Genomic DNA, 210948 nt, shown 5'->3' with positions numbered 1-210948 from the left:
AAATGTCAACAAAAAGTATACGGTACAACATTTCTAGGAAAAATGTTGTGACTTCGATTGTTTACCATATCCTAAGACTCCCAACAACTACGAGCAAGCAAGGAAGTGGAAGACCAGCCAAACTTATGGACGCAAAAGGACTTCGTTCTCTTTCTGTTGCTATCAGCTTCAAGGATTCACTGAGCCAACGGAGTGCTGGAAAAAAGTTCAGCTATAGTCACCAATACATCTCCAAAACATTGAAAAGAGTCAGAATAAAGTGCCGAAAGAAGGAAAGTAATGCTATACATTGCCATTTCCTAGAGGGGTATTTTTAAGACTTGGTTCAAGCCCTCTGGTTTGGCTATCATGTTTGAAGAAAACGTTGTTCTCGTTCCAAAAAAGCATCATGCAGATGGACAATACGTGTTTCGTCCGGATATAGCGACATCGCATTACGCCAAAAACACAGTCCAAAACTACGCAAAAAACTTACGCCAAAAACAGTACTCCAAAACCGCAACCCGGCGGTCAACGATTCGATAACACTGAAGAAATTCGTGACGCAGTTACATCGTACTTCAGAAAGTTGGACGCTACGCAATTCGCGCTCGGAATAGAAAAACTCGTGCCACGCTATAAAAAATGCCTCGAACGTTACAGCGATTATGTAGAAAAATAGAAAATAATACGTAGATTACGAAAATCACCTTGTTATTTGTACTAACTATATTTTTCCGCGATTTCTGAGGCACTGGAACTTATTTTTTGAACGACCCTCGTACATAAGAGAATGAGATCGGTTTTCACTTCCGATTTCCTCTCTCTGCAATGTGCTCATGTTAAGAAGCATTATTCATTTTCCTTTCTCTCATTGCTATTCATAGAGAGTTCTATATCCACGATTCCTTAAACTCAGGTTCTTCAAGTATCGTATCAAAGATACAGAACAGACGAATCACTAACCATTTAAATTCCTAGTGATTCCTGAATCGATAAACTTAACTAGTATTGCTTATTCATATCGCATCTCCCACAATCGTGAATCCTAATTTATCTCCCCACATCAATACACGGTTAATTGCCTTTCGCTATCTTCTCCAACCACTTTAATTTGACCTGCGGATACCAAAAATATATCACTCGCATAAAGGATTACTTTGACTCTATCAGAGGTGAAATAGAAGTACGAATTTATCGCTACCAGGAACAGAGTGACCGATGGGATATAATATCGGATAATACAATTTTTGAAGTTTTCTCACTAGAGAAGTAATTCCCTACTGCTACTTTAAAGGTTATGTCAGGCAGAAAATTTTCAAAAGGAAATACATAATTTTTGTAGTAAATTATGTAGTAGAAATGAGGTACACACTGCATCATTAGACGGAAAATAGAATTCTAACCCAGTATTTCCTGTATTTAGAATCCTCTGATGGTATTTTTTGCAATCAATGTACCATATTTATGATTTACTTAGATCTTCAAATGTTTAGAAGGGCAAAAGGATTGTGGATTCAACAAAAAATATACATGTATTACTTTTAATTACATTTCAATTAGTTCACAGTGAGTGCAGCATTTTCTTTTCATAGTAAAGAGGTAGTTCAAATGCATACTCTAACATTATGGCAGGATAAAAATATTTAAGTACAATCATCTATACTCTGTAATTATTACTATATATAATTCCAGCTACAATAATCGAGTAGATAAAACTACTCGTAAAAGCACGAATTGAGGTTCTAGATTTGAAATATGTACACTTAGTTCTACAGTAACTCAATAAGTACCGTGTTAGATTCATGTTTACAACTAAATTACATTATAACTTTAATCAAGATAATGTCGGCGCAGAGTCATCATATGAGATAGCCTTCGTCCCAACATCGAATAATTACGTTGCACGTTTCTTCAGATGCTTTGTACTCCATTCGTATTGTATCCTAACCGTCTAGGTTCTCTTTGGTTTCCTGCTCGGGTCCCTGCGAGTGTAACAGCTCACTCTCGTCGGTGGTCCGATCCACGCTGATTCCTCGCTGCAGCAGTGGCACTCCATCGCCGCCGTCTAGCCGAATTGGTTCAGCTTGAGCTGCTTGAGGGCCCACTCCGTTGGCTGTGGTGGCAGTGGTGCCATCATTCCGCTCCGGTCCACACTCGCCCGGGTCACCAGCGGTTTGTCCGACCTTGAGCCGCTGAATGAGGACGTTATTACCGATGCCGTCGTACGCGTGCTGGAGGTTGATAGCGATTGCTCCTGCTCGACGAGTCGGATCCCGAACCTGGAATCAGTGCAAACAGTGTACCGTTAGTAGTTGTACCCGGCAGAAAACTAGTAGTAATAGTTCGGAGGCGAAAATAATCTTTTCATGGAACACATGCTATTAGTTAAAATTCACCAACCGGTAGGATTAGCACAGTAGAGATGAAGAAAGAACGTTTTTGTAACAGTAGTAGTTTTTAGATAGACCAAACAATCGTTAATAATCTTGCAAAGCTCTGAACACATGCCGTGAATATTAGTTTGAAATTAGATGTATTAGTTCGATGTGAGAGAAATAACCCCATAATATGATAAAATTTTGAAACATGCACCAACTGGGGTCAGATTGTAGATAATGGTTGAACGAACTTACCAACATAAATTCTTATAACATAACACAACCTTCGTGCATTTGTTTTAGTAATTATACAGACCAATCGTATAACTGAACTGAACCAAATAAAATTCTGGATTTTTCATCATTCCAATGAAAGGTACATTTTTAATTTTGACACCAACACATGCCATAGCACATATTACTTATTATTTTCGTGAGAATTTGATTGTATCACAAGGTTAGAATTTAAAAAACAGAAATTAGCTGAAACATTCCAAAATAGTTTGAAGTAGCCTGAATAGAAAAGAAAATCCTACCCCGGAAGCCCCTGTTTTGAACTATTGTCGCATCCAACACAAAGTTTTATAATTGTTTCTAACGGGTATTCAATAAAAAAATGAGAATGATTTCAATACCTTTCTTTGAAAAAAAGAAAAACCGTAATTATTTTTTCTCACCGAGAGAATTGCTCTCTGAGCTCCATAGAAACGAGTTGCTCGTTTCTTTTCGCTCGGCTGCTGTCAGTTCGATCAAAGATGGCGTCGAAACAACAAGCACTCCGCGAGAGCGTTTTACGGTTCTTCGAAACGCGTGAAAATCAAGGAAAAGAGTTTACAGCACTGTTTACCGGATCCTGGTATCCAGGAGCGTCGAGCGGAAGACCGGTAGTGCCCGTACGGCGAAGATCATTACGAAAAAGAAGAAGGAATCTCTGAAAAAGATGTTCGACAACAAGGACGGTACGAATTTGCGTGACGCCAGCTAAAAATTCCGCTGCCCCCGTTCCTACATCCACAGAACTCTCTAGCAGGAGAGCATCGCTTGTCGGAAGAAGACTAGGTCCCCAGAGTACCCGGGCGAGCAGATAGCGACCGTGAAATCTCAGTGCCAGTAGATGACGAAGAATTATCACGGGACGTCGTTCGTGCTCGACGACGAGAGTTATTTTCCGCTGTCAAAGTCCCACTTTCAGCGACATCCCCCCCGGATGAAGTACAAATGCAAGCATAAGTTTGAGAATAAAGTTATGCTGTATATTGCAAAGGGATTTCTAAGTCTTGGTTTAACAAGCCGAGCGGACTTGTCATTAACTGGAAGGTGTACCAGGAGGAGTGCCTGGAGAAGGTCCTGGTTCCGTTCTAAGGTTCCGCTAGCTAAGGTGGGCGCTTCAGAAGGCACACTTTTTGAAAGGCAAATTGCCTATAATGAATTTTTTCACATTCCTCGTCAGGACACACTCGTTAGTTGGCAGCGCATGTGGAGTGAAGATGAGTTCGGTCGTTGGTTACACACGATTATCCCTAAGGTTTCGACGAGTGCTTGGTTTAAGGGATTGAATGTAGGTCGTGATTTCATTCGCGTGATATCTCGGCTCATGTCCAATCACTACAACCTAAACGCGCATCTCTATCGCATTGGGCTCGCTGTTTGCTGCGATCTTTGTGATTGTGGCGATGGCTACCACGACATCGAGCATGTTGTCTGGTCGTGTATCCGGTTCCATGCTGCTCGCTCTCAGCTCTCTAGAGCACTGAGAGCACAAGGCAGACAATCGGATATCCCCGTCCGGGATATCTTAGGTAGCCGTAATCCTGATCTTCTGCTTCATCTATACCTGTTCCTCAGAAACGCCGATGTCAACGTTTAATGATGTTTCCTTCGTTGTGTCCCCGTTTCATATCCCTCCTATCCAAACGATAAACTTTTACTTAGTCGCGGCAATACATACACACACTCTTTACAGATACACGGGCCAAAGGTTGTGCAGTCCACTGATCATTCAACAAGAGCCAAAGGTTGTACCGCTCATGACAACTCTACACGAGCTGATGATTGCGCCGGCTAGTAACCATTCTATCCTGGATTTCTCTCGGAACTAGTTTTTTTCTAACTGGCGTACACGATATCTCAAGTTCTACTGAACCGATTTATGTCAAATTTATATGAAAATAATCTGCATACATCTCTCTATCGCATGAACCAATAAAAAATTATAACTTTTTAATTTTACTATTTTTAAAAAATCGGTAAACGCAAAAAAAACGTTTTAAACAGCATTTTTGTTTTCAAACGGCCGCCATTTTGTTAAAACCCATGTTTTTGACTTGTCCGAGGTTCATGCCATAGCGACATCTTTACTGATTCAGAATCTGTTCGATTTTTTTTGTTTCAGATAACCAGAAGGACTGGAATCGTGTACGCCATGGCACAACTTTTTTTTGAACACCCTCACTTCACCAGCATGTAACTATTCTAATTATGAATAATTTTTTTCCGTCCTATTTTTGTTTTATTGTTGAAAGATAGATAAACGAATAATGATATAATGGATAATAAAAATATTCTTTGTTTTATTTTTACGGAGTTCGAAAAAACGTCCGAAATTCGTGTCTCTACACTAGAATACCCCCTTAATAAAAATATGTATTTTGGATAAAAAAAAAAATGATTTTATAACTTTAACTATATCACTGGAGAAATTTTAATTTGTCATTGAACACCCGTTACAATAAAAAATCAATGTAAAAAGAATGAAAGGTTGGCATTGTCCATTGCTGTAAGTGTCCAGTAACCACTCTTGATCCGTAGTCCTTGTTGAATCCGACGACGAAAGGCTTCAGCAGATTAGTTGAAATCGAAGAAAACTTTTCGGCCGGAGTACTCTCTCAGGTGCATGAATAATAATTTCCGCGAGAATACCGGACAATCTGTTTCTCCCAATAGTACTTTAGCTGTAAACATCGACTGACCGACCTTTCTTCTAGAATCAAGTGTTGCTTGTCCTTGTAACTGACATCGAGCTTCGTAGGGTAGAAGATTGATTGAATAATTCCATGAAAGATGACGCAGGGCATAATGGGCGATTTTTTTTTTAATTGATTCAATCCGTAATGTATGATAAGGACACCAGAATTCGTCACGCCGAATTCCAGAACCGATCGAACAATCGTGCAGAGTGCAACGCTTTCAAACAGGTTGTACGGCGAAAATCATCGGAGATTTTGAATATCGAGTTGCTTATCAGCCCTGGTAATTATGTCCGAGAAATGCGACTTACACATTAAGGCAGAGTCAAGTGTAATTCCGAGATCATGTAATTTTTCCACACGTAACAAAGGTTGAAAATCGATTATGTATATAAACTTGAGTTGGCTTGAGTTTTCGGTGAAATGTAATAACGTTACATTTTTGAACACTTAGAGCGCCCGCAGACTGCAAACATGTGTTGGCCGATTGTTTGGTTGGCCGACTTAATCCGTACGGAGCGATATGCGTATGCGCACATTACGCCGATTTAGTATCGGCCGATAAAAAAGTTTGATGGGCATCCCATTCAAACATTGCATTGCATTCAAACTATTTTGTCGACCAATTATCGGTTATCCGTTTAATCAGTAGGGGAGATGTGGGTAAGACGGTAAGAACGTTAAGAATGTTAAGGAAAACTTCAATTGTATCTTTGGAAATTCATGTTTTCCAAAACTTAAAAACTTACAGTTCAATGTACTGGTTAAAAACTGGCCAAATGTTTTATAAAAATGTGTTTTTTAAGTTTTTTACTGAAATTAAAACAAGCCGAAAGGTAGAACATTTTTATCGAGGTATAATGAACATGTAGTGGGGGGGAATATGGACAGGTCAATAATATACGAAGCGTAGAAGTTTATCACTCGCGAGAGGAATAATTTCTCTCTCTCTCTCAGTTTTTGTGCTTCCAGTAACTGAAATAGAACAAAAAGAGAAAGCAATATAAAGAAAAGTTTAATATTCTGTCTTTTACTTTCCATCATGCATTGGATGTGATTATGGATGTGACTGTCCATTTCACACCGCCCCCCCTCCCCCCGCACAATTATTAAAAATATTATATAATTTCAATTTACCACTTACGTATGAATTTACTTTTCCGTACATACCTAATATCGCTCCTCTGTCAACTCACAAATCGAAATATAACCATCAGCGAATTCAATTTTGCAATTAAACCACTCAAAATGCTTAATATCGAAGCCTCAAAAATTACATCCACACGCGGAATCATGTTTGATTTTCGGTTTTTGTTTCCTCTTTCAGTATTGTTTTGATCAGTATTTAATGTCATAGGATGGTTTAAATATTATAGAATAGCGTGTAAAAGGGTTTCCCATCAACAGAAATTTGAAATTCATAATGCAACTATACAAATCAACCACCTGTTCATCATACCCCCACTGTCCGTCTTACCCGCGGTTCCGCTACTGGCTAGCTTTGACCTACACACACACGACGAATGTTTATCGGCCGATATTTCAATTCGCTCTCAATTTTGCTCTGTCAATGCTCATGAAATATCTTTTTGATTTTACTTCTCCTTTGTATGAGAGCAATAACATTTTTGGACAATATTTTCATTGTGCGACCGCTTACTCCTACAGTCAAACACAAATTCAATACAGTCGTTCGAACATAGTCAGTCGACAGTTGACTAATGTCCGCACTCTAGATGAACCCGACAGTTTGGTTGGCTCGGTGTGCGCTCTTGCAACCCAACCCGACCAAACTATCGACTGAAACAAAGTTTGCAGTGTGCGGGGGCTCTTAGGTGGCTCGCACACCAGAACATCAAGCAACTAACAATTAGCAACATGAAATAAGCAATATTATCGCCAATGGGGTTTTCCATTGCATTTTTGTTGATCTCGCACACCGATGCAATACGATATCGCTGTCTCCTTTGTAGAGCAACATTTATCGCTAGCAACATGACGTGTTGATTGAAAAACAATTTAGGCCTCGTGCATAAATTACGTAACACGCGAAGGGGAGGAGAAGGGTGGTCGAGGTTGCGTTACTTACTGTGTATTAGATGGTGACCGGAATAAATCGCCACAGTAAACAACTGCAACAGAAACAACCGCTTAGAAAAAGTGTAGTAGGCTAGAAATATTTGGCGCGGGAAAAACATCATGTGCCTCACATTTCTATTATAAATTTATTCTCTTGTTCTCGTTTTTCGAAATTTATTCTGAGGACAATGTAATGGGGACGAAGTCCCCATTTGGCGAGGATAAGGAATCGAGGCGGCCCATGCCGCCAAGATGACGCAATCCGAGTCCACCGCCGACCCGCCGTCGGAAGCGGCGGTGTCTCGCACGCAAACCTGGGATCCACTGATTGCCCGGTTAGTTTGAAACATAGGATACGATCCTTTAGCAATGTCCGACCGAGCTCTAGCGAGCGTCGGACGGTATACGTCTGCCCGGGGCGTTACGTTTGCCTGGGGCGATACGTTTGCCCGGTTAATTCTTGTTTTGAAATACAATACCGCGCCACAATATTTATAGCCTACTACACATTTTATAAGCGGTGGTTTCTGTTGCAGTCGTTTTCTGTGGCGATTTATTCCGGGAACCGTATTAGATATAGAATTGTGTTACGTAAGGGAAGAGAGGGTCTAAAATCCGGATTTTTAGCGTTACGTAATTTGTGCACGATGCATTATCGCCCATAATTTGGCAAGTTTCTTCCATCAAGTTGATTATCTGATTTGTCGTTTTTATTGCTTTGGTATACGAAGCACAACATAATATGTTGCCTGTTGCATATTGCGTATTGCTGCTTGCTAATTGTTCATCGCTCCGGTGTGCGAGCCGCCTTTGTGTGAGAAAATTTCTTGAGCACCACTCTAAAAAAGTGTTTCTCCGATGCTGTAGGCGTAAGCAATCAGTTGAATTTCGAACTGTCATGTACATTTCAACATAATCTGCATAGAACGATCGTCTACCAACTGGAAGGGTCAAACCGATTTCGTTCATGAAGATAGAAAAAAGCAACGGTACAAGGTTGCTGCATTGATGTACTCCTGAGCTGTTGATAAAATTCTCCGAAATATAAGATCTAATTCGTGCACATATTTTTCGGTTGGTTACGCAAGACTTGAACCAACGAAAGATTCTGAGAGATACACCAAGCTTCTCAAGTTTAGCAAACAGTATGGTGTAATCAAACCGGTCAAAATCAACCTTGGGGTCTTTGTACACAACATCCACCTGCCCTCCAGCTACTCCTAAGGCAAAATGAAAGGGGGTCTTCGTAGCCACTTGGTTGCGCATTCGCTCACCAAGCGGTCGATCATGAGTTCAAACTCAGGGCCCTCAATTGACCATCTTTGTGTTGTTATAGAATAACTACGCCCACGCAACAATCATCAGCGATGGAGATCGATCCATCCATACAACTGCTCTGCTCTGCAAGAAACATCAGGCTGCTGTGCTATAAATAACACAACAATGATCATATCAACTGTCTCCGCTGAAAGAATACACTTACGCCTAAATCACTACTACTGTGTAATTTACCATATTTAGATAGAACAGGAAAAATACTCTTACGCCTAAATGGCAACTACTACTGTCTAATTTAAAATTTATAGAACCATAAACCTGTACATTAGGGTGGCAGCGGAACTGGTCATGTCAAATTCCAAAAACCGACTATGTACATTTTGTTTATTGGCCCAAAAAATGACCTGTGCAAAGTTTCGGTTCAATCGGATATGATTTGGGGGTGCCTCAAAGCGCTCAAAGACTTAAAAATGCATAAAATGTCGAGATGTCCAATCCGGGTCCCGACTGGTGTTAGACAAGGTTTTCTACTTTCACCACTACTGTTTCTCAGACCGTCATCAACGAGATCATGGTGGGCACCATCGACCGTGAACCAAACCGTGGCCTCCTTTGGAATCCTATTGCGATGGAACACCTCAACGACTTTGCTTTTGCTGATGACATTACACTTTTATCGACGCGGCGCTCTGGTATGCATAGTAAGCTTGATGACCTAGCCGCATGCTCTTCCGCGTCTGGCCTGAAAATTAATGTCAGCAAGACGATATCTTCAGATGTCAACACGGTCACGGTTCACAGTAGCTGGGCAAGAATCCGAAGGCTATCATTGCGAGCCTGAGGAAGACATGGAGGTCAAATCAGATCAGAATCACCAAAATCCGGATTCCAAAAACGGAAACGTAAAATCTGCACTGCTTTACGCATGTGAGAGGTGGGACGTATCAGCAGAGAACGCGCGGAAGCTTCAGATCTTCGTCACCTACTGCTCAAGCGAGAGTCGATAAATATGAAACAATACTATCAATGAACACCAGTGGAATTAATATCAGCATCAGCTTGCCAAGAAGTTCATTTTTCATTTGCATCTTCATCTTCGTCATGACATTCGTAACGTAGAAATTGAAGATCATTGCGTCTTAGTGAAAATCAAAGCATAACCCTCAACGTCAACCAATTGAGAATGCAATCGATTAATGGTAAAGAATGGTCATTCATCACTCAAAATACTTGTTTTTGGCGACTCCGGCAATAGAATTGCTATGTTTTATGAATTTACTCTCGATTGGCCGGAAATGGCTGAAACTAATGTTGACTTTTCCGGATTCCTGGTCCTTTCTTTTGTTCTAAATACGGAAATCAAACACGTTTTCAATTAAAATTCACTGCAAGCGATGAAGATCGACTTAACTTTCGTGATAATCACATGAAATTATTGACAGTAATGAAAGTGCCTGAATGCAGGCTTTCCGAAATTCGTTCATGCTGTTTTCGTTCAATATACCAGACAAAGTTCACGCAATTCGACTCATGTGTTATACTCATTATAGCAGATATGGTGTTGAGTATCAACAGAAGATAATTCATGCGACACTGGGAAAAGATATTTTTTTCATTCGTGAATAAATTTTGATAATTTGTGGCACTGACTCCTACTGCACGCGTGATTTCCCAAATCTTATTAATGTGGAATGTAGCTTTCGAGATGCTTAACTTACTGCAATCCTTTTGTAAAGGAAACGGTGGTACGTTCGATATTCTTTTCTGGCTACTAAAAGCAAACGTTTGGCGATTGAATTACTGGTGCGACAGTAACTCCGGAGCGCCAATCAGGTATTACTCGACGCACGACCTCCTTGGAGTAGTTAACGGCTTCATCTATCGACAATCAAGAATCCAGGAACTGCCAATCCCCCTGGACGAGTAAATAGCTCAATGCAACGAAATCGGTCCTTCGGAAGTCGAGCTCATGCACATCAGAGCGGTATTGTAGAAGCGAACGGACATCGATGAAATAATAGGGATTTCCAATGCAGGTAATTAGCAACACCGATCAAGGGTTCCGAAGTTTCAATAACAGTTCGGAATTGTTCGGGAGTTCCGAGAGTTAATGTTCATAGTTTTGTTGTTCTGCGTTAGGTTACACAGACTGAAACCATCCAGATGTGTACTACAGGAAGCCGGAAGGTTCGAATGCTGGACATCGATGATGGGATGATCATTTGCAGTGACGTTCCAAGTCAACCCAGACTGATTGTAACCGCCAAGAACCAGAGCCAAGTCTGTATGTTCTAGTCGTGACAGTACATTACCAATCGAACTGATGTGACTGTCGATGCTGATGGAATCCAATTTCCGGTCAGGAGTTTCGGTGAGGACTATAACATTGAAGTTGGAAATAACAGCTGTCCAAAACAAGTCGTATATCTTAATCCTCAGGCCACGGACGTTCTGATAGTACATCATCTTAAAATCTGATGAATCAGATTTTAAGATGATGTACTATGGGGTAGAATGGAGTTGTGCCTGTATGGGAGACTCGAAAGACCACGACACCATCCTCGACCACAGGACCAGAACGACTATGAGGGCATGCACGAACTGCAAGCGCGACTGTTTCGGGAGCAACTTTTTTTGTGCAACAGGCATCAAATTCTGGGACGATAAGCGGAACATAAAATGACGTTATTTGGCGCTAGTGGGAGTTTGATCCGTAGGAATCCTGATGGTTCGATGGTTTTGCAGAAAATACACGAATCCGCGAAAAGACACGTCAAGTGCCTTTAGACAAGGCAACGTTTCTGATGGATTTGTTCACGTCAACTTTGAAGATTATAAAGCTCAAGATAGCAGGAACTTTGTCCTTGGGAACCTACCGAATCACTTTTGGTTTTACACCAGTGCACAAATTCATGCATTGTCTACTTAACTTAGCGATGCCGCTTTAAGAAGTACTCGGGTCGAATGCGGGCCGAAATAAATCCACAGCAGCTCAGCCGGCGGAGAAGCAGTTTTAATAAATGCGGATGCGGATGGCTTATTCACCAACCTATCATCTACACGTTTTCTTTTCGGTGAGTCACGGACAAGGTCCGATCCAGGCGTTGGCGTCCACAATGCACTAAGAGTTGGAGTAGGCGACTTCGAGTTCATTTTGGCTGATAAGACGCCGACTGCATCCTTCAATCCAGCAATATTATCGTTAAGCGACTTGATGGACGGTGTATCTGGCATAATTTCATCAGTGCAATGGGACGTCATCTTCCGAAAATGTTCGTTGGAAAAAAGGTCCGCGCAGCCATCGCACATCGATCGGTGCTACCCAAAATCTCACGAAGGCCATAATCTACTTTGACGCAAATCATTCGAAATAAGTTTTCGCAGTATCCACGACAGGTGATACGATACGAATCGTTGATAACTTTTTTTTGTACTTAGTGCATGTCATCCTAACTTTTATTGGATCGTTCGCAGATTCTTATGGAACTTCGTGCGAAATGTTTATTTACACGATAAAATACCATATGCAAAATATCAACTCAATCGGACTTCATTTACTAGTTTCGTTGAGTATTTTAGAAAAAAAATCACCCAAGGGGGAGGGAAATCGGGATTTTCATTTTTTTTTTGTTTGATGCCAAATGTCTTATAATAGCACGAAACGTCTAGATTTACTGTTATCTCGATTTTTTAAAATCAAAAATTGACTTTTTGGCACTCGTCGATTTTTGACAAATTTTGACGATTTGTTTGTTCATTTGATTGTAAAAGTTATTTTTAAAAAACGTATACATTACATTTCGAGGGTTTTACTGTTAGTAACATTAATTTATGATACCTACGGTCCACGGTGTTTGGTGGGTTCCGCAAGGTTCCCTTCCCGATGAGAAAGTAACACCCACCGGAACCAACAGCGGGGCAGCGATAGCTATTTACAGTGTTGATCGGAAATGTGCGAATGAAACATCTACAGCCGTTCTTCTATTACACCACTGACTATAACCGCATGTTAGTAGCGTTGGACGAAATGTTATGTTCGAATGAAGAGACACTTTGTTATGGGAGAACTGTTTACCTAAGCGACGCGGTGTGGAATTGTTCAAAGTACATGACACAGATGACCCGCACGAAACAGTATCGAGTCCATTAATCACAACCGTTCCCCGCTTGATTGCAGGGATCGGTCATAAATCACATACACGGATTTTTTAATGCTTTCCTTGCTCGATAAACTCGAAGTTATGCGAATAATTATCAACGATGTATCAGTCTCATTTGTTACCATGTCTGCTCCAGACATTGCCCTTCCTCTTCCGGGAAAGAGTCCTAGGTTTCGTTCAGTGGACTCACTGAACTTCTGGAAGGTTGTATGAAAAGAAATAAAAACATGAAAACACTGCGTAGAGGAAAAACTAGGCGCAAAAATCGGCCACCACGAATGACCAGCCGTGAAAAAAAAAAAAACATAGAACAACTGCCCATGATGATGAAAAGACGAATACAGAGACCAGCAGCGTCCACGCAGCGGAAATCTCGATAGCAGGAAAAAATCTTTGGATTTTGTTTTTTTTTCTTATTAATGCATTCCAGCTAAGAAGCATGCTAAAGAGTAAAATAAGTCTACATACATACTTTTTGTAGATCAATCGCTTGACTTTCTGCTTCCACACGAACAGCATGAAGATGAGGAATCCCTGGATACAGTTGCATACGTCCGAGATGTAAAACACCCAAGCGATGTTGCCTTCCACTGCCCATGAGATTACCTCCAGCGACCAGGTTACCCCCATCACGATGAACAGTCGGAGATAGAGACTGAACCTAAAAAAAGAAAAAGAAAAAAAACCCATTGAAAAAGCTTGGCGTTGGAGTGCAAATAAAACACACTGTGGTTACCATTTACCCAACAAATGGATATCTATTTACCTTGGAAAAGCAGCACCGATAAAATCATTTTAACGCACTTTGATAATCAATCCGCATGGTGGCGTTTTATCGCCGCCCACGTGTTGGACGACGGTTATTAGACGGAATTGGCAATAACAATAATACTAAATGACGACGACTGTCGTGATGAACGTCGGCATCTGTCGACTCGCGATTAATCCAACACCGGGCTTGTGCGTTATCAAATTAGGTTATATTAATATCGAACACAGCGGTAGTTTCGATTTGATATTTAGCGGTGATGATTGGATATGAATTACTATTGTACCGATATTTAGCCCCAAAGATGTAAAGCCATAAAGTTAGCATAAAATCAGCGAGGTTAGCGTGGGGCATTTTAAACAAGCTCCAATGCATAATGCAAAGAACCACCTTTTCTCTTCTTCAGAAGAACTGGTGTTCCATAGAGAAACATGAAACTATGAACAATGAAAAAGCGTGTTGGAACTTTGAATTTGGTACCGTTTTGTCTCATATTCCGAACAGTCTCAAATTCCGAACACTTCATTTCGACATAGGACTATGTCTTTGATTTCTATATAGCGGGGTCACTCTACGAAAAATGTAACAATTTATTAAGAGTTTTCAAACGCATTTTACTCAAAATGGTTCTTGCGACATATGTTGTGTTATATTAGGCTGTCAAAAAAGTCCTGCGGTATTTCCGCGAGGTGTCGTTGTAAGCGCGTAGTTCTAGTTGTATTCATTGTATCGAGTCATACTATAGCTTGTTGGAAAGGTATTTTTGCGCGCTATAATATAGTCCTTGACAGTGTTTTGTTTGGTTAAGTCGTTCGTGAGTTATAGTGTCGCAAATATGGAGCAAAATAAAGAGAAAATCCGACATATTTTACAGTACTACTATGACAAAGGCAAAAATGCATCTCAAGCTGCCAATAAAATTTGTGCAGTTTATGGACCCGATACAGTTTCCATTTCCACCGCACAACGATGGTTTCAACGTTTTCGTTCTGGTGTAGAGGTCGTCGAAGATGCGCCACGCTCCGGAAGGCCTGTCGTCGAAAATTGCGACAAAATCACTGAATTAGCCGAGAAAGACCGGCATAGTAGCAGCCATAGCATCGGCCAAGAGCTGGGGATAAGTCATCAAACCGTTATTAACCATTTGAAGAAGCTTGGATTCACAAAGAAGCTCGATGTATGGGTGCCACACACGTTGACGCAAAAAAACATCTTTGACCGTATCGACGCATGTGAATCGCAACAAAATCGACCCGTTTCTGAAGCGGATGGTGACTGGCGATGAAAAGTGGGTCACTTATGACAACGTGAAGCGCAAACGGTCGTGGTCGAAGCCCGCTGAAGCGGCTCAGACGGTGGCCAAGCCCTCATTAACGGAAGGTTCTGCTGTGTGTTTGGTGGGATTGTCAAGGAATAATCTATTATGAGCTGCTTCCCTATGGCCAAACGCTCAATTCGGACCTGTACTGCCAACAATTGGACCGCTTGAAGGTAGCACTCATGAAGAAGAGGCCATCTTTGATAAACAGAGGCCGCATTGTCTTCCATTAGGACAACGCCAGGCCACACACTTCTTTGGTGACGCGCCAGAAGCTCCGGGAGCTCGGATGAGAGGTTCTTTTGCATCCGCCGTATAGTCCGGACCTTGCACCAAGTGACTACCATCTGTTTTAGTCCATGGCAAACGAGCTAAGTAATCAGAAGTTAGCCACAAAAGAGGCCTGTGAAAATTGGCTATCCGAGTTTTTTGCCAATAAGGAAGCGAGCTTCTATTCGGGGCCGTCGAGATCTGGTGTCATCTCGAAAAAAAATTTCCCTCCCTCCCTTGGAAGATTTTCGAGGATCAGAAAATCAAAACTTTGAGGGCTTTGAGGCACCCCTAAATCTGTTCCGATTGAGCTGAAATTTTGCGCAGATCATTTTTTTGGGGGCCAATAAACAAAATGTACATGGTCGGATTTGGAATTCGACGATGAAATTTTTCCCATACATCCATTGCAACCCTAGGGTGCATATATGAGCAATTTGGTTTTCATCGATGGTGTATTGGATCAGAATATTTACTTGAACATCCTGAAGGAAAATATGAAGCAAAGTGTCAACAAAATGGGATGGAATCGATGATTCAAGTTTTGGCAAGACAATAACCCAGAGCTCAAGACATATAAAGCTCGTACATGGTTACATTAAAACAAAATGTACATGGTCGGTTTTTGAAATTTGACATGACCATTTTCGCTGCCACCCTAATGCACCCTCATACCATGCCTTCACCACCACTATGTTTAAGCGCTGCTTTCAAGTTTTTTCACATTTAATTCATCGATAACATTCGGAGCCAAAAATATCAAATTAGGACCCATCTACGGAAATAACATCTTACCAGTAAGACATTGATGTTTTTCATGCTGTATGGAATGATCAAATTGGAGTTACTATTTTTGTTTTGTTGAGAAAAGGTTTGTCCCTCTGTGCCTGAGCATTCAAGTTGCCCTTCCTAGGCACATTACAATTTTTTTGTTTACTCAACTTGTTGTTTTTTCGATGGTGTAATGGATCAGAATGTTCACTTGAACATCCTGAAGGAAAATATATAGCAAAGCGTCAACGAAATGTAATGTAATCGAGAATTCAAGTTTTGCCAGGACAATGACCCAGAGCTTTGACAGCCATATTAACTATTCAATATGGAATTATTATACAAATTATTCAAAATTTCCGAAAGTCAAAAATAAAATACTCCGGATAATCGAATCCCGGATAATCGAGTCCGACCTGTATTTCATGTTTCAGTTTACTTCCACTTCTGGCACTGAAGCTTCATCCTATGTCATTGTGAAGTTAGTCTTCAACGAAATAAATCAATTTGTCGTGTTCTAACTGGCTATTCGAATATTAAAAAAAACAATTGAAGTCGTTTCATTACTGACAGTTTCCAAACAGATTGCCGTAATCGAGGAAGCGCAGGATATTCGAATGCAAAAAAAGAATCTTTTGACTGCTTATTATTCTACTATTTTGTATTTATAATACTGAAAAAAGACATCATTTGAACCAATTCAGATAACGAATAATAATTTATACTATATCAAAAATTTGCAATTTGACGAAGAAGGTATATATTTAGGTTTTCAATATATTGCGAGATGAATAATTTATAGAACCAGGCAAATGCACAATTAACTTAATTAATCCCAAGAAAGATGCGATATACTAAACTCTACGTATATTTTTCGGTCTCAAAAGAAAAAAATTAAAGTCAAAAGGAAAAATGTTTGAAATCATGCAAGTACTCAATGTAACAATCCTTCCAATCTGCATATGAAAACAGTTAATGACCAATTCAAATAACATCAGTTATGGATTTACCGATATGTCTGGATTCCACAGAAAAATTACTCAAATCCCCCCACGAACAATCAATTACAACCCGTCAAAGAGAAAAAAAAGTCGCCCACTTTCGGTTGTAGAAGCATATTAATGTAAAACAACTACTTCTCCTCCCCGAAAACCCCCCTCAACCCGTTAACAACAGCTTGCACGTCGTGTGTCACATATCATGTACTCGGAAAACGCTAAAATTAATTAATCTAGGTGTAAGCAGGTGTGACTTACCTATCGCGGTCGTTGTCTAGCTTGGAATGTCGCTTCGAGTCTCCACGCCTAACCATTGAGGTTTCCCGTTGGATTTTTATAATCCGCACTGCGGTTATTACGAAGAACAGCACGTTGGCGAACACCAGCAGCAGCATTGGGAGGTACAGATACAGAAACTCTACGAGTTTACTACCTGGGGAAATTTAAAGAAAGGGTGCAAATTATCGGGAATTATCGGACAGAAGGTAGGTAGGTGTATTTTTACTCTGTAAAAGGCAGCGCTTGACACCAATCATGGGTCGATATGCGACAGGAATCAAATCGGTGTAGTCCATACACAGAGCCAGCGTCACCAGCAGTACGGGAGATCCCCAGGCATAGAGGGAGTACAGCGCATACTTTTTCCGTTCAGTACTTTTCGCGCCCCGAACGCCACTGAAAGTAGGAAAAAGACACAATATTGATTTATATCCATTAGATCCATATGGACAAAACTCCAAAAGCCAACACAGTATTACCAAATACTGCTCGACCTTGGGAATGATATCCCACCCAAATCAAACAGACTCACCTAAACGTCCAATAAATATCAAATGACATAACATTCAGCCAGAAGAAGCTAGCCATGAACGAGAAGTACACCATATATCCGGTCACCTTGCAGGGAATCGAGTCTCCATCGAATATTTGCATCTGTACCAGCGACAGCACGGTATAACCCACCGCCAAACCCAAAACATAGCACATCAGTGACTTTCCGTGCATATTCCGGAGCTCCGGTATACAGGCGTAGACAAAAAATGTGATAAGCAGAAACGGAACCGACAGTAGCATTCCTGTGGGGTAAAGAACAGAAGGAAAAAAACAATACAGCAATAAATAACGCAATTAGATTATTTTAATAGTGATAAGAAACGGGTGGCGGTCGTAACGCGTTTCGTTTTCGGCGCTTTCCGAATTTCATGCCAATTTTTTGGCAACGCCCAATTGGCGCCATATTCCACAACTGTGTGCGGAGGCCCATTCCGGATAATTGCCTTATCGGTGGCGGCGGCGGAAACCGATATTCGAACACCCACGTTTGGTCGCGCCAATATGTACACACAACCAACCCTCCCGGGGAGGACACCCCATAAACGGCGACAATCCATTGTGTTGCCCTGCTGAGGAAGTTGGTCGGTGATTGCCCGATTTTGACGATTCCGCCGATCAGCGGGGATGGTTAATTAATCAAAAGATGGCACAATCGTTCCATGGATGGACGAATAATAATATGGTCGAGGTAGAACGACTGGAGAGTCATATTGTTACTAATTGGCAAACAAAATAATGCACGATATCAAAACCCTTTCTTCGAGATTCACTCCGTCACATAGGTTACCGGTGCAGTTCAGTTGAAATCGGATAAGTAAATTTTCACGCCATCTTGTCTATGGGGCTGATAGCACACTCTCAGAATCCATTCAAAGTTTGTGGAGGTTAACTAATTAAGTATCTTTGTAATTAAATTTCTCCAGGATTAGTCTATACTGCCTCCGAAAGGGCGAAAGTTTTTCATACTCGAATGGCTGAAATATGGAAAGCATTCTACTAGACTATGAATCTTCAATACATCACAGAACGGATGACATGAGAAAAAGTTTTTCTGGCAACAATTTTTTTACATTTTTTTTCATATAATATAAAATAAGTAATTCATATAAAATGACTTTTGGAAAATTGTCTCACTTATTGTTTCAAAATCAAGAAACAAATCTGATTTGAGCGTTTCACTGAAAAAAACGGATTTTAAAAACCGAAGTTTGATTTCCTCGAAACGTTCATTTCACAGGCTACAAACCGGCCATACATCAAAAAATAGCCCCGCGTCTGGCCTGGGGACTGGCACAGTAGGGTTGGTCGCGAGTCTTGCGAGCCGCACCATAAAAAAAACTGAGCAACGAACAATACATGTTATGAATCAGGCGATGCAATACGTTGCGCTTCGCAATGGTTTTCTACAGGAACATCGATTTTGAAGTCTGTGTTGGGGAAACCGTAAATCGGGCCAATCAAAACTTGGCAGTTAGGGCGTTTAAATAACGCTTGACATTTTACAGTTATTCAATTGTTGATCTCATAAAAAATAATATGTTATTAATTGTGATAGGCGCGTAGAAATATTCCTAATCAATTGATGCAAACATCCTTTCGATCTGTTAAGAAATGTTCAAGTTATAAGCATTCGAGATGTGTGTAGGGTTAGCACACAAATCGGCAGAACAAATGTATAGGAAAAAAGAAGTTCTTCCAGTTTTCATGAATTTAAACCGTTTATAGATTAGCGAATTGTAATGTATAGCATATCAAACAAATAGAGATTTAGAGATTTTCCGATTCGATTGGTATACAAATTATGAGAATTCGTTCACAGTGAAAAAAGTTATTAACGTTAACTTTATTTCATAAAAACGTGACCTGTTTTCTGATTTGGCACCCTTCCTGAAAGACGTAGTTTTACGTCAAAACGAAAATATTATTTTAGGACATTTTCGATGTGACCACCCCTTTTCGATAACGCGTTTTTAACGGTGAACACAATTCTTCATGCACAACTCTAACATTACGACTTCGATGTTGTTGAAAACCCGAGTTATTTCTTCTTCAAGTTCCTCCAAATTTTGTGGCTTATTAACACAGCAACGGTCCTTCACGTATCCCCAGAGTAAGTAATCGACGACGAGAAATGTTGAAAATCTCACCACAAGAGAAAAATGTTTCATTAAGGCTTCGGTAGCTCGAGTAATACAATTTCACTAAAAATACACGTTCTTGTAAATTGTACATCTTGACACTAAAAACCTTCCGATCAGACTGAACGAGTAACCGAATATTATTGTCTCGAAGTGGGGAATGCATCAACGGCGCGAAAAAAAATCTATAAGGAGCTATTCGATTTTTTGGCGTGAGCGTTAAAACTGAAAGACCATGTATAAAATATCAAATAAATCTCAGAAGAATTCCAACTCGGTTTTTATACAAATCATCAAAATCCATTTACACCAAAACTAATTTATTTATTTATTTACAATGATGCTACATCCCGTGAAAAGATTAGACCTTATTCACTACATTGTTCCTGCTGGAATTTTGGAAACATTATCTTCATGTCTTATAAAAAATCTTTACCTAATATGGTTGTTCGATGGTCCAATTAGTTCGGTCTGGCCAATTCTATTTTCTATTTTGCTACCGTGCTGAACGGTCGAGCAAAATTGTTCACTCATGCAGAATATGCACAAAGGAAGCTCTTTGTTTGCACATGCTTGGACTTCTCAGATATCGTTCAAATTATTCATTCATTGATAATTGATTCAGATACAACTTCAAACAAATGATTACTAAGCCAACGGTAGTCCTACGTCAACCTTGTGATGGAACAACCCACCCCTAGTTTTTTTCTCCGCAACTGTTTGGAAATAGGTTCACTGTTTACCGTAACGATTGTAACCCACGCAACAGCTTCAAACCACGCGGCTAAAGAGATTTGACGTAGGACTACGCGTTTTAGTAAGGACGCAAATCAGAAAGCCAATTATTTTTCACAATAAAGTTAATAACTTTTTTTGAGTGATTTGAATCCAATCGAATCAAAAATTTTCTAAGACATTACAATTTTCTAATTCTCGAACGGTTTAAATAAGCTAAAATTGAACAATAAAATTTTCCCATACATTTGTTCTTTTCGTTTGTGTGTTTTCCTACCCACGTAGTCAATAGCGGATAAGTAATGCAACAACGAGGCCCCATATTTATGAAATCGCTGATACGTTTAACCGCCTTTTGGAAGACATCGGAGCAACCGCCACACACACACATACACGCGCGGAACTCTTCGTTTGGATGCCAATCAGCATCGAGAAAATTCCGGAAAGATCTAATCGTTGCTGAAAAATAATCTGCCAGTTCCCCTGGGAATTGAAAAGTACATTCATGCGAAAGAGTTTATTTTAATGTTTTCTACCCATGTAACACTGTGACCAAATATTTTTCAATCTAGTGCTATTAACAGGTGGTTATCGAGTAAGCATTAACCACTGGTGAGCTTCGAGTATCGAGGAAAATCTGGAAAAATTTAATCGTTGCCGAAAAATAATCTGCCAACTCCCCTGGGAATTGAACAATACATTCATGTGAAAGAGTTTATTTTGATGTTCTCTAACCATATCACACAGCGACCAAATACATTTGATTTTGTAATTTTTCAATCAAGTGTAAGGAAACTCAGAAAAATGAGTGGTTCTATAGTTGTGGAACGCAGTGCAGTGGGCTGCACGAATACGCGCGAAATCATGTTCTTTTGCTTGGCTACGACTTCATTACGGGACACAATGTTTGTACAAATGTATGCCAAATCATATTCTTTCGCTCAGGTGCATTCGCAAGCAAACGATTCTGTTTCTCAAGAAGCTGTATTTCTAGTGATTTCAATTGTTTGCTTTCGAAGCAGTTTTTGAGCTATTGAAACTTTTGTTTTGAAATAAATAAGTAACAAACATCACTCGTAGACCCTTATATTTGAAATGAAGTGATTTTCATATTATCTCGTTTAGCCAGCAAGGAGGTTTTAACGCTCAAAACCTTGTGCCCCAAATGTAACGCTCTCGTTTTCGAAACTTCCAGTACAGAAATGAAAGACATAGTCCTACGTCAAAAAATATACACTCGACAAAACTAAAGGGTGTGTCACATCAAATTGCATCACGGAAAAAACGCTGTAGAAATTCGCCCAGTTGAAAATTTCGCCCTTTCGCCCATTCGTCCTTTTTAAAATTTTAGACAGTAAAATAAAAACTATTAAACAACTTTTGGCATTTTCTTTTTATTCATACTTCGAGCCCAAGCCCGTATGCTCGCACCTTCCTCTTTACCCCGTCCATAAGGTTCTGTACAACGTCAGGTTGTAGTTTTTATTGAACAGAAATCCATTTTCTCTTGAAGTCCGCCTCCGATTTGACAACTTTTGGGTTCTTCCGGAGGGCCTGCTTCATAATCGCCCAATATTTCTCTATTGGGCGAAGCTCCGGCGCGTTGGGCGGGTTCATTTCCTTTGGCACGAAGGTGACCGCGTTGGCTTCGTACCACTCCAACATTCCTTTGAATAGTGGCACGAAGCGAGATCCGGCCAGAAGATGGTCGGGCCCTCGTGCTGCTTCAATAGTGCTAGTAAGCGCTTCTGTAGGCACTCCTTAAGGTAAACCTGCCCGTTTACCGTGCCGGTCATCACGAAGGGGGCGTTCCGCTTTCCGCAAGAGCAGATCGCTTGCCACACCATGTACTTTTTGGCAAACTTGGATAGTTTCTGCTTGCGAATCTCCTCCGGAACGCTGAATTTGTCCTCTGCGGAGAAGAACAACAGGCCCGGCAGCTGACGAAAGTCCACTTTGACGTAGGTTTCGTCGTCCATTACCAGACAATGCTGCTTCGTCAGCATTTCGGTGTACAGCTTCCGGGCTCGCGTCTTCCCCACCATGTTTTGCCTTTCGTCGCGGTTAGGAGCCTTCTGAACCTTGTATGTACGCAGGACCTCCCGCTGCTTGGTCCGCTGGACGAATGAACTTGACAAATTCAGCTTATTGGCGACATCCCGGACCGAACTTCTCGGATCACGTCTAAACTGCTTAACTACGCGCTTGTGATCTTTTTCACTGACGGAGCATCCATTTTTGCCGTTCTTCACCTTCCGGGCGATGGTTAGGTTCTCGAAGTATCGTTTTAGTACTCTGCTGACCGTGGATTGGACGATTCCCAGCATCTTACCGATGTCCCGATGTGACAACTCCGGATTCTCGAAATGAGTGCACAGGATTAATTCACGACGCTCTTTTTCGTTCGACGACATTTTTCCAAATTTACGAAAAATTGACAGTGAAGCATAGCCAACGTGATCTATACACTCTTATCTAATTATAAGCGAAAGCTGAAGAAATAATTCCTAAAAATTAAATTTCTACAGCGTTTTTTTCCGTGATGTAATTTGATGTGACACACCCTTTATTAGAGGTACAGGATGCAATGTCGAAATTTTGAGCTGATTTTTGAAATGTTGTAACTTCTTTCAAGTTAAATTGTCAAGTTTTGGAATATTTTTCGAATAAATTTATAATAATTTATATATTTATAATTTTGGTTTGTGTATGTATAGTGAACAAAAATATCGGAAAGATATAAAAAATCGATTTATTTTCGTTTTATCAAATATCTTGTGGACTAACACAATTTTTTGCCAGCTAATTCTATAGCAAACCTAATTAACCTCATTAGCCAGCACATTTGAACATACAACGTTCCTGTAGGATCATCCAATTCAGAGATATTTCTGTTTCAATGAAAAATTTCCTCTCGTATATAATGATGAATAGTTCACTAAACAATGATTGCACCACAAATCCAAAGGCAGTTTTGAAAACTCCAGTGATTTCTGAACAATGATAATGACCAAAGTATTTGTTTTTGCAAAACAGGTTTTTTAGTAATTAAGTAAAGTAAACAAAGAACGGCAAATTTAAATTTGCTAATATCTGATTTTTTTAACTATTTTGTCCTAAACCTTTTCGCCAGCCCACCTTAATAATCAGTATCAATATTGATTTATTTTCATTTTCTTGGACAGCTTGGACAGCAAAGAGATTCTGAAAAGTAGTATGATTATTCATTTCATCCAATCGCCACCAACACTGGCATTCTTAGAACACGATATTTTTACAACAACAACAAAATTTATAAAATGACATCGAAAAGTATCGGTACTTCTAATTCAAATACAAAATAATGAACAAACCCTAAACTTACACCACAAAATTAAACCAATAAATTGTTGTTTATTTGGAACCAAACGAGGACGCGAAAATAAACACATTTGACGATTTGGCAAACAGATCGGCTGGGTAGATAATCCGGATAAACGGATTGGGGAAAATCTGTGGAAAAAAAAGACACAGAGGCTTGCCAGAAGTGAAAGTTAATACGTCTCCGGCGTCGTGATTTTCACTTTCCCGAGATTCGCAACTTTACGAGCGAATCTTAATTGCTAGCGGCTATCCGCATGTACGGGTGTGGGCGTAGACAGAGCGTCTGTCCGCTGAGCTCTGAGATATTCATCTATGCTGGATGCGAACGTCGTAATCCAAATTGTAAAATATACCATGCCACTTCGAAGGCCAATTAAATGAACTAGCAAACAAATAAACCGGGGTGTGGATGGGTTTGTGACAGTCGGACTGTTTATATTTAATTTAGTAGAAATTAAATGTTCGTGATCGTGTTGATCCTACTCGCACATTCGATTTAGATTGAAAATTATTGCAAGCTATAAAATGTTGAAATCATACAACAATTGAGGAAAATATTGTTGAATAAGTTTGAACAATCGGCGGCAGCATGTGTCAGTCATCAATGCAGCCCCTTGATAGAACTCAATTGCATTGCAATGAAGCATTTGGCTGGTGTGGAACACGTAAATTAGAAATCTCGACAAAACTCTCCAGAAATATAAATCAATGTACATCTTCGCTATTTCGATATACATAATTCATAACTTATGCGCATGTAAAATATCGTGTCCCTTATGTCAATTATGTTTGGATACGCTCCCCCTTTTTGTGTAGGATCTGATTACGTTATGACTACCCTAAACTGCTACTTTTCACACGCAACTATACAGTGTAATGCGATGACTCATCTTTACAGCTCTACATTACAAATGAAGGGTTTCAAGATTTTGTAACAACTTCAACGCACTTTTGCAGAAATCACAAGATGACAAGATAAATGGGTAGGGTAATTCAATTGTTGAAAAAGAAACAGTGTGAATAATATGTTTTGGCATAGAGCTTGCATAGCTATAGAGCATTATATCATGTTTCAGAAAAACCATTTTTGGCATGGAGAAAATATCATAGTTTATTATAATTTTTTTGTTTATTATAAATTTTTTGTTTGAACGCGAACCCGAAAAGTATTGTAAAAGAACTTTCCTGTGAATTCATCTTACAAGACAAACATTTGTATGTCAACTTGTCTGCTTGTTTTTTATTTACCAAACGAACAGACTGCTTTGCCAAAAACGTTTATTATGGTGTTGTTTTAGAACCGTTTTATGCTCTGTTTGTTGGTGCCCAACAGTGCCAACAAACATTTATGCTTAGTCTTCGTTGCGAGACGCACACGAGAGGCACGGCAGCGATACAAGCAGATAAACAACGCGGAGATCTTGGCTTCATTAGCGTGTCGAAGTCGGCGCGAAATGCAAACATTCCACATGTTCCACAAAATGCGCAATACGCGGGTGCGTCACTAAATTCGGAACCGTCGCTTACCGATCGGATAGAGCGCGTATTTGAATTCCTCCTGGGACTCGAAGCACACGAATGGAGCCACCGGAGCTGATTCATTGGTCTGCATGAAGCAAAACTGATTCCTCGTCAAAAGTCTGCTGTCATGGATGATGCTGCCATTCTGAAACGATACCAAAGAAAAAAACAATCATGGAATTAGATAAGAAGTCGTTGGATTAATGTTTAATGTTGGTGGTCATTTGATTTATGAGGGGCTTAGACTTAGTTTTGATTAAACACACTCCAATCACTCACTTCTGTAACAGTCATCAATATCAAATTTGTCGTTTCTGTGAATCGAAAGGTTCTAGGATGAAGAGCAAAGCGCATAACACATCAAGAGATGAAGATTTGAAATAAAAATTCTAGAATGTGTGTGGAGTTCAAGGATTAGCCAAAAACTACTATAAAATCGAGCTGCGGAAGCAAATTCCCAACACAAAACTAATTAATAGAAATAATAAAAAAGCGAAAGACTACAAAATTAAACTTTAGGTCAAATGCCAAAAACCATCTTGGTAACGCTAATCCCAATTCACTTCATCCCTCATCCTTTTGACACATACATAGTATCAACTGGTGACTGGCGATATCAGATTTTTCTACACTATATATAACATAAAACTAGTGACCTTGCGTATCAATCAGCAACGTAAAAACAAATTGCCGTGGTTGAAGGAGCAAAGCTGGAAGAAACAACTATCAGCATGCCGACGGACAACTTGTCCAAATAACTTCCTTCTTCACATCCATCATCGAGAAGACAATTAGTTTTATAGACTCCCTGGGTGTTCCACGGTCAACTGAGAGATGTCTGGGTTATTTCTGACATCTCATGGACATTAATTTGACTTAAAATTTTGTACTATCTATCATCGTTCCTGGATTGGGAGCGATGAGAATTTGCTATGACCTCACACAAAATGAACGAATTATTGCATACTCTAATATGTGTTCCAGAAACAGCTGTATGTAACAACATGAATTCATTTGTGCTTAACATACCTTTCTAATAGCGATCATACTCTAGAAATTTTTAAGACGTTTCCCAAACCAACACACGCAATAAAAATTCGATGGATTATGCGGAAACATGTCCGCATAATTGACGTAGGACGTAATCTGACGATAGATCGATGGCTGGCTTGCTGACCACCTCAATATTACACCTTGTTGACGGGTTGGTCAATTGCGGGAGGCTCGATTTTTTTTTCTATCCAAAATATATATTTTTGTTAAGGCTCATATGGCGACAGCCTAACGGGGCCTTCAATATTTCGACAATGTTTGCCTACAACTATGTTAGTAATATGTAACCGATTACTCGCGGTTGGCTCGAGGTTAGTATTACAAGTGTTCTCATAATTGGGATATTGCAGTCTTCAATGTTCTGTACGTGTGCCCGACACTGGATACTCCCTATTGGGATGCAGCTGACCGTTAATCAGCAACGCGGGAGGCTCGATGTTGCGATAGATAAGCTTGGGAGAGTTGGTGTTTGTTTTCATGATGCGTCTATCAAAACACGATCCCGGATGATAACAAAGCTAAAAAAGTAGTGATTGCGCGTCCTACGTCAAGGCAGATTTCAATCAGATTCCTGGGAAATAATTTTATACGACAACTGGAAGGGGGAAGTACAAAACGTTTCTAAGCACACAAAACGTTCTCCACACTCAAAAAGTTCCTCAACTGAAGAAACATGTGGATCATACTCGTAACAGGTACGTTGATAGGAGAGATCTGCTTGGTGCACGCAGATTCAAGCGCGAGAGTAGATAAAAGGAGTCTATTTCATTGGCAAAAATCTTTGCCACGAAAGTTGCTTGTAGAATTTTCCGCGGCGTTCCAATATATCCATACAACATACCGAGACAAACTTAAAAGATATTTCCAAGGAAGTTGCCTCATGGCCCGACGACTGAAAGTTCTTTGGAAACATTAAATTCTGATGCTATATGGCGGTTGGTACGGAATCCAAACGATAGACGCTGTTTCGACAATTGATCGCCTCTAAGTAGAACGGGTCAGAAAAAAACCCCGAAATCCTAGATATAAATCCTAGTTGCCGATTCGCCTCAGTGACTACCATTGATCGATGCAAATCAAACGAAAGCTTTGGGTCCAACATTATCCCCAAATCACCTACGTGTTCAACTCACTTCAGTACAACTTCATCAATCGAGTAGTCGAATGTGATCGGAGTCCTTGTTCGATGAAAAGTCGTTACTACGTATTTAGATGTACTGAATGAGAGTTTGTTCAAGCGACGCCAGTTAAGGACGAGATTCAACATTTCTTGAAGCCGAAGACAATTTTCGAAGTTCTTGACGACGATGTAGATTTTTAGTTCATCGGCATATAAAGGGCCACAACTACTCAGATGGATAAGCATCACCTCGTTGAAGAAGTTTATGGACAGCAATGGTCCGAAATTGCTGCCCTGAGGAACGCCCGACGTTGCAATGAATGGCGCAGAGGTACAGGATCCCAGATTTACGCGGAGAGTTCGGTTGAGCAGGTTTGATTTTAGCCAATTCACTAGACCACCAGAAACTCCCGATCGAGACATTTTCCGTAGAAGAATACCATAATCGATGCAATCGAAGGCTGCTTTCAAGTCTGTATAAACTGTTTTCCAAATGTTCAATACAAGTTGACGTAAATTCTAACAAATTCGATGACACAGAGCACCCCACAGTGGTCCCTGAGAAAATTTAGGCGTTTATTAAATTAAGTTGCATAAAAAATCCTTTGGTCCATCCTATATTCTATAATGTTCAAGGCATCTAGGATCACGTGTTTCACCCCATTCCGCGCGCGCATCATTGCTCTGGCTACGCGATAAGATACCAGTTTCGCATGCTCGCCGGTGCCACTATTTCGCGTGCGTTTTTCTAACATGCGTTTTAGTGAAATTTTTGAACGATTTTTTTGGCTCATTATGTTTCTTGAAGCATTTTTAACGGAGAATTCGCATTTGTTGTCAGTTTCAAAATTCGGTTGGTTGTAGTATGTGTCAACTCCACACAAAGTAAGTACTATTTTGTAAGTTTAATTTTGCTTCGGATGGACTTATAAAACATGCCTCGCATTTCCCCGCAAAACTTTTTTAATGAAAGTGTTCCTCACAGTGTCTTTTATCACTCAATGCTTGAGTTTTTCACCCGAAATTCCTCCTTTTGGATTTTTTTCTCAATATATACCCGAAATCAGCCATTCCATGCCAAACCGATATACTGGCTCTCAGATTTTCGTGAAAAATTGTAATTTTGTTCTTTATCGCAAAATTCGGAAATTCGGAAATTCGGAATTCTATTCGTATTCCGAACTAATAATAAATAAGGAATGAATTAAACCTAAATACACACATAAGAACGCATCCAAACAAAATAACTGGTTCCGATCCAGAATCTGGAATCCACGCTTATCGTCCAAATTGTAGAAATTGTAGTAGCCAAAATTTTATCAGATCGGTGCAGGACCACCCTTTCATAAATAATACACATATTTTAAAGCTACTCACGCATAAACACATGCCAAGCATTCAGCTTTCAGCCGGCCAAAAGATTCTACTACACCGATTATAAAGCGAGAAAAAAAATAGACACCACTAGATGTCATCATTATCAAGTACAGTAGAACCCCGATTATCCGCAGAATAGTCTGGCAAGATCGCCGCGAATAACAAAAATCGCATATAACGCAATGTAGTACTTAAATGAGGTGAAAACGCGAAAAAAGGTATTTCAACATGAAAACAGTGTTTAATAAATACAAAAATTTTTTATCCATCTATAAGTTCGTGTAAACCAGTGGTCAGATAATGTGAAGGCCATGACCAAAATGAAAGAGCATGAGCTTACCACTCACTGACCAATCCTGGTAAGGTTTATAAATTTAGTATGGAACTCTCCATCGCGAATAATCCGCGGATCATCAATTCGAGAATAATTTGGCTTCTACTGTATTCACATGCACATAAATATTGAATAAAAAAAAATGCAATTCATTGAGTGCAACATGGCAAGCTAAAGGTGCTCATACACTGTCTGACCGAAGCCAAACACTTGACTCCCCTTGACCGATAAAATTTTATCAACGTGTACTGATCAGATATATTCGACACAAAACACGACAAGCAAATACTCAGTTATTGTATGTCTAAAATATTTTTCGGTATGTTCTTCGATCCTGTCGGTACATGGTTAGTTTACTTTAAATATTTCAGAAGAATTTTTTCCATGTTCGATGATTTGCATTGTTTGCAAATGTTGATAATTAAAGAGTGGCAAACAAAATAGTTTTTGTACAAATTCAAACCAAACTTCAAAAGGTATCAAATACCTGACCTCCGGACAAACAGTGTACGGCCACCTTAAAAGAGGGGGAAAGAGAGAGAAAAAAAACATCAAATTCCTTAGCTTCATTGTGCTGCTGCTGGCGGTCCTGCGACGTTCTAGTAGTGGTGATATCATCACTGCTCATTTTGTGAACAGCTTGCAAGTATCGCGGAGAATAGCTCGTTATTTTTCCTGCTTATGCCGCTTCGTTTCACGTAGCGTTTCACTCATACTTATACACTTTCCGTCACATGTGTACACGATTGAACATGATTGTCCGAACCCGTCGTAATTTGAGACACTTTAAATTTTAAAAAATACCAGGAATCAAACAATAATGAACCCGAACCGATAATGGATGCGGATATTATAATAAATAACTGTTTCGAAATGATTCAGAAACAGAACTTTTCCATCACACTTGGTCGACTCGCCACAACCCTTAGGCAAAATAACACGATACGAAACCAAACGCGGAGCGAACGAAAAGTACGTCTACTCTCAACGACTACCCGCGCGAGCCTCCCGACTCGATCACGGAAGTTAAAGCAGAATAAGTAGGTAGAGTAGAATAGTAGGTAGAATTCCTACGTCACAATCAATAGAAGCAGCGTGAGGAAAAATACATTCACTTGCGAGACGCTATCAGGAACAACGCCGACACAGTCTTTGCTGTCATGTGATTTCAGCTCGTGTGTTCAAGCACAAAATAAAGTCTTTAATGAACCTCATTACAACATCACACGTATTCGGTCCCACACGTTGCTGAATATACACTTCTGCTCACCCGTATTCTGAAATCCGATCGAGTCAGAATTACCCGAACGGATTACAATTTTGCTCTCCGTAATTCGTTCGACTCATACCCAATCGAGTTTATGCAAATGCAATCTTCCTACGCCATTCGACCCAGATGACATTGATCTTTGTGTTCCATTTCAGTGAAGCGAAAATGGTAATGGACTTTCGGAATAAACGGAAACATAATCAGCACTCTTTTAACACAAAATGTATGATATGAATGAAAATTAGCTCTACCGTATCAAATATTTGCTCTATGTAACAGAATAACACATATTCTAGAAGTGGGGAAAAATCTCGAACAAAAATTTTGCCTAATAATAGTTCTATATTTTGTAAAAAGTTTTGGTGGAAAAACTAGAAAAAAATTGTAGAAAATAGTTGAGTTAGTGAGGATTATGTCTTCAAGTATTCAGATAAGATACATCGGATTGTGAATTCCGATCGGGTTTTAAACCTATCGGATTCTGGAACATGGGTGACAGTTCGAGATTGTTAACACAAACATGACGCATGGTCCATGCGGTAATCTAAAGTTTTGAATCTTAGCATGGCAGATGGACACTTTGTACATTGTTTTCCTAAAGATTTTCACCACCGACACGATCATAAACGCAAATATATCAACGAAGAAATACTCAGAATGACGGACAATCATTTTCAAATATCAACAACGAGGACATTGACATTGACAATTGTAGTTGGTACCATATTTGCCTCAGCTTAGCAAAACATTCAATGCTCATATTGATGTTGAGTTCTGAAGTTCGGTGAAGAGCAATAAATACATTTGCAAGTCCGTGAATGAAAGAAAACATATGATTGTGTTTCAAATTCAGTCCAGCTCAGTGTTCTTCCTCGGCGCATTACAAGCCTTTTGTTTGGTTCAATTTGGTTTCCATCGATGGTAATGGATCAGAATGTTTACTTGAACATCCTGCAGGAAAATATGAAGCAAAGTGGTAATGAAATGGGGTTGGATCAAAGATTCAAGTTTTACCAAAACAACAACCCAAAACAGAAGCCATATAAAGTTCACACATGGTACCATTACAATTGCTCAAAAAATATTGGTACTTCTCCACAATCTCCCGACATCAATCACAGAAACGATCAGATTTCTAGAAATAACATGCAACAACTGATATTCATCTATAACTCTACTGACAATAAACCCATAAAATCCAACCGTGCTATACGTCTGGCATTTGGTTGAAATCTTGGTAGTGGTCTCTGTTCTAGAAAAGAATGCTTCTGCTGGACTTGATGTCACCATCCAATTTTCACAGTCATCAAGGTGAATGATGTAAATATAAATTGTATCAACTTATTTTGTAATGACCAAACATACAAAACTGCTCACAAACTGCTGCTTGTCAGGCGGTTAATGATGAGATCAATCGATAGAATGTGAGAAAATGCCAAAAATGTGGTTGAGTTTGAGTATATTTAAAAAAGCTTTAGCTAAAAGGGACGCTTGAAACTATTTCTTAAATCCATTGAGAAATGGATGAGCATTCAGTGATAGTATCTAGATTTTTCAATTTGTATCACCAATATATTCCCGAAAGACGAAATCGTTTCTCAGAAGGTGATTCCTACAGGAGCGCTATTCTCCGCATTCGAACGGTCAAAATCAATGTTCACTGAAAAACAAATTTATAAAATGATTTCTACGATCAAAAATATCGAAAAGATCGAAAAGAAAAGATCGATTTTCACGACATTTTGGAGTGCAAAGAATTGATCCAAAAAATCGGAAATCGGAGAGGAAATGATCGATGCAATATCCCCCAATCCTAGTTCAAACTTCGTTTTATTGTCTAGTACTAGATTAATTTTCTAATGATTTTTTAATACAATCAACGTTGGTAGACCGCAGCTTAACATTTGAACAATCAGTCGCCCGTTGTGCCCAAAAGTTTGGCCACCACTGCTATATGCCATACAGAACATAGTACCTACACCATGAAACGATTCCTAAAAAAAGTAAGAAATAAAAAATTAAAAAAAAAATGTTCAATGATTTCGTTGTAGAGAAATATGGTAATAATACAAATAATGTACTAAAAGTTGAGAAAAAAAATAGAAACTAGTTGCCTAATTATTTTTATGCTTCGTGAACATTATCTGTATTATGTATTATTAAGTTTAATCACAATGAAGCCGTTTGACTTAATTTATTTTTACTTATTTTTTTAATTCTTCGACTTCACAATGGGTATCGTTGATTAGCTGGTTGTGGAACATTTATCCGAATTCACCCGAAACATGTGTATTTGAACCACATTTGCCCGAATATAACAACTACCCGAATGCAGCATTTACTCGAATGTAACGTTTACCCGAATGAAGAAGGAAACATTTCGACAAATCAGGTTCTACGTTTTGTCGAATCAACTGATAATAAATAAGATTATAATTATATAAGAATCAACACAACATGACAGAGCAACAAAAATGCCCAGTAAAATAAAAAATTATAGGAGGTTGTGTCCTAGATACGACTGCATTTTTGACGTAGAACTACGCTGTTATTTTATATAAGTCGCTTGTTTATATCTTCGGATATTATTCTATAATGCTGTGAAATTTTAGAAACAACTGCTTAGTAGAATAATCTCTGAAATTATTTTTTCATTGTAGAATCAGTTGACGATAATTGAATGATGATTCATTCTTGCCCTCGCAAAACAATACACTAGCTGATCGTATGTCGCAATTTATTTCATGTCAATGCATTGAAAATTTACCTCGAACGCTATTCCGTTGGCCTTTTTCGTAAATGACATAGACTCAGCTACAGTCGATTATATACATGTTGCACCAGCACCATTATTCCATATCTCATAACTACATCAATATATCTTTGGCACCGCATGGAAACAACAACAATGACAACTCTTGCTACTGGCAAGCGAAACCTTATCACATACAAAATTCCAGAACGACATTTACTTTTTTGGTGACTAAACAAGCGAAATAAACTCATTTTGTTAATAAAAACAACCTCGAAAACAGTAGCAATGCTTCATTATGATCAATATTAGCGCAAATGGAATCCTTGTGGAAGGCAGTTTTGCAACTAGCACGCGAACCCAAATAACTTATAACATTCCAGTACGACATTCAAGATGCCTGGTATTCCCCAAATAATTTTTGGCGCACAACCTTAACGCATGCTTCGCCATAACGTCAGTTTAATGGATTGATGCATTCTCAAAGGCACCAACGAAGCCCTTATAATGACGGAAAACAAACAATGTTAACTGCTTGGAAAAAGACTGAATTATGCCACACAGCTTGTACTTTGCTGTAACACCCATCGATGCGAATTCGCTGATGAGTTTGTCAAGAGCGACCGCCTTCGCCACCAGGGTGGTTGATTTTTGTTGCTACCTGGGTAACGGCGTTTATATTTTCGACCGACGCCTATCGCCTAATTCGCTGTTGTTCGATGCGGTGTCACACTCGCGAAGGCTCGGTTCAGTGCGAGCGCTTTTCACTGCACCAACATCGCGTGCAGCAGTAGATGACGCTTGCCTCGAAATTTTATTGCCCCTGGCAATGCGTTCGTTTTTTGCAGGGCTCGAGCCTGCCTTCCTCTCCTTCTTGCTTATCACACACTACGCGAAGCGTCTAATTTATGACGCGGAAAGAAAAACACATGATACGAATAACGCGAAAAACGAAAACCAAACGACGATATCCAAGTTGGATTACCACTGGTGGGGTCCAATCTTAGATCGAAGCGCAGCGAAAGCAAAGTGAACTGGATTGCTCAACAGTGATGCCGAATGAAAGTTTGCCTCAGCGAGATCCACTGTTTATACTCTAGGCAAGTATTCCCCTTCATTCTTCTACTTTTCTTTGTTCACGGAGACTTTAAATCCTACGATTTCGCCTCCGTTGGTCGTCGATAAGTTGCTCGTTATTGATAGCTCTGTTCGTGAAAGCACACAGATGGACAGAACAAATGTATGGGAAAATGGAAACGTTTGAATTTTTCATGAAATTTAACCATTTACAAACCAGGGGATTCTAATGTATAGCATATTAAACAAATCTTAGGAAATTTTCGCTTCGTTTGGTATGTAAATCGCCAAAATCCGTTCGTGGCAAAAATAGTTATTAATGTTAACTTTATTTCATAAAATTGTGACCTGTTTTCTGATCTGGCACCCTTAATGAAAGACGTAGTTCTACGTCAAAAAAATGTAATGAGAAAATTTTAAAAAATGATGCCCGACATCAATCACAGAAACGATCAGATTTCTAGAAATAACTACTTTTAAAAACCAATTAACACTTTTTGTGTATTCTCCGAAAAAAAATTTGCAACTTGCTTCTTCTTTTAGCTTTTTACCAAGCGCAAAGAACAATGAAAACGAATCACGCGAAAAGTCGGAGTTGCCGAATCTGATATAGTTTGTGATGATTATTTTCCCACAAAAGTGACATATGTTCTTGGTATGATATATTCACAGAATCTTCCCAATCGATTGAACATTATATTCTATATACTACAATAAAAATGCAATTATTCATCGTCATCGAATATAGTATAAAGAGCAAGTACGTTCGGTTAAATTTCATTTTTTATTATCATTGGCAACACTGTACAATTAATTGGATGAAAAATGATTTTTATAAGTTTTCCAATCATCAGTCAGTTGAATTCATTATTATTCAACAGAAAAATAGTCATGAATATAACCCGAATTCATTATTATTGTTGCCCGCTTATTTCTCTAGCGCACCGAGAGTTGAATTTGGGCCCCGCAAGAAACTCGACCAAATCGCTCTGGGCGACGAATGTGCTAATGAATGAATGGCTGAATATAGTGCGCTACACATACCTCGTCCCGTCACCGTGAAGTCAACGTAAAGGAATGAAATGTCAAATATTCTCCCATAGTAATCGTATGGTTGCATTCACATACACCATCACCGGCAACTTTGACATCGGCAAAATAAGTCCAAGAGAATAGTCGACGGGACGGTGACGGGACGTTGTATGTGTAGCGCACTTATTCCTTTTGAATACACCATTCATCTAATAGAATGCATAACTAGATGAGTCATACACAATAACGCCGGAAAAAATAGAGAAATAAATTTGAAAAAAAAATGAAATATATCATAACGAGTCAACCCAAACAGAAAAGCTATCTAAAACGGATTAGTGAATTAGTTCTAATCAGCGCAAGATCAGTGACAGATAACACAAACTCAGTCGAGCGAAATCGCGAAAACCGGCCACCGTATGGAGTGACCACCAGACGCAGACGCCACCGCCATTGCCGGCTAGGATGCCAAGCGGTCTATTAGCGCATGGCGATTGCAGGTGTGCGGTTCCACTTGACTGGGTCCCAGCACCCGAACGGTGTTAACACATTATTAACAACTTTATCTTCATGTCAGTACATATCGCCCAAACGATTGACATGCCGATTGATTGGTCAAATTTCGAAAGAAAAAAATCATTTCACCATCGAAATTTAACAAAAAAAAGCCGGCTCCAACCGGCGTCTGTCGAACTGTTATTGTTTTTGAATCACGTCAGACAGAACTTACACGCTGCAATTGGGGAAAATATACGAATGGTAATGTTGAGTCGGACGGGTTAGGACTGATTGATTTGTTGAGGAGGGCACGAAGGATTCAAACGATATGGTTTGGGGTAAAAATGGTTACGCATTCTATGGAGTATAAATAACGAAACTCCCAAGAGAAAGGTATGCTAGTTCAATTCTGCAGTTCGCTCGATAAACTACATTTGAAGAAACAGTGAGGTGCAATGTTGAAACTATCGGTTGCAATTTTGGCCCTATGTGGGATGTGTTTAGGCCTTGATCAGTACAGTTATGTCACAAAAGTGCAATACATTCCCTACAAATTCCACAGTGGTTTTGGAAATGGACTAGAACGAGGCTTCGATGCAAGTCGACGAGTTGTGAAGATTGATGCGAAAGATCTGGACGGAGAATTGGGGGCCGGCGAGATTATGATGGACAATAACCTAAAAGCTGAGCAAGCGGAAGCGGGCGTTGATAAAAAATCCGAAGCGAAGATGAAGCCTAACTGGGAGCAAATGGGTTCGCAAGAATCGGAAAAGGGTAGCAACGAACAGCAACAGGAGGGGTCGCCCGAAGAGCAGGATGACGAAGCTGACAAATACTACTTTACATATCCAAAATACAAATACGAGTATGGAGTTAAGGATGATCGCACCGGTGACCACAAGAGTTTCTGGGAGATTCGGGATGGTGATACGGTGAAAGGTGAATACACTCTAACTGAGCCGGACGGCACCCAGAGAATCGTCGAATACCAAGCGGATTCTAAGAATGGATTTGTCGCCAAAGTCAAGAAGATTGGCAAAAGCTCGGAGCAGGAGAAGAGCTCGGAAGAGAAGGGCGGAGAAGCAAAAGCGCGTGAACAACGGAAGATTAATGGCAAGAATAAAAACATTTACAGCAAGTCAAAGAAGTACGGTCGGAGTTAGTGTAAAAAAATATGTAATATGTAATTAGGATCTAATCATGTTATTAAATGTTTTTTGTTTGATAATGCATCGGAAATTAATTTGATGACTGCCAGAGGTTTCAGAATGGAAAATATAAAACAAAAGGTGATAACAGACAGAACGAAGCAAAAAAGTGATGATGAATGAATGAATGGTTATAAGTGTTCTACAAAATGCTAACATCTGCCTATATTAGGGTGCCAATGAATGTATGGGAAAAAATCGACCCTAAAATTTCAAAAAGTTACCCACCTCCGAAAAAAAAGCAAGTTCCAGAATGCCGATTTTTGACAAAAATTTTTTTTCGGGATTACACTAGATCTCGACATTTCATGCAATTTTAAGACATTTGGCATCAAAATTTTTTTTTCGAAAACCCCGATTTCTTCACCTCCCCCCTTGGGTGATTTTTCGATTTTCAAAAAACTCAAATTTTGAGCGCTTTGCGCCACTCTCTCTTAAGTCCGATTGAAGTGATATTTGGCATAGGATGTTTTTTCGAGGTAGTGAACATGTTTATGGGGTAACATTTTGAAATTCGAGATGACCATTTATATTGGCACCCTAGCCTACATACTGTCAAGATGTAACGGAAAATGATCATTTGAAAAGCTTTTCACTAGGTTTGCATAGTACTGTACTTAGGCGAAACTCGGGGTCCAGATTCGGTGAAAGATTTTCTTCGCTTTGGTCGATTATTAACGTCTTCATCTGAATTTAACATCGATCAAGTGAAAGGAATGGTAACTGAAAATCGTCATGTTCAAAAAATTTTTTTTTTATTTTGGTTTGCTTGTTGTAAACCTCTAGAGAATTAGTTTGTTTTGGTTTGTATCCCTGATATTTTCCTTTGAAATCTTTAAGAAACGCTTCAAAATATGCAATTTGAAACAAATGAATTTTGAGCAAGAACTCGACACGATGAGATTTTTCTCGATTTACAAAATACGATGGGATTGTAATAGTGATAGTCATTTCAATTTACTTAATAGGGCCCTTTATTTTAAAAGAATGGAAACGCATTCGTACTTTGAGAGCGATACAATCAATTTTAACTAAAGAAAAAGATTGGATTTTATTCCTGGTATTTTTTTGAATATGTGTATATTCAACAGTTACAATGTGATTGAAAAAACCATAGAGAGTATTGTGTAGGGCACGATCTCATTTTTGATTGATTTATTCGCACGGTGTGCCTCAGAATACGAAAGAAACAAATTTTATGAAGGTCCGAAGCTCAAAAACTTTTATTTCCCTTTTGGGGTGATCTTCAAAAATTCAGCTGGAAAAATAACTATGTTTTGCATGTGAAACGTTTTATAACGAATTGATTGTCATGAGAATCATCTAAATTCATTCGCTACAAATTGAATTATCAACGTAGGAATTAGTTCATGAGAGCGTTACATTTTTTTATATCCTCATTATCTTCATCATCGGCCATTTGAAAGTTTTTTGAATCAAAGAAAAAGAATCATTCTACACGCACACACTTACAAAATGAGGGATGTACAGGTGTTTTAAAATACACACTCAGAAGAAATACGTCAAATTTAAGCTGGCGTTCACACCCTTTACGAAGGATACAACGGATGTAAAGTGCGACAACACCGTCTTCACATTCCAGTACCCATAACACGGAGGGTATAACCCCTAGAAGGTAGACTTTCAGAATCTCTTACCCGAACTAACCCCTCCACAACCCAGTACATCTAACACGAGGGTTATTGCCCTGTTTAATGAAATAATTACCGGAACTGGTACAATCAGTGGGAATGAAAATGTGTGAGTTAATAGTGAAAAAACATCATCGCCAACGTATCCTTGCAGACCATTTTTATACCATTTCAGGCATCCCTGATGGAATGACTCACTAGCAACGTGACAAAAAATAAATTACGTTATCCACTATTTTTTTCTGCGGAACTGATTTTCATGATTTAAATACCAATTGAACCGGACATTCTTTTGTTTGATATGCTATACATCACGATCCCCTAGTTTGTAAATTGTTCGAATTGAAGAAAACTGGAAGCATTCCCATTTACTCTCACATTTTTTTCAGTTTATTTGTGTGCTTATCTACCCGTACTGTCAATAACGAGCAACTTATGCACCGATTGGGCACAATACATTTCGGAGACGAATTTTTTAATAGTGAATCCCACTGAGAATCGTTCACGCGTGAATCAGTCACTCGAAATGCTTATGCCGAGAGCAACCACTGTTCGTGCCAGATTCGACCGCTTCGGAAAGATGTCATCGGTGCATGCATTGAGAGGATGTACATCAAATTCTCTCGCAAACGACTCAAAAGAGAAAGATCCAAATATTTGCAGTTAGCTCCTCCCTTTCACATAAGGTAAATGATTTTGGTTTGTCCAGTCGAAAATACGATCATGGTTTGTCCACTGTTTTGAATGCTCTAATTCAGCACACCCGTTTGTTTCGAAACATATAAATGAAATAGTCTTTTCCATGATTTACAGTAGTATTATAGTATATTTTTACGGAATCACATGTTTTAAAGAATGATAAAATACACTTTCTATTGATGTCAATGCGCCCCTCAATTGAACTAACTTTCAATCAATCACCAGATGATTATTTCGCACGTATTCAGACCTTTTCTGGATTATAACACTCACAAATATTGTAAACATCATTCTTGCACACCATTTGTATCAGATTTACATCGCTAAACCATAAATTAACGCATTTTGATGAACTCAATTCTGATCACGAGTTGTCCAATTAATCAATGTTGTTTTGTCCACATGATTTCTATGGCAACCGCTTGGCACGCTGCAGTTTGTTTATTGTGTCCTTCGCACATAGCAGAAATAAAGTTTCTTTATGTTGAGTGTCTTGAGGTGAACACTTTTAAAATGCCCAAGAAAGTGCAATATTCTGAAGAAAGCCTAAATTATGAATGGATCAATATGATGACAGTAAACTCAAGCAATGATAAATGCAACATCTACTTGAAAATTCGATTTTTTTCATTCAAAAGTAGTGATTTCTAAACCGGACAAACCATGATAATTTTTTGGACAATCTATGATCTGAAGAGAACACTCACTGGCAAGAAATTTAAGACCGATGATGAAGTGATTACCGAAACTGAGTCCTATTTTGGAAAAAAACGAAAGAGTACTATAAAAATTGTATCGAAAAGTTGCAAGATCACTATAATCGCTGTATCGCCCTACAAGGCAATTATTTTTAGTAAAATCGTTAAAAAACATAAACATTTGAATAATTTCAACGTCTTATGGTAGTATTAGCAACTAGAGACTTGAGGCTTTTCAACAAACCCAAACTCGTATCGATTATATATGATTTTCATGAAGAAAAATCGATTTGCATTTACTAGTTGCGTAAAAACACCCCAAATCGGAAAAACCAAGAGCATTTACCCTAATATAAAGGGTGTGTCACATCAAATTGCATCACGGAAAAAACGCTGTAGAAATTTAATTTTTAGGAATTATATCTTCAGATTTCGCTTATAATCAGATTAGAGTGTATAGATCACGTTGGCCATGCTTCACTGTAAATTTTTCGTAAATTTGGAAAAATGTCGTCGAACGAAAAAGAGCGTCGTGAATTAATCCTGTGCACTCATTTCGAGAATCCGGAGTTGTCACATCGGGACATCGGTAAGATGCTGGGAATCGTCCAATCCACGGTCAGCAGAGTACTAAAACGATACTTCGAGAACCTAACCATCGACTGGAAGGTGAAGAACGGCAAAAATGGATGCTCCGTCAGTGAAAAAGATTACAAGCGCGTAGTTAAGCAGTTTAAGTTCGGGATGTCGCCAATAAGCTGAATTTGTCAAGTTCCTTCGTCCAGCGAACCAAGCAGCGGGAGGGCCTGCGTACATACAAGGTTCAGTTTTTTCCGTGATGCAATTTGATGTGACACACCCTTTAAATAGAAGAAAACATTCGCGTTGCATACTTAGTGCAGTGCTGACATTGACGTGAGGAAACAAAGTCTTATGCATGGCCAGCTCGTGTATTGTTCTCGCGAGGGCAAAAGTAAATCATGATGCAACCATCTTCTACTGATTCAACGAAAATACGCAAACTGTCGACTCATTTCAAAGCCACCAAAACATTCTACTAAAGAGTTCATCCTAAAATTTCAACACCACCTCTGTTGCACGATATTGCGCAAATGCATAGAACACGAACACTAATGAAACGTTTCTGATCGTGTATGGAGACCATATTATGGGTCCGACTACAGCATCCAGCAACTTTGTTGAAGCTACGGGAATGCGAGCGGATGTTGACGATGCCATGTTCTATCGCTACTAGTACGCAATATCCCAATACAGGTCGGACTCGATTATCCAGAATATGTTATTTTTGATTTCTTTTTATTTTTAGATCAGAAATTTTGAATAATTTGTTAATATGTTTTATAAATTAGATCATTTGAACGAAATTGAACGTAGCTAAGTAGAGGAGGGGGCTGAAATAGAGGTTGTTCCATACAATTAGTTTAGATTATCAGCAATAGATTTATATACATAGAAATTTCTAAGTTGAAATGAATACTTTGAATTAATATTTAAACATATCTAATATGATAATTTAATGAAACATAGGAGTAGCTAGGATGAGCAGGGTCCGTTTAATATGTTTAAATCTGGTTATCGACAGCGTACGTTTTGCCTCCAAAATCATAAATTCAAATGAAAATATTAATTCAATAATTACAAATAATATGATCTTTCAAAAAATCATGGACGTAATAAGGAAAAGGAAAAGTTGGGGTCGGAGTGTCGAAATTGTTCCAAAAAATACAAAATCACTAATTATGAGTCCGCTTGGATAGTCCAAGATGTTTTTTTGGATTCTCAAAAGATGTCTCATTAACATCTTCATATGTTACGATATTATCGCGGAGCAAAATTGATAAAACTTGTTTTGCAAATAATAAAATTATAATTTAATTTATAATTATTTATTATTTATTATTTATATTTTAAATTTACGAAAGGGACTAGTCCAAATTGGCGAGCTTTTCGTTTGACGCCTGCCATCAGATTTTGTACAGTCACCTTATCCACTTTCTTCGCCGCAGAACGCCAGTTTGCTTTGAACTGCTTCTCGCTGCTAACAGTTTTTTGGGTATTCTTAAGGTTCTGCTTAACTATCGCCCACTATTTTTCGATTGGGCGAAGTTCTGGTGTGTTGGGAGGGTTCTTATCCTTGAGCACAACCTGCATCTTGTTAGCGGCATACCACTCCATGGCCTTTTTTCCATAATGGCAGGATGCCAAATCCGACCAAAACAGCACAGACAAGTCATGTTTCTTCAGGAAAGGCAGCAAACGCTTTTGAAGACACTCTTTCACGTAAATTTCCTGGTTGACGGTTGCAACGAAAATGTCGCTTTTCAAGCCACAGGTACAGATAGCTTGCCAAACGAGATATTTCTTGGCAAACTTTGATAGTTTAATATGCTTGAAAATATCTGCCACCTTTCCCCTTCCGGTTGCTGTATAATACTCTTGTCCAGGAAGCTGTCTGAAGTCTGCCTTGACGTAGGTTTCGTCGTCCATTACCACGCAATCAAACTTTGTCAACAACGTCGTGTACAGCTTCCGAGATCTTGTTTTTGCCGTAAGGTTTTGCTTAGCGTTGCGATTTGGAGTCACTACCTTCTTTTAAATCGATAGTCCGGATCATTTTTTAGCTTCATGCACGGTTGTAGACGATATTCCCAACTTATTTGCGACATCTCGAACGGAGAGGTTGGGGTTGCGCTTGAAAGCGCTAGCCACTCTTCTGTTCGTCACTGCGGCTTCCGGCTTTCGATTTCCCCCAGATCCAGGCTTTCTAGTTGTCGACAAACGTTCCCCGAACACTTTTATTACTTTGGTGACAGTTGATTTGGCCACATTCAACGATTTTGCTATTTCTGCGTGCGTGTAGTTTGGATTTTCACTACGCATGTACAAAATTTTGATTCGTCGCTCCTCTTGCTTTGACGCCATTTTGATAACTAAAGATCTAATGTCAAAATCCAAATAGACGCATCATTCTACACACACACACACCTACAAAATGAGGGGCTATTAGGTTTTTTATATGAATGATTAGAAAAAATACGGCGAATTTAAGTTAACCACTTTTCCGAACACCCTTTATAAAAAAAATTCAGCTCAATCGAACTTTATTTACTAGTGTCACAAATACGTCAAAGTTTGAGTTTTTCTAAAACCGTAAAATCGCCTTATGTACATGAGTTTGGGAGTAAAATGTACATTTTATGATGAAGTACATGTTTTCGGAGTTTTGGAAAAATATTGTTTGATGCCAAATGACTTCAAATTGCATGAAACGTCGAGATCTACTGTCATCTAGAAATTTTTTTTGTCATCTATGTCCCAGAGAGTCGATTTTTCTCAAACTTTGACGACCTGGCGACACTAGTAAATAAAGTCCGATTGAACTGAAATTTTGCATAGGGTATTTTTCGCGGAAATCAGCATTTTACAGAGAGTCCTTTCCGAAAATTCTAAAGTAAATTTTTCCATACATTGGCACTCTAATGTACATTTCCTCAGCCCAAGTGATAACTTTATCGATTCCACATAAGGATGTTTTATTTGAAATACAATTTTCGGACTCTTCATCTTCATACACCTGATGTGGCTCCAAAACTGATGAAGCATTCGCTCCCTCGGAAGTCTAAATCGATTTTTCATCATCGTAGAAAGATGTATTTGGATGTAAAACAATGTTGACTATGTCATCGTCGTTCAGAGCCTCAAACTTCACTTCCTCGTCATGCATGGTTTTGTCTAGGTCCATCAATTTTCGCTGAATCGAAAGTATGCGTTCTCTTACAACCGACAACGGGATATCGGCATTTTCCATGACTTGACAATGGAATCAGCCGGTACCTAGTCCCAAGTATCGGCCATCCAAAACATAGCAACCTTAATGTTGATCCTCTTAACCATGTCATCTAACTCTCCTTGGCATCCTGCTTTTGCTTGTAGCTTTTGTTTGTAGCTGGACTTTGATGATAAGAAAAGTCTTTTTGAATTATATTTTGGTCCATGGATTGTTACAAGTCGATGAATTTTTTTTTCGATTTTCAAAACATTACTCCCCCCAGGGGACGCTAGTCGATTTCTGGCTACGACACTGCGATATATACAAATAAATCAATGCAAATCATATTTTTTTTTCCTTTTTTTATTTTTTTTAAATTTTATTTTTATGTGATTCGTTTATCCGGAGGATTCGATTATCCGGACAGAAAAAAAAAATACTCCGGATAATCGAGTCCGACCTGTACTAATTTCATCAAGTAGGAACTATTCGCTACGTGTTATAGGTACCGGAATTTAAAGAGGATATGTGGGTATATGATGTATTCATTCCGAGCTCAGTATTGGCCACGCTCCGTTCGCTGGTATCATGTGGTACATGGTCACAATTATGGCCGAGTATTGTGTGGTTTTTAACTTGAATTTGGAATTTCTTCGGCACCCAAGCGGTACATGTTCACGATTGCATGTTGCTTCGTGCTTTGCTTTGTATTCAAGTAAACTGATATTCATATTTGATTGATTTTAAACAATATAAAATAATTCAAAGCCTTCAACAGTTATAAATCAAACGATAAACCTGAAATCAGAACAACTTCTCTCTACCAAAAAAACCCAAATCATTTATTTATTTATTTATTTAATTGTTATCAACAGGCTGTATTTTGCCCTAATGATTTAATGGAAATTTCTAATTTGTCCAATAAAATGTTGCCGGACCACATTTCTCGAATAATGGAAGTCGAAACCAGATGCTACTCTGTTGAACAGACGTTGAAGGCCTAACTGTGCTGAATTGTATCCATGGTTGGTACGACGGAATGGCACTCAGAGGAATGCGTGGTCCCGTAGTGCTCGAGGTTGAATCGAAAGGTTGATGTTCTCCAATATCACTGGGCATTCTGTCCTAGCTAATAAAACATCATACATAAATAGTGCGCGGTTCACATCCCTTCGCACGTGTAGCGTATCAAGACCCATTAGTTGGCACCGACTTTCATAGCTAGGTAACTGATGTGGATTACTCCAGGGCAATCATCTTAGGGCGAATCGAACGAATCGTTTTTGTACGGCTTCAATCCTGTTGACTCCGTTGAGATAGTGCGGATTCCAAATTACTGCACAGTATTCCAGGCTTGAGCGAACTAAAGCACTAAACATAGATCTAAGGCAGTATACATCGGTGAAATCCCTCGCGGTGCGCATGATGAATCCAAGACTACGCGAAGCTTTCCCAACTACGTAGTTCACATATATTTTGAAGTTGAGTTTGCAGTCTAAATACACTCCTAGATCCTTCACGCAGTCGAGTTTAGTTAGCGGAGCATCATCAAGAGAATAATTGTAACGAAAAGGATCTTTTCTTCTTGTAAAAGTAATCGTGGAACATTTGCTTGGATTTAGCGTCATACGATTATCCCCGCACCATTTTTGGAAAGTTTCTAATTTTCGCTGGAGAAATAAAGCGTCAGCTTCCGACTTAACGTGGAGAAATAGCTTCATATCGTCAGCGAATGAAAGATGAGGGCACTCCAGCACTAAATTTACGTCATTGAAGTAAATAAGAAATATCAGAGGGCCGAGATGACAGATTTCAGCATTTCGTTATTCACGGTAATTCGGAACAGCGAACTGTTCAGTATTGGAACACTTCTCGTGGCTCTCGAGAGCTGCTCTTGAGACAGACTCTCGTTCGAGAAAGTACCAGAAAACTTCGCTGAAAAGAGATTGCAAATTCCCTGTGTGTCAGACGCTTCATGTCCATCGTGAAACATAGATGATGGTAATCCAGACTCCTTGCGTTGTTCATCGACGTATTTCCAGAATAGTTTAGGATTGCTCTTGAATTTCCGCTGAATACTGCGTAGGTAGATTACATGGCATCGTTTGCTTGTTCTTTGATATTGACAGTTAAGTTGTACATATTGTTGCTTCAAAGGTGGGAGACGGTATTTAGAGTATTTTCTAAGTGCAGCCCTCTTAGCCGTTTTGAGTCGGCGAAGCTCAATGGTTTGCCACGGTTGGTGACCGGATGAACGTATCAGGGGCTACCGATAATATCGGAGCTTGGTCTGGTTTGCAAATCTTGGTCGAAGCAAAGATCAAGCATGCGGTCATTTTCATTCGTAATAGAACTGATTTGTTGAAGCAGATTATAGCTGTACCCGTCTAGTAAGGCGTTCGTCCCAGCATGGAAGGTTGACTGGGTCGCATCAGCGTACAAAAATCTTCCAGATCCAATTTGCCACTTTAAATTTGGGAGATTGAAATCACCAAGTACAACAATTTCGTCAGCTGGAAGCGCACGTGAAGCTATTACCGACACCGATTGTACTTGGGCATCGATCAATGCAACGTCTCGAGTACGATCGGGAGGAATATAAACTACGCAGAGATATAGCTTTCTACCTTCCAGTTTTACCGATTCCCCTCATCTAAATTGAAGCACAAATCCAACCATTGTTTCATGACCAATCAATTATTTCGACCTCAAACAAACGTGAATAAGCAAAAACGAACTTACCCTAGCAAAAAACCACTCATCAGCTTCGACCGCTTCCGGGTCCAAGCGATACACGAACTGACATGGTTTCCCGTACAGGAATCCGTACATCGGGTTCTGCGCCAAATCCACCAGCTCATAGTTCCTCTGCGAGTTGTACAGCGTGGTGTTCACCACTACCTCCAGCGGTTCATCGCTGGGCACGCACTGCTTCCCGTAGAACACGTGCTTGTGGGGACAGCACATCCGCACACACAACCGAACCGCACAAGGACACCCCCGGATGTACTCCCCCACGAACTTTTTCTGCGAAAAGTCCTCGTAGTAATAATCGATGACTCGGTAATATTTGGGTTTGTACAGGATATTGTTGTGCACTATATTCCCCATGGCATCGCGAACTCCGGAGGTGATGTTCACAGAATCGAGAAAATCACACGGCAAACTATCGCACACGATGTACTTCACACTGAACACCGCTAGCAACGAGCAGACATACTTCGGATTCATCTTCATTTCGCACGCAACGCAAGAAAACGCTCCGAGCGGACCACGCCTTTGATAAATTCGCGAGTCTTTTGTGTCTATCACCACTCGGGTTCAGCGGACCTATTGAAACATGATTATCCAATCACATGCTTATTGACGCCGTTTGCAGCATCCTACGCACTCTCTTTGATGATGCAGGTTATTGTTGTTTTGTGCGAGTGCGTAACAAACAAGTCAACGGTTGTCGTGTTTTTGAAGACTGTGTTTATTTTTGTTTCGGTGACCTTTTTTCTGTGGAGTGAGAGGAAAGTAAAATATGAATGAGACTGAGTCTGATTTTTTTTCAGAAAGATGTTCGCCGAATGGCGATGTGTGTCCGGAATGAAGCGCTATAAAACATCTGTTGAAGAATTTCATCAACCATGACACTGACACCTATGAAGTGTGATAGCTGTGTAACAAAAAAGAACTTTTAACAACTTATTTCTCGTGACTCAATTCACCAGAATGTGGATTCCCCTCATCAGATGGTGCTTGATCCAGTTCTCGGAAAATTAGGCAAATTTTATTTGACGATCTTCACCATATGTTGTCCAACTATTTGTTTCCTTTCGTCTTCCCGCCAATATTTTTCACCGTGACACACTTAAAGTATACATCATCTGGTTCCTCATGATTTAGGTCAGCGGCTCCTTTTTGGAATTAAGATTTTTGTTGCTTGTAATAGGATAGAAGTTTGTTTCTTGTTTTCTTTTTTTTAGATAATTCGCATGACTTCATAATAAATGTTCTGAAACGTAAAAACTAAATCATTCACTCATCGTGTAGAACAACACGGAAATGTTTATACTCGTAGTCATAAACTAGTAAGCAGTTTGACTGAATATAGCACCTATCTGATATATACCGATATAAATACATATCGGCTGAGTGTTATTTCACGAAGCATAAAGTTTGGATATGGAAGAGTTTACCATCACAGGCATTTATTTATTTCAGGATAATATGGATAGCAATGAGAATGCAATGAAGCCGCGTTAATACAACATGGTTTTAAGATTGCCTGAATAATTCATAAGCAAAATTGTTAATTAAACATATCATTGATAACAACAATGGTAGTTTCAAATTACTACAAAAAATTTAACGGTTCCCACGGAAGTGAAAAAAACTTGCACGGTTCGGTTGTTAGGGAAAGGGCGATAAAGACGGGCATCTATATATAGGGGAAGTGGGGCACAGTGGTCACCCTAAGGAATATGTCCATTTCCAGCGTCCACATACCGCTACAATTCCCGTTTTTCTAAGATTATTATAGTTCAACTCATTGTTGTTCAAGATAGCATACGACTTTTACTATAAAAATTCAAAATAGTACATCTTCCATCATTAGAAAAAAAGGTGAAAAATCGATTTTTTTTTTTGCTTGAAGGTAAAGTGGTCACCTAGTGGGGGCAAAGTGGTCACTCTTACATATCAAGCTAAATGGGATAGATTTATGAGTTTTTTTCGTTCAAATTTGTTCAAATCATATTCAATCTAGTAGGTAAAGGTATGAAATAAGCTTGGTCTATTCACCAAGAGTCTTAATTCAAATTTTTTCATGCATACAAAAACGTTGTAAGAAACACATAACGTACCGCATAATGAGGCATGGTTTAATTGGAGAGGCATATTTTTCCAGGGTCGAAGCCACAAAAGGAACCTCTTCAAGAGCAGAATGTGATGAGTTATATTAGCTTTAGTAAACAGAACATTGTAAGTCGTTATGCGCCTATAACCACTTTGCCCCCAAACATCAAAGTAATTTCTATGCTAATTAATCGCTGAGATTCAACAAAATATCTGTTCACCTCTCCTAGAATATCTGAACAGTCGTCCAAACTGATGATGTGTCCAACATATCAGATTGAATAAACTAAATTTCACGAGTAATTACTTAGATACCACGCGCTCAGAACTACGGCCGAATGGCTATCGAGAGAGCAAATTCTGTTTTTATTTATATTTCGACATGCGACAGCTCTACTGAAGTACAGGGTGACTCAAAATTCATTAAATTCTTCAAACATAAGGTGCCTATCAATACGGTGTCAATAGTCAATAGTTATACTACCAAACAAGCAGGTGACCACTTTGCCCCCACTACCCCTATATATATATACGTTACGACGGGATCCCGCCCCCGCAGCATAGCAGCATAATCAAGAAATGCAACCCGAAACCAGCGAGACGCGCATGCAGCATAATTGAAGATGAACCGCACGCGCAAGAGGTGCAATCCGAATCCCGCGAGCCACCACACACGGATGCTGACGCTGTAGTTCGTTCCAATAAAATAGGTTACTCTGGCTTGCCTGAGTTAGTCCCTAATTGAAATCCAAAGTGTTGACATATAAGAAGACGTGTCGTGTATTAAATGAGAGAATAAAGTTTTTTTTTATTCCTTTCGATACCACGATCTTATTTATCTTATATATAAAAATGGAATGTTGTCAGTCTGTCTATTTGTCTTTCTGTCTGTCAGATTCTTATGAACTCGAAAACTACGGCTTGACTCATGTTGCTAAATAATGTCAAACTTGTCTTTGTTGAATTCTGATGATTACGCAGAAACAAAATAATGATATTTCTTTTCCGCCACTTTACATTTGCTGCCGATCACGACTGGTAATTTTCAAGCAACTGCAGAGCCATTTTATTCATCCTTTAGGTATCTATACAATCCAATGAAGTGACTCTTCATAGATACCTAACAACAACTCTTCGATACCAGACCGACCGATCAAGAGATTTTAGATGGCTTTTTTTTTAGAGCTGTCGTTGCTCTCTGAATTGAAACATATTGTATTTGACTACAAAAATAAGCTGAAAATTGTACTTTAGCATCCAAGAGTCACCATAAATCCATCTCTACCTGTTATTGATTTTTTTCTATAACTGCACACAAAAAAAAATAGAAAATTTTCGAGAAAAAATGTTTTTGTTAGAAAGACTTTTTTGCCTTAAATATGCATAAGTTGCGATATATGGAAGAGTTGTAGGGCACATATTCATCCACCTTTTATGTACCATTGCATCAAAATCTAAGATGACCATTTTGAGAAAATTGACTTTTAGTTTTTAAAATCGTTTTTTTTTCAGTGTGGGATTTAAAAAAAATATTTTTTTAGGTTTTTTCCGAAAATTCAATTATTTTCCTAAAACTCTTCCATAGATCACTTTTTTGTAGGACTTACCATTTCCGAGTAAAAATATTAAAAAAAAAATGATCACAATATTTAACCCTTTCCATATGTTAGCCTAGATACATTTTTGGAAAACTAAGTATGCCAAGTTGTTTAATTAGGTAAGGTCTTCACGCCCAGAAAGTTTCATTCAGTTCTGAGAGGGTCATGCCAATCCCATAGACGAGTTGGCGCGAAATCCGTCTATGGTGGTTTGACACTCCTCCACCTCTCTAAAGAGGGGGGTGGGGCTGAATAACTCCAGAACTAATCAAGCAAATGGAATCAAACTTGACATATAGAGGTTTTAAGAATCTATAAACGTTTCTGTGGTGGTTCGACACTCCTCCCCCTCTCTAAGGGGAGGCTACCATACAAATAAAACACAAAATTCTGCATAATTCGAGAACCAATCAAGCAAATCGAGCCAAATTTGGCATGAGGAGGTTTTAGGAGGCACAAAACGATAGTGTGCCCCATGTGTGATATTCCTCCCCCCCTATCTAGAGGGAGGCTGCCATACAAATGAAACCCAAATTCCTGTATAACTCAAAAACTAATCAAGCAAATGGAACCGAATTTGACATGTGGAGCTTTTAAGGTGCAATAAATGTTTCTATGTTGGTTACATACCCATTCCCTCCTCTCTATATAGAGGTATGTCATACAAATGAAAAAAAATCTGCATAACTAATCCAGCAAACGGAAACAAATTTGACATATGGAGAATTTAGGGGGCAATAATTGTCTATATGGTGGTTTGACAATCCTTCCCCCCCTCTAAAGGCAAGGGTACTGCCATACAAATGAAACACAAACTTCTACATAACTCGAGAACTAATCAAGCAAATGGAGCCATATTTGGGATGTGAGGGTTTTTAGATACGAGAAATGTTTCTATGATAGTATGATACCCCTCCCTCCTCTGAAATGGAGAGGGGGTCCCGTAAAAATAATACCCATATTTCAACCAAACATGGCAATTGACAATTTTCGGAAAATTCTGAAGGAAAATGGGAAGATTCGTGAAAAAAATAAATATAATTCGCATATGTTCTACAATTACATAGTGATAAGCGTTGTTAGTCCATTTGATATTTGCGCTAACGAGATTTTTGTTCGAAAGTGGAAATGGATTTGAATGTGATAAAACGCACTCCTATATCTTCTTCTATCTTCTAACCTAGTAATGGATCACCGAATGTGTTGATAAGAGCAAAACTCGAGAAAGTAATTGTTCGATTTTGGTCTGTCTTTATTCCATCAGATTTTCGGTATCAAACATTTATTCCATAGAACGGAGAAACTTGTTATTTGCAAGTGGATGAAAAATCGACGAGTTTTTGTAGAAGAACTAGGAATTTTATAGTAAAAGGTAACTTCAAAGGAAAGATTAGGAGATCAGTCAATGAACAGTTATGCGATTGGAACCATGAACGTGCGCTTAGTAAGAAAACGTGAATGTGATAACGAAAAGTAAATTTTGGGCAGGACGAATTTTGCCGCGTCAGCTAGTTTGCTCTAAAAAGACAATAAATTAGAAAAAAAAAATATCTCGAGAATGGCTGCATTTAGAAGGAGATTATTAATAACTTTTTTGTTTTGACGTAGGATTACGTCTTTCGGGAACATATTGGGGTACAAATTGAAAATCAAAAAACGAGCGCATCGTAAAAATTGTCCAATTTAAAGCGCTTATTGCTCAGTCATTCCATGATGGATTGATGAAATTTTTGCTTCAATCGATTTCGGCACTCCATAGCAATTTTTTATATTGAAGATAATAATATATGTCATGAAACTAACTATCGAACAATTGAAAAATGTCAACCGCTATCCTAACGGAAATACCCACTTCTGATTGGTCGAAATTGACGACACATGCGGCGGGTCCCTAACAGAGACATCAAAACCAAACTGCCTGGGGGAATTCGGCATTACAAATACATAAAAGTAGGGGGAGCTTTTGCTCCCACCGGAATGTGTTCCCTAACAGAGACATCAAAACCAAGCTGCGTGGGGGAAATCGTCATTGCAAATATATGAAAATTGGGGGCATTTTTATATTGCAAGTAGGGTGAGTGATACGATTAATTCTTGCAAATAAAATATAAATTTGGAACTTTGATGTTGGTTGCTTCGTGAAATTTAATATCAATGACCGATCGTGTATTGTGAAAATTTTAGCACAAGTGTAAGTGTAAAATTGTATATGGTAGCAGTTGTGTTAAAAATGACTTGATATATGAAACGATTTATTTCAATTTTCATAAATGAGCATAGCAAGGTGCGTTCCCGCTCTAGAACGGGTTATTTGGTTTAAGCTGTCTGTTTTGTTTTGTTCATTTTCACCCAAGGAAAGTTTGTACGGCGAGAAAAATTGGAAAAGTTAAGAAATATTAGAAAAAGTGATATCCCATATAATCTACATATAGTATTAGGTGTTGTTAGTCCAATTAAAATTTGCATTGGGTTGATTAAACACTCAGAAAATTACCTTTTCCATTTAAAATATGTTTTCTGTATATTAAAGTAACATGTTTTTACTGACGAGAAAAATTGATAATTTTGTTCGGTATTGGTAATTATCTTAATTATCTTCACATTGATGAGTTTTTTTTTTCTTGTTTTTATCCATACATAACACAGGAGGTATCTCGTCCAGGATCACGGAGGGCGGTTTTCATCATATCTCGTTCCACTTTGGTGTCTTTTATCTGATACGCACCATCAAAGGACTGTTTACCATCCTTCTGTCGTCATCACTCGGTAAACACCAAAAACCAAACGAAACGGGCCGTTTTCAGGAGGCCACCAAATCATTATCAATGAGTTTAACAATGTAATTCTTCAAAAATGTTCAAAATCAACAGATAGCCTAACGGAATCCTACGGTAACTATGCGGTCGTGTCTCGGACACAGCTCTCCTGTGACTTTTTCATAAAAAAAATCGAATTTTCGAAAATTCATAAAAATTTGATGTTCCAAAAAGTTCATCGAACATAGTTTTACCATATTGGAGTAATTTTTTGAATTTAAAAAAAAATACATATTTTAGATACTGCAAAATAATGTTTTTTGTAAATAAAAATGAATACTAATTTTTTTCTCATTGTATATTTTTTTCACGTTTAAATATCAATACTCTATAACTCTTTGTAAGACACTATTTCGGTACGACTCATAGTTTTTGAGATATGAATTATCAAAGATTTCTCTTACTAAAATCGATACGCCCATTTCAAAAGTTACACTTGAGTCGAAAAATTCCCAATTGACGTGGAAAACTCATATTTCCTTCAACCCAAACGGAATACAAACTTTCACTCGAATCAAAAATACTCATGTTTTGTCATTTGTCGATTTCATTTGGAATTGCTCTATATGGAAATACGTAGTGTTTTATCTTGGCCAAACAGTGTTCAAGACAAGACCGATTATAACAGTTAGTAATGATGGATTTCGACGTGGACAAAATGAATGATACACTTTGATATATTTTTTTAAATCGTTTATTTTTACAGGCCCAGTTACATAGTTTTAAAGGAGCCAAACTCCTCACTGTATTGTTACAATTATATATAAACATTTTTCCTTAATTCTAATATTAGTGATATAGAAAACCAATTTACTCGCTATAGAATTATCAATTTACTCGCGGTCTACTCGAGTTCGCTTTGATATTAATGATTGGGGCAATATTAGTCTTGTATGTTTTAATATTTGGCAGCACTGTAACGTTGTCTGGTTGAAAACGTTACCGCAGCACTTCATGAAGGTTTCATCTTTTTAGAATTTGTATTTGAACCGAAAAAATGTCGCGCAATAGAAATTTCACTTGAAATCAGAAATTTCGTGATTAACATAACAAGATGTTTTCTGTCAGAATATTTCTACAAAGTACACTATATGCTATGCATTGCTGTGTATATGGGAAAAGTACGTAACGCAAGGAATCGGTGTAAATTTATCCGAAAAAGAACCCAATTGGTTTACAAGTGATGATGCCCGGATTATTCGACCATTTTATTTTTTAGGCTAGAGGCGAATAAATTGTGTAGTCTAAAGACTAAAGATTGATTTTATATGAAATCCATAAAATGAAATGAAAATTTGCGTAATCCGAATTATCAATTTGTTTTTGTTCTATCTTTATGAACAGTGGAATAAATAATTCAATTGTTCATCGATCATCCAAGATCTATTTCTAACGGCCCTAAAATATTACGCTTAAAAATGGAAAAAAAAGTTACTTTGAACATTTTTTTTCTAAAGTCTGGCGTCAGATATAATTGGAATTTTCAGTCATACAATTTTGGAAAAGTTCAGACTACCTGATACAAAAACAAAAGCCCCACTCCTTGGTCTACAGCTATTATTCTATAATGAGATCTATTCAAATACCGCAAGTCATCTTCGAAGAATTACTACAGGTGACGAAATGTGACGGTAACTACAGAAAACCCAACAACTATCGACAACTTATTGTCTCGTCACTAGTTATCGAATTTTGCAAATCAACACACAACTCAAACAAGCCACATCGAATACAGCGATACGCAACCATGATGCAGTTATGGGAGTGGTGAGATCGAACGATGACAAAAACCTGAACCAACATTTTATACATCCTCACTACAGTCATACGAACGATATGCGGCTCGGAAGAGGAAATTCTTAAACGTCAAAATAACACGTTGGTCAACATTGGTGCAACATACAATGCATGAGACGATTAGCGCATCAGGGAAAACTCTCAATTACACCTTCTTATATCTTGTTTCTGTACTTAACTCAGTTTCTTATGAATGCAGAGTTGATCCATTTTGACACTGACTACCCCATATTGAAAATGAAAATGCAATCACCTAAGAGCACTAATTGATGTTTGCTAGAACCACGATATTTTCAGTAATAACGTCAATCTAGAACGTAATGAAATTCCAAAACGTCAGCTGATTATACGGTTGTTACCCCTACAGAAGATCCGGTTCAAAACTGGTAATATATCACGATAACCAATGATTGATATTTATACGGTCGTCCGTCATGGCTGTGTTTAAGAACCACTCATTAGTAGTTCAAATTATGAATACAATTTGTGCATTTGATTTCTTCCTATGGTTTCTGAAAACTTGAATTTTAACTGGGGTACAATTGAATTCAATAGATTGATCAATCTACCATAAAACTTTTAACACAATTCCGTTATAAAGCAGACTCTAGAGACGCCAAAATAGCCTGAACCCTCTCGTGACGACATTCACCGATATTAAAGTGTCACAAAACAAACAGAAATATTCTAATCGAACTCGCGCCAGAAATACACACTCGTTCGATTACCACTTATCAATGTCTCCAAGTCCGGAATCATAAAGGTTCTATTCACCTTTTCTCGGCGGCAAGGTAAACTGCACTACATATCTTATCGTGTCCCCGGTACCGATTCCTTTCACAGAACACATCGTAACGTATCACAGCGATAAGACTGCCTCGTACGCCAAACCTTGCGTATTGATTCACCCCGTCCAGCCGTTCGGTTCCGCCTGTCCGATGGTCGTTAAATACGAAGGAAGATGCACCCCTTTCTAACCCACATCACACTTTGCAGCGGATTGTGTCGTTTGAACCCCGCTCAAAAACAAGTTTCTCGCGTAAACATCTTTTCGGGGGTTTCTGTGGAAAATCTCGAAATTCCGGTTGGTTATTCACTAGTGCGCGAAATACTAAAACTGTTGCCGTGATAAAAATAAGTATCGAGGATCCAGACGAGTGTTGGCCATCAGCAGATTTTAAATGCCTCGATGAAGAAATGACATATTAAAGAATTCGCGTAGCTCCAATCTAAACAAGACTATGGAGTTCCATCGCTTGACATAGAAACCGGTGCTCATGTTGAAAGTTCGTCGGGGATATAATTCGTACAACACGTAATCGTGCAAATTCGATCAAGAACGCCCACGAAAGTTGCATATACCACAATTTACTGTTCAAGACAGGTTTTTTTAATTGAAGAAACGTCAACATTTCAATGCAGGAAAATACTTTCACCTCTCTTTTGAAAGCCGTTAGAAGTTAGATTGCTAGCATTGAATGTCAGTAGTTGCTTTTTGACGAAAATGTCTTTAGGGCAATTCCAGTTATAATAATAATAACTGGAAAAATTGTCTGTGCCTCCTAAAATCTAAAGTTCACAAACATGGTGAGTTACGAATAATTCCTTTCATAAACGGCGTTGGACAGTCACCGACCGATTATCGAGAGATCGTTAAGTACGGCCTAAAACGGTCATTTTTATAAGGATTTTTCAGAGTAAAATATTGGAAAATGGGATTATAATGGTAAAAAATTGTCCGTATAAACCTCGCATGTTAGCCTTTCTAACGATTAAGGTAAACGCAGAAGATTCTATAAACATCATCGACTGAATCGAAACAAGAATAATTTGCCCACAGACAAGTTAATTACACGAAATGATAAATAATTGTGTCCGCTGTTATTATAAAACTTCTCACAGCTCAGAACTTTTATTTCCAGCCTAGCGGAGCGCATTGTTTGAATACCTATGACTTAAGATAAGTTCCCACTGAACGACCGATTGGATTTCACACTCGCAACGATTGTGGCAATATAGACGACCTGCAAACAAAAGTATGCACTCATTACCATCTCAGTTCATGGAGTACGCATAGTCGTCCGGTTTGGATTGCTCACGGCAATGAAAGTCCAGGTTGAAGGTCGCCACACATCTTTGACCAAACGGTGAATGATTATCTCTTCGCAAAGCGCGATAAGACAAACCAATCGTCAGAACGAACAAATTAAAACATCGCAACGGACTGATATGCATCCGCGTTCCTGTGAATCACGCTCGTGACCAGTTCTACTGCTTGTCGGGGGCTAACTGTAGCTCAGGAGATGTATAATTAATATGCATATCGTGTAGCGTTGCAGAGAAGCTGGTATTTCCAGGGTTAAGTAACATTTCGTTGAAGATCTAAATTGCTGCCAGTCGATAAGTCGGACTGTCTGTCACGCTGAATAGAAAACTCGGTAGAAAATATCAATTCGATCCAATCGGATGTTCTCAGATTTAATCTTGTTTGACAGAACGCAATTTGAACGAAAAATTTGACTTACAAGTATATTTTTCCTTAGGAAATAAGCGAAATAAGCAGAATTGGTCATCCAAAAACAATCCGCTTTTTCAACAGAATACGAGAAAAATGTTGATATACTACATGGGCTCGGGATTTTTAATGAAAACAATCGTTTTTTGGGCAAAACTGTGTTTATTCCTCAACATAGTTTCCTTCGAGGGCAATACACTTGGTATAGCGAGTATCCAACCTTTCGATTCCCTTTCTTTAGTACGAAACGTCTAAATCTTCGAAATATGACTCAGTTTCTGCGATGACTTCCTCATTCGATGTAAATCTTTTTTCCTGGAGTCACCGCTTGAGGTTTGGGAACATATAGTAGTCGCTGGGGGCCAAGTCTGGAAAATATGGTGGGTGAGCAATCAATTGGAATCGTAATTGGTCCAACTTTGCCATCACTTTTGAGAACGTATGCGACGATGCATTGTCGTGAGCTTGAGCTTGAGCTTGAGCTTGGGTAGACTGTACACTTCGTAGTTGCTCTCCGTGATTGACCAGAACCAACCAAATTGCACAAAGAACACACAGAATGACGCTTGGGACTAGCAAATCATTCTCGTTGTGCAATTTTCGGTGATTCGAGCTTTAAATGGTCAATAACGACGCCAGCCACGTCCTTACAGTCACCGGGGGAAGGGAAGGAATGTTAGTATGATATTCGCCGCCCGAAGGCCAGAAGGGTCGCCTTTATAGCGTGGTTCCCTAGCGTTTATCATGGGAGGGATAGTTGTTAGTGGGGAGAGGTAAAAATCAGGATTCACTGAGGTAAGTGATGTGATTATGTAAACGCGAACTATCGACCACTCGACGAAACATAAATCCGAAAACAGCATGTTTTACAATACACATCAAAGATTATGGTATCCTGAGAAGGAAAACCTGTCAGATAGATTGGTCCGGCTTTTATTCTAGTATTCATCGCACTTACTTTTTTTTTCGAAATTCAATCACTCCGGCGGAGATTTAACTGTGGGGAACCTAAGAAGGTAGGTAACCGAGAGAATTCCTGTAAAGCCAATCGAGTCGGCAATATGTTCCATTAATAGTCACGCCTGTTCTGTATCGAACTTCAATCGCGACGACGGAGTGTTAGTTTTGGGAAACCTGACAAGATCACCGAGAAAATACCTTCCGTTAAATTGAACCATATTGTGGGAGAGAGCATCAATCGTACATTTTTGGAAGAATATAAACGAAATTGGGAATTCTAGTGTTTCGAATTAATTGCAGCTTCGTTGAATCGGATTATATGTTACATAGCTTTGACTCAACTGCTGAAAATCTTTGTATTCTCTTTTCACGATAAAAAGGAAAACCGGGGGAGACTGACGTAGAGAAATGTAAAATGTAATTGGAGGTTGTGGTAAAATGAAAGTCATGAACGAGAGTATATTTTTCATGTTTAATACGTGAGCCACAAACTCAATTCATTCTCTGGATTATTGTTGGTTCGAGTGGTCGATTTTCTAAAGGAAAAAAAACAACATGATTACTACACATATGATTTATGATTTTAAATAGTAATTTCGAATTTTATCATAAGTACTTATCTTGCTATGTATGACACACACTAACAAATGTTAGGCCAGCGATGTATTTAATTACACATCGCGAATAACAAATGAATAAAAAATCACGGATAACAAACGAAATAAAAAAAAAGTGCACAAAAACACCAAATATAATCACAGACAAATCTGCACCTGCGCAACTCTTCCCTGCCTGTAAAGAAGTCCCGTTAGTAACAGTGCATCCACGCCAAAGGAACGAGCAAACAAACGCTTGCGTAAACACGCCAGAATGACACATCATTGCTTTTAATAGTATTAATGATGATTCACTCGCGCATACGATGAATATTAGCCTTCTGTTATTTACGAATTTACAACAAACTCGCAGTATAAACTGAAATTAGAAATAGTCCGATCGGGTATTTGATTTCCGCAAATTCGGCTGCACCAATGCAGAGTTCTCTGAATATCAAACCACTATTTCCAACGACCAACACATGCACGCCGAGATTGTATATAGATTGCACACTCATTCGCGAGATACTGTAGACATTATGGTCGTAGACAACGTAACGCAAACGCACACACACCAGCATGCTCTACCTAATACAGAGGTTTATAACACGCACACTGAGCCAAACACTGGTGTCGCTTGAAGCGTGAAAAAAAAGAGGTTTAAACCTCCTCGACACCTGACTTTGCAATAATTTTCACTGAAATTTTCTCCCGTGAAATTCAACTTTCATTGCACTTCAACGCGCATCGATCACCAATCACTTTGGAAAACCCGCCCGATTTTGAAAAAAAAAAATCTCTCGTTTCGCTTCCATTCACTATTCCACGTAACGCAGCTTCGTTTTTCTCATAATCGTTTTTATTTCCTCTCGATGAAGCCGTAAAATCACGTTAAAACAGGTATAAATGGCATTGCAACGAAGGAACGCACTTCTAGAAGCTTGAGAAAGGTGCTCAAAGCCGTAATTACAAACAAAAGATCACTTTTTACACTTCTTAAAAGAAACAAACGACGCGATAACATGTTTGTGCATGTCGACCGAAATTATGAACAGAGTAACAGAAACGCGTCCGCTCTCTATGACTGGATGCATTGTCGTGATGGTACAAAACTTTTTTCTTCTGCATATGGGGCCGTTTTTCTAATCGAAATGAATCATGTAACAAATCTACGAAACTCTTTTAGTATCTTTGTTCACTAACATCACCGAGGATTCTCTCAAAAAAGACATTTAATAAAAACAAGAAAACACAAAAAATACAAAATAGATTAAAGTCATCAAAATTTGCAGGAGTATCAGAATATCTATTTCTTTAATTATATTTCACAAGAATTCAAACTGACAATTAAAATCGTATACGGAATGTATACCGTAATCGTAATCGTAATCGTGAAACGTGATCGGAAGTTAAATCATGGACAAAAAAAAATACATAAAATTCAAGCAATAATTTTCCTCCGCGAATTCTTGTCGTTCTTCTTTCTTCTTTCTTCTTTCTTCTTTCTTCTTTCTTCTTTCTTCTTTCTTCTTTCTTCTTTCTTCTTTCTTCTTCTTACTTCTTTCTTCTTTCTTCTTTCTTCTTTCTTCTTTCTTCTTTCTTCTTTCTTCTTTCTTCTTTCTTCTTTCTTCTTTCTTCTTTCTTCTTTCTTCTTTCTTCTTTCTTCTTTCTTCTTTCTTCTTTCTTCTTTCTTCTTTCTTCTTTCTTCTTTCTTCTTTCTTCTTTCTTCTTTCTTCTTTCTTCTTTCTTCTTTCTTCTTTCTTCTTTCTTCTTTCTTCTTTCTTCTTTCTTCTTTCTTCTTTCTTCTTTCTTCTTTCTTCTTTCTTCTTTCTTCTTTCTTCTTTCTTCTTTCTTCTTTCTTCTTTCTTCTTTCTTCTTTCTTTCTTCTTTCTTCTTTCTTCTTTCTTCTTTCTTCTTTCTTCTTTCTTCTTTCTTCTTTCTTCTTTCTTCTTTCTTCTTTCTTCATTCTTCTCATTCTTAGTTATTCTATAACAACACAAAGATGGCTCTGGATTCACGATCGATCGCTTGGTAAGCGAACGCGCATGCTAGTTTGGGTCAGAGGATGAAATGTATAAATTATTCAAGTTTCCATTTAAAAATATCAAACACATTTCTAAGAGAATTTATTCTGGAAAAAATTAAAATTCATTCTTCGCAAAAAAAAATCTTTTTGAAATTCTGAAAAAAAATACAATTGTTTTCTTTAAAAAATTACCATGTACCTTCTTAAAAATTTCAAAACAAAAATTTAAATGTTTTTCAGTGTTAATTTTTTTTATTATATTTTTCTATGAAACATTAAATAATTTCCTTCTATGAGCGGATTTTTGTTTTGAAGTTTCATAAATGACCAATGTCCTTACAACCTACAACGTTTCACTGCAATCTGAGATTATGCTACTTACTACTATGATGAGTTGACATGAAATTCTTAAATATTTTTTTCTTTTTTCGGACAACACGACATAATTATATACTACCAAAATGTCGGCGAACTGAATACTTCGACCGACGAATACTATCTAGAATGTTCTGATGCGTCATGTATACACAGTATAACGTTGAGATCGATCCGTTGAAAATAGTACAAAGACCACTGGTGTCGGAGTTTTACTAGCCATAAATTTGAATTTCACTGTTGAGCAATTTTTGGTTGTCGTGACGTTCTACAGTCACTACTTATACGAATACTGTAAACATATTATCTTTGAAAAATCATAACTCTAAAACTATAAAAATCACATCTCTGATATTGTTGTTGTAAAAACACCTTTCAAGTGAAATATTTTAAAATACAGAACCCTTGGTCCCGAGACCATGTAAATTATAAAAAACAAGTACAATCAATAATTACGGAAACAAAATATTGTTTTTGCAGATGTAACATTTTTTCAGAAAAGACTAGCTAATTGGGTTTATATATCGATATATCGATCATCTGAATCGGTCTAGTTGTTAAAAAGTAATGATTTTTTGAAAAAAAGGCCTTTTCGGAAAAAAATATTTTTCGACCCACCTAATGAAAAAAACAAAAAAAAATATATTTTGCGATAAAGAAAAAAATTACCAATTTTCATGAAAATCTGAGAACTATAACATCGGTTTGGAATGGAATGGTTGAAGCATAGAGAACAGAGAATATTTGGCTGATCTATGGTTTTGTGTACAACATGGTACAACATGCGTGTAGTAAATATGCTGCAACTTATTAAATCTAATGATTGTAAGAGATCGTTATAACGTACTACAATATTATTACCAGACAAATTCACAGGGGCATTCACATCGTTTTCTGAAGACCAAGGACAAAATGCCGAACGAAGTCGTGCGTGTGGCTTATGATAATTTCTAATAGCCTTTGTAGGCCATAATCAAATACAAAGGCCTTTAAAGGGTTTAAACTGAACTAATTCCACTTTTCACTTTTATCAAATAAATAAAGTGTGTCACTTTCACGGTGATAGCCTGTACAATGTAATTTATTCATTTCCAGTGATTTGTGGGAACCGAAGATTATTCTAGCATTTACACCACCAATACGAGTTTCTACTCATCGAGCATCGGGCAGAATTTTGACAGACTTTATTACCGAAAAATGACAATGTTTCGCAAGCATCGATGACGGAAGTGCATTATTTCTGAGAGGGAATACTTCGCTGTAGGTCTTCCTGTGAAATTAGAATTAGACCGGTATTGATCCGTTGGCGAAACCAACGGATATAATTCGAGCAACAAAAGAAATGAAGCCATAAATCAATCTGTCTGATTGACAACAATTTCGGGGAAACCTTTTGCATGACCGACAAAAACGCCGAAATTCCAGTACTTCTTGGTGGGTAAAACAAACACTCACTAGGTAGAAGTGAGTATTATTCAGGATTTTTGCGAAAGATAAAATTAGAAAAATGATTCTGGTGCTAACGCGTCTCCCTGGTGGGCCAATGTAATCAATGTTTGCTCATTTGGAATTCACCCAGTTCATTATACCGAGCGTGTTATATTATCTTTCTAAAAATATCCACTGAGTGTGAATCGAGTAGATTCCTATGTTCCGTGATGAAGTTGAATGTTATTTAAAAAGTGACCACGACCACATACATCATATTACATCGATCGGTAATTAGCGAGAACTGATTTGTAACGCGTTGAGCATATTAATGAACTCGTATTCGATTGAAACGCGTACTTTGTGTGATAAGTATTTGGTCTAGTATATAGATATCTTCGTTAATATCGCAATCGAAGGTTTGCATCGATGAAGGTTCGGTATTTCCATAACCGCTTATGTGATGAGAAGGTCTCCAAAGCAGTTTTCAAAATGATGATAGCTACCGAAAGACTGCAGAGAATATCGCAAAGAGGTCATCGACCGCCAATTTTATTCCAAAACTCATATTAAAAATATATTCTTGTTGAGGAAAACTCAGAAGTTGCTGTATAACAAAGCCTATCAATTTAAGATGTGTTTATGCTCGAAACGATATAACCAATCATTTTGAAGTGTTCATGATGTTATGACATCACTCCAACGATAAATATAAATTAATTTGAAGAGAAAATAAAAACTAGTTTTTATTGGAAAAGGGCAAAATAGACATAAAAAATAAATATTCAATTCAAACGCATACTAATACACCTGTTGGAACGGGAGTTTTGAATTCTGACATATGCATATGAATATGAACGAACATATTCACGAACCAATACGACATGCGCCGTTTTCAATAGCAAAGTTATTTTCCTTCTTTTCCTTCATTTACGGTTATAGGCCAAGAGCGACTAGTCGCTATCTGCTTTCATTTGGGAACTAAACTCTACCTGCAAAATTTGAAGCGCCAGTGATCCATCGAAACGAAAGGTCAAAGGTCGCAGCGGAAGAACTAACTGGTAAAGCCGGAATTTATAGCATAGAATGATAAGTAAATGATGAGTTCAGATTTTTTTTTCAAAAATGGGCAAAAATTCAGTATTGTAGAAGAAAAAAATAAAAAAACGCGAAAAATTGAAGTTGTCACATCGATAATGATCTCACCATAATGGTAAAATATTTGAACAACAATATATAGCTGTCATCAAAAATTAAAATGCCTTTGGCGATAGGGTAGCTAGAAAAAATGGGAATAAGACGGACAGGTTGACTCGAATTATGATTATATATTTGGAGAAATATGTTTTCCCTAATTATTTTTTTTTGGACCAAAGTTTAAACTTTTTTGTAGTTCAATATACTGTTTTACGTGAAAATCGACAAAAGATTTAACAAGGAGCGTTTCCCAATGAAATAAAAGGCATCGAAAAGCTTTTTTGGTGATGCGAATGAAACGGACATATGGTGAGATAGGACTAACTGGTAATGTCACACGTGAGGCCTAGGAGTTTATCGCTCGCGAGAAAGGTATATGTTTGGATATTGTTAGTATATCCATCCTTATATCCTTCAATGCTATAGGCGAGTTTAAATATTCTAAAATAACTTGTAAGAGGATATCCATCAACATAAATTAGAAAACCAACAGTTGATTAATTGAATCAACTTCATATTCATTTCGATTAAATGACGGCCTATGCTAGATGTTCTGCTTAATCCCATTGTTCATGAATTTGTATGCGGTGATCATAATTCTTCAGTACGCAATATTAATGCGGTGGTTCCCTTATTTTTCGATAGGGGCCAACTCGACTTAGGAATTGGCAGCACCATCACAGAATGCAGTGAAACTTTGTGGGTGTAAAAAGACTGAAAAGTTAGGCAAATTTTCCAAAAAAAAAATCCTAATTAAAAAAATATAAGACCGATAAACTTTTGGTCGAAGAGTGAAATGTAGAAAATAGTTTAAATTTTCATTGAAAAATGGCATGAAGTTCATCTGTTATTATAAATTAGGGCCACCATATGTAAAAATAATTGATCCTAATGAAATATCGCTTACTAAAGATTAAAAACGCAATAACATTGTATTCAAAAATTTGGAAAAAGTTGAGGGCAGCTTTTGAAACCTCTCGACAAAGATCCCTATAGACCATATGTTCCGCCTCGTATTGCAAAAAACCAATAAGACTCAGTCCCACACAACACATAAAACCATTAATGCAGTTTGCAATTCATGTGAAATGGAGGTGCAGAGCGTCAGCTAATAACACACCCAATACGATAATCTATCGGATTGAACGAACGCATGTACCAAACAAAGACGGATATATTACAGTCTTAGCGCCTTTTCCGCTTGCCACAGTAGGCAAAAACAAAATAATTCCACCTTCGGTAACGCATGTTAACAACAAAAAAAGGGGACATGTGATACAAACATGCAGGAGCCCGCATCACCAGATGGCGTGAAAATCAACATGAAGCTTCCATTCTTTCATTGATCTGTGCGATCAGCATTAGGAAAGAATATTGTCTGCTCGCTAGCTGGATTGAGACAGTGATTTGAAATCGCGGATTGTTTATGTATATTCAAACTGGACGGCGGGCGGAACGAATTCATTTAGTGCCCGTCATTGACGGTAAAGTAGTGCGCGGGAAAAGTAAAGTAGTGAAAGTGGCAAAAAGTTATGAGGTAACAAGAGTTTTGCGTTATTTTGATCTAATTTTCTCAATTTGGGGGATGACGATTTAGTTACCCAAAATAACTGTAAAGTTCGAAACTACATTGTCAAGGAAACCTTCATCCTATACTAGATATTAGTGCGTATTCATTTTTGTGAAAGAGCCCGAGAGCTTTTTTTAGAAATTCGATTAGCTGAAAAATCGAAAGGGCCCAACAGAGGCTTCGGGAGGGAGTCTAGAAGCGCCGGATTGCGGCATACCTCGGTATTTCTGAATCAGCTCTGAGGAAGAGGCTCATAGCAGTAAGTGGTTTATGATTTGAATCTTTTTTTATTGACATTTCTACTTCTGCTTGGATGTGCCAACGAGCACCTTAGGACAGTTCAGACCAGTATTTACGAGTGAGCAGTCTGAGGATCTGACGAACCATTGCAGAGCACTGGACAAAGGTTTCTATGGTATGACTCTCAAAATTTACGACGCCTGGCTTTTGATTTTGCGGAAGCCAACAACCTAAGGCACGAAATCAACCAGGTTGCAAAACTGACAGGAAGAGATTGGACTTCTACCTTCATAAGGAACCACCGTCTGTCTCTTCGAACTTCACAACAGGGCTCCAAGCGTCAGAATCCAAGATGAGAGCGAAAAATAAACAAAATAATTCAAAATGAATTTCAAATGAAAAATGTTTTTATTTTCACCATGCATTCAATTCAATAAAGGTTATGTTTCGTTTATGTTTATGTTTTCACAATAAACATCAAATAAATATTGTTTTTTTTTCAACAATGAGTTTCAAAAAAAATCAAGTGAAGGTTACTATGTGTTTATAAACTTGATCTATTAAAAAAAGGATTCTGTTTAAAATGTTGGACATTTTCAGCAATCTCATATTGTCAGTCTCCTCCCTTCCAAAAATTTCCACGTGGTGTGTGGATGGCCCGTTATCATATTGTATTTCTAGGTGCTAAGAACCAATCAGCATATAACAAAATCATGACATCACATAACACCCCCCTCCACCCCACTTGATGGTGCCTATACACTCTAGTAATGATGCTTCTTCCGCTGGTAATGGTAGAGCATTTATTTTTGTTACAAGTTATCTCAGAAGCTCAATTTAATAACTGCGCACTTTTACCCTCACTATGGGGCAAAAGATCGCATTTGTCAATTTGTATTAAAATAAGTATTTGTCTAACTACTAACAAAACTCGACAAATTCTTGTACTATGTTTCGAAGGTAACATTTAAAGTTACAGTTTGCTAAGAAAACTGAACTTTATATGCCTTTATTTCAAGAGTTATTGAGTGACAACAGTTAGGTGCGCTCCTTTGCCTTGCACTACTCTACGGTTTGGTAAGAACACCGAATAAATATTATAGAAAATCCGATTCGATTGCTATGAAAATACGAATATCTGTGGAAGATGTTCCTCATTTATATACACGATTTGACGATAGGCGTCATGAATTTATTTCACATAATCCAGCTTCTTATTATACGGATTATCAGATGTGCAATTAAAATCCGACGTTTTTGTCAAAAGTTGAGATTTTCTTTTAAATTCCCATTCCTCAAAGTATTTTCTGTCGCTAGCCTCAACCTTTTTATACCTTTCTGGCAGCCTCTTTTGAGCCTTTTGAACGCTTTTTGAGTTTATCTCCTCATTTCACCTTTTTGTTCACGATTGTTCACCTTTTTTTCTAATAATGAAAAATGTACTACAGTCAACTCTCCTTAACTCGATGTTCTGTATCTCGATTATTTCCCTAACTCGATGGATTTCATGTGACCTTCGATTTTACAAGCATTCTTCTCTCCATAATTTCAGACCTTCCTAAACCGATGCCTCCCTTACTCGATGTGTTTTAATTTATTTTTCCATGGATTTTCACCTCCCTAACTCGATTGATTTTCGCATACATGTTTTTGTGCGTTATTACCTCTGATTTCAGTTGCTCTTGAAAGTGAAGACGGAGTGTTCACGTCATCAAAAAAATTATTTTCAAGTATGGAAAACCACGAGAAACCTTTCAAGCGAATGATTAAACCGCTAACCATTGCGCAACGTTTGAGGATCATCGAGCAGGTCGAAAAGTATGGACGGAAGGGGTCTGAAGCTGCAAATAATTTCAGTATTGCACAAAGTACGGTATCAACACTATTCAAACTAAAGTAAAAATGGAATCGGAATGGAACATTGAATCTAGACCAAAAGCATATAAGGTTGGTCGGAATCGAAAAGCCGGTCAATGGATTTTTGTCTTATCAAGCCAGAGAGAATAATTTATTCCTCTCAGGTTCTATTCTTCGGGATATGGCTTGCAAATTTGTCCAGAAATTGGAAATTCCCAACTTTGAAGCACAACCAACATGGACGGGAACGATAAACTACCGTTGATGATCAATGGAAAGAGTAAAAACCCACGATGTTTCAATAAGAAGAAGTGATATACGAGAGCAACACCAAGGTCTGGATGGCCTTAATGCTTTTTGAGGAATGGAGCATGCAATTTGACGAAAAATTTTCCAATGGGAATAGAAAGGTATTATTTCTGGAATTATGTGTTATGGTAATGTATCATACTTATATCTATTTCTTCTCAAAGGTGGTCATGTTCGTTGATAACTATACAGCGCACCCAAAATCTCTCCGACCAAAGCTCAAATCGACAAGTTTACAATTTTTCCACAAATCTTTACTTCCGTAGCTCAGCAGTTGGACTTCGACATAATCATGAATCTGAATCAGTACTTTCGCCATCTTCGATTAATTAGTTCGATTAGTTAAACGAAGATTGCAAGAAATGGAGGATATTTGTCATTTCAACCTTCATGTTATTCAGTATTCTTACTGTATTTCAATGCACTCTAGGACCCTTCAGATATATCGGAATTGGATGCAATTGAAATACATTCACCCCCTAAAATCAATGAGGTTAAATCTGAGACTATTCAAAATGGCTTCCGGAAGCCGAATTCCTTCAGTGATGATGGTGATATTCCGCTGGCGTAATTAATGCGTCATGAGCTTGCTGATGTCGACAGTACAATACCGTTCGATTGCTCAATGTCTTTTAATGATTAGTGATAAAAGGACCAAAACGTGATTTGCTGTGATCAGATGCCAGCTACCGATATACTGGAAAGTTATAAAAAGGCTGAGAAAAAGCTGAAGATAGTAGTTCTATTGAGATGGAGAACATTCAGGAAGGTTCAGATGATTGTGTCGAAATTATATCTTCGAACGTTAAATCAAACCTGAAGAATATGTCCGGAATATTGAAATCAACTGAAAATGTTCCTGTGAAACTATTCGAACATTTCTTTGTGATTGAACAGTTCCTGCGTAATCGTTACAATTTAGTTTGAATAACATACTTAATCAATATTTTCTTTGTTAACCTAGTTGCTCATGCAGGTCGGACTCGATTATATACAAGCTCGATTATATATGATTCGATTATGTAAAATTTACGACTCAATTGTATACAGTTTGACAAAAAAAAAGTTTTTTTTATAATTTATAAATTATAATAATTTCGACAAAAAAAAATTAACCTTTAATTTAAGTGGCTTTTATAAGTACAGTGGGTTAAAAATCGCGATTTTTGATGTTACTGATTGAATTTTTATTTGGAATTGTTTATATCGATATTGCAGCGAAATTAAGATAGATGAAGTTGAGCGTCAAAGAACAAATTGTAGAGTGGTTAGAGAACTTTAATTTAATTGATAGAAATAATCAAGTTTAGTAAGAATTTTTGAAATAAGATTTTTTTAAATTTTCCACTTCCTAAATGTTTTTTTAATCCACTAATTTAGATGTTCCATTAGTATATCCTGTACTAAATTTTCTCATCTTTCAGATGAAAGCAACAGAATCGGATTACGTAGCGTACTTTTCAATGTAGAGTCAGTGTGAGCCAACAGAGTCCGAAACAAAGAAAAAGTTCCATAACTCTGTCATCATTGAAATTCTAACATATGCGTAGAAATTTTTTTTCGTATTATATAACCGTCTATCACATCCTGAGAAATTCTGGGAAAAATATTTTTTCATATTAGAAAGGTGTTTTTTCACTTTGAGGGAATGATTTCAATTTCATACCATAAATGTTCTGTATCTCGATACCTCCCTAACTCTATGGTTCCTTTGGATATCGAGTTGGGGAGAGTTGACTGTATTTTCAATTTTTATAATAAAAGTCGCTTGCAATCTTGAACAACAATAAGTTCAGCTACAATATTCTTCCATAAACGGAAATTGTAGTGGTTTGTGAACACAGGAAATGGACATGTTCCTCAGGGTGATCACATTCCCCCCACTTCTCGTACTCTGTAACCCCCCCGATATTTGTTTCGCTCCAGTTGCCCACTAAAAATCCGATGCAAGAATCGCACGCAAAGAAACGCTTTTTTAACGTGTCTTCGCATGCTATTTTGTTTTAATTCGTATGGAACTCAGTTCCCTTGCTTTTGGATTAGGATTGGGCGACCATGGACCGATATTTAGAAAATCGACGATATGACCGCTCGCTAGCATGAGCAAGACTGGTTCATTGGAAATGAAAATGCTCTGTTTTCACGCTCTGGTCGTATAAACAAATCGACATCGGGTGGATCTTAAATTGCAACATTTTCTCTCTCCGCATTGTCCGTTCACACGCGGCAGTGTTTTTTTTTTTTTTTTTTATCTGTATTATAGTGATTTTCAACTCATTTGGTTGGTTCGTCACTTTTACTTCCATTTTTGGAAGAATGTCGGGAGTGAGAATTGAACTCGTGACCTTTAGCGTGAGAGGCATGGATGTTATCACTACGCCAGATCGCCTCCACGATGCGCGGCAGTGTCTTTTCTCTGCGTTTGCGTTTGCGTCTACGACCGAGTTGCTCCTTATGAACGGTACGAGTAGAGATGTGTAAATTTATCGTTTACTCGATTATGGATTATGGATCGTTGGGAGATTTTACAATAATCGATTCATTCGAATAATTATCTTTAAGTATTCGATTAATCGAGCGAATATTTGTTGCACAGGCATCGATAATGAGAAGAGTTATGATGTCATAATTTAAAAAGTTACATCAAATATAGTTTTGAAAATCAACATCGAAGTGCCCAATAATAGTTTTTGAGTGAAATTTTTAGTTTTTCAGTGTTTGAAAAAAAAATCTGTGTGGTACTTACAACTAATACTCCAAAAGGAGTATGTTTATAAAAGCATTGATCAATGGTACGGTAGATTTGCCTCGCGATTCTGTAGATTTAATGGCGAAATTCCCAATAATATCAAACTTATTCCTGCTGAGAGTCGTGCAAAGAGCTGATTCAAAATTCCGGGCGGCATATCATAACGTGTTATCGATGAAAGATGGTCGCTGTTGGATAGAAAAAATGATAAAAATATAACCTTACTCTTAACTTAAGGGGGTAGTACTCTATAAACATTATAAAAAATATGTGATTTTCGCGATTTTTTTCAACAAGAAAATAAATTACAATGATTTATCTGATACTACAGTTTTATTAGGCATATATAACTTAACAAACAAAAAATATATTGGTGTCAATTGGACTGTCCCCTGAACAGCCGCAACCCGGTTTGTTGAACCCTTGCTGTCAAAACCTTGTAAACTGGTGGGAGTTTTACTAGTTTGGACCGATTTCAACCAACGATTTTTAACGTAATCTTGGATATATTTTCTGTCATCGTACGTAGAATTTTTTCAAAATATTGATTTTCGACGATATGGCGATATTTTTTGTAAAAAAATCGAGACAAAAACATTCACCGAAATTTTATTTTTCAAAATATCAAAAAAAAAAACTCCCACCAGTTTGCAAAAAATTGTTTTGAGAAAAACGCGTTTTAAATTTTGGATCCGCGCACCTTACGCAAAGACTTAGGTCCACTTTTTGGCTTGTAACTTTGGGACGGAGCATCTGACAAACCTGGGACAAAAACTACAGTACTGTCTACTTATCCCATAGAACATCTTAAGTCAGAAATATTTGTTTAATTTTTTTTAAGTTTCCATAGTGTCGTGTTTCCTTCGCAGTTATCGTGCCAAATTATTCGATGCATTCATATTTTGACTTTGCATTATTCGATACAAAATAACTCGATTATAATTGCAGATATTCGAATTGATCGAATAATTAACCGACATCTCTAGGTACGGTTAGCTAGGGACCAGGGATGCCAGGATTGAAGACATGTCTTTATTTTAAGACATTTTTTAATTTTGTGAAGACATTTTGAAACATTGTGAAATATGTGGAGACATTTCAGTATGATAGCGTATCCGAATTTTTGAGAGATATTATTTCCATAAAATGTTTACTATTGGCCGAAAATATCGTCAAAACAAGTAGGACTTTTATCTCAGCTTGCTTTTTTTAAAAATTTTCCAAGCCATAAATCCAAATTTAGTTCGCAGTTGCGGAATATATCCTTAGTTCACATTTATTGAAATAAACTTCGAAACTCCAAAGTAAGTTGAAATGAAATGCGCTGTATAACAATGTCAATTAGAATAAACATTAGATAAGCTGTCAAACTTTGCTCAAAAGTAAGTTATAAATTTTAGTTTCCTTCGATATGATTATGAAGACATTTAAAGACATTTTTTCGTACCATGTGAAGACATTTAAGAAAATCACCGGGCATCCCTGCTAGGCACACAAATGGGGATATCGAAGCTGAGTTTGAAAGCCAATTTACATAAAGTAAATATAAACAAAACGGAAAGCAAAAGTGGTAGCAAAAGTTTAATGTTCTGCAATGCTTATTGGTTTGAAAAATATATATCAACAATGTTAGAAATATCTTTTTTTACTGTTTGAAATGACTCTTTCTTTGCGGCGAGAAAAATGAACACATCTTAAACACAACTTTTACATATTCTCTGTCGAGTTTTCTGCAAGTGCCTAAAAAATCGTGAGCAAAAATAATGTCTAGTAAATTTTTTTTTTGTCTAAAATTTTCCCGCCCAGAACGAGATTCGGAACCGAAGCTTATTATTTTATTTTTATCAAATTTATTAATTTGGCTGTCTTTCTACTACTATATCGAATTTCGGTTGTTCAACATATTGTTGTTTTTTATTCATTATCGGCACAGGTAATAATTCTAATCATAAGTTGATTTAAAAATTTTGACAAAACATGTGTTCTATCATTGAGAACTCGACTGATAAGAGCAATGTCAGCACGAGAAATAGGCGAACTTGGTATCAGCTAAATATAGAGAAAACTTATCCAAACCACGATGTCGAAGCAACAGTTGTTTGCATTGAGCCGCATCGGAATTGGTGTCATCTCACTGATTATTCGGAAACCCTTTTTTTGTGGAAGACTTTTTTGAATAAGTCATGGGTGCAGGAAGGAAGTGTTTGGCCTTTATATATTAGTGTTTATTATTCATAATGCATTAATGCCTGTATAAATTTATAACAGAACGTTACCAATAAAATTAATTTGCTTGACAACGATTTCGTGCTATTGGGCGAGTATTCAAAGGAAGCTGCGATAAAATTAAATGAAGATTTGCGTTCTTTGGCTTTGAAGTCTCAAAGCAAAATATTAGTATGCATTCAGCTTGCATACTGCATAATTTTGAATCCAATGGAGTGAAAAGAGAACCCATTAGTTGGGGTGAATATCTAGATGATGTTTGACAGGTTGACTTTGATTCACACACAATATCTATCCTTTCGCGCGATAACACATTTACATATTTATGTGTTCAATTCCAATAGCAATTTGTATCAAAGGACATGTAGATCAAACATTTAGATGATTTAGCACCATCGTATGAGGTCGTTTGTTAGGCCGCGAGTTTCGTTATGATAGCAAAAGTGTTTTAGATATTGAACGCATTGGGAAGTAGAAGAAGTGACAATACCAGAAATGTTAGGAAAAATTATGATATTATGCCGAACGATCGGAAAGTAAGGTTAAGTGAAATTGCTGACCTCACAAATATCTCAAAATATCTGCTAGGAAGTATATTCCATGAACATACTTCTTGTATTTTTATCTTTAGGATGAATCATTCTGCTCAAACCTTTGAATTACATTTTATGCGAATCGGATGCGGTTTTTTCTAGTTTATAGCAAAACAATCAGTTTACACGTACACGCAGATCGTAGTTCGTGCTTTCAAACGGAAGCTCAAAAGACTGGCAATGTGACAAGATATGCTACAGAGAAGAAGAAATGTTCGAAATAAATTTAAATAATATAATATTTTGATACTTTTTCTGAAAACACAATCAGAAAAACTATTTTTTTTTATCCCATTTATTTATTTTAAGGCTCATTAGCATTTTAGCTGTAACAGAGCCGAATTTTAATCGTGTACATGTCACATGGTTATCATATATCTATAATTAGCACATTACACAGTTGCCATTCGCCAGTATTCCTTCTATACAATTACATATGGTACATTCACACAGTAGCCATTTAGGCGTAAGAGTATACTTTCTGTTCTTCCATTATCCAGTTGGACCACCGGACAGCGGAGACAGTTGAATGATCATTGTTGAGTTATTTATAGAACAGCAGCCCGATGTGTCTTGCAGAGCAGAGCAGTTGTATGGATGAATCGATCTTATTTCGACCGTGGATCGATCTCCATCGCTGATGATTGTTGCGTGGACGTAGTTATTCTGTAACAACACAAAGATGGTCAATGAGGGTCCTGAGTTTTGAACTCATGATCGATCGCTTACTCAGCGAACGCGCAACCAATGTGGCTACGGAGACCCCCTAGAAAAACTATTGAGAACAAACCATTTTTATTCCATCCAACATATCTCGAAATTTAGCAAAAATTTTCACGTATCGCATCTCACTGAAAACCTAATCCGCATTCATAAATAGACCTTCTGGGAATAAGGGTGCACAGCTCAACACGTTCTGGCCAAGAAGAGAATTTATCTGTCAATTTATAAGAAAACCCTTTTTTCAGATTACATTCCACTTTTATAGTCTCCCTCATGCATCATCCCCATACATTGTTTTGAATTTCATGAGCTTCCTTCGGTCAATTACATGTTCGATACAATTGCTTTATTAAAAGTCCATTAATTTTATTTATTTACAAATTTTTAGTTTTAGTTCAAGGCATAATTTGGGTATATACACGAGAGCAATGTGATGTAACTAGTATAAAAAACCAACAATCTTACTCACTTATTTGCAATAAAAAAGTTATATAAAACACAAGGTTCAAGTTTAAAAATAAGAATAAAAACAGTGAAGTCAAAGTGAATTAATAATTACAAAGCAGGAATCGGCTCCAGCGGTACCAAATGAACGGATTTTAAAAATTGCATTCACTCCCTCTTACAGGCGCCATATAAGATCGGTAGCATTCACCACTCATTGATAGTATAATTTTATTCGTCAACCTTATAGTAACAATACAATGTTGAAATTTTACGACTAACTTTATCAGACACAAGACAATAACCGCCCGATAACCATCGTAATTACCTGTTTTGTTTTGTGCTGCGGATTCTCTCGACGGGAAAATGGTCAAACACACTCAACCAAATAGCGAAACCGGAAATGAGTTGCAAACAGCAAACGCACTGACAGAGCAAGTTCTAACTCGTTTGGCCGAACGTTATATGGGTAAGTATTTCGACAAATTGCCAAAATTGAACCAACAAATTGCCCGCCGGCAAATTAACTACAGCTCAACAGGCTTTCACTGCCCAAATCTTCCAGGCTCTTGCGCCAACCAAACTGGGGTCGAGTGACTCACAAAGACTCAAAGTCAACACTTATTGGTTTTATTTACACACGGGAAGTGGATTGATGTCTCACACTGTCATCATCGGCGAAGCCTTTCGTCACGCGAATATATTTTTTTTCACTTATTAACTTATTGAACACGACACTGGTTCATTCACAAAACGCGCCTAACAGGCACGGTAAGCATTACTTCACACTTTCGGCCAATCAAATAAACACTAGCAATTTCTGCTACTCTAAACTGTTACACTAAATCTTCGGGTTTATCTTTTTTTTTCTCCAAACAGCAACACTCTTCTCGTGGGGTCCCGAAAATCCGCGCGTGATATGCGAATCCCAAACGCAAGAGAGTTAGCGACGGAAGCAAGTTCACGCGCCAAGCAACCAGAGACAACTGAACGGGTCGGACCTTGCTGTTATTTGAACGACCAGTTATTGCTGCCATATCGAACTCAAACTCAAACTCAAACTCGAACACGATCGGGATCGGCGTGTTTGTGTATCAACAAATACACGGCATTTTTTTGGGATTTCCTCGCCTTGCCGGTTGTTACGTCGTGTGGTTGATATCATAGCCGCTGTCAAATCTCTAACCTCTCCTCTCCATATGCTCCCCCACTCTTCGATGGGGTGGATGGTTGGCTGAAAACGAAACACCGTCAAATCATCGTCTGATAGATTGCAGACCGCCGGTGGTTGTTTACACACTTGCAGAATTATTACAAACAATGGCTTGAGGCTCTGGAAATTAGAACGAGAGCGTTAAGCTATTTTTAAGCGTGCGCGCTGGCGAGTAATTAGGGAGCTTCAAGAAGAAGTTGGGCCAGGTTTGTGTATTCCTCTTCATATCATTCTTAGCATGCGATATAGTTCAACCCTTTCATTACGGCAGAGGGGCTCCGCCGAAGTGCTACCCCTGTACGGAGCACTGCGCCGTGAAGTATGCACATCGCGCTGGTGTGATCGAAGAGCAGTATGAATTTCATGTCGTCTAAAGACGACACTCGTACACACAGGACGTCGCGCGGATGTCGTCTATAGACGACGCTCGTAACGAAAAAGTTAATAAAAAGGTAAGATCATCGCATTTTCCTCAAATATATACAGCCATTCCATGCCAAACCGATATAGTGGTTCTCAGGTTTTCGTGAAAAGTGATAGTGTTGTTCTTTATCGCAAAACATTAGACCCGTATTTTTTTATTTTTTCATTAAGGTCACCATTTCCATTTTAGGGTTGTCTAAAAAATCAACTTTTTAATTTTTTTTCCAAAACTGACTTTTTTTTTAAATTCATGACTTTTGAAGTGCTGGAAGTACTGTAGTACTGTACTCGTTATTATTGATTGTATTTGTTTTTTGTTGTTTTCATAGTCTCGGGACCAAGGGCGCTATATTTTTTTATATTTTTTCTGGAAAGCTGAGGATTTTTCACATAACATATGTCGGAACCAGAGAGGCGTTTCATTTCGTTTTTGAGTCATGATTTTTAAAAGTTAACCGATGGCCCAAAAAATCATTTTTTTCTTTTTTTCTAAAAATGGCATTCTTAAAAAAATATTACTTTTCAGCTACTGGACCGATTCAGATGATCGATATACAGGGCCTTCAGATTAAACGCTCACGCGAAAAAAACGAATAGCTGCTTATATTTTTTTTTCGCTCCGTCGATGCACTCCCCACTTCGGGTCAATAATATTCGGCTACTCTTTCGGTCCGATCGGATGGTTTTTAGTGTCAAGATGTACAATTTACAAGAACGTGTATTCTTAGTGAAATCGTATTACTAGCGCAGCCGAAGCCTTAATGAAAGTTTGTCCTCTTATGGTAAGAATTTCAACATTTCTCGTCGTCGATTACTTCCTCTGGGGGTACGTGAACGACCGTTGCTATGTTAATAAGCCACAAAATTTGGAGGAACTTAAAAAAGAAATAACTTGGATTTCAACACCATCGAAGTCGTAATGTTAGAGTTGTGAATGAAGAATTTTGTTCACCGTTTAAAACACATTATCGAAAAAGGGCTGGTCACATCGAAAATGTCCTAAAATAAGCTTTATTTCCGTTTTTTTAAAATTAAAATCGGTTCATTTTTGTAGAAGTTATTGAAATTTGTTGCGTGAGCGTTTAATCTGAAAGACCCTGTATCAAATTAAAGCCAATTAGCTAATCTTTTCGCAAAAATAACACATTTAATTTAATAACACATTTAAGAAAAAATAACACATTTCAAAAACGAAAAAATAACATAAGACAGAAGACAGAAAACATGTTAACTTTGAAAAATCATAACTTTAAAACGAAAAATAACACATCTCTGATTTTGGATATGACATGTAAAATAACCTCAGCATTCAAGAAAAAATATAGAAAAATATAGCATCCTTGGTCCCGAAACCATGTAAACTATAAAAAACTAATACAATCAATAATTACGAAATCTCAGTCCATTTTTCTTTTCGCAAGTCCAATATTTTTTCAAAAAAGTCTATCCAATTGGCTCTAATTTTTTGTGTCGATCATCTGAATCGGTCCAGTAGATCAAAAGTTATCAATTTTTGTGTTGGAAAAAAGAGGAAAAAATTGATTTTTGGACCATCGGTTAACTTTGAAAAATCATTACCCAAAAATGACAGATGTTATGTGAAAAATCCTCAGCTTTCCTGAAAAAATATAAAAAATATAATGCAATAAAACAAAAAAAAACAAATACAATCAAAAATGACGAAGACGGAACTCAAATTTTCTGCGAGTGTAGTATGTTTTTCAAAAAGACCAGCTGATTGGCTTTAATGTGTTATGTCGATCATCTGAATCGGTCCAGTATGAATTTTTGAAAAAAGTCATTTTTGGAAAAAAAAGAAAAACGTTGATTTTTCGGACAACCCTAAAATGGAAATAATAAAAAATGCGGGTCTAATGTTTTGCGATAAAGAACAAAACTACCACTTTTCAGGAAAATCTGAGAACCACTATTTTTTTTGTTTGGCATGGAATAGCTGTATATATACAGGGTGGGCCATTTAAAGTGGAAGGATTTGTTTTTGCAATAGCAAAGTAAAGAAGTGGAATTTTAAATTTGTTTTTTTTTTGAAATTCATTTATTTTGGTCCACGGAGATTTGTTCTAACTACTTTTTGATTATGATATCTCGTAAATGACCGCCTCTGGCCTTGACCGCAAAATGTGCCCTTTTTCCGGCATTTTCCATCACTTTGCCCAATGTTTCGGCCGATATGGCAGCAATTTCTTGTCGGATATTGTCTTTCAGCGCAGCCAGGGTCCTTGGTTTACCAGTGTATACCTTGGATTTTAAATATCCCCATAAAAAAAAGTCAGGAGGCGTCAAATCAGGTGATCTCGGTGGCCAGTCATAATCACCGTTTTCCGATAGTAATCTTCCGGGGAACATTTCGCGCAATAATTTGGTCGTGGCAGCCGCTGTATGGCATGTAGCGCCGTCCTGTTGGAACCAGTAAATGTCCAATTCATTTTCACGAACAAATGGCAATAAAAAGATGCCTAACTCTTGCGAACGATGGCGACCTGATGTCGATGGAGTCTCTGCAACACTGGCTCGAACGGCATCAATATTCTCGTCGAAACGTCTTGGTCGTTGTCTGGACAGATTACTGGCATTACCAACACTACCAGACGATATAAATTTGGCATATAATCGACGTATAGTGTTGTCTCCAGGCGATGTTTTAACTTTATTTTTATTTTTCCCCGCACGTTTAGTTAACACAATTGAGAAGTTATTTTGAATGTACAGCTGAACAATTTCAACGCGTTGTTTAGGTGTGTATTGTTCCATGGTTAAAATTGTACTGAAATGACGCTTCCAACGCGGTATGACATTTCCGGCATGGTCCGGCATGTAAAACCTCAAATAAAATCGAGGGGAACTTCAATGAATTATTTGATTCCCGTTGATCATGAAATTAGATAAACAAAACGATTGCAATGGAAGTTTCGCAATGAGTGCGACAATAGGTATGAAATATAAATTATTTTTCTGCAATTTAATCAATGTTTTTGTCAACCAAAAATAATGTCAATTTTTATAACATTTCAAACTTCATTCGAATTCATTCGAATTTGAATATGGAGTCGATTGTTTACGAAATTCTGCTTTTTAACTGGTCCATGGACCAGAGATTCGAGATAACAGTATATCTCGACGAGTAATGCAATTTTAAGACATTTGGCACTAACTCATTTTTTCTGAGTTTCCAGAGATATGTAAGAAGTCGGTTAAATTGAAGTATATAGTGTAGGATATAACATCTATCTTCATTTAAATACTGGCCATTTGAACTTTATTGTTGTGTTCAAGCGCGAAACATTCCAAAAACTAAAATTCAAGTGTTTCATAACTATAGAACCAAAAGGAAAAACTCCCACTTCTTCACAAAATAAACGTCAATTTCTCATGAATTACAATAAGTTTCTATTTCGTAGGTCATCTTTAGTTCTCAATCAGTTCAAATAACCCATTCAGGGTAGTTTCGACCAAGGTGCGTCATGCTGTAGTGTGTATCTCGTTCTACGCAAAGGATACTGCTCGTTTAATCTCTCCAAATCACTCATACTGCTTGTAAGCTGCATCTTCTATTCATACGATCACTCCTCATAAGTTCTTGACATGGTTTTGATCAGGTAAACAATCTAACAAGTCCAGAACCTGAAACCCCTATTCATAAAACCATGCCATGACTTCCCGAATGTTATAAATTGGTGCCAAATTACCCGATTATCACATTGTTTTTTATGTAAATCAGCAGTAAATGATTCGTTGTACTTCGTTGCACTTCGTTCATCCGTGTTGATGGTAAGCTACCTAAACCAGGCTTTTTTGAGAAAATTCTCCCCAAACCATAAAAATCCGATCTCAAAGGCTGCGGGTCCAGAAACTAATGTGGAAGCTAATACCATGGGTTTAACTATTTCCGGAGAACTTCTCTGATAAAAAGAAATCCAACTTGAATAGAATTTAGACAGGAAATTGAGATTCAACGAGCACATATCGATGACAGTCACTAAAGCAAACTCCATGCTTGGCTTCCTGAGAAGAAATACAGCGCAATTTGACGACGTACATGCCATGAAGTCATTGTACTGTTCTCTGGTTCGCAGCGTATTAGAGTATGGAGTGCAGATCTGGGCCCCGTATCACAGTGTGCACGTAACACGTATCGAAAAAATCCAGAAACGTTTTATAAGAAGTGCATTACGGCGGCTCCCATGGACAAATCCCGACAATCTACCGCCTTACGAACATCGATGCGCGCTCATCGGACTCCAAACTCTGTCGAGCCGGCGTAGTTTTCTGCAAAGGCTGTTCATCTACGACGTACTAAGCAACAACATCGACTGCGGCAGCATACTGCAAAATATTAATATTCACGTTCCGAACCGCCAACTCCGAAGCACTTCCTTTCTCAGAGTTCAAGGGCACCGTACTACATACGGATATAACAATCCGCTAGATAGATGCTGTAGGCTTTTTAACGATGTGCACGATATTTTTGATTTCAACATAAGTAGACTAGTTTTTAAAGATAGAATTAAGAATGTCTAAATAGTCTGTGTGGTCTGTGACCAAAGATGGTAAATAAATAAAAAAAAACTTGAATAGAATTTCTTCATACTGGAAAAACTTACGGAATGTGTCATGTGATTTTTCAACTCGTAACTTTGCAGGCAGCAGTTTGATGGTTTGAGGAAAATACTTTCAAAAAGGCCTGGTCCAGATAGCTTTTCATCAACACGAATGCACAGTCAGATATGCAATGAAGTACTCCAGAATCATTTTTACCTGTTTTTGCATAAAAAAATGGAAGGTATGGTTTATTGAATAGGGGCTTCAGATTCTGGACTGGTCTGCTTGTTTACCAGATCAAACCCCTATCAAGAACTTATGAAGAGTGATCGTATATCTATTTATTCATTTTCTTCAAACAAATGTAGACTACATATTTTTATATTAATGTTACAATGGTTTCTCAAGTAAAATATTTTTTATTCATTGTTGTGTCAATTAATTCGCAGTGCTGATCATATATACGCATCATGCGGTTGATAGGAGCGTTATTTGCATTATTTGTTCTGGATATTTTGATTAGAAACAAATTGCGTGTTCTTAGTTAATGCCCAGGTACATAGAAATTTAATTTTTTTTTGACGTAGGACTACGTCTAACCGGAAGATATAGGGGGTGAAATGGAAATCTAGGCACTGAACAAGTAGGAAAAAATGCAAGATTTGGAACGCTTATAACTCGAGCATTTCTCAATAGATCGCAAAGGTTTTTGCATCAAGTGATAGGAAATATATCTACGCATCTATCATAACGAATAAGATTTCATTTTTCTTGAGATAAATAATTGAATAATTGTGAAATATCAAGCATTGTCAAAATGCACTATATGCCCATTTTTGATTGGTCCATTTTGTGCTCCTCAAATCGTACCGACCAAAACGGGCAACCAGAAATATAATGAAGCACGATTGGAAAGGAAAAAGAAAAAAATTAACGAAACATTGGTCGCAGTCTCACACATGCGTAATTCTCGAGCCAGCCAGTCAGCTTAAAAATCCCCGCTCCGCTGCCGTAACGATCATTCTTTGTGTGGACACCGACTGGACAACATCGTTGCTGGACGGGCTGGACGGCGAGGGATCGAGTGCCTTTCTCAAGGCAAGAGGGCGGAGGTGGTAGCGCTGGAGTAGAGTAGAGTAGAGTTTTCAAAGGGCCTTTCTCAAGGCTAGAGACGAATGAACTGCAAAAGTTTAAAGTCTCTGTAATACAATACCTTCCTTCCTTCCGTAACGATCATTCTCATTCAAACCGTACACCATATCGGTTCGCATCACAACACATCAACAAACCAACCCAAGCAGCCATGTCTGGACATGGTAAAGGAGGAAAAGTGAAGGGAAAGGCAAAATCCCGCTCGAACCGTGTTGATCTGGAGTTCCCCGCAAGGGTAGCTAGGCCGAGCGCGTTAGTATCAGTGCACCAGTCCACCTAGCCGGCGTTATATAGTTTCGGCCGCCGAAGTGATCGAGTTAAGGTAATATTATATTATCAGGCACGTAGCGTAACCGGCACGGCACGTTTCATGCAAGACAAATATTATTGCGTGTGTTTCAAATGTGTATGCGTATATATAGCGGAACGGCTCCTGGCATACACAGCACGCTTCAGACAAATGCATGAAGGAATTCTCGAAAAGAATATTTTGCCGGTGCCGGGCACGAACTACATGGGCGAGTAGCACCATACATACAAACCCAACGTCGAAGTTCGTGGTGTGGGTACGTTCGTCGCTCTTCGGTACGACATCGGTTCAATTTGTCTGCCGGTGTCGGTACGTGCCGTTTACGCTACGTGCCTGATAATATAAAACGGCCTTTAGCTGGCAAAGCTGCTCGCGACGATAAGAAAACCCGCATTCGGAACAGAACACATTCGGTTCAGTGGACATCAAGACAACAGGCAGCTGCAGCGAGTGGCGAATGGCAAACGCAATCGCAAAACGGCAGCAGGTAGCAGAAGAAAAAAGTTTGTTCTTTATACAATCTGCTTTGGTGGCAAATCCAGAACAAGGCGGCATCGAGTGCGTTCGAAATGGTTTTTTTCAAAACCACGAGTACTAAGTTTTCTAAATTGGAACCATTCCATAAAACAAGGCGCTTTTTAGGGCCATTAAACCTTCCAAAAAAGAGTCTAGGAAATACAGTTTAATGCTTTCTAGAACAATATCCAAAATAACAATAAAACACAAATTGATTTTTTCATGTTTGCCAGGATATGATGAGTATGTGAATTTGGCAGTTGTTCTGAGCTTAATGATTTTCACCAATTCTTAAATTGCTTCTAGATTGAAAGTACAGTAATTTACACTTATCTCGACATTTAGCTAATTGGACGGACCTGTAATGCGACATATTTAGTTGGACATTTTTGTAAACATAGAGTTCGGGGTCCAAATTATGACCCCATATTGAAAGTCGACACTGTACCACTGTCATCGCAAATGTTCAATTACAGGTTAAAATTACCTCCAATCCGACACTGAGTGGTGGTAATGCGACGTGCCATTGAATGTAATTTACTGTAAAATATGTCACAAGCTGGATGGGAAGAAATTTTCCAACTGTTAAAGCTGTGGCGAGTGGCAAATGCAATCGCTAAACAGAAAGGTTTAGCCGAACAAGATGGGGATATCGAGTGATAACAAAACAATAAACTCTTTAGATTGAAGATAATTTTGTGATCCTGAAAAGGACCCTTTTTAGCCTGCATGTGAATCCAACGAGCGAACAAATCGTAATGAATGTATTTTTTTGTCATCACTCTCTTTTAACGCTCATTCGTTCGTCTCGTTGGACTCGCCCCTCTGGCTGAGTCGGCCGATTTGTCCCTATCCTGTGAGTGTGTACCGCTAGAGTATAAAACACGCGGACCCCAAAAAAATATCTTATTTTCTTTCAAACCGTAAACCCGTGTGGTTGTACGGCATCGGCATCGTGGACGTAACAAAGGAGGACAAGTTAAGGGAAAGGCAAAGTCTCACTCGAACCGTGCAGGTCTCCAGTTCCCTGTTGGTCGCATTCACTGATTGCTCCGCAAGGGTAACTAGGCCGAACGGATTGGTGCCGAAGCACCAGTATACCTAACAGCGATTATAGAGTTTCGGCCGTCGGAGTGCTCGAGTTGGCTTGCAAAGCTGCTCACGACAATCAGAAAACCCGCATCAAGAACAGAGCAGCTTCGGCAACAATTAGTTTCAGCGAGTGGCTAAGTGTTTCTCCGGCACGTCGCATTAAATGTAATTTACTGAACAACCACCCCTATTCTGCATTTCGATCGAGTCGAAATATTTCGAACGACTTGATAAAATTCCATTCTGTATTTCGTTCGAGTTGTTTTTGCATTTCGTTCGATCTGTTTCTCTTCAAACATTGAATGGGCAAAACGTTCGAAATAGGGAATGCGAAATTAAAACTCGAACGAAATAACGGTTTCGAACGAAATGTAAATCCGTCGGAATACAGAATAGGGCTGAACATGTTCAAGCTGGATGGGAAGAAATTTTCCAACTGTGAAAGCTGTGGCGAGTGGCAAACGCAATAGCTAAACAGGAAGGTTTAACCGAACAAGATGGGAATATCGAGTGATAACAAAAACACAACGCCAAAGGTTCTTTTCAGAACCACCAACATGTTCATAAAGAGTAAACAGTAAACTAATCCATTTTTCAGGTAGATAGGTAGGTATTCATGTAGGAGACGAAAATAAAACAATATACTTAAAATATATATTTAACAAAAGCTGTCCCCTTTGTATAGTCCTACGTCACTCCGGTTATGTCCCCGACATTACCCACCCGTCTTTTTATAATTCAGCTGATTGTACTCGTTGCGAAATTAGATCATTAACAAAAGAAAGCATTGCAAATTTATGGCGTTCCTTTAGTGCTTGGATGTTTATGAGCGTGCAGCGTGCTTCATATGAAGGAAGTGAAGAAAGTGGAAGTGGAAGTATGAAGCACGATGAAGGAAGTGGAAATGAGGTCCAGTTCAACTTACGGAGTGCAAATGAGAGAAACTGTTTCTGAACTGACTCAATGCGTTCTTCATGTATGACCATATACGGGTTCCAAACGATGTTACAGTATTCCAGAATGGGCCTTACGTATATGATATACAAAAGCTTGATTGTGTATGGGTCCTGGAAGTTATGTGAGAAGCGTTTGACAAAGCTCAACACACTATTTGCCTTATTGATTACAGAGTTGTAGTGTTCCATGAATGTGAGTTTACTGTCAAGGACGACGCCTAAATCTCTAACTATTTTACATTTCTCTACATTTTGATTTCCAAGACGTATTACAATATATGGTACATGATTTTTTCTGCTAAATGTAATGGAGTTGCATTTTTTACATTCAGTTCTAGTAGATTTTTATTACACCAAGTATGGAATACATGAATTTCGTTTTGGAATGCTTCGATGTATAAATAGTAGATGCAGCTTACAAACAGTATTAGTGATTTGAAGAGGTTGAACGAGCAGTATCCTCTGCGTAGAACGAGATACACACTTCAACATGTCGCAGCTTGGTCGAAACCAATCCAAATGGGTTATTTGAACTGATTGAGAACTAAAGATGACCTACGAATTAGAAACTTTTTGTAATTCATGTGAAATTGACGTTAATTTTGTAAAGGAGTGAGAGTTTTGGCACATTCGAACAAAGAGGCAATTTTCAAAATTTAGAATAAACCATTCGTAATCGCATCAACGCACACTTCTAACATATATGATACTCATACTCTCATATGATACTTCGAAGTACAAATAACAACCAGGATGAATTCAGGATTATTTTTGAAGTTTAAAAAAATATTAAAAATCAAGTAAAAAAGTGTCCGAATGTACTCCCTCTCCCCTACTATAAAACATTCATTTGTTTGAAAAAAGAAAAAGTTCATCCAACGTTCTGTCCCCATAGACTTTCCGTGCTCCACACAAGGTCGATGTAATTAACATGATATCAACAAAATCATCACTGCAACCGGCAAACACGACGTTTTACTGTCTGAATAGCCACTCTACAGATTAATCTCGATGGATATCATCTCACAGCGTATTATTAGGCATCGCTTGATTAATTATCTCTATGCGCAACCTGAAGGGGCACTTGTTATTAATAAAAAAATTAACTAATAACGCCAGTCTACGAACTTCATAAGAAAAATTATTTAAAAAAATACCCCTATTCAGTTATTTCCACTTACACCGATGAAATCTACAAATTATGTGATTCCCCACCGTTGCCACCCAATGAGGCAGCATCTCTACGGCATTTGTGTATTTGTTCAATTTCTGATGAATAATTTGAGTTCATTCATTTGAACACACCTCTCATTACGTTAAAAAGTACGTAAATTTTAAAAGGTCGAGAACGATAACTTGTGTAACAATATTTTCCAAAGTTCGCTTTCTCGTACGTGGCATTTCGTCCTTTAGCAGTGTTGTTTCCAAATCTTTCATACATAATGAACATCATATTTCTGTGTCCCACCACTATCTATTTATTTACACGGGCTCATTTCAATCGCCAAGCACAACGAATATCTTGTAAAGTCGTAGGCTGTTTTTATATCTTCCAGCAAACTAAATCATGCGACAATCATAGACTTTAAATCTTTCCCTTTGAATGTTGCACTTTTCGTTAACATTTCCGGTGGCGTCAATAATCACAGTAGAAAGTTTAGTTGACATTCAAATTTAACAACGTGGAAAATTTCCAAAACAAAAAGAGATAATATCCGCGCTGGAAGTATTGCGTATTTGCATATTAATGCCCACAGACTGTCATTGCGTATTGCTCAGATAAAATGAATGAAAGCCGATAGCTTAGCATTGAGAAATGTAAATTACTGGTCATTGCGTATTGCTCAGATAAAATGAATGAAAGCCGATAGCTTAGCATTGAGAAATGTAAATTACTGGGCATGGAATCACACCGCACGAAACACAATTTCGAGACTATATTAGAGAGCACATACCTCCCAGAATAACCGTCAATATTTATTGTTATTTAATTATTGAAATGTGCATTACGTGCAATGTTTGTCAATCTTCTGTATTACCAAGAATTGAACAGGGAACGCAAACAGAACGGGTGCACCGGAAATTGTCCAATCAAAAGTGCAATTGCAACACCCTTCAATTGCAAAGCCATAGCCGATAAAACTCGAAATCAATAAACGGAACCGAAATTCGGTCTGGATTTTCCCAAACGAGCAATAACGATCAGTTCAAGTCACCTAAGCTGCTTCGTCTTAATACATGAGTGCTGAATGTTCTGACAGACGTCGCAGTTTTTGAATAAATGTGTTGATGTGGGTAAATAATCCAATGTATTTATTAAATACTAGCTGACCCGGCAAACTTCGTCCCGCCCAAAATTTGTTTTTTTTATCAATACCTTCAAACATTCACGTTTTCTTACTAAGCGCAAGTTCATGAGTCCAATCGCAGAACTGTTCATTGATTGATGTTCCAATCGATCCCGTTGAATTTACCTTGTACTAAAACATTCCTAGTACTTCTACCAAAACTCATCATTATAATATCAGATTATTTTCAGACACAATTCTCGTTCAAGATTTTTCAACCACTTGCAAATGACATGTTTCTCCGTTACATGGAATAAATGTTTGATACAGAGCATATGATAGAATAAAGACAGACCCCTCCCCTCTTCTCCCCTTAGAGAGGGCGGTGAGTGTCTATTCACCATAGAAACGATTCGTGCCCCCTAAAATCTTCACATGCCAAATTTGGCTCCATTTACTTGATTAGTTCTCGAGTTATGCAGAAATTTGTTTTTCATTTGTATGACAGCCCACCCTTAGAGAGGGGTGTGGAGTGTCTTACCACCATAGAATCATTGATTGCACCCTAAAACCTCCACATGCCAAATTTCGTTTTATTTGCTTGATTAATTCTCGAGTAATGCAAAAATTTGTGTTTCATTTGTATGGCAGCACCACACCGCCCACACCCCCCCCCCTCCCAGCTTAAGGAGCGGGAGAGAGTGGATGTTGTAAATACCAGATTGGCTATACCAGGCGGACACAAAGTGCCTCAGGATGTCCAACTCCTTCTCTCTAAACTATGGTTCTTGTTCACATAACGTATATACATAACGCTTTGTTTTTTGTGTCCCGCGTTAGACCTCTGACTATCTGGTTACTTTATACATATACCTACTTTCTCAATAATGATTCACACAAATTTGGACATGAAACAACGTATAAAACTAACCCATTTAGCATAATATGTACAGGTGTTCATTTTACCACCACCAAGTGATCATTTGAACCGCACACTAAAAAAAATTATAGGAGGTTGTGTCCAAGATACGACCGCATTGTTGACGTAGAACTACGGTGTTATTTTATATAAGTCGCTTGTTTATACCTTAGGATATTATTCTATAATGCTGTGAAATTTTCGAAACAACTGCTTAGTAGAATAAAGGGTGTGTCACATCAAATTGCATCACGGAAAAAACGCTGTAGAAATTCGCCCGGTCTACTGGGATCCTTTTGAAAATTTTAGACAGTAAAATAAAAACTATTAAACAACTTTTGGCATTTTCTTTTTATTCATACTTCGAGCCCAAGCCCGTATGCTCGCACCTTCCTCTTTACCCCGTCCATAAGGTTCTGTACAACGTCAGGTTGTTGTTTTTTTTTGAACAGAAATCCATTTTCTCTTGAAGTCCGCCTCCGATTTGACAACTTTTGGGTTCTTCCGGAGGGCTTGCTTCATAATCGCCCAATATTTCTCTATTGGGCGAAGCTCCGGCGCGTTGAGCGGGTTCTTTTCCTTTGGCACGAAGGTGACCCCGTTGGCTTCGTACCACTCCAACACGTCCTTTGAATAGTGGCACGAAGCGAGATCCGACCAGAAGATGGTCGGGCCCTCGTGCTGCTTCAATAGTGGTAGTAAGCGCTTCTGTAGGCACTCCTTAAGGTAAACCTGCCCGTTTACCGTGCCGGTCATCACGAAGGGGGCGCTCCGCTTTCCGCAAGAGCAGATCGCTTGCCACACCATGTACTTTTTGGCAAACTTGGATAGTTTCTGCTTGCGAATCTCCTCCGGAACGCTGAATTTGTCCTCTGCAGAGAAGAACAACAGGCCCGGCAGCTGACGAAAGTCCGCTTTGACGTAGGTTTCGTCGTCCATTACCAGGCAATGCGGCTTCGTCAGCATTTCGGTGTACAGCTTCCGGGCTCGCGTCTTCCCCACCATGTTTTGCCTTTCGTCGCGGTTAGGAGCCTTCTGAACCTTGTATGTACGCAGGCCCTCCCGCTGCTTGGTCCGCTGGACGAATGAACTTGACAAATTCAGCTTATTGGCGACATCCCGGACCGAACTTCTCGGATCACGTCTAAACTGCTTAACTGCGCGCTTGTGATCTTTTTCACTGACGGAGCATCCGTTTTTGCCGTTCTTCACCTTCCGGTCGATGGTTAGGTTCTCGAAGTATCGTTTTAGTACTCTGCTGACCGTGGATTGAACGATTCCTAGCATCTTACCGATGTCCCGATGTGACAACTCCGGATTCTCGAAATGAATGCGCAGGATTAATTCACGACGCTCTTTTTCGTTCGACGACATTTTTCCAAATTTACGAAAAATTGACAGTCAACGTGATCTATACACTCTTATCTGATTATAAGCGAAAGCTGAAGATATAATTCCTAAAAATTAAATTTCTACAGCGTTTTTTCCGTGATGCAATTTGATGTGACACACCCTTTAATCTCTGAAATGATATTTTCATTGTAGAATCAGTTGACGATAATTGATTGATGTTTCATTCTTGCCCTCGCAAAACAATACACTAGCTGATCGTATGTCGCAATCTATTTCATGTCAATGCATTGAAAATTTACCACGAACGCTATTCCGGTGGCCTTTTTCGCAGCTGACATAGACTCGGCTACAGTCGATTATATACATGTTACACCAGCACCATTATTCCACATCTCATAACTACATCAATATATCTTTGGCACCGCATGGAAACAACAACAATGGCAGCACTTGCAAGTATCAAATATCATGCTACATGTTATTTAGTATTGCCTCAAAGGCATCGCACCTCTAGGCATCGTTCGTACAACGTAAACGAAGCGCCAAACAAGCGTTCGCCATAGCATGCATACAGAGCCATACTTTGGTGGCTTGAAACTACTAGGAATATAAACACTTCTCATCATTTTGCGCTAATCTCAAAAGAAACGCTTCTGTTAATATTACTGGCCTCAAGAAAAGTTGCATTACTTTCTCATGCTCGAGAGAAGCGCAGCTGTCACCCTTAGTGGAGGAATTGTTGCTACTAGTAAGCGAAACCTAATCACATACAAAATTCCAGAACGACATTTTCTTTCTTGATGACTAAACAAGCGAAATAAACTCTTCTTGTTAATATCAACAACGTCGAAAACAGTAGCAATGCTTCATTATAATCAATATTAGCGCAAATGCAATCCTAGTTGAAGGCAGTTTTGCGACTGGCACGCGAACCTAAATAACTTATAACATTCCAGTGAGACATTCAAGATGCTTGGTATTCCCCAAATATTTTTTGGAGCACAACCTTAACGCTTGCTTCGCCATAACGTCAGTTTAATGCATTGATGCATTCTCAAAGGCACCAAAGAAGCCCTTATGATGACGGAAAACAAACAATGTTAACTGCTTGGAAAAAGACTGAATTATGCCACACAGCTTGTACCTGCTGTAACACCCATCGATGCGAATTCGCTGATGAGTTTGTCAAGAGCGACCGCCTCTTCACCACCAGCGGGGGAAAATTGTTTTTGGTTGCTGCCTGGGTAACGGCGTTCACATTTTCGACCGACGCGCCGAAATCGCCTACTTCGCTGTTGTTCGATGTGGTGTCATACTGGCGAAGGCTCGGTTCAGTGCGAGCGCTTCGTACTGCACCAACATAGCGTGCATCATTGGATGACGCTTCGTTTTTTGCAGGTCTCGAGCCAGCCTTCCTCTTCTTGCTCATCACACACTACGCGAAGCGTCCAATTTATAACGCGGAAAGAAAAACACACGATACGAATAAAGGCCGTTTTATATTATCCAGCACGTAGCGTAAACGACACGTACCGACACCGGCAGACAAATACATGATGTATTCATATCATCAGACATAGCAACTTCTCTGTACGGACCGGCAGCGCAGACGGAGCGGAGAAATGCTACTGGTGATTGAACCGATGTCGTACCGAAGAGCGACGAACGCACCCATACCACGAACTTCGACATTTGATTTGTATGTATGGTGCTACTCGCCCGTGTAGTTCGTGCCCGGCACCGGCAAAATATTCTTTTCGAGAAATCCTTCATGCATTTGTCTGAAACGTGCTGTGTATGTTCGGAGCCGTTCCGCTATGTATACGCATACACATTTGAAACACATGCAATAATATTTGTCTTGCATGAAACGTGCCGTGCCGGTTACGCTACGTGCCTGATAATATAATATTACCTTAACGCCAAAACCGAACTGAAAAAACCACACGACGATATCCAAGTTGGATTACCATTGGGGGGTCCAATCTTAGATCGAAGCGCAGCGAAAGCAAAGTGAACTGGATTGCTCAACAGTCCGATGCCGAATGAGAGTTTGCCTCAGCGAGATCCACTGTTTATACTCTAGGCAAGTATTCCCCTTCATTCTTCTACTTTTCCTTTGTACACGGAGACTTCAAATCCTACGATTTCCCCTTCGTTGGTCGTCGATAAGTTGCTCGTTATTCACAGCTCTGTTCGGGAAAGCACACAAATGGACAGAACAAATGTATGGGAAAATGGAAACGCTTAGAGTTTTCATGAATTTAAACCATTTACAAACCAGGGGATTCTAATATATAGCATATTAAACAAATCTTAGGGAATTTCCGATCCGTTTAGTATGTAAATCGCCAAAATCCGTTCGCGGCAAAAATAGTTATTAACGTTAACTTTATTTCATAAAAACGTGACCTGTTTTCTGATTTGGCACCCTTAATGAAAGACGTAGTTCTACGTCAAAAAAGTTTAATTTTACAACTATTTTTCTTTTGAAGAAATATGTATTATTTTTATTTTTTATAATAAAAACCGTTTGATATCTTAAACGACAATTGAGGGGCTCAGAATGCAAGGGGTGTAAGTGACTTGATCGTTTTCTTTTCATCAACTTTTTATTTAGTTAATAACTCAATTGCAAAAACTTTCCAATTTAAGTTTGCTATAGAATCCGATAGATGGTAAATACAGGCTGGAACGTTGGTAAATACAGCTGGGAATATATTTGCAGCTAAGTTATGACCCAAAGAGAGAGTCGATATAGAGAAATCGATCAAATCACTTACACCCCTTTCATTCTAAGCCCCTCAATTAGTTAAGCTATAATATTCTTCGAAGAACGGATATTGTAGCGGTATGTGAACGCAGTGAATGAGCATATTCCTTAGGGTGTTCATTTTATACAAATACTGCCATACAAATTAAACTTAAATTTCTACATTACTCGTAACTTAATCAAGCAAATATAACCAAATTTGGCATGTGGAGGTTTTAGGATGCAATAAATGTTTTTACGGTGGTTAGATACTCCTCCCACCTCTCTTAGGGGGGCTGCCATACAAATTAAACACAAATTTCTACATTACTCGGGGATTAATCAAGCAAATTAAACCAAATTGAGCACATTGAGGTTTTAGGGTGCAACAAATGAGACAAAGGAGACTCTTCACCTCCCTCTCTGAGGGGGGCTGCCATACAAATGAAACACAAATTTCTGCATTACTCGGGAATTAATCAAGCAAATGAAGACAAATTGGGCATGTGGATGTTTTAAGGTGCAATAAATGTTTTTACGGTGGTTAGACACTCCACCCCCTCTCTTAGGGGAAACTGCCATACAAATGAAAGACAAATTTCTGCATAATCCGAAAACTGATCAAGCAAATGGAGCCAATTTTGTCATGCGGATGTTTTAGGGGACACGAAATGTTTCCATGGTGAATAGACACTCCTCCCCTCTCTCTCTGGGGGGCTGCCATACAAATGAAACATACATTTCTGCATAATTCAAGAACTAATCAAGCAAACTGAACCAATTTTGGCATGTGGGGGTTTTAGGGGGCAAGAAACATTTCTAAAGTGGTTCAACACTCCTCCCACCTTTCTGAGGGGGGGAGGGGAGGAGGGTATGTTTCTAAGATGGTATGACACTCCTCCCTCTGGAATGGAGAAGGGGTCCCATAAAAATATTACACATATTTCAACCAAAAATATTCCAACCAAACATGACAATTGAAAATTTTCGGAAAACTCTGAAGGAAAAAGGGAAAAATCGGGAAATTAAATTCCCATATGTTCTACAATTACATAGTGGCAAGTGCTGTTAATCCATTTGATGTTCGCGCTAGCGAAATTGATCTTGTTCGAAACTGGAAATGGATTTTAATGTGATGAAACGCACTCCTATATCTTCTTCTGTATATACCAATCAAAAAGAATCGTCGAATGTTTGTGATAAAAACAGAACTCGAGGGAGGAATTGTCCGATTTAGGGCTGTCTTTATTCTATCATATTTTCAGTATAAAACATTTATTCCATGTAGAACATTTTACTACAGAGATGCATTGTTTTATGGCAGAGTTACAGTGTTACTCAAAATTTTAAATGAAATATTCTTTGCCCACTCTGGAATATGATCGATCACTGCTAATGGCGATTCATCTTCACTCTGGATTTCCGATTCACCTTTAAGTGCGATTCACCATGCATTGAAAGGAATAATTGACGAAGACGGACGGCTCGTTTGGTTTTTGTCTGGGCTTTGTGTCTCGGCTTTTGTTTTGATTTCGGTTGTATTTTTTATGCCAACATATCTCTTGATTCCATACTTCGGAGTCAAAATCATTCGCGACTAGCCGAGAAAAATAGTCTATATATTATTATTGTTGAATAAGGGTCGGGACTACGGGGTTTAAGCATTCAAATAACATAATTCAATGATTTTCATTGATTTTCTCCATATTTAGAACTGATTCTAGGTATGCTGATTCGAAAGAGGTCATTGCAAGTTAAAACTGTTGTAGGTGGCGACACCATGAATAACATTTAATAAATCATTCATTTGACATTTGACGTGACGGTGCTGGTGTGAGCATTGACTGCATGTGTGAATTGGTGAAGACGTTGACGGAACGTGGACGTTCTTTTCCGTAACGTTCTATGTGAATCGCACATTAGTCGGTAGCGCAATTCAAAACCTTTTTCGCCATAGTATTTTTTCACTTCTAAAAGGTACTTCAATCAATCAATTCAAATGTTTTACAACTGCAATCTATGCGAATTTTTCTGAAAAAAAAAAATAGAATACTGGGTCAATTGATTCAAATAAAGGGTGTGTCACATCACGGAAAAAACGCTGTAGAAATTGAATTTTTAGGAATTATATCTTCAGCTTTCGCTTATAATCAGATAAGAGTGTATAGATCACGTTGGCCATGCTTCACTGTCAATTTTTCGTAAATTTTGAAAAATGTCGTCGAACGAAAAAGAGCGTCGTGAATTAATCCTGCGCACTCATTTCGAGAATCCGGAGTTGTCACATCGGGACATCGGTAAGATGCTGGGAATCGTCCAATCCACGGTCAGCAGAGTATTAAAACGATACTTCGAGAACCTAACCATCGACCGGAAGGTGAAGAACGGCAAAAATCGATGCTCCGTCAGTGAAAAAGATCACAAGCGCGTTGTTAAGCAGTTTAGACGTGATCCGAGAAGTTCGGTCCGGGATGTCGCCAATAAGCTGAATTTGTCAAGTTCATTCGTCCAGCGGACCAAGCAGTGGGAGGGCCTGCGTACATACAAGGTTCAGAAGGCTCCTAACCGCGACGAAAGGCAAAACATGGTGGGGAAGACGCGAGCCCGAAAGCTGTACACCGAAATGCTGACGAAGCCGCATTGCCTGGTAATGGACGACGAAACCTACGTCAAAGCGGACTTTCGTCAGCTGCCGGGCCTGTTGTTCTTCTCCGCAGAGGACAAATTCAGCGTTCCAGAGGAGATTCGCAAGCAGAAACTATCCAAGTTTGCCAAAAAGTACATGGTGTGGCAAGCGATCTGCTCCGCGGAAAGCGGAGCGCCCCCTTCGTGATGACCGGCACGGTAAACGGGCAGATTTACCTTAAGGAGTGCCTACAAAAGCGCTTACTACCACTATTGAAGCAGCACGAGGGCCCGACCATCTTCTGGCCGGATCTCGCTTCGTGCCACTATTCAAAGGACGTGTTGGAGTGGTACGAAGCCAACGGGGTCACCTTCGTGCCAAAGGAAATGAACCCGCCCACCGCGCCGGAGCTTCGCCCAATAGAGAAATATTGGGCGATTATGAAGCAGGCCCTCCGGAAGAACCCAAAAGTTATCAAATCGGAGGCGGACTTCAAGAGAAAATGGATTTCTGTTCAAAAAAAACTACAACCTGACGTTGTACAGAACCTTATGGACGGGGTAAAGAGGAAGGTGCGAGCATACGGGCTTGGGCTCGAAGTATGAATAAGAAGAAAATGCCAAAAGTTGTTTAATAGTTTTTATTTTACTGTCTAAAATTTTCAAAAAGATCGGTCTACTGGGCGAATTTCTACAGCGTTTTTTTCCGTGATGCAATTTGATGTGACACACCCTTTATGACCACTAGTCGTCATATTTCATTTCATTTCACGCAAATTAATTCCTAGAAATTGACGGGATTCCAATACTTTGAAAAATTCTAACTTTTCGAGAAAAGTAATGCGGAAAATGATTTTACACGAAATTCTGCATGAAAAACTAATCCTAAGACTAATTGTTCTCGAGAGTTCTATACAAGCTCTATAGAAAAGTGTATTTGATGAAAAAACCATATGTGTAATATCATAAACATAACCATTATGGAATCGCTTATTTTTTATAGGTTAGAGCTAGGAACGTTTATGCATAGCACGCAACTATAAAAGTTATAGGAACATTCAAAATATTTCGGTCGCTCACAGTTTACGTGAGTTATTTTTAGAATATGGATTTCAGTGAAGAAGTTCAATGATATTTGTAAAAATATATTAAGCAAATATATCAGGCAGCTCAATTTGTTTATTGATAAATACGGAATACTCAAGTTGGGCGGAAAATTTCAAAATTCTTGAATATAGAACAGTTTTTATTTAATTTAGAATGTATCGGTGATTATATTTGAAAAAATATTCATTTTTCGTGTCCACGTGGACATAGTATATACCCCCTGCCCCCTCTCCGTGGACAAGCGTGGACATTTTCATACCCCCTACCTCCCTAAAATTGTCCACGTGGTATGTGGACAACCCCTATCCAATTTTAAATACTCTAATGCAGTGGTTTTCAACCTTTTTGACTTCATTCCCCCCTTTACGAAAATTATTCCCAGTGCTTCCCCCCTATCAGTATTTTGTAAGCAAGTCTGTAGCATATCAGTAAAATAATAGAATACAAACGGTTTTCAAGTTATGTTCGCAGCAAATTTTTATTTTATACTTATATCTGATTACAAAAAAGGTATATAAATCAGTAAGGCATCTGCGTCTGAACGATTTCCGCCAAAACCGTAATTCTTGAGAACGTTGTCTTCGATATCCACTCTGTTACGGTGTTTTGCTTCCATCAGCAGCTTTGTTGGAAATCCATATTCACATAATACTATGGAAAAGACAACAACGCTCGTAACGCTTATTTCGCATATCATGATAAAAATCGATCATTTATAGGTCGATGAGTTTGTTCTGAAATTGATCCGAAACTTTCGTCAATGCCAGCAGGAAGATATTTCGAACCATGTCCAAATATTGTTCTTTGATATAAGGGAAAAAATATGTTTCAAGTTTAACTTGTTGTGAAAAGTATTGACGAATGCTTTTCAATTTCCTTGTTAATGATCTTCTGTACTGTTTCTTCGTCTGTTCCATCATCACATTACACTGAATCACATCACATCACATCATTGTGAAGTTGTTCATTTCAACATTACATTTCAGATTGGAAATGTTTGCCGAGGATCGCAAATATACACTAGCGTATTCAAAAAGGTTTCGTGGCAGTTTTTGCTAATCATTGTCATCTTTAAAGCGAAGTAAATATGCAATCTTCCCTTGCACAATTCCCCCCTTTTGATGACCAAATTCCCCACTAGGAGGGAATTCCCCACCGGTTGAAAATCACTGCTCTAATGAGAAAAATATGCAACAATGTGCTAAACGCACCCGATAGCCACAGTATACCAGAGACCACAGTTGAACCAAAAACTTCGTAACGTCAGTTTCGGATCGTGTATCTCCCTTCCTCTGCTGTGCATTCACTTCATTCTGCTCTTTCCGTTGCGTACGATGCCCATTCAATACACAGCAAACAACGGGACTCTCCCATTCATTTTCCGTCCCGATGAGTCGATTGTCAATTCTCGTCGTGTACACTGGTCCTTTAAGCCGTCGGGCCGATAAACAAAAGCACCCATTGAAATAGTGTTTTCGGCAGTGAAAAAAAAACACATTTCGTTGTGAAAATGGTTCCCTTGAGATATATACCGTGTACTTTAAGTGCTAGTTGGTGTGAAAAGTGTTAAATCCCTGCAGAAGCGGGGGTTTTCAGCTCGCTGTAAATTTTACAATTTTCATTCCTAGGAAAAAGAGGAACGACCCGCTGCGGTAGTGTTGGTTGGCTTGTAGCGTGTAAACATACGAGCCGCACCGTTTCGTGCGAGAGAGTGTATGTGTGTGTGTGAGTGAGTGTACATGCGACATGCTGTCGACACTGGTGCTGGCGGGCGGGGGCGGCAGCACGCTAAAACAATGGCTAAAGTCCCCTTATCCCTTCCGCTATACAGATTGACCGCGCGCGGTCCTTATGCATCGATGGGGAACATCCTTTATGGGGATTTCATAGTAAAAGTTGCCGTTCATTCTCAGCAATACATTTGTTTTAGCTTTTGTTTACGTTTTCTAGTGTCCTTTGGAATTTATTCAAATTTGGTTGTAATACAGCTACAGAAGCTAGAGTCTATTTCACAACAACTTTTTTAGTTTTCATTGAAAACTTGGGTTGTATTTAACATTCTCTATGTACAATAGCAACAGCTTTTAATCGATCGCATAATTCGTGAGAGCTCCGATTTCAGTTCCCATTCGGGTCACTAAACCTAACTGAAAAAAAGGCATGTCAACAAATCAATGCGATGCATAAGGGCTAAGCGCGGAATGTACACAACCTTCGGCTGAGATACTCATGTTTCTCGTTTCTCGCGTGGATTTGTTTAGGATCGACAACGCGGCGACGGTCGGAACGACGGCATCTGCCACCACACCATCCATCGGAAGGAGGAAGGAGTAGTGTGAGGGAAAATGCGCGCGTTTGTGTAGTTGTTTGTGGTAATAAAAATTAGAAGCGCACAGTTTGAAGAAAAAAAGCACACCAGAAACGAGAGCAGCTCCGGGAAGAAAGTTCTTGTTTTATGGCAGCAAAAGAGTAATAAAAACAACACAACAATTCTCGGCGTGAACGAATCGTACGCCGGGTGCGTGCGTGAGCAAGGGAGAAGTGGCGGCAGCTTCTGTGGAAAAGAGAAACAGAAAAGTTCTGGCTGCAGTTGCTCCATGCTAGAATTATGCTAACAATTATTTATATTGTGTCAGCAGTGTTTTGTTTACATCGCCAAGTGACGTACGGAGAGCCAACAAATGTGCTGGAGGATGTGACGAACAATGGGTAAATAAATTTTAATGTTTCCCTAGAAAAAGTTTTCGTGCATTTCATTTCCGGGGCAAGCGTGAGCGTGTGACTATCGACGAGAAAGTTGTGCAATAAATGCAATTGCATAATCGAACCGTCCCAATTATTGGAATTTACATGCCCCACGAAAATAAATTCGATATGTTCTTTTTTCCCTCAGTATTAAAACAATAAGGCAGTGTTATAATGTCTGGGGGAGAACCCCATGATGTAAAAATAATACACACAGAGGAAGTGTAAGTGAATGAATTGATTGTTGTTTATAAAAGTTAATCAAGAGCAGATGTTCAGACTTTGGTACATATGCGTTAGATTATGCAAACTAAGGGGAGAGCAGTTGCGGTAGACTTTTTATCTGTAAACTTCGTAATGAGACAAAGTTTACAGATATTCGGAGAGCATGGAGTCTTCGTGAACGTGTGCTGGCTTTAATTTTATCTAAACGAATAATAACGTATTAGCGAATAGTGTGAGAGCTGCATGAAAAGTACGTGATCCAGATCAGATTATGGGTATTACGAAGATTATTCAGAATCTTTAAGGGAGTAAACGAGGATCCCTTCCTGGACACCAACTCGATCCAACTGAAAAGATACACACTTCTTATATTACGCTACGATTCTAATACTTCAATTCGAAGATTGGGGAAATTTCCTACTCTACACTGTCCTCAAATTATCAATTTGGTAAAACTAAATCTAGGGACTGTCCACATATCACGTGGACAACTTTAGGGGGGTAGGGTTTACGAAAATATCCACGCTTGTCCACGAACGAACGTGATGAAATAAAGAGGTTTTAAACTTTTCAGTTCATTCACCTCTAGCTTGTCCACGGTGTGGAGGAAGGGGATATAGATAATGTCCACGTGAACACGTTAAATACATAACTAAAAACAAAATCAGATCTTTTTTTTTTTTTTTTATCCAAAATATATATTTTATTAAGGCTCATATGGCGTCAGCCTAACGGGGCCGGGAGTTCAATATTTTGACAATGTTTGCTTAGACTATGTTAGTAATATGTAACCGATTACTCGCGGTTGACTCGAGGTTAGTATTACAAGTGTTTTCGTAATTGTGATGTTGCTGTCTCCAATGCTCTGTACCTGTGCCCGACACGGGATACTTCCTATTGGGATGCAGCTGACCATTAATCAGCAACGCCCCCTAGTCTGTACCCCATATCTAGCGTGGTGCGTCTTCAAAAAAATCAGATCTATCTTTAATAATAAATGAAATTTGTTCTGCACTTCCAAGAAATTTATTGGTATTTCCCGGTCGAAAATTCATATTTGTTTCATATCGTAGAACATTTTTTCTTGAATGTGTTTTCTGAAAGTAACGCACATCAACCGAGGACGATAGATTTATTTTCAGAGCAATTCCAAATGAAATCGACAAATGACAAAACATGAGTATTTTTGATTTGAATGAAAGTTTGTATTCCGTTGAAGGTTGAAGGAAATATGAGTTTTCCACAGCAATTGAGATTTTTTTGACTCAAGCGTAACTTTTGAAAAGGGCGTATCGATTTTAGTAGGAGAAATCGTTGATAATTTATATATCAAAAACTATGAGTCGTACCGAAATAGTGTCTTAGAAAGAGTTATAGAGTATTGATGTCTAAACATGAAAAAAAATATACACTGAGAAAAAAAATTAGTACTCTTTTTTTTTATTTACATATTATAAATACATATTTTTTATTTTTTTTCAATTTTTTCATATGAAATAGAAGTCATGTAAAAAATTGAAAAAATGGGTCCAAGATGGTAAAACTATTTTTGACGAACTTTGTGGAACATCGAATTTTTATGGATTTTCGAAACTTCGAATTTTCGTATGTTAACAATAATTTTTTATGATTCCTGATGTGATTTAAAACAAAAAAGCTCATTATAAATCTCCTTCTAAATGCAGCCATTCTCGAGATATTTTGAAACATATTTCTAATTTATTGTCTCTTTTATAGTAAATAGTTCCTTTTAATATGTTTGTCGTGTTATACCGTCATGTTCATGAAATTTTATGAATTTGCTTATAATTTCCAACAACTTTTCCAAATACATCATCATGGTAAAGATATATATGTTTAGGAGTTACGTTGAAAATTATTTGAACACATGTGGGTTAATATAAAACGTAGCGTAATTATTTTTTTTTTTTTATCTTAATACAAACTTTTAACATGTTATACATGTTGCGCCAACAGAACACAACATTTATAAAAGGAAAAAATATAATTCTCTACAGTTTGGTCAAATAATTCCTATATTTATCGGAGTTTAAGAGATACTAATAATAATACTAGAATTTTTAGCATTTATTTTTTACTAGCTGACCCGGCAAACTTCGTCCCGCCCAAAATTTGTTTTTTTGTTATCAATACCTTCAAACATTCACGTTTTTTACTAATCGCAAGTTCATGGGTCAAATCGCAGAACTGTTCATTGATTGATCTTTTAATCGACCCTGTCGAATTTACCTTTTACTATAAAATTCCTAGTACTTGCAGATTATTTTCTGACACAATTCTCGTTCAAGATTTTTCAACCACTTGCAAATAACATGTTCCTCCGTTACATGGAATAGATGTTTGATACAGAAAATATGATAGAATAAAGACAGCCCTAAATCAGACAATTCCTTCCTCGAGTTTTGCTCTTATCAACATATTCGGTGATCCATTTTTATTGGTATAGATAGAAGAAGATGTCAAATTTGGCTCCATTTTCTTGATTAATTAAAAAATTCATCAAGTTAGGCAGAAATTTGTGTTTCATTTGTATGGCAGCCTTCCCTTAGAGAGGGGGAGGAGGGTCTAACCACCATAGAAACATTTATTGCACCCTAAAACCTCCATATGCCTAATTTGGTTTCATTTGCTTGATTAATTCTCGAGCAGTGCAGAAATTTGTGTTTCATTTGTATGGCAGCCTCTCATCTGAGAGGGGGGAGGGGTCTCAAACTGTCACGAAAACCTTCCCCAGCCCCAAAAACCCCTACATACCAATTTTCATGTCGATGGGTTCAGCAAAAATACGATACAAATTCTTCCACCGGTTCTACAAGAGTTTCTATGTCGCATCGATCAGTAGAAATCCATTGTGCATAAATGATTTCAATTAAATTGCGTTCCTGAAGCTCATCTAGAAACCAGTTTCCATACTCGTCCATTGTTGGGCATTCTTTACATTCACGAAGGTAACAGTATTTTGATCTATTTGATATGTTACATAGTATTTTTTCCATATATTCTTTGCATTCAATGTTAGAGGAATACTTTTTGAGACTATGAAGCATTTACATTTTCATGGAATGTACAAACACAAACGTTATGATTTCCTGAACTACTCAGCAATTTGCAATGCTTCGGACGCATTGATTCAAAAGAGCTAAATCCAATTTTGCAATTTGGATTAAGTTTCTTAAATCTGTTGAAAGTTTCCTGTAATTATGTTATTAATAACCTTTTTTGGATGTGTTGACGCTTCCCATCTTTGGCTACAGAAACATAGTCTCTTTCTCCAGGTAATGATCGACCGATATCGTCGTCATTTTAAAATTCCGAAACATGATTTTTAACATCTTCACTTAAACTTGGTCCACATTTGCTATGTGGTGTCGACAATACACCTTTTTCATTTGCCAGTTTTTTGGCTTGAATTGCCATATATTTATTAACGCCAAATTCTTCTTCCATTTTTTGCACGGACCAAGACTTAGGCAAAACTGTTAAAATTCTAACTTTTTCTGATCTTGTTGTCTCTGTGTGGTCAAATTTCTCTTTGAGCTGATTGATAATCTCATCAAACTATTTTGCCTTTTGTTTAAAGTTCGACTCTTCGTCTTGTTCATGTGAAAAGGAAAATAGATTTCTTTTAGTACCTTTAGAAATTTCTTTGAATTTTTTTTTACTGATCTGCTCCTCAATATTACACTGCTTTGGTTTGGAAGAGTATACAGATAAACGGCATGTTCCGCAAATTTTTAAAGATGTATCTAAAAGGATATTGCATCCCATTGACTTAAGTTTTTCAATCATTGACACGGTTAAGAAACGTTTTTCAGATGAACATTTCTTACCGTTTTTCGGAAACGGTCTACAACACGAAAAAAAAATTTTGCAGTCCATTGTGGTATACTGTTATTCAATCTATAAGGAAGATTGTTCAACTGATGAACGATGTTTGAATATGAGTAATTTTATATACCTTATAGAGGTACCTTAAAGGTACCTGACTTTATATACCTGTACAGAGATAGCTTGAAGATGCCTGACTTTATATACCTAAACAGAAGTAGCTTAGAGATACCTGACTTCAGGTATAATCTAGGCATAACGTAAACAAGTTAATTATATTTGTACCCATAACGTCCGGTTGAATCAACAAGGTGTATTTGTTGTTGGGATTTCAATTCTACTGTTCGTGTTTTTATTGTGTAACACGAATAATATGTTAAAAGTTTGTATTAAGATAAAAAAAACATTTTTTAATATCGCTACGTTTTATATTAAGCCACACGTGTTCAAATGATTTTCAACGTAACTCCTAAACATATATTTTTACCATGATGATGTATTTGGAAAAGCAAATTCATAAAATTGCATAAACATGACGGTATAACACGACAAACATATTAAAAGGGAATATTTACTATAAAAAAGACAATAAATTAGAAATATGTTTCAAAATATCTCGAGAATGGCTACAATTAAATTTTTTTTTTGTAGATAAAAAAAGTTTTTTTCTCAGTGTATATTTTTTTCATGGTTAGACATCAATACTCTATAACTCTTTCTAAGACACTATTTCGGTACGACTCATAGTTTTTGAGATATAAATTATCAACGATTTCTCCTACTCAAATCGATACGCCCTTTTCAAAAGTTTCGCTTGAGACAAAAAATTACCAATTGCTGTGGAAAACTCATATTTCCTCCAACCCAAACGGAATACAAACTTTCATTCGAATCAAAAATATATGTTTTTGAAATCTGCATTTTTCGGACGATTTCATTTGGAATTGCACTTCATTAATTTAGGAGGACAATGCCGAGATGAAAGGATGAAGACACCTTCAACGCATGTTAGTATGTTGTAATATTCAAAATACACGACATTGTATTTCTAGATGGGTGTTGAAATTAATTCAATGGGTTTCCGGAATTATAATTCTCTAATACGGAAGTTAATAATAAGAATAACACTGATCCGTAATTTATTTCGTTAATAAGAGAGAGAATATAATTTTCCACCAAGCGCTTGTGAGTCCTCTTCAAGCATCGTCCATGCTCCGTGCCCATAGGGAACAATCGGTCGAACCCGAGTCCAATCAGCCCTGCTTCGTGTTTCAGTCGGGTATACCAGTCCGCTACCGTCGCATGTATTCTTCCGATAACGTCCACGTCGACGGCGAAGCAGATAAACTGACTAGACTTGTTGAAAATCGTGCCACACATGTTGAAGCCCGCTCTCCGCATAACACCTTCCAGCGCCACGTTGAAGAGGAGACAGGAGAGTCCATCGCCAGCTCACTTGAGATTCCCACACTGCACCGTGCACCGTTCATCGTTGCCTGAATCAGTCTTGTTAGCTTTCGGGGAAAGCCGTGTTCGTCCATGATCTTCCATAGCTGTCGTCGGTCGATTGTATCATATGCGGCCTTGAAGTCAACGAAGATGTGGTGCGTAGTGACCTGATACTCGCGGTACTTTTGGAGGATCTGCCGCAATGTAAAAATCTGGTCCGTCGTCGAGCAACCGGGCATGAATCCGGCCTGATAACTTCCCACGAATATACTTACTATTGGCGATAGACGGTGGAAGAGGATCTGAGACAGAATTTAGTAGGCACCATTCAGGATTGTGATGGCACGATAGTTACCACAATCCAGCTTGTCACCTTTTTAATATATGAGGACTCTACAAGTTTTCCCGGACCTCCCTTGAAGAGCTCCGCTACGAGGCCATCCTTACCAGATGCTTTGTGACTCTTAAGCCGATTGATGGCCTCCTTAACTCCATCCATCGTCGGGGGTGGTACGTGGCACGGTGTTCACTACACCGGTGTAGTCCTCCTCAACACCGTCTTGGTCTCCTGTCTGCGCGCTGTTCAGGTGTTCATCGTAGTGCTGCCTCCACCTTTCGATCACCTCGCGTTCGTTCGTCAAGATACCTCCTTCCTTGTTCCTGCACATTTCGGCACGCGGCACAAAGCCTTTGTGAGAGGCGTTCAGTTCCTTGAAGAACTTCCGCGATTGTCGAGAACGATAAAGCAGCTCCATATCATCACACTCTTTCTCTTGCAGGTGGCACTTTTTTCCACGAAAGAGATGTGTTTGCTGCCTTCGCTTCAGTCTGTATCGTTCCACGTTTTGTCGTGTGGCTCGTTGCAGCATGGCTGCGCGTGCTGCATCCTTTTCGTTCAGTAGCGCTCGGCACCATTCGTTCCGTTGTTCTCGTTGTTCATACCCGATGCCGGTCTCTACTGTGCTGCTAATTGCTGCTTTGAAGGTGTTCCAGCATTCGTTGAGGGCAGCGATCGTATTCACGCTCTAGCTGCGCGTAGAAATCTTCCTTGTCGTCATCGGTGCTAGCTAGATGAGGGCTATGGACATTGATAATGCTGATATTGAAGAAGTGGTCTCGCATCCTCAATTTGCACATTCTTTCTTTGATCGGCCACCAGCCTATCAGCCGTTTTTGCATCTCCCCCATCACGATGAAAGCTGTACCCAGCTCGTGTGTGTTGCCGCAGCGGGCTCTAAATATTTCCGAAAGAATTCCGGTATTCGCAAGGAAGTTGAGAGACTTGCAGTTCCATGTTCCGAGTTTCCAATCTCTAGTCCGTGCTCTTTGCGTGGGTCTAGTCCGATTGTCCTGTCTCAAATTTCTTTGTGAATTTTCCTGTGCGTTTCATTTTTACGGATGACTTGCAGGGCCCGCACCAACCCCCTGTCTCGCCGGAGGACCGGCGTGCACTGCTCTTTTTAGAGTCCCCGCTGGCACGAAGACAGTGATCAGTCGACGCTGACATGGGGATCAGACGCTGTTTTGAGCCGCACCTCCATGGTGAACAGACGCTCGGATAGGCCCCCTTCCCTGTCAGCATACAACCAAGATCCCACCGGGGTTGGTTACCCGATCTTCACTATGATTACTCGTACCCCAGCCAGCACCACGGAGAGGTAGGGATAGAAATTACTGGACAGGAAGCTAAGGACCACGAATGGGGTCTATTTTATGCCTGCAGGTACCCGAAGTACCGATGGTACGCTTAGTCCAGTCATTTACCAACCTACACCCAAAGTTAATTTTTAGCACAAGTTATGGCATCCCGATTCATTACATTAAATGAGCTGAAAAATAACAGTAAATGTTCTACTCCCCAATAAATGTATATCATTTGTATAATATATATGCTAGAGCCAATATGAGCGAGCGAAACAGGAGAAACATTTAAATGAAAGCATATGAATGCTTTTCGTATAGTTTGCCAACTACACGGCTCAGACAGAGGCATAATGTGGACGCGCATCTAGATTCCATCTATCTTCAGATAACAATCGCCAAATATCTATATTTTGGCTTCAGCGGCTCCTTTCTGTGTAAGAGCCATATCGTGTATTTCTGCGAGCAGTTTGAATAAATTACCTAGACTGTAGAGCTTTGCATCTTTGCTACACCCAAACTAGCGTTGACTGAAAACATTTCATCTTTGGCAGAAATGATGCCATTTCGTTTGTTGGAGGGTCAAATGCGCAAATAATGAGCTGCTTAAAAAGCTTAAAAAAGCTTAAAAGCTTAAAAAGCTTTTGGCTTAGAAATGGTTTGTATGTTTGCGAGCAGACATCTCTTTCTGTTTTCTTTTCTCGTTTCATTTGGGATTGTGCCAAAAAAAGTTCATACGACGTCAATGGGGATCGAACCTAGGCCGGCTGGAATGCAAAGATATTTCACACGACCACGCTATCCATATAGCTGCCAGTGCTGTTATAAGAAAGCGTGATAATATTACACCTCATCATAACATGAAGTTTGAAATTGTTCTCTAAGAGGATAAAGAAGAACATGAACGAGAATATATCTTCCTCTATTTGGAAAACTATACGAAAAGCTATCATATGCCTTCATATATGTGTCTCCTGTTTCGCTCGCTCATATTGGCTCTAGTATATATATATATATATATATTGGGTTTTCCATTTCGGGCTTCCGAAAGTATACAGCCCTGTGCTGACAACCGTTTGACATAGCTGTCAACCAAAGCGTCATATCGTTAGTTGAATCTCTGCCATTTTACAATATGGATCGTTTTAGCATCGCACAACGTGTTAATTTTATTATACTATAAAAATGATGAAAAACCGGCAAATGTTTTTCGAGCATTACGGACGGATTTTGGTCGTCATGGACGGCCTACAGAGCACACAATCGCTAATGTAGTGTGTAAATTCGAACAAACTGGATCCGTAGCGGATATTGTGAAATCTGTGCATCATCGTAATGTGCGTTCGGCCGAAAATATTGCTGCTGTTGCTGCCAGTGTGGAGGATGACCCGAATGTGTCGATTCCACGGCGTGCTCAGCAATTGGGCTTGTCAAACACATCATTGTGGCGAATTTTGCATTTGGACTTGCACCTACATCCATATAAAGTCCAACTGGTACAAAAATTAGAGCGTGGTGACCATGGAATGCGTCGGGCATACGTCGATTGGGTAAACGAACAACAGCAGCAAAATGCTGAATTTTCGCATCAAATTTTCTTCAGCGATGAGGCACATTTCGAGCTCGGTGGCTATGTGAACACCCAAAATTTCCGTATATGGGGCTCAGAAAATCCACACGTGATTGTTGAGAGGCCATTGAATCCGCCAAAAGTCACTGGTGCGCATTATGATCTGGTGGAGTCATCGGGCCGTATTTCTTTGAAAATGAGGACGGCGAGACGGTAACTGTGAATGGTGAGCGCTATGGCCGCATGTTAACCAATTTTTTTTGCCACAAATTGAAGATATGGATACGGTTGACATGTGGTTTCAGCAGGACGGCGCCACGTGTCACACAACTCGACCGAACATGGCCATATTGCGAACGAAATTTGAGGGACGCATAATTTCGCGTTTTGGTGATGCCAATTGGCCGTCCAGATCATGCGATTTGAACCCGCTAGACTTTTTTTGTGGGGATATGCGAAAGACCGTGTCTATGCCTATTCTCCGCAAACTCTTGAACATTTGAAAGACAACATTCGTGAAGTTATGACCGAGATACCGCCCCATAAGTGCCGAAAAGTCATCGAAAATTACCTGTTCCGGATCAAGGTGTGCGAGGAAGCCCTAGGTGGACATTTGAATGATGTTGTATTTCACACATAATGGCATAAACCAAACTTTAATTTGAAATAAAAGTTTCATCGAAATTCGAATTCTAAGTGTGTTTTATTTCAATTTACTTTCGGAATTTAAAGTTGGAAAACCCTGTATAATACAAATGATATACACTGAAGTCGCTTTTTACGCGGTTACGCCAAGATGATATAACACGTGTTGTAATGGGCAGTAAGCAGGCATCGCTTAAGAGGGTATTCTAGTGTAGAGGCACGAATTTCGGACGTTCTTTCGAACTCCAAAAAAAAAACAAGAATATTTTTACTATCTTTTATATCATTATTTGTTCATCTATCTTTTAACAATAAAATAAAAATTGAACGGAATAAATATTCATAATCAGAATAGTTAAAAGCTGATGAAGTGAGAGAATTCAAAAAAGTTGTGCCACGGCGTACACGATTCCAGCCCTTTTGGTTATCTGAATCAAAAAAAAATCGAACAGATTCTGAATCAGTAAAGATGCCGCTATCGCATGAACCTCGGACAAGTCCAAAATATGTTTTTTGACAAAATGGCGGCCATTCGTCTTCCTAAGCTCGAAGCCGCCGGACGGTTTTATATCGTTATCGTCCATCGTTGAAGTGATACCGTTATTTTCGTGGCTGGTGAAGTGAGTGTTGGACACTAACGGGATTCCCTGTGAATTCATTGAAGCAGACACAACAAGCGAGAGGAAGAAACGCTGCACGCGAGCGCTGAGTGTTGGTGTGTTATCGCCGTAGCACCGTCTTCGACATCATCACCGCGTGGTGCGATACACGGGTTCAGCTGTACCGAACGATCAACACGCAGCACCGTTATAAATAATCCGCACTGGTGTGCATAATAAGTATACTCAAATTAATAGGTTAAGGTTATTAGGTTAAGGAATTATAAAAAAAAATTGCAAAAATTATAAGAAAGTGTACATCTGCCATTTTAAATGGCAGAAGGGGAAGAAAGCGTTGACATGGATATCGAATCCACTGTCTCCCCCTCCCCAGCTACGGGTGCTGGGAAGTCGCTTAAACGCGTTCCCCCCTCAGAAGATGTCTCTTTACAGGAAGAGTTAACTCACCTCAACAAGCCCCCCTCAAGAAAATTTGCAAACCTTTCCTCTTCACCCCCTCATTCTCCCGCTCCCGTTTCCGCTCAACTCCCGAACTTGCCTCCCAGCCCTACTGATCCCGCTCCCGCTCAACAATCGACCTCGACCTCCCCCTCAGTTGCTTCCTCTCCTCGTGTCAAGGTCTATCCAGAAGATTCACCTGGAGCTGGCCCATGGGTTGTTTTTTTCCGGCCCAAACCGAACGGAAAATCCATCAATGTCATTCAGGTTTCGAAAGATCTGGCAAGATATTATTCCTCCGTGGTCGAAATCTCTAAGGTTAGACCGAACAAACTGCGTGTTGTCGTGAGTGATCGGAAACACGCAAATGCAGTTGTGATCGACGAGAGATTCTCCCTAGAGTATCGTGTCTACGTGCCTTCCCATGACGTAGAAATCTCGGGGGTGATAACTGAAACGGGTCTGACGTGTGAAATGATAAAGGAAGGAGTTGGTAAATTTAAAAGACTCCCGTTGGTGGGCGTTAAAATTTTGGACAGCCGCCAACTAGGGAAAGTATCCCAAGAAAAGGGAAAAACTAAATTCACGCCGTCAGACTCGTTTCGAGTAACTTTTGCTGGTTCCGCTCTCCCTGACTACGTCATGGTGGGCAAATTAAGACTGCCTGTGCGACTCTTCGTGCCAAAGCCCATGACTTGCCAAAAATGCAAGTCAGTTGGTCACACTTCAGATTATTGTGCCAACAAGGAGCGCTGTGCCACTTGCGGAGAGCAACATGAGGGGAAATCCTGCAGTGCGACTGAGCATAAATGTCCATATTGCGGGGGATCCCCACACGAGCTCTCAGTTTGTGAAACTTACAAGAGTCGCTGGGAGAAACAGAAGCGCTCTTTGAAGGAACGCTCGAAACGCACTTTTGCGGATATTTTAAAGGGCGCTTCTCCACTGGCCCAACAACAACAACCAATCATCACACAAAATGTCTTCGCCACGTTACCCGTTGACGAAATGGAAGCGGACACAGCTAACGGGGGCACACCGTTCATTTTCCAAGGGAATCCCCGGCGCAAAAATGTGACCACTCCCAAAGTTCAAGGACAAGCCCCTCCGGTTATACCTCCTGTTAGCATGCCTAAAAAATCGAGTGCAGCGGACAAGCAAAATCAGGTTCCTCCTGGCTTCCGTGGGAATAGTTCACCTTCGAACGACCCAGCACTCGAGGGGACATCAAAAACCCCAAATGTCCCTATTTTTCCGTCCAGCTCAACTCCCCAATCGGGATTTATAAAGTTGTCTGACCTTTTGGACCAAATCTTCAAGTGTTTTAATGTTTCCGACTCCATCAGAACCATTGTCATTTCAATGCTTCCAGTATTAAAGACAATTTTGCAACAATTGATGCAAACATGGCCCCTCCTTGCAATGATTATCTCTCTTGATGTCTAATTCAAATAGAGAGGTCGGAGATATCACTGTTTTACAGTGGAATTGTCGTAGTCTTATCCCTAAATTGGATACATTCAAATTTTTAATTCATAACTTCAATTGTGACGTTTTTGCTCTGTCCGAAACTTGGCTTTCTTCGCGAGATGATATCTCTTTCCACGATTTTAATATTATACGCTTGGACCGTGTTGACAGATACGGAGGGGTGCTATTGGGGATCAATAAGTGCCACTCATTTTTTAGAATTGACCTTCCACCTATTGGGGGGATCGAAGCTGTTGCTTGTCATGCAAACATCAGAGGCAAAGACCTTTGTATTGTCAGCTTGTATTGGCCTCCGAGAGCTGCGGTTAGCCGCAAGCAACTTGTTGACATGTGCTCACTCCTTCCTGAGCCACGATTGATCTTGGGAGACTTCAACTCTCACGGAACTGCCTGGGGGGAACAGTACGACGACAATCGTTCATCGATGATATATGACCTTTGTAACAGCTTCAATATGACCGTTTTGAATACTGGGGAAACAACACGTGTTCCTAAACCTCCTGCTAACCCAAGTGCTCTTGACCTCTCGCTTTGCTCGAATTCACTATCGTTAGATTGCAAGTGGAATGTAATCCAGGACCCCAACGGTAGTGATCACTTGCCAATCAAAATTTCCATCACCATTGGTTCGAATTCTTCTGAATCTATAAACATGGCATATGACCTCACAAGACACATTGACTGGAAAAAATATGCGGACGCGATTGCTCTAGCCATCAATTCCAGAGATGGTTTGCCTCCATTGGAGGAGTATAACTTCCTTTCTCGTTTGATATATGACAGCGCGGTTCGCGCTCAAACGAAACCCATCCCAGGCTCCACTTTTCGTCAAAGGCCTCCCAATCCATGGTGGGATAGCCAATGTTCCAAGCTTTATCAGGATAAATCGAACGCATTTAAAGCTTTTCGGAAACGTGGAACCATTGAGAATTTTCAAACGTATTTGGACCTTGAAAATCAATTTAAAAACTTGATCAAAGGGAAAAAACGTGCTTATTGGCGAAATTTCGTGGGAGGTTTGTCACGAGAAACGTCAATGAAAAAATTATGGAAAGTGGCTCGAAACATGAGAAATCGCTCTTCATCGAATGAAAGCGAAGAATATTCACATCGATGGATTTTTAATTTTGCACGGAAGGTTTGTCCCGATTCCGTTCCTGTGCAAAAAATTGTTCGAGATATACCACAAGATAGGTGCGATCTTGATTCCGAGTTTTCGATGGTAGAATTCTCTCTTGCTCTCCTTTCTTGTAACAATTCGGCTCCAGGAACGGATAGAATTAAGTTCAACTTGTTAAAAAACCTCCCTGATGTGGCGAAACATCGCTTGTTGAATTTATTCAATCGGTTTCTGGAGCATAATATTGTTCCAGATGATTGGAGACAAGTGCGAATTATAGCTATTCAAAAACCCGGAAAACCCGCATCCGACTTCAATTCGTACCGTCCAATAGCAATGCTGTCTTGTATACGGAAATTGTTGGAGAAAATGATCTTGTTTCGCCTTGATCGATGGGTTGAAACGAATGGCCTACTCTCAGATACACAATATGGGTTCCGCAGGGGCAAGGGGACGAATGATTGTCTTGCGTTGCTTTCTTCAGAAATTCAAATGGCTTACGCCGAAAAAAAACAAATGGCTTCAGTATTCTTGGACATAAAGGGGGCCTTTGATTCTGTTTCAATAGAGGTTTTGTCAGACAAATTACACTCTCGGGGTCTGCCGCCTCTGTTGAATAATATGTTATATAACTTGCTTTGTGAGAAACAGTTGAACTTTTCTCACGGGGATTCGACAGTAAATCGGGTCTCCTACATGGGCCTCCCCCAGGGCTCATGTTTAAGCCCCCTTTTGTACAACTTCTATGTAAGCGACATCGACAATTGTCTTACACAAAATTGCAGCCTAAGACAACTTGCAGATGACGGAGTGGTGTCTGTCGTAGGATCAAACGAATCCAACCTGCAAGGACCCTTACAAGATACTTTGAACAATTTTTCAACCTGGGCCATTGGGCTAGGGATCGAATTCTCCACGGAGAAAACAGAGATGGTGGTTTTTTCTAGGAAGCATAGACCAGCAAAACCAAAGCTTCAACTTTTGGGTAAACCGATCACTCATGCTATGTCATTCAAGTATCTTGGGGTCTGGTTCGACTCCAAATGTACTTGGGGGGCCCATATTAGGTATCTGAGTAAAAAATGCCAACAAAGAATAAACTTTCTCCGTACAATTACCGGCACCTGGTGGGGAGCCCATCCCGAAGATCTTATAATGTTGTATCGAACAACTATTCTCTCAGTGATGGAGTATGGCAGTTTCTGTTTTCAATCAGCTGCCAAAACACATCTCATTAAACTCGAGCGAATTCAGTATCTTTGTCTCCGTATTGCGTTGGGATGTATGCCCTCAACGCATACCATGAGTCTCGAGGTTTTGGCAGGCCTACTCCCACTAAAAGATCGCTTCAATTTATTATCGCTTCGGTTCCTCATCCGGTGTAAGGTTATGAACCCATTGGTGATCGGAAATTTTGAGCAGCTTATCGAGCTAAATTTTCATTCAGGATTCATGAGCTCATATCATGAATTCATCTCCATGCAGGTTGATCCTTCTTCGTATACTCCCAACCGTGTTTGTTTTCCTGACTACATCAATTCCTCTGTACATTTTGATCTGTTCATGAAGGAGAAAATCCATGGAATTCCAGATTATCATCGATCGGGGATCGTTCCTACGATCTTCAATGCAAAGTATGGGCGTGTCAATTGTGATAATATGTACTTTACTGATGGGTCCTCTATGAATGAGTCCACAGGATTTGGAGTGTTCAACGAAATTTTTAGCACCTCCCACAGTCTTCAGAATCCTTGCTCTGTGTATATTGCTGAATTGGCAGCAATACATTGGGCGCTGGACAGCGTCGCCTCACGACCTGTTGAACACTATTACATTGTAACGGATAGTCTTAGCTCTGTCGAAGCTATCCGTTCAGTGAGGCCGGAAAAGCACTCGCCGTACTTCCTTGAGAGAATACGAGAAATTTTGAGTGCTTTAACCAGACGCTGTTATGTCATTACCTTTGTCTGGGTCCCTTCACATTGCTCAATTCCGGGTAACGAGAGGGCTGACTCATTGGCAAAGGTAGGTGCAATTGAAGGCGATATTTATCAGCGTCAAATCGCCTTCAATGAATTTTATTCTTTAGTCCGTAAAAATACCGTCGTTAACTGGCAACGTAAGTGGAACGAAGATGAATTGGGTCGGTGGCTTCACTCGATTATCCCTAAGGTTAGCCTCAAACCATGGTTCAAAAGTCTGGACTTAAGTCGGGACTTTATTCGCACCTTCTCTCGACTCATGTCCAATCACTGTTCGTTAGACGCGCTACTCTTTCGTTTTAATCTTGCCGATGGCAATATCTGTGCTTGTGGCCAAGGTTACCACGACATCGAACACGTTGTTTGGTCGTGCGAGGAGTATCTTGTTGCCAGATCGAATTTAGAAAACTCTCTTCGGGCTAGAGGAAGGCAGCCCAATGTGCCGGTGAGAGATGTGTTGGCTCGGTTAGACCTTGATTACATGTCCCAAATATATGTCTTCCTAAAAGCTATCGATCTTCGTGTGTGATTGTCCTTATATCCTTATATTCTCCTTTTCCTTTTCCTTCGCGAGAAATCAAATCCCTTCTTACTAACAATAGAATAAGGTGAAATGTAAATACATGTTAGATATAAGATAGGCTTAAGAATTGAGTATGATGAATGTGAGTGCGAATGTGAGTGTGAACATTGTCAACATATCCTTATATCCCATCCTTTTCCTGAAACAAAATGTCACCCTTCTAAACTCGAGCAAGCCGCGAGTAATCGGTTCTCTACCTCATTAACATTAGAATTAATAAAAAATGTTTATGTATACTTGTAACTATACAGATAGGAGTTTGGCTCCTTTAAACTTATGTAACTGAGCCTGTAAAAACAAACGATTTAATAAAAAAAAAAAAAAAAAATGGCGGCCGTTCGAAGAAAAACTGCCGTTTTTAAAGTTTTTCCTCCTGTTTCCAGATTTTTCAAAAATAGTGAAATTTAAAAAATATTATTTCTTATTACTTCATGCCATAGAGAAACGCATACATGTTGTGTTCATAAAAATACGACATAAATCGGATCAGTAGAACTTAGAGATATCGTTTACGCCAGTTTGAAAAAGCTAGTTTCGAGAAAAACTCGTTTGAAGTCAATTGTTATGGCCGTACCAGGTTAGAAACTGCATCGCTAAAATGGCTAAAACTCGGTGAATAAGTGAGAGTTATGAGATTTTCGAAAAAGTTATTTCTAGGATATATTCTTGAATGCCTAAACATCAGAAATATGAAGAAAAAAAATTGATTGTTTTCAATATTCTTGACCAGAATACTCCCTTAATGCATCTCGAATATCGCGTTAATCTACCGAATCGTGATTTTGTCATGGCTGAAAAACATAAGCCTGAAAAACATCGTCTGTTATCGCAGAATGCAAATAAAGCTAGGGCACCTCGATCATGCTAAAGTAGTCTTATGCAGTGTTCCAATATACGTTGCAGTTTGTTCAGGAAGCCACTGTTCTTAAACGCATTTTCTCATGGGCTCGATTTTCAAAGTTTGTGCGAGTTGCCTGAATTCGAGATTATACGGTACCAAAGAATCATCAAGCCAGTAGCCATAATCAATGTGGATGGAGGACCAGACGAGAACCCTCGTTTTAAAAAGGTCATAGATATTTTCGATCTATCATTTTAATCAATTGAATCTTGATGCAATATCAGTTGCTACAAATTCTCCAGCACGCAGTGCATTCAACTGAGTTGAAAGTCGGATAGTCTCTCTTTCCTGATAGGTTAAATACTTCTTCGTGATCATAACGGATCTCACTTGGATGAAAAACTCTAAACAAGGGACCAGAAATTGGAAACAAAACATTTTTAGTATGCAGGGGAATCGTTAGCTGATTTGTGGAATAACCTAGCGATCGATGGATATCCCGTCAAAGCAGAATATATTAAGTCCGCAAACTGCCAAATCGACGAAGCGGAATAAGTACGATATTAAGCCGAGTGGTTTGCTTGTCACGTAAGGACATCCCAAGACCTTTTGCAAGTAGTGAAATGTAACGACAGGAACTGATAAATTGAACGAAGGAGTAGTTACTTTTGTGTAAATCAACATCAATTTATACCAGTACATGTTATTGGTTTGATGGTTTGAAAGCACCAATCCCAACAGATGTGAGCATTAATTTCCCGTCTCGGTTTATTCGAAATTCTATGAACTTGACGAAAGTTCTTCCGAAGTCACTACTTGCATATAAAGAACTTCCGTCAGAACATTTGATTCCAACTTGTGCAGATAGCTGATTTTCTTACGTTGATATTCATCCCTTAAAATAAAACCTAAACAGTTTTCAAACGACTTTGAATTTGTGTACAGATTAGCGTTATGTAACATAAGGGGGAGGGGGGTTCGTCTTGCGTTACTTTTTGTTACATAGGAGGAAGGAAGGGGTCCAAAAACCTCATTTTTAACGTTACGTAATTTGTGCACGACGCCCAACATCTAAAACATAAATCGGACAATTACAACTTACACACCTAACACATTACGTACAGTAGATTTACTACTACAATTGTCTGCGTAAATTGATGCACTGTGTTGGTTGCGATATTTTGTGAATCAATCCCGGCTTCGGGAGGATGACCGTTCACTTCATTCGACAGTTGACACGAAAGCCCAATGATGACTCTTTTCTTAACGGGAAGGTAAATCCTTCAGCTAACAAAGGTTTCGATGATAATAGCTCAAGTTTTAAACTATTTTCTTGAGAAAGACCATGTGGATGGAGAATTGGAAAAAAATGTTTTTTTTCTTATTAACCCTTAGAATACGGAGTCTATTTTATAACATCAAGAAAATTGAGCCAAATTTGGCAAGTGGAGGTAAGAAATGTTTCTATAGTGATTTGACATTCCTCCTCCCTCTCTAAAACGGGGCTGCCATACAATCGAAGCACAAATTTGTGCATAACGTGAGAAATTATTGAAGAAAAACTAATCTCGGGGGACCTAAAGTCCCTCACTCCGTACTCTAAGGGTTAAACACTTTTGGTTTATTCTCATAATTCAAACTTATTTTGTGTATTATAAAAATATTGATAGAAACATTTTCACTTCCAGCTTAACTCAGCCCTTGCCGGCGGCGGAGAAGTTCATCCGCCAGAAGAAAACCGAGAAGCTATCGTTTCGCGATGACGAGGAAAAAATCCAACTGGGTGTGTGCCAGGTTTACACCGGCACAACCTGCGAGGAATATCTCCGCAATCAGACCGTATTCATCACGCCAGACATCACGATGGACATCTTGGAGGAACGACTCAAGGCCGCCTACGGAGTTATCAAAGACTCCAAGGATATGAATGCCAACTGTAGGGTTTATGCGTTACCGAGCTTGTGCTACAGTATTTTACCAATATGCCAAACGCCGGAGAAAACCAATCATCAGTACTTTGCGAACAAAGCAGCGGCAGAGAAAGCCCGACGCGGTAACGGATCCGGACGGACGATGTACAAATCGCACGAGAAAAAGAACAATCGCAAGGCATCGTTGAAAACGGGCACAACGGCGACCGTGACGACCACAACGGAAAGATTGAAGGTGTACTTCAGTGGTGGTGTCACTCCTGACACCAACGGAAGTGATTTCAACGGGGAGATTGTTACGAGTAATTCGTTGGATGAGGGTACTAGGAGACGAAGGTCGAGTGGCAATTTCTATGAGAAAAAGCAAAACTTTCTTCAACAGAACACCTACGGAACAGACGGAGTGTATCACTCATCCTACACGGCCAATGTCAACAGCAAGAAAAATTACCCTCCCACGAGAAACACCGAAAATTTGAAAAGAATCTGCCGTAACGATTGCGAACTGTTGGAGAACGAACTGTGCCAGAACGAGTACGCGATTGCCAAACGCCATCCGACGATTGGACAGAAGTTGCCGCTTGAAGAGTGCGATGATCTTCCTCTTCAGAACTCCGTCGATGACACCATTTTGAATGGTATCGGTGGCATTGGCAGTTCCGGTGATGTGGAGTGCATGCGATTGGGGATCAAGGTGGATATCACCCCGGAGGATGACTGCTATTGGGAGAATGGCGTGAGCTACAGAGGTATCCTAGACACATCCGTGTCCGGCAAACGCTGCATGCGATGGTCCAGATTGATGAGGGAAATTTCCAATTACCCTGAGCTTGCTGGTCACAACTACTGCCGGTATGAACAGGAAACAATGTTTATTTCAGGACAATCATTTATCTTCTCCCTTTATTTCACAGAAATCCGGGAGGAGAGCTTCAATCACCTTGGTGCTACACAGATCTCAAAAAGACGATGGAATTCTGTGACATTGCAAAATGCTCCGAGCGTATGTGGCTCTACGTAATAGTTTGTTTCGTTACTTTCGCTGGGTCGATAGTAATCGCCATCACAGTCGTTTGTTGTCGAAAGTACAGAAAACATGGTGTGTCAAACATTCAAAATGTAAGCTATGTCATTCATGTTGATAGATATAGCATTGATATTGATCTTATTTTTCCAGATCAACCTGCCCAACGCGGATAAGAACATTTACGGAAACTCGCGTCACAACTCGCCAATAGAGATGACTTCGCTGATAGCGAACCAGAATTCGACGGGAGCCATCAGCAGAAACACGGAGAATGGTGGTATCCAAGGTTTAACCAGTGGCCAACCGGGAAATCAGCGTCAAACGTCGCAATCCCGCAACAATGGAATCGCACGGGTTCCACAGTACAACTTGCAGGATGTTCGTTTCGTTGAGGAACTGGGAGAGGGCGCCTTCGGGAAAGTCTACAAAGGTGAACTGACTCAGAAAGATGGCGAGAAGATTTTCGTTGCGGTTAAGGCGCTCAAAGAGAATGCCAGCGCTAAAACGCAGGCCGATTTCAAGCGGGAAATCGAGCTGATCTCCGATCTCAAACATGATAACATTGTGTGCATTTTGGGAGTGGTGCTGAAGGAGGAGCCTCTGTGCATGCTGTTCGAATACATGGCACAAGGAGATTTACACGAGTTTCTTATCGCGAATTCTCCCAACGAAAGCAAGCAGTTGACGCAGCTGCAATTCCTGCTGATTGCACAACAGATTTGCGATGGAATGGAATATCTGGCCAGTCATCACTATGTACATCGGGACTTGGCTGCAAGAAACTGTTTGGTGGGCGATAATCTGACCGTGAAAATATCCGATTTCGGACTGTCACGGGATATTTACAGTTCTGATTACTATCGGTGAGTTGTACAGTTATTTTATGAGTTTGTAGAACCCACTTCGGAACAGACTTGAATATTTGACGTAGGTCTACGTCTTACATTAATGGTGCCAAATCAGAAAACAGGTCACGTTTATATGAAATAAAGTTTTCGTTAATAACTATATTTGCTGCGAACGGATTTTAACGAAATGCATGCCAACCGAATCGGAAATTTTCTAAGATTTGGTTGATATGCTATACATTACAATCCCATAGCTTGTATATGGTTGAAATTGCTGAAAATTGGAAGCATTCCCCATACATTTATTATGTCCATTTGTGTGTTTTCCCGAGCTGTCAATAATGGGAAACTTATGCAGCCGCTAGAATAGAAACAACGAAGAGGAATAGCGAAAAGATAATCACCCCTATTCTGCATTTCGATCGAGTCGAAATATTTCGAACGACTTGATAAAATTCCATTCTGTATTTCGTTCGAGTTGTTTTTGCATTTCGTTCGATCTGTTTCTCTTCAAACATTGAATGGGCAAAACGTTCGAAATAGGGAATGCGAAATTAAAACTCGAACGAAATAACGGTTTCGAACGAAATGTAAATCCGTCGGAATACAGAATAGGGCTGAATATCTGCGAAGTAAACTCCACCCTTGCATAGTAGGTAAACTGTCACTAGTGCTTGCATCTCCTCTGAGGAAAATTCTCAGAATCCTTCTGTGCCGGAAGATGCATCTCGTTAAATACTCAATGCAATGCGTGCATTTATATAAAGAAACGAATTGCGACATTTGACCAATTAGTTTATTGTTCTCGCAAAGGCAAGAAAGAATCGTTGCTTCTCGGAGGCAAACCTTTTTCGGATGATAGAGGACCCAAACGCTTCGAATGTATGTCTTTACAGTGATACTTTATTGATACTTCGTTTGATACTAGTTAGATACTAGTTTGATACTGTTTATTTACATAGTTTGCTGTTCCTTACTTCCCAGGGTGAAAGAAGTCACAATTTCATTCAATAATTTATTGCCACCCGGGAAGCAATGGGCGATCAAATTCGGTATTCCTTTCGAAGCGGGAATATGCGTCTCTTTATGTGTTAAGTTTCTTCCAGTCGCTGATTGGGTTGAACCGCGACGAAATCTAATTGGTGATCCTAGCACAACTGACCTACACTGCGTTCCACAACTATAGAACAACTATTTTTTTCTGAGTTTCCAGAGATATGTAAGAAGTCGTTTGAATTGAAGTATATAATGTAGGATATAACAACTATCTTCATTTGTAAGACTGGCCATTTGAACTTATTTGAACTTATACAATCAACAGTCAGAAGTGCAACGAAGTGCTTCAAAATCATTTACTTCTGTTTTTGCATCAAAATTCAATGTGATGATTGGGTAATTTGGTATCCATTCATAAAATCCGGAAGGCTTGTTTACCAGATCAAAACTCTATCAAGAACTTATGAGGAGTGATCGAACGAATAGTAGATGCAGCTTATAAGCAATATGAGTGTTTTGAAGAGCTCAAACGGTCAGTATTCTCTATGTAAAACGAGATACACACTACAACGTGGCGTAGCTTAGTCGAAACCACTCCGAATGGGTTATTTGAACTGATTGTGAACTAAAGATGACCTTCGAATTAGAAACTTATTGTAGTTCATGTGAAATCGACGTTAACGGGAAAATCGGAATGCTTCCAGTTTTCATTTATTCAAGCTGTTTATGAATCAGGGAATTGTAATGTATAGCATATCAGACAAATCTTAGAAAATTTCCGATTCGATTGGTATGCAAATCATCAGAATCCGCTCGTTGTGAGAAGAGTTATTAACGTTAACTTTATTTCGTATAACGTGACCTGTTTTCTGATTCGGCACCCTTCCTGAAAGACGTAGTTCTACGTCAAAAATCTGTAGGAATACAGAGTATTATGTAGATATGGTAATCCTGTTCAAGATGCGTCTATCGGTGCTTGCTTACTGGCTGCTGTTAAACCCATTAAAATACTTGCTTTATCATCTTGGTTCAGGAAACACACCTCATTCAGTTTCAAAATTGAAGCTAGCTGCTCAAACATATAGGGGCCCATGAATTAATTAAGGAATAAAAGTGGAATTTTGTAACGATAAAACCCTATGTCACATTAAGTAACGCAACCTCGTCACCCCTCCACCCCTTTGCGTTACTTAATTTGTGCGCGACGTCTTAAGCACTCGTACGCTCAGCCCTCGAAACGGGGCTGTAGTTTGGAATTCTTGCGTTGATAATTGGTCTGTGCGGAGAAGATTCTTTAGGTTTGCGAAACGAAAACCTAAAGAACCCTTCCTGACCGTTGGTATTTCCACTTCCCATAGAAATATCGTAAAAGATCAGGGAAATTTGCGTGCGCGGCTTTTTGGATATTATCTTGACGCCAAGTTACGTGTACTCGAGAACTCTTTGATCTACAAACCTCATCCACATTCTTTTTCATCGAGCAATTTATGGACAAAGCGAAGCGCACAAATATGTGTTGTATTTTGAACACTGTTTAACATGTTAGCTGTAAAATTTTTAAGGCCATAGTTATAAGTTCAATCGCATAAAGAGAGTAGTCGGAAGGTTTCAACAAATAAATAACTAAATAAATGTGATTTCTTTACAGCGTACAATCTAAATCATTGCTACCCGTCCGTTGGATGCCGTCCGAATCCATTTTGTACGGTAAGTTCACAACCGAAAGCGATGTTTGGTCTTTTGGAGTGGTGTTGTGGGAAATATATAGCTACGGATTGCAACCGTATTATGGGTACAGTAATCAGGAAGTCATCAATATGGTCCGGGCCAGACAGCTATTGCCGTGCCCAGAGGCTTGTCCAAGCGCCGTTTACTCCTTGATGGTGGAGTGCTGGCATGAGCAAGCCGTACGTCGTCCAACGTTCCCGGAAATCGGACACCGACTAAAGATTTGGTACCAAGCACAAAAAAGAAGTACACTGCTAGATTATCTATCGCATGATCCTGTTTCTAATTGAATACCAATACTTACAGGTGAACAAAACGAACAAGGTTTTAACCGAAAAGGATCCGTCTTAAGTGTAAACAATCAACGAATATCCTCACAGGGAAACCTCAACGCAGTAATACCTTCATCCAGTCACCACTCCTTGAATAAAAATGCTCCAACCGATGCTCAACAACAATCCTCCCATCAACCTCGCAAGCATCATCATTCCCTAGAGCGGGAGAAAATCCTTCGAACGAGTCAACAACAATCTCTCCAGCAAACACCACATAATCATCATCACCATCATCACACTCGCTCCCATCATCAGCATCACAGCTCACTTGACCGTTCCAACAGTGGAAAGTCGGAGGAAAGCGAACAATTTGAAACCCAAAGTAACCGCAGTTTTTACCACAATACCGGCACCAGTCGTAGTAGTAAAAGTATACACTCTATGCAAGAAAATCCCCACCCTCAGTCACATCTGCAGCAGCAACACCATCCGACACCTCAGTCATACAAGAATTTCAGTTTACCCCGGAAAAGCATAGACAGCAACTTGGAATTTGGTGATGGGGACACAACGGCCGCCAGCAGTCCAGGTGCCGGTTTTTCTGGCGGTCGCGAGTCCAAGCGTCCTCCCAAAGATCCTCACCGCCATCATCATCACCACCATCACCACGGTTCGGGACGAAGTCGACGAATCGATAACTCAGTATCCTCCCTGACCAGTGAGGCTGATTTGAATCAGCCGAATCAAAACATACCAAAGAATAGCACCCAGTCCTTAGCGCAGCCGGCAATGAACCGGAAGCCGAGCAGCAGCGGAAGCATTTTTAGCGTAGCCAGTGAATCCAACAGTTCCTTTGCTAACTCCCACCTAGTGGCGACCTCTTCGGGAGATAGCGCGAACGGAGGGTCCACCGGACCGGCAGCAGCATTGATGCAGAGCTCGTATCACGAGTGATGCAGCAAAATGTGAGTTTTAGATTAATTTTTATTTATCAAATTACTACATTTATCATAGTGTATGTATGCTAGGGACGAGAAAACGACACACGAGCGAATAGATATTTAAGGAAGCGTAACAAAAGTGTGGGTATCAGGTGGTGTGGATTCCTTTCTCTAGGAATGGGACAAATGGTTCTCACTATCGTAAAGCTCTAGTTAGAAGATAGCGAGATGGGCTGATGATTTTTAATTCAATGTGTAACAGTGATCTCTTTGCTTAGAATTCCTGCTGCGGTATTATTGTCCCTGTGACAGCATTTAGAAGAAACAAATAGTTTGAAATAGGTTTCGAAAATTCATTTCGCACAAATTTAGTTCTTTAGTTCAGTATTCTAGGCTGATTGTACTACTTTATTATTTATACTTGCCAGAGATTAAATATCAAACCGATGGTCGGATCTTTTCCATTTATTTGTTTCATTTTTATTGTCATGTTCCAATTCCGACTGTATGAAGTCATCCATCTCAAACATATTCTCATCTTTTATGGATTAATCTAAATGAAAAAGGCATAGCTAAATGTCTGGTGAAATAAATTTAGGTATTACAGGATGACATGATGTACGTTGTCTCTAATCCGAAATCCCTTTGCCAATCACATACTAATGGGCACCTTACACGATCAACCGGATTGACAATAAGTGTCTTCAATATCGTGACAGCTAGGCTTTCAACATCTGATCTAACCTCAATCAATATTTTTCCACCTTACACGGTCAATATCGCCCTCAACCCGAGACAACGAAAATATCCGCGATGGCTAGTGGCGACATTTGAGTTTGGGATCCAAACTATTCTCTATCAGATTAGAAGGCTAAAAGGCAATTTTCAATTGGTAAAATTTGAATGAAAATATCTACTTGGTATTATTCAATTAGTTGAAGCGCGTAGTCCTAACCTTAACTTAACCTATTTCCCCTGAATTTTCAGATATTCCTACTAAAATGTATTATTATAATATAACGTAAATTTCAGACATGATTTTTGTATGAGATTTTCTCACCACTTGCAGGAAAAAAGTGTTTTGCATTCACATAGAATACTAATTTAATTCGTAAAAGTTAATTTTCATTCATAATTTACACTTTAGAATTCGGTTTTTCTTCCCAAAAATACATCATAATACTCGTTTCACAAATACAGACTGTTCCTTTCAGTTTCAGAGATGCCAGATTATTTTAGTTTGCGAAAATATATGCAGGTTATTTTATCTGCAAGCAAATGTTTTTATTCCATAAATGAGACTATGACAGTAGAACCCCGATTATCCGCGAGCGGGTGATCCGCCCTGCGGATTATTCGTGACTGCGAGTTCCATAGTAAATCAATAGGCCTTTCCGGAATTTGTTAGTGAGTGGTAGGCCCATGCTCTTTTGTTATGGTCATGGCTTTTACATTATTTAGCCACTGGTGTACAAGACCTTATAGATGGATAGTTGATTGATTTCTGTATTGATAGAACATAGTTTTTATGTTGAAACATCTCTTTTCGTGTTTGCATTTTTTTATCCTTTAATGGGTCATCCGCGATTTTCTTTAATCGCGGTGAGTTTGCCCTACTATTCCGCGGATAATCGGGATTCTACTGTAGCTTGAATTAACACATGATGTTTTTTCGTCTGTGATTTTCCCAGATCTTCTCATTCTCCAAATTTTATAGCGGAGTTCGAAGAAACACACAACCCGCTCACTAGCGCAAAGAATGATCGAGTTCAACGTTAAAAAATTCCTAAAACGTTGTTAAGTTTCATCCACTCTCTCACCATCACATTGTCAGTTTACTTTGAAGTTTTGATTTGTATCGTGAAAAGTACCGTATTTTGCTAGTCAAAGTACCGGTTTTCCAAACCAAAAGCTTCCATTTATGATTCCTACAATTTCAGTAGTTTATAAATTTTAATTGCAATCGCAAAAAAGACTAACAAAAATTAAATGTGCGCTTGCATATCTGGCAACTCAGTCTGGAAGTCCGTGAGGTAAAACGTCAACATCATGCATCCATATGAAATGTCACGATATTGATGCTCGAAAATCAGAAAATCCGGATTTCTGCGTCGTCGGCCATGTTCAGCTGTCATTATGCTCCCAAATGTCATCATATTGTCAATAAAGTTGACCGTGTAAGGTCCGCTTAAGAGCATAACGAAGTTTCCGGCTTTCTGTGAAGAAGCAAGCGAATAACGTTTTCGACACTATCAATTTCGATGAGGAACTAAAAGAGTAGGGATACCATCTGGTCGGAGTTAAAATCAGGACATCATTTACGATTATAACCAAAGCGTTATCATTATTTCGATATATGAATGAATAAAAAACGTTGTATATGATTTTACACTTCAAAAAACCAAAACACTCAAATCTATTTATTCAACATATTTATCGGACGATCCATGCGGTTAAAACACTCCGGAGGTTATTCTGTTATGTACGAGTACAAGAGATTTTTGGGGGATTTCCGAGTCACCAAACAGTCATTTCGTTGAACAGTTGCTTAACCTCGTCTTCTTCTTCTTATATGGCACTAACGTTCCTAAAGGAACTCCGCCGTCTCAACGTAGTATTACTTGTGTCATTTTCATTAGTACTTGGTTGAGATTTCTATGCCAAATAACACGTCATGAATGCATTCTGAGTGGCAAGCTCTAGAATACGCGTGACCACAGTGCAAGTCAGAGGAAATTTCTTTGAAGAAAAATTTCCCCGACCAGAACGGGAATCGAACCCGAACCCCCGGCATGTTAGGTTTGACGCTAACCACTCGGCCACGGGAGCACAACCTCGCTTCCAAATATCGTGTTCCAAATATTATGCGTATGTTTATTTTGCTGACTCCGATGTTGCTGGGCCTCGAGTTAATAACGGAATGATGCGCAAGAGTGGGCCGAGAACAATCCATGGATTTGAAGCTTTTATAATGTATGAAACGCAAGAGCTCCTTCTGAAGCCCAAATTTTCTGAGCAACTTGATTTCTACACCACATAATTCAGTATGGATTTGAAAGTGGATTCCAATTGAATATTTTTGCAATGTTTCGGTGTTATACACTCTGTCCAACTTCTATAAGACCACTCTGATTCTATTTCGTTGCAACACAAACAGTTAAAATTTCAACAAGATACAGGGTTTTCCAACTTTAAATTCCGAAAGTAAATTATATATAACACACTTAGAATTCGAATTTCGATGAAACTTTTATTTCAAATTAAAGTTTGGTTTATGCCATTATGTGTGAAATACAACATCATTCAAATGTCCACCTAGGGCTTCCTCGCACACCTTGATCCGGAACAGGTAATTTTCGATGACTTTTCGGCACATATGGGGCGGTATCTCGGTCATAACTTCACGAATGTTGTCTTTCAAATGTTCAAGAGTTTGGGGAGAGTTGGCATAGACACGGTCTTTCGCATAACCCCACAAAAAAAAGTCTAGCGGGTTCAAATCGCATGATCTGGACGGCCAATTGGCATCACCAAAACGCGGAATTGTGCGTCCCTCAAATTTCGTTCGCAATATGGCCATGTTCGGTCGTGTTGTGTGGCACGTGGCGCCGTCCTGCTGAAACCACATGTCATCCGTATCCATATCTTCAATTTGTGGCAAAAAAAAATCGGTTAACATGCGGCCATAGCGCTCACCATTCACAGTTACCGTCTCGCCGTCCTCATTTTCAAAGAAATACGGCCCGATGACTCCACCAGACCATAATGCGCACCAAACAGTGACTTTTGGCGGATGCAATGGCCTCTCAACAATCACGTGTGGATTTTCTGAGCCTCATATATGGAAATTTTGGGTGTTCACATAGCCACCGAGCTCGAAATGTGCCTCATCGCTGAAGAAAATTTGATGCGAAAATTCAGCATTTTGCTGCTGTTGTTCGTTCACCCAATCGACGTATGCCCGACGCATTCCATGGTCACCACGTTCTAATTTTTGTACCAGTTGGACTTTATATGGATGTAGGAAGTCCAAATGCAAAATTCGCCACAATGATGTGTTTGACAAGCCCAATTGCTGAGCACGCCGTGGAATCGAAACATTCGGGTCATCCTCCACACTGGCAGCAACAGCAGAAATATTTTCGGCCGAACGCACATTACGATGATGCCTACGATGATGCACAGGTTTCACAATATCCGCTACGGATCCAGTTTGTTCGAATTTACGCACTAAATTAGTGATTGTGTGCTCTGTAGGCCGTGCACGAAACTCAGACGTCTTCCGATGTGAGATGGTGTAAGATGAGGAGTTTAAACATTTAAAGCCCTCTTTATGTGAGGATTTTTACCAAAATTTGTCGAATTGTCACCCGAGCAGTTGAGTGGTTGAAATTTTGCTTTATTTGCACATGCGATTTTGAGGTATTCGAACCTGTTCTAGCTGTTTCCCGTTTATCCTGGTCAGAGAGCTTCGATTTACGTGGAGCTCTCTCTTTCTTACCGTATCCTTGACGATTCGCCAAATAATTGAGCACTACTTGATGGGATCGTCCAATCCGACGAGAAATTTCTCTGATATCAACATTTTCTTGGTGAAATGCATCGATTTGTCTATCTTCTCTCTCCGTGAGGACTTTTCCCTTCGGCATTTTCCAGATTTAATTGATCAGAACAACTACAACAACGAAAAATGTAACTGGTCTTATAGAAACTTAACAGATGAAAATACGAAAATATTTGTTTACGCTCAGCGCTTGCACACACACATATGTGAATCATGCAGTGTATGGTAGTCACCAATACCTACACACTAGAATATAAATTGAAGCATTGTTTGCTTACAATAACACAAAGCAGCAAGACTTATAGAAGTTGGACAGAGTGTACTTTTCCAAATCAGATTTAACTACAATGGTTCATTGTGGATTCCTAACTTCTGTTTCAACAAAATGATAAAATTCGCTATTGGCTACCAACACTTATGAATCACATATGCGTCAATTGAATTTCTAATGAAAATCAGGACAAACATTTAATATAAGAGGTCAACCTGTCTGAATACTACACCACCTGGAACATTCGGGTGAATGCGGCGAAACCCCAGACTATTATTTTTCCCTATTCAAAATCCCCGCGACTTGTTCCGTCTGATGACCTCAGGACCAGTTTTGGAAATACTTCCTTAGGCTGGTCCAAGGAGGTAACATATCTCGGTGTTACACTAGACAGTAAGCTGTTATTCAGACAACATATCGATAAAATTGTGACTAAGTGCGGTATAATGATCAGATCATTATATCCATTCTTGAACAGAAAGTCTGATCTGTGTCTGAATAACAAGCTTGCAAGCTTATCTGGAATCCAAACCGATTTGGAGTAGCTGTGCTCAGACGCATCGGCTCAAGCTCCAGCGAATCCAGAATAAAATCCTTAAAATGACCCTCAATGTTCCCCCCCGGTCAAGAACATCTGAGACCCATGACCTGGCTGGAATCGGTACACTGGAAGACTGGTTCGCCGTAAAATTAAATAAATTTCGAGAGGGCTGCTTACACTCGGAACATCAAGAGATAAATGACCTGTATAGGTAGACTAATGTTAAGTAGTATTTGGAATTTTAGGTTAGATAGGTTATCAAATTTAAAACAAAAAAAAACTATGTAATTAGTGCTTTGTAAAACATATATTCGGCAAATCTTAAACCTCATACAAATATGTAAATACCAATGTTTAACAAAGATGAAAAGTGAAAAATCACTGTATCACTTGCCATGTAAATAATAGGAAAGCCTTAGTGTACTGTTAAATACATTTGAATTTAATGCAAAAAAATAAGATGTAATACAGTAATAATGACTTCTCGTTTACGAAAAAAGAACCGGGAAAGCAATCAAACACGTTCCTGCATCGGAAAATAGCTCTTCCTGGAACGAATCAGCACCCTCGAAAAAAAATGGCATGCCTTCCCCTTCTGATGTTACCGTCCCAACCAAACCCTTGTCCTCTCCTTTCCCCCCCTGTTGTCTCCGCTTCCCATGTCAAGGTTTATCCGGACGATGCACCTGACACTGGTTCTTGGGTTGTTCGAACTTTGCTTTTGCACTTTTACTGGTTCCGCCATCCCTACTGCGTTATGGTGGACAAACTGAGGCTACCTGTGCGACTCTTAATGCCAAAACCCATGACCTGTCAAAAATGCAAGTCAGTTGATCACACAACAGCTTACTGTGCCAACAAGGAGCGCTATACAACTTGCGGAGAGCAAACATGTGGGCGAACCTTGCAGTGCGATTAAGCAAAAGTATCCGTATTGTGCTCCCGTGGCCGAGTGGCTAGCGTCCCACATTATCATGCCGGGGGGTCGAGTTCGATTCCCGTTCTGGCCGGAATTTCTTCCGACGCGTATTCTAGCCACTCCAGAATACATTCAAGGAGTGTTATCCGGAATAGAAATCTCAACTAAGTACTACCAATAAAATTACGCAAGTAATACCTACGTGGAGAAAGCAAAAGTTCCACTGGGAACGTTAGTGCCATCCGAGAAGATCCATATTGTAGGGGCTCTAGGCATGTGAAACTAACAAGAGACAAAATGGAAGCGGACACTGCTAACGATAACGCGAGGGCTCACCGTTCATTTTCCAAGGGAAACTCCGGCACAAAAATGTGACCACTTCCAAGTTCAAGGAACAGCCCCTTCGGTAATAACCAACTATACAAATCAATCACCTGTCCATTATACAGCCACTGTCCGTCTTACCCGCGGTACCCCTATAATATAAAACTATTTTCAGACACAATGGAATACATGTTTGATACAGAATAGCCCAAATCGGACTATTCCTTTCTCAAGTTTTGCGCTTACCAACACATTTTGCGAATCATTTTCATTTATATAGTTGGAAGATAAAGGAGTGCGTTTTTAGTTGAAGATCCATTTCAATTTTCGAACAAAAATCAATTTTGTTAGTGCAAACATCAAATGGACTAAAAAAGCTTATAACGATGTAATTGTAAAACGTTTGGGAATCCAATTTTCCGAATTTCACCTATTTTTCTTCAAAGTTTTCCGAAAACATTTCAATTGTCATGTTTAATTGTTAATATGGTTGGTTGAAATATTTGTAATATTTTGACGTAGGACTACGTCTTTCATTTCTATACCGGGGTGTAAAATCAAAGTTTCGAAAACGAAAGCGTTACGCCGGAGACCGAGATTTTGAGCGTTAATAGCTCCTGAACAACTGAACGAAATGGTATGATAAACACTTCATTCGAAAGATAAAATGTCTACGCGTTATATACTTGATACTTTTTGATCCAAAAACTTGTTTCAATAGTCTTAAAATTGCTTTCAAAACAGGCTATTGAAATCACCAATCGGTATATAAGCGAGCGGCGCTCGGAAATCCACTCAGTTCTAATTGAACAGCGATTGGAGCATGTGGTCGCTGTTGCGGTGAAGCTCTTTATTTATCATGAAAGCGCGGATGAACGGTGTCACCAAGAGCCTGTTTGTGCACCCTAGGCCAGAAGGGAATCTATCAGGAGGAGAGTTGTGGCATAAACGGTTCCCTGGGAAGACATTGCTACACACACATACACGCGCGGCTATTAACAGGTGGTTATCGAGTTGGCATTAACCACTGGTGGGCTTCCAGTATCGAGGAAAATGTGGAAATATCTAATCGGAAAATGGAAAATGTGGAAATATCGTAATCAGTTCCTTTGGGAATTTTCAAAATATATTCATGTGAAAGAGTTTAATTGAATGTTTTCTATCCATGTAACACTGTGACCAAATACATTTGGTTTTGTGGTTTTTCAATCAATCGCAATTAACAGGATAGCTTCAGAAGATTATTCTTCCCCATCAGTAGGATATTTCCGTATCCAATATTGTATGCGCCCGCAATCGATTATTGCTCAGTCGCCGAAAGTTCCGAGCTCAGAGAGTTCATTCCCCTCCAGTTTGCCTTCCAAATTGCCATCGTAAACCACACCTTCTCTCGATTCAATCACACACAAAAAGCATACTTAAGCGATATTCTGGTGGTGAGACACATTCATTTTTCGTGAGGACATCGACAAGACAACATCGTTGCCTAACGTGCTGGAGGAGGTGGACGGCGAAGGATCGACACATACACGCGCAGAACTCTTTCCGTTAGGATGCCATTCAGCATCGAGAAAGTTCCGGAAAGATCTAATCATTGCTGGAAAATAATCTGCCAGTTCCTTTGGGAATTTTCAAAATATATTCATGTGAAAGAGTTTAATTGAATGTTTTCTATCCATGTAACACTGTGACCAAATATGTTTCAATCAAGTGCTATTAACAGGTGGTTATCGAGTTGGCATTAACCACTGGTGGGCTTCCAGTATCGAGGAAAATGTGGAAATAACTAATCGTTACTGAAAATAATCTGCCAGTTCCTCTGGGAATTTTCAAAATATATTCATGTGAAAGAGTTTAATTGAATGTTTTCTATCCATGTAACACTGTGACCAAATACATTTGGTTTTGTGGTTTTTCAATCAATCGCAATTAACAGGATAGCTTCAGAAGATTATTCTTCCCCATCAGTAGGATATTTCCGTATCCAATATTGTATGCGCCCGCAATCGATTATTGCTCAGTCGCCGAAAGTTCCGAGCTCAGAGAGTTCATTCCCCTCCAGTTTGCCTTCCAAATTGCCATCGTAAACCACACCTTCTCTCGATTCAATCACACACAAAAAGCATACTTAAGCGATATTCTGGTGGTGAGACACATTCATTTTTCGTGAGGACATCGACAAGACAACATCGTTGCCTAACGTGCTGGAGGAGGTGGACGGCGAAGGATCGACACATACACGCGCAGAACTCTTTCCGTTAGGATGCCATTCAGCATCGAGAAAGTTCCGGAAAGATCTAATCATTGCTGGAAAATAATCTGCCAGTTCCTTTGGGAATTTTCAAAATATATTCATGTGAAAGAGTTTAATTGAATGTTTTCTATCCATGTAACACTGTGACCAAATATGTTTCAATCAAGTGCTATTAACAGGTGGTTATCGAGTTGGCATTAACCACTGGTGGGCTTCCAGTATCGAGGAAAATGTGGAAATATCTAATCGTTACTGAAAATAATCTGCCAGTTCCTTTGGGAATTTTCAAAATATATTCATGTGAAAGAGTTTAATTGAATGTTTTCTATCCATGTAACACTGTGACCAAATACATTTGGTTTTGTTGTTTTTCAATCAATCGCAATTAACAGGATAGCTTCAGGAGATTATTCTTCCCCATCAGTAGGATATTTTCGTATCCAATATTGTATGCGCCCGCAATCGATTATTGCTCAGTCGCCGAAAGTTCCGAGCTCAGAGAGTTCATTCCCCTCTAGTTTGCCTTCCAAATTGCCATCGTAAACCACACCTTCTCTCGATTCAATCACACACAAAAAGCATACTTAAGCGATATTCTGGTGGTGAGACACATTCATTTTTCGTGAGGACATCGACAAGACAACATCGTTGCCTAACGTGCTGGAGGAGGTGGACGGCGAAGGATCGACACATACACGCGCAGAACTCTTTCCGTTAGGATGCCATTCAGCATCGAGAAAGTTCCGGAAAGATCTAATCATTGCTGAAAAATAATCTGCCAGTTCCTTTGGGAATTTTCAAAATATATTCATGTGAAAGAGTTTATTTGAATGTTTTCTATCCATGTAACACTGTGACCAAATATTTTTCAATCAAGTACTATTAAAAGGTGGTTATCGAGTTAGTATTAACCACTGGTGGGCTTCCAGTATCGAGGAAAATGTGGAAATATCTAATCGTTGCTGGAAAATAATCTGCCAGTTCCCCTTGGAATTGAAAATTACATTCAAGCGAAAGAGTTTATTTTAATGTTTTCTATCCATAAAATATCCATATATTACATTTGGGTTTGTGATTTGTCAATCAAGTACAGTTAGCAGGTTAGCTTCTGAAGATTATTCTTCAGAACAAGGTTTTACGTATCCTATATTGGATGCATAAAACCTTGTGCCTCCAACGTAACGCTCTCGTTTTCGAAGTCCCCCAAATATTCATTTATTCATTCATTCAGAATGGATTTAGATTCAACTTCGAACAAATGATCTCTAAATCAACGATAGTCCTACGTCACCCTTGCGGTTATACCATAGATATAACCCACTTCCTGTTTTTATGGGACCCTCCCTGTCTCTTCCAGATGAGGGAGGGGTGTCGAACGATCATAGAAACATTTCTCGTGCCAAAAACCCTCACGTGTCAAGTTTGGCTTCATTTGCTTGATTAGTTCTCGCTTAAAAGAAGCATTTATTGTCCCCTAAAACTTTCACTTGCCAAAGTTGGCTCCATTTGTTCTCAAGTTATGCAGAAATCTATGTTTCATTTTTTATGATAGCTCCCCCTTAGAGAGGGGGAGGGGTCTCGAACCATCATAAGAACCTTTTTTTCCTTTTCAAAAAAAAACTTTTGAACTACCGAATCGATTCAGATGATCAATATATCAAATTAAAGCCAATTGACTGGTCTTTTTTAGAAAAATACTATGGTTGCAGAAAATTTGAATTATGTTTCCGTTATTATTTTCCGTAATTGTTTTTTCTAGTATTCATGGTCTCGGGACCAAGGACGCTATTTTTTATATTTTTTCTTGAAAGCTGAGGATTTTTTCATAACATATCTCGAAATCAGAATGGCTTTTTCTTCGTTTTTGAGTTTTTATTTTTCAAAGTTAATGGTCCAAAATCATTATCATTATCATTATAAAATTTGTTAGGTGGTCTTCGGTGAAATCAATGTATATTGAAAAACAAATCTACAAAAAGATTTTCGAAGATCGAAAAAATCAAAAGCAAAAAAAAGTCGATTTTCTCAATTTTCTCAAGTACAAAAGATCGATCCAAAAAATCCAAAATCGAAATGAAAAGATCGATCTTCTTAAAATCGATCCAAGATCGCTCAATCCTAATTCAGAGAGGGAAATTCCACAACTAATAGGCATGAAAAAAAATCGTGCTCACCAACCGATAAAATTATACATCCCCACTATGCTATACATAGTTAATTTGCAAACTGATGAGAATGCGTGTGCCGGAAACCATGACAAATGCATACATGCATGATGCAACCCTACTCTTCTGGTCTTACTCGTGTGACTTCCAACTTGTTTTTTACTGAAGTTAAAACTTATTCAACTTGTTGCGATCAACAGACCTAAAGCTCACCGAAGTGTTCATGTTATTAAGATAATGACAAAGCCGATACCTGCTAAAAGCAGTAATGATGCTAATTCGCATAGTGTTCAGATTACTAGCATCAGCAGCTCCAGAATAGTCAAATCACTGTTGGCTCTACAAAATCAGCAACGGTGGGGTTTTCTCTCCCCTAATTTCAGGTATTTGGCATTGCACACCACATGCAAGCAGAACACGATAGATTAAGGGGCGACCCCTGTCTGGAAGGTCGGAAAATAATAAATTTTCGTGACATTTTTCGGAAGTTCGGAATGAAGTGAAGCGTTCTGGTATTTTGGTTATTGTTTAAGGTACAGGGTGGGCCATTTAAAGTGGGAGCATCTGGCAACCCCATAACTTTTGACAGAGATGTCAGTTTAACAAATGTCATACCGCGTTGGAAGCGTCATTTCAGTACAATTTTAACCATGGAATAATACACACCTAAACAACGCGCTGAAATTGTTCAGCTGTACATTCAAAATAACTTCTCAATTGTGTTAACTAAACGTGCGTAGAAAAATAAAAATAAAGTTAAAACATCGCCTGGAGACAACACTATACGTCGATTATATGCCAAATTTATATCGTCTGGTAGTGTTGGTAATGCCAGTCATCTGTCCAGACAACGACCAAGACGTTTCGACGAGAATATTGATGCCGTTCGATCCAGTGTTGCAGAGACTCCATCGACATCAGGTCGCCATCGTTCGCAAGAGTTAGGCATCGCTCGAACCACTCTCCGACGCATAATTCGTGTTGATTTGAGCATTTTTCCGTATAAAATTCAAATGGCTCAACAACTTAACCCATCTGACTTACCACGTTGACTTGATTTTGCGAAATGGACCATCGAAATGGCCAAAAATGAACGTGGCTTTTGGCAAAAAATCATAATGTCTGATGAGGCGCATTTCAACTTGAATGGAGGAGTGAATAAACAAAATTGTCGGTTTTATGCTACTGAAAACCCTCAATTCATCGAAACGCAACCTCTTTACGACCAAAAAGTTACTGTGTGGTGTGGCATTTATGCCGATAAAGTCATCGGCCCGTACTTCTTTGAAAACGAAAATGGAGCAACGGTAACCGTGAATGGGGAGCGTTATCGGACAATGATAACCGATTTTTTATTGCCATTTGTTCGTGAAAATGAATTGGACAATTACTGGTTCCAACAGGACGGCGCTACATGCCATACAGTGGCTGCCACGACCAAATTATTGCGCGAAATGTTCCCCGGAAGATTAATATCGAAAAACGGCGATTATGACTGGCCACCGAGATCACCTGATTTGACGCCTCCTGACTTTTTTTTATGGGGATATTTAAAATCCAAGGTATACACTGGTAAACCAAGGACCCTGGCTGCGCTGAAAGACAATATCCGACAAGAAATTGCTGCCATATCGGCCGAAACATTGGGCAAAGTGATGGAAAATGCCGAAAAAAGGGCACATTTTGCGGTCAAGGCCAGAGGCGGTCATTTACGAGATATCATAATCAAAAAGTAGTTAGAACAAATCTCCTTGGACCAAAATAAATGAATTTCAAAAAAAAAATTAAAATTCCACTTCTTTACTTTGCTATTGCAAAAACAAATCCTTCCACTTTAAATGGCCCACCCTGTATATTTGAAGATATATATTCCATTTTTCGAGTGTACAAATTATGATTATTACGCTGTTGACAGTTGGATGCGTAGATTCTGTCTGGAAATCTGTACCTTGCTGGTGGTATCGGTTCTAAAGCAACGGGGAGTCGCAGAACGAATTTCAACACAGGGGTTTTTGAAAATTCGAAAAATCGTCAAAATGACGTTCATTTCTACTAAAAATTAGTTATTTTTTTATGAAAAATCACTGTTTAGAAGCTCATTAAAAAAAATCGAAAAAATGAGATATTAAAAAACGGCTATGTAACGCTTTAGATAATTCATTTTTACATGCTGATAAAAAATTTCAGCCAAATCGGTACCGAGAAAAATGCATTCAAAAATTCCTACAGCAACACTGTATCCCTAAAGGTAAAGTAACCAGATGGTCGGAGGTCTAACGCGGGACACAAAAAAACAAAACGTAATGTATAAGTATACGTTATGTGAACATAAACCATAGTTTAGCGAGCCTAAACTGATCAGTATTATTTCTTTCTGAGTATCGGTACTCAGTTGTAATTTTTCGGTGGTTTAGATTTTGTTTATGCGTTTGACTCACGTTGGTCCCTGCGGATCAATAGGGGACTTTTATGAAAATCATTTTCCAATTTTGTTGTTGTCGCTTCCAGTTGACACTGTCTAAACAAAAAACCCAATGTCGGTGCGATGAAACCAGCTCAACGTATTAATCTTTAGATGCATTAGATGCGCTCTTGAACAGTCTGCCAAATAAAAGTTTATTTTGAGGTTCATCCATTTAAGAAAATCAACATGATCAAATTGTGATATTGAGATATATTTACATCGCGGAACATTTTCGTTTCTTTTGCCAAATGCGGGACGTTTCGCGGGACGGAATCATACGCGGGACATTTTGTTGAAATGCGGGACTGTCCCACGTAACGCGGGACGTCTGGTCAGTTTACCTTAAGGTGACTTCATACTTTTGACTATAATTTTCCAACAAAATCAAATATCGAAAAATACTTTTAGGAAACATTTCTGAGGGCATAAGCTTCCCAAAAATTGCAAAAAACAAAAATTCGATTTTTTCGATTTTCCAGACCAGGGTCCCCTTGAGTATGTTTCAAAAAAAAAAATTCCAATGTTTTACTGGGATAAAGACAGACCGACAATGTTATAAGATGGTTGATATGTTTTAGCATGATACGTAGGTACTCGTCAACCTAAATATGAAGTTTAAAAGATAACAATTTAAATCGCCCACATGCCCAATTTTTCCTAGCTTGTTCCCCTACATCGACAGTAAACGACCATCGTTGTGGTAGATTATCCGTTTATGATTGATGTATTCACAACATGTTTGCCCGAATTTGGCCGATAGATTTGATTGAACCGGCGAATTATTAACACACCTAAGATAATCGTTCGGGGAACAGCTGTCATCGAATCTTATCAACGAAATTGTCTCTTTATATCAGCAGCCAAAGCAAAGGCTTCGTCATTATATCCGCCCATAATCAGTCGCACACGAACTATCGCGCTCCTCTCGCCGTATGGTATCATAATATGCAATCTCCCACAGTCGCTTGCTCAAACTGCGGCCGGCTCTGCAAACGTTCAATTTGGTGGCTCATTTGTGGGCTACAGTTCTTACGAGCGGAAAGTATTTCGATTTTGCAAAAATGAATTTGAAAAAGTTTATTTCCTACAATTATAGAAAACTTCAAGCTTTATTATTTTGTGAAAAGTTAAAAAAAAATATTTACAGAATGAGATTATATAGGGTTGGAGAAAAAAAATGTCGTATTTCTGATCGAAATTTGACGCTTTATTTAACATACTTAAAATTATCCAATTTAAGTCAAATATGCGCCGTTTTGTTCGCAAATTTGTTGCCAGTTAGAAGGCAACTTAATTATCCCTCCCTTATAACTCCTCCCCCTCCTAATTTGCAAAAAAAACTCAGACAGCCAGTTTTCGTAAGCCTCTTTTGAGGCCAACTTAGTATCACCAAGAACATTTTGATGATTGATGAAGAGATGATAATCACTTGGAACCAGGTCCGGACTATACGGTGGGTGCAATAGGACATCCCATCCGAGTTCCCATAGCTTCTGGCGGGCCATCATAGATGTGTGAGGCCGAGCGTTGTCCTGGAGGGAAACAATACCATTCCTATTGATCATTTCTGGCCGCTTCTGGTCAATCGCCTGTTTCAAACGGTCAAGCTGCTCACAGTAGAGAACCGAGTTGAGGGTCTGGCCATAGTTAAGCAGCTCATAGTGGATGATTCCCTTCCAATCCCACCAAACACACAGCAAAACCTTCCGGACCGTCAATCCGGGCTTAGCGATGGTTTGGGCCGGCTCACCGCCCTTCTACCACGACTTTTTTTGCTTTAGATTATCGTACGTGATCCACTTCCCATCACCAGCTACCATCTTCTTCAAAAATGGGTCGAGTTCGTTCCGTTTCAGCCGTGCATCGCAGGCGTTGATTCGATCTAAAAGATTTTTTGCGTCAACTCATGTGGCACCCATACATCTAACTTTTTTTGGAATCCAATCTTCTGCAAATGGTTCCAAATGGTTTTATGGTCTATACCCAGTTCCTGGCCAATCGAGCGAGTGCTCACCTGCCGGTCTACTTGGATGATTTCAACGATTTTATCGGTTTCCACGACGATTGGCCTACCAGTACGGGGTGTATCTTCGACAGCCACTACACTAGAACGAAATCGATCAAACCAACACTGTGCTGTGCGAATCGTTACAGTATCGGGTCTATAAACTACACGATTTTTTTCGGCCGCCTTCGTTGCAATTTAACCTCGCAGGTAGTAAAAACGTAAAATATGGCGAATTTCTTGCTTGGTGGACTCCATCTTTGACGCGCTATAACTTGAGACTGAAAAGGACAATCACAACACTGTCAAAACGACACTTGTAATAGGGGAGAGGGGGGCACATTCGGACACTTTTTTTTCCTTGATTTTTAATACTTTTTGTAAACTTTAAAAAAATCCTGAGTTCATCCATTAAGGTATCATATGAGCGTGTTAGATGTGTGCGTTGATGCGATTACGAATGGTTTATTCGAATTTTTGAAAATTGCCTTTTTGTCCGAATGTGCCCCATGTGTGGGGCAGTCTCGGACAGTCCTGGGGCACTTTCGGACAACGATTTTTTTTTAATTTTATGTATATCAACAATTCTTCTTCTGTAGGAGCATTGAACCACTGCGACCATTAGTTTGATCTATTGTGGTGCACTCCAGTTTACTATATATGCGCTATATCAACAATTACTTCCGTTTCCTCTTATTTCCAGCATATTCTGAATTTTTCTGTTTATCAGTATTTGTCTGAAAGGAAACTGCTTGCTATGAGAGTAAGTAAAAATTCGTGATTTTACTTACTTCCGTTTTCTAGTGGTGGTTTTCCGCGGTGAAGTTTTTGGAAAAGGTTTAACATTATCCGGGGACAAAGTTGCCAAAGTAAAATCTATCTGTGCTGTAGACGCAATGTTTTGCAGCGTTTTTCTATTACCCGATGAGTCAGTTGCTACCTCCGCTTCAGTAGGTGAAATCATTTGAGCATTCAAAATCCTTGTCCGAAAAAATCTTTCTTGAGAATGAAGAGCAACCTGTCATTTTGAATCCAGCTAGGATATTACTCAGATTGAAAGAAGCATTATAAGCCGGTACATATCTCTGAAAGGTCGTGCATAAAAATAGTTTTTCCATGATGGTTGAATAGCCAATCGTTCTGGGAAACTGAGAGCTTTTGATTGAAAGGGTCCATAACTGAAACATCCAGCGGTTGTAAGCGATTTGTGACATAAGGTGGAAGAGATACATGAATTGTGCAATTTTCTCGATAATATTTAATTGTTTCCAAAGTGCAATGACTTTTTGATTGATTTAAGATTTTTTGAAATTGATTCGTTTACGTTGTTTTGCTACCTTTGTCAAATATTCCAGAACATTGAGAAACAGTTTTCCAGTTATGCAATTTTATGAAGTATTAAACAGTGTCCGAATGTGCCCCGTGAACAATGTCCGAATGTGCCCCACCATTATCCGAAGACAAATAATAATTTTATCTAATGAATAGACCTTTATTTCCCAGTTGTATGCACTTTTTTTTCATTTCATATTAGTTACTAACTGAGGTGGTGTACTTAAATTTCTAAATCGTTCACAGAGGAATTAGGGAAATACTTACAACTTCGAGCTCAAAAGTTTCGAAACGTGTATGAAAAAGGGCACTGCGGTGTTTTCGTAAGTAATAAACGACCAGGAGATGTCAAACCATATGACATCTGTTGGTTGAAGAGCTGTTGACTTACTTATATTTTTAATTTGATTGAAAATTATACCACTTAATTTTTACAAGCGTTGTCCAAAACTGCCCTCGTCCGAAAGTGCCCCCCTTTCCCCTACAGATTGTCGTCTTTAAATAGCCGTATAGTATGACCCGATGCGATAAGTACAACACAAGATATGTTTAAGTGTTGCCATATATTGACAATATACGACATTTCTTTTTCCTCAATACACTGCACACTACAACATGACGTAGCTTAGTCAAAACCACCCCGAATGGTTCATTTGACCTGATTTATAACTAAAGATGACCTACGAATTAGAAACTTATTGTAAGTCATGTGAAATCGACGATAATTTTGTAAAGGAGCGAGAGTTTTTCCATCTGGTTCTATAGTTATGAAACACTGGAATTTTTGTTTTTTGAATGTTTCGCGGCTGAACAAAACAATAATGTTTCAATGGCCAGTCTTTTAAATGAAGGTAGTTGTTAAATCCTACACTATATACTTCAATTCAACCGACTTCTTACATATATCTGGAAACTCAGAAAAAATATTGGTTCTATAGTTGTGAAACCAAGTGTTTTATAAGAAAATAGGTGTTCAGTTATGAAGCTTGGATCTTGACAAAGGATTTGTGTATAATATGTTCTAAAAAATCGACCTACATCAAGATCTGCGCAATGTTAAGGGTTCAACAAGTAAAAGTCCGGACACGAAAATCTGGTTGGGGTTTAAAGAAGCGTTTTCTTTTCCATAGTTCAATGTAGCAGGCATGCATTAGTAAATATTCTGATTGTCGTCAGACCATGGCTTTTATTCTTCCCTCTAGCCATAGGCCGGCGCTTGAACTTTTCCTCGTACACGGTCCATCATCTTTTGCCCGAGCCCTGTTCCCACTTGTTTGGTTGGTTTGGCGGAACTACGGCCTCCAAATATTTCAGAGTAATTCAATGAATTTCGATTGCTGAAGAATTGATAAGTATGATGGCAAGACCATCAGATTTCAATTCTTACTCTATCCTGCGCAATTGGCGAGCCTTGAAATGACGTTCTTGGGATCCTGATTTGAGAACAACTTGTAAAAAACACTGGCAATGTGGCTTATTTTAAATCCAGAAATTATTTTGTTCCACATGAATGCTCGAACAGGACCGTTTTCCAGTTTTGTCCCGTCACTGACAGTTTCCAAAACAAGAATCTTCGCTCACTTCCAATTTTATCGTAGCAAATTGCTTTGCATCGACGGTTCTTCAAAATTACAGAAATTTTCTTCCAAATTCGTTTCCTTCCTGCAATCTCTAGGATTATCAAACTATGGAGAAAATCTTAAGTTTTTATCCTTATCAAGTGAATGAGGTAAGAACGCCAACATAGTAGCCAAGTTTTACGTCAAGATTGCGAATAAACGTTCAACCAACACATTGTTCGCATAAACTTGCGTAATCTTTTTTACAATACAATTAAAATAACAAAAGCTTATAAAACTCATCCGGCTCATTTTTCACCGTTAATGTTATTGAAATGAACAGATTATTTTATATAAATTGATCATATTCATGGTTATTCTACTCAAAACAAGAAAAACGCGTTTCCCAACACTGAGAGGTGGTTACGTCAACCATGCATACACTGCGTTTCACAACAACAGAACCACTCATTTTTTCTGAGTTTTCAGTGATATGTAAGAAGTCGGTTAAATTGGAGTATATAGTGCAGGATATAATAACTATCTTCAATTGAATGATTGGCCATTTGAACTTTATTGTTGTGTTCAGGCGCGAAACAATCAAAAAACAAAAAATCCAGTGTTTCATAACCATAGAACCAGATGGATAAACTCTCACTTCTTTACAAAATGAACGTCAATTTCACATGAATTACAATAAGTTGCTAACTCGTAAGTCATCCTTAGTTCTCAACCAGAACAAATAACCCATTCGGGGTGGTTTTCGACCAAGTTGCACCATGTTGTAGTGTGTATCTCGTTCTACGCAGAGGATGCTGCTCTTTTAAGCTCTTCAAATCACTCATACTGCTTGTAAGCGGCATCTACTATTCTTACGATCACTCCTCATAACTTCTTGATAGGGTTTTGATTTGGTACACAAGCTGACCAGTCTAGAATCTGAAGCCCCTATTCAATAAACCATGCCTTGACTTTCCGGATGTCATGAATTGATGCCAAATTACCCAATTACCACGGTGTTTTTGATGCAAAAACAGAAGTAAATGATTCTGAAGTACTTCATTGCGCTTCTGACTGTATATTGGTGTTGATGAAAAGCTACCCAATCCAGGCCTTTTTGAAAATATTTTCCTCAAACCATCAAACTGCCGCCTGCCAAGTTACGATACGAAAAATTACATGACACGTTCCGTAAGTCCTTCCAGTATGAAGAAATTCAATTCTAGTCGGATTTTTTTTATTAGAGAAGTTCTCCTGAAATAGTGAAACCCATGGCATTAGCTTCCACATTAGTTTATGCGCCCGCAGCTTTGGAGATGGGATTTTTATGGTTTGGGGTTTTCTCAAAAAGGCCTGGATTGAGTAGCTTACCATCAACACGAATGAAGAGTCAGAAGTGCAACGAACTTTTCAGAATTATTTACTGCTGTTTTTACATCAATTCAATTCATAAAATCTGGAAAGTCATGACATGGTTTAATGAATAGCGGCTTTAGATTCTGGACTGGTCAGCTTGTTTAACAGATCAAAACCCTATCAAGAACTTATGAGGAGTGATCAGGAGTGAAGCAGTATGAGAGATTTGAAGAGCCTAAAGGAGCAGTATCCTCTGCGTTGAACGAGATACACAACAACATGGCGCAGCTTGGTCGAAACCTGAACTGATTGAGAACTAAAAAACTAGAACTAAAGATGACCTACGAATTAGAAACTTATTGTCATTCATATGAAATTGATTTTATTTTGAAAAGGAGTTTTTCCATCCGGTTCTATAGTTATGAAAAACTGGAATTTTTGTGTTATGATTGTTTCGCGGTTGAACACAATAATAAAGTTCAAATGGCCAATCTTTTGAATGAACATAGTTATTATATCCTACACTATATACTTCAATTCAACCGACTTCTGAATATCTCTGGAAACTCAGAAAAAACGAGTGGTTCTATTGTTGTGAAAGTGTATTATGGCAGCAAATTCCTTTCCTTGGTAACTTTTCACTGTAACGCCATTTTCGCTGTACCACCATTTGATTGTATTTAATTTAAGTAGGGTAACACGGGGTGAGTTGGACGTACGGGGTGATTTGGACCACCCCATTATATCAAAAAGTACGGCTCTACTTGGATTTTTTATAATGTCATCTTGTTTTATTAATGACCCGTATGTAACTAACGTAAAAAAACATTGGCAAAATTCGACAGGTGGAAGGAAATGGTAGCATGAATACAGCAAGCACTTTGATTGTCAAAAAATGTGAATTTTCCGATAGTGGTTTTAAGGTTTTTCCCGCTTATTAAACAAACTTTTCGTGTATTGTGCAGTAAAGTTCTGTTCGCCTACAGAAGAGGAACAATTTGATGCAGCGAAACTGTAAGTTTGACAACAATAAATGAAATTAATTGCATTTTATTTTTTGCATGTTGTGTGGGGTGACACGGACACGTTTTTGTGGGGTGAATTGCTCATACAGATTTGAGGTTTTTCTTTGGTCTAATTGATTCCAGATGCCGCTGAATTGCAAAAAGAGGATGGACAAACAACGAAGAAGGAGGAGCTTGAAAGAGCAACGCAGGCCATCAAGAACGGATTTTCTTTGACCAAGCATCGAAAGTGTTTGAAAATGCTCGAATTACAGTGAAAAAATCCATGCAGAATTCGAGATGGTCTCAATCCATTTTTTTTTTTGGTCTGGAATTTGGCCAAGACACCTGGTATCGATCTCAAAACACTGTTACTGATTGTAACATTATTCCAAAATACTTTACATAAACATAAGTATGTTTTTTTCCGATGAAACACACACTGGACCAAATCACCCCGCATCAAATTTTAATGTCCAAAAATCATTTTTTTATTTTATGATATATTTGGTAGTTTAAAGCTTGATATAATGATTAAACTTTTTTTTTTCGTCTTCGTAAGTTCGAAGCCGCCGGACGCATATATTTCGTTATCGTGTATCGTTGAAGTGATATCGTTATTCTCGTGGCTGGTCAAGTGATTGTGCGCAATAACGGGATTCCCTAGATTGTAACTGGATTGCATTGAAGCGGACACAACAAGCAGGAGGAAGAAGGCCTGCAGCGCGGGCGCTGTGTGCTGTGTGCTGGTGAATTTATCGCCTCTCGTCATCGACACCATTATCGTGCTGTGGTGCGATACACCGGTTAAGCTGCACCGAAGGATTGATACGCGTACGCGTTGGAGATTATCCGCACTGGTGTGGTGTGCATTATAAGTATAAATAATTTTATTAGGTCAAATTTATTAGGTTAAGAAAGAAAAAACAAAACAAAATTGAAAAATTAACTAAAAAGTGTACATCTGCCACTTTAAATGGCAGATGAAGAAGGAACCGTTGACATGGAGATTGAATCCACTGTCTACCCCTCCATATCTACGGGAGCTGGAAAGTCGCTTAAACTCGTTCCCCCCTCGGATGTCTCTTTAGAGGGAGAGTTAAGTCACCTAAACAAGCCCCCCTCAAGAAAATTTGCAAACCTTTCCTCTTCACCCCCTCAATCTCCTGCTCCCGCTTCCGACCAACTCCCGAACTTGCCTCCCAGCCCTACTGTTCCTGATCCCGCTCAACAATCGACCTCGTCCTCCCCCTCAGTTGTTTCCTCTCCTCGTGTCAAGGTCTATCCAGAAGATTCACCTGGATCTGGCCCATGAGTTGTTTTCTTCCGGCCCAAACCAAAAGGAAAATCTCTAAATGTCATTCAAATTTCTAAAGATCTGGCAAGATATTATTCCTCCGTGGTCGAAATTAGAAAGGTTATATCGAACAAACTGCGTGTTGTCGTGGCTAATCGGAAGCACGCTAACGATATTGTTGTCGACAATCGTTTTGTAATAGAATATCGCGTATATGTATAATTTTGAAGGGCGCTTCTCCATTGGCTCAAGAGCAACAACCAATCAACACACATAATGTTTTCGCTACGTTGCCAGTTGACGAAATGGAAGCGGACACAGCTAGCGGGGGCACAACGGTTATTTCCAAAGGGAATCCCCGGCGCAAAAATGTGACCACTCCCAAAGTTCAAGGACAAGTCCGTCCGGTGATACCCCCTGTTAGCTTGCCTAAAAAATCGAGTGCAGCGGACAAGCAAAATCAGGTTCCTCCTGGCTTCCGTGGGAATAGTTCATCTTCGAACGACCCAGCACTCGAGGGGACATCGAAAACCCCAACTGTCCCTATTTTTCCGTCCAGCTCAACTTCCCAATCGGGATTTATAAAGTTGTCTGACCTTTTGTTTCAAATCTTCAAGTGTTTTAATGTTTCCGACTCCATCAGAACCATTGTCATCTCAATGCTTCCAGTATTGAAGACAATTTTGCAACAATTGATGCAAACATGGCCCCTCCTTGCAATGATTATCTCTCTTGATGTCTAATTTAAATAGAGAGGTCGGAGATATCACTGTTTTACAGTGGAATTGTCGTAGTCTTATCCCTAAATTAGATACATTCAAATTTCTAATTCATAAAGTCAATTGTGATGTTTTTGCACTGTCCGAAACCTGGCTCTCTTCTCAAAATGATCTCTCACGGAACTACCTGGGGGGAACAGTACGACGACAATCGTTCATCGTTGATATATGACCTTTGTAACAGCTTCAATATGACCGTTTTGAACACTGGGGAAACAACACGTGTACCTAAACCTCCTGCTAACCCAAGTGCTCTTGACCTCTCGCTTTGCTCGAATTCACTATCGTTAGATTGCAAGTGGAATGTAATCCAGGATCCCAACGGTAGTGATCACTTGCCAATCAAAATTTCCATCACCATTGGGTCGAATTCTTCTGAATCTATAAACATGGCATATGACCTCACAAGACACATTGACTGGAAAAAAATATGCGGACGCGATTGCTCTAGCCATCAATTCCAAAGATGGTTTACCTCCATTGGAGGAGTATAACTTCCTTTCTCGTTTGATCTATGACAGCGCGGTTCGCGCTCAAACGAAACCCATCCCAGGTTCCACTATTCGTCGAAGGCCTCCCAATCCATGGTGGGATAGCCAATGTTCCAAGCTTTATCAGGATAAATCGAATGCATTTAAAGCTTTTCGGAAAAGTGGAACCATTGAGAATTTTCAAACGTATTTATCCCTTGAAAATCAATTTAAAAACTTGATCAAAGGGAAAAAACGTGCTTATTGGCGAAATTTCGTGGGAGGTCTGTCACGAGAAACGTCAATGAAAAAATTATGGAAAGTGGCTCGAAACATGAGAAATCGCTCTTCAACGAATGAAAGCGAGGAATATTCACATCGATGGATTTTAAATTTTGCACGGAAGGTATGTCCCGATTCCGTTCCTGTACAAAAAATTGTTCGAGATATTTCACAAGATAGGTGCGATCTTGATTCCGAGTTTTCGATGGTAGAATTCTCTCTTGCTCTCCTTTCATGTAACAATTCTGCTCCGGGATCGGATAGAATTAAGTTCAACTTGCTGAAAAACCTCCCTGATGTGGCGAAACATCGCTTGTTGAATTTATTCAATCGGTTTCTGGAGCATAATATTGTTCCAGAAGATTGGAGACAAGTACGAGTTATAGCAATACAAAAACCCGAAAAACCCGCGTCCGACTTCAATTCGTACCGCCCAATAGCAATGCTGTCTTGTATACGGAAATTGTTGGAGAAAATGATCTTGTTTCGCCTTGATCGATGGGTTGAAACGAATGGCCTACTCTCAGATACACAATATGGGTTCCGCAGGGGCAAGGGGACGAATGATTGTCTTGCGTTGCTTTCTTCAGAAATTCAAATGGCTTACGCCGAAAAAAAACAAATGGCTTCAGTATTCTTGGACATAAAGGGGGCCTTTGATACTGTTTCAATAGAGGTTTTGTCAGACAAATTACACTCTCGGGGTCTGCCGCCTCTATTGAATAATATGTTATATAACTTGCTTTGTGAGAAACATTTGAACTATTCTCACGGAGATTCGGCAGTAAGTCGGTTCTCTTACATGGGCCTCCCCCAGGGCTCATGTTTAAGCCCCCTTTTGTACAACTTCTATGTAAGCGACATCGACAATTGCCTTACACAAAATTGCAGCCTAAGACAACTTGCAGATGATGGAGTGGTGTCTGTCGTAGGATCAAACGAATCCGACCTGCAAGGACCCTTACAAGATACTTTGAACAATTTTTCAACCTGGGCCATTGGGCTAGAGATCGAATTCTCAACGGAGAAAACAGAGTTGGTGGTTTTTTCTAGGAAGCATAGACCAGCAAAACCAAAGCTTCAACTTTTGGGTAAACCGATCACTCATGCTATGTCATTCAAGTATCAAGGTCTGGTTCGACTCCAAATGTACTTGGGGGGCCCATATAAGGTATCTGAGTAAAAAATGTCAACAAAGAATAAACTTTCTCCGTACAATTACCGGCACCTGGTGGGGAGCCCATCCCGAAGATCTTATAATGTTGTATCGAACAACTATTCTGTCAGTGATGGAGTATGGCAGTTTCTGTTTTCAATCAGCTGCCAAAACACACCTCATTAAACTCGAGCGAATTCAGTATCTTTGTCTCCGTATTGTGTTGGGATGTATGCCCTCAACGCATACCATGAGCCTCGAGGTTTTGGCAGGCGTACTCCCACTAAAAGATCGCTACAATTTATTATCTCTTCGGTTCCTCATCCGGTGTAAGGTTATGAACCCATTGGTGATCGGAAATTTTGAGCAGCTGATCGGGCTAAATTTTCATTCTGGATTCATGACTTCATATCATGAATTCATCTCCATGCAGGTTGATCCTTCTTTGTATATTCCTAATCGTGTTTGTTTTCCTGACTACATCAATTCCTCTGTATATTTTGATCTGTTCATGAAGTAGAAAATCCATGGAATTCCAGATTATCATCGATCGGGGATCGTTCCTACGATCTTCAATGCAAAGTATGGGCGTATCAATTGTGATAATATGTACTTCACTGATGGGTCCTCTATGAATGAGTCCACAGGATTTGGAGTGTTCAACGATTTTTTTAGCATCTCTCAGTCTTCAGAATCCTTGCTCAGTGTATATTGCTGAATTGGCAGCGATACACTGGGCGCTGGACAGCGTCGCCTCACGACCTGTTGAACACTATTACATTGTAACGGATAGTCTTAGCTCTGTCGAAGCTATCCGTTCAGTGAGGCCGGAAAAGCACTCGCCGTACTTCCTTGAGAGAATACGAGAAATTTTGAGTGCTTTATCCAGACGCTGTTATGTCATTACTTTTGTCTGGGTCCCTTCACATTGCTCAATTCTGGGTAATGAGAGGGCTGACTCATTAGCAAAGGTAGGTGCAATTGAAGGCGAAATTTATCAGCGTCAAATCGCCTTCAATGAATTTTATTCTTTAGTCCGCAAAAATACCATAGTTAACTGGCAACGCAAATGGAACGAAGATGAATTGGGCCGGTGGCTCCACTCGATTATCCCTAAGGTTAGCCTCAAACCATGGTTCAAAAGTCTGGACTTGAGTCGGGACCTTATTCGCACCTTCTCCCGACTCATGTCCAATCACTGTTCGTTAGATGCGCTACTCTTTCGTATTAATCTTGCCGACAACAATCTTTGTGTTTGTGGCCAAGGTTACCACGACATCGAGCACGTTGTTTGGTCGTGCGAGCTGTATCTTGTCGCCAGATCGAATTTAGTAGTCACCCTTCGGGCCCGAGGAAGGCAGCCCATGATGCCGGTGAGAGACGTGTTGGCTCGGTTAGACCTTGATTACATGTCCCAAATATATGTATTCCTTAAAGCTATCGATCTTCGTGTGTGATTGTCCTTATATCCTTATATTCTCCTTTTCCTTTTCCTTCGCGAGAAATCAAATCCCTTCTTATTAACAATAGAATAAGGTGAAATGTAAAAACATATTAGATATAAGATAGGCTTAAGAATTGATTGTAATGAATGTGAGTGTGAATGTGAGAGTGAACATTGTCAACATATCCTTTTATCCCTTCCTTTTCCTGATGAAAATATGTCACCCTTCTAAACTCGAGTAGACCGCGAGTAATCGGTTTTCTACACCATTAACATTAGAATTAAGGAAAAATTGTTATATATACTTGTAACAATACAGTCAGGAGTTTGGCTCCTTTAAACTTATGTAACTGAGCCTGTAAAAATAAACGATTTAATAACAAAAAAAAAATAATGATTAAACATTATTGATTGACAGAAAACAAGTGTAGCTCAGTATACAATGTGACATTTTTTATTTAGACCGTATTGGTTTGGAAATATTAGGCGATTTGCTAAGGTGGTCCAAATTCCCCCCTTTTCCCCTAGTGGCAACATGCAAAGTCCGTAGTCTCTCACGTAAACACTCCCTCTGATAAATTTGTTAGATCATGCTCACAGAAGTAACGAACATTCCGCTTTTCAGTTCGCAACTACAGATTGGTTTGCAGATATGGATATTTGGGAGAATCTCGACTTCTTCTTGATGTTACATCCTTCCACAGCACTCTCCGGTCAACCGAAGTATAAAATGATTGCCCAGCTCAAAAGTTTAGCTACCTCTCGAGTGGATTGAGCTGTTTTTTTTTAGTTTCGAGCATGTAGGATCGAATTGCGAAACGCGTACTATGATGTGGCCATGATGTAAACAAATCAACTTATTTGAAAATCAACACCTATTGTGATTCTTTACACTCCTAGCTTGATTCGGTGAAATTTTTAAAAACGAAATACTCAAAAATGCCTCATTGCATTGCATCATTGAAACAATAGGGGAAGGTGGCCCTGAACCGATTGCCTAAATTGCAACTGCCATTCATTACATAAAATTCTCGTATTTTGGCGACTTCGGCATGAAAATGAATATTATAGCTGTGTTGAAAAAGGGAAGAGCAGAGACCAAAACGACCACCCCTCCATGTTCCTGAACCGATTATTGGTTAATGGGCGAAGGGGTATAACAGCGGAAGCCATATATCGTGTTCTGATGCCCTTCTGAAAACAAAGAAAGTGGCTTCTGGTTCATGAAAAACGGCACTAAAAACATAGGGAAGTTAAGTTAGACAAAGAAAGTGTTGAAGCGAGGCGAAGAAAGTGTTGTAGAACTTGCACTAAAGGAAAAGAAAACGGAAACAAATGCAACGTCAACGGTCAACGCTCAACACTCATTTTCCGTACAGGTTCAACGCTCAACACTTCTTTTTGGTACAGGTTCAATGCTCAACGCTCAACACTCAACGTTAGACGCTCATTGATCAACGCTTAATGCTCACCGCTCAGCGTTCATCACTCAACACTCAACATTCAACGGTCAACACTCAACGCTCAATTATCAAGAATCATTTTCCGTACATGTTCAACGCTTTGTGCCGTACAAATCAAAGCACAAAGCAACATGTTGGTGCATGCCAAGCGTCAGACTCATGAAGTAAACGACTTGAGGGACACGCTCAACATTTGCTTTGTCTTTCATTCCCACATTCATGTTAGAAATAGAATCGATTGCTATCAAATCTCTAAGTTAATTCCTGTTATTCCTGTATGCACTTTCGCTCAGGGCCTTTACATATTACAAACGAGCTCTTGTAGGAATTATTTATTTCAATTACGAACCTGTGGAAAAGCTTCGATTTTACCATAGCTCAACGCTCAACACTTAACGCTCACACTCAACGCTCAACGTTCAACCTCCACCGCTCAGCACTCAACACTCATCTTCCGTACAGGTTCAGGTGATCAACGATCAATGTTCAACGCTGTACAACACGCTGGTCAACACGCAAACACGCGATATTTAACAAAAAAATTTTTTTTTAAGATAACTGTAAATCTCGATGGGCCATGCAATTTTAAGACATTTGTCATCAAAAAAAAATTTTGAAAACCCCGATTTCCAGTGATGTTTCGGTTTCCAAAAAACTCAAATTTGAACGTCTGCAACACTAATAAATGAAGTTCGAATGAGCTAATATTTTGCATAGGGTATATTATCATGCAAATCAACATTTCGCCAGAAAATCCGAGCTTGAGCTTGAGCTTGAGCTTGGGTAGACTGTACAATTCGTAGTTGCTCTCCGTGATTGACCTGAACCAACCAAATTGCCTAATGAACACACAGAATGACGCTTGGGACTAGCAAATCATTCTCGTTGTGCTATTTTCGGTGATTCGAGCTATCAATGATCAATAACGACGCCGGCCACGTCCTTACAGTCACCAGGGGAAGGGTAGGAATGTTAGTATGATATTCGCCGCCCGAAGGCCAGAAGGGTCGCCTCTATAGCGTGGTTCCCTAGCGTTTATCATGGAAGGGATAGTTTGTTAGTGGGAAGGGGTAATAATCAGGATTCACTGTGGTAAGTGATGTGATTATGCTAACGAAAACTAGAGATCACTTGACGAAACGAAAACTTGAAAACCAAATGCATTTCGTAGCCGTGAAGATATTAAAGGGTGACCTGAAAAGGTCTCTGCAAAAGGATCATAACTCTGGTAAGTGAATTAATTTTGTAAGCGTGGACCCAATTACTCGTTGAAACGAAAACTCGAACATCAAATGCATTCCGTAGCAGCTGAACGGTAACCTGGAAAGTCTCCTCTGTTCAACGGAGCAAAAACTCGAAAATCAAATGCATTTGAAGATTGAATGTATTGAAGGGTCACCTGATAAGGTCTTATCAGACTCGGATCGGACTTAATACTTGTGCCTAGTCGCACGTCATGCTCTTCCATTGTAATACACGGAAATCACGGAAGTTTTCCGAATTGGGACTCTAGCATCTTGAACCTAGTCTTGCAATTTATATTTGAACCTCGAAAAGGAAAACTTGATACCTGCGATTTGGATTTGTAATAAAAACTAACAATTTCTCAAGTAATCAGTCGAACAATTATTAACGAAATCATTGTTCTTGTAGTAAGGGTTAGAATGACATAATTGAAGGAAAAGCAACGTCAATCCTCTATTAAAAAAAAACCGAAAAGGATATACATACAAGAAGAACTCACTGACATTCAAGGTGAACTACTAATCCCAAGAAAAAACATGAGTGAGCAAAAGAGACAAATGTAAGCTAATTCAAACTTTTCTCTCGACCTCCGTAACATTCTCATGGTCGAAACGCACACTACATTGAATATTCTTGCATGGAAATCTTATGGCCGCTTGTACATACACATCAAAGTCAACGTCTAGCTAGATTTAAAAGAAAAGAAAATCGATGTTACGTTGACGTCAATGCGCTCTTTACCACGAAGACAATATTAGATATATAAAAACCTCTAAAACTATTGGATCTTCTAAAACTCTAGAATGTCGTTTAGATTGAATGCAACTTCGCGCGAAAATGCGGCTGCACAAATCTCACGCAACTGCGAGAAGTAAACAACGACATAGAACTGCACCGGCGTGGCTACACCGTCCGCTCCGCCTTGCCGTGACCGAAATCATCTGCCTCGAACAAACAAAACAGCCTGCCTCCATCCGTCAGCTATCGCACAATCAAAATATGCTCTCCGATCCAATCCTCTCACAAAAACTCGACTGTACGTCAACCGACGAAAAGAATCAAACTAGGATTGGGCGATCTTGGATCGATTTTCAGAAGATCGATCTTTTCCATTTCGATTTCCGATTTCTTGGATCGATTCTTTGTACCCGAAAAATCGTAAAGATCGATCTTTTTCTTCCGATCTTCTCGACCTTAGAGTTTTTTTTCAATATACATCGATTTTAATCTCACCACCTGACAAATTTTATGAACATAATGTCAACATTTGGATAGCTTTCGAGAATGTCAAATTAGCGATAGTGAATAAGATTGAGCTATCCAAGATCGATATTTAGAAGATCGGTCTATTTCTCTCCGATTTACGATTTTTCGGATTAATTCTTCCTACTCCAAATAAAATTGCGAAAATCGATCTTTTCTTTACTATTTTTCCAATCTTTTTGACCGTAGAAATTTTTTTGTAAATTTGTTTTTTGTGAACATTGATTCTCACCAAAATCCACAAATTTCATAAACATTGGATCCTTTGCAAGCTTGTCAAATTAGTGGTCGTAAATTCAGGAGAAGCAGTTTTGTAAATTTGGTCATTACAAAACAAGTGGTCACAAGTTATATTTACAGCATCACATTCACAAGGCTGACAGTGAAAATTGTGATGAGATGGGATGGTGACATCAGGTCCAGCTGAAGCGTTCTTTTCTAGGCTATCAAGTTTTTTGTGACTTACGTTCTGAGAATCGAATTGAAATGCCTTTGATGTTTGAATAGAAATGTAAAATGTTTATTTCATGTTTTAGAAAAAGACAATACTTATATAGAACAAGTAAATAAAAAAGTAAATATTCACATTGGCATTCGATTTTTCAAAGATCGATTCTTTAGTACCGATTTAATCAGTGAATCGATCCCTGCGCTGTTTAGAAAATCGATCCATCAAGATCGATCTTTTTCTAAAGATCGCCCAATCCTAAATCAAACTACCTTGGTCTTCCGAAGCAAACGAGTCCGTTCTGGGAAGCAAGGCAACTACACCAATACAATCACATGTTTGCTGGTCATCCTCCACGATCGCGCACTCGTAATGCCACACTCTCACACGCAGCCGCACCCGCCATCACCGCAGTCTTCTACTGACTGACACTTTCTCTCTCTCGCACACAACACCGAGAGACTTGAAGCGGATTGCATTTCGGATCGGTTATAAAAATAACAAATTGTTAATATTACTTAGCTGGGATGTTGATGTTTCTCGATACAGTTGGATCATTTTGCTGGCAGAATTAGTGGTTAGTGGATTCCATCCTTAATATCACTGCTGTAAAAAACATGCTCTAAAAAGCAAGCTACCACGCATACACACATAACCACGGTACACGAGAGAGTTGAAAAAAAACAACGCCATAATCCAGTAAAATAACCACAAAACTGATTAACTGAATTTGAACTTTTTTTTCATTACAACACCATTAACACAACGAAACCAGAAACCATTTTCACGATAACTTCCACCAACAAACTATTCCTAGCAGCGAATAGAGCCGAAACAGGTTGAAACGCGCTAAACAATGAAGAAAAAAAAATCAGACGCGGAGCAAAGAAAAACTCATCCGCACCCGACGAGTGTTCGGTCGAGACCAACATTTCGCCAGAAGTTCCGAATGAAAAATCGAGATAATTATTTTTATTGGCACAAAAAACCATACGTTTCGTCTCGTACTATGAAAAAAGTCCCAGAATGTCTATTATTGAAAAAAAAATATTTTCTCGAGATGACACTAGATCTCGACGTTTCATGCAATTTTGAGACATTTGGCATTAATTTTTTCATAACCCCGATTTCCCTTACTACCCCTTGGGTGATTTTTCGATTTTCAAAAAAGTCAAACTTTGACCGCTTTGCACCACTCTCCCTTAAGTCCGATTGAGCTGATATTTGGCATAGGGTGTTTCGTCGAGGTGATAAACATTTTGTATAGGGTAACGTTTTGAAATTTTAAGGTCGATTTTTTCCCATACATTCATTGGCACTCTAATATACACACACACAAATGCATGTTTCAATACGCTCACACCGCTGGTGGCGGACGGGATTCAACACTCTGAGCCACGCGTCGGTCCCGTGGGACTGACGCTCAACTTTCTTCGTGGTCTGCGTCGGTCCCTGTGGACTGGCAATGGACTTTTTGTTGGGAGAACGACTGTTACAAAGTGAGAAACTAAATAAAATATGGTTTGTTTCAGATGTGCTACATAATTTGACTCGAATTCCCGACCATCTTCTTTCGATCAAATAAATAGCTGGACTGACACTGATTTTGTGCAAGTATTCCCCGTTGAGGGCTCTCTCGCTTTTTTATGCGGGCTCAATGGAAAACGCAACCATAACGATGCGGGGCTCAACGTGTTAATCAATTACTTATACGTATGAATAACTACGAAGCAGAAACAGAGGGTCAGTAGATCTTTTTGAGGTCGGCTCAGGGCCTTTTTTCAAATAACGACACGTCAGTACTACATATAACAGGCAAATTCAATCTATATAGCTTACTTTGATTATTAGACCATAAGTAATCGAAATTGTCTAGTTTTGTAAATTTCAACATCTGAAAGAACATTTAACTCATTTTCCGTATAGGTTACAATCTTTTTCTTTTTTCAAGCATTGAAAACACAAAATGAAAGCAAAACGCTAGAATGAACGGAGCAGGTAGATAGCGTCATTCCAGAGATCCAAGAGAAGGTTAGTTCAGGACCACCGGTCGTATTAGGACTACCCCCCTATTTATACGATAATTGATCTTAAATAAAATTGTTGGAGAATAATAGAAACAAAGTTGATAAGTAATTTTATTTCAGCATATTTTTGCCTCGAATTGAAAATTGGGCTAGATGAAAAGATTTGAACCGAAATTCGCTTTTGTTCTGATAGAAGAATTATTTATTTGTCCGTTTTCGTTTTTTTTGCTTGTCTCGACAGACACCCCGATAATGACTTTTTAATGCTCACATAGCAGCCGCATAGCAGGTAAAGGCAGCCGGTTGCTGGAGAATCAACCACTCGCTCACGATTAGTCGTAGTGAGAAGAAGTATCGCTGAAATCACGGAGTGAACGGAGAATTCGCGCGCGCGTTCTTACTGCCCTTCGACCAGTCCCCGTTGTGACCGTTGTAACCTTTTCGGGAGTTCTTTTTTTGGAAGCTGGAGAAGAAACATCTGTTTTTGTTGTGTTAAATTTTGTTTTTCAACTCTTCGGAAATGTTCTCATCGTTGAGCTCCTACATTTGGGGATCGTCGGACAGTGGAAGGTGAGAAATTTCGGGACATCGTAGTCAAAGTAGAATAAAACAGTACGATGTTGCTAGTGTTGCATTTGGCGGAATAGAACAAGGCAAAACTGGTTTGCTGTATTTCAGCTGAGGTCATGCCGAAGTACTCGAGAAGATTATCGGCAGCCAGTTTCATTTTTATGTTTGGACCAACTGAAATCCGGTTTGAAGGGCACCTTTCAGAAACGAGTGAACATGGCTAAGAACATGAATTATCGTCGGAAAAGGATGAGAATTGTTTGGTTCTTATGTTATCTGTGAATAAAAAACAAACGAATATAGTTCCTCTGTTTGTTTATATGGAATGCATATTTGTTTGAAAGTTCAATCTTGATAAAAGTAAACAATTTTGATTGAATTTTGCTGAAATTACATGATCTATATCGACGCGACTTATAATTTGCAAGTATTGCTCAGCCAAACTGGACCACAACAAACGAACACTCTAGACATTGTTTGGACTACTTCTGATTATATATGAAGTATCCCACATGAAGAGTCTCCTCAATAAACGGTGTTATCAGTACAATTGCTTTCATAAAATTGTATGTTATGAAGTGTCCACATTGAGTCTACATTTGAAATACATTCTGTATCTTAACACTAAACCTACCGAGGTTTCATGTATACCTATTTCTACCACAAAGAGTCAAGTTACCATTTATGAATAATTAGTGAACAATGACTTGATATATATAGTTTTGTTGAGAAACGTGGCATACCATCTTTCTCCTGTATATTTCGACATTTTGGGATATCTATTATTAGCCAAATAAAGAAGTTAGAATTTTGGACACGCAAAATAGCACTGTAGTTTTGAATGGTTACTGTTAGCTCGCTTGGATAATCAGCAATACAATCAATCCTAATCATTCACTATTCAACAAAATATATAAAGCACTAGCTGACCCGGCAAACTTCGTCCCGCTCAAAAATTGTTTTTTGTTATCAATACCTTCAAACATTCCCGTTTTCTTACTATGAGCAAGTTCATGGGTCCAATCGCAGAACTGTTCATTGATTGATCTTCTAATAGACCCCGTTGAAAGTACCTTTTACTAAAAAATTCCTAGTATTTCTAACAAAACTCATTATTATAATATCACATTATTTTCAGACGCAATTCTCGTTCAAGATTTTTCAACCACTTGCAAATAACATGTTACTCCGTTAAATGGAATAAATGTTTTATACAGAAAATATGATGGAATAAAGACAGCCCTAAATCGGATAATTTCTTCCTCGAGTTCTGCTCTTATCAACACATTCGGCGATACTTTTTTATTTGGAATAAACAGAAGAAAATATAGGAGTACGTTTCATGACATTAAAATCCATTTCCAGTTTCGCACAAAGATCAATTTCGTTAGCGCAAACATCGAATGGACTAACATCACTTGTCACTATGTAATTGTAGAACATATGGGAATTTAATTTTCCGAATTTTCCCTTTTTCCTCCAGAGTTTTCCGAAAATTTTCAATTGTCATTTTTGGTTGGAATATTTTTGATTGAAATATGTGTAATAGTTTTATGGAACCATTTCAGAGAAAAGGGGAGGGGGGAGGGGGTGTCATACCATCATAGAAACATTTCTCATACCCAAAAACCCTCACATCCTAAATTGTGCTTGATTAGTTCTCGAGTTATGCAGAAGTTTGTGTTTGTGTGCCCCCTGTAACTTCTGTTTCATTTGTATTTCAGAGAGGGGGTGAGGTGTTTACCCACCATAGAAACATTTATTGTACCCTAAAACCTCCATATGCCTAATTTGGTTCCATTTGCTTGATTAGTTCTCGAGTTATGCAGAAATTTGTGTTTCATTTCTATGGCAGTCCCTCCTAAGAGAGGGGTGAGGAGTATCTAACCACCGTAAAAACATTTATTGCACCCTAAAACCTCCATATGCATAATTTGGATTCATTTGCTTGATTAATTCTTCTAAGAAATGATGTTGTGACAATGTAATTTGCAGAAAAATTCTGACAAAAAGTTTAAAATGGGTCATTTGACCCCTCGTGGTAGGTTTAGTGTTAATCTAAAATTTTTGCGAAAGCATGATTTGTTGCCATTTATCGAAACTTGGAAAAATACTGTCCTGAAGACTCTAACAAATTGAACCTAGCAATGATATCCTCTTTCCATAGTTCACTTGTTTTCATCCTAGTTCGCTTGCTATTGAATTATCAATCTAATTTATAGTGACAATCAATACCATTGTATACTAGTCTGCGAATTCAACATGGAAGATTATCCTATATCCCTAATGTGTTAATGAAATAACGAGCTCAGGGCTCAGGCCTTCTACTAACAGCTCGTGGAACAGTCTTTTCGAGAAGACCATTAGGTGGCTCTGAACATTGTTGGGAATCACGAATCCTTGGACTGAAGGATCCCTCGATGTTGATAGCTCAGGAATTGGAGAAATTTGGTAGTTTTGTCTTGAGAAAGACCGTTTGGATACAACTTGCACGGAAGAAATAGAACACATTGGAAAATTCAAATAAACTATAGTGAAAAACGTTCTTTTTAGTTTATTTCACGCCATCCTCAAAAGCTTCAAGATGAAAATTTGAAAAAAAATACTGAATGTGCATTTCACTACGACATATCAAGAAAAAATATAAAAAAATTATCAAAAATTCAGTAGTACTCCATTCATATTTAATTGTGTTCCTACGGCTTTTCTAGATATCTGTGATTTTTTCAGATTTTTTTCAATATTGCACGGCACAATTTTTTTTTATTTCCAAATTTTTTTTTGATGGAAACAATTGTTTGAAAATATTGATCGATACCCCTTCGTAAGATGTACTTTCAGTATTTTTTTCATATTTTGTCTCAAAGCTATTAAGAATGGCGTGAAAAAAAACGAAAAGGTGCATTTTTCACCATAGATCCTATATTGTACCATATAAGAACTCAAATACATGGTACTACTGCCAAAATGTATTATTTAGTACTCTATACAATATTTTCCATACAGCTGGTGATTTGGTTTGGGGGCACTTTTTACTCCTTTACCCGGCCAGGCCCTTTAGGCGGCCAAAACCCAAAAAATGAAATTGCATAAAAAAATCTCATAGTCTACCCTATATTCCATGATTTTCAAGGCATCTAGGATTACATGTTTCACCCCATTCCGCGCGAGCGCATCATTGCCCTGACAACGCGATAAAATACCAGTTTCGCATGCTCGCCGGTGCCACTATTTCGCGTGTGTTTTTCTCAGGGGTATGACTAAAACGTCAAATCCCTCATATTGCCAGTGTACCCAATATTACTGCGGTTCATTGACATTTTGGTTCTGTCAATTACTGTTGTTTAAAACTCGGTCCGGTTATATAGTCGAATAGTGGCTAACTTTAAACTCCATGTTAAATGTGAACATCTCCATGTGAAACCGAAACATGAAAATCTCTCATGCAGTTAGAAATAAAGCATACTATTCTCCGTGATTTCAACGATTTCAATCCTCGCAAATGATATGCTGGTAAACAAATGACGCCATATTGATTTTGGTTTTGGGTAGCCTATATTCAATTGATGTCTAACCTCTGGTTTTTCTAACATGTGTTTTGGTAAAGTTTTTGAACGATTTTTTTTTGGCTCATCATGTTTCTTGAAGCATTGTTAACGGAGAATTTGCATTTGTTGTCAGTTTCAATATTCGCTTGGGTGTAGTATGTGTTAACTCCATACAAAGTAAGTACTATGTTGAGAGATTAATTTTGCGTCGGATGGACTTATAAAAATTGCCCCGCATTTCCCCGCAAAACTTTTTTAACGAAAGTGTTCCTCAAAGTGTCTCTTATCACTCAACACCCGAAATCCCCCTCAATCTCAATATTAACCCGAAATGTTTATTAGAAATAACTGTTATTTGAAGTTGTGCCTTTTCATTAATAATGTGAATAATTTTTTGTGGATATGGCCTCCCAGTTATGTAATAAGATCTTGTTCGATCATTTAAGAACAACTGGGCAGGATATAACTGCCTCAACTCCCGTGAGGAATCCATTATACGATTTCTTTATAGAAAAAAAAACAAATTTAACCAAAATTTCGTCAACTTTGCAAGCGCTTCTACGAAATATAATTGGGAGATTGGTTAGTAAATTAGTAGAGAAATGGGGCTCTGCAAACAATATGGTGGACCGATTTTCAAATAAATAAGATGCATGGCTGATGTTGGAATTTGTAATTCCTTCTGAAACTGGTAATTATAGTGTTTTCTTATTATAAATGGTGCTTTAAAAATACTTCATAGGTTACAATATTTTTTATGTTATTCAAGGACTGCGGCACCGAGTAGTGAAAATGGTTCATTTCTAGAAGGGAGGCCTGAAAAAAATTACGAATAATGTAAAAAAAAATGTAAATTTGCCCATTGCCTCTCCCCCCCTTTTGGTTTTTTTAGTAAAGTTGTTGTTGAAAAATGAACTAAGTGTATCCGAAAACCCCAGTCTACCAAAAACAGAATTTTCAAAATCTGAGTTTTGTGCCCGTAGCGGACAACCGATCTTAGCAACGTACCAGCTTCGTACGATTACGTAGAGACGTTTCCGGACTTTTTTGCTGGTATCGTAGTATGCGGTTATCAACGATCTAACGAAGTACATGAACTCGCCCACCACCTCCAAGAGGTGGACTGTTCTGTCGAAATATGAAGTGACTCCAGAGTCCAAACCATCCGGGTTAGGAACCCGATGAGGTTTTCGTATGTGGCGATCGCAAAGGTACATTCTTTCCATTCCTTGAGGATGTGATTGCGACTCGAGAACACAGCAGTTGAACAAGAAGGCTGCCCCTATGTACTGCAGGTTCTCCAACCTGATTCAGTGTTTCTACATGTTGTAGGAAATCTTCCACCACAGCACGTAGCCCTACAGCAGATTTTTCCAACACCTTCGAGTGGACAATTAGAGACTGTAGATGTTTCTTTTTAGTAAGTAGGTATTTGAATACCAATTCAGAAGGGCTTCACATCCTACTGCATAATTTCTCGCCGTAATTTCTAAGAACTCAATCAATTCAAGAGCGATACCTCGCAAGGCGAACTGTAGATAATGGTATTTTTGTATGCAGGAGATTTCCGCCACAAATTCAGCACTTTGTATTCTTTCTGGATCGAACGTTTCCAATCGAGCAAAGCGTATCGCTACCATATTTCCATCTTGTTCTGCACTGAAGTTCGTCAAGAAATCGTCGATTTATTGGACTGAATCCAGGACATTTTTCCGCTTCATCTCCAATGATTCCATTTTCTTTTACTACATGATGAGGATAACCAATCAGCGGGGATTACGTCATGAATAATTATGCCCGTTCAGGGTCAGGCCTTGTATTCAATGATAAACAGGAACTCTCTGACGTCGGGATGTTGCCAGGTCAGGTGACCATTGGATAGGTTAGAGAATGTATGTGGTAATTGTATGAGATAGAAAAACGGTAGGTGGATGTAATTTTTAGTGTTCCAACCAGTGCCGAAAATATTCACGTTCACGGCGTTCAAATACAGCGAATTTCAGCCTGCCTTGTATTGGCAACCTACTGCTCAAGCGAGTGTCGATAAATATGGAACAACACTATCAATGAACACCAGTGCGATGAACATCAACATCAACTTGCCATAAAGTTCATTTTTCATTTGCATATTCATTTTCTCCATGATATTCGTAACGTCGAAATTTAATATCATTGCGTGTTAGTGAAAATCGAAGCATAGAATTCAACGTCAACTAATTGAGAGTGAATCGATTAATGGTAAAGGATAGCCATTTATCATACAAAATCCTTGTTTTTGACCACTTCGGCAATGGAATGTATGGTATAACTCTAGCTATATTTTATGAATCTACTCCCTATTGGCCAGAAATGGCATACACCCCAATTATATGGGCAATGAGTGACAATAACAGACGCGCGAAAAACGAACATAATCTTGTTTTGATTTCCGGTTTAATTATACTGGCTATAAATGACCAGCAATGATATAAAACCCCTACAATATGGGTATTGGATGGAAGGGCTCAAACAGCGGAAGTCGAAAATCGTATTTCGATGCCATTTTGGAAAAAGAGATAGTGGCTTCTGGTTCATTGGAAACCGCTCTAGAAGACCGAAAATGGAGTTAGTAGAGTGGAGTTACATAAAGAAAGTGTTAGAACCCAAGATCGTGTTAGAGCGAAATGGCGATAGTAAAAGATCATAGAAAGATACGGAAACGGGAACGGACCGTACCCTTCACGCTAAAGATCGCGAGTTCAATTCTCACTCCCGACATTCTTCCAAAAATGGAAGTGACAAGCCAGCCAAAAAGTGTTGAAAGTCATTATAATACAGTTAAAAAAAAAGTAACGGAAACGGAAACGGAACGCTCAACGCCGTTCAACGCTAAACATCGTTCAACCGCTCAACACCGTACAGCGGTCAACGCTCAACGAAAGCTAATGTTGCCTTCTCCGGAATCCTGGTCCTTCCTTTGTTTCTAAATATGGAAATCAAACACGTTTTCAATAGAAATTCACTGCAGGCGATGAAGATCAACTTAACGTTCGCGATAATCCCCTGAAATTATTGACAGTAATGGAATTGCCTCCGAAATTCGTTCATGCTCTATTCGTTCAATATACCAAACAAAGTTCACGTGTCTCGACTCTTGTGTTATACTCATTATGACAGATATGGCGTTGAGTTTCAACAGAAGAGAATTTATCCGACACTTGGAAAAAGCTAATGTCTTCATTCGTGAACAGATTTTGCTAATTTGTGGCACTGGTTCCAACAGCTATAAACATGGAAACTCGTAGGCTTTGAAACAGTAACGGCTACGGTTGAAAAAAGACCCAAGGAAAGTTTTATGAGCTGGGCACAGGGCACAATAATTTTCAAAATCAGGAAGAAAAAAAATAAAAATCAGGAAGAAATCAGTAAAGCCCATATTAGGTTGCCCGAAAAGTTCGTGCCTATTTTTTGGAAAACGAAAGCATAATTTTTATAAGACGACTTACATTTATTCAATTTTATATGCATGTTTCCCTGCCGAGAAATGTTAATTTTTTATGCTGAAAAATCAATATTCAGAAATCCTTTCATTGTCCATACCAATATAAGTAGCTTTAGGTTGATAATTATCAATGAACTAAATTGGGTTTCCTCTCAAAATAAGAGGAAAGAGTTGTAGTATACGCTGAATGATGTGAGTTGGCAGAAAAATATTGCAAACCAGGCTGAACGTTCTATAACTGAACTGTCAAAATAAATCGTTTAATCTAAAAAGTCAACGCGAACAGTCGGTCGCTTGCAGTACAGCTCGTTGGATACCCTTTCATCCAAGACCCACAAAATTATTATTTATACACAAGTTGGAATTTTATAGAAGGTGTTTCCAAGACACGACCGCATTGTATGACGTAGGACCAGAGATGCCAACCTTCCTGATTTTTCAGGATTTCCCAGTGTTTTTGGCTCATATCCTGATATCCTGACAACCATTCAATTTTGCCTGATTTTTCTGAAATGATCCTGATTTATCCTGATTTTTGAGTTTTTTACTTTATCACAATAAAAACTATCCGTAATGAATATACCGGGATTCCTTTCAAAGTTTCCCTGGTTGGAAATGAGAACTGTCAGAATAGCCTACATAGAATAGCTCAGAATAGAATATAATGGTCTTTCTTTCGTTAATTATTTATACCGAAGCGATTCACGTTTTTGAAAGTACAGTGTCGACATTCATGAAATTTTGAAGTTGACGTGAAAGAAAGACTCTCTATCAGATTGAAACGCTCGAATACAGTTCCAATTTTTTTATATTTGGAAAAAAAAATTAAAAATTCCACCTGAATTTAATGGATTTTTACATCACTATGACAGAAAATGAAGCTCAGGATAATTTTGCGAGATCTTTTTTTCTTTCACTCCAAAATGCAGTTCATGCCACCACTAATCCACCGTTGATGAGCATCTGGTGAAGCTTGGCCCCGTAAATCTTTACGATATGTAGGTTCCACACGATGGATTGCATTTCAATCTGCGACTCGCTTGAAAAACTCAACGAAAATGCCGTTTTGAAGAGTAACGGTTGATGAAAATGGATAATTTACAACAATTTTGATCGGCGAAAAAGATATACGCGAAATAAACAACCTTAAGCTAACCCAAAAGTCGATCTTCAGCCGAAGAAAGGCATGCTCTGTGTCTGGTGCGATTGAAAAAAAATCTGTACAATAACTTTCTACCAAGTAACCAGTCGATAAATTCCCATAAGTACTGCTAGCGAATAAACAAATTGAAGGTAGCGATCCAGGACAAACATCGTGAATTAGTCTATGTGATAGGCGTAATCTTCCTATCAGGCCAACGCAAAACTTCATATCACTATCAATTACACGATAAAATATTTGGAATCTGGCTGGGAGGTCCTATCTCACCAGCTAAACTAACCGGTTATTACAACCTCAGATTTTCACAGGTTCAGGTGTCTGCAGAATTATTTTAAGGGCAAGAAGTTCGATTCTATGGACAGTATAAAATAATACCTTGGACAGTTTTCAACGAGAAGGCAAACATTATCTGGTAGGAAAGAATTTTTAAACTGTATGAATATGTATGATGCATATAAAATTAAATAAATGTATGTCTGCCTATTAAAATTGTGCTTTTGTTCTTTAAAAAATTGACACAAACATTCCGGATAAACCAATATGAGCTATCCTGATTTTTGCTGATTTTAATTTCCATTTTCCCTGATTTTTGAAAAAAAAATAGTTGGCGTAGGACTACGAAATTATTATATATTTATACTATAACATAATGAAACAAAATTTATGAATAAACCGAGAATGCGGTATCGTATTCGACCATGCGGTATCGTTTTTGACAGCCAGTCGATCGAATCTCAGAGAAATTCCATTTCGTGCATTGTAAATTGAGGGCCTACGAATGCTAGCTTAGTAGGTTAACCGCTCGCTGTCTGGAGCAGAAGTATGGTAACCATGATGATGATGATGATTATTTTGAATTAAAAACTCTGGGACTTCATTCGTCTCTGAGTATAGTAAATCTTTGATTGATGTTATACTATTCGACCGTCGCAATAAGCCAATGGGCGGTACTTATGTTGAAATAGTTCCCTTCTCACTTCCTTTTCAGCTTCGCAATGGTAGTGGTATATTAATATCACACCTTCTTGTTCTTCTTCTTTTTATTTTGATTTGCTTGCGGAGACTTCAAGTCTTACGATTCATTCGTCTCCGAAATATTGCGCCTCGCTGTTACATTACCTACCCGTTATTGACTACGTGGGTATACCTAAACTAGCATTGGCAGACAAAATATAATCTTCGGCAGCAAAAATGCTTTTGGTGTACTGACGGGTGAAATGAACAAATAAAAGCACCTTTTTCAAGATCTCTAGAATGTTGTATGCATGGAAGCAGACCTCTCTTTCTCTCAGACTGAACGTCAGCCTGGAATTGTACCCAAAAAAGGCCTAACGATGACAAGCAGGGATCGAACCAAGGCCGGCTGGAATGCAAGGCTGTTTTAAACGACTACGCTATCACCATAGCCACTGGTGTTGTTGCTCAAATTCATAATAATACTAGCTGACCAGGCAAACGTTGTTCTGCCAAATAAATTATTTCTAGTGAATATTTTGGGTGTTGAAAAAAACACACTAATGTATTGTAAGTGTGTTTGAATATTTTAACGATCTTTAAAATAAATCAAATTTGACGGATAAAAAAACGAATTAAATGATTTGAACGAAAGGTTATATGATGTTTCTTGGTGTATTTCATTAACGTAACTGACATGTTTGATCTCTTAAAAGTTAAACGTCAAATGAAAAAAGTAATATAAGTTTGTCGTAAAGTAGAAAAAATGAAATATAGAAAATCAATATTTATTGCTGTCTCCTTGTTAGAAAACACGTGCATGTGATTTTCAACATGGCTTAGTTTATAACAGCTTGGTCTCGTTCATAAATTGGAAAACAGCGATACGCCAGCTAACTTCAATGGAGCTGATTATTCGGCCTGTTTGGAATCGCGTTATTTTATCGTTGTCATTCAATCGAGGAGTATTCACATCGGTAATCTAAGTTTGAAAGCCATTTTGCTTCCTTTATTCATGGATGTTTTTATTACTCTTCACCGATTTGTTGAACTCAATATTCATATATGCATATGAGTGATCGGATCTTACAATTCGATCGAAATCGACTTTTACACTCTCAAATTCGTTCGCCTTGTCGCGAAACAATGGTCAAAATAAGTCATCCGTATTTGTGGTTCAATTTACTCTCTATCTGATCGGCATAATTCCGGAAATAATTCTAAATTGTTGAAATTTGAATGAAAATTATTATTCGATTTCATTTGGATGCTAAATTTGTTTTGAATGTGTTTGAATGCTAAATTTTGCGTGTTTATTCCACCCGAAAAACCATTACTATTTTTGCTTCATAGAAATGGAACATGGAGACCAATGTTGTTTACGTCGAATTGCGTGGCAAGGTTGTCACATTTGCTCAACTCGATTGGACTTGAGCTTGAACAGAATGCAAAATTGCGCTTTTTCCATTCAACAGAATACAACCAACAATATGTGGGGACGAATACGATCGAACTTCATTTTGTGTTTGTACACACGCGCAATGTCATGACAATGCATTACGCTTTGGCCTGGCTATAACTAAAACTGTGTCGGCGTTCCTCATGATAGTGTCTCGCAAGTGAATGTATTATTCCTTGCACCGCTTTTGTTGATTGTGTAGTAAGAATTGCAGTCGTTCAATCTCTACCTTCGCGTATATGTCGACCATAAATTGTTGGCACAGCTTACGATATCTTGAATTGGCGTTTCTTGACCATGTCAAATCACCATATGATAAACATAAAAACCCTTCGAGTTTGTTTCGTCGCATGTTCATAAATATTGAATCAAAATGAGAAATGATGTTCATAATCAATTAAGTATCTGTGACGGGGTCTCGTTGGTCTAATGTTTATGCTTGCCACTCCAGAATACATTCAAGGCGTATTGTTCGTCATAGAAATCTCAACTATTTACTAATAAAAATGACGCAAGTAGTACTACGTTGAGAAGGCAAACCTTGGGAACGTTAGTGCCATTGAAGAAGAACATAGCGAGGGTCGTATGAACGGTGTGTGTCAACGATGAATTCCAGATTATTGTTTTTTCTTCGCATCAAATTTCTCGTGTCACCGTGCTATCATGATTCCAGCAGCGCTTGTGCTTTGGATCTACACACGTGCTCTCCAGCTGATGTTTTATCAGGGTTGATGACAATAGCGTGATTGTCATTTTGTAATCCGAGCAAATGTGATTTGCAGAATTTCGATAACTCATTGTGCTCATTCAAAAAGGCTTCCAGCTCGTCTGAGATGCTCCCTTCTTTAGATGAAATGATGTTACCTGTGTATTTGTAGATGGATGTTCAATGAAGCGGGCGTTACGCCATCAGTCATTGAACAACTTAAATAAATTCGTTCTGTTGAAAAAACGAACAACGGTTAAATTATTAGAATATTTTTGACACAAAAATAAAAAAATCGCAATTAAAAATAGGGAATTGGGGTCAAAATTTAAGGTTATATGTATGGTATGAAGTCAAATTTTTGAAAAAAAATATCCAGATCTTTTTTTCTGCGTAGAGCCACCCTATTCGGTATTAAATGTATGGTTATCGGTATCCTACCGGTATCATATATAGTTTACAACCTATTCTCATACCTACCAAGTATTTTGAGTATAATTTCATCATAATCGGTCGAGCCGTATCGGAGGAGTTCGGTAACAAACACCGTGACACGAGATTTATATATATATATAGATTGCACAACATCATAAAATGAAGTTGGATCTTAAAAGTATACACGGAAAGTGTTTTCATAAACGCATAAACGTGAACCTGTATACTTTTCGGTCGGGGCCGTGTATGTGTAAGTATGTGAAAAGGTTTCATATGCTGTACTAGTATGGGAGGATAACATATTTTTTGTTATTTTTGAGCTCATTCAATGTCAAAATCAAAAATTAATTTTGGATGTAGGAAAGCACATAAATGCAGAGAACTATGCGATTGCTTTCTATTTCCGGTAATTTAAACAATTTACGGATTAGAGGATTGTAATGTTCGGCATATTGAACAAATCTTAGAGAATTTAAGATCCGATTGGTATGTAAATAACTAAAATTCGTTCTCAACGAAAATAGTTGTTATCGTTGACTTTATTTAATAAAAATGTGATCTATTTTCTGATTTGGCTCCGTTACTGAGAGACGTAGTCCTACGTAAATATGCCGATTTTCCCCCAGTAAATATCATCCGCGAAGAGTATTATTTCATTGTTCTGCTACTAAGAAAAGTACGGCGGAAACGTTTCGTTTGTGTTTTTCTTCAAATCCAACTAACAAAGAATAGCTTTGCGCAGTGGCGATATCGTAACCAATGAGCTCGGATGTAGCTCATTGGTTACGATATCGATGTAGTGCGATTATTGCTAGTTGAAAAAAAAACTAACAAAGAATGTTTTCAATTATTTAAAAATTACAAAAAAAAATTACAAATATTTTTGACACAAAAATAAAAAAATCGCAATTAAAAATAGGGAATTGGGGTCAACATTTAAGGTTATATGTATGGTATGAAGTCAAATTTTTGAAAAAAAATATCCAGATCTTTTTTTCTGCGTAGAGCCACCCTATTCGGTATTAAATGTATGGTTATCGGTATCCTACCGGTATCATATATAGTTTACAACCTATTCTCATACCTACCAAGTATTTTGAGTATAATTTCATCATAATCGGTCGAGCCGTATCGGAGGAGTTCGGTAACAAACACCGTGACACGAGATTTATATATATATATAGATTGCACAACATCATAAAATGAAGTTGGATCTTAAAAGTATACACGGAAAGTGTTTTCATAAACGCATAAACGTGAACCTGTATACTTTTCGGTCGGGGCCGTGTATGTGTAAGTATGTGAAAAGGTTTCATATGCTGTACTAGTATGGGAGGATAACATATTTTTTGTTATTTTTGAGCTCATTCAATGTCAAAATCAAAAATTAATTTTGGATGTAGGAAAGCACATAAATGCAGAGAACTATGCGATTGCTTTCTATTTCCGGTAATTTAAACAATTTACGGATTAGAGGATTGTAATGTTCGGCATATTGAACAAATCTTAGAGAATTTAAGATCCGATTGGTATGTAAATAACTAAAATTCGTTCTCAACGAAAATAGTTGTTATCGTTGACTTTATTTAATAAAAATGTGATCTATTTTCTGATTTGGCTCCGTTACTGAGAGACGTAGTCCTACGTAAATATGCCGATTTTCCCCCAGTAAATATCATCCGCGAAGAGTATTATTTCATTGTTCTGCTACTAAGAAAAGTACGGCGGAAACGTTTCGTTTGTGTTTTTCTTCAAATCCAACTAACAAAGAATAGCTTTGCGCAGTGGCGATATCGTAACCAATGAGCTCGGATGTAGCTCATTGGTTACGATATCGATGTAGTGCGATTATTGCTAGTTGAAAAAAAAACTAACAAAGAATGTTTTCAATTATTTAAAAATTACAATTTGCCAAGAATATGGAGACCCATGTGAGGTCGCTTTGGGAAAACCATTTCGAACAAGAAAATGTGCTTCGGATTGGGCTATTGTATTAAGTTATCTAAATCAACATCCAAATGTCTTCTACTTTCTCAAAGAAATGATGATATTCTTGCACCCATTATGTCCATTGCATTCAAAGTCTACAAAGTAAAGCATCCGCATAATTAGCCCCTTGCGAATCGATTCATTTAAGGTTTAAGATCTTGATTGTCATGCCTGGAAACCTGGCCTTCTAATGATCAACAGATTATTTATTCATTCCACATGCGATGCACAAGCAGCAGACATTGTTGTACATGATGAGAATGAAATTATATGTCATTTTTTACGAATAAACGTGATAAATATTGCCATTTGGTTTTTGCTTTCAGTCCTCTTGATGAAGTAACGTTTACAATCAATGGAGTATCGTATACCAGTAAGTAGAATGCTAATCTCATAGCTCTTCGACTGTTTGATTCGATGACTAGCGGAATGTTTGGCGTGCGAGAACAAACAGTTGGGAGGCATGAATCACTGTGAATGGTTGTATAAACACAGTAATTTATCCTTTCCACGCGAAAATCGTATTTGAATGTGTTCATTCGGTGTTTTTGCTTTGCATTGCAGTCAATTCCAAAAGTGTGCCGATTGGCACCGCTCTCAACACCTTCATCCGCAACCATGCTCATCTCAGCGGCACCAAGTTCATGTGCTTGGAGGGAGGCTGCGGGGCGTGCATTGTCAACATGAATGGCTTACATCCGGTCACTCGAGAGAAGACCTCGTGGGCTGTCAACTCGGTAGGGCAGGTCAAGGCGTTCGGATAAACGGGTGAAACGATTAACGAGATCTGTTTTCAGTGCTTGTTCCCGGTGTTTGCCTGCCATGGTTTGGATATCATCACCATCGAAGGTATCGGAAACAAGAAAGATGGGTACCATCCGGCGCAGCAGCGATTGGCTCACTTCAACGGCACCCAATGCGGATACTGTTCCCCGGGGATGGTCATGAACATGTACAGTTTGCTGGAATCCAAAAAGGGACATGTGTCGATGGAAGAAATCGAAAACTCGTTCGGCGGGAACATGTGTCGATGCACGGGATACAGACCGATTTTGGACGCTTTCAAATCGTTGGCTGTTGACGCCGATCAGCAACTGCTCGATGCTTGCCAGGATATTGAGGATTTGGCGAAAGTTTGCCCGAAGACCGGAAGCGCTTGTGCTGGAAAATGTTCCGCTATCCAGAAAACTGAAAACAAAAAGTCAATACGAATGGTTTTCGAAAACGATTCCGTATGGCATAAAGTGTACAGTTTGGGCGAGATTTTTACGATTTTTGAACAAATAGGCGAAAAGCCGTACATGTTGGTAGCTGGCAACACGGCGCATGGTTCGTGACCCGCTTTGCTCAAAGTGTTCCAAAGCTAATGTTTTCCGAAATATTTCAGGAGTATATAGAAGAAGTGATAATATTCAGGTTTTCATCGATATCAATTCCGTTGATGAGCTGCACTCCCACTCGCTAGGGGATGATCTGACAATTGGCGGAAGTGTCTCTCTCACCGATTATATGGCAATTTTGACGGATGCAGCGAACAAGAATAACAAGTTCAGTTACGCTAAAGAGCTCGTCAAACATATCGATCTCATTGCGAACGTTCCAGTGCGTAACGCTGGTACGATCGCGGGAAATCTCAGTATAAAGAACCAGCACCACGAGTTTCCATCCGATAACTATCTCATCCTGGAAGCTGTTGACGCTAAGTTAGCCATAGGTATTTGTGCGCGAATTTTAGGTTACACGATTTTTTTGGTAATATTATTTCATTGCAGCTGAATCCGGCGGTAAAACAATTTGCATTAGTCCGCTAGAATTCGTCCAAACGAACATGAACAAAAGAGTTATTTGGAATGTCATCCTTCCATCGTTGGATCCGTCCGTATACTTCTTCAAATCGTTCAAAATTATGCCTCGAGCTCAAAATGCTCATGCGTACGTTAATGGTGCATTCCTCATGAAGTTCAACGAAGCCAAGAACAGTGTGGAGTCGGCTCGGATTTGCTTCGGCGGAATCAATCCAAACGTAAGTAAATGAAAGGTTAAATTATTGAGACCATAAATATTAGCAATTCCACACAGCAATAAGATCCATAAGATTTTTCATTGTTCATTTTTTTCTAAGACAAGCTTACTTCTCCCGTGGCCGAGTGGTTGCGTCACACATAAACAGAAGAAAATTATTTTTGAAAGGGCGTATTAGGTTCAGCTCAATTATTTGTTTTTAAGAGGCTTTAAACTATTCAGATCATTCGTCTCTAGGCGTTTTCTGAACGAGGTGGCCTATATAGGTACAATATATAACGTTTATATACTCTAAAAATTACTGCTTGCTCGTAATATGCTTAAAAGTGCTAGTTGCTTGGAATTTGTTCCATTACTGTTAAACATACGGATGAGAGTGTTGCTATAATGATGTAGTATAATGATGGAAAATATTTTGCACCTATTGGTCCTAATTCCAACCGGCAAAAATATCATTTTTCCCAATTCCATCAATTAGTATTCCTAATTCCAACCATCAAATTGTTATAACAATGAATCGTTTTAAATAGTACACCCAAAATTGATTTTTTGCTCATATTTTGTCATCCCGATTTATTACATTAAATGAGCGTAAAAATGACAGAAAATGCCATGACTCACAAATAGTGGTATGCATTTGTATAATATATATGGTAAGGCAATATAAGATCAATAAGAGCGAGCGAAACAAGAGACACGTTTCAAATAAGCACTCATTACTTGGCCACGGCCCAGACCGAGATGGATATAGATCCCCTTTATGCTGGAAAGTGTTTTCTAGGAGTGAAATTAGAAAACACTTTCCAACATTAATTTGTAATGAGATGTAATATTATCACGCTCCTCCCCATCAGCATCATTAGCTATGTGGATAGCGTGATCGTGTAAAACAGTCTTGCATTTCAGCCGGCCTTGATTCGACTCCCGTTGACGTCGTTTGGACTTTTCTTTGGGTGCAATCCCAAAAAAGATGAAAAAAGAAAAAAGAAAGAGATGTCTGCTTCCATACATACAAACATTTTAGAGCGTTGGGGACACATGACATTATTTGCCTATTTGACGCTTCAAGGCACGAAATGACATGTTTTCTGTCGAAAATAAAATGTTTTCTGACAACGCTAGTTTGGATGTAGACCGAACAAAATTGTACCATACAAAAACATTTACATAGAATCGAGCAAAACCATTGTGTGTGACATCAGCATTGATAAAGACTGCTGTTTGATTGTTGGAGCGAGACGACTTGAATGATGATGATGATGATGTTGATGTTTTCAATTATAGAGGCTTTTGAATTTATCAGTTCATTCGCCTCTAGCCTTGAAAAAGGCCAATTTTAAAAACTCAACTAAACACTCGGCCTTGAGAAAAACTGAAAGACTCGCTGTCGTCTGTTACTAGCTAGATGACTGATGAATTGTGAATACTGTGTTTTGAAATCGCGAATGACTTGTTTATACTCAATGAATAGAATACGGGGAAGCTAAGATTGTAATATTATCTCTATCCACATTGTCCGTAGAACGAATGCTGCAATTGCATTTCGAGCGACCAATTTACGTATGTCTAATTAACAGTAATATTTTAATATTGTACCTCCCTCATACATACTCGGCCACAAGAACACGATAGGAAAATGTGTATTCTTCCAGTTTTTCTTAATTAAAATCATTTACGGGTTGGGGAACCATAATGTGTAATTTACTGAAAAAACTAAAGAATTTCCGATTGGATTGGAATGCAAACCATCCAAATTGATTCACAGCTAAAATAATGGTAACATAACAGCTTAACGGTAAAACTGTTTCATAGAAAAACCAGTTTTCTGATTTGGTACCATTACTGGAAAACGTAGTCTTATGTCTAAAAAAAGTTCATATCGATATTTTCATTTTTATTCACTAATATCGACGGGGTTAGTGCTAATGATCGGATTAAATATATTTAATAGATATTTAATCTACTAATAACACCTAACTAGACAACTAACTAATCTGTAGATGTGAAATGTGTAGTGTGTTAAACTCCGTTATTCTCATCTCATGTCTCCTAAATGATTTCTTAAGTTTTCGTGATTGTTACACATACAAAATGATAACGGGCCAGGCGGGCCAACCAAAAGAGCCTGGTGGACCGCATGTGGCCCCGGAAGCTGCCGGAAGTCCGCATTGACTTGACACGACTCACCGTTGACCGAACGATTCCGAGTTGCTCTCCGATGTCCCGATGAAAAAGTTGAGAATTTGCGCAAAATCAGTTCGCGACGTTACTTTTCGGGTGACGCCATTTTTCAAATTTTCGGAAAACTGTCACTGATAAAAATACAGTGTAAACAATACATTCTAAACTACATCGACCCAAATTTTCAAGAGAAAATACTCAATGGGTGATTAAAAAACGTTTTTGACGTAGAACTACGTCTTTCATTGAGGGTGCCGAATAAGAAAACAGGTCACGTTTTTATGAAATAAAGTTAATGTTAATAACTATTTTTGCCGCGAACGGATTTAGACGAATTACATATTAAACGAATCGGAAATTCCCTAAGATTTGTTTTTTATGCTATACATTACAATCCCCTGATGTGTAAACGGTTTAAATTGATGAAAACTAGAAACATTTCCATTGTCCCATACATTTGTTCTGTTCATTTGTGAGCTTTCCTATCCGTGCCGTCAATAACGAGCAACTTATCTGCGAGCAACGGAGGATAATGATTCAAAGTCACCGTGAACAAAGAAAAGAAAAAGAACGAAGGGGAATATTTGCCTGGTGCATAAATATTAGATCTCGCTGAGGCAAACTTTCAATATCATTCTAGATACGAAGCAATGAACATCGCTTGTTCTTCCTTGTTTTGCGTCATCACATGTTTCGGATTGAGCTGTGGACGCGACCAAATTACTTACTTGCTGATGTCTCTTGTCGTGCAATCATTACATCAAACTGACGCCATTCCATTAAGGTTCTGAACTATACAATTGTGTGGGGAATCATCAAACTAGGCTATCATTGTTCAGGAACTTTGTGTGTCATTTGGTTTCGCATGACAGTACCGAAACTATCTCCACCAAGGAAGGCTAATAGCGATATGAGCGAAGATAACTGCCCATTAGAGTGACAATGAATGTGCGGGAAAAAGTGACCATCGAACTGGACTTCCTGCAAAATGTTGGTTCTTGCTCAAAAATACCATATGCTAAATTTCAGCTCAATCAGACTTTATTTACTAGTGTCGCAAAGGCGTCAAAGTTTGACCAAGCTAAGCTAATCGAATATTAATAGAAAGGGCTTCTGTTAAGAATAGCGCAAAGCGGAAATGAATGTGTATGTGTACAATAATATCCGAAGTTATTAACAACCGACTTGAACAAAATAACAGCGTAGTTCAACGTCAACAAAGTGGTCGCGTCTTGGACACAATCTCCAATATGTTCATCCGTGATACAATTTGATGTGGACACCCTTTACGAGGAACATTGCACGACATTACCCCGTAGATGGACAACTCCCCACCCAAAATCGATCAACAGTTAAACTAAATTTTATCGCGTGTGAATTGCAATAGATTTTCAGTACAAGGATTTTCTCAAAATTACATGTACAATCAGCATTCGCGTATACTTCAAAAATCAGATCCGTACAAAACACAATGCACACATTTGTGGAAAAACATTGATTTGTCAATGTTTTTGGAAAAAATGTAGGTTCCCGGAAAAAATCGCAAAGGAAATATAAAACAACGGAAATAACCGCAGAGAAAAAAGCGTGGTGTCACGAAACCCTACTGAAAATATTATCACGTGGAGAAAACCTCATCAGTGGTTTTTTCCGTTACGGTTATTCCGTTACGGATGTAAAGCAGTTACAGATCATGGTGGTTCTGACCATTTGACGAGAAGGCGGATCCTTCGACTGGAGGAGGCCTCAACGCCGATAGCTCAGGATTTCGACTTTGGACTTGAGAAAAACCTTTTGGTTACAGCTTGCACTGGAGAAATTGAAACATTTAGGAAAATAAAAATACTGCAACACTTCTAAACACAGATTTAATGATTTATTCGCAACGCTACATTTATGTTTTGCTACAAGTTTTTCTACGTTTCGATGTAGAATTTAGAGGAGTCTGTTCACTGAAAGGCAGCTGAAAGAATTGTAATAACCGATATTCACCCTTCAACCACCCTCAGCTTCAATTCATACGGAGGAGGAATTGAGCATTCGAGGAAAGAAAATATCGTCAAGGAGCTTTGTCACAACCAAATTGATCTTACGTCATGGTGCTTGCGTCACTCTGTTTTCAAGATTTACAGAGCAATAACATATCTGTAAAATTGTGGATTTTTTTTAAGTATTTGGTATTTTTCGCCAATCGATAACAAAAAAAGGCAACTTTGGCAGTTGCGTCATTCTGCGAGTAATTCGTAATTCTATCAATCCTCCCGAAGATTCTGGATACGCCTTCTCAAAGATCGTTGAATTCCAAGGAAGACCAGTCATATTTGTCATTATTTCTTGCGTAGAATCATTCACAGTTGTTTCGTGATAAAATACTGTTTAATCTGTAATCGGGGTCCCAATATAAATGAATAAATAATAACGATATCATTATAACATTTCAGTTCACCCATGCCACAGCAACCGAAAAGTTCTTGGTCGGCAAAAATTTGTTCGACAACGATACCATTCAAGCCGCTTTCGCTACCCTGGCCGGTGAGCTGGATCCCGATTGGGTTCTCCCGGATGCCTCGATTGAGTACCGCAAGAATCTCGCAATCTCGCTGTTCTACAAATACATTCTTGCCATAGTGCCGGAGGGACAGTACAGCCTCAACCCGGTGTACAAATCGGGAGGAACCATTCTAGAACGACCGCTGTCATCTGGGAAGCAATCATTTGATTCGTACGAGCGGAATTGGCCACTCACCAAGAACGTTCCCAAGATTGAGGCCCTGGCTCAGACGGCTGGCGAAGCGAAATTCAATAATGATCTAGCGCCTCAACCTGGAGAGCTATATGCGGCATTCGTGCTTGCCACCGAGGCTCACTCCAAGATTGCCAAAATTGATGCCTCGAATGCCTTGGTCAGTAGCAACCCTTTTCCGTCTCTGTGTGAGTTTTAAATCGATCAAAATGTCTTTGCAGAAAATGCCTGGAGTAGCTGCATTCTTCTCGGCGAAGGACATTCCCGGAACGAACAACTTTATGCCTGCAGGTTTGGGTAACGAGGACGTAGAGGAAATTCTTTGCAGTGGCGATGTACTGTTCTATGGGCAGCCGGCAGGTGTAATCGTGGCTGAAACGTTCAACCAAGCGCAGAAGGCTGCTCAAGCTGTGAACATAACATACGAAAAGCCGGAAAACCGACCCATCTATCCTACCCTGAAGTCTGTGATGAACGTGGATGTCCAAAACCGCTTCTGCGATTTGTCAATCGACAAGAAAGGCGTAGACTATAGATTCAAACCGGCGGAAATGGCCACCAAAAACATAAAGGGTCGCTTCGAGATTGCCGGCCAGTACCATTATACAATGGAAACGCAAACCTGTGTTTGTGTCCCGATAGAGGATGGCATGGACGTGTATTCGTCGAGCCAGTGGATGGATCTCACACAAGTGGCAATAGCGGAGTCGTTGAAGGTACCCCAAAACAGTCTCAATCTTTACGTTCGTCGACTCGGCGGTGGATATGGGTCGAAAATTTCCCGTGCCGCTCAAGTTGCCTGCGCATGTGCCCTAGCGGCACACTTCACACATCGTCCGGTTCGTTTTGTCCTTCCGCTCGAGACAAACATGACCGCGATTGGAAAACGATACGGATGTATCAGCGATTACGATGTGGATGTTGAGAAAAATGGCAAAATCAAGAAGCTGAGTAATTCCTATGTACAGGACTATGGTATTGCGTTGAACGAGTCGGTGAAAGCACAAACCGATATGTTCTTCAAGAACTGTTATGACACAAAGCTGTGGAAGAATGATGGAAAGGCGATCAGAACAGATGCCCCGAGCAACACGTGGTGTCGGGCACCTGGGACAACGGAAGGTATTGCTATGATCGAAAATATAATGGAACACATTGCCCAAGAGACTGGTCAAGATCCGCTCGAGGTGCGCCTAGCAAATGTTCCGAACGATAACAAAATGCAACAACTGATTCCACGGTTCCGCAAAGATGTGGAATATGATAACCGCAGGAAAGCTATCGATGCGTTCAACGCTGCCAATCGTTGGAAGAAACGTGGAATCGCAATTGTACCGATGCAGTACTGGTTGGAATATTTCGGGCAGCTGAATGCGATTGTTTCGATTTTCGCCGGAGATGGTACGGTTTCTGTCACCCATGGTGGAATCGAAATGGGTCAAGGAATGAACACTAAAGTTGCCCAGGTGACGGCTTTTGCCTTGGGTATCCCGCTGGAGAAGGTCAGCGTGAAACCGTCGACTAGTTTGACTTCGCCAAATGCAATCGTCACCGGAGGCAGTATGACTAGCGAAGCCGTATGCTATGTAAGTATAAACATTGTGTCACTATGGAGTAATTCCAAATGAAATCGACAAATGACAAAACATGAGTATTTTGCATCGAATGAAAGTTCGTATTCCGTTTGGGTTGGAGGAAATATGAGTTTCCCACAGCATTTGGGAATTTTTTGACTCAAGTGTAACTTTTGAAAAGGGCGTATCGATTTTAGTAAGAGGAATCTTTGATAATTTATATCTCAAAAACTAGTCCTACCGAAATGTCTTAGAAAGAGTTATAGAGTACTAGCTAACCCGGCAAACTACGTCCCGCCCATTTACTTGATTAATTCTCGAGTAATGCAGAAATTTGTGTTTTATTTGTATGGCAGCCACCCCTAAGAGAGGGGGGAGGGGTATCTAACGACCATAGAAACATTCATTGCACCCTAAGGTTTCCATATGCCTAATTTGATTTGATTTGCTTGATTAATTCTCGGGTAATGCAAAAATTTGTGTTTCATTTGTACGGCAGCCCCCTCTAAGAAAGGGGGAAGGAGTATCTTAACACCATAGAAACATTTATTGCATCCTAAAACCTCCACATGCCAAATTTGGTTTCATTTGCTTGATTAATTCTCGAGTAATGCAGAAATTTGTGTTTCATTTGTATGGCAGCCCCCCCTTTGAGTGGGGGAAGGACTGTCTAACCATCAAATTTTCACATGTCAACTTTGGTTTCGTTTGCTTGGTTAATTTCCGAGTAATGCAGAGATTTGTGTTTCATTTCTATGGCACCCCCCCCCCTTAGAGAGGGGGGAGGGGTCTCAAAATATCACGAAAACCTTCCCCGGCCCCAAAAACCCCTACATACCAATTTTCATGTCGATCGGTTCAGTAGTTTCTGAGTCTATAAGAATCAGACAGACAGACAGACATCACTCCATTTTTATATATAGATAGATAGATAGATTGATGTCCAAACGTGAAAAAAATATACACTGAGAAACAAAAATAGTACTCTAATTTGTAATGTCTAAAATACATATTGAGGAGGCGATCTGGCGTAGTGGTAACATCCATGCCTCTCACGCTAATGGTCACGAGTTCAATTCTCACTCCCGACATTCTTCCAACTGGAAGTAAAAGTGACGAACCAGCCAAAAAGTGTTGAAAGTCACTATAATATAGAATAAAATACACATTTTTTGTATTTGTTTATTTTTTCATATAAAGTAGAAGTAATGTAGAAAATTTTAAAAAATAGGTTCAAGATGGTAAAACTATTTTTGAAAAACTTAGTGGAACATCGATTTTTTATGAATTTCCGATACTTGGAACTTTTGTATGTTAACAATTATTTTTAGGCACAAATTATGAGTCCTAATGTGATTTGAAGCCATAAAAATGACAAACAAATTTCTGCATAACTCGAGTACTAATCAAGCAAATCGAGCCAAATTTGGCAGGCGGAGGCTTTAGACTGCAAACAATGTTTCTTCTCCCCCTCTCTAAAAGGGGGAGGGGGGTTGAATAACTCGAGAACTAATCAAGTAAATGGATTCAAACTTGGCATATAGAGGTTTTAGGGATCGATAAACGATTTTATGGTGGTTCGACACTCCTCCCCCCTCTCTAAAAGGCGGCTACCATACAAATGAAGCATAAAATCCTGTATAACTCAAGAATTAATCAAGCAAACGGAACCAAATTTGATCCCTTAAGAGGGAGGGTGACTGAAGTTATTCATCAAGCAAATGGAACCAAACTTGGCATACATTCAAGGATCGATATACGTTTCTATGGTGGTTCGACACTCCTCCCCACGCTCTAAGAGGAGGCTATCATAATAACGAAACACAAATTTCTGCATAACTCGAGAACTAATCAAGCAAATCGATCCAAATTTGGGATGTGAGGGTTTTCGGGTACGAAAAATGTTTCTATGATGGTATCACATTCCTCCCTTCTCTGGAATGAAGAGGGAGTAAAAATAATACTCATATTTCAAACAAACATATTCTTACAAAACATTACAATTGAAGATTTTCGGAAAACTGAAAATGGGAAAATTCGGTAAATTCAATTCGCATATGTTCTACAATTACATAGTGACGCGTTGTTAGTTCATTTGATGTTTGCGGTAACGAAATTGATCTTCGTTCGAAAGTGGAAATGGATTTTAATGTGATAAAAACGCACTCCAATATCGTCTTCTATCTATATAAATAAAAATGGGTAGCCGAATGTGTTTTTTTATCCAATTTGTTTATTTCAGGCTCATTAGCATATTTGCTGTAACAGAGCCGAATTTTAATCGTGTACATGTCACATGGTTATCATATCTAGCACATTACACAGTTGCCATTTTTTCGTCGTAAGAGTTTCCTTCTATACCATTGCATATGGTACATTTACGCAGTAGCCATTTAGGCGTAAGAGTATTCTTTCTGCTCTTCCAGTATCCAGTTAAACCACCAGACAGCGGAGACAGTTGATATGGTCATTGTTGAGTTATTAATAGAACAGCAGCCCGATGTGTCTTGCAGAGCAGAAGAATTGTATGAATGAATCGATCTTATTTCGACCGTGGATTGATCTCCATCGCTGATGATTGTTGCGTGGACGTAGTTATTCTGTAACAACACAAAGATGGTCAATGAGGGCCCTGATTTTTGAACTCGTTCGCTTACTAACACCGGTACCCTATAGGGTAAGACCGTCATCTCAATTTCTCAATATATATACTTGGCAACAGATGAACCAGTTTGAATGTGACAGTCGGCAAATAGAAGGTATTCTAATTCTAAATGTCGCTGTCGAGTATGGTTCGAATCGCTCAACCGTTTCCGGAGATATGGTCGGAACAAGTTCCGATGAACATGGAATATGGAGAAGAAATCACCAAACCACACCACAATTCAATTACAAGTTTAATGGAATCTAGGACCACATTGAACACTTATCGATGGTCAGTTTTTCTTCTTACTTGAATCAATATCCGTCATACGACGCTTTTAATCACACTAGGATTCGACTTGAAATCACAGAGAAGAATGAGTTCATGACTGTAGGTTAATTTTTTCAGGTTTTTGTGATTATGATGGCAATAAAACTAATTAAATTATGTTTAGTTGTAATTAGTTTATTATTTTCATTAGGACCATATAGTCATTATTTTTCGTTCAATGATGAAGTTCATTTAATTTCATCGAACAGCTTAAATCCAACATTAAATTTACATCAGTAGTTCAAAAGTCGGGGAAGCACGTTTGATAGAAACTCCACTAACAATAGCCTCTTTTGCAACGGTGAGGTTCTCCTGGGACCAACTCCCTCGATTCGTTTTCCTTTGGTAGCTGCGAGACATCTGAAATTGATGGAAAATATGTCTTAGAAACCTTCAACTAAACGCAAACCATGCCGGGTCCCCCACTCAAAGGGTGACGGACTTACCCCGACAGACAACATTTTTCAAGAGAACTATTTCTATTAACTTATTGCTTTAACTTACCTCAACTCGAATCCCAGTGATTGCTAACAATCCAGGGGACAAACTGTAGAGCAACGGAAAAGAATTTGAAACCGCGTTCAACAATAAAAGCTTGAACTTCACTGACGGAAAATTACATCCGGCTACATATCATCGGCACTCGCGTTTGTTTTGATTTATATTTTGACAATTGACGGATCACGGTGGATTCGATGTGATTGAAAACGTCTAGAATAATAAATACAAACATGTAGAGTATTCAGAAACGTAGTTAATCAGAGTTTTCTAGTAAAACTCAGGGGGTGCCGGTCTTATCCTCAGTGGCGGGCTTACCCTCCCTTCCCCTAACGGAGAAACATGTTATTTGCAAGTGGATGAAAAATCTTGCACGAGAATTATGTCTGAAAATAATCTGATATTATAATGTCGAGTTTTGGTAGGAATACTGAAATTTGATAGTAAAAAATAATTTTAAAGGGTAGATTAGAGGATCAATCAATGAACAGTTCTGCGATTGGACCCATGAACAGTAAGGAAATGTGGATGTGATATCGAAAAATAAATTTTGGGCGGGACAATAAATGAGAAATATTTTTTCAAATATCTCGATAATGGCTGCATTTAGAAGGAGATTGATGTAGAGCTTTCTTATTTTAAATCACATCAGGGTTCATAATTTGTGGCTAAAAATGTTTTTTTTTAATACAAAATACATATTTTTATTGAGGCTCATATGGCGTCAGCCATATGGCCGGGGCCGGGAATTCAATATTTCGACAATGTTTGCCCTACAACTATGTTAGTAGTCATCATCTTGCGTGGACACCGACTGGACAACATCGTTGCTGGACGAGCTGGACGGCGAGGGATCGAGTACCTTTCTCAAGGGAAGAGGGTGGATTACTCACGGTTGGCACGAGGTTAGTATTACAAGTGTTCTCATAATTGGGAGGTTGCAGTCTCCGATTATCTGTACGTGTACCCGACACGGGATACTTTCTATTGGGATGCAGCTGACTATTAATCAGCAACGCCCCCCGGTCTGTATCCCATATCTAGCTTGAGGCGTCTTTCTCGACTCGAGGAATCCAGGATATAATGATCACTAGCCGGCAGAATCATCAGCTCGTGTAGAGTTGCCATGAGCGGTACAATCCTTAGCTCTTGGTGAATGATCCGTGGGCTGCACAACCTTCGGCCCGTGTATCTGTAAAGAGTATATGTATGTATTGCCGCGACAAAATAAAAGTTTATCGATCGGATAGGAGGGATATGATACAGGTATACAACGGAGAAAACATCATTAAACATTGACATCGACGTTTCTGAGGAACAGGTATAGATCGAGCAGAAGATCAAGATCACGGCTACCTAAGATACCCCGGACGGGGCTATCCGATTGTTTGCCTTGTTCCCTCAATGCCCTGGTGAGCTGAGAGCGGACAGCATGGAACCTAAAAATAGTTGTTAGCATACAAAAATTCGAAATTTTAAAAATTTATAAAAATTCGATGTTCTACTAAGTTTTTCAAAAATAGTTTTTCATATTTTCTACATGACTTCTATCTTATATGAAAAAGTTAAAAAAACAAAAAATATGTATTTTAGATATTGCAAATTAAAGCTTTTTTGTAAATAAAAAAAGAGTACTAATTTTTATTCTCAGTGTATATTTTTTCACGTTTTAACATCAATACTCTATAACTCTTTCTAAGACACTATTCCGATGGGACTCATAGTTTTTTAGATATCAAGTATCAATGATTTCTCTTACTTAAATCGATATGCCCTTTTCAAAAGTTACACTTGAGTCAAAACAGTTCCCATTGATGTGGAAAACTCATATTTCATCCAACCCAAACGGAATACAAAATTTCGTTCGAATCAAAAATACAAGTTTTTAAAATCGGCATTTTTAGTTCGATTTCATTTGGAATTGCAGTATCTTCTGTGATAACAAAAACATTTATTACAGGCGGTCAAAAAAGCATGTGATAGATTGGTGCAACGTATCAAACCCGTTCGAGACGGAAATCCTGATGCCCCGTGGGAAATGATCGTTAAATTATCCTACGTTAAAAACATCGATCTGTGTGCGGAGGCCCAATACAAAGCTGAGGATCTGAAATCCTATTTCATCTGGGGTCTCAGCTGTGCTGAAGTTGAGGTGGACATTCTCACGGGAAATGTACAGGTAAAGCGAGTGGATATTCTTGAGGACACAGGAGAAAGCATGAGTCCAGGGATCGATGTTGGTCAGATAGAGGGAGCCTTCGTGATGGGCATCGGTTACTACTTGACGGAAGCTCTGGTTTACGACAACATGACCGGTGCGCTTCTAACGAACCGCACCTGGACGTACAAGCCACCTGGTGCTAAGGATATTCCCATCGATTTTCGTGTCAGTTTTCTGCAGAAATCTTCGAACCCAGCCGGAGTATTGCGATCAAAAGCAACGGGTGAACCTGCACTGAATATGGCCATTGTGGTTCTGTTCGCTCTCCGATATGCGTTGCGCTCGGCTAGGAAGGATGCTGGCCTGCCAGATACTTGGATACCGCTCGGTACACCAACGACCCCCGATCAGGTTTATCTGCTCACTGGTAATAAATACGAGCAGTATATGTTAAACTGAATGAAAATTATGGGTTATATGATAGATGTAGGAAAAGGTGTAGGTTTTCCAGTGTATTTAATGTCATGTCAAACGTGAACAGCAGTATTATCTATTGACTCTAGATAATATGAAAGAATCTGTAATTTCGAAATGGTGTCAGAGAATAAATTATCCATAGATATACGTTATATACGTTCTTACATATTCGATATTCCGAAAAACATCATTTGACAATGTAGTTTATGTTGGTCTGAGGTTCCAGTGGAATATGAGGTGAAAGTCGGGGGAAATGAAACGCTCCTTCCTTATTTCACACTTAAGACATAGCATTATTTTAGCGCACTCTCAATTGTGCAGAGCAAACTAGAACAATTTAATAAAAACAAGCTAAAATTTATTAAACTCGTAAAATTCATCATAATAGTAAATAGATTTAAAATGGCTCTTGATGTTACTACTGCGTCAAAATTAGCAAAACTAATCCCTACTTACAATGGCAGTCCGGAAGGGGCAAAATAGTTCGTTGATGCCATCAATTTTATAAATTGTATTACTACCCCAACTCAGAAAGTAGGTGCAATCCAATTAACATTAACTAAATTGACAGGCAAGGCAAGAGAATTATTTTGTGAAACGCCTAATAACTTGGAATTTATAGCAAACAAAATAAAACAAAATTGTTCGGACAAGACTAGTGCTGATTTACTCCTTAACAATCAAATGTAAATTCAGCAATGCAATGAATTTCTATGGAGTGGATGTACTTGAGTGGCTTGACAAAAAGTCACCAGTGTCCGGTTACGAAGATAAAGCGTTTTCGGGAATGGGATAATTTTGTCCCTTCAGCTTGTACTGAATGAAGAAGGTTTTATCTTTTCCAGATGTTGAGATTGAGTATGCTACAAATGAAAGGCCAAATTGATATGATTAAACGAATGATTAATAAGATGTATTCACTGCGCGTTCCAACTTTTGAATGAACATCATTGTTCAAGCACACAGCAGAAGTCTAATGAGGCGCTCTCGCTTTGCTGTGCTGCTACCGTGCGCGTACTAAGATATTTAAATGCACAAGGTGGGGTGTTCTACCAACACTCCTCCTCAATGGACATTGCCATCCTTTGACGACAATCCTAGAATTCGTGCGAACTTCATCATTTTAACTAAACCCACCGGCTTAGTGAGAATATCAGCATATCAGGTAACGAACAACTCGCTTAGCCGCCAACCAAACCGCCTCCGTTGGCGAACTCATTTTCCGACCCAATATCGCCACGCTAGCTACATCCGGTCTAGCACATACGGAAATTCACAGAAGCACTCCAACGAGATTCCGATAACCCGTCTCGCCTGTGAATTGAGGACTCTTATCGTCCGTGCTCGGTAAATCCTCTTCCATTGTCGTTTTCGTTCGCTTCGCGTCGCAGAGTCCAAACATTTCCTACACATTATCGACATATCCTTGCACCGAAATACTGTACTTCCCATCTTCATTATCGATTTCTAATCCCAGAAAGTAATTGAGGTCTCCAAGATTGATGATTTCGAAATTTCTTTTCAGAAACGTGTACACCATTTCGATCTTAGTTTGAACCTCGCAACCCACCAAAATATCGGCCACAAACACAATTAACGGGTTGAGCCCAGAATTTTTCTTGCTGCGCTTCCCATCCAGCCCGTATCAAGAGCGTTTGCATAATATCAGTATCGATTCCAACTCCCAAATAGAAAATAGTCAGAAATTCTATTAGAAAGTAGTCACATTTTGTAGCACATCCAAAAAAACGAACCATATATATATTTTTATTTTCTTATTTTGTAACTGTCAGTCTCAGTCTCAGTCTTTCTACCAAAAAGCTCAAAGAACCGAACTAGCATTTGTGACCATCTACTGTGTCAACCCGGAAAAGCTATCAGTAGCAAGAGATCCCTCGAACTGGGTCTCACGGTCGGCTTACTACTGGGTAATTGGAGGGTCTTCGCGATCTAATTTGGAAGAAATACTCTCACTCATCTTTTTTTCAATATTCTATTTATTGATGAGGCAGGCGGATGCATCATCGGATGGTTCGTCTGCTGGTAATCAAGCGGCGCTGGAATTTACGGCAGGTCGACACGCGGAAGTTGACCTTTGCTCGGCGTCTTCTCTCTTTGGCGTAGATCGACAGGCCCAGGACGATACCGGAGTGGCACTGCCGAGAGGGGCCCTCCTTTGTGCTTATGGCCAACCTGGCCAGAGGGTTATTGCTGGTCTTTGACGCTTAGGCGTAGTGGCGGATCACTAGGCTGAATGGTGTACCGGTCAACCGGGAGTTCGTCGACGGAACAGCGTCCAAGCTTTTCAACCGAACTCTTGAACAAACGTCCGTCACACACCACGCCTGAAACCCAAAAGCCCCGCTTCTAATGGCGGATTCTTCCTCGAGCCTTCTCATATCACTTCTAGTGGTACAGCGTCCATTTTATCAATCCACTCTCTAACTCTCTCTCTCTCGCAATCCTCGTTCTATCCTGTCATACCGACTCGCCACCTTTTTCGCCCGATTTTACAAAATATAACACACAACAATTTCGATTACTTCCCTACTGAACAAAATTCTTCCCTACTAAACTTATTTTAACAAAAAAGTGACAGTATTTTCAAAAAATATAACATTTGATAAAAAAACTAACATTATTGTAACAAACGGTTACACATTGTATATAGACATAGATCAGCATCACTTTGATTGGATCCCATTTCCAGGAGGACACCATATAATCGTTAGTTCCAGCATCGTGCGAACTGTTTGAGTCCGTAAATGTTTTTTTCTCAGGCGGCATACCAACTTTTCATTCCCTTTCATCGAGTATCCCAGTGGCTGCTTCATGAAGATTTCATCATTCAAATCACCGTACAAGTAGACCGTTTCAACATCAATGCAACAGCTAGAAGCACTCGCAGTGTGATGTGGCTGGATACTGGTGCGAAAATCTCGTCATAGTCCACTTATTTTTTGGAAATATGCTTGTGCCACCAGACGAGCTTTATATTTGGTGATATCTCCAGCTGCGTTCATGTTCAGCTTATACACCCAGCGACAACCAACTGTTCACAAACAATTCACAATCTTTGAGAAATCTTGGCTCAATTACCTCTGTATTCAGGGAATCCGCAGCGATAATTTCCGCAATCAGCCTCAGAAGACGACCCTTTTCGTAGACCTCTTCGAACGCCGAGCTACTTCATCTAAAAGAAAACTACGACACGATTGGTTTACTTCCGGAGCGCTGTCGTGAAGCAAATCACTCGAATCACAGCCGTCTTCCGAATCCATGACTTCTTCTACGGAATCCGGATTGAGGTGTTGAAGTAACAGCAGTTTCAATTAGAGACTCATTGCCTGGTAACGTCAGTCTTCTTCTTCTTAAATGGCCCTAACGGTTCCAGAGGAACTTCACCGTCCCAACGTATTATTACTTGCGTCATTTTTATTAGTACCTATTTTTATTAGTCCTCTTAGTTGAGATTTCTATGCCAAATAACACGCCTTGAATGAGTTCTGAGTGGCTAACTCTAGAATACGCGTGACCACAGTGCGAATCGGAGGAAATTTCTTTGACGAAAAATTCCCCCGGCCAGAATGGGAATCGATTAGGATTGGGCGATCTTTATAAAAAGATCGATCTTGACGAATCGATTTTCCAAACGGCGTAGGGATCGATCCACTGATTAAATCGGTACCAAAGAATCGATCTTTGCCGAATCGATCTTTGAGAAATCGAAATCCTTTTTTATCAAATTTATCTCCTTATTCTATAGGAGTGTCGTTTTTTTCAAATGGGGAATGCAAATTTCATATTTATATTCAAACATCAAAAACATTCTGTTTTGTTCAGCAGCATGCAAGCTAAAGTTCAGAAAAATACACATGTTCCAGGGCATTCGTCTTGTGCCGTCAAGGAGTCGTTTTAATACATTAATACATTAATTGAAAAAGTATTATTAGAAACTCAACAACTGGTATCCGTCCAGAACTCAGCTGACAACGATCCCATAAGCCAATCGCGCCATATGCCATGTCTGCCTGTCGAAGCCGGTTCAAACAAACAAGACTACGCCTGGAATTGATGTTAACATCTAGTTCGATGATCCTATGAGCCACTGTTTACAGTACATCCCCTCAGTTCTGTCTCTGTCAGCATTTGCACGGAAGTAAATCGTAGAAGATGCGACCCACATTTTTGAAAAAACAACATATTTTGAAAAAAAATTATAGGTGGTCTTTGGTGAGATTGAAATCGATGTATACTGAACACCAAATCTACGAAAAGATCGAAATCTAACATTTAATATTGGACTCCCGGCCCCGTCAGGCTAACGCCACATGTGCCTTAATAAAATATATATTTTGGAGAAAAAAAAATAAGATCGAAAAAATCGAAAGCAAAAGATCGATTCTCTCGATTTTCTCGAGTGAAAAAGATCGATCCAAAAAATCGGAAATAGGAATGGAAAAGATCGATCTTCTGAAAATCGATCCAAGATCGCCCAATCCTAGAATCGATACCGAACCCGAACAGATTTCGAACAGCTCCGTTTCCGGGTACATGAAACGATACGCCTTACTACAGTCTGCATATCCTACAAACATCAGCTTTTCAGCTTTAAGATCCAGCTTGTGTCGTTTTTCGTTGGGAATATGCACGTATGCCTCTGATCCAAAGACTCACAGGTGACCATAAAAAGGGTTCTTCCCATTCCAGAGTTCAAACGGTGTCTTGCATATTGTGGATGAAGGCAAACGTTTCCACAATTAGTTCGCAGTCCAAATCGCTTTGCCCCAGTAAATTTTGCCCAACCATGATTCCGCAAGCATACACCGCAGTATCTCAACAAAAGAGCAGTTCTTCCGTTCGACAACATCGTTTTGTTATGGACAATATGGTACAGTTTGCTCATGAATTATGCCACAGTCGGCGAAAAACTTTCTCAACGAGACACCCATGTACTCGCCACCACCGCCAAAATGAATTTTCTTCGGATAATACCCGAACTGATTCTTCAATAGACTGCAGAAATCTCTGATATTTCTTATTGTTGTATTATGTTTTCGGGGTTGTAATAGAAACTCGACTGTTTGATCTGCGCACTCGAATACGAATGACTTCTCATTTTATTATTGCTTCGTTCAGACCTTCGTCTGCGTTTATGGCATTCCACCATAACTGCGTTGGTTACCGTTAAACGGAATATACACGCTAATTACAATTTACACATTATACCAGTCAAGGTATATACATATATATATATATATATAATAATTACGAACACTTCACTTACTTACTTATTACTTTCTCACTTACTTACTCACTCACTTCTTTACTTCGCTGATGCTTTATTTCTCCAGTGACAATTAGAAACTTTCCAAAAAAGGTGCGTGGAAAATCGTATGATGCTGAATACAAGCAAATGTTCCAACTTTTACAAGAAGAAAAGATTCTTTTCGTTACAACTATTCTCTTGCCGATGCTCCGCTAACTAAACTCGACTGCGTGAAGGATCTAGGAGTGTATTTAGACTACAAACTCGACTTCAAAATACATGTCAACTACGTAGTTGGAAACGCTTTGCGCAGTCTTGGATTCATCATGCACACCGTAAGGGATTTCACCGACGTATACTGCCTTAAATCTGTGTTCAGTGCTTTAGTTCGCTCACGCCTGGAATACGGTCCAGTAATTTGGAATCCGCCCTTTCTGAACGGAGTCAACAGAATTTCTTCAACGTCTGTTTAACAGAGTAGCATCTAGTTTCAACTTCCATTATTCAAAGGTTGTGGTCCGGCAACACTTTATTGGACAAATTAGAGATTTCCATTAGTATCATTAGAACAAAATACTGCCTGTTGATAACAATTAAATACATAAATAAGTAAGCTACCACTTTCAAACCTTATCCCAGGTCTAAGCACTATTGTAAGTTGTCTGCTAGGGTGCCTCGTGGCACACACAAAACTCTCTTTATTTAGCCTCAGGGTCGGCAATCGTAGTGGACTACGCGATCAACCTACACTCACTTCCTTAACCTACACTCACCTTTCGTTCCAGGACTCTGGGCAAGGGCAGTGTGGCGACTCACAGCGGCTCTTCCAGAGCCTTGATTTCGAGGATCTGTTTTATTAACACTCGAGAACTATCGCTTTAATCGCGAGCACTCGCGAAATCGTACCACCAAACTTCTTTCTCGAGACCGTCTCAGTCACGCGGCTATTCGCGGTTCCTTCTATCGTTTCGCGACACTTGGTTGATCTCCACACAACCGTTCGATACAAAGGATTCTTTTGAAGTCCCCCTCTTGTGCTTTTGGGCATTCACCTTAGCCTCTGGTGAATACCCTCCGGGTTGCCGCTATCATACTTGGCCATAAAAATAGTGCCACCTAGTGGCGGGTGTCCGGGTAGCGCATGGGGAGTGTAGCGTCGTCTCGTCGTTGTGAGCGTGGCATGAAGCGGTGAAATATCACGTTCATGCACACATGGTATCTCCCATAACTTAAATACGGAAAAGACGCGCTAGTTTTGTGCATCTCAACATTGCACTTATACCAACAGTTACACTGGGCCTGATCACGAACGTCACTTCACGGTGAAAACGAAGTGAATTGTACACAACCTTATCACGGCTGTCAACGTGTGTGTAGAATCCAGAAGAGTTCATCCGTCGTGACAACTTTGATGAACTCGGTGTTATTATGAATACCACGATACTGTCATGTCACGGAGAAAACAGGTAAATTTGTCACTTGTGTTTTAGATGGTGAAAGCTAGTCACGCGGAATGGAGTAAGTTTAATTTCGTATTTATTTTGTTTTTTTTTTTTGCTAACATTTTGAATCTTTTCTTGTCGTGTTTAAGAAACAAAAGATAAACATACATCAATTTACCCGCCTGGTGGCATTTTTAAGCGAAATTCTGACGTATCCAGAGGACGTAAATTTGTTTATTTGAACTCGGTAAATGCGCTATGGGATGTAATTAAGGATTGAAAATGTAGCTCCAGTAGGCCCATTGAAACATGGCGAAGGCCTACTTCCGATTGTCCTGAATGAACAGAATTTTCTTGTTTCTATTTTTAGGATTAGACTAAGAGAGAGTTGCAACACCATAAAATGGCAATGGAGGCCACTGGTCCAAATACGATCATTATGATTGATTATATATAATAAAATATTGATTTGTTAATATTTTGAATATAAAATAATAACTGTAATGTTTTTTTCAACATTGCAGAGCTAGTTTTTGTAATTCAAACATTGGCGGACCAGACCAGAATCAGGACGATAATTATAACTTTTTACGCTATAGATGTTTTCAACGGTATTGTTTTGAAAACATACTTTGAATGAATTATTAAAAAGTGATAATAAGTTTCAAACACGGAAAACATGAGTCTATCATTGCAAAGCATTCACAAGATACTGTTTTTAAATTCTTCTCTAGTTCGCTTTCCATAATTTTGATATCCGTCTAAAGAAAATCTGAAAAACTTTCTGCTTTTGTCAAATTCCTTGAAACCCATCAGATGTTTCTATGAAGATTATGCTTCTTGACCGACGCTGCTGACCAGTTTCTGTTTAAATAATTAAATCAAACCTCATATCCCGTATATCAAATTACACGAGAATTTACATGAAGGATAAGAAGATTAAACTTCAGAGTAGCTCAGATTATACTGATCGTGAGGTGGATAAATTCGGGTTTGTTTTGAGATATAGAAGATATTATTATTCATCAAAATTGTAGAAAGGGTTCATAAAAAAAGATTCTAAATATATCTCACTATTCAAACGAGTAAGACAGAGCTAAGAACAAGAGTATGCGAGATTTCGATTATTAAACGTAATAGTCATGTTTTATCTCTAGCGTAATTTATATAGGGTTTTCCAACTTTAAATTCCGAAAGTAAATTGAAATAAAACACACTTAGAATCCGAATTTCGATGAAACTTTTATTTCAAATTAAAGTTTGGTTTATGCCATTATGTGTGAAATACAACATCATTCAAATGTCCACCTAGGGCTTCCTCGCACACCTTGATCTGGAACAGGTAATTTTCGATGACTTTTCGGCACATATGGGGCGGTATCTCGGTCATAACTTCACGAATGTTGTCTTTCAAATCTTCAAGAGTTTGCGGAGAGTTGGCATAGACACGGTCTTTCGCATAACCCCACAAGAAAAAGTCTAGCGGGTTCAAATCGCATGATCTGGACGGCCAATTGGCATCACCAAAACGCGAAATTATACGTCCCTCAAAATATGGCCATGTAATATGGCCATGTTCGGTCGTGTTGTGTGGCACGTGGCGCCGTCCTGCTGAAACCACATGTCATCCGTATCCATATCTTCAATTTGTGGCAAAAAAAAATCGGTTAACATGCGGCCATAGCGCTCACCATTCACAGTTACCGTCTCGCAGTCCTCATTTTTAAAGAAATACGGCCCGATGACTCCACCAGACCATAATGCGCACCAAACAGTGACTTTTGGCGGATGCAATGGCCTCTCAACAATCACGTGTTGATTTTCTGAGCCCCATATATGGAAATTTTAGGTGTTCACATAGCCACCGAGCTCGAAATGTGCCTCATTGCTGAGGGAAATTTGATGCGAAAATTCAGCATTTTGCTGCTGTTGTTCGTTCACCCAATCGACGTATGCCCGACGCATTCCATGCTCACCACGCTCTAATTTTTTACTAGTTGGACTTTATATGGATGTAGGTGCAAGTCCAAATGCAAAATTCGCCACAATGATGTGTTTTACAAGCCCAATTGCTGAGCACGCCGTGGAATCGAAACATTCGGGTCATCCTCCACACTGGCAGCAACAGCAGCAATATTTTCGGCCGAACGCACATTACGATGATGGACAGGTTTCCCAATATCCGCTACGGATCCAGTTTGTTCGAATTTACGCACTACATTAGCGATTGTGTGCTCTGTAGGCCGGTTTTTTAATCATTTTTATAGTATAATTTAACGAAATTAACACGTTGTGCGATGCTAAAACGATCCATATTGTAAAATGGCAGACATTCAACTAACGATATGACGCTTTGGTTGACAGCTATATCAAACGGTTGTCAGCGCAGGTCTGTATACTTTCGGAAGCCCCAAATGGAAAACCCTGTAGAAAGAGAAAATAAAATTACACTCCCATATATTCAACAACTACATTATTCCAGAGCAACCAAGTATTTCTCCTCATCTTTGAGCCAGCATTTGATTCAGCAAACTAATCATCGAGGTATAATCGCAAACTTGTCATTCTAAAACATACGATTAATACAATGGAATATGATCTCATACGCTGTTTTAATTTTACCTACATAACGTTCAAACGTCCGAAATTATGCAACCGACACAACGTTCAAACACCCGAACACGCAACTGTCCGTGACAATGATGATAGACACAAAAAAGTTAAGTGGAGTGTGAGTGACGTGAAAGTGTACGTGGCAGTTATGTTCGTGATCAGGCCCACTATTTTGTCCACAGATTGAACGTCACGATGTCCGAAACTACGATGCCACAAATGACGACACAAGTCTGAATGTTTCGGATCCACTAGAAACGTATTTTCCGAAGCTTGCCAACTTCTAAGACGAGTTAGCATTTTGACGTAGGCCTACGTCTTTCATTTCTATACCGGGGTATGAGAATCACTTCGTGCGGAAGTTAAAATGCCTTCATGTTATACAAGTACAAATTAACGTTAATATCTCTGGTTGAGGAATGTGATATGAGAAACATTTCATTTGGAAGACGAAAGGTCTTTACTAGTGATATGACTTGATCTGAAAATTTGATTCAACAGCTCGAAACATGCTCTGAGAGCAAACTATTGAAAATAACGAAAATCACGGATAACGCAATAAAGAACTAAAAATGAGGTCCAAACACGAAAAAAGGATATTTCGTCATGAAAACTATGATTTATCAATACAGTAATCACGCGGATCATCCGCTCGCGGATAATCGGGGTTCTACTGTACCTATATTTTTTCATGATTAAAAACACATGGTTTTGAGAAAAATAATTTTTAATTATCAAAATGTGTATATATTATTTTCCAATGAAATTAAATAAAAAAATGTTCTGTGTTTTTTAATGAAAACATAAAAAAAAATTTCATTTTTTTTTTATCCAAAATTTTGTAGGTCTTATAATGTTTGAAGGATTGTTTTTGAAGTTTTGAGTTTTATTTTCAACTTTGTTGGTTAAAAAATGAAAGCTAGGAAATTATTGAAGCTCCATTAAAAATATGAAATAAGTTTAAACACAAAAAAAATTATTGAAACGAAATTATATTGAAAACTAAAGTTATTATTCCTCAAAAAATTTGTTTTTAAAAATTCTGAATTACAATTACCGTATTTAAATAAAAAAAAACATGAAAAAGTTTTTGTAAAAAAAGGTTCCCTGTAAAGTGCCCATCTTCAGATGTATGCGTGAATCGTTGAAAATTGTAAGAAATAATTGATTTTTTTGTGTTTTTTTAATTAATTGAACAAATTCGTACATTTCATTATTTGTCAATTATTTACCTGAATTTTGTAAGTATTATAGGTTTTGAGTTATAAATTTTTGTAAAACATTATGAAAAAACTTTGGCCCTTTTCAAAAAATAGTCCAATTCTTATTCAAAGATTTCAACTATGCAAAGTTTCTTAAATGACGAATGCGATGCCATAACGAGTCGACACGAAATTCGTCTATAGTATATCTGAGGTCTAAACATTAGAAATTAAATATTGCCTTTCAGACGATTGAAATATTGTCACACAAGAAAAAACTAGAAGTGGGTTGTATCTGTGACATAATCGCAAGGTAGACGTAGGACTATCGTTGGCTCGATAATCATTTATTTGACATTGCATCTGAATCAATTCTTAATTAATGAATGAATGAATATTTTGAAAGATTGCTGAAAGTTTTTCGTTTTAGTGTGTGGGTGGATGACTATAAATATGGACTTGTTGGTGGTCCCGAAACGAACCGATGAGATTTGAGTGGCCTTGTAAAAGCAACTGACGATGTTTGATACGTGATTCATTCTTGTTTTCGTGAGAATAACAAGAGGTTTTTCATGATCACTTCATGCGCCATTTCATGGCGAAAACGAAATATAAGGTGTATATAACCTTGCATAAAATTCATTTCGTTTTTAGTGATGTGGCAATTTTTCCATGCGAAAGCAGAACAGAAACTGATGCAAGTAAAAGTACTCACGCCTACATGTGCTCGCTATGGTTTCCAAAATACTAATGCAAGCGAGCAAAAGAAAACAGCTTGCATGTATTCGCTATGACGGTTTCTCCAGGTGCCCAGATTTTGCGTCCGTGTTCGGGAACACATTGCGATCACCAATCATCATCATTGAGCTAGATTATTATAGCAAAGCAATTTTTAAGCTATTAAAACAATTTTTTGGATCAATAAGCGACAAAAATGTAACTCGTTGACATTTTATCTTTCGGATGAAGTGATTATTATACCACTCCATTCAGCCGGTGAAGAGGTACTAACGTTCAAAACCTTGCACTCCAGCGTCACTCTTACACTTTCGAATCTTTGAACTTACACCCCGGTACAGAAATGAAAGACGTAGTCCTACGTCAAAAAAGTAGCAGAAAAATTCAAAATTGTGAATAATATTTCAAAATATTAAAACGAGCTTATGATGGGTCATTTACAGCATGTAACTATTGTTTCTAGTTATTAAAATAATAAAATAGGAATGGATTTCGATTCGTAGAAATTTGCGCGATCTCATCAGATCAATTTTATTATTCAATCGGAAAACACGAAGACTGCAATAATACATATAATTATGCGAACAAAAAAAAATAACAATTACAGGTAATAACAAACTTTTTCGAACGCTGACTGGCCAGCTGTGTATCGAGTGCAAACATCATTAGATTCACGAGAACCTCAGTGGACTGAGCCAGTATGATGATTGATGATAACGTGCGAACATGTGCGCGGTTTGCGTGATGACCATTTCGGGCGGCGGTTAAATCAGCGGCGTTTGGCTCAGTTTCACATTATTCGCTCACGACTAGTCGTAGTGGAAAGACGGTGTCAACTGATCTGATCCCCAGAACCCGTAGGTGGCTGGGAAATAATTGAATTCAGTAAGTTCTCAATTACGATTTGAAATCGGGCGAAACAAAACCTAAAACATGGAGGCTATTTTCACGATTAACGGAAGGATTTTCGAGGGTAAGTTTCGTGTTGAAGTGATCTATGTATAGCGTATCGGAGATTAGCTATTTGCAGTTGCATATTCGTTCGAATAGTTTATTCATGGAACAATCAATTAAAAATATTCTTATCTAATCAGGATATACTTACGGTTTATAGAAAAGAAAATAAGATAATAATTGTGAAGGATGTGTGTATGTGATAATCAAAACATTGCGCTAGTCAAACACTCTCGTTTACACAGTGCTGAGATAGCATGACAACGCGAAAATGAAGTGCATCAATTGAATTTAATGGTTTTCTGTGTGTCTCCCTCTATCTCTCTCCCTATGAAAACAATCAACACCTCGATGTAGTCGGCTCGAATACAGTCCCTATTGATACATCTTTAAATACCTTCATTCGAAACAATGCCAACCTCAGCGGAACCAAATTCATGTGTTTGGAGGGAGGCTGCGGAGCATGCATTGTCAACGTGAGTGGAGTTCATCCAGTGACGAAGCAAAAATGCTCGTGGGCCGTTAATTCTGTAATACCCCGTTCATCATTCAGGGCACTATTCCGTTACTACTCACATGGTCTTTAATTTCAGTGTCTGTTCCCGGTGTTCTCCTGTCACGGTTTGGACATCGTTACCGTCGAAGGGATTGGAGACAAGCAGGATGGGTATCACCAGACTCAAACCGTTCTCGCACAGTTCAACGGTTCACAGTGCGGATACTGCTCTCCCGGAATGGTGATGAATATGTACAGCCTTCTGGACTCCAAAAAGGGCCGTGTGACGATGGCTGAGGTCGAGAATGCCTTCGGAGGTAACATCTGTCGATGTACCGGATATAGACCAATTCTGGATGCGTTCAAATCACTTGCTGTCGACGCCGAACCTAGATTGAAGGAGACGTGTCGGGATATCGAAGATTTGACAAAAGTCTGTCCAAGAACAGGGAACTCTTGCACTGGGAAATGTTCAGCAATTGCTGCATCCAATGAGCATCGGTTTCTTAATCTAACATTCCCTAGAAATAAAGAATGGTATAAAGTGGGAACCATTGAAGAGGTTTTCAAAATTTTCCAGAAGATCGGAAACAAGCCCTATATGCTGGTCGCTGGCAACACTGCGCACGGTATGTTGATGTTTGAAAATGGTATTCATTCGTTTCATTGATGTTCAATGTTTCAGGGGTCTATCGGAGACGCGAAGATTTACAGGTTTTCATCGACATAACATCCGTCGAAGAGCTTCGATCGCACTCCTTTGGAGACAAACTCATTATTGGGGCTAATGTGTCACTGACCGAATTGATGGAAATTTTGTCGAAGGCGGCGGATCAGGATGCCAATTTCAAACATTGTGCCGAACTTGTAAAACATATCGATTTGATTGCCAACGTCCCGGTTCGCAACACTGGCACGATAGCCGGAAACCTCAGCATTAAAAATCAGCACAAAGAATTTCCGTCCGACTTATATCTGATTCTGGAGGCTGTTGAAGCACACTTAACAATCGGTGAGTCCTAGTCCTGATGTTTCTTCCCTAGTCGCATCGGTTGCTCAGTAAATTTGTATTTCAGTTCGATCGGATTCTACCAAGGCAATTCATGTTAGCCCGGCCAACTTTGTCAACATGGATATGACCAAAAATTTGATTCTGAACATCGTTATTCCACCTCTGAACACGAATGTGAGCGTATTCCGCTCATTCAAAGTTATGCCAAGGGCTCAGAATGCTCATGCCTACGTGAACGGTGCGTTCTTATTGAAATTCAACAACACGAAGGCAGAGATCGAATCAGCCAACGTCTGCTTCGGCGGAATTAACCCCACGGTAGGCAACTTACACATTTTCATCACTATTCGTCGATTATCTAACAATTTCTCACCAGTTCACCCATGCCACAAAAACTGAGAAGTACATCGTGGGAAAAACCATCTTCAACAACGAGATCCTACAATCAACTTTCAAAATTTTATCTAACGAACTTGAACCGGACTGGATTCTTCCGGATGCATCGCCAGAATATCGTAGAAGTTTGGCGATCTCACTGTTCTATAAATTCATCCTAAACATTGCCCCCAACGCAAGCCCCGTCTACAAATTGGGAGCATCAATTCTCGAGCGGCCAGTCTCAACCGCATCTCACCGATTCGATTCGTATCCCGGCAATTGGCCTCTCACGAAAAACATTCCGAAAATTGAAGGTCTTGCGCAAGCATCGGGACAAGCAAAGTACGCGAATGACTTTCCTACTCTGAAGGACGAACTCCACGCAGCGTATGTTCTTGGAAAGAAACCAAATGTAACGATTGAATACATCGATGCCTCTGAAGCGTTGGTAATTCTTCAGTTTCCGTGACCACATCAATATCGTGTAACCCTCAATATTCTTTTCCAGAAAATTCCCGGAGTTGTGGGCTTCTTCTCCGCAAAGGACATTTCCGGAGCGAATAACTTCATGTATTTCCCAGAGTTCATGGGCTCGGAAATCGAGGAAGTATTCGCTTCCGAAAGGGTTGCATACCATGGTCAGCCAATCGGGTTAATTGTAGCTGAAACGTTTGCCTTAGCCAACCGCGCCGCAGAAGTCGTGAAGGTGACATACGGGAAGCTCCAATCAGTTAAAATCTATCCCACCGCAATGGATGTTCTGAAAGCGGAAGCAACCGACAGAATAAAGGAAATGTCTTACAGCACTCATGGTAAAAATTTCGACAGCTCCAAAGAAGGGCCCATCAAGGTCAAGGGTCATTTTGAGCTCGGGGGTCAATACCATTACTACATGGAGACACAAACTTGCGTCTGCCTTCCAGTGGAAGATGGTATGGACGTTTACTCATCTACCCAGTGGGTCGATCTGACCCAGATGGCCATCGCACGAATGTTGAAGATTCCCCAGAACAGTCTCAATCTCTACGTCCGAAGACTGGGTGGCGGATACGGGGGTAAGGGAACACGCGCAACGATGGTCGCCTGTGCTTGTGCTCTCGCTACCCATCTCACAAGAAGACCTGTACGGCTCGTAATGACGTTGGAAGCAAACATGGAAGCCATAGGCAAACGATTCCCAGTGATTTCCGATTACGAGGTTAGCGTTGATAAAAATGGTAAAGTCGTGAAACTGTTCAACGAATATGTTCACGACTATGGATCGAACTGGAACGAATCCATGGGACACGCCGGGGAATTTTTCGGTAATTGCTACGATCACAGCGTGTTCAAAACGGTTGCCAAGGGTGCGAAAACGGATTGTGCCAGTAATACGTGGTGTCGCGCTCCCGGGACAACCGAAGGCATTGCTATGATTGAAACCATAATGGAGCACATTGCCTTTGCAACCGGCCGTGATCCTTTGGAGGTTCGCATGGTTAATATGCCCTCCGACATGAAGATGCTTGAGCTGATGCCTCAGTTCCGGGCTGATGTCGAATATGATGCTAGGAAAGCGGAAATTTCTCAGTTCAACGTGGCTAACCGCTGGCGGAAACGCGGAATCGCAATTGTTCCGATGAGGTATCCGCTGGGATATTTTGGCTCATTACACGCGATCGTTTCAATTTATCATGACGACGGAACTGTTTCTGTTTCCCACGGTGGTATCGAGATGGGTCAAGGAATGAACACCAAGGCAATCCAAGTGGCTTCCCATGTGCTCGGAATTTCCATGGATAAGATCAGTATCAAACCGACGAACAATCTAACCTCTCCCAATGCTATTTGCACCGGAGGAAGCATGACTAGTGAAACTGTTTGCTATGTAAGTATCGATCACGTTTTTTTCCCACGACTTTGGTTCATTTCGAACGACTAATTTTCTAGGCCGTCAAACGTGCATGCGAGGTTCTCTTGGAGCGCATGAAACCGATCCAAGAACAAAATGCCGAGGATTCCTGGGATGTGCTTGTTGGCAAGTGTCACATGAATGGTGTGGATCTGTGTGCAACCTACATGTATAAAGCATCAGATCTTACCCCGTACATAATTTGGGGTCTAAGCTGTACTGAAATCGAGGTTGACATTCTCACGGGTAACGTCCAGGTACAGCGGGTAGACATACTCGAGGATGTCGGCGAGAGCTTAAGCCCCGGAATCGACATAGGCCAAATTGAGGGTGCATTCGTTATGGGCATTGGGTACTATCTGACCGAAGCGCTTGTTTTCGATCCCGAAAATGGTGCCCTACTTACCAATCGAACATGGACCTATAAGCCACCCGGTGCGAAGGATATTCCGATCGATTTTCGTATCCGCTTTCTGCAGAATAGCTCCAACGCAACGGGAGTGTTACGTTCCAAAGCGACCGGTGAACCGGCGATGAATATGACTATTTCGGTGATTTTTGCCCTGAGACACGCACTAATGTCAGCACGCGAGGACGCGGGACTACCAAGGGAGTGGATTTCACTTGGAGCGCCATCCACTCCGGATCAGGTTCACCTGCTGGCCGGTAACACACTTGAACAGTATAGGCTGGTTTGATTCATATATTATTCAAAAGTTATTTTTATGATTGAATCCATATAGATGAATAAATATTTATGGTTTGCGAAGAATAATTACCGAAGCCTCTCTACTATCCTATATTGGTGACTGAAATGCTTCTGTTGCAGCTCTTCGGTGGTCTGTTCAGCGTCCACCGGGATGTTTATCTCAACGTGGGAGCGACAATTCTTCAATGATGATTTTTGCGCTTCCTCCGACTATACTGTCAAATGGGATCCGGACACATTGTGCACCCAGCGAATGGGGATTTTCTTCAACTCAAACACCAAAACTCGTTATTAGGAATTACCGAAATAAATTCACACCGTTTAGGGGCTGTCCACATACCACGTGTATATCTTCAGGTGGGTAGGGGCTACGAAAATGTCCACGCTTGTCCACGGTTAGGGGAGAGGAGGTTCAGATAATTTCCACGTGGACACATTAAATGAGTATTAAAAAAAATCACTTCTGTACTCAACAATACGTTAAACCTATTCTGCATTTCCAAGGAAAGCCATATTTATCAATAGTAGGGTTGAACTGCATCATAGTCGAACTTATTTTTTTGCCACCACTGCACAATGTTCCAGGAGATGCATTTAAGTGGAAATTAGCATTTAGAGCTCGACAGTTATTCCCTAGACAAAAAAATTGTCGATGAAATAAAAAATCTAACTTTCTTATCTTTATAGATAGAGGTAAATATAGTTCGACAATGTTGTAGTCCCAGTTATTTGAGACATCCTAGTAGAAAAAAGTTTTTTTCTATCTTTTGAAATAACCGATATAGCGCTTTTTTCTAAGTTACGTTAGGGTTACCATGAAAAAACTGTTTTTGCTCTAACTTTTAGATTTCAAATTCTACATACAAACAAAGAGCTTACCAATACAAACATTTGGCGATGTAGAACTTGTCAATATCTCAACTCCACCCAAAGTTATTGAAATTTTTTCCCAAAAAATACGCTCTCTTCAATTGATTGTCATTCTTTCTGGGGCAAACATAAACGAAGTTTATTGACGGAATTTGAAAGAACATATTTCACTCTACATGATGTGTGATTTTCAACACTATGTTATTTTTTGTGTTTGAGGAAATTTAAATTGAAATCATGAGTTTTTGGGTAAAAAAACATCAATAACTTTAAGTATGATTAGGATATTGACAAGTTCTGCATCGCAAAATATTGGAATTAATAAGCTCTAAAAGTCATACCAAGACAATTTTGATGTAGAATTCGAAATATAAAGATGAAAGCTAAAAAATCCGTTTTTTCATGGTGACCCTAATGCAGCTAGGAAAAAAAAGCGCTAAATCGATTATATTAAAAGATAGAAAAAAGCTTTGTTCTGCAAAGTTGTTTAAAATAACTAGGGCTATGTCGAGCTATGTTTATCTCTATCTATAAAGATAAGAAAGTTAGATTTTTCATTTCATCGAAAATTTTGATCACCCTATTTTTGATAACATTAAAATGGTAGCGATCACTTGCCAATCAATATATCAATCAAGTGTAGCCCGCAATCCACTGAACCATCTCGAGTTCCATTTGATCTAACAAGGAACATCGACTGGCAAAAATTTGCAACGGCGGTAACAATTGGTGTCGAATCAATAAATATACTTCCACCATTGGAAGAATATCGATTTTTCGTAGATTTGATGTATAAAAGCTCATTGGAAGCACAAAAAAGAAAAGTTCCAAGTACTCCGTTCAAAAGAAAACCAGCCACTCCTGGCTGGGACGACGAATGCACAAAATTGTATTTGAAAAAATCTGATGCTTTCAAAGCTTTTCGTAGACATGGAACATCCACACACTTCGAGGAATATTCGAAGCTTGAAATACAGCTGAAACAATTTCATTGAAGGTCTACCTTGTGGAGGGTAGCTCGCAAATTGCGTAACCGCTCATCTACCAACGAGAGTGAGGAATACTCCAACCGATGGATATTCGATTTCGCTAAAAAGGTCTGTCCAGACTCAGTTCCAGCCCAACATATTCTTCGAGAAACGTCTCCAAGCGGTGGATCTCTAGACAGACCATTCTCAATGCTGGAATTATCTATGGCTCTTCTTTCATCGAACAACTCTTCACCCGGAAGATGATTAAATTCATTCTTCTAAAAAATCTTCCCGATATCGCGAAAAGACGCTTGCTAGACTTATTCAATACCCTACTAGAAAACAATATTGTGCCACCCGCATGGAGACAGGTCAAAGTAATAGCAATTCAAAAGCCTGGCAAACCAGCGTCTGACCATAACTCATACCGTCCGATTGCTATGCTCTCGTGCATAAGAAAATTGTTGGAAAAAATGATCCTTCGAAGACTCGATCAATGGATCGAGACAAATAATTTGCTATCAAGTACACAATTTGGGTTTCGCAAGAGCAAAGGAACAAACGATTGTCTAGCGTTGCTTTCTGCAGATATTCAACTGCCCTTTGCGCACAAGGAGCAACTGGCTTCAGTATTCTTGGATATTAAGGGAGCTTTTGATTCGGTTTCCATAGAAATTCTGTCAGACAATCTGGACAGATGTGGACTTCCTGGAATTTTGAATAACTTCTTGTACAATTTGTTGTCAGAAAAGCGAATGAACTTCACCCTTGGACAACTGACAACTTCCAGAAATAGTTATATGGGTCTACCCCAAGGCTCATGTCTCAGCCCCCTTCTTTATAATTTTTATGTGAAAGATATTGACCTTTGTTTGGCAGAACAATGCACGCTAAGACAACTTGCAGATGATGGTGTGGTTTCCGTCAGAGGTCCCCATGCCGAAAACTTGCAAAGACCATTGCAAAATTCCCTAGATAACTTGTCTTCTTGAGCAAGGAACTTAGGGATCGAATTCTCGCCGCAGAAAACAGAACTGGTAGTGTTTACTCGAAAGCGGTTCCCAGCCCAATTGCAACTTAAGCTGTTGGGCAGAAGCATTACCCAATCATTGACCTTCAAGTACCTTGGTGTCTGGTTTGATTCAAAATGCACTTGGAATACCCACATTACGTATTTGAAGCAAAAATGTCAAAAGAGGGTCAACTTTCTCCGCTCGATTTGCGGCACGTGGTGGGGAGCTCATCCGGGAGATCTCATAACGCTTTATAAAACAACTATTCTATCCATTCTGGAGTATGGCTCTTTCTGCTTTCTCTCAGCTGCTAAAAGTCACCTTCTAAAATTGGAACGAATTCAATATCATTGTCTGCGTATAGCTCTCGGCTGTATGCACTCAACGCATAACATGAGGCAGGAGTAACTCCTCTACAGAACCGATTCTGGGAACTTTCTCTCAGAATACTGGTGAAATGCGGAGTCACGAACACACTTGTGATTGAAAACTTTGAAAAAATTCTTCATCTAAATATACAATCTCGGTTCATGAGAATTTATTACCACTATATTTCGTCGGATATTTGTCTTCCATCGTTTACTCCAGACCGTGCTCACTTCACCATCAGCAGTTCCTCAATTGAATACGATCTGTCGATGAAACAAGCAATACTTGGGATTTCAGATCAGCTTCGACCAACTTTCATTCCCCGTATTTTTAACCGAAAGTACCAAAAAGTCAAAAAAAGTTTGTGCTCCCTTGGCCGAGTGGTTAGCGTCATAACTAACATGCCGGGTGTTCGGGTTCGATTCCCGTTCTGGTCGGGGGAATTTTTCGTCAAAGAAATTTCCTCCGACTTGCACTGTGTTCACGCGTATTCTAGAGCTTGCCACTCAGAATGCATTCAAGGCGTGTTATTTGGCATAGAAATCTCAACTAAGTACTAATAAAAATGACGCAAGTAATACTACGTTGAGACGGCGAAGTTCCTCTAGGAACGTTAGTGCCATTGAAGAAGAAGAAGACCAAAAAGTCAATTGCATGAAAAGATACTTCACTGATGGGTCTCGCCTCAATGGATCCACTGGCTTCGGTGTTTTCAATGAAAATTCGAGCGCCTTCCGCAAACTGCAGGAACCTTGTTCCGTTTATGTTGCTGAGCTGGCAGCAATCGCCTTCGCATTGGGGATGATCTCCAAGAAGCCTGCAGACCATTACTTCATTTTCTCGGATAGTCTCAGTTCGCTTGAGGCTCTCCAGTCGATGAAAACTAGTATTTAGTACGCGTCGAAGAGATATTAGGTCATTGGATGTTCTGTTTCGTTTCGAATAAAAATGAATAAAAATGATGTAATCGGAGCTTCAAATTCATTCATAAGCGGCGACTCAACTCGGTTGAACACATGTGTTTGTCTGAAATGCAAGAACCACCGGAGCTTTTACGGGATCAGCGGAAAAATTTGTAATCATCCTTGAAGATAATCCTTTATAAACTTCTACACTGCTTTGTTTTCTAAAAGATGCCAACTTGTATTTTGAAATTTGAATAAGCCCACCACCATTGGCGTGGGCTCTTGGTAATCGGACATTTTCGCCAAACAACCAGGGAAAAAAGCTCAATGTGTAAATGTGTTGGAATTCTCGTGATATAAAAAAAATAAATTGTATCTGTATGTAAAATCAATTGATGTATGTAATAAATTCATCGTAAACACACCTTGCGGCACTTATTAGGTCGTTGTTGCTGGCACGAGCCAGCTTAGGAGTTCTAGAATAGGAGAGGGTGGCTTAAAATCTTAAAAAATAAAGAATAAAAAACGTAATATAACGTAATAAGAACGTCAACGAGATTTGGAAGCTGTACAAATAACGTCACGGGAAATGTTGAGGAACAAATTGCGAACAAACGGCTGCTATTGATAGAGCTAACATTTCTATCAACGTCAAAGCATAGAAACAAATTTAAAATGGTATTTGAGCACAATTCAACAATTTTCCGATTCTTTTTTTTTTAAATAATTAAGAAATGTCTACGAGGAAAACAGGGGAAGGCGCATAGCCAATGTCCACACTTGTCCACGGAGGGGGAGGGGCATGTCTAAAATCGTGCTTTTTCTGTCCACGTGGTAAGTGGCCAGCCTCTTATTGAAAAACTAATGGTTGAAATTCAATATAATGGCTGTCGTTGTTCATATCATATCCTTATTAATCTTCAGAAAATGGTGATCCACAGAAGTCTGAAATCAACTCGCTCGCTCCAACGCGGCCATTTTAAATTTACAATGTTATACTATGCAAGTCCTTTGATTTAATACCCTTATTGATGGGGTTTTGAAAAAATATATATGTCCCCATCTTGTAGTGGCCATCTTGTGTAAATACGATAAATAATTGAATTAAAAAAACTTTTTTACCAAATGTGTTTCCATTTAGTCCCCCTATAGGAATAAGTTAATAAGTATGCGGCATTAAAAGCAATAGTGTCCGGAATTCAAATCATGATTAACCTTCCTATATTCGCGCATAGGTCTGATAGACCGAGAATGGATGAGGTGGTTGAATTAAATGACTTTGAAAACCGAATGAAGTTAAATAAAAAATATTTTCTGGAGTTTTTTCATTCAATTATATCTTTTTCTTTGAATGAATACTAATAACGCATAAAAATCACAATAGCAATATTACAGAGACGCGCACAGTACACGAGTACACGAGTACACGAGTTATGATTTTTCACAAAAAGTGTCTGGATTTAAAATCACAATAAAAAAAAAATTCAATTTTGAACAAATATAACATGATTTTGTGGAATTTTGTAATTTATGACATGGATGTCTTCTGGGTGCTCCCGTGGCCGAATGGTTTGCGTCACACCTAACATGCCGGGGGTTTAGGTTCGATTCCTGTTCTGGTCGGGGGAATTTTTCGGTTTATTTAACATACCTAAAATTATCCAATTTAAGTCAAATATGCGACGTTTTGTTCTTGTTGCCATTTAGAAGGCAACTTCATTATTCCCCCCTTATAAACCCCTTCCTCCTTATTTGCAAAAAACTCATACAGCCAGTTTTCGCAAGCCTCTTTTGAGGCCAACTCAATATCACTAAGAGCGTTTTGCATGAACCGGAAGAGATGATAATCACTTGGAGCCAGGTCCGGACAATACGGTAGGTGCAATAGGACATCCCATCCGAGCTCCCGTAGCTTCTGGTGGGTCATCAAAGATGTGTGAGGCTGAGCGTTGTCCTGGTGGAAAACAACACAATTCCTATTGATCATTTCTGGCCGCTTCTGGTCAATCGCCTGCTTCAAACGGTCAAGCTGCTCACAGTAGAGAACCGAGTTGAGGGTCTGGCCATAGTTGAGCAGCTCATAGTGGATGACTCCCTTCCAATCCCTCCAAACACACAGCAAAACCTTCCTGGCCGTCGATCCAGGCTTGGCGATGGTTTGGGCCGGCTCACCGCGCTTCGACCACGACTTTTTTCGCTTTAGGTTGTCGTATGTGATCCTCTTTTCATCACCAGCCACCATCTTCTTCAAAAATGGGTGGAGTTCGTTCCGTTTCAGCAGTGCATCGCAGGCGTTGATTCGGTCTAAAATATTTTTTTGTGTCAACTCGTGTGGCACCCATACATCCAGCTTTTTTTGGAATCCAATCTTCTGCAAATGGTCCCAAACAGTTTTATGGTCTATATCCAGTTCCTGGCCAATCGAGCGAGTGCTCACATGCCGGTCTACTTGGATGATTTCAACGATTTTATCGGTTTCCACGACGATTGGCCTACCTGTACGGGTGTATCTTCGACAGTCACTACACCAGAACGAAATCGATCAAACCAACGCTGTGCTATGCGAATCGTTACAGTATCGGGTCTATAAACTACACGATTTTTTTCGGCCGCCTTCGTTGCAGTTTTACCTCGCAGGTAGTAAAAACGTAACATATGGCGAATTTCTTGCTTGGTGGACTCCATCTTTAACGTGCTGTAACTTGAGACTGAAAAGGACAATCACAACACTGTCAAAACGACATTTGTAGCACAGATTGTCGTCTTTAAATAGCCGTATAGTATGACCCGATGCGATAAGTACAACACAAGATACGTTTAAGTGTTGCCATATATTCACAATATACGACATTTCTTTTTCCCCAACCTAATATTTGAGTCCTTTTATGGTACACCATAGGATCTATGGTGAAAAATGCACCTTTTGGTTTTTTTCACGCTATTCTCAATAGCTTTGAGACAAAAATAAGAGAAAATACTGAAAGTACATCTTACTAAGGCGTATCGATAAATATCTTCAAACATTTTCTTCACCAAGAAATCTTATAATGAAAAAAATTAAATATACGGTACAATTTTTTTTATATATTTTCTGACATTTCGAAATTTTGAAAGAAAAAATAAATTAGAGACCCACTTCTGCTCTAATTTTTATTTTTCCTAAATGTGGCGCAATTTCTTCCTGAATTTTTAAGAGCATTGCGAGACACAAAAATAATTTTCTTCAGCATCTGCATTAGTATTTTTATTTTCTTGAAATCGATTATTTTATTGTATTCGTTGTTTTCAATTGTTAGATTAAAAAAATAATTAAATAATTTTTAATTTTTTAAGTGTTCTTCTCATTAATCCGAATGATCTTTCCACAATGACTTTTTTTCTCACAGAGCTCCATCGTACTGCTGACTTTTATAAATTTGGTAAACCATCTAAATCCAATGTAAAAATAATCTCATATATTTTAAGATAAGAGAAAAAAAAAACTTTGTACAGCACAATGCTCTAAATATACCGACAAAATTTAGACATATAAAAAACTAAATTTAAATCAATATTAGAGCAGTACTGGGTCTCTAAATTCAATATAAATTAAAAATGCCGAAAGGCCCAAAAATTATTTTGTTTTCACGCAATCCTCTAAAAAATTCAAAAAAAATTACGCTACATGTGGAAAAAAACAACACATATGAACGCATTTGAACAAAAATTAGAGCAAAAGTGGGTCTCAAAGTAATATTTTTTTTCAAAATTTCGAAATGCGAAAATATTTATAATTTTTTTTGTATTGCGAAAAACACTCTAAAAATTCTGAAAAATTACATATACCTAAAATAGACGTAGGAAGAAATTTGAATACAAACTAGAGTAGCACTGAATCTCAAAATAAAAAAAAAAAATTCAATTCAAAATTAAATAAAAATTAATTTAATTTTTTTTTTTGGTATTTGATTTTTTGAAGAAAAAATTGTTCGGAAATATTGATCGATACACCTTAGTAAGATGTACTTTCAGTATTTTTTTCATATTTTTGTCTCAAAGCTATTGAAAATGGCGTGAAAAAAGCCAAAAGGTACATTTTTCATCATAGATCCTAATAATTTTCAGTTCACCCTATTAACCGAACTAAACAAAACGCAACAAAACGTAAACGATGAGAGCTTTCACTATAGAGTCAAGTCTCATCAAAAGTCTATGACGCTTCTTCGAAACACGTGGATGTTTCATCGCAGGTCCACTAATACATGTTGAAACAACCCGCTTATAGCTCTCCCATCTTATCAAGTGTTCGAAACACTCATCCAGTGCAAACTAAGAAGTACTTAATCAATTCCCTGATATGTTACAATTTTATGAGTTTGTTTAGCAAAAATACGATAATAATGGGTACGGAATGGTCACATACCAATAAAGAATCTTTCAACCCAACTTAAGCTCTTCTCATATGTATAAGTATACTCATATAAGTCCATGCGTTTGGGAATCTCGACGGCAATCGCTTACCGCTCGCAGAGCAGACAGGGCGGCTTCTTGATTCAGCAGAACTCCAGATTGTTTTTGTTTAAATTGGTGTATTAATAGAATAACAGCATACGTGAAAATGGAAGTTGTGTTTACAATCAACGGAAGACCGTTCAAAGGTTTGTTGTACATTACAATACCGTGTATTCGTGTAGTTTAACGAAGATTTTTTTAGTTAATTCCCAAACCGTATCGGTGGACACTTCTTTGGGAACATTCATACGAAAAATCGCCCAATTGAGTGGAACTAAAATGGTCTGTCGCGAGGGTGGCTGCGGAAGCTGCATTGTTAATGTTAACCGACTGGATCCCGTGACGAAAGAACGACAAACCTGCGCTGTCAATTCGGTGGGTCATTCATCGTCCACACGTGTGGTAATATCTAATTCGTGTTCTTTTAGTGTTTGCTTCCCGTATTCTCGTGCCACGGATCGGATATTGTGACGGTTGAAGGAATCGGTGATAAAAGGCGAGGGTATCACCCTGTTCAACGACGTCTGGCGCACTTCAATGGTACTCAGTGTGGTTTTTGCTCTCCTGGCATGGTCATGAATATGTACAGCCTACTGGAGTCCGCCCAGGGACAGGTTACCATGCAGGAAGTGGAAAACTCATTCGGTGGAAACCTTTGCCGTTGTACCGGTTATCGGCCGATCTTGGATGCCTTCAAATCGATGGCTGTTGATGCGGATGCCGATTTGGTGCGATCGTGTCAGGATATCGAAGAGTTACCAAAAATTTGTCATAATACGGGCTCAGTTTGCCAGGGGAAATGTGTCAATGCCTCGGAGAATATACATCTAACCTTTGAAGATCAACGTGAATGGTATAAGGTCTACC

At 39.0% G+C, this 210948-nt stretch overlaps 5 protein-coding genes, 1 long non-coding RNA gene and 2 other non-coding genes across 21 annotated transcripts in view; 6 read left to right on the top strand and 2 right to left on the bottom strand.

Moving 5' to 3' along the window:
* Nucleotides 1-1546: 1546 nt before the first annotated feature.
* LOC129764649 (G-protein coupled receptor Mth2-like) lies at nucleotides 1547-75962 on the bottom strand. Of its 5 annotated transcripts, none has more exons than XM_055763930.1 (9): nucleotides 75310-75962; nucleotides 70993-71183; nucleotides 46863-47621; nucleotides 25567-25705; nucleotides 17781-18045; nucleotides 17475-17644; nucleotides 17228-17402; nucleotides 13312-13504; nucleotides 1547-2261 (listed from the first exon to the last, which is right to left on the bottom strand). In XM_055763930.1, exons 3-9 carry the CDS (start codon nucleotides 47355-47357, stop codon nucleotides 1926-1928), a joined length of 1773 nt encoding a protein of 590 aa, XP_055619905.1. In that variant the 5' UTR covers nucleotides 47358-47621; nucleotides 70993-71183; nucleotides 75310-75962; the 3' UTR covers nucleotides 1547-1925. The 5 variants fall into 5 exon arrangements, 4 of the variants coding, with proteins under 4 accessions (XP_055619905.1, XP_055619904.1, XP_055619906.1 ...); XR_008741183.1 differs by lacking the exon at nucleotides 70993-71183 and adding an exon at nucleotides 12759-13040 and having other exon boundaries at nucleotides 2124-2261; XM_055763929.1 differs by lacking the exon at nucleotides 70993-71183.
* A 21660-nt stretch (nucleotides 75963-97622) lies between these two features.
* LOC129768577 (tyrosine-protein kinase transmembrane receptor Ror) lies at nucleotides 97623-123801 on the top strand. 6 transcript variants are annotated; one of them, XM_055770323.1, is made up of 8 exons: nucleotides 97623-97849; nucleotides 98509-98956; nucleotides 117135-118229; nucleotides 118292-118496; nucleotides 118555-119267; nucleotides 121897-122222; nucleotides 122283-123216; nucleotides 123280-123801. In XM_055770323.1, the coding sequence occupies exons 2-7, from the start codon at nucleotides 98856-98858 to the stop codon at nucleotides 123203-123205; spliced, it is 3363 nt and encodes a 1120-aa protein (XP_055626298.1). In that variant the 5' UTR covers nucleotides 97623-97849; nucleotides 98509-98855; the 3' UTR covers nucleotides 123206-123216; nucleotides 123280-123801. The 6 variants fall into 6 exon arrangements, with proteins under 6 accessions (XP_055626298.1, XP_055626293.1, XP_055626296.1 ...); XM_055770318.1 differs by having other exon boundaries at nucleotides 122283-123801; XM_055770321.1 differs by having other exon boundaries at nucleotides 97623-97899; nucleotides 122283-123801.
* A 32327-nt stretch (nucleotides 123802-156128) lies between these two features.
* On the top strand, nucleotides 156129-184905 carry LOC129768295 (uncharacterized). 5 transcript variants are annotated; one of them, XM_055769844.1, is made up of 9 exons: nucleotides 156129-156394; nucleotides 170455-170501; nucleotides 170693-170865; nucleotides 170926-171457; nucleotides 171516-171842; nucleotides 171901-172151; nucleotides 176773-177234; nucleotides 177296-178660; nucleotides 184081-184905. In XM_055769844.1, the coding sequence occupies exons 1-9, from the start codon at nucleotides 156345-156347 to the stop codon at nucleotides 184738-184740; spliced, it is 3867 nt and encodes a 1288-aa protein (XP_055625819.1). In that variant the 5' UTR covers nucleotides 156129-156344; the 3' UTR covers nucleotides 184741-184905. The 5 variants fall into 5 exon arrangements, with proteins under 5 accessions (XP_055625819.1, XP_055625821.1, XP_055625822.1 ...); XM_055769846.1 differs by lacking the exon at nucleotides 156129-156394 and adding an exon at nucleotides 169955-170075; XM_055769847.1 differs by lacking the exon at nucleotides 156129-156394 and adding an exon at nucleotides 169984-170070.
* On the top strand, nucleotides 168870-169008 carry LOC129772334 (U4 spliceosomal RNA). Its single transcript, XR_008742600.1, has one exon. It is a non-coding gene; the product is annotated as a U4 spliceosomal RNA (small nuclear RNA).
* Nucleotides 169913-170049, top strand: LOC129772356 (U4 spliceosomal RNA). Its single transcript, XR_008742604.1, has one exon. It is a non-coding gene; the product is annotated as a U4 spliceosomal RNA (small nuclear RNA).
* On the bottom strand, nucleotides 181737-182276 carry LOC129768296 (uncharacterized). Its single transcript, XR_008741655.1, has 2 exons — nucleotides 182127-182276; nucleotides 181737-181982 (listed from the first exon to the last, which is right to left on the bottom strand). It is a non-coding gene; the product is annotated as an uncharacterized LOC129768296 (long non-coding RNA).
* Nucleotides 184906-196777: 11872 nt separating the features above from the next.
* On the top strand, nucleotides 196778-201528 carry LOC129770183 (xanthine dehydrogenase/oxidase-like). Its single transcript, XM_055772849.1, has 8 exons — nucleotides 196778-196995; nucleotides 197334-197506; nucleotides 197570-198101; nucleotides 198158-198484; nucleotides 198549-198802; nucleotides 198861-199310; nucleotides 199371-200729; nucleotides 200792-201528. Exons 1-8 carry the CDS (start codon nucleotides 196956-196958, stop codon nucleotides 201449-201451), a joined length of 3795 nt encoding a protein of 1264 aa, XP_055628824.1. The 5' UTR covers nucleotides 196778-196955; the 3' UTR covers nucleotides 201452-201528.
* An 8357-nt stretch (nucleotides 201529-209885) lies between these two features.
* The window catches only part of LOC129765481 (uncharacterized), a 4517-nt gene continuing 3454 nt past the window's right edge, over nucleotides 209886-210948 (top strand). The window contains exons 1-3 of the mRNA XM_055765847.1: nucleotides 209886-210227; nucleotides 210284-210456; nucleotides 210510-210948. The exon at nucleotides 210510-210948 is cut by the window's right edge and continues 78 nt beyond it. Of these exons, the coding sequence (XP_055621822.1) occupies nucleotides 210188-210227; nucleotides 210284-210456; nucleotides 210510-210948 (652 nt within the window). The 5' untranslated portion in view covers nucleotides 209886-210187. The remainder of the gene's footprint in view (nucleotides 210228-210283; nucleotides 210457-210509) is intronic.

Source organism: Toxorhynchites rutilus, chromosome 2, assembly GCF_029784135.1.
Source record: "Toxorhynchites rutilus septentrionalis strain SRP chromosome 2, ASM2978413v1, whole genome shotgun sequence".
In the NCBI taxonomy this organism is placed as follows: domain Eukaryota; kingdom Metazoa; phylum Arthropoda; class Insecta; order Diptera; family Culicidae; genus Toxorhynchites; species Toxorhynchites rutilus.
The sequence above is the reverse complement of the archived record's forward strand: the minus strand, read 5'-3'. Positions and strand labels throughout refer to the sequence as shown.

What these genes read in the sequence shown, in the direction of transcription:
- LOC129764649 (XM_055763930.1), bottom strand. Translation starts at nt 47,357, where the DNA reads ATGAAGATGAATCCGAAGTATGTCTGCTCGTTGCTAGCGGTGTTCAGT. An exon ending in CTAGACAACGACCGCGATAG is followed by an intron (nt 13,505 to 17,227) that starts GTAAGTCACACC and finishes TTCTTTTTTTAG; the next exon opens with GTTCAGTCTCTATCTCCGAC. An exon ending in GATTGATCTACAAAAAGTAT is followed by an intron (nt 2,262 to 13,311) that starts GTATGTAGACTT and finishes CACTGATTCCAG; the next exon opens with GTTCGGGATCCGACTCGTCG.
- LOC129770183 (XM_055772849.1), top strand. Translation starts at nt 196,956, where the DNA reads ATGGAGGCTATTTTCACGATTAACGGAAGGATTTTCGAGG. An exon ending in TAACGGAAGGATTTTCGAGG is followed by an intron (nt 196,996 to 197,333) that starts GTAAGTTTCGTG and finishes ACCTCGATGTAG; the next exon opens with TCGGCTCGAATACAGTCCCT. An exon ending in GCTCGTGGGCCGTTAATTCT is followed by an intron (nt 197,507 to 197,569) that starts GTAATACCCCGT and finishes CTTTAATTTCAG; the next exon opens with TGTCTGTTCCCGGTGTTCTC.
- LOC129768577 (XM_055770323.1), top strand. Translation starts at nt 98,856, where the DNA reads ATGCTAACAATTATTTATATTGTGTCAGCAGTGTTTTGTTTACATCGC. An exon ending in GTGTGTCAAACATTCAAAAT is followed by an intron (nt 118,497 to 118,554) that starts GTAAGCTATGTC and finishes TTATTTTTCCAG; the next exon opens with ATCAACCTGCCCAACGCGGA. An exon ending in TACAGTTCTGATTACTATCG is followed by an intron (nt 119,268 to 121,896) that starts GTGAGTTGTACA and finishes ATTTCTTTACAG; the next exon opens with CGTACAATCTAAATCATTGC.
- LOC129768295 (XM_055769843.1), top strand. Translation starts at nt 170,059, where the DNA reads ATGGAGACCCATGTGAGGTCGCTTTGGGAAAACCATTTCGAACAAGAA. An exon ending in CAATGGAGTATCGTATACCA is followed by an intron (nt 170,502 to 170,692) that starts GTAAGTAGAATG and finishes TTTGCATTGCAG; the next exon opens with TCAATTCCAAAAGTGTGCCG. An exon ending in CTAGCGAAGCCGTATGCTAT is followed by an intron (nt 178,661 to 184,080) that starts GTAAGTATAAAC and finishes CATTTATTACAG; the next exon opens with GCGGTCAAAAAAGCATGTGA.